General features: G+C 39.2%; 2 protein-coding genes, 1 long non-coding RNA gene and 1 pseudogene across 10 annotated transcripts; 3 read left to right on the top strand and 1 right to left on the bottom strand.

The window, feature by feature from the left end:
- Positions 1 to 50,780: 50,780 nt before the first annotated feature.
- On the bottom strand, positions 50,781 to 172,057 carry DROSHA (drosha ribonuclease III). Of its 8 annotated transcripts, none has more exons than XM_025436477.3 (35): positions 171,883 to 172,054; positions 170,466 to 170,592; positions 169,016 to 169,081; positions 167,007 to 167,840; positions 162,461 to 162,553; positions 156,752 to 156,862; positions 156,285 to 156,516; positions 152,413 to 152,554; positions 150,604 to 150,758; positions 147,603 to 147,683; positions 140,552 to 140,638; positions 137,808 to 137,894; positions 131,950 to 132,021; positions 130,097 to 130,178; positions 129,061 to 129,135; positions 118,876 to 119,045; positions 111,181 to 111,305; positions 109,450 to 109,549; positions 107,904 to 108,011; positions 97,954 to 98,061; positions 97,294 to 97,432; positions 96,894 to 96,954; positions 87,328 to 87,387; positions 85,879 to 85,978; positions 81,711 to 81,813; positions 79,728 to 79,798; positions 73,603 to 73,647; positions 71,963 to 72,120; positions 70,371 to 70,476; positions 59,395 to 59,536; positions 57,807 to 57,889; positions 57,612 to 57,715; positions 55,438 to 55,530; positions 54,571 to 54,617; positions 50,781 to 51,197 (listed from the first exon to the last, which is right to left on the bottom strand). In XM_025436477.3, the coding sequence occupies exons 3-35, from the start codon at positions 169,030 to 169,032 to the stop codon at positions 51,067 to 51,069; spliced, it is 4,122 nt and encodes a 1,373-aa protein (XP_025292262.1). In that variant the 5' UTR covers positions 169,033 to 169,081; positions 170,466 to 170,592; positions 171,883 to 172,054; the 3' UTR covers positions 50,781 to 51,066. The 8 variants fall into 8 exon arrangements, 7 of the variants coding, with proteins under 7 accessions (XP_025292262.1, XP_025292264.1, XP_048965365.1 ...); XM_025436479.3 differs by having other exon boundaries at positions 111,205 to 111,305; XM_049109408.1 differs by lacking the exon at positions 137,808 to 137,894.
- On the top strand, positions 62,463 to 147,233 carry LOC112652851 (uncharacterized). The gene is made up of 4 exons (XR_003131767.3): positions 62,463 to 62,636; positions 63,874 to 63,926; positions 141,660 to 141,822; positions 142,080 to 147,233. It is a non-coding gene; the product is annotated as an uncharacterized LOC112652851 (long non-coding RNA).
- Positions 172,058 to 172,217: 160 nt separating the features above from the next.
- Positions 172,218 to 191,371, top strand: C4H5orf22 (chromosome 4 C5orf22 homolog). Its single transcript, XM_025436283.3, has 9 exons — positions 172,218 to 172,377; positions 173,964 to 174,109; positions 175,895 to 176,044; positions 178,407 to 178,836; positions 181,326 to 181,388; positions 181,626 to 181,747; positions 184,813 to 184,879; positions 186,313 to 186,452; positions 189,519 to 191,371. The coding sequence occupies exons 1-9, from the start codon at positions 172,276 to 172,278 to the stop codon at positions 189,649 to 189,651; spliced, it is 1,353 nt and encodes a 450-aa protein (XP_025292068.1). The 5' UTR covers positions 172,218 to 172,275; the 3' UTR covers positions 189,652 to 191,371.
- Positions 191,372 to 213,741: 22,370 nt separating this feature from the next.
- LOC112652669 (Golgi phosphoprotein 3-like) lies at positions 213,742 to 214,281 on the top strand (annotated as a pseudogene).
- The last annotated feature ends 8,673 nt before the right edge of the window (positions 214,282 to 222,954 follow it).

Genomic DNA, 222,954 nt, shown 5'->3' with positions numbered 1-222,954 from the left:
AAATGTCTTCCTTGACATATTAGATCATCTTTATTGCTTCCTGAGCCATTTAGTCGCAAAAACTAAACTTTTAATGGCAAATATGTCTTGTTTGCACATTGGTAAGAAAATGTCTCCTTATAGTCAGTAAAGGATAGGTTTTATTAAGGCTTTTAACTTTGCTTAGCTGCCTGATAATAATGCCTTACTTTTATATAGCACTTTAGAAATAACTGTTATATATATGACTTAATATAACTTTCACAAAAGCCCTGCACAATAGGCTGTATCATTCCCATTACACAAACAAATAAAGTGGGGTCATTTGTCCTGAGGTCTCATCACAGGAATTAGAATTAAAATCACTTTTTTAACCCAAGCGCTGTAAGCCTGCCACTGGACCCTACATTTTCCTCTTTGTATACATAATCCAATCTCATCCGTTTGAGAGAAATATTTATTGGGAGTGGAAAAGGGTTCTTTTTTCCTTACACAAATTCAGATGAGGTTGGATTCTGCTGATGGCTGTAGCCTCAAAGGCCTTTCTACCTATAAGTTCAGTCCAAATGCTCTGTGAAGGAAAAAAAAAAAAGCCTGAGAAGAAAATTCTGCCTATTGATCCCAATTATCCAACTGATTTCCATCATAAAATTAGAAGTGTTCCCAAAGAAAAGTATTCCCAAGAAATATAAAATTCCACCCAAGACAGCAAGAGCTGTAGCTGTTTCTGTGATAATAATCTTGACAGTATTGGTATTTCAGACATCAAATTGTGGTAAGTCCTCTGTAGGGCAGCAATGCCCTCTAACAGGACAGGGAAAAGGCAAGGAATGAGGACTTCCTAGCACTCCTTAAGCACTTCAGATTCCATAACTGAAGCAGGAGCTGTGGAAGGAGAGGGACTTGCTCTGGCCTCGAGCACCCATTAAATCCTGGTACCCTCTCCAGTGTAATATGGTGTCTGTGATAGCCCCGGAAAATCTCCAGCCCAGTGAGGTGGTGTCCCTGTGGCAGAACAGTAGCTATAAATCTTTGTTTATAAACAAGTAATGTGTTTTCCATATTTTTCTATAACTGAGCTTAATTTCTGTTTTGAACCTTGATTCCTGCGAGCAGCAGAAAGTCAACTTTAGTCATTTGGGGTTTCTTTCTGCAAGCCTTCCTGATATTACCGCTAATTCTAAGAAGCTATGGTGACATAGAGAGTTGGGGTTAGCAGGAAGAGAAGGCAGTCAGGGCTTAAAGCCAACCTGCTCAGGGAGCTGGGAAGGGTGGGTGGATTCTACAAAAAACAAAACAAAACAAAACAAAAAACCAGAAGAATTCTCTTAGCCCTCCCTGTTGGTCCTTCCACCTATCACAAAATGGGGAGGCTGAAGTTCATTGATCAGAAATGTTTCTTTATGTTATTGTCATTACTTCTCATTCTCAGAAGGTCGGGATCAAAAGCTTAAGAAAGACACCTGATTGTCTCCTGACTTATGGCTGCGGCAAAGATTCAGAGCTGAAAGTTACCACGGAATGTCACTATTTCAAATTGAATGGGAATTTATAATGGTATTTTCTTTTGCTTTACTGTCTCAAGCATTACAAAAAGTATTCATTTGTAGTATTAAAATATATTAAATAATATGTTAAGACTGAGCCAGTTTTCAATGATTTCTGAACAACTACACGATGAGAACTTTCCTACCTACTTTATATGTAAAATATAGTTTTTCTTAACAATAAGTCAAGAAGATCACGACAAAGTGTTTTTTGATTTGTGAATACATTTACATGAAAAATCTCACAAAGTTACAAAAATTAAATCACAATTGAATATATATTTAACAAATGATTTATACTGAAAACAATAAGCATGTTAAATCCAGACTGTTTGGTTCCCTTTGGAGCCAAAGAAATATATCTACCTTAAAAGAATTTGACAAAATGACACCAAAATTCAAATGATAGCTCTCGGGTGAGAAAGGTTGAGAGGCTGATTGATTCCAGCATTAAGACTTGAGCTGGGCCTCCAAAAGAGCATTGGAACCTACAGCAAAGTCATGAGGATGCTTCTCGAAAATGTAAATTCCCCAGTCCCACTCCAGAATCAATGAGGGCTATTTTATGTTCTTCACTGACCGTAGGCCATTCCAAATTTTGGAGGCTCTCCATCTTTCATTATAGGAAACATATTAAAATGTACCCACACTTTGCCTCAAAGACATGAATCAGGTTGCAGTTTACTACTTTACATAATATATACACCATTAGACTTTTATTGTTTTTTTTTTTTTTTTTGTAATTTTCCTTGTGTATTTTGAAGTCTCCCTTTCTAAAATTTGGGTTTGGGGGGGGTTATAGTTCATTTGAGAACAAATAGGTACTGTGTGTGTGTTTTGCCTAATGTATGCAAAGACATCCTAAAGTGAAGAAGGGATTTGGGAATCTGCACTTAGTGCAAGTTCCCCAGTGATTTTTATACACACCAGAATTCAAGATCCACGTGAAGCTAGTGAAGTAACTAAGGCAAAATCGTACTCAAGCAACTGGAGGTAGGTCAGTCTGACTAGCACAGAAGACCCTGCAAGGGATGAGGACAGATGTAAGTGCTAATATTCTCACACATGCCTTCCGATTTTCCTTTACCTACTGGATGCAAAGCATGTACTTGTCTAGCAAATGATAAAGGGATTAACACAGGAGCCCTCCCTAGAAAAGTTTGCAAGTTTTCAGTTAAAATGCCAGTAGTCCATACATACCTATTTAAAGCCTCAAGGGAAGCTCTCCACTCCCCCACCGTTTTTTCCAGAACTTTTCTGGCTACTTTCCCTGTATGTGTCAGTCAGTAAGTAAATAATTGAAATCCCTCCAGAGTTGATTCACCAGTCTTCCCAAGCATTTGCTTCTATTTCTCTCTTCTTAAAGTCAGCTGTTATTCTATGAGCCTCAGCTGGGGAGTGCCTCCTCTCCCAGGGCCCAATCAGAGTTCCACTTCAATTAGCTTAATTGGAAGAAGACACAACCAAATTTCCAATTAAAGTTCTAAAGGAGCTATTAGAACAGCTATTTTTGTCTCTTCAGAGAAAGCTCTCCTAATAGTCATTTTTTAAAAGGTAAAAATCCTTAAAGGAGAAAAGGTGAGCATAATCAGACCAATTACCACTGCTAATCATTCCTGGAAGTAAAGTTGGGTCTTTTCAATTAGGTAATTTGGAAGTAAGCCACCTGTTCATTCTTTTATTAATTTTAATTATTATTAAATTAATATATGTATGGTGTCTAAAATGCCAAATAGTTCTAGAAAGCTTATAGCAAAAACTTACCACTCGATCGCATTCTCTTACCCAGAGGTAATCTCCTTCAACTCTCCCAGATAGTTCTTCTAGTATTTACTCCCACATTTCTAAATAACGCTGTTCATATTAGGTTGAATCATAAGAAATGGTCATTTTTGTGGGTAAAATGTGGTAAATATCAACAACCTCAGTTCAAACTAAAGCTACCACTTTTTGGGTTTACAGTTTTGAACATTGTCTACCTTACTCTTCCTGCTAGAATAAAAATTTAGATTTACTACAACATCCTAAATGTGTACACGCATACATATTGCTCACTTCTCTCCCATCCTTCCAATATAGTTATAACACAATTGGTAGTTAAGAGTTTACATTTGCCCTATGTAAATATTGCTCACAGTTGAGCCTATACTGCAATGTAAATTTCTTTCTCACTCAACTTAATTTTTTCCTGAAATTCATAATTGCCTCTTTTTTAAAAAAAAATTGCTTAATGTTTTACATACCTGTCATAATTCAGTCAAAAACTTCCTGATGTGATTCTAAAATTCCTCTAAACCATGTAATCTCCACTAGTTTTCTGTTGTTTGCAATATGACTCCAGAAATTCTCCATCTCTCCAATGTCATGAATAATTTTTTAAAACATTTTCTTCTGCTCTCTGCCGCTTATCTCTATTTTATCTGAATCTCATTTCAGTGTTTGCTTTGGTCTTTTTTTTTTTCATATTAAAAGTCTTCCTCAAATGTCTAGTGATTGTTAGCTGTCTATTCATACTTAATAATGAGTTCCTGAAAAGTTCATTAGAAGCTCTGGCTGTCAGCGGGTGGGCCTGACCACAGGCTCTTCGAAGGACACTGATGGTTTCATTGGAGCACCCAAATGTGTCAGCATTTGTAAATCTTTTGTACCTCTCATCTTCTCCCTGAAGGTCCAATCCTAGCTGTCAATATTCAGAGAGCTTTAAGTGGGGTAGGAAGTGGGAGGATCTCAATGTTCATAATCTAGATTTTTCACTTAATCTTAAGGTACAGCTACCCTCCGACTCTCAACCGTACCTGCTGTTCCTGAGTGCAGTCTCTTTGATTCAGCTTTTCTAGAGGGTAAATCTCTTGCCTTCTTCTAGGATGGAGAAACAATAGTGAAGAAAAGTCACCTTGGCTATGCAGGGTAGGAAAAGGATCTGAGGTTACCTGCTCCTGATACAGATTTACAGTTAATCTGTTCTCAGCCACACCCCACACCCTGGCAGTCAGAGGTCCCGGCACCTCCACTTTCTGACCTTGCCTTAGATCATTATGGATCAGCTTGCTTCTTATCTGATTCACACCCCATGCTAGGAATTAGGCTTCAATTTCTCCATTCTACTAAGTAAGTTGCCACTCATTTATCTTCCTTTCATCTTTTTAAAGTTTTTCTAAACGTGTTTTTCCTATATTCAATCAGTGAATATGAATACATATTTATCAAGATAAATATTTGGGACTACAACTTTGAACATAAAAAATTGGGGGTTTATAGTATAACAGAGAAAAGATAAATAAGCAGCTGTAATAAAGAGCTATGATAGAAGTATGGGGGGTATGGATACTATAAACCATGGCTTTTGAGAGGAATAAATGATTATGCTAAACAGTGAAAAAGAAGTATGAGATGAGACAAAGAACAGCCAAACAAAATGAACAGCCTATGAAAGGACTCAAAATTGACAGATCACATGGTACATTTAGAGAACTTTAAAAGTGTGGTATAATTGGAGCACAGTGTGAGGGAGAAGCCACACACTGAGACAGGAAAGGTTGAGGGGAGTGAAGCCAGGTCATAAAGAGCAGTAGAAGACATTTTAAAGGGTTTGGACTTTATTCTGTAATGGAAGCCATGATAAGACTTAGAAAAGGGGAGTGATAAGATTTTCTTTTGAAAGATAACTTTGGGGTACATGCCTTGCTTAGTGGTTGAACAGACGTCTGCCTTTGGCTCAGGTCATGATGTCAGGGTCCTGGGATGGAGTCCCACATTGGGTTTTCCAGCAGGGAGCCTGCTTCCCCCTCTGCCTGTGTCTTTGCCTCTCTCTCTATGTCTCTCATGAATAAATAAATAAAATCAGAAAGCAAGCAAGCAAGCAAGCAAGAAAGAAAGAAAGGAAGAAAGAAAGAAAAACCTCTGGCTCTAGCATGGAAAAAGGCTTGAAAGGCAGACGGAACTAAAAGCAAGTAGACACAGTCGAAGGCTAGTGTGGTCATTCAGACAGGAGGTGAAAACAGCTGGTACCAGCATGGGGGTAATAACGATTTTATGTTTATGTCCACAGACTCCTGAGAGATTTAGAAGGGTTTTGCTGAATGACTATATTGTGGGCCATTCCTACATGTTTCTGGACTGAGTAAATTACATGGCTTGTGATACCATCAGAGACAAGGTCCCATAAAATGAAGGGATTTGAAGGAAGGCAACCTGTTCAACTTAAGCACGCTAAGTTTAAGGCATTCATGTGACAAGAGGAGAAGTCAAGCAGTGGTTGAATATATAGATCTGAAGTTTAAGAAAAGTGATTTGGGATACGGATGTAGCTTTTAGAGCCAGCTGAATATAGGCAACAATTTCAAGGTAGGAATGGATGAGACTGCAGGGAAGTCTGTAGATTGTGAAGGGAAGGAGAGACAAGACAAAACCTATCAGAATACCAGCAATTAAGAGATAGACAGAAACAAAAGAACCTGCTATGTAGGTTGAGAAACATTTTCTCAAGAACTAGGAGGAGGAATGGCTGGGTGGCTCAGTGGTTAAGCATCTGCCTTTGGCTCGGTGTGATCCTGGGGTCCAGGGATTGAATCCTACATTTGGGTTCCCTGCGAGGAGCCTGCTTCTCCCGCTGCCTATGTCTCTGCCTCTCTCTGTGTGTCTCTAATAAATAAGTAAGTAAGTAAGTAAGTAAATAAATAAATGAATAAATAAAGTCTTTAATAAAAAAAGAACTAGGAGGAAATCAGGATGTCACTGTTTCCAATTTAGGGAAAGAGTTATAATAAAGATGGAAAAGTCAACAGTATAAAATATTACCCAGGGGTTAACTAAAATAAGAACTGACAAGTTTCCAGTGGACACAGAGAAAAAGAGGGAGTAGATGACCTTGGATACAGCAGTTGCAGTGGAGATGGGACATTAGCCAGGTTGTTGGGTAAGGATGTGAAGTCCTGAACTTTACCAACTCTCCAGAAATTAAGAAGTAGTGAGAGAGTATAATGGCAAGGACGTGAGGTACTGCTAAGATGACAGATTTAGGGTCAGGAGCTTTCTAGAGTTTCTACAGAGAATATGAGAAAGACATGACTGAAGAGAGAGAGCTTTCCAGGTAGCATTAAGGTCCAAGTTGTTCAAGAGCATGAATTTGTAGTAGCTCCAGTCTCTAGCCTGATGTGAAATTTGAACCATCTCCTTACTTCCAAAAGCCTAAAAGATGGAAGGTGATATAAAGCCATTCACCTTTCCATCAAACTTGTAAGCTACATAGAAAATTTAGGGAAATAGTAATACTGTATTTTACAGAACAATCCAGTGACATATTCAACAGTGTTAAAATTTCAGTCTTTTGACAACCTACTTCACAATTTGAAAGATCATATTTCTTCAGGGGAAAGGCTTTAAATGATTCTTTTAAACAACCTATTTGATTATTCTTGCTCCCTTAGTTTCAAAGGCTATTCATTAGGTCCTTAGAAATGAGCAGCTTCCTATAAATGCAAAATTCCCCCTCCTAATCTTGGAATCCCAATGTTGCACTGCACTGACACCTTATTGTTTTAAATCTGTATGATTCTCAGAAAACAGATGACCTCTATAATCAAGTCAGGCTTATCTCATTTCACTTGGAAATTTTTTAAAGCACTGGTGCTCAGATTACCTATCCTCAATCAAATTTGGTTTGGATCTACTTCCATCATCAAAGAGTCTTTATTTAAGATTCTCCTTTGTTATTGGTGAGTAGTATATAATGTATCTTTGGGGGGACAAGGTTATTAAAGGTATGCCTGGTCATGTTATTATGGTACATAAAGAATAATTTTCAACACCATTTATAATACGTAATCAGTCCTCTTTATTTCTGCTTCATTGGTAAAAGCCCTCTAGGAAATGATACGCATGGTCAATACGATACGTTATACATCTTTGTTACCCATCAATGTACCTGCTGTGTTATGTACGCAGTTGGCCCCCAATGAATATTTATTGAATACCTGAATGAGTGAATTTTTATATCTTTGAAGAAGAGTTACTCTTTAATACCTATTCTTCAGGAATATCAAGCTGTGTCTAAAAGTAATCAAGTATGACAACTGTAATATTTTCCTAAGCTTTTATACCTTAAATTTTACATGCTTTCACATTCACTTTCAGATAGCAAGTGCATAAAGCATCTTTTTTCCCGTTTGCAATGATCTCCCATAGTCAAGATTGGGCTTGTGTGTGTGTGTTGGGCTATCACACACATTGACCTTGAAATCCCTGGGCACAATGTTGGATGGTGACTCAGGAAAAGACGTTAGTTTTTTTTTTTTAATGTTGAATATTGCAGCTGGGCCTCTTAATAAAGAGAAAAGAGGCTGAATACCTGGGGGACAACTGTTATACATTCACTGAAAGGCAATGCTCATCTCTTCTGAATACATGATAATGGAGAGGAGAATGGTGCTGAGCAAGCAGAATGTTTAGGATATTCGTGTGGACCACGGAAAATGCTGCACAATCAAAGCTGATGGGAAAACGTCTCATCTAGAAGCTTTGAAAATACTTTTTTCGAAATTTCAAAAATAGGTTATTTCTTTTAAAGATTTGGGATGAATATTGTTTCTGAATTTGGGGCCCTTTGTGAAAAGAAAACACTGTTTTCTGAATTTCACTAACTATGTCTATTGGTCTATTGTTGGAGAGCGTGACAAAGAGAAAAAATTGAGGCACAATGCCAGAAAGTTCAGGCCAGGAAAAAAGATGTTTTAAATCACTGGTTTAGATAAAAAAAAATAATGGTTTTCCAAAGGAGCATTAATGAAATGGAAAACTTTTACATGCAAAAAGTATTTTGTTCTAAGTTTACTCTCAACATCCCAAACATCCAAGATATTTAATGTGGGTTTTGCTTTAAGCAAACTCTTGTACTAACTTCTCTTTGTTTCTGCATACATTTATTTATTTGTTTCTAAAAGCATTTGTCATGCACCTGCTCCATGCAAAGTTCTTTAGAAAGCCTTGTCAGAGATAAAAAGGGAGTAGGATTCTTGTTTATCCTGAAAGAGTTGTTAAATATTTTCATGCTGGGAATGGTTCAGCATTGTTCATTAAAAATGGTTGTATATACTCTCACCAGTTAGAAGAAAAAATTACTTGATACCTCTAGCTATTTTACCTATAATGGATGCTTTTCTAACTAGTCTGTTGTGTGGCTTGAGTTAATAAACTCCCAAGGAGAAATTAATAGGCTACATTTCCATTTGTAGAATTGGATACATTGAATCATGCTTCTAAGTATCTCAAAGCCTTTTACTTTGCATTATTTTGCTTAGTGTGAGGAAAGGAAAAAGGTTTTATGGAAAGTATTTTTCCCATCTGTAGTAAAATTTTTAAGAGATTAATAATCCAAATCACTAGTGTCCCTGCTTTATCATTTGAATTACTAATTCCTTTCACAGAATTCGAGGGAAAATTATGAAAAAAAATAAATATTTAACATTTCTTGTTGGTGTGAGATAGCATTTGATGTAACTAAATATCATTTAGGACTACCATCATTTGATATGTATTTTTTATTGCTAACTTGTTCTATATTTTCTATGGAGGAAAGCTTTGTATTTTTTTTAGATAATTTTCAAAGTTGGAGGAAAACAGTACACCTTAAATGTGTTAATAGAGCAGTGTTTTTATTATAACTTTCATGGTATTCATTTGATTAAACAAAATTATGTTACCAACAAATCTGCATCAAATATTTTTCTCAAGTATCAAAATAACTTGTAATTAAGGAGCACACTTAATTATCAGAGTTCATCTTCCTTTGAGAATGCATGTTATGTCTGTAAAACCAGGTATCATAATAAAACATAAGAACAAAAATACATGATATAAAATGCCGCATTTTTAAAATCGGTTTGACATTTTTTGAATTGCCTATTGTGAATTAGATACTCATTAGAAATAGGAAAAAAAAGAATGACTTTAAAATGCTAAAAAGTTGGCTGGGTAAACCAACAGGCAAACCAATGAATATAGGTCAGTGTTCTCGTAGACACCTGTTGAGACATGTGCCCAGCCATGACTGGCTGAACACTGACAATTCCACCTCAGCACAACTAAGGTCTCCTTCCCATAGTTGGTTAGACATTTGCTTTTGGCAGCTCAAGCTTTGTTTCTGTCACTTACAGAGGTACTTACATAGTTTTGTTGGTACTATTTTGCATGGAGTGAGGAAAGTAAAAGGGTGACTTTTGTTTCTGTTAATCAAACAAAACGTTACTAAGAAAACTTATAAAAAGTGGTAGTTCGGGGTGACAATAGGCAATGGTTAGGTCACAGAGCACTCTGCTCAAACACTAATATACTGACAGCAGAGGGAAGTCCACCGTGTCTTCCCACCTGCAACATGGCTCAGGAGTAGAAGCTGGCTAGGGCAGATCATGTCCAAAGCACCACAAGTAGAACAAAGACCCCATGCTACCAACTATCAAAGCAATAATAGCTCCTCAAGGGGGCCTGCCTATTCCCCAATGTTCCCTCAGTATGAAGGAAACCAGCCAAGACCTTCAGGTCGCATCCATTTTCTTTCCATTCTTCAGCCACTTACACGGGTGTAAGGCTGCCCCCTCAGGCTAAAGAGCCATCCTGGAGTGAAAATGCAAGGCATGGCTGCAGCAGCTGACCATCCTGTTTGGTGGTGCTTGTGAGGACATTCTTCAAGGGAGGGTGATCCATATTGTCTATCAAGATGGGCCATGCCTTGCTGGGCCTGCGTCACCATCCTCTCCGTTCCCACGTAATGCACATGAACCCATTCAAGGCACTTACTAGACCAGAAACACCATCCCTTTGTGTTAAACCTTTCACAACTCTCTCTGTTCTTCTCTATCATTAGATGTTCATCAGGTAAAGCCTATCAACCCTAATGTCTCTACAAAATCAAATTTCAGTGCGAAGAAGTGGAGGAATGATTAGACCATCTTTCCCAACACCTCTGAGTTGCCTACACAAATTTCCCCATCTCTGCTCCAAAGCTGGTCATACCCTAAGACAACAATAGAGATTGAGTTACACTTTTGGGCCTGGACTAGACCCTGTTGGATGCACATCTGTGTGACCCTGATCTAAATTCAGGGTCCCTCTGCCTGTTGTGAAAGTGGTTGTCAGAATCTGAATGAGGAAGGGAAGAAACCCAGTGAGAAGGCACTGAACTATCTAATGAAGAAGGCCCTGTGAAAGAAGTGTCCATATCTAGCTCATAAAACACTTTCTGGAAGGGAGGATGTTCAAATTGAGTTTTAAGGATGAATAGCAATTTTCCAGAAAGAATTGGCAGTAGTCTTCCAAGCATGGAGTGGTGCAAAAATATGCCTCACTGTAGCAAAAGCAAGTAATTTAGTATGACTACAGCCAATGATAAGTGTGGGAGAAATTCAAGCTGGCAATACTATGCCAAGGAGTTTGAATTTTCATCTGAAAGCTATAAGAGGTCCTTAAAGGAGTTGAAGTAGAAAAGTTATGGAATCAAATTAGGGATTCAGAAACCTCAAAACAAAAACAAGATAGAGAATTGAGTATAGCCCTGAGTTAGGAGGTCACTATACTAATTTAATCAAGAAGTAATGAAGGCAAAGAGAATAAATCACGAAAGTTCTCCCTCCAAGAAAAAAAGAGGTGTAACTATATGTGCTGATGGATGTTAATTAGACTTATTGTGGCGATCATTTCCCAATATACATAAATATCAAATCACTATCTTACACACCTGAAACTAATAGAACATAATATGTCAATTATGTCTCAATAAAAAAATAAAATTTAAAAAGTAATGAAGTTTTCTAAGTAAGACCACTGAGTGAGAATAAGAACTAGAGGAAATATTTTGGATGTACACATGACAGAACCAGTTGCCCAAGAGAGAGGAACAGAAAGAAGCAGGGGCTCTGAAGACTACCAGCTTTTTCCGGTCTGGTGACCATGAGGACAATGGACAGGCAAGAAGGAAAAGAGCTAGTTATATTTTGGTTTAGTCACTCTTTGCAAAAGCACTGCAGTGTTACCTTAACCTCTTCCCATCTAGAATTTACCATCATATTTTTCTCTGAGACCTATTAAGCTAGAAAATGTTTATGTATTAGCTTTCCACGGCTATCTAAAAATTATTACAGAGTTGGTGGCTTGAACCACCCGCCTATTAGCTCAGAGTTTTGTAAGGCCTGGAGTCTAGCATGGTGAGGGTGTCTGGGGGGCTCAGTCGGTTAAGCGCCAGCCTTTTTCAGCTCAGGTCCTGATCCTGGAATCCTGGGATCGAGCCTTGTGTCAGGCTCCCTGCTCAGCAAGGAGTCTGCTTCTCTCTCTCTCTCTCTCTCTCTCTCTCTCTCTCTCTCTCTTTTTCTCTCTCTCTCTATCTGGCATGGTATGTTCAGGTTCTCCGCTCAGGGTCTCACAAGGCTGGAATCAGGGGTCAGCTGGGCTGGGCTACCATATGGAAGCTCTGGGGAAGAATCTGCTTCCAAGTCCATGCCGGTTAGTGGAAGAATTCAGTTCCTGTGAGGACTGGACATTTATTTTCATTCTCCTCAACTGATGTTGAGCCACTGGTGGAAGCTGACTCTGTACACACCGCAGAAATGCCGCAGGGCATGAGGGTTCAAAGTGCAGGCTCTGTAACTGATGAGTCAAACTGGCATAGTAATAGTAGCCTCATCAGGTCACTGAGGATCACTTGGGTTGGTTTATGAAAGCCATTTAAAGCAGGGCCTAGCACACAGTAAGCGCTTGACAAATACTGGCCACTGTTATTGTTGATACTGTTATTTGCGGTATTACCATTCCCAGTATATATGCTGCCTCCAGGATGATTCCTGCAAAGTTAATGGTTTTTTTTTTTTCCTTTCCTGCCAATCCCATCTGGTGTGCACTGCCTTGGTGTGGGATGTGGAATTGATGGTTTCCAGTAAGGGATAACTGGTGAATGCTTCTGAGCTGTGGCACCTGCTATTGGAACGCTCTGCAGAGTGTGCAGAGACTGTAAAGTGTGCATTCACTTTTGGCATCCGCCTGGAATTGGGGCCAAATGGCCCTATATTTAGAAGCAATTCTTCATAGTTTGGGGCTGTATCTGTCTTCTGGTTTCATTAAAGATGGACTCTTTTGTTAGAATTTGTCATTTTTTTCAGTTGATATTAGAGAGTGGAGCTTAATACAATTATCTTTATGCTGCCATCTCCAAGCACCTCTTAATATTTTTAAATCCAGGAATATTTTTAAATAAGTGAGAGAATGGTGCACCCCTCTCTTTCTCCACTGAAGCTTAAATATGAAGACATTATAAGAAGGATTTAAGAGTTAATGCAGTGTTCATAAAAGGACAGTTTAAACCTTAAAATCAGTTCCTAGGGGAGATTATTAAATCTTATTCCAATTTTGTACTTGTGACTAAATATTTTTTTATTTAGAAAATGGTTTTGCATTAGAAACGGAAATGTATTTGTAATATAAAATCTCGGTAAATACGTTTGATGTTATTTAAAACTTCTGTGAAATTTCAACTGACTATAAATAGATATATTTTTCATATTGCTATTTAAGTATCTATGTATGTATCTGTGTATATATATGTGCACATGTATATGTATATATGAATGTAGATATTCAAGAGTTATATTCCAAATTATATAAATCTGGTTTCAATCCATTCTGCCCAGCACATAGTTTTAATTTTATGGTTACTTTCCTTTGGGGTCTGTATCCTACTCATTATGTTCAGGGAAATAAAATAATTAAACCAGTTAATAGTTGTTTGTTATATTCATGATGATGATGATGATGATGAGCTCACATTTATAGTGTGCTAGGCACTATGTTTGTAAATAATTTCATTTTCTTTTCAAACAACCACATGAAGAAGGAGCAATGTTATGCCTACTTAAAAGATATGGAAACTGAGGATTAGGGGGTGAAGTCACATGTCCAGCATCATCCAAATAGTAAGTAACAGATTTACCAAGCCACACTGGCTCAAAATCCATGTTCCTAAATAAATAATGTGCTAACCTACCCTCCTCTTTCTCCAATATTGCCTGCTTAGTAATACAAACATCATAATACTCATTTTATGAGGGGAAAAAAGTAAATTTCAATTCAATAATTTGCTCAAGGTCATCCAATTCAAAAGAGAGAAAAAAGATGATCTTTTCATGACAGCTCTTAAAAATTAGAAAATTAAGGTTATATGTCCCAGAATACAAAGCAAGTGATAACATTTAATCAATATTTTTAAAATTCATGTATAATTCTTTAGAACTATTTTCCCGGTACTAAGGCAGTGGGAGAGGAAAAAACACCCTCAAGAATGTTCTTTTCCATTGGTGGCCAAATCTTCCAAAGCATGAATGCAACTTCAAAACAAATGACCACTTGGCTATTAAATGTAGGAAAAAAGAAATTGCTCTGAACAATGGTGCATATAAACTGAATTTTTGAAGTATAATAAATATGATTCTCCTTGAAGGTGATTTTTTAAAAATTCAGGTTGCTGAACTCAAAAGAGACAAATATAGCTCTTTGCTTCTATATGCCGAGGTTAATCATAAAATGCATCTTTGTTTTAAAATCCCATGAATGTCAGAATAGGAAACCATGCAGTGTCAGTTCATAAATGGACCATTCTGTTTGAAACTTTGACAAATGACTCCCTGGCTTTGCTTCTCTTTGCTGAGGAGGGAAGTAGTGGCCTTCTGGGGCAGCTCCTTAAAGATATTTCTATGAGATTTATGTGGCACAAAGCGCTCTCAAAGACAAATCAATATATCCAAGTTGAGCATTCTAATATAATCACACTGATCAAAAAAAGTGCTTCCTCGCCACAGATCTGTCATTTCTTCCTTTCATTGTGCGAAGATGCCTAAAGGTTTTATGTCCCTGAAACAAAGCTCTGAATGACCATTTTCAGTCACATAGGATATTAACAGAATTCCATAAAACCAGCCATCACTCCAGAGGCATATTCCCCTTGGGAAAACCATTCAAGCTCAAACTTGGTGAGAGAAATATCAAAGAGCAAAACTAATGGGAGAAACAGTCTTGGATTATAGCCTTATAATTACTTATGAACCTAAATATGCAACAATACTGACCGTGAGTATATTGGCAAATTGTAAATTCCATACGGTTGTACAATCATCTCATTGCTCCATATTGTTTCTGAGGGAAGGTTTACAGATGCCTAATAATCAGGGGATCAGGTTCTTACCAGGTCTTATCCTGAACCAATTCTGTGTGATACACAACCTAGCAAACCCTCCCACCCCCACCCCAGAAACCAGCCTTTGAGCATTACAGCCTTGCTTTCTCTTTAATGAAACTAAACAGTGCCCTGATTAAAATTTTCTTAGTTCTTGGCACTGAAATAAATGGAGAAAAAAAAAATCTGTCTCAAAATTGTGTATGAGACTGTATTTAAGAAAGAAGACAAGATAGGGGTGGTTTATAGAGTTTTAGAGGGTCAATAAATACCAATCTTTGTTTTTGGCTGAATTGTGACCTCTCTCCCATGCCCCAAATTCATATGTTGAAGCCCCAAACCCCAGTACTTCAGAATGTGACTTTATTTGGAGATAGGATATTTATTTATTTATTTATTTATTTATTTATTTATTTATTTATTTGATTTATTTATTTGACAGAGGGAGAGAGCACAAGAAGGGGGTGCAGCAGAGGGAGAGGGAGAAGCAGACCCTTCATTGAGCAGGGAGCCTGATGCAGGGCTCAATCCCATTGTGCTGAGATTATGACCTGAGCCCAAGGCAGACACTCAACCAACTATGCCACCCAGGTGCCCCAGAGAGAGGGTCTTTAAAGGGGTAATTAAGGGATCCCTGGGTGGCTCAGTGGTTTAGTGTCTGCCTTTGGCCCAGGGCGCGATCCTGGGGTCCCGGGATTGAGTCCCGCATCGGGCTCCCAGCATGGAGTCTGCTTCTCCCTCCTCCTGTGTCTCTGCCTCTCTCTCTCTCTATGTCTATCATAAATAAATAAATAAATAAATAAATAAATAAATAAATAAATAAATAAATAAGTTAAAATTAGGTCATGAAAGTGAGCCCTAATCCAATATGACTATCTTGTTGTAAGAAAAGGAAATTTGGATATAGGCAACTACAGAACAAAGATCTTGTGAAGAAAGAAGACAGCCATCTACAAGCTAAAGAGAAAGGCCTCAGAAGAAACCAACCCTGCCAACAACTTGATCTTGAACTTCCAGCCTCTAGAAATGTGAGAAAATAAATTTCTGTTGTTGAAGCCACCCTTTCCATGATACTTTGTTTTAACAGCCCTAGCAAGCTAAGACATGCTCCTCCAGAGTTCTGAGCCAAATGAGAAACAAGTGACAGGAAAGAGAGATGGGATCAAAGCTATAATATGGATAAAACTGATTTAGGAATGTGGCTTTGGATCGGTAGTCAATAGAGCCTGCATTGAAACCAAAGCAGCAGGCCTTGCCTGGAAACATCGGCTGAAGGAGCTGAAGAAGCACTATCTGGATAGGCAGACAGATCTGAAAGAAAGAGGACACAAAACCAGTGAGGAAGAGGGAGGATGCCCTCAAAGGAGTGAGTAAAGTATTAGAGAGAGCTTGGGAGTGTTCTTTATTCCTCTGGGTGGGACAGTGTAACTCCCTCCTCTCTATGGAAATGTGAGAAGTGAAAAGAAAAATAAGTGTCTCCATACTCCCACTTCAAGCCATCTCAAGCTTTTTCATCTGTACTTCAAAAAGAAGCGAAGTCATCTCTGGTCATCTTCATTTGGAAACACCATATGCAGCTAAAAGGCCACGAAATGAAATCTCACTTTGCCCCCCTTCAATATGTTCATCTTCCTATAGTTTTCTTGAATAGTGACATCATTGTTCAACCATGGGCCCAAGGCAGTCACCTGGCGTTATCTCACTTTTTCTTTCTGTCTACCTGTATTCTTGTGGATTCCTCTTCTTAACTAGCTCTTGAATCTGCTCCCCAGCTCCAACTCCATGGTCAATGCTTTGGTACATCTCCTTGTCACTTTCCCTGGGGATTCCAGCCCAATCTCCTTTTAAAAAATTTTTTTTTAAAGATTTATTTATTAGAGAGAGAGAGTGAACACTAGTTGGGGGAGGGGCAGAGGGAGAAGAGGAGAAAGAGAGAAGCAGACTCCCCAGTGAGCAAGGAACCCTACACAGAGCTGGATCTTACCACCCTGAGATCATTGAGCCGAAATCAGGAATTGGATGCTTAACCAACTGAGCTCCCAGGCACCGCCCAGCCCAAACTCCTTAACTGGCTTTTCCACCATGTGCCATTCTCCTACATTGTCACCAGAGTGAATCTTCTAAAACCCCGACCCCACCACTACAGGTCATTAATCCAAATCTTTCAAGCTCCTTATAGTCACTAGGAAATCTGCCTAATCTGGCTTCCTCTACATCTTTTTGAGGCCAGGGGCATCAGAATCCAGAGCCCCTCATGAGTCAGGGACACCAGTCTTTGATGATGAAGAAAAGGAAGACAAGTTCTACACAGGGTCACAAGACAGTCCCATTGTCAGTGAGAACAAAACCCCAGGCCTGCCTCTGCCCCTCTCACCCATTCCTCCCAAGGGAAGAAGAAGGATCTACTGTCGAATAAAAGAAATGGGCTAGTATGTCTCCCTCTTCTCTCTGGGACCTGTCTGCTCATGGAGAAAGGGTCATTCTCTTAGGACGTGGAGTAAGTCTTCATTCAGAGGCTCTGTCCCTGCAGGAGAAAACCTGATCCCGAGCACTGACGGTATATCAGGCAGTTGCTTTAATTCTCAGGGGCAATTCTAAGGAAGTCCATCTGACCCTCACACTAAGCCTCATTCTCCTATAGTTTTATTCAGCACTAGAGATAATATTTTGATCTCCATCTCCTGAGTCTAGACTTTCAAATCTGAAGCTGCTTGGGGCAGGGGGGGGGGGCGGGGGGGGGGGAGAAAAAACAGATGTCATTCTAACCCACTCAAACCCTAACACTCCTGAAGGCTCGTGATTCTGCCCCTGGGTTATGGCTCTGTGATGTTAAGAGCTAATGAATCGACACAATAAAAAAAGGTCAGAGTTAACTACTTTTGCTCATAAAAGAAGTGAATTATAGCAGAGGGGCCCTTTGCTTTTCAAGCAATTAAGGATCCACTGGCACAGGGGTAGGCAGTCTTGTGGCTCCCTCCTTGGGGGGCTTGTTGGTCACACAACATCTCATGGTTCTGAGTTCTCCATTTTCATGAACGATACCACTGTCTTGCTAATCACAGTGACATCAGAGCTCTGTGTCACTTGCTAGTCCTCCTCCTTTAACTCTTTACTACTAATTTATTAGCAAGTATGAAGATCCCACCATCTTAAGTCTCTCATGCCCAGCCTCTCCTCCCACTTCTTAGCTGCCACCTTACTTCATTATTTTCATCAGAATACTACAATAGCCTCCTAACTGCTCTCCATGAATTGTGTGTGTCTCTCTCTGCTGCAATTCGTCCAATTCATTCCTGGCAGATTAATATTTCCAGCAGGCATATTTGGTTATATCTTTCCCCTATTCAAAACCTGTCAATGGCTCCCCTTTGGTTTCTAAATTAAATATGACTCCTCCTGCTGGAATTCAAGGGAAGTCCTACACAATAAGGCTCCAGCTTCCCTTTTCAGCTGTCTTCCAATGTTTTGTATTGTAGTCAAGCTGCATTAATTAGTGTCACCATAACACAACTCTACAGTTTTCTGCCTCCTTCCTTTTGCTGCTGTGTTCCTACTTCAAAAGATGTCTTTTTTCCCCTCTCTAAGATGGACCTTTGAATCAATAGGCAAATCACAGCTATTTAATGAAATCTTTTCTTATCTCCCCAGCACTGACAAAAGACTGAGCCTTTCTCTTTTTGATAACATAGCATCATAGCACTTTGTGCTTATCTCACTGCATTTTGTTTACTCTCCTCTGTAGACACATACTGATTCATCCCTTCCCTCGAGCAGCACCCACATTTTTCCTTGGACAATTGCTCCCGTCCTGTTCTCAGCCATGTGATTTGGGTGGAATTTACTCCTCTTTTGTGGTTCAAGTGGAACATAAACGATCCACTAGTCCCACCCTGCCCTCCATCCCTAAGTCTTGATATCTTGTTCAGAAAAGAAGATATGATCCAGTTAAAGCCCATGAGACCTAAGAAGTATCTGCTGGGGCTTTGAGAACAGAAGTCTCCCTTATCTTCTGAAGGAACTCCAAGAAGACATATTCTCTCTCTCAGATGGTGTGCTGAGAGTGTGAGGTCTAGAATTGTAGAAGTCATTTTGCTAACATGAGGGGAGCCAGCCTGAAGATAAATCTGGCACAAAAAGGAGGGACAACTAAAAGAATCATGAAGAAAATGTGATATTTTGAAACTCTGGGAAGACAGTGCTTGGAGCCAGGCCTAATTTTATACTTTTCAGTTAAGTCAATAAATTTCTAAATTTGTTTAAGCCTATCTGAGTTTGGTTTTCTGACTCCAACAATAATTTTTTCTTCTTCGTACCAGACATATGGTATCTTCTCCTTGGGCCAGGTTTAAAGTTACAGTAGTGGATCTCATAGTACCTCACATAGCAGCTTTTTAACAGACATCTTTTAATGAGATTGATTTTTGCAATGGGGAAAAGTGTTCCCATGAATTTCCTGAGACAGAATTTTGAAAGAGAAAAACAGAACAAATATCCACTAAAGGTTTGTTGAACCGAATTGGATACGCTGCTACTTATCAAGCCCACGTTGTATCAAGCCCAGGAAGAGCTATGGAAAATAACTTTCAAAACCATGTTTTAAATTTCTGGTTGTTTAGGTAAGTAATCAGCAGACCCTTTGTGTTCAACTAGAAGTCTTTAAAATGAAAGATGATTCTCTGACCTAGTGTACAACAGTAACTAATTCTTAAAATCTGACTATCTATACCTGAAAGTTTGCACCCCTTCACCAACTTCTCCCTATGTTCCCTGCCCTCTAGCCCCTGGCAACCATTTTTCTATTCTCTGTTTCTGAGTTTGACTTTTTTTATTATTGTTATTATTATTATTCCATATACAAGGGACATCATGCAGTATTTGTCTTTCTCTGGCTTATCTCAGTGCAATGCCTTCAAGTTCCATGTTATTGCAAATAGCAGAACTTTCTTCTTCTTCCCAGGAGAAGAATATCCCATTTTTTAGCTATACTTCACCTTTTTCATGTGTTTATCCATTGATGGACACTTAAGTTGCTAATTCTCTTACAACTTTTCAGGCAAGAGATCTAAAATGGAATGGCAGGCAGTACTATGCTTCTGCTGGAGGCTCCAGGGGAGAATCCATCCCCCCTGCCTTTACTTAGCATCTAGAGGCCACTGGTCTGCCCCTCGTCCGGTGGTTCCTTCCTTGCATCACTCTGACTTCTGCTTCCATTATCACACTTCTTTCTTTACCCTCACGCCTCCCCCCAGTAGGGACCCTCATGATCACACCTGGCCCAACCACATAATCCAGAGCAATCCTCCCATCTCAAGATCCTTAATGTAATCACATCTGCAAATCTCTTGCCTTGTAAGGTAATATATTCACAGATTTGGAGGTTTGGGACTTAAATATCTTGGAGAGGGGGCCATTATACTGCCCACCATACTCTTTTTTTCCAGCATAATGACTTCATATCCCAAAACAGGCTAAATAGCCATAAGAAGTGATATTTTGAAATTCTACTTTCAGGCAAAGACACATTCACTAATTTACTTAGGCCAATAGCTTCTGGTTAGAGAATATTATCTGGAACAAGTCTGAACTGCACACATATTTGTATGCTTCAATGCTTTGCTTTGTGTGACCACATGGAGCAAGAAAAATGGAAAGGTGGCATCTGCTGATCTTCAGTCTGTCTTACATACTTCCATGTCTTTCGAAGTTCTCTCTCATGTTTAGCCTTTATTTCTCCCTAAAGATATTTTTCTGTGCTTAAATTTATTTTTAAATGTGGTTTGAGATCCAGATAACCATGAGCTCTAAAACGGTTGAAGAATTGGTGGAGAAAATAGTGTAAGAAGAAAAAGTGCAGTAAACCTCCATTATGTTACAGTTTATGTGCAAATTCTGTGTATTTTACAATTGTTCATTAACTATTGAATCTTATTTTAATTATCCAATTGACATATGGCTCTCTCGGATGAAACTGAGAACCTTAGGTGAGGACAGAATTCATTACAAGTAATGGAAGTATTTTTCATGTAGCAGGTTTTCACGTAATGGCAGGGGTTTCAGGAAAGAATTCAAATTGATAGAAGAGGGTTAGGTGTATTTGTGCTTAGTCGACTAGGCAGTCCATTCAGGTGGTTCACCCAGAACAAAAGAACCATCTTGTGCAGAAAGGAGCTCCGACGCTTCCAATGAACTAGACAGCTGCTGGCAGTTTTTAAATGACAGGTTTTCCAACTCCTACCCATCAAGACTTCAAAAATCCTAGGGTTGAATTTCAACCAAAGCACCCTGTTGTAGGTATAAAATATGTGCATGGAGCCTGATTTTGATTAAATCTCTTTCTGTATTGTCAGCTGTGAATAAGCCCTCTCCTAGGTGGTCAAATGAATGGCCAGAAAGCAAAGGCCAGTTTTCAGGTATTGCATTCTAGCGAAAGCAATCTACCCCAGTGCTTCTAGGATGCTGTTATTGGGAAAGCAAAATTGCACTGTTAGAGGTCAGAAGTTCCCATTCACCTCTCTGTAGCCACATGAATAGAATTTTTCTTTGGTGGGACCATAATATAGTTGTGAACAGCATGATTATACCCTTGGTGTCACAAGTTGAAATCAATTTTAAAAAACAAATCTTGGCTTATTCTCTGATTTTCAAGAGTTTCTGCAAATGCTTTCAGGAAATTTGTCAGGCTGAAAATTTTAATTAGTCCCACTAATTGTTGTTACCAGACATAAATAACTTGAACTGATTTGGGCTCCAAATACATATAACCCTTACTTGCCTTTTCAGACGCTACGAGAATGAACTTGGTAGCATGTTGAAGATGCTACTTTGCATTGATTGCCCTGAAGAAAGCAATTAGCAGATGCCATCCACATCACTAATTCACCTGTCCCAGAATGTTTCTCTACTTTTACAGCTCCATCAGCCCGAAAATAATAATGAAGGCTATTCGCTGAAGTTATTGGTACAAAAGTTACCCAAACTGAAAAAGAGAGAGAGAGAGAGAGAGAGAGATTTGATTGCACGGGGTCATGTGCTTAACACTACAAAGATTGCTGGTCTGTTTCCTAGACCCCCTTGAAGTCTCAGTCCTTTGTTCCAGGAACTGCATGTTTCAGCATGGGTCAAGTGACCACTGATTGCAGTCATGACCTCCTAGCCCTTGTCTGTCAGCCCTCTGTCTGTGTGGGGCCATGGATGAAGTAGGGAGATCAGAGAGCATCACAGACTTATTTCTGAGGCCTCAAATGGGGCTCCCAGTATCCGATCTGAAGGCCAAGTGAGAAAAAGATGATTGGTGGGCTACAGCGCAAGCTAAACCCAATATGAGTGTGTGTGTGTATGCGTGTGTGTGGGTGGGTGGATGTGCACACATGTGTATATTTATGCCTTAAATGCTCCTAGTACATTTCACACAAGACCATTCGAATTCCACATTTGTTATCTCGCAGCTCCAGCTGCCAGGACACAACCTTTGATACAATCTCTCTCAGAATAACTGTTTTGAAAAGTCTCCCTATCTAAGCTTCATACATATTTATCCTTCTCTTTCTTGATCCATAGTATCCATTTCCTCATGGCCTACTGGTTGCCATATTTACCCACAGAGTCTAGGAATTCTTACAGGGCTCTGCAAAACCATTTTCTAGTGCATAATATTCCATATTCTTAGAAAATTTAAGGGTACTTTTATCATTAATTTTTGTTTTATTTGAGTATAGTTGACACAATGCTATATTAGTTTCAGGTGTGCAACATAGTGATTCAGCATCCCTATACCCTATGACAAACTCACCATAAGTGTAACTACCGTCTGTCACCATACAGCGCTATTACAATACCATTGATTATATTCCGTATGTTGCTGTTATCTTTTGTGTATATATTCTACTAGCATATGCCACTACAGCATATAGCAAAGCACACACAGTTTCATGATTGTTTTTTATCTAGTTTAATTTATATCAAAGTAACATGACTATGTTGTAAGAATAAAAATCAAATAGTAAAGCACAATTAATGATGAAAAGAAAATCTCCTGCCTACCCCCAGCCCCTCCCCCAGGAAGCAACCTCCAATCTGATTTTTTTGTTGTTGTTCTTACACTTGTTACCTTCAAAATACTAAACAACATGAATATATGATTTCTGAATGTATCAAATTTATAGTTAGTCTATTGTCTTTCAGAAATGAAAGATGAGGATTTAATTAACTTTTACAACCACTGTCTCTTCTCTCCCACCCATTCCTCCTTAAAATATTTTGTGCCTTATCATTTTTATTTATTTACTTCTTTATCTTAACTACTTTCAATAACATACTCATGCCTCAGTTTCTTACATAGAGAGTTTCAATTTTCTCAGGCTGTGTTCTTGGGCATAAATAGGATTAACTTCATTTCTATAACTAAAAGATCCTATTGCACCAGCTGGCAGAAACCTTAATCATTATCAATTCCAAGCAAACTCAATCATTTTACATGTAAACTCTTATGTAGTCAGGTTTCATTCCTCTCTTGCCTATGTTCACGGGAGTGAAGGTTGTTCCTAAGGTATTTATGTGGTACCAAAGCTCTCCAAGTAGGTAGCCTTCCATCTATGGTTGACCTTTGTCCTCCTTGGCATCTCCTGATCTTTGGTCATCAGCATGTCTTTTAACATCCACTGAGCTGATCCAGGCACCAGCAGAAACTCTGATCACTAGTTCACATGGACTGTGTATCTGTGTTCTCTGATAAAAGATCCTTTTAGATTCACTAGCCATCCTAACCCTTTTCTGATCCTTTTTTGGGGCCATAAGCAGTTTTCTGACTCTATGATGTATGAGGACAGAGCAGACCCAATGAGGCTGTCTAACTCTTTGCCTTGGCCTGACTTCCCACAATGCCCATGGTACAGCTGAAGCATCTTTCTTTTAGGCACTAAGGGGACTTGTGTGAGGTTTGCTGTTTGGCTTGCTGCCTGCCAGGACTGGAATGCATAAAAGAATGCTTTGCTTCTTTTTACTCTTACATTTTCAAACCCACCCTCTCCCCCTCCAGGACTAGGGTGAAGAGTGCTGGGCAGAGTGCAGGTGACTTCCCAAGTACTTGCTTTCCTCCTAACTCCCTAAACCTCTGGCCTTCCCTCTTACCTCAGGCACACCCTCCTTTATGTCCCCATTCCTTCAGAGATTTTTCTCTGGATAATTAAAACCCAGCCTCTGGAATTTAACTACATGTTCTTTCTCAAGAAGCCTGGCTCTTACAAATTGAAAATCTTTGGATTTCAAGAAAATGAATTTCAAAAGCATACTTAGAATTTCAAAAGCCAAGAACTTGATTGATGCACTTGACTATGTCAGCCTTCCTCCAGGTAATAAGCCCAGAATGCCTCAGCCAAATAGACTATATTTAATAGGGAAAAGATCTTGAGATTAAAAACAAAAACAAAAAAAAAGGTGAGGGTAGATGGGGAATTACCAAATATTATCATGGGCCAGATTCCAAAGACAGAAGTCAATATCTCAATTCCACCATATATAAGGTGAAGCTATTAGCATCCCTATCCTTCATTACACCCTTTCTCCTTCACTCGACCTTCTTTTATGTCATCGATCAGTTGTTGTTCAGTTTCAAAGGACAGAACACCTGACTTATAATGACTCAAATATCTGACTTATAAATCAATTATCAATAAGTCCAGCAAAGACAAGCCAGAACCGATAGAACAGTAATGAGATCATAGAAAATCCAGACTCGGGATCCCTGGGTGGCGCAGCGGTTTGGCACCTGCCTTTGGCCCAGGGCGCGATCCTGGAGACCCGGGATCGAATCCCACATCAGGCTCCCGGTGCATGGAGCCTGCTTCTCCCTCTGCCTGTGTCTCTGCCTCCTCTCTCTCTCTGTGACTATCATAAATAAATAAAAAAAAAAAAAAAAAAAAAAAAAAAAGAAAATCCAGACTCTGTTTTCCCATCATGCCATTCTGAGCATGTTGGCTTGTGGTCCCATGGCTGCAACATGATTGCAGAGCCAGGAATCACATTTGGGATCCAGGCAGGAGGAAGTGGAAAAAGGAAGAAAGGGCTGGGACCATCTGCATCTGCTTCCTTTATCAACAAAGCAAATGCTTCCCTAGAACAGTCCCCTCCATAAACTTCTGCTTATGTCTTACTGATCAGAACTGTGTCATGTGGCTACCATTAGTTGTGTGGGTGACTGGGTAAGTATGTACATTTACAACCTCTGTCTAAATCTATAAAGTGAAGGAGGTTGGAAATAGATGTTGAGTAATTCAATTTACAGCATCTGCCAAAGTCCTCCCTTTGGCTCATCAATATCCACATACACTAGCAGAACACACTCATCCCTTCACCACGGGAGACATACACAGAGTGTCGTTCAGATGCTGTGTCAAGCTTGAAGTTCTCAGTCCCTAAGTGATTATTCTCTGCCAGGTGTAGAGGGTTCTCCTTGGGGTCAAGCGGTCTATGCTAAGAAACAGTACACCTGATACACACTGGAGAAGAAGAAACATAATAACTGAAAAATAAAAATAAAACTAGCAAACCAAAAAACAAGACAAAACAGGACAAATACCGCCCATCTGGAAAATGGCAGAATGGGAAGTGTACAGAGGTGACTGTTTTGCTTTTTTTTATCAAATCCCACTATAGCAAAGTTGATCTTTGGCTCTGCTTTCTGTATGCAGCTTTGATGGTCCTTCTCCTACCCTTGGTTCTGCTCTCTAGGAAACTCATTGTTCATTGTGTTTCACGGCCTACTTAAGACTCATTGAGAACCGACTCCTCTAGAATGATATAGGACTTTGCAGTCTACTTCCTATCAGTGCAAAATCAAAGGTCTGGGAATTACTGTCATGTAGAGGTTCTCAAATGGGAGTGGCTTTGCCCCTGAGAGGACGTTTGGCAATGTCTAAAGGCATTTTTAGTTGTCACAACATGGTAGAGGTACTACTAGAATGTAGTGGGTAGAAGCAAGGAATGACGCTAAATATTTTATAATGTCCAGGACAACCCTCCACAGCAAAGAATTACCTGGTCCAAAATGTCAATAGTGCCAAGGCTGGGAGAATTTGGTCTAGGCTATACACAATACTCTCCTTCCCATTTCTAGTGATTTTATAGGGGTGAGACCCAATTCATGAGCTCCAATGTGACCCTAGGGAAAAATCTCCTTCAACATTTATGGGAAAGATAGTATCACTAATAATAAGTAACACTGGGTAAAAAAAAAATTAAAAGCAATTTTACTCATGTAATACCTCCTGCCAGCCATAACCATGAAGAAAGAGATCACTAACATGCTGAGGAGAGTGAAGTAGAAAGATGAAAATCCCAAATCCTTGATGACATTGTGGAGATACTCCATTTAAGAACTGTTCCATCTCCAGATTTTTCTTTATATGAGAAAATAAACATCTTCCTTACTCCAGTCCATTTTAGTTGACTTTTCTGTTACTCACACTTGAATGCATCCTAGCTGATAGAGGTTACTTGATCTTTCTTTTCCATGTGACTGGTTTTTGTCCAGGACTGATGATTTGTCCTATTTTGTTCAATGACTGATAATGTAAATTCACATTTGAGAGCAGAAACCAGAATGACTGGTGTGGCTTTCCTGCTATTGTATAAGTAGAGCTATATTCTCAGAGGCCCTCTCCTTTTCTGAGGGAATTCTGATTGGGAAGTCTGTTCACATGGATGAGATATGTCAGCTGCCAGTTTTGCTTTACAATGACTGAAAGGTCAGCTTCTGTTGGCCTGCAGGTTAGCCAGGGGCAGAAAGAAGGGGGGTCTACTCTAGTCATTAACAGTTGGGACCTTAACTTTTTCCAGAGTTTATATTTGTTTTAGAAAAAAGCTTTTTGTTTTTGCTGATTGGTTGTTGGATTGGTGGACTGGATGGCTGGTTGGGTGGTTGGGTGGTTGGTTGGCTGGGTGGTTGGTTTGGTTTACAGATAAGTCCTAGCCTACATACAGAAGTGTGGGACCCACCTGTTCAGTTGTTCCATATTATCCTTGACTAATGGCCTTTTCTCCTGTTTTAACCCACAATTTGATGCAGAACCTGGAGTCTCTTCAAGGTTCTTGGCTTTTACTTGCACTGCTATCTTCCACAGCATGTTCTGGGTTTCCTTCCTTCCACACAGTTCCATTCTCTATCTCCTAGAAATTCATTGAAATTTCTTATCCATTGGTGACATATCTCTCTTTCCCCTTAACCTGGTCTTCTCACTATGGATTAATTACTTCTATCCTTTTTCCCCCAATCGTATTTGGGAAATGTCAAAAGGCAAATATGTGTTCAATCTTCCATCTTCAAACTGAATGAAGCACATACGTTACAGAGTATATCCTGTAACACCCAGCATATCATTTCTGAAGGAATGCATTGCACACTACTAATAACATCAAACTGAGAATGGGGTTAAAGTCAAAATATGAGATTGGGACTTAATTTACCAAAACTCCAGAAGTTTGAATATATTGGTGTTTTTCTGGACTGGGGAGAACTAATAGCCTCTGTCTTTATATCATGGCTAAGGGTAGGATTTGGAAAAAATTTGCCCCTAAAGCTTCTATGAACTCAACAAAGAAAACACTGGCTGTGTACAATGATGGCCATGATCTTCCCAATATGTCTCAAGTAGATAGCCTACCAGTCATGTATTTTATTAATTTTTAATCCAACTACATAGTTTGCTCTCTGCCTATAAAATAATACATGAATCTGCAAAGGAGGAATAAAGTTGAAGTAGTCTATGAAACTTTTAAATCCAGCCCTTGTAATTGGAACAGAGTTTGACAAATGGGGCTCATGGAAACTCTCCTTCATTAGCAATGTTACTACAGCAACATGAACATTAGGCCTGATTTTAGGAGAAACTAATCTCTAAATTTGAATTCCCATGATACTCAGGTGGATAGAGGAGATGTAAGAGATTTTCTGAATAATTATTTTTAACTTTCTGGGACTGTAATCTATGAGTTATTCCAGCTTCAGAAGTCCATTTCACCAATATAACTAGGAAGGAATCTGAGGATTGGACACTGACCATGGAACACAGAGGTCAGAGAATGCTACGGACCATGTGGCAACTCTATAGGACACTTTAGCAGGCAGCAAATGATAGTGTCTGGAATTGTAGGTGCATCATTTTACCTCCTGTTCTAATAAGCACCTCCCAACATCGAATGCAGAAGGCCCAACTGGCAGCCTGCCTCATCCCTTATATTCAACAGTGAGCCACAGGTTATTACTTCCACCTTAGAGGATCAGGTCCTCAGGGGAAACTTACGCTTCCTCCTTCCTGCAATAAAAGCCCACGAAGTGCCTGCTGCCCTGGTGACAGCAGCAGACAGCTATTCTAGTCATAGCACTTCAGCCTTCAACCACCGTTACTCAGGGCTCTGAGCTGAGTAGCTGGCTTCCTCTTCAGAAATCTAGCATTTCTGGGGCGCCAGGATGGCAGAGTTGGTTAAGCATCCAATTTGTTGATTTTGGCTCAGGTCATGATCTTAGGGTCATGAGATCAAGCCCCACCCGAGGTTCCACACTCAGCCTGAGTCTGTTTGAGATTCTCTCTCCCTCTCTCTCTGCCCCTCCTGCTCTTGCTCTCTCTCTCTCTCTAAAATAAATAAATAAATCTTTTTAAAAAATCTAGCATTTCTGGTCACTTCTGTGTTTTACAACCTGCATGAAACATGCCCAACAGGAAAACCATTTCATATTCACTTTCTTTCTTCTATAAACTCCCACGTGTATTCATGATAAGTAGAGTTTTAACAAAGCTCCTGTGAGAACAGTATAGATGCAATACTAAGAAAAGATTTTTTTTTTAAATCAGCCCTTTAAAATGTCTCCAGTGTGGACATATTTTAAAGCTCTCCAGGTGAGAGAGCAACTATTTATTTGCAAGGTTGTGCTGGGCACTTATTCCCTACAGTAACTTGATGGCACCTATTTATCTCATTACTCTTTAATGGATAATAAGACATATCTAAAAGAGAAAGGACCACATAAGAGGAAATTCTGCATGAGACTGTCACAAAGCAACCTAGGCGGAAAATAACAGACTATTAGTGAAATGCTAAACTGGAAAATAAGTACCTGAACACTACATTCGCAATGTACATACATAGAGAACAACGCTGAACTGTTTAAGCTCTAATCAATCTAAAAAGGACACGGAAAATATCCAAAAAAAAAAAAAAAAAAAAAAAGGCTGGAGACTCATTAGAGTTTAAATGCGTTTGCTTTCAGTTAGTTGAAGTATTTTCCAGGCAGGCTTAAATTTCTTTTTTTTTTTTTCCTGCAGATTCTCATTGTAAGGCAGTTTTCACAGCAATGGATAATTATTCTTAAAGTGTGTGTGTGTGTGTGTGTGTGTGTGTGTGCGCGCGCGCGCTCACTGCAAAGTGTAGAGCTTGCTATAGTTCATGGCCCTGTTTACACATGATCAGGATGGCAAGAGCACATTCCTGGAAGGTCTCTGCTAACTATTGCCTTTTCACACCCATGATTCAAACTGTTCAGTCAGCTAAAATGGATAACAAGTGACCTGGTGCAAATTACAGGAATTTGCAGGACAAGCTCCAGAAAGCACTCGGCCAAATGCCTGTGCAGTTCTATTAGACAACCCACAAATTCTTCTGGGAACAGTCCAGAGGCCACTTTGACAATGAGCATTTCTGATTCAGGGCATCTTTAAGCCTATCTTGAAGTGAACACAGAGCATTACTTGAGAAGTGAGTCACTTCCAGGGCTGAGGAGTGGCTGTGTTTTTAATTTATCTATTGAACTTCAGTCATGATGAGTAATAATCCTATAAAAAATATCAGTTCTTCACAGGAATGTCAATACCTGAAGCCGAGTGAGTGGTTTGTGGGCTTCCTCGGAGGACTCAGACACACCAGATTTTAAATGCCAAACAAAAATTACCCATAGACATTTTGCAATCATGATAATACAAGAGAACAGTGAGATTTTTCTACCTGTTTTTTTCTGTTTGTTGTTTTCATTTTCTCTGGTAAAGCACACTAAAATATAACTCATAAATATGTTCTTGATTTATAAGAGCAAGGAAAGTTGAGTGTTCCTTGATTGCCTTTCTTCTCCCATAATTGAATTTCTGCTCGTGGTGATGCTCACAGGAAAGGGAGGGAGGGATCTCAAATCCTCCGAACACTCAGCTCTTTCTGAGCATACATCCAGGGCTTCCTATAATTCATCTCATTTAACTCATAAGCTACCCTAAGAGATATCTGGCATTATTGCTTCCATTTTACAGACAAAGAGGCTGAAATTCAGAGAAGCTATTTAGCTTTCCAAGGTCACAACATTAGCAGGTTTTATATAATCTGTCTGACTTCAGAGACAATGCTCCTCCCTTGACCTTATTTCTTTGAACCAATTCAAAGTATTAACTAAAAATGGTATGAATAGTGATTTTTCTTTTTGACTTTCCTTAAAGATGAAATCAACATTGGTTGTGCTCTTATACATGACATTGTATTACACTAAGATGTGGGGAAAAAATCAAAGAAACTCATTGTCTTCTTTTGTTGGGTTTTTTTTTTTTTGTAGATGCAGTTTGCTTCTTTGTTTTATAGATTGAATCCAAGATTAATTTTCAGTCTACTTCCAAGATAACCTGAAATAATTTACAAGCTCAAGCGTACTGTAAAATATGACATTTGTTTCAGAAAAAGAACCAAGTTGATCAGAAGGAACTAGTCCATTCATTCAGTAATTCACCAAGTATATACTACCAATCACTTACTAGGACTAAGATTAAGCCATTATTACAATTAAGTACTGAGTAATGCTCTAGTAATAAGAGAAAAGAGGAAATATATTGTGTTAGAAAGTTTGCATTTTCTAAACAGTTAAAAGCATAAATTTCACACTAGAAACAAAATATTCCCAGAACAAAAAAATGATGTAATGAAAATCCACTCCGCGGAGGAAATTAAAACAACTGCCATGCAAAAAGAAAGACATGCTATTCAGATGGACAACATTGAATCAATCCTCCACACACTTCTGCTTTATAGAAATTCAAGTCTTGTGGATAAATAACTGGCACCAAGAAACACCAAGAAGGATTTCTGAACTCTCAGACAATAGTAGAAGTTTCCTGTCCCACCACACCTTCACACTCTTACCCTGGCTTCTCTCAACCATGTATGAGGACTGTGAAGCTCAGTATCTCCATCTAAAACAAAAACATTTGACCTTCTGCTCTGCTCAATCTATACTCTTCTTGAGGGCATGTTGTCATCTGCTTGATGGGGGATGCAGGCTAACAGAATCCTTTCCTCAGTTAAATTCACATTTGTGGGGCATCTGGGTGGCTCAGTTCAGGTCGTGATCCCAGGGTCCTGGGATCGAGCCCCATATGAGGCTCCCTGTTTAGTGGGGAGCCTGCTTCTCTCTCTCTTTCTGCCTGCCTCTCCCCCTGCTTGTGCTCTCTCTCTTCCTCTTTCTCTCTCACTTGCTATCAAAATTAATAAATAAAATCATTTTAAAAAAGTCACACTTGCACTCCCACAAAATTTAACACACAGATTTTGAGGTTCATGCATCCCCTTAGGTCATCCACGGGATTTGTAGGAGCCTCTCAGCCACTACTAAAAACTCTGCCCTGAAACCTGCCCTTTTCTTTCCACTCCCACTGTCTCTTCTTTGTATCTGTAGTTCAGGCTTTTCTTTATCTTTCACCTGATACACAACACAGTCTTATAATATATATTTCTCCACCAAAATGTCCTCTTCAGATTCATTATTCATAACCTTTGAACTTATTTCTAAAAGAAATACAATCTATTTGCATCACTTGCCTGTTCACAAACCACCAGGACAGGATAGGCCATTGATCAAGGTCATCTCTGCTTCACCCGGCCTTTCTCTTTCCCATACTCATCACTCATCTTCAAGGGATTTTCGTCATCTCTTAGCTCACTTCCATATCTTTTTTTTTAAAGATTTTATTTATTTATTCATGAGAGACACACACACAGAGAGAGAGAGAGAGGTAGAGATATAGGCAGAGGGAGAAGCAGGCTCCATGCAGGAAGCTTGATGCGGGACTCAACCCCAGGACTTCAGGATCACTCCCTGGGCCGAAGGCAGGCACTCAACTGCTGAGCCACCCAGGCATCCCGTCACTCCCATATCTTAAGATGGCCTTTCCCCTAGTCCTGCCAGTTACAATTATCCTTCCTCTTTTAGGCCCAGGTTGAAAGCCATTTCTTTCCTGAAGTCTCCTTTCTACCTTTATCTCAGTATTCATCACCAATGGTTTTGTGAGGAGCTGCCTTCCCTACTACATCGTAGAGACTGTTTATTAATGCTTCCACAGATGCCTCTTCTGCAGCAAGTGCTCAGAGTATTCACTGACCTGAGCCACACCCAAATACCTGCAGAATAAACTCAATACTCACTGCACTGGCACTAACACCCTTCATAATCAGGCTGCACATAGCACTTACTCAACCCATGGCAAGGCTGTCCTCATGAAACCTCATGCAAAGATGTTTTTGTGAAATTGACCACCATCCAGTGTCTGATAGCCTCAGAAACCAAAAATGGATCTTTTCCATTAGTCAAACTCATGAGCATAATGTAGGAAACCAGAATGCCAGTTTATTATTTTACAGTAGGAAATTCTTGTGGTAGAGATTAAAATATTTAAGACATCTATGATGAGTCATTGTCTGTAGATAAATCTAAAAGGAATTCTAAGTTATAATCAAAAGGATGCTTGCTGAGTATAAAAAGAAAAGAAAAAGAGAGACGAAGAATCAGATTAACTGAAAATTCAATCATTTATTTGTTCATCTAACTGGGTAGCTACTCAAAGCTTCTGGAGTGGACATCTGCCCATGTGACATTCTTACCAATAAGACCAGAAGACAAAATCATTTGGATAAAACTCCCTTCTTGACAGACTTTGATGGGGATGGCCAAATTTTCCTTTGTTTGGCTTATAAGACTGACTAATCCCACTTTTTGTGATTGTTTCCTTTATATGTGTTAATTTTATATATTTTATCTTGTTACAATGCAATCTAGGCCAAAAACACAGCTTGGTGTTAAAGGCGACCCGCATCTAAGCTCTGGCATGTTGTGTACTGACAGCCTTCTTTCCTCCATGTTCCACAGAGCACTGTGGCCTACTTGCTATTCTCCAAGCATCTTCCATTTTCCCCTTCATACAGTTTCCACCCAGCCTGCTGTATTTTTCCTGAAAACATGGCTTCCTCAACTCTGTCACAGTACATTCTTCCTACACCTCTCCAGCGACTACCTCTCCAAAGCCTGCCCCGTACTTCATATCAAATTCCAGTTTCTTCATGCTGCCCCCTCCAATCACTCCATCTCATTTGTGAACCCCCTCTTATTAGAACACTCACTCATTCTGAATACCACTTATTGGCCACTTACCCTGTGCTGCTAGGTTTTCGTTTAACCTTCCATTGAACAAACATGATATATCATCAGCCAAATTGTAAATTCTTTGAAAACAAGGATTTTATAGAGTAACAGTTTAGATAGCTAGTGTGCACTTACAGAGAGAGGGTAGAGGATAAGGATAAGACCCTACATAAGACTGCCGTCCCACCTGGCCAGCTAGAATTTATAGAGATTACCAAAGCAGCTCTTCTTCTATGGGAGGAGATCCCCTCAAAAGGCATTGTTTTTCTTTCTGCTGTTGTCTTTCCCCAGCAGTTCCTCCCTGGGACTCTCTGCCATGTATGATATTGCAACATCTAGAAGACTCTTCCCGGCCACGTACCCCACACCAAGCCTTGATGTTCCTTCCAGTCACTATAGGCTTTTCTGCCATAGTACAGGATTAAACCCTACTGGCCCCATCCCCTACCCCACCTTCCACCTCTGCCTTGCCTCCATTCTTTAGCTTTTTTTTTGCTGCCTTGGTAGTCCCCATGGTCCTTCCCAACCACCTATCTCCTGCATCCTAACCCCAAGCTCCTCATCCCCCACCTCATCTGTGCCTCTACCCAAAAATAAGATTCTGTGCTTTTGTTGAATATGCTGCTCTAATAGCACCCATCCTCCACTCTCCCTCTCCAAGGCCACCTGAAGAGGGACTCACCACTGGAGGCCCCAGAAACAGTGATAACTGCCCTTCCCTAGTAGCAGGAGGTTACTGGGACTGCTCAGGACCAGTGTCCAGCTCCATTCCCTTGCAGGAGTTGCATTTGTGGGAAGACTCTGGACTTTTGCCTTCCACATGATCAGCACCTTGGTGGGCAACAAAAGAGCCACTCACTAAGTACTGTGACTGCATGGATTTTCCAAGGCCAAGCCCATGGCGTTCACTCAGACCAGAGATGACCAAGGCAGGAGATGTCAGTTCCAGGATGTGAATAGAGTCATGGCAAACCAACAGGTGTTCCCCAGGAACAGGTGTTTTGTCATGCAGGGCAAGGAGAGGCTCGAGGCAGCCCTGATTCCCACACATCCATCCATCAGTAGGAGCCAATGACTGCACGACTAGGTCTGAAAGGCCCAGCTGCTTCCTGCATCTCTTGACTCTTGCAGCATCGTTCAAGATTATGGGCGTGGAAAGGACAAATGAATTCAAAGAATATGGAGGCAGAAGGGTAAGTGGAGGCTCTCTAGACCACACCAAAAAGGAAGAGAAACAGAATAGGAGGTTGTTCATTTCAGCCTCACTTAGCTCAGGAAACACTCTCAGCCAAGCCTATTCTCCAAACAGATCTACTCTGAGAATCCAGATGTGGCTGAATCAGGAGGAAATCAAGGAAATGGCCTTTATTTCTCATGCAGCCCAAGATCAGGCTCTCTGAACATAACTATTGTGCCTTCTGGCCTTTTTCTCAGGGAAACTGAGACTGAGAGATGATGAGACTTCTGAGAAACAGTGGAAACAATGCCTTTTGAGAGGTTCTCTACCCCCAGGAGAAGAGCTGCTTTGGCAGCCTCTATAAATTCCAGCAGGCCAGGCGGGGACTTATCTGCCTCTCCAAAGCCTGTCTCCTACTTCAGGATTCAGATCAAATTCCAGTTTCTCCATGGTGCCTCCTCCAGTCACTCCATCTCATTTGTGAACTCTCCCCACAAGTCAGACAAGCAAGCACTGGAAGGGGCCTGGCACACACTAAGCAGCAGACTTCAGAATCAGGAAAACTAGCAAACAATGGGGTCACCAGTGATGCCCCTCAGGTGAGACACAGATACTCCCAACCACACCTCTGCCAATGGTATTGATCATTTTGAGATGGTCTGTTTCTTCATTTAAGATAAGGTAACTAGAGCAGCCCCGGGGTACAGCGGTTTGGCACCGCCTGCAGCCTGGGGCGTGATTCTGGAGACCCGGGATCAAGTCCCACGTTGGGCTCCCTGCATGGAGCCTGCTTCTCCCTCTGCCTGTGTTCTGTCTTTCTTTCTGTGTTGCTCATGAATAAATAAATAAAATCTTAAAAAAAAAAAAAAAGTAAGGTAACTAAAGTTGCCTGGAGTCATACAGCTAATAACAAGAGTCAAAGCCAGGCCTTGAACTTGTTTTGTCAGATACAGGACCACTATACAATATCACCTCTGTGAAGGTCACAGCGTTTTTTAAAAATTATTATTTTAAATATATTTTATGAAAACTTTTCAGAAATGGAGCATACATTTCCAAAGATTCAAAAATAGGGAAAACTAAACATGGCCCCTCATCTCTACTCCCTAGTCACCAAACCAAAATAGTGCCTGTCCTGCTGTGATCCCAGTTTAACTCACACATCTTCAAATGAACTCCCCTAGCCCTTGCTGATAGGTAAACATGAGGAAGAGGAAGAAGAGGAACTTTGGTCTGCCTGCAATGCCTTCTTTACACTGACTTGGTTTCCCCCAAATGTTCACAACCACACATATTTGGACCTGCACATTTATACAGCAGGCTTCCACCCAGCACAGCCTCCATCTAGCTTGTACCTCCCCAGGCAGTTCCTTCAGGCTGCTGGCTTCGTGTCCACGCTTCACTGGGCAGGCCCTTCTTCGTACAAATACATGTTTCTGAGAGTGGTGTTGTGTCCTGAGTTTCCTGGTTTGTGGCCTCCCAGTTCTTCCTTGATGGAAAGCCTAATGGCCAGTGATCTCTTCTAAGTCATGTGTGCCAACCACGTTGAGCTTCGTGGCCCAGATTTTGTGAGAAGCCTGATGTTTGCTTTCTGCAACATCCTGTGGAAAGCAATTGCTGTTAAATCAATGTTTCTCTTTTCTTCATTTATTTTTTTTAATTCTCTTATTGTTTGGTCTTTGGTACAAACTTGATTTCCTTCATATAGTGAAATCTGCTTCATGATAAAATATTTTTTTTATTTTGACCTTACAAATTTATTTTATGGTCAATTTTAACATTTATTATTTTGTGCCCTGGAAAAGAGCACTTTGGCCAGATCTTGATTCAGAATTGTTATCATATACAATATTTTATTCTTATATAAAATATGGTTCCATGTCTAGAATTGGCTTTTTTATTGTTATTACTCTGAACTTAACATTTCTCTGGCTTTCTCTTCCTGTCTTAGTGCACCGCTTCTCGTCTAAAGAGCAGGATAAGCCAGGCTCGTGTGTTTGCTAAGAAGCCTCCTCCAGAAGATCCAATAAATCTGAGAGAAGAACTAAGGAAGTAAATACATGGCTTCATTTGGGGCAGAGTTTCTGAAGTGAGGCTTTTTAATACTTCTGAGTCAGACCTGCATTTTGAAGTTGATATTTTGAAGTGGAAGATGTAAGGCGGATAAGTGGGATATTACATTCCTTCAGTAACCCCCCGGCATCCCAAAGGATGAAGACAATATTTGTTTATTGACAATGGACCCGGTTTCCTGAAGGCCATCATCTACCTGAGGCTCTTCCTTGATAAGCTCCCACTTCTAGTGTCTGCAAAATGTCTAGTCTGAAAAGACTCTCTTATTCCTAGTTATGCTGGCGGTATCTTTGCTGAGCAAAAATGTGTGAACAAAAAGAACATAAATATAATATGTAACCATTACAACCTTACTGTCAAAGCTAGATTCCCATCAGCAGAGTGGTTATTGACTTCCTTGTGAAGCCTGATACCATCTGGACTTACTAATGTGGCATTCCAATTCATTTGGGTAAGGTCTGGCCTCGGAAATGCTCCCTCGCATTTTTTGTCTTGGTCACCCCTGTGTCTTTCTTCACTGGTCCTGTCTGTGAATGTTTGTCATTCAAAGTAGAGGGAAGGGTTCCAGTTAGGTCCCTCTTCGAAATACAGCAGCTCCTGCTCTAAAACACTTATGACCAAAGTTAAACAATCCCCACTGCTGAGGATTTATGCCCAAAATTCCTGCAAATTACATTTGATAACAAACAAACCCTTCGGATTCAGAGGACCTCTAGTTAATTAATTATAGGGCCCAACTAAAATCATTTTTGGCAGATGTTGTCCAAAACGTAATTGGTTCATATTCAATTATCTCATAAAACAGGTACATTTATTTAGAAGCTAAAGCGAGTACATCTTTCAATTAAAGCATCCTGGCAGTTTCACCAGAACACTGCTTTGATCAAGACTGTGTTATCTGTGGGCACATTATCCAGGTTTTATGTGGTCATTGAGGGGAACTAGTAACAAGTGCTCTAACAGTTTACAGGCCTAAAGCTTCTTTGCATGCTCTATATAGTGTAAAATTTTCAGGACTTAATTATCATTTTTTTTTTCAAGTACCAAAAAAGCCCCAGAACCGATTCCTAAGAACTATACCAGTTTTCTGCGTTCGGCCTCCATGCAGTGGTCCAGCGGCTATCAATCCGAGTAGACAACATATTTTGTCTACTGACATTTCATAAAGTAGTATAAAATCGCCATCTGTTTATTTTTTATTTCCAAAGAACATAGTTCCATCCTCAGTTCCCCTACTGTCTCTCTTTAAAAGACAGTGTTCAAAAATACAAGACCCAACCATCGACTGTCCAATTCTTATCAAAACATCAGGTTCAGAACAGGGATGCCCATGGACAATTATTTAGAATATATGACCCAACGGCACAGAAAATCTATCCTTTGATCAAACTTGACAGCAGAAGGCGCAGAACAGAATCAAGTGGTCTTGGCTTCCGCAGAACTGCCTTCCCAAGCTGTATCCTAGGCGCCAAGCCCTCGGCTTTGATCGAGGGACTGTAGCGGGAAAGGCTTACCAGACCAGATGCCACACTTGCTGTAGGAATATCGCTTGAAGACACTGCACTCTCAGTCACTCTGTGCCCCTTTTATGAACCTACCACGAAATGCATTTTGGAACCCATGCTAACATAATCTATAGCCAACCGAAGAGATATAAACCTTGTTAAAATCACGGGTGTCGCGGACTCTGGGCTACAATAATGGGTAGGTTCCTCCAGTCTGGATATCAATATGATGGTGCCTGGAGGAGCTCCTTAACTCAGGACTTTATGGATCTATTAAAAAGACCAGTGGGAACTATATACTTTATACTATATAGTAAACTTGAACTTCACTTATTTACGATGACTGGGAATTCTGGACAACAGAGTTGTGGTATCAGTTACCAGGCCTTAATAAAAGGCTCGGCTGGTTGGGACTTTGAGAATCATTTTGTTTTCCTCCTCCTCTTGCCTTGTCCCTTTCCTGCTGATGAATGTGCTCTACAGTTGAAGTTTTCTTTCTTGTTTCTGAGCACTTTCTTGCGAGATTCTGTGCACTTGCTCACGTTTATGTCACATGAGCCTTCAGCAATTGCTGCCTTAGGAGGGTACCATTTCAAGTGCCCTCTGTTGAGTCCACTTACAAGCCCATGGGGAGCAAACTGCCTCTTTCTTTCCTCGGTGTCTCCAATCCACACCCTCCATGAAGGCTGGTTCTGCTGGCCCAGCACTGACACAATAAGAGGGTTTAATTTTGCGTATTTTGCCTTGCATGTTACTTGCAAAAGTAATCATCTACTGAATCACACGTCAAGCAGAAAGTTGGGGCACCAAGACAGACTCCAGCTAACTCCCTAGGGAACAGTGTCCTTGGCCACTACAGCTCAGGAGGGCTCCTGCCCAACTTTACTTACAGGATAGTGGAGGGAGCAAGACTTTGGTGCCTTTGGACTTGAATTTGAAGCCTGACCTTGCCTCCTACTAGCTGCATGATCTCAGGCAAGCTAGCTAACCTCTCTGAGCCTCGGTTTATTCATTTATAAATAGTACTTACTTGCCAAGGTTGTAGTAAAGGTTGCCAATTACTGCTTCTCTTGAAGAATTGAGGAGGGAGCGGGGAGGAGAGGGCACGAAAGAGATGTACTTTTTTTCACTAAGAATGAAAAACCACATCTCCTTTTTTTTCCCTTTGACTCTCAGAAAACTTAAGACATAAACTGGATATTCAATTTGAATAGCAGATAAAAATCTTCTGATCTACAATTCTGAATGTTTATTTCTCCTGGCTCTTTTGTTCTTACTCTTACCTATTCCTGGGTCCTCATTTTTAAGTCATGTTTATGGTTCATTATTTTGTGTGGATTCTTTTTATTGATGTGGGGTTTGAGCTTTGCTTAAAGTTTGCAGAACATCTCAAATCTTTTATGGAATAAAACATGATATATATACCTATATACTACTGTGTTTAGAGATACTGCTATGAATATTTTTGTGGAACTACATAATATTATATAAAGCAATCTCACACCCTATCTTACTCAATGCTCTTGATGACCTTGTAAAATAGACATTAGTAACTCCATTTCTGAGATGAGGCAACCTAGGCTCAGTGAGTGACTTCCCTAAGATTACTTAATCTTTCCCAAGGGTCAGAATTTGACGTGCAACTCAAGTCTTTGAGATCCCAGCCCAGTCTGCCTCTGAGCTTCCTCTCCAGAGGATTAGCCATCTCAGGTTTGCTGCTGGGCCTAATAAATAACACCCATAACAATGGTGCACGTTTATGATGTACCTGCTAAGTGCCAGGCATTTTACATACATTATTATCTCATTTAGTGCTCCCCACGAGCCAATGGTATATGGTAACACTCCCTTATAAGCTATTTACAACACAAAGGCCATCTCCCCAAAGGTCAAGGCCAGTAAGGGGAGGACTTGGGATTTGAACCCAGGCTAGTGCAACTCTGGAGCTCTTGCTCTTAACCACTACCCTCTAAGTGCATTAGTTCTGTCACTGAGTGACACTTCCTGAGGGCAGTGTTCAAAGGACTCTGGACTTGTGTGATGTCACCGTGTGGCTGTGATAGAAGCAGACAGCAGCAGCAGGCTGTCCCTGCTTCCTTGACCTCTCCTCAGAAGGGAGCCGGCTGTAAGTGGGCAGCCGGACAGCCTACATCACTAACCTGCCGTGGCTCATTAAAGTCTCAGGCTCTGTAATCTCATCCGGTTCTGTGACAAAGGGTCATGATCACCGCCTTTGTGTCCCCCAATTCATGCATTCCTTTAGGGTCAACCTGTACTCTGTGATTTTCTTACCATTCTCTTTGCTGCCTGCTTGAAGACTAACACATATGGTAATAACAAAACACGCGTTCTAGGGACCGACCCTTAGAAGCATCCTGGGACTGTTTTTTGGAAGTATAATTATTACCTTGAAGCCTGTTCTTTTTATCTTTTGAATTTATTCAGCTTTAGAGTTTTTTGCCTTAAGATATGCTTTCAGGTTACAATAAACAAGGTTAAATATTTCTGGAAAAATTCAAAGAGGGAGTGTTTTTTCATCTTAATATATGCTTTTAATGTTGGTAGGATTATTCTATTTTCCCTGTTGCTTGTTGCCCCTCTCAGCGGAAGCTCCAAGTCTGTGTCTGTTGCTCTGTCCTCTGCTCCTAGCAACAATGGAGGTCTGAACCCCACTCTCTACTGGATCCCTGATCGTAGGTGACTCCACGACTTCTTGAAGACTTGATTTTGTTTAGGTTCTTTTCAATCATAAAATGAGGATAATAATCACCCTGTCAACCTCCCAGATTGTTAAGAACTAATGAGATATTGTAAGTTAAAGTGCTTTGAAAACCATGTGTTATTGCCACAAAAATGTAAGATCGTCCCCATGTCAAGCAGCATGCCTGACAAAGGACACATGGGGATGCAGCTACGTTCATTACAAAGGCGCCTGGGCCTCTGGCAATTATCTGTAAGGAGACCAGGAAACTCTATAACTCGCTCCCTTTGCCTACCTGTCTTGAATCGCAGGCATTGATTTGGGAACTGAGGTTCTGATGACCAGCATTTTTACCCAGATCATCACAAACAAATCTGTAGAAATGGAACCGGGTATGTGAGTGCAGCTTCCTTTTTAGTGATATTTTTCATTCTTCTCAAAATAGGCATCAGCGAACTCTAGCCAGTGTGCCAAATCCACCCCATGATCCACAGGCTAAGAATAGGTTTTACAATTTTAAATAATTGGGGGGAAAAATCAAAAGAATAACATTTGTGCCATGTGAAAATTACATGGAATTCAAATTTCAGTGTCTATGGTTTTTAATTTTAACAAAAAAATTTTGTGAAAACTTATTTTTTCTTATTCGAGAAGTACCTACATAATTCTCTTGATTTTTGCCTGTTGGCCTGCAAAGCCTAAAATCCGTACTCTTTGGCCCTTTACACAGAAGGTCTGCTGACCACTGTCTTAAAGCATTCATTCTGCTCTTCAGTCCAAGGTCCTCATCAATTCAAACGCTGCCATACCACACAGGGACTTAAGCTGAGAATCTACGGGAGAGGTGTTCTCTATACAGAGAATACCGAGGCCTGGGGACAGAAGGAGCAGATTGGGTCCATTTAGGACTCAACCAGGATGGGTTGGCCAAAAAAAAAGGGAAATGTGACAGAGAGGAGAGCACAGATGTAAAAAAGCTAGCAGTGGAAGAAATCTGTTCATCAGTCCCCTTGGAGATGTGCCCAGATCCAAGGAGGTCCTGGTGGGGTCTCCCTGCCTCCGTGGGCAGTCTGGGCACTGGACCCAACATCGTTCACTCTATGTCTCTCTCCCATTACCGAGCAATAGGGATGAAAGGAGCAACAGAGGGCTCTGATGCTCTCTCTAGGGAGACAGGAGGGAGTCTGCAGTGAGGAACAGATCACTTGGGACCCCCCTCATGCTGCACTGGATTTTTCTCCGGCACCACTCCCACCCGTCCTTGCACCTCGTCCGCTCAGCCACCCATCCTCCTCTCTCAGGGCAGGATGCTCCCAGCCTCTGAGGACCCCGGTGGCCTGCAGTCTCTCCTTCCTTCCAGGCCTTTGGTTCCTCTCCTCTCCTGACTTAGCTTTGTCCAGGGCCCCTGGCATCCCAGCACTCACAGCCCCGCTCTTCCTCGAGGTCTAAGGAGCAAGTGACCTGCTTGGGGGAAGGGGTGAGGACGGAGAGGAGATGGGCGCAGAAACACCCCTGAGCTCTCTTGGCCCTCCTGGCCCCGGAACACTGGGACCGTGGTGGTGCTGTGAGCGTCCCCGCTGGTGGTCTGGAAGTATCGGCAAGTGCTGCTGTCTCTGTAGGGATTTTGCACACATGGGAAGACAGACGTGGCTGAGGAAAGTGGGGCCAGACCCCAGCCAGAGCTGAGAGGTCAAACCAAGAAGCATAATCTTCCTGGCACCTGCCAAGACGCAGCGCATTCGGCAAAAACTGAAAAGGTGACCCAGGAGTGACCGTCCCTGAGCCAGGCTGGAGCAAGACAGACTTGCTGAGGTTTCAGGGGAGGCGGGGAAGGTTCACACCGAGGCTGTCCAGTCGTTACCGGGGCAGTTTGCACTTGCCAGGTACCGTGTGCAACGCGGCCCCATCAGCGATGCTACTGAACGCGGCTCTGTGCAGAGGGTGGGCCCGGGAACCCAAGGGGGCGGCGCGGGCCCCAGAGCTCCGCAGTGAGCCCCCTGCGCGAGTGCATCCAACAACCCTCTGATTGAGGAGGAATGAACTCCCCGGAGGGGCCCCGGCAGGGTACCGAGCCACCTGTGGAACCAAGGACAGAGGGTCACTGAAGACTTTCCGACAAGTGCCCTTTCCTGGGAATACTCTATTGTAAGAAAACGAAAGCTTATTTTGCCACCAACTCCTTTAAGCAGAAATGAAGTCTTAGCGAGTAAAAATAACCCTGATTAGCACAGCACTGCAGAGAAGCCTCAAGGGTCTGATTTCACGGCCCCTCTGGACTTTCTCTTCAGGCGGTTAAGCGTTCACAAGAAAATCCCTTCTCTTTATGTGGCTTCTTCAGCTGCATCACTTTGTGAACAATTTTTAAAAGGCGAAACACAATAACCCCCCATACTTGTACTGCTCTTATCTGGGAGGCCTCTTGCAAGTTCCAACTAATCTTTAATGTGCTTAATTTCTCCCCACCCCCCCCAGCCTCAACCATTAAATTAAAAATAATAATAATAATAAAAGACGGAATAGGGGAAAAACAGACGTCCCTTGTGTTACTCAGCAAGTGTGTGTGATTTGTAAGATTCCAAAAATCCTTCCAGCCCTGCTTATTTTGACAAAACTACTTAACACTTCAAGCAATGAACTACAGGGCATAAAAGTATAATCTGCAGAGAAAACCTTAATCCTCTACAGTAACCTATTTGAATCTCCTCAAACACATTTCGGTGTGTAGGCCTGGAGAATTAAGTCAATTGTTTGATCTGAGAAGAAAGGCAATTAGGGCTCTCTCTTGATCTTTCCAGTTGAATTCTAGTCAGGGGCAGCCACTGTTCTCCGCAGCTCCATTTGAGACCCCTATTATTATAATAATAGAGGTGAGCATTAGCATCGCTACAGTTAAGGGTCTTGGTGCATTTTCATTATGAGTTGTTTTATCTGGGAGTTTTCTATTGTGATGGGCTAATATTCAGCATACAAATGATTAGCTAGCTGTATTTTTTTTGTTTGTTTTTTAAACTTCATTCAAAGCTTCTTCCTTAGCCAGACTAATATTTCAGGAGAAATGAGAGAAAACTTCGAGAAGCAGCTATTTGGGTGATGCGACAGCTGTGTTCATTCACCACTGGGTTACTGGTAGAGCTCTGACAGGGGTCTCTTCAAAGGGATGTCTCTGGGGCCTCTGATGGTGGGAGGTGGAGATGCAGAATCTAGTTGGCGTGATATGGAGGGCAAACTGGGGGTTTGGCCCTCATTTGGTTACAGCAGCTCCCAAATTCCCAAACAGGAGCCGCAATCCTGTTGGAGATGCCAACAGGAGCTGCGTTGACACGGGGCAATTATATGAGGTTGAATAAGATCATTAGTCCATAGCAAGAGATACTGGAGAGGGAGTTGCTGCTGGAGATTACAAGGTCAGGTGACTATAGCCTGTCCCAAGTCACCTGTCTGGAGGTGTCACTGATGACCACGCCTCTCCTCCTTGGGCTCTGTGGCTCTATCTCATCATCTAGAACAAAACTCCTGGAGCTATTCATTGTCTTGTGCATGTAGGTGAGCTCCCCGCCTTGGAGAGGGGTGAGAGCAACAGCTCCGGGTAGACAAGAGGGGGCAAGCCAGCTCCCCTGCTTCCTTCAGAGTCCCCCTGGGCTCGTGCCGTCCCACTCAAGCCGCAGGCTCCTTACCGCGTCCAAGTGTAGGAGGTTCAGAGAGCGTGCAGATGCCGTCTCCAATGGGTCATTCTCTCTGCCTCAGCCTCAGAGTTCCTGCAGGAGCAAGCTGGGGTTTTGCTTTAGGGTAGTTGAGGCAAGAATGAGTCTGGTTATCTTTATTCAGATGACAGTGACAGAGAGCCCACAGTTCAAGGGCAATTAGTGATTGGCCTGCCTGCCAGGAGCTGCTGGTCTAACGAGGAAAGATGGGGGGACAGTAGGGGTTATGACAAGATGGCATGACGAAAGTGATTGAGGAAGGAGCCCATGGATGTGCACTTGAATTTGAGGTGAGGAAAGGCTTGCAGGAGATAGTTCCTGAGCTGAGGCCCAAAAAGTAAGTAAGAGATAATTAGCAAGGAGGTGGCCCATTTCAGGCGGTGCAAAATTCTGGAGGGGAAACGTAAAAATCTGTTTAAACATCTGCAACCTGTTCAGTCAGGATGGAGCCAGGAGTAGGGGGAGGCAGCAGCAGCTCTGATTTTCTGGTCATGAGAGAATTTAACACCCTGGTACGGAATTTGGTCTTTATCTTATAGGCAATGGGGAACCCGTGAAGTATTTTAAACAGGATAGTAACATGAAGAGATTGACCCTTTAGAAACAGAATGAGAATGTATTTGTTTCCCATCACTATATAACAAATGACCATAAAGTTAGCTGCTTAAAAAACACCCCTTGCCTAGCCAAACTGACACGTAAAATTAACCATCGCAACCACTTATTACCCAAAAGAATTTGAAATCATTATTGCTGAGAGGAGGGCTAAAATGACCACAAATTTTGAACCTAAATCTAAAATCAAGCCTTTAGATCTAATACAGAGGATAAAGGGAAAAAAGAAAACGGTACAAGAGAGCAGTGCATCACATCCAGAATGTGGGACATCCTATGGAACAGCTGTCCAGGCTTCTTCAACTAATTACGAAAAGAGGAGTGGAGGAATGCTCTAGATTAAAAGTGACTTATGAGACCTAAAAACCAAAGGCAATGTATGGATCCTGCTTGAATAATTACTTGGACAAACTAGCTGTACTTCTGAATATGGACTGGTTATCAGGGGTTATTAAGGAGCTTTTGTTGATTTTGTTTGGTGTCACAGAAATTGAAAAACAAAACAATTGTTTGACCTGACCTGAAAAAAAGGCTTTTTGTCACGGGCAGGAGAGTCAACAGTCATGGGGGCTGATACCTCTCCCAAGATCAAACTGAGGTTTGACATCCTGTGGTGCCCACCCTTCCTCCAGAAGGAATGAGTCACGCCTGCTCTCATCCTCTATATGGTCCCTTACACACATGGGTGTATGTGTTTCCTTTTCTAAATAGTGAACTCCTTGAGGACAAGGACTCTGCTTCAATCTTCCACACCTAGGATAGAGTAGATGCTACCAACACTAATAAATCCTAGGATGAATGTTCTCCAAACCCCTAAGTCAAAAGTGAGAATTTACTTACTTCACGGTTGTTACATTTTAACATCACAAAATATAAGATGAGGGCATTTCTGAACCATAAAGAAAACATATCAAAATTGAATAAGAAATACGTCAGCACTGGTTCAGTGTGGCATCCAGTAACAGGTAGGTGAACATGTTCTTTTTTATGTGGTTAGACTGGCAGAAATTGAATTTGGGTTGTTCAGTGCCTGCCTCAGAAATAGTTGTTAGTTGAGGTGATGCTCGCTGCTATAACAGATAAGCCCCCAAATCTCAGTGGCTTAACACACAGCTGTTTGCTTCTCCCTTACGTAGACTCCAGGCAGGAGCCCCCTCTCAAGAGAGGGAGGGCAAGTGGTGTGATAGAGGTAAAGACTCTGTTCCATGCAGCCATGCACATTCTCACTGAAGGTGGCTTTCAAAGTCACCCTCCCTGGATACTGACCCCTAATTAGTAAACTGGAGTAAAAAGACAAGTGCCTCGTTCCCACCCCTCTTGACAGTTGAGGGGTGGGAACTAGCCACTCAGCCTCACTTCAGGGCAAAGAGGCTGGAATATGGTGCCCAGTTGGGCAGGGACTTCCTGACAACAATTCTACAAGAACAAAAATCCTTTGTGGCCAGTTAAGCACCTCTTCCACAGGTCATTCTCTTATGTGTTCTGACATTTATACAAATGAAATACTATGCCCAATTATGCTTCTTTCATCCCTCATAAAATAGAAGAAGTCATAAGGGTCTAGTGAAGAATTTGGGGCTATTGGCTATAGAGAACTTGTCTGCAGTGCTTTAGTAAATACATTGTTACTCTCAGTTCAGGACATCTCATGAAACCCGAGGAATTCACGAAGGGCCTTCTTCCCTTTGTAGAAGGTCGCTGTAGAGAAATGTCACAAGAACTTTCCAAAGCTTAAGGAAGATGATAGAAGTAATTCCGAAAACAGCCCACTGGTCTAAGAAAATCTCATCTAGAGATGAAATAGTTCGGGTGAGTGTTCAGTTCCTTCTCTGGTAGACATTTCTCTCATGTGTGAAGCCTATGGTTTCAAAGTGATTCGTCACTGGAATGGTGTCCTGTCTCCAACTTGGGAAAACCAGTGTTCTCCTTTGTAGGTGTACAAATGCCGCCGAAGGTGCTAAGTGCACTTCTAATCTGCACTCCAGCTCAAATACACTGGGCTACAAAACCTTGTGTCCAACTGCTTCTTCAACATCTCCAGAGACCGACCTCAGGCCCCCTCAACAGCCAACAAAGCTCACCATCTTTCTACTTCTGCTTCTCCACGATTGTACAGTTTAGCCTGGTGTCCATTCACTTCATTTCTCCCACCTCAGGGGTACTCAGCCTGGGGCGATTTTGCTTCCTGGAGATAGCTGGCAATGTCTGGAGACAGGTTCACCTGTCACAACCAGGGGGAAGGGATGCTAGTGGGATCTAATGGGTAGAGACCAAGAATGTAACTAAGTACCTTACAATGCACAGGACAGTCCCTCCTGCCCCCAATAAAGAATTATCTAGCTCAAAATGTGCCAACAGTGTTAGGATAAAGGTATTTTGCCCTACTTCATGTCCTGTAGGGTCTATCACCTCTGTATCTTTCAAATCTCTTCTGTCTCAGCACCCCAATTCCCAATGCCTTGTTACAGTCCTTTATCCTATCTCCCGTGAAATACAAGAGGATCCGCACCCATTTTCTTTTTTTTTTTTTTTTTTAAGATTTTATTTATTTATTTGAGAGAGTGACAGAGCAAGCATGAACAAGGATGGGCAGAGGGAGAGGGAGAAGCAGACTCCCCTCTGAGCAGGGAGCTGATGCGGGGCTTGATCCCAGGACCCTGGGATCATGACCTGAGCCAAAGCAGATGCTTAACCACCTGAGCCACCCAGGCGCCCCTACCCATTTTCTTTCCACCCAATCCTGTTGCTCCTTTGAAAGCACATGTCCTCCCCACATCTTGCAACCTTTCTCTCATATTTAAGGTTCAGTTAACTCCCCAAAATTAACTCTTATGTGAACCTTCCTGTGTGGTCTACTCCCCCTCCTCCCCCTCCAGTCTCAGTTGAAGACCCCTGGCTGTAGACACACCATCACGTGTTTCCCAAACTAGACCCAAGTGACTTACTTTTTTTTTTAAGATTTTATTTATTCATGAGAGACACAGAGAGAGGCAGAGACAGAGGCAGAGGGAAGAGGTGCAGGCTCCATGCAAGGAGCCCGATGTAGGACTCGATCTCAGGACTCTGGGATCATGCCTTGAGCCAAAGGCAGAAGCTCAACCACTGAACCACCCAGGCATCCCTGACCCAAGTGACTTATGAGAAGTAACCTTCATATTCAGCCTCTATGAGCAGTAACAGCACAGTTGAAGTAACTAAGAATGTGCACGGTCACTGGCCCTTCTTGTGATCAGAACTAGAAAGTAAGGCTGGGCTGGGTTGGGCAGGAGGCAGGGTGGACATGGTGGTCACAGTGGCCTGTTACATTGAGTTGGTCTATGTGCCTGGGTACAGTTTGGCTGCTGGCCTCCTTGTTTCCTATAGAGCCCCTGGAGCTACCCCGCCCTGATGGTGTGTTTGGTATGTTTCACTGTGAGGTACTCTAGTGTCTTACAGACTTCACTTCAGGTTTCAAGAGCTATTAATATGGAGAAAGAAAATGAAAAAGGCCACGGATACTACAGAGAGAAAAAGTCAAAGCCCAATAAAAAGTCCCAAGCAGCATGCTGGCTTTGGCATTATTTTGATGCATATGGAAGACTAGTGGAAGTGCTTGTTTAAAAAAAGTTCAGGGGCTCCTGAGTGGTCAACTGGGTGTCCGACTCTTGATTTCGGCTCAGACCATGGTCTCAGGGTTCTGAGATTAAGCCCCACATCAGGCTCTGGGCTCAGCACAGAATCTACTTTTCCCTCTCACTCTGCTCCTCCCCCCAACTTGTGGCTCTGCTCTCTGCAATAAATAAATAAAAGCTTTTTTAAAAAAGTTCAAATATTTTCCCTGGTAACATTTGCAAGGCCACTGATGAAAACAGTGGCCTTCCCCTCCAGTTTTGCTCTTTGTAGGGAGGAGCAGCAGCAGGACAACCTTTTCTTACAGGTACAATCTTACATTTTATGATTAACAAAATAAAAAGCCCTAGAGGTTTTCTCTCACTTCTCTAATATATATGTGTACATGTGTGCAGGATTATTTATGACGGAACAAACTGCTTACAACCTATACATCTTTCATTAGTCAACAAATTATAGTGCATCCATAACTGGTATTTAAGATATGCATTAATATGCAGCCATCAATGTAAATGTGGATTCAACAGAGAGAGATCCATGATGTAGTAGCTAATAAAAAAGAAAAGGATATGGAAACCACAGGTATGGTATCTAATTGTTAACGCACACTTGAGTGCATGTGTGTACGTGTGTCTATACACAGGTCTGACAATATACAAAAGTTCTAGAGGATGGAATTGTGGGTGATTTACTTTTCTGCCTATGCTTTCAACTTTCTCCACAAGATTTCCAAAGTAGCAGTTGTTTCTTTCTCCTCCTAATAAAAGTAATATATTCTCCAAATTTTCCTTTTTTTTTTTTAATTTATTTATTTATGATAGTCACAGAGAGAGAGAGAGAGAGAGAGAGAGAGAGAGAGAGGCAGAGGGAGAAGCAGGCTCCATGCACCGGGAGCCCGACGTGGGATTCGATCCCGGGTCTCCAGGATCGCGCCCTGGGCCAAAGGCAGGCGCCAAACCACTACGCCACCCAGGGATCCCAAATTTTCCATCTTGTATAGGTAACATTTAATAGTCCTATAAATAAGAAACCTTCCAAATACCTGAAAGGCTCATTCCCTCTCCTGCTTCAGATCTTAACTCAAATGATACCTTTTCAGGGGGATCTCTCGAACCACCTGACTAAAACTGCACCCATCCCACCCTCTTGCTCTGTTTTTGGCCGTCATCTACACCATCAAGTGCCACATGTTTTACTTCCTTGTCTATTGTATGCATTCCTCTACTAGCACATTACCTTCCTGAGGGCAGGGAATTTTATTTTGTTCACTGCTATAGCTCCAGAGCCTAGAATGATGCATGATACACAGATGGTACTCACCACATATTTATTAAAATAATGAATAAAAACACATTTGTTTTAAAAGAGAAGTTTTGCCCCACCCTTTTAAAAAAGATTTTTATTTTATTAATGAGAGACACACAGAGAGAGGCAGAGACATAGGCAGAGGGAGAAGCAGGCTCCCTGCAGGGAGCCTGATGCAGGACTTGATCCCAGGACCCTGGGATCATGACCTGAGCCGAAGGCAGATGCTCAACCATTGAGCACCCAGGTGCCCCAAACTTTGTCTTTATTAATAAGAAACAAATGATACTCAGTTTAAAATAACATTTTAAAAAAATGTCATGTCTTTCAATGTAATGTTAGCCCTTTATTGCAGGGACCACTTCAAGTTGATGAAAGCTATAAAGACTCCTCATCCTGCTCCGGTCCACTCCCAACCTCACCACTGCCCTCACCACCACCCCCCCCCGCCCCACACACACACACATAAAATCAAACACAATTTCAGGAGGTTCTGAGACTTCCTTCAAGTCTGTTTATGAACTTCTTAAAGCATCCACTGACCCCAGGATTAGAGTATCTGATTTAAAGTGTTGTGTGGCTTGGAATCATGATTTCTCCTCCTATTCTAATGATTCAAAGGATATATTTGATTCAAATATGTCCTTCCCCACTCACATTAGCCAGTTAAAACATTAAAGGGATCCCTTCTACAAAAGATTCAATGCTTAGTGAGAGTAAGTTCAGTGTTTGCAGTTGAGAAGACGTTAAACATCCAGATGAAAGCTGAAAAATCTAGTTAATAATCCAGAGACTTCCAAAAGTATAGATGTTAATAGAGTGTAGCCCAAATATCTGGTGAGGTGAATTTTTCATTTGTCAGCTGAAGTCTTATGTCACAATCTCAGATAGAGAGAGAAAAACAGGATCTATTCCACGTAGAAGATGCTTTTTGAATTTTATTGTTGAAAGAACAAAATAAAAGGGAATATGCACATCCACCAAAGTGAGGTTTTCCATTAAAGAGAAGAGAAACCATATACTTTGTAATAAAGACCATCCAGCTCAAAATAACATATTAGATCGGTAAAACAACAATAGCGAGTTGACCTTGTGTTTTATTTCAACGAGCACACTTCATTCATCGTCTGCAGGAAAACTAGGCTAGATCTCGATGGGCAACAGTCACAGTTATTAAGCAAGTAAATACGCCACCATTTCCGTGCCCTCCTTTATTTCTTTATGTCTTCAGTCTCATCTGGCTCTTTCTCTTGATGCTCTCTTTCCCACCTCATTTCTTTTAACTCTTGTCTGTACTTCCGTTCAATGAACCGCTTCTGATGGGCCATCTGGGGAAAGTTATCTGACACGAGGAAATACATTTTATACTCAATAAAGGGTAGCCTCTGGTGCAAAGAACGATGCAAACTAAACACACACACATTCACGAGAAACACAGAGCTGTATATTCTAAGGCAGGGGGCAGACAACTGCTCGGTGTCTTCCCTTGGTCTTTTGTCATTCAGAAACCCACTCGTCGTCTGCACCAGTACCCCGACGCTATAGTGCAACATCTGACGTGGATTTGAGTATAAAAGGCACCAAAACATATAGCAGTGTTAAAACACAGATGTGTTGTTTCCAAGTGGTTTCAGGCAGGTTTGAACAAGGTTCTCCTAGTAAGAAGTGATGGTCAGGGAGAGATTACAGAATGTAGCCAAATGGGCCTATGTATTTTTGCAAAGCTCAAACCAAAAGCTCCCAATAATGATATTATCACACCAGTTACCAAGAATTAAATTTTCTGAGAAAAGAGGAAAAAGATCTGAAGGACAGAGGCATTAAGTTATTATTTCTGATCATTCTATTTTTAAAGTTTACCATAAGATTCCCCAATGCTATGTTAGCAACAGCAATGCAGGTAGAGCATTTTTTATTTGGTTAAAGGAAACATGTCACTCAACAGTACAGTTTAAGCTCCATTTAGTCTGATATTTGACCCTGTGCAAGATACAGTGGAAATCTTGGTTAAGGTCTAAAAATGTTACAATTCAGTTGTCATTTGAGGTATATAGCAAGTACATTGGCGGAGTAAGAAATTGAGGATGGAACAAGAAAAAAAGTCATTTTATACACTTAGTCAACAAACACACACTTCAACAACAAACATCAAAAAGGGATGCATACAAAAAAAAAAAAAAAAGGATGCATATAAACATGAATGAGAGCCACACAAGTTACCTGTAACACAGAGGGAAAATGACACTCTTCTCTCTAACTGGGTAAGGGGTTGTTATATACAAGAGTTCCTACTTCATATTTTAAATATGAAGATTCAGAGATGTGAGAGAGATGGCATGTTTGGGGAAGAGCAAGTTTGGCTTTTGTCTGGGTTGAAGAATAACAAAAGGGATTTAAATATACAGCAAATTCCTAAATTATTCTCTCCCTTTTTATATAATGTCCTATCCTCGCCCCAGGGGAGAGGAAGGGACAGGAGCAGGGTGCTAGGAAAAGTATCTGAGAGACAGGCAGTCAATCAGTAAAGACTCTGAATATCTGAGTCACTGACTGATTTTAAACAAGAGATACATAATGACACCTGTATTTTAAAAATAAAACAGGAACCTAATCCTATTCCCTAAATGATATCAAGTTGACCCTATGTATTGTATAAAACACAGGTTTCAAGTACTATAAGTGCTTTTGGAAAAACCAAATCGAATACAAAAAAGTCAGCTGTAAAGCTAGTTACTACAAAATGAACCCTACTTCCTTGGTAAATTCTATTCTAGAACTTAGTTTGCATTAAAAAATCCCACCACTCAGTTCTAACCATTGATAAACTTTTAGAATGTATCCTTACAGTTTCCTAAGAGTTATGGTACACACATACATACATAGTGTAAATGTGCATGTATTATATAGACATATGAATATTTAATCACTCCCCCATGCACCCTTACTTTGAGAGAGAATGGCATACATACATTTTCATGGGTACATTTTTAAAAAAAAACTTATTCTAGTATAAGTATTTCTCTGTATCAGCACTCTAATGATTACAAAGTGTAAGAACACTTGGATAAAAGCAGGAATTGGTCAACTACTGCCCATAGGCCGAATACAGTCCACCACCTGTTTTTGTAAATGCAGTTTTATTGGAACACGGACACATCTGCTCATCTGCATACTATTCATTCCTGCCCGCTACAGTAGCAGAGTTGAGTAATTGTGACAGAGACTGTGTGGCCTGCAAAGCTTAAAATATTTTTTATCTGGTTCTTTACAAAAAATGTTTGCCAACCCCTGCAATATAGCATAGTTTATTTAAGCATTTCCCTATTGTTAAACATGCAGTTTGATTGACTTAATTATTTTTTGGCTGTTATAAATCAAGTTGTCACTATTATCATGGCATGTGAACTGGGGCTCGTAACTCCAGTCATTTCCTTAAGTTTGATTCCTAGAAATGAAGTCTCCAGATCAAAAGGTATGGACTTCTTTAATGACTAGAAACAGACGGTTAAAGTGCTTTCTGGGAGTTTAAATGACTCACTCCTACCAATATGCATGTGGAGGTCAGTCTCTGAACACACCATCTCTCCAGTACTGTTTTATCGTTAAAAGTGAATGAAAAAAACCTCCAAAGAGAACCTTTGGCAATTTTATAGGTCGAAAATGGAATCTCACTTTTATTTCAATAGGTGATTGTGCATTTGTATATAATGAATGAAAAAATTCCCCAACAGAGTTAACTTAAAACTTTCAGTGAAGATTCCATAGACACTGGAACCTGGAAATACAAGCTACTGCCAACTTGTCCTCCCTTCCCTGACCCTAGGAAGCTACTGTCTGCTGATTTCCACTTGACTCCTAGCCCTCTTTCCTTTCCTGGAATCTCCCACACTGAGAATCCTGGGCCTCTTGACTTTAGCTTCCCGCGCTTTGCTCTGTCCCACATTTAGCTGGTACTTGGAGCATAACGGAATTGCACTGTCCTGTTTTGCACAGACTGTGCAGTATAGCACAGTAGACCTCAGAAGAAAAATTCTTTGCATTTAAGCCTTCAATTTACAAAAGACTATACAGTTCCCTACATGGTCAATGACATCACTGAAGTATCCTCCACTCAGCCATCCCATTCCTGGGAATCTATCCCATAGAACCAAAAGGACTATTTAGACATTTACTGTCAACAGTGATTTAAAAAAAACCAGAAAGAGTATCCATCAAAACTAAAAGAGCTGACTAGAATATGGCAAATCCATTGCATGAAATACTATGCAGCCATTAAGAAAGAATGAATGAGGGGCACCTGTGATATATTATTGAGCAAGAACAAAAAGATGCAGAAAAGTGTGTAAATATCTCATTCTCATAAAACAATGGCCAAAAACTAAAAAGAAAAAAAAACCTTCACTTGTATAAAATTTTAGAAGTATAGGGAAATAAATCGAAAAAGATACACTGGGCTGTTCATATGGGCAATCTGGGCTGAGTGGGACTCCACACAAGAAAGGAAAATGAAAATCAAAAAGCATTCAGGAATACTTTTCAGAAAAATTATCAGTCCATTTTATACATATCTTACATTCTACTACATTCTATGTGGAGAGTAATTATGAAGAAAAAAATCACATTTTATCAGTACTTACCGTTTTTATATTTCCCCATTTTCTTTCTATAAAACATGTATTATGAACATATAATTATAGAAAAAGGGAGAGGCTTACATTTTTCAAGTGCATCCATTGCTGCTCCCATTTCTGCTTGCTGAATACTATCAAATAAAATAAAGGTAAAGTGCAGTTTAAAGATTTTTTTCAAAAACACAAGGTATGGCCACACATTATTCAGGTTTTCATGTCTGATGCATAAAATTTTATCTGATTACTTCTGTCACATACTGAATCACACAGGTTAGGACTATACACAAAGGCATGCAGAAACATCATTTATTTGCACAAAGCCTATTGAGGTTATTTGTTCCACATTTTTAATACTGTATTAAAATACCTTCCATTTATATTAGGTCTGAAGTATTTTAAGTTTGAACTTCCTTAAAATAAGTTTAAAAAAGAGGAGAGTTAAAAAAAAAATGTAGACAGACTTCCAATCACTTCTCAGTTTAAGATATAAATTAGAGGGTTCAGAGAAAGACGATAATATACATAATTCTTTTTACCTGAGAGAAGATGTTAGGTAGCATTTCCAACAAAGCTCAAGTGAGTAGCAGTGAGAAATCAAATGTTTAATGGCTGTGTCATGCACGACGTATCTATAAAATGCTTGCAGCAACACTGGGTACCCTGTTGGGTAACTGACACTGGACAGATCTTACCTTTACAACACCAGGTAATGAGGCCCTCTCAAGGTAGCCAAGCTCCTTATGCAATGGCACTCTCACTATCCAAGGCCAAGCTCATGTTTGGGGCTGGGCTTGGTGGGGACATTAATCCTTGGGATTCCCTTTATTACCCTTGAACATTCTATACTCTGAGTTTAAAATGACAGACTGCAAAGTTTGGAAGTACCCAGTAGGGACTTTTCAGACACACAGGATGTTCATTTGAAGAAGTTAAAAGGATCTTCTCTCATACCTTGGTCCTTTCCCACAGCCTATTCTTTCTCCCTTAAAGTACACTGCCACAGTGTAGGTTCTAGCATGGGAGGGTCCTACCGTCTGCAGCGTTCTGAAAGAAAAAAAAGGAACATTAATTATGGTAAGGTATTATTTCATTGTTATTGCTAATATATAACTAAGAAAACGTGTACTTATCACTTAGAGAAAGGTAAAAATAACATGAAAATTAAAGGAGTAAGTTTATTTGCTATGCTGACAAATCTATAGAGAGCTTTTAAAGTAGGAAATTTTTAAAATTCTACACTGGATTTTTATACTTTTTTTTTTCCCCAAAGCATTATAAATAGCACCTGAAGGCTACCAGTGAAGTATAAAATGTCTTAAACAATTTCAAAGCGTGTATACTCCAAGTATCCTAAAACTAACAAACTTTTCAGCAGTGAAAAGTTAACCATCTTAGTCTGTTAATTGTTCTTCAATGCTAATCACAACTAAAAATGATAAATATCTGGGCAATGCATCTCAAGCCACATCTGAATGGTTTCATCCCTTATGAGTTCTCTCCAATGCCTGGTATCTTATCTAAAAGATCGGAAAATGTATTTAATTTCTGAAACATCTGAGATCACTTCAAAGGTAGGCTATAATGCTGAGTACACAACACAACTGCCAAAAAAACAAAACTCCAGGTACTCTGGATTTTAATGACACGGCGCAGATTTCTAATGCAGTAAAACTGATAACTTTATGGAAAAGGGAAATTAAAAGTAGCCAACAAAGATAATGGAACGAACACGGTAATCTTGAAAAAAATATGTAAAACATCCCTGTCATCTTGATAGAAAAGAACAAGTTCATCGTGTACTTGCATTTGGGGGATTTATGAGAAGGGAGCAGAGTCATTTCCTTTGTGTTGATATACTCCGTGGGATGAAAGCACATGGATGCCTTCTTTAAGGCAGCACTTATGACAGTAATCACGCCTGTGCTATGAGAAGTTTATCATCCTCATTTTATTTATTGAACTTTAATTATCACTTTGATGAGGAAATATTTTGAGCCTTTCATGTAATACAGTTTGGATATTCATTATGCTTATTAGGTACATATTAAAGTGCTATTTCTAAACATTTGGGGATTTTTCCCAATAAGTAAAGGAAACATTGTTTAGCAGTGACAGTTTCTTGGGACAATTTATCGTAGCTTGCTGTGGGGTGACTCAAACTTCACTTGGCCTCAGTTCTTGTAGCGAAAAAGCCTATAACGTGTTGTGACTATTAAATAAACACATAAAAAAGGACTTAAAATTCGCAACTGCCACTCTGGTGTTTTTCCTTTTGAAGTTTGAGAAAGTCCACAGAGAGGGGCTTTTATTCCATATGGAACATTTGCACAAATGTGTGCACTTGCAACCATGTGTGTGCACAGACAAGGAGTAAACCTGCATTCAAACTAGATTTTTAAACATCCTTAAAAACACATACCCAGAAAATACCTCGGGAGGCAATCCACCTATTTTGATAATCCTTTCCTTTTGTAATTCCTCTTTGAAAACACCTTCTGAGTCAACAAAGGAGAGTCTCAGGATAATTACTCTACCTCCCAGTAAAATCTCCTGTTTGCATCAAAACTGGTATTATATGTGTAGTGACCTGCATTCTTTTTGAATAACTTCTGGCTACCACTCAGAGGATAATGATTTGTCACTAGAGATATTCAAAAGTACACAGCAGTTTCTGATACACATTCTATAGAAGAAAAACTCCAAATATTTGAGTAACAGAGTGGCAGTGAAGAACTGCCCTGCTTCCTACAGTGGCTGCCTGAGAGAGCACGCCATAGCTGTCAGACAACAGGGACAGAGGCCAACAGGCTTCAAAGTGGAATGGAGAGAGACACCCAAATACTGTTAAAACAAGCACAACCTTCTGATCTAGATGCAAAGCCCAGCAGAGGTTACGAGAAATAAAACAAACATAAAAAGCACAGATAATCAAAGGTGACCCACTTACTTAGAATGAAAAGACTGAGACGCCCAAAGAGATTTCAAGTTGGGCCCAAAGTCAGTGTCAAGAAGTCCCAATCCAGGCCCCTCATCATGATTACCCCAGTGGTTTGTTTTTCCTCCAGACCCCTGGAGCATCGGCTCTGAACTCACTGGATCCAATGCCCGTGAGAGCAAGTACTTACTTGTACAGAGGAATGTCTGGCTCCTTTCCTTCTGTCCTGAGTGTCAAGCAACACTGCTGAAGCTGGGATTTGGGGTCATTCCAATCCTGATTCAAAATAAACTCCTGGAGCAAGTTCCCAAGAAGTATTTAGTAATGGGTTCTGGAATCACTGAGCATAAAGTAGATAACCAATTTAAATTTTATATGAGCTTACTTTTAATCGTGGAAAGAAGCAAACATTCATGAAAGTATGAACATATTCTAAATCCTTATCAATGTACAGCGCTGCAATAAATGCTGAAAAAGAGAATATTTAAAAATAAAACCACAATGCACTGCCATCTCCCAGAAAGAGTAAGAGACCAGACTTTTAAGAAATGTAATGAGGTTTGTAATTCCCAGGCCCTCTTTATTTTTTAGAATTATCGTATCCTCTTTCTTCAAACAAGTATTTCCCTTTATCACTAATATCAGAAGCAACAGCACAGATGTGTGATTAAAAATGCAAAAACCAAAGAGTACAAAGACCAAATTACATTTGGCTAAAGGCTAAATAAATAGTTAAATGACACACAGAATGCTCTCATACAGCAGGGAGAAAATGATTTCTGGGAATACAACCATGTTAACAACAAATCAAAAGAAAACCTAAAGATCAGATGCGACACCAGAATGAGCACATTCTTGGGGCCTGCCATTCTCAACACCAATCTTGAGAAGGTTAGCCATTGACAAGGGGCTATGTTACATTTCATGAACAGATATGGGACAATTTATAGAGTCTCAGGACTATGAGAGACTATAGAGTCTCTGCCCACACAAAGAAAACCTTAATACTGGGCTTAGTGACAACATAATATATCAAATTTGCATTAATAAATAAATGGTGACCCCAGAGAGGACTTGATTAAAAGATACTTTAACCAAGGAAACAAATGGTGAGTTTTTAAAAGGTATAAAAACAGCTTTCACTGAGCTTAAAACAAAAAACAAAAACCCCAAAAACCCTGCCAGTGAAATAGATTATTCAACGTTTTTGTAATTTTAATTTAAGTTACCTTTCTTTAACTGAAAAAGAGGTTCTTTTAAGTTTCTTAGTCAGACTACCTTTGCACTTTGTAAATGAGCTGGTTTTGCACGGTAGACTTTAATACTTGTAATATAATTCCAATAGTCAAAAATATCATAATATATTATTTTAAAGTTCCAAGCCCCAGTGAATGGCCCACTCGTTTTAAACCAGTATCAGAAACAATAAAATTATGTGTATAATCCTTTAGTTAGCCATAATAGGATTATTTATAATGCTTCCAGACCATATCAGAAGTTGCCAAAGATGACAACTATGTCCATAGAGTTTTGAGCTTATTCAAAACAACAGATAATAGTTTTAGTATGTAAGGAATAAATTAGCCTTCTTTCTTCTATGCCCCTGTATAAAGGCTGCTGGGTGGCAAAAAAAAAAAAAAAAAAAAAAAAAAGCTATGAGTCACTTTTACCAATCTCCACACTCTGCTACCATTTCCTATAAAGGATGTGACTGCTGAGCATTAGGATGGAAGGGTACAGAGGCAGGGATGGAGGGCTGATACCACTGAATACAGACTGAACATAAAACTCATTATTTACATGTCTTATTTCCAAATTATTCTACTAATAAACTTTGGAAAAAGCATGAATAAAAATTAAACAGAAAAGGTTTCTTTACTTAGAACATAATAATAATAATGAGAAGTAAGATAAATGTGGGTACATTTGATTTAAATTCTGAGTCTACAGGTTAAGAGAAACTTAAGACTCACATTCCAAAAGGTCTGCCAAGGTCTTGGTCCTAAGGGCCACAGGTCTCTTGGTCTTGTCGTTGGTGATGGCATATTCTTGCATGCCCAGCTCCTCTGCTACCTTGGCCTGAGTTCTGTTATTCACCAAAGAGCTTCGCAGCAACTGACCAAGAGTAATTAAGGGATGTTTAGAAACCATTTCAATGTGGTCTCTCTCCTCCTTCAGTGTTGGGCCCAAACAGACCGAGATCATGTCACTGACAGGGATGCCAAGTTAAGCAATGGTTTAAGTCCTCAACCTCTACCCCCAGGCTGCCGTGACAACCTCCGTGTATTTCCAGCTTCCCCTTTAATAACTTCCTCTGCTCCTGGATTTTACCTAGGTAACATCTGAATAGTTTATTTAGTTGTTTCGTAGCAGTGAGCCGTGGTGAGGGGAGGGTACTAAACTATGATTAAAGATCATACCTTCTGCTAAATGTAATGCTACTAAGTAAAAGGAGCATTAAAATTTTTTTAATCAACATTATTGCAGTATAACTTACAAATGATAAAACGCACCCATTTCAAGTACAATTAGGTGAGTTTTGACAACTTTCTACATTTCTTTCACCCCCAAATAAGTTTCATGTTCCCCTTTGTAATCATAATCAATCAATCCGATGTACCACCCATCCGGCAAACCTGACCTACTTTCTGTCACTGTTAGATTTAAAGGAGCATTTTTTAAAAGTCTACAACTTCAAGTTTCACAGCACTGATGCTAATTTTGATATTATAGGATTTGGGGAAGTAATGTTTTAGTAAGCATTATTTAAAATATTTAAATTATTTATTTAGAGTTTTACTTTTATTATTTTAAAGATGTATACTATATATCCTGAGTCATAGTTTATCAAATTGGGACTCTTCATCTCTAATCAAATTAAAATGGAATTTTCATATTTCAACTTTAAAAATTCAAAACAAAAATTTCTAGTACCAATTTCGGGCAGCAAAGAGTCCTCCAAACACCATCCCAAGTAGTAACATTACACAGCACATGAAAATTACACAACAAACCCATCACAGAGGTTCCCAGACAGCAAGCACGGTTCAAGAATTGAGCACTCGGTAATGGCTCACTAGAGGAAGTGGGGAGGAGCCTGGGGGAAGCAGACAGAAACCACGATGGACCAAATAAAAGCTAAGATTTCGGGGAATAACATACCTAAAACTAGAACTTTTGTCACAACGGCTATAACAAATTTTTGTCCTACTACAACAATCCCTTCCTGCTAAGGACCATCCCTGACACCAGGGCCAAGGCGCGGGAAGCAGCTGTGGGCTGTGCTAGTGTTCTACCCCTGGCCGTTCCACACTGCGCTTTGTTTATTAGATGCAAGTTTTATGCTCTGTGACTCCAGTGTCAACCGAGCTTATGAAAATCAAGATTTATTCTCAATGCCTGAGATTGCATCCTTGACAATAGATAAATAAGAAACAATATGTTCTTAATTTGTCTGACAGTGATGCATGAAGCAGAAATACAACTTGATCTTCATAAGCCATGCCTGCTGTTGAGTTACAGACTATTATTCTTTGTCTCAGCTCCCTTCTTCCTCCTATTTCGCCCAACTCTTTTTCCTCAATATAGAAAATGTTTCATTAAAATTAATATCCACAGAGAAGCTCAATATTAAAAAGGCCTACCATATAATATTAGAAGACCCAACCAACAGGAGCCCATCAGCCTAATATCTTGTAATTATAAAATAACTGAGCTAAAAGGGAGAGATTTTTTTTCATTTGTGTTCCCAATGGGGAGATGGCAGGAGGCAGTTCTCAAAGTAGAGGCCGGGGGAGAACAGGAAGGCTATTTTGAGAATACGGTTGTGCTGAGCAACAGCACCACTGGGTTCTCTCTTAATATGTGCTTTGGTGAAAAAAAAAAAAAAAATATGTGCTTTGGTGAGAAGATAAAGCTCTAACTTAGGCTGCCTATATGGAGTTTTCATGCTTCAAAATCAACGAATCGGAGGTACAACACACAAATGCACACAAAACACCATATATCTCCAGTTACCAGGCCCCGGCAGCTGCCTTCCGGTGTCAGGGCTCCTTCTTTGGTTATTATCCAGTAAGGTTGTCCGATGGAGAAGGAAGAAAGCAGTGAGGATGGAAACAAATGCTTCCAGTTTTATTTAAGATACACCCTGACAGGCCATGAAGCCACAGGGTAACCAGTAGAACGTGATCTTCAAGTTCTTGCCAGAACTCTGAGCCTGAATCAAAACTCAGTGTGGGAGAAGGAAGCTATAAATCATCCATATTTTTGGAGTCAATTTAAATTTAGAAGATGAATTGAAAAGAAGTAAGACCTTGTACTTTACCTAAACAATTGCCAAATGGCAGTTCTTTAAATGTCTGCTTCCACCCTTGGCCTTTGCTGGACTCCAGAATGAATCACACTGTTTGCCAACAGGTGGGATCAAGATGGGGGGGGGGGGGGGTCACAAGGCAGAAAAGCACCTTCAGCTAGTTCAGTGTAAGGGCTGTGGAGCCCAACTCTGTGCTACGCACTGTGCTGACAGCTGAAGACCCCAACATGATCGACACCCACTGCTGCTCATCTCCCAAGGAAGCCACACAAATTGGCCCTTAGGATGCTCTGCGGTAGCTGCTGTGACAGCACGGAGGACACAGGGCACGCAGGAGCCCCCTTCTACCCCAGCCTTCCCCAGAAGCCTCCTGAAGGATCTGACCCCTGAGTAAAAACACTTCAGAGGCTCACTGACCTAGCTCTTATATCAGAATCATAAAGTGCTTCTGAGATACGGGTGCTTGGGCCTCTTCCACGAACCAAGGCGTTAGTATTTCTGGGGATACAACTTGGACATATGCATTTAAAAAAAATTCATGTAGGTAGCTTCTGATGAACAGAGTCAGAACTGGAAAAAAAATGAGGCTGCCAGAGGGGTAGGTGCTATAGTCTAAATGTCTGTGTTCCCTCCCCCCCAAATTCCTACACTGAAATCCTAATCCCTACAGATGATGGCATAAGAGGTGGGTGGGGCCTTTGGGGTGATTAGGTCTTGAGAGTGGAGCCTTCATAAATGGGATCATATATGATCTCTGAGGCCTTATAAAAGAGGCCTCAGAGAGATCTCTAGCACCTTACCCCATGGGAGAGTACAATGAGAAGTCTGTGACCTGGAAGAGGGCTCTCACCAGAACCCAACCAGACTATCACTCTGATCTTGGGACTTCCAGCCTCCAGAACCGTGAGCGGTATATTTCTACTGTTCATAAGCCACCTAGTCTGTGGTATTTTGTTCTAGCAGCTTAAATAGAGTAAGATGGTGGGAAAGGGTTTTCCAGGAAGAGAGAACAGCTTTGGCAAAACAAAGGGCCATGACACAGCAAGGTAATCACTGGATGGGACTGGAGGATAGGTCAGAGCAGAGTCAGGGAGAGCTAATATAGACGAGGCTGGCTGACCTCTGGGCAGTCTTGCAGGTCATGTAAAGAAGCCTGTACTTTCCTGTAAGGGAGAAGGAAGCCTAAAAAGTGTCAAACAGGAGCAGTTGCAATATAATATTCTGATTTTAGAAAGATCATTTTGATGAGTGGATTTGACTGGGACAAGACATATGGTTGGAAAGTCTGCAGACGCTGATGCTATTGATTATTATTTTACAAAGAGGAAATATCTGCTTTTTAAGTAGAATTCTAGAAAATGAATATTAAGTATCCAATTGAGCTTGAGTTAGTTATTAGACTGTTTTTGCAAACAATGCCTTCTGTTAGATGTGGTAATGAAAGGCTAGAGATTTTGGCACCAAACTTCCTGGGTTCAAACTGTGGCCCTACCACTTCCTGGCTAAGTGACCCTGGGTAAGTTACTAAATCTCTCTGAGGTATGGTTTCCTCATCTATAAAATGGAGCAAAGCAGTACCTACTTCACAGGGTTGTAATGTATTACACTGTGATGGCTGGCACATGATCAAAACACACGAAATGTTAGCTGCTGTTTTTACCCACAGTGGCATCCTCATTATTATGCCAGATGAGCTCACTCTTTTGGTTATAGAAAGTTTTAGGAATTCCTCTGAATTTTCCACAGATGTTCTAGATATCAGTCTACATATTGTCCTTGAAGCCCTCCATTTTACCAAGTGCTAGGCTGTCCCTCACAACTTTTTCTTCAACCCTTCCTCCCACCAAAGACAAAATTATACTTGAAATCACCAGAAAAAATGAAGAAAGCTGTAGTCAGGGATTTCTGTGAAGCTGAGAAAAAGATGGCCGAGTCCCTGATGCAATGGCAGGACCAACAGAAGTGTCACATGTCTCCAATTCTGACTTTCAGAATCCAGGGAGTTTTCTACTATCTCGGCACAGCAGTTTCTCATGACTAAACTTAAATTTTAATAGGAAAAAGGTTTATTGGCTTAAAACAAACAAAGAAACATATTGGCATTCTTCCTTCAACCTCTCTATTCGCTTTTGATTCTAAGAGGAAGCCACAGCAGTGGGACATGAGCAACCGAAGAGGGCCACCTAGTGTAAAGTAAGTAGACTGTGATTTATTATTTTAAGGGCTTTAACATAAGAACATGGGGGTGAAAGCAGAATATACTATTAAAAGTGACAGTGATGTACCACACAGGTCTATTACACCAAGAGTGGTAGCCAGATGGTCTCCATTTCCTATGATAATATAAAGAAAAGGTGCACAAATGCTAGCAGGCGGGATGCAGGTCAGATACAAAGAACCAAATTATGTCAGTGACAGAGAAATTCTCCAACAGGAGGCTTGTGGAATCTATCCTCTCAAAGAGATCCTGTAGATGAAATCTGCGTTTGTCTAAATGATTTATGCTTAGTGCTGGCAGGAGGCAACAGGGAGGGATTAGATCACTGGTTCTCAAACTTTTTATTTGTAATCCCTGCTTTCTCATTATCCCAAATCATTCCGCTATAAAAAACCAAAAATGTCTGCAAATTCATTCCACTGATGCACACACCAGTGGGCACTGTGCCTTACACACAGTAGGCATGGGATTAGCAACTATTTTTAGCTCAGTAGCACACAGTGAAGACTAAGAAGAAGGAATGATATAGAGAGAAGAATGATATGCAGGTGTTAAAACCTGCAAGTGTGACAAGACAGGCATCCTGGTCTGAGCTAATGATCTTTGGGACCCTCCCACTACTTACCTAATCCCTACTGGGCAGGTCCTACCCTAAAAAATCAAATACTTCAGTCTATGAAATCAACCTCAGTCCTCCTATAACAATTATCTATGCCTGAGATTCCTTCCCAAGCAGGCCTTTTTGATCCAACTCACACAACACTATGTTTTTCCCCATCAGCATTCAAAACTTCAAATCCATGATTTCATTTGTTCAACTGTCCTATTCCCTGTAAAACAAGCACACAAAGTAATGGCTCAAAGCTAACTAATGCCTCCCGGTGTGAATTAATGTAATTGTGTGTTCTTTAATCACAATAATGAATAATTTGCCACCCCTCTCATACAAATGCAACTGTAGTAAGTAATCCTCCACATATTTTAAATTAATTTTAATCTATAGACATTCATAAATAACAGCCTCCTTCTTTTTTTTTTTAATTATTTATTTATTTATGATAGTCACACAGAGAGAGAGAGAGAGAGAGAGAGAGAGAGAGAGGCAGAGACATAGGCAGAGGGAGAAGCAGAGCCATGCATGAAGCAGGCTCCATGCACCGGGAGCCCGACGTGGGATTCGATCCTGGATCTCCAGGATCGCGCCCTGGGCCAAAGGCAGGCGCTAAACCGCTGCGCCACCCAGGGATCCCCAGCCTCCTTCTTTATACATAAAACAACATGTCACTTCCCTCCAATGCCACTTCTATTTCCCTTTCTATACATCTTAGCTACCTACAAAACTCTTTCTTTTATTTATTTATCAAACATGTATTGCAAGCCTACCATATGGCTGGGCATAGAGTGATACATGAAAACACACTCTCACAGAACTTATAGGTTAGTGGGACAAGCAAATGGAAATCAGTAAGTGCCAGGAAAGAAAAGAACATGGAATTTGACTGAGGAGGCCATCTGGAAAGGTTCTCCTTGTAGCCAGAAGTCAAGCCAGAACTAACATCTAATCAAAGAGTAGGAGACACCAGGCAGATGAGGGTTGGAAACAGGAATAAGAACAGCACATGCAAAGCCTGATGGCAAGAAGGGGCTTGTAGGAACACAAAACAGAGCAGTGTAGAGGCCCATAATGAAAAGAAGAGCATATAGCAGGAGGAGGGCAGATGGGCAACTCAGACCAGCCAGGGCCGTGCTTGTTCTTTAGTTACTATCCAAAGAATAAACAAACAGCACTGGCCTGGGATAGGATGATCATTCATTCAGCCTATCGGCTCAGCACTAATATATGCCAGGAACTCCAAGGACCCAGGGAATCAAGAATGAAGAGAACAGACAAACACTCTTGCCCTCAAGGAATTTATACTCTGACAAGAGAAGACTGAAAGTAAACAAGTAAAATACATAGTATGTGCTAAGGAGAAAATGGAAATGAGGTTCCCAGCTGGAAGAAGGGGACTAGGGACAAGGGGAAGAGGTCACAATTTAAGCAGGGTAAGTTAAAGGCCTCACTGATAAGATAGCATTTGAACCATGCCCTGAAAGACATGAGGAATTTGGCCACAGCATATACAAAGGCACTGAGGCAAAGGCTTGCTTAGTGTTCTACAGGAATAGCACAGGATCCAATGTGAAGAGTCTAGGAGACAAAGACAGTCAGGGAGAAAGGTCATGGGGTCTTGTAGGTAACAACACTGTTACCCTTAAGGCAGGAAATCTTTGGAAGGTTTTTCACAAAAGGAGGGCTGTAATCTGACTTCCCTTTATAAACAGTCCCTCTGGATGATGTGTTAAACATAGACTGATGGCATGGGGGGGGGGGGGGGTTGTTGCGGGGAATGAATCAGCTGGGAGGCTATGGCTGTAATTTAAGGAAAAGATAATAATAGCCTGGGCCAGGGTGATAACAATGGAGGTGGTGAAAAGTAGTCATGTTCTGGGCAAATATTTAAGGTAAAATCAACAGGATATGCTAGCAGCTAACAGGTATAGCATGAAGAAAAGAGGACCATTAAGGATGACTTCGAGGTTTTTGGCCTGTACAACTTTAAGAATGAAATGATCCTTGGTGATATGGAGAATACCTAAAGAAAAGCAGGCTTTGGGGTGAATATCAGTTTTGTTCTGGTCATATTAGGCTTGAGATGCCTAATAGAAATCCAACTAGAGAGTCCAGTATATCTTTTTTTTAATATTTTATTTATTTACTCATGAGACACAGATAGAGGCAGAGACACAGGCAGAGGGAGAAGCAGGCTCCCTGTGGGGAACCTGATGTGGGACTCAATCCCAGGACCCTGAGCCGAAGGCAGACGCTCAACCACTGAGCCACCCAGGTGTCCCTCCAGTATATCTTTATATCTAGCTATTCAAGTGTATGTGAAGATATAAACAAAGAGCCTAGAGTTAAGGCGAGAAGTACAGGTGGAAGACATACCTTAGGAAGTGGTGTGGAGAAGTACTCAAAGCCATGAGATCACTCACAGAAAGGAGGTCAAGAGAAAAGAGAAGAGATCTGAGAAGGGGGGTGCTCCAGCATTTAGCGGTTGGAGAGATAAGAGGAATAACCAAAGCAGACTGAAGATGAATGGTGAATATGGTCATAGGAGCTCTGCTGTGAAAAGACACCACCAGCCACACTGTGAAAATGCATCAAAAGATGGAGTAAGAGTAGATAGACCAGTTAGGAAGCTACGACAGGGTCAACAGGCCTGAAACCTGGGCCAACTGCAGGGTTTCTGCCTGAGACCATGTCCACTGTGGGAAAGCACAGAACTACAAAGGACGGCTTTGCAAACAGTGGCATACGTATCAGGGAAATCTGAACATCCTGCATTGCCTCATGCTTGGTATAAAGGCAACCTTAAGATCGTATCCTGTGCAATTTAATAAATGCCACCCCTTCTAACGGGGTTTGTCAAGCACATTCCTGTAATGTTCTGCTACCGACGCAGAAGCTGCTACAGCAGTCTGGGTGACAGACGTTGGTTGAAAGGATTTAGGTAATGAAGACGAGGCGTTTACTCAAGAAGTAACAATGTCAGGACTTACAAGTGGTCGAGAATATAGGGATGTAGGCAGAGGGAGGAATCAAAGATGACTCCTGGGTTTCTGACAGGCAACACAGGATGGTTGACATTGTCGTTCAATTACTCAGGGAACACTGGAAGAAATTCTAAGTTCATTTGCTCTTGGACATGTGGAGACGCTGAGAGGGCAGCTACCTAGTGGGGCTCAGGAAGAAATGGGACTGAAGAGATCTGTTTGGATGTCATTGTCTCTAGAGTGAAACTGACAGTGCATACATGGAAAAGACTGCCTAGGAGGTGCTCTTGTGACAAGAGACAAGGGCCTAGGTGGGAACCTTTCAGATGCTGGAATCTCCATCAGCTGTACAGAATATGATGAGCCTGCAAAGGAAGCTATGAAAGAGTGGCTAAAGAGGTGAGAAGAAAACCAGAGTACAGAATGACAGAAGCTAACAGAAGCTCACAGAAGCCAACGAGGGACAGTGTTTCAAGAAGGAGGGAGGGACAATTGTGCCAGTACTGATGAGAGTTAATATTTTTTTTTTTTTTTTTTTTTTTATGATAGTCACAGAGAGAGAGAGAGAGAGAGAGGTAGAGACACAGGCAGAGGGAGAAGCAGGCTATGCACCGGGAGCCCGATGTGGGATTCGATCCCGGGTCTCCAGGATCGCGCCCTGGGCCAAAGGCAGGCGCCAAACCGTTGCGCCACCCAGGGATCCCGAGAGTTAATATCTGTTAAAGTATGTATTCAACTGATGACAGATCATCTTTATTTTACCAGCAGATCTGTCAGTCCTATTGATTTCTACCAAAGCTTCCTGTGAACATAGTTAATAAAACCGTATCATAATTTTGTCATTTACCATCTTTCTAATAAGCTCTTCAATAATCCTCTAATTTTAAGACAACAAGGCTGATAAATACATTTTGAATAAAACTAAAGGTTATAGAACTGAAGCAATTTTGGAAAGAACATAAAACTAGAGTCTTTAGTATAGTCCTGGTTTTACCTTTATCTAGACCATGATGGGAAGCAGTAAACTTGTTGATCTATAACATCCCACCTCCACAAAATCCCAGAGTTCACAATTAATTTTGCAAGAAACTAGGGGCAAATGTGTGCATTTAAGTCATGCATTTTCAATAGTGGCCTCTATATGGCCAAAAAATGAATTACGATTTCAAGACACCTGACTTGGTTTGGCCATTCCTCAGTCCAACCAGATACTCTGACAACAGTGAAGTCTATTCCCCAATGGAAGATACTGACAAAAAATTTATTGATTCCTTAAAGATACTAGATATCTAGCAAGATACTAGACACTAGTTCATTTTTGGTAAATACTCCTATGTCCTTAAAAAATTTAATATTAATCGAGAGGAACTACTTCCTTGTCCATCCAAAAGTAGTTAACTTTAAATGGTAATCCAACTATTGATTTTAAATTCAATTTAAACAAAGAGTATTGCTGATTTCCTATATAATAGTATGGGGCATAGTGAGAGAACTACAATACTCACTGAGTGAGTGACTAAAAGAACTGTATTTTGTTAGGCTTAGAAATTTCACTGAAAAATTACATCTAAACATAGTCAAATCATCATATTCTCCTTAATTCCAATATTTGTGTCTCACATAAACTATTTCCAGGGTACATAGTTGCAGAGATAAGATCCAATTCTATTCAGAGCAAAACATGCATATAAATCATAGAGATACAAAGTATGAAAGACTTATTATTTGCTTCAAGTATAATAAAAAAGGAAGGCTACACACTAACAAAATATCTTAGAGCACAATACTATTTTTCTTGGCCCAAGAAAGTATTTGCTTTCTCAATGCCCAACTCTAGAGGGTTTTCTCAAAGGTTATTTCTGCGCCTTGAGAGATCCTCAACGACTGGCTTCCAAACATGCTTTGTTCACCATTCTAGCTATATTATTGATCAGTTTCAGAGTACAAACCATATGCAACAAATAAAAAAGCTCAATGCCATTTTATAAAATGAAACAAAAGTGAGAGAAATGGGGACTGTTTTACTTTGTTCATAAATCAAACTTAGTTTTTCTAAGCCCCTTTCAACTCTGTCCTGGATCCAGCCAAACTGATTCCCTGCTGTCTCTCTATCTTCTGGTTTTTCATGTTGTCCCTTTGTTTCAGTAGGCCCAAAGTGTGGCATGTCTTTGCATAGAAATTTCTGCCATTAACTCCTGGTGGCCAAATCCCACTCATCTTTAAAGGCTCAGACATCATCATATCCAAGAAGCCTTCTTGGAAATCCAGAGCTAAAAGAAATCTTATCTTTTTCTAAACAACACAAGTGCAGCAGTTTATCTATGCCTCTTCCTAATATTCCACATGGTTCTCTCCTATATTTAGTTACCATTACTTACTTTTATTTTTCAGTGTACATGTATGCATGCACACATGACATACATACATTATATATATACTATATAATGTATGTATGTATATATATATATATAGAGAGAGAGAGACAACATTTGTAGCTATTTACTTATATTCTCCATTTCTGCTAATGGTTTTTAAACTCCTTATGGATAGGTGTCGACTAAGTTATCTGCTCTTCCCATGAAGTCTAGCTCAATTCAATGTCTTGCACAGGGTTGGTAATCATTAAATGAAGGAGTACAGGAAGAATTCTTCTCACATACTGCTTTGTATACAATTTGCATAATGAAATGAACAAAACCATGTGATATGCTAACATCACCAAGAACTAAGTAATCAATTACATAAATACATATTTGGCTCCTCTAATCTTCACTCTATTTCACAGCAATCTTACTGAAGGGAATGACTTAACACAAACTCACAGTTAAGTGTCCTTCATGATGATCTGGGAAATGAATAAATAAGTACTCAGTGGCAACCAGCTGCATTATGGAGTCACCTAGGAATTCCATCCTCTGATTGTGGCCTCTGGAAAAAACAACATCAATGCAAAGAGACCAATAAAGTGTTTGTATATTAAAAAAAAGAAGCATAATTTCTAAAAAGGTATGGTTTTAAAAAAAGCAACATGTTCACCTTGCTTTAAAACATAAGACTAAATACAACTCCTTAAGCCCCTCAATTGAGAAGAGATCTGAGTCAATGTAGATTGAGTTTTGAAGAAGAGTACAATGACTAACGTCTAAGAATTAAACAACCGATAAATAGTGCCTGGTCAGAAGTTAAGGAGTATTAGTTGAAAAATAAAGTATAGATAACAATCTTGCATAGTTAACTTTCATTCAAACAAAACAAAGCAAAACAGTCCAAGAATTTTCTTTGTTAAATCTTTACTTCTTTATTGAAATATACTCTCGGGAACCCTGGGTGGCGCAGCGGTTTAGTGCCTGCCTTTGGCCCAGGGCGCGATCCTAGAGACCTGGGATCGGATCCCACGTCGGGCTCCCGGTGCATGGAGCCTGCTTCTCCCTCTGCCCGTGTCTCTGCCTCTCTCTCTCTGTGTGTGACTATCATAAATAAATAAAAAAAATAAAAAATAAAAAATAAAAAAAAAGAAATATACTCTCTATCATTCAAATCTGGAATCCAGTTTAAGGACACTAAAAAAAAAAAAAAAATCTATGACAAGAATCTCAAATCTTTACACTTTAAAGAGAGCTGTGAATATCTGATTTAGGGGAGAGAAGCCAAGAACTGAATAAAAAACAACCGCAAAGAAATAACATTGTGGGATCCCTGGGTGGCTCAGCGGTTTGGCACCTGCCTTCAGCCCAGGGCGTGATCCTGGGGCCCCAGGATCGAGTCCCACATCGGGCTCCCTGCATGGAGCCTGCTTCTCCCTCTGCCTGTGTCTCTCTCTGCCTCTCTCTCTCTCTGTGTCTCTCATGAATAAATAAATAAAATCTTTAAAAAAAAAAAAAAAGAAAAAAAAGAAATAACATTGTGGTTATTTTCCTAATTATTATATTAGCTCATCTCCAAATCGCTCATCTAGAGCTAGGATGGAGGGCCAATTTCAGCCCACGGTCTGTTTTTGCAAGTTTAATTGGGACACAGCCATGTTCATTCATTTACATTTTCTCTGTGGCTGCTTTTATGCTACTAGAGCAGAGTCAAATCACTGCAACAGAGACCACATGGCCTGTAAAGCCTAAAATACTTAGTATATGTCCCTTTACAGATAAAATTTACACACTTCTCTTATACTTTATGAAGAAATAAGACACATGACAATGAAACCAAAAACACTGGATTGGAACCTATGAAACAAGAAATACTGTATTGGAAACCTATCCCCTGATCCACAACAGCAACTGGCTACTCACCCATCTCATGATGTGACTTTCCTGGAAATATGTTTGAAATCCCAATGTCTTTGAAAGGCACACAGCAAAGGTTTGGAACTGCCTGTCTAAATGGTCACATTGGGATTACACGGGTAATTCTAACTTACAGGGTCAGATGGTTAAATCCCACAGTTCTCAACGTGAATGCTCTTGCCAGAAGTCGAACATGAGTAAAAATTACTCCAATTGCTTCTTCAAACTCAGTAAGTTTCTGTAAAACTGGAGAAGTCTCAATAAGTTGTCGATCAGTATTCGGCTCTTGTAGCTGCAGGAAAAGAAAAATAAATAAAAATCATGTGCAGTTTTTGGTTACAAGAATAATTATCAATTCTAGGATAGTGTTTTGTAAAATTCCTTCTCCCATGGGCAGAAATTTCTAAAATGCCAACAGAACACGGAAGCTTCTTTCTCATCCCTTAGAATGGCAAACAAACCTAATATTTAAAGAAGGCTCAAATAATATTTTCCAATCTTCTTTCAAATTTCAAGGCCAAGTACTGTACACAGATAGTTCAAAATCCCAAGTATTATACTAACTCTCCAAGGAAGAGGCAATGTGAAGAACTGCTGGTGGAGAATATGTGTATCTGGCAATGCAGTGGTTCTCAAACTTTCCCGTTCATCAGAATGCTTGTAGGGACCTGTTACATCCATATGGCTGGGCCCTATTCCAGAGTTTCTGATTCAGTATGTCTGGAGTAAGGACTGAGAATCTTCCTGTCAGTTCCCAGGAGAGGCAAATGCTACTGGTATGGGGACTGCCCTTTGAGAACCACTGCATTACAGGAATATGACTGTATGTCTTCTAGGGACCAGCCTATTTTGGCAAATGAACAGGATTAAAGCTGGATTCAGCTTACATTGGAGATTATTATACCACTAGGCAGGTGCTCCACATAACAATGAGCTTTGAACAACTCAATGCAAAAGTGAGAGCAAAGAGCAAATACGAAAAGAGTAACTAAAGTGAACATTTTTGATAACTTTGGACAATTTCATACTAACGTTTCTAAAGTTCTTTGAATTAATGCCATTTATTACTGTAAAGCCTCTCATTAGAGTTCAGCCACTAGTGACTCTTATATATGTATAATGTACCCATGTGTACATGCATACATATACATGTCTCCACGTAAAACAGAAATAAAAGGAAAGAATACAAAGAATTTTTAAACCAACTGGGGAAAAAGGGTATTATCGCATATAGATCTTTTAAATACCAAAATCTTTAGTAAAAAGTCATCACATTGTACTAAAATTTTAATTTACAGTATGTTTTAAGCAATCTGAGTCAAAGCCTTCAATTTCCAAGATCTAAATTAGGTTACCATTTAGCAATGTTAATTTAGTATTTGTTCTATTTACTAAGCGCACACTTGCTTCCACATTATTTGCTCTATAAAGCAGCCAGGGAAATATACTGGATCAACACAGTAAGTTTTTAATATCACTTTCTTGGGGGAGAGAGGGCACCAAACCACAACCACAGAAGTAGTTCCTCCTGCCTTGTAAGGGAAGATGACTCCCATTGCTTCCCCCGCCCCACTCCAGAGAATAGATGCAATAAATGAGTCTGTTTTACTATCTGTTCCAAAGTTTTCCAGTTCTACCTGATGCTTAGCTCAAGCTCATAATGTCACTGAAAGGAATCAGAGGTTTATAAATGTAGGAGGGAAAACAGGCAAACTGAAGTGACATGAAAACATGCAGCTCTAAAGCTCACTGCGGACAGGAAGGTAACACTTACTTGGAGTGGGTGGAGAGGATAATTGAGCCAAACTTCTCGCAGGTCCTGGAAAACAGAGTGATGCCTTTAATGCTCCAGGGAGCCATTTAACATGCTCTGGAGTACTAAATAAAACGCCATTATTTGAAATAGTGAACTATTTCAGATGCTGACTCCACTTATTGCAAATTCAATAGTGCTAGCAAACTAATTTTTTTAAAGTGTATTCACCACTCAAACTGCCTGTAGTGACTCTAATTAGCCTATTAAGCTGGGGAGGAAAAGAGCCACCTCCACCCCCAGAAGTCAAAGATACCTTTTAAAACTCAGTTACACATTTGCTTAACCTAATACTTGGGATTAGGTTGCTGTTTTAATCATATTTTTTAGTTTACCATTCCCCAGAAATGTGCATCAGCTCTGCCTTTTGTAATTAAAACTCATCTCAGATGTCTTTTATTTTAGGCACTCATTCATTAGCATTTGAGCTGCTTTAAGATGGGGTGGAAAACATCCAAATCTAGTTCCTAAATTCTCAGATCTATAAGACCACACTTTTATTGCAGGTCACTACAAATGTTTCCTTGAAATATGGAAATGAGTGAATTTTATGGAGAAGCCCAGTACCTTATTTTATCCACTGAGCTAAATCTAGAGGCAGTTATAATTAGAACTTCCTCAGGATTAAAGTGTCTTTCCTGCAGTTTTAGACTCTAGGGAGCCTCTGAGTGAATCTACTTTCTGGCCTTGATGTTAGGTTTTTCAAACAAATAACCAAAAATTTTAAAAAGAGGGAAAAATATTTTTAAAAATTTAGGGGGAACAAAATATAGGAATATTTATTATCACTATGACACACAGGATGACAAAGTGAAATAAAATATCCTGTGTTTTGAAGCAACTTGCATCCCACTTAGAGGGATTTTATTTTTGCCAGTATTAAAAAAAATTAAAAAGCTTAAATATCAAACTGTTCTTTTAAGGCACTTTAGAGAGCTTCTCTTAACCAACTCAATAACCTTTCCCTTGAATTCTCTGTAGCATGAATTATGCTGAATGTCACTTCCTTCTTGCAACTTTTTCACGTTCTCTCATGCTTTTTTTTCCTTCTCAAAACAGTGAGCCCACTTCTGGCATGCAGAAAGAGCTACTACTAATGTTGATCGTATCCAACAGTAACAATGAACAGCCATCTCATCCAACCAACTCCCATCTCCCAAATTCAAAATTCTCAGCAACTTGATTCCTCTTTTTCCTGTCTCCTGTGTTTTTCACTCAGTGACACTAGGATTGTGCCTTAGATGTCTTCCACGTGTAACTGCTTAACTCCCCACAACTAGTTTGTTTCAACTGCCTCCATTTCCTTTCATCTGCCCTGCTCAGACATCAGGTTCTTCCGTATCTTGATGCCAGAGAAAATATCCCGCAAAAAATCCAGACTGGACTTCCAGCTTTAGCATTTACTAGCTCAAGGGAAAACTTCTACCTTCAGAGTGTCCTGGAAAATGCTCGACTGCTGGGATATTTATTAATGCAACTTTTTTTTTCTTATTTTATTTCGTTCATCACAATAAGTGCACTCCTTAATCCCCACCACCTATTTGACCCATCCCTCCACCCACCTCCCCTCTGCTAACCTGCAGTTTGTTCTCTATAGTTAGGAGTCTATTCCTTTGTCTTTCCTTTTATTTTCCTTTGCTCATTTGTTTCTTAAATTCCACATATGAGTGAGAGATCATATGGTGTTTGTCTTTTTTTTTTTTTTTTTTTTTTAAATTTTTTTATTATTATTTATGTATGATAGTCACAGAGAGAGAGAGAGAGAGGCAGAGACACAGGCAGAGGGAGAAGCAGGCTCCATGCACCGGGAGCCCGATGTGGGATTCGATCCCGGGTCTCCAGGATCGCGCCCTGGGCCAAAGGCAGGCGCTAAACCGCTGCACCACCCAGGGATCCCCGGTGTTTGTCTTTCTATAATTTATTTTTCTTAGCATTATATCCCTGGTTCCATCTACGTTGTTGTAAATGGCAAGACTTCATTCTTTTTAATGTCTGCATAATATTCCTGTGTGTGTGTGTATGTATTCTTTATCCATTCATTTATTGATGGGCACTTGGGCTGCTTCCATAGCTTGGCTATTATACATAGTGCTGCAATTAACCTCGGGATGCATGTGTTCTTTAGAATTAGTGCTTTTGTATTTTGAGGGTAAATATCCAATAGTGTGATTACTGGATCATAGGGTAGCTCTATTTTCAACTTTTTGAGGAAACTCCGTACTGTTTTTCACACTGGCTGAATCAGTTTGCATTCCCACAAACAGTCCATAAGCGTTCCTTTTCTCATCTTTGCCAACACTTGTTTAGCAACAGATTTTTATTGAATATCTACTACGTATTAGCTTACAAAGAATAATGAGATACCATTACTATCTTCACAGGAGCATAGTAGGGAAAAATGAAAGTAAGTAAGTGTAATTTAATGAACTGAGTGAGAGAGGTTCTAGAATAGTGATACATACTAAATGTAAAGAAAACTCTGCTTGGGGGCTGTTAGATAAAGCTTCAAAGAAGAGGTAACTCTTCAGATATATCCTGAAGAACATGAGGAATTTGGCACATCAACAGGGGGAGGGAATCAAAATGCTTTTGATACCATACATGCACAAATGGTATGTCTCAAGGAACAAAGGCACAAAAAGTTAACTAACTCCTAATAGGAAAAACACAGAGGATTTCAAGGCAGTGAAAATGCACTCTATATTATAATGGAAACATGGCCAACATACATTTATCCAAACCCACAGATTGTACAAGGTAAACCAGACTTTGGTCATGATCTTCCAATGTAGGTTCATCAATTGTAATAAATGTACCACCCTGATGGGTGATGTTGGTAAAATGGGAGGGGCTATGAATGTGTAGGAGCAAGGGGTATATGGGAAATTTTTACTCTCAGTCTGGCTGTTAAATCTAAAGCTGCTCTAACAAAAATCACGCCTTAAAAAATTTTTAATTAAAAAAAGGAATTCCTAGAATGGCACAAAGGGGGAGTAAGAAGCTGGGAGACAAAAAATAGATGAGAGTCAGATTATGAAAACTATTAAATGCTCCGTTGTATAATACAGATTTTGGCAGATAGTAAAAAAAATCAAAGACCTTAAGCAGGAAAGACCAGAATCAAACTCATGCATTAAAAAGAAGACAACACTAAATGTAGTACGAACGAGGAACTAGAGTAGTGGGGTATCACAACCAGTTCAACATTTCATGTGAGAGATGAGAAGGGCAAACACTCAAGCAATTGGACGGCCAACAGTGAACTGATTCAAGGGATACTAGGGACAGAACTGATAGGAGTTGCCAACTGAATGGAAAGGGGAAGAAAAAAGCCTCAGGACAAAAGAAAATCCTAAGGTTTTGGGTTTAGATGATAAAAGTAAGGGAGGTGAAGTATGTTTTGATGTTAAAGTGATGAGTTCAAATGCTAAAAATGTTGAAATGAGGTGTCTGTGGAATACCCGCGTGAAGCTGCCCAGGGGCAATTTGAAAAGACACTCCATTTTCTGGAGCTCCAGAGAAAGGCCAGGGTCGGAGCTACCGGGACAGATATGTAAAGGCCACAACAGGGTGGGGAGACAGTGGGAGAAAATGAAAGATCATATAGGAATCTCTCCCTATCATTCCAAGAGGCCCATTGGGATGATCAAATTGCAACAACTGATCTGAGGGTCTTGGGAAACCACGAAGGGTCACACAAAGATGAAAACACGGACCCAGGGAAAGCAGTCTGGGCTGAAAGAGTAAATGAACAGCAGACCAGGCTAAGAAGGGAAAAACAGCCCTGCTGTTAACAGGCTGGAGGGACGACAACAGATAAAGCCTGCTGCAAGTTAGCAGGAAACTATGTTTCCCTCACCATCTTACAGCATCTGTAAAATGTCGGAACAGACACCCTCTTTGAGGGACTACTGCTTTCCTGCCAGTGTTGCCCTCTGACCTGCTTTGCTATGTCTTATCCTCTAAATAAAATTACTGGGGACACTTTTGCTAACCTGCTTTTGGCTCCTGAATCACCCAATCCCAAATTAATCCCTGGCTTCTTGTAATCCAGCCTCAGAAAAGGCAGGCAACCAAGAACTGATCCTTGCTTCCCCGGCCCCTCCTTAGACTCTGCCAGCACCAGCCCAGGCCTAAGAAAGGACTCACACCTCCCCTGCTACATGGATTCAATCAATCTGACTTTCTGGGCCTACAGGTTTGTGTCTGGCTGCCTGTGGCTGATTAGACTTCCATGATAACATTACTCAAAAGAAAGTTCAATGGTTCACCAGTGTGTCCCACACGCCACACCTAACAGACATAAACTGGTAGGGAGATGTCAAATGCGTTAGAATGTCCTAGTGTGTGCACTTGAAAATGCTGAAATGGGGCAGCCCCGGTGGCTCAGCGGTTTAGCGCCGCCTTCAGCCCTGGGTGGGATCCTGGAGACCCAGGATTGAGTCCCATGTCAGGCTCCCTGCATGGAGTCTGCTTCTCCCTCTGCCTGTGTCTCTGCCTCTCTCTCTCTCTGTCTCTCGTGCATAAATAAATAAAATCCTTAAAAAAAAATTCTGAAATGGAACAACCATATATTATTACTAAGCACTGCTCAGTTTCATAAAAGACACACAAACAAATTCTGAATCTCAGCCATCCTGTTCGTAAGATCATGTTCAGACTCTGCTTTTTCATTTAGTCACTTATTCATTTCATTCCTTTAACAAATATTTATTAAATGCTGCACTTGCCAGCACTGCACTAGCTACTGGAAATATAAGATAAGCTTGCTTAAGGAGACAAGGGGGACAAAAGGAATTTAAAGAGAGAAAAGAATCTAAACAAAAATTGATGCAATTAAGAACACAGTGCATAACTGCATATAATTTAGGAAAGGAAGAATACAGAATGGATTGGGGGTGGGGATGCAGGTAATATGGGAGAAGGGGGCAGGAGGACCAGTTTAAGGCAAGATTGGAGGGAGGAAAAAAGTAAAGAGGTTGCTGAAATTGCCAACAAAAGATAAAGGCCAGAACAAAGATATTTTAAGATTCGAGAAAAAGACTTAAAATACATGCCATCTGCTACAGATATAAATCAAGATGCACACTCATTTATGTGTGTAGGACAAAATGGGGACATGGAACATCTGTAGATAACTTTCCCATCAGGAGAAAACTCACACACATAAAATCATCACATATCTCTATAAAAATAAATATAAAAAATCAAATCCTCAGATATGAACATCATCCAGGTCACATTTTTCAAAACTATTGATTCTTTTTTTTAAACTATCTTAAGTAATACAGTAATAACATTTGACAGCAACTTAAGCTGAAGGTTTCAGAAAGGTTTAAAACACTGGCTTCCTATGTTCTTTATTGCTCCACGAGGGCTATTTCACTCAATTATAATGACATTTCAATTTGGAATACAGAGTTGCCTCTCCCTTTAAATGTTAAATTGACTTGTTTTGGTACAAAAAGCATCTAGTATGCTCTAGTACACGCAGGACTAAAAAGGTAGCTCTAGCAATATTAATAGCTTAATACTTTAGTAACAACAGAAACTATTTTAGAATCTATCATTTGTTCTTAAACTATAATTTGCTTAAGAGAAAAAAAAAAGGACTTCCATACTCTTTATTCATGGCCCTATCAGAAACTCCCTATGAACTGACTTTCTAAAATAAATATACATTTATCTAGTCTACATAATTTATATAAAGATAAATCATAAACAGAAAAGCCAAAAGGCAATATTAGCCTGCTTGGGGTAGGTACCCAATGATTATAAAACAGAAAATCATAATTAACTTCAAGATACTTCAAATTAAAGCAAAGTATTCATACTGAATTTGTAAGTGGCCATGAAGAGAGACAGGGTTTCAGGTAGAAGACAAGCCTCTCATGTAAGTGTCCACAGTACTTTCCCATTTGCAACAGAGTTAAGTAAGCTATTCTGACGTACTTGAAGTCTACCATCTATGGCAGATTCGGGCACTTTGTTTCTCCTGCACACTCTTTAAACACTGTCACTAATTAATATAAAATCTTCTGTAATGAAATATAACTGAGAAAAAGCAAATGATTCAAGATAAATACCGGATCATTAAAGAGTAAGCGTCCAAATAACTGTTTGGCTTCCTCCAGGCTTCCCTCCAAGTAAACAGCTCCTAGATAAAAGGAAGAGAAAGCCAAAAGGAAGACTGTATTAATATTCAGAGAAAATTACATATCTCTATAAAAAGCAAAAAAGGCAAGCCAAAACCCACTCACAGAAAAAAAAAAATCGACAAGACCAGAAGCAATTGTTCTAAAGGTAGCATTTCCCCTCTTTTAGCTAGGATTTGTATTACAAATTAGACTGAAATATGAGATTCAGTTTACTAAAATCAAAACCCAATATTTAAAGTAAAAAGAGGCCTCCTAATATGAACTACCATATGGGGTATGAGTATGAACTTACTAAGGGAACTAGGCACAAACACTGGCTTTATGAGCATGTTAGGTTTTATTTTATTTTGCTTTCTATGTATAGTTTATGTTTCAGACCATAAAAAACCTGATAAAACATGAGTTCAAATCAATGAAGGCTTTTTGCAAATAACTATTTAACATTTAAATTGGGTATCCAATCAAATAACATTTTAATTGGGTATCAAATAACTCTAGAGTAAGGTAGTCATGTATTTTTGAAATCATATTTTTATATCTGTCTTCAGAAAGGCATTTTAGTGTAAAATATTAAGACACTTAGTCACCAGGGTCTTTGATGAATACGTTATTTATCAATAGTTGTAGTTATAATAACACTAATAATAATGATAACGATAGTAGTAGAAGCCATGGTTTGGGGGCCATGCCTGCCCTAGGCACAGCACAAAGCATTTTCACATTCTTATCTTTACCTTCACCAGCACCTCAGTAAGAGAATACTACAGAAGATTTATAGGATTTGGGCCTGTAGGTTATTTGGAGAAGGGTTTGAGGAAATGGAACTTGGGAGTTAGATGCTGCCAGGATTGGGTATTAAGATTTTTTACAACAATTCTGTGAGATAAGCGACACTATCTCCATGTCATCAATGGGGAAACTGAGGCTCAAAGAGACTCAATAATTTGGTGAAGACACAGTACTAATAAATAAAGCAAAAAGGTACTGAATCATGTCTGCCTGGCTCGGGAGCCAACTATAACACTGTCAAAATTATTATGTGTACAGAGCACAGTAATTCCATGTGACAAATTCTCTGAAAATAGACATATTTGTGCAAAATAGACATAGATGTGAAAAGACTGTGGATAATAATTATTAAACATTCTCTTGTTACCATCATCAGCACAAAACTATAATGGGATGCTTTTATATTCATTTTCAAAGGAAGAAGGAAAATTTGATAAGCAAGTACAAAGGCCTTTGAAAAATAAAATGTACTCAATCATTTACTTGAAAAAAAAAATCAAGGAATTGTCAATCTACTGTAACATTTCATTGTAAAGCATACTTGCAATCACCAGCTAATTAACTCTTCATAACTTTCTTGTACCAACAGCTAACTATATTCTGGTTACAGTAAAAAAGAAACTGAGGAAGTAAAGTGCCTGCATCAGTCTTGCTTCAAGTGAATAAGTTGTAGTCATAAAGACTCAAGACCTGGGATTTAAAAAACGCAGTGTTTTCAAGATGCTTAAATCAGAAAATCCTGTAAACAGATTAAATTGTGATCAAAAACAATACTGGGGCCTCATCACCAACCTATGTACTGTTTGTTTATGCATGTGATCCTGAATTGAATCTGGAAAGAAACCTACAGATTAACTCACTTCAGTTCAATTCAGTATATACTAACTATGCACGCACATGACATCAGACACCAATTCAGGCATTAGGAATGCAAGAAAAGAAAGCATTGACTGCAGGCTCTGCAAGAGCTACACTAACCACAATACAACAAAGTTAGTGTTATACTAGGGACTTCACATGCTTTGGAAACAAGTAATTTTGTCCCAAGTCTCCACACTGAATTTTATATGCTCTCCCAATATTTTAAACGTGCAAGAAACAGATTATAAAAAGAGGAATTACCTATTAATGCTTCAAAACAATTAGCCATTGCATGTCGAAGGTCTGATTCTCTACAAAGGTCAGGTCCATGAGCATAAAGCATAAATCGATCCAGTTCAAGTTTCTACAAAATTCAAAATGGACTAAGTAAGAATTTGGCAAAGTCATACCTGTAACAATTCAACATCTCCTGGGGATAAGGAGTAATGGTTGCAAATTAATTGGCCTTGTGTCAGTTTATTAAGAGTTTAGCTTACCATTCATCAGGAGCCCTTACATATGGTTCATATTTGACTAACTTCAACCTTTCCCCAAGTAGGCTTCGATGAACTTTGATGTTTCAACTCTTGATGGTTGAGAACTGATCAGATCTGAGTCTAAATCCAGGTTCAGACTAAGCACTAGTCCAAGCTGGAAAAAGACTATGCTATAAGAAAATGGGCCTTTGGGTTTACCCAACATGACTAGAGAGACACAAACCCAACCCAAAGTTGACCTCTTTAGACTCCTGAGTTACACAGCATTGATGTCTGTACTATATATATAAAACGGATTTTTATATGGTAGAATAAATGGGGACCCTCAGAAGACTTCAAAATGCCTTACATTTCTAAATCTTTTTTCTTTTAATTTGGTAAGGATTTTTGTGGCCCTTTATTTTTTTATCTGTGTCCTTTATAAGGTTTCTATGACTTATATTTTTTTTTAAAGATTTCATTTATTTATTCATGAGAGACACAGAGAGAGAGGGAGAGAGAGGCAGAGGGAGAAGGCAGAGAGAGAGAGGCAGAGGGAGAGAGACACAGGCAGAGGGAGAAGCAGACTCCATGCAAGGAGCCCGATGTGGGACTCGATCCCAGATCTCCAGGATCACACCCCGGGCTGCAGGCGGCGCCAAACCGCTGCGCCACTGGGGCCACCCCTATGACTTCTCTTTCTGAAGGCTCAGTGAGATCTTCTGAGCAATGGGGTTGGCTTTAACTTAGGGCTCTAGGAATATTGTTTGTAATGAATTATGCTTCCTTTTCTTCTTTGGCCTCGGAAAAGTTTAGAACCAAATTTGTGGCCAAGATCTTGAAATAGTAGAGGACTTATGAATATATCTGTGAATAGTAACTTTACTCCTGGCTTCACTCTCCTGTCTTAACCATATCTTTTCTTTAGTCTAGGTTCAGTACCTACTTATTTCTTATCCTACTGTATTATAATATACAAATCAATTCAAGTCCTTTTAGAACTAGACACGGTATGATTTTTTTTTTTAACTAAAACTGAGACGGAATAAGTGGAAATCATAATTCCTTCCATAAAAGGCAAAAAATACAAACATTGCATAAGCATGCAATAAATCTGTTTCCATTACCCTATAATTCAATTCAATAAATTCGTACTAAGCTGGAACATGCTACGTAATATGGAACAAATTACAAGTCAATGAACAACCTAGGACAATGAGTCTCATCAGTCCTCAGATAAGATACTGTGTGTCTCAGTATGTATCCATTTATACTGGAAAAAGAGACCATAAAAACAAGAGGTATATGCTATCAGTATTCTGTATTGCTAGGGATTCATGAGTATAAAATATATTCAAATGAGTTTTGACTACCACAAATGCAACAGCAGAAAACACCTCTTTTAAAAAATTGATCCCTAAGTGCAAGAGCTTACGCTAGAATATGTAAATTTCATCTGTTTCACAACTTCACTGGGAAAATCCAATTGTTTGCTAATCTCTGGAGCCCTGTTTGAGAATACACTGCAAGCCATATTTTAAATTACAAACAACTATTCTGGAAAGCTATGAATTTTCCAACTTTTCCTAATTCCTGTTCTACATCTTTACTTTTTCATGTAGGCATTAGTAGGACTTTTAAAAAGGAGAGTAGTGTTCAGCTGGTACATGTGTTGAAGTGTTCACTGTCTGGATAGGTGACCTGGAGCTTTCATTAGATTCTCAAAAATTCTCAGCAATCCTCTGTCAAGTCCTCTCCCCCACCCAAGTCACCAAGTGGTTGTTAAGAGTCACTAGTCTAGAACAAGGGCAAGGACACCAGTGCCTTCTACCAGAGTAGATGGGTGTTGAATGGTAGGGAATGTCAGTACTTGGGGTGGAAGAAGATCATATAGAAAGCTGAAGGCCGAAACTGGCCAAAATTACTGAGGGCTCTGTGTATCGCCTAATGTGGCACATAACAGTTTCTGTTTTCCTATTATGGCAATTTTTAACACTTTGTAAGTATCTTCCCTACAACTGTTTGAAAAATAATTATACAATTCCATTATATCTTAAGCTGAAAAAAAAATTGGGAGTGGGGGAGGCCTGGGTGGGCCAGTGGTTGAGCATCTGCCTTTAGCTTAGGGCCTGATCCCAGAGTCCTGGATCGAGTTCCACATTGGGTTCCCTGCAGGGACCCTGCTTCTCCCTCTGCCTATGTCCCTGCCTCTTGTGTCTCAGGAATGAATAAATAAAATCTTCAAAAAAAAATTGGGAGTGGGTTGAAAACTACTTATTCACAAGTATTTCTAATGGACATTTATGTGCCCTATCAAGAAACATTTTGACAATCAAATCAACTAAACACTGAAGCAGTTTTAGGTAAAGTTGTGGAATTTCATTCATGGTAAAGCTGCTAAAACCAACTGAGCCATCCTGTTGCCTATAGCTCTTTGCTAACACATCATTATTTATATTTTCAAATGCCATTTCTATGATGATGATGTTACATAAATAAAATAATGCACTCTTGCTAACATAAAAACCAGAGTCTAAAATTAACCATTTTGTTTTTGTTTTTTTTTTTTTTTTAAAGAAATTTTTTTTATTATTTATTTATGATAGGCACACAGTGAGAGAGAGAGGCAGAGACACAGGCAGAGAGAGAAGCAGGCTCCATGCACCGGGAGCCCGACATGGGATTCGATCCCGGGTCTCCAGAATCGCGCCCTGGGCCAAAGGCAGGCGCTAAACCGCTGCGCCACCCAGGGATCCCAAATTAACCATTTTGACTATACTTATTTAATGCCTTAGCAAGATCAAATTAACAACTAGGTTTTATCTAGTCTTTTCTATCAAATTCACACATTTATAACAAAATGAAGGGGAAAGAAACAAAAAATACCTACATGAAAAATCAAGGAAAACTCAAGAAAGCTTTTCCAGTAAATCACTGGTGTTGGGGAATTTAAGAGCCAGTTTCCCCTATTATTGAGTAAACCCACAGGTCTATAAAATGTAATAATTTATAATGAGAATAGTGGTAGTAGCAGCAATAAAAACAACCAACTCCTACTAATTTATTTACCTATTTGTGTGATTACTACAAGCAAGGACTGTGCCAAGCACTTTATAACCTGAATTATTAAAACTCAAATAATAATCTCATTTGATTCTCACAACCACCCTGTGTGGCAGGTGCTGATGCCATCTCCATTTTGCAGATAGGAAAGCAGAGACTTGGAGAAGAGACAATTTGTCTATGCCCCCGCCCCCCGTTTGCAAGAAGGGCGTGGACTGGAAATCTGATGGCCAATCCAAACTGTGTTCTGTGTGCTGTAACTTACTATACTAAGATACCACACAGAGATAGGAATACCAAATAAGATAATGTCAATAAGTAAAATGTCTACCAGCAATCTAAATTGAGAAAAGGTTCTCTTAGTCAAAAAATGAAGTTAGTGTGGTAAGCTAGACAGCCTCAACCCTAAATCTTAATTACTGGAATTTGTGATGTTTGGGGATTCTCAAAGATCTATAAAGTATCTCTTGTGGGTATGAATGGGCAGACATAGTCTATTCAAAGCTATAATGCTGCTTATTAATGTAAATTAAAGACAAGTGTAATACAGAAATATTACACAAAGGGAAAATACAAAATATTTCATTTCTTTGGCTCTGTTCTTGTTCTTTTCCCCAAATGTTTAACTCTGTTCACACACATCTGTCAAATTTTTCCTCTTCTGTTATCAAGTTACTTCACCATGGAGTTCATTAGCTGCTGGTGAACTCACAAAGGTAACAGAACTAATACGGTTGAATATTTAAAACCCAAACAAAAAAATCCTTCCCAGTCTATAAAATATTAAACTCCTAATACACCCTAAAGAGTTACTTATTCAAATGCAAAATTATGCGTGGACTGAAGAAAATGTCAGACTTTACTACAAATGCGTCAGACATTTGACATACCTTTGCTAACATGGCAAGGTGTTGATTCTGAACAATGGCAGTCCGGTAAGTTGCTAATCCTCCTTCTTCTAGACTAGGAAACAAATAGTACAAATGGACACTGCAAAAAAAAAAAAAAAAGGCATATAAATAAATATGCATCCTCACAACATTCTGCCTGTATCTCCTCATCATAAAAATAAACCTGGACACAGTATCTGCACAACAGATACCAGCTGAATTGAACTAAACTGAAGGATTTGATTAAAAGTCTTTAAAAGTTAAATAGTAAGCACAGTATATCTGAATATGCTAAAACCCGAACAGCACCATTCACTTCTATTTTCACATTTACTTCTGGTAGAAGACTTCTGTGACAAATCTATTGGCAACAAAGACCTGAGCAGTTGGTCACGTACTGCTAGGAGCAAAGCTACGTGGCACTCAGAAACCGGGCCTGGAAACAAATACCTTTGCCTGGGCTGTGTTACGAGTGGCCTCGGAAAAGAAGCCTGGGCCAGGCAGCAGTGGTGGCATGTCCTTTAGAGGAGAGACAGGGGCAGGCATAGAAACAGAACTGAGTAGCACGTGTGGCTGGTTGTGCCCTAAGGATAAGTGAACTGAACTGGCTGATGAGGAAAAGTGTGGGGATTTGGAAGAAGGCCACATGCAAAGCCAATTTGGACCACAGCAGCAACTGCCTTCTCTAAATCTCACACCAGTTTTTAGGATCCACTGTTGATCAGGGCAGCTAAGCTTATTTAGTCCTATTGTGTCCAGTGAGGGCAGGCTTGGAGAGCTACCTCTCTGCTTCATTTTGTCCCTCTGGGGAAAAGAAATGACCCAGAGACAATACAAATAGCTCAAGGCAGTTCCCAGAGAAGCATGTATTGTCTGCCTTTAAAAGAGAAACTGTGGGTATGGAAACAAACAGAAAATGCACTTTCCTACCCCTACCACCAAATTAAGAACACAAAAATACTTCTGGGGAGAAAACACGTGTAAATGTACACACACACACACAGGCACACATACATACACACCAAAATCTCGTAATTAAAATTACTTGTAAGTTTTACTTCCCTTGAGATAGGAAAGAGGGAGAAATAAATCAAAGACAAATCCTAGAAAATGAAATGACATTTTAAAATATCACCCCTTTCTCTACAAATTGAATATAAGCTCTGAAGCATCTAGACCAAGACAAGCTGATCTCTTGTGGCTGTGGCAACTTGAACATAAACTTGACAGGACAAAGACACTAGCCTTTCATCTTGTAATCTTGTGCATTACAGTGTCAGTGAGTACAAGTTATCAGGGCAAGAGCCAAGACGTGTGTCTTTCAAGCTCTACAGAAGGGATAAAATACATGGTGTTTCAATGCCTTATTTAGCTAATTATAAAGAAGGTAATATAAACATGTTACCTATAAAATGCAATTCTTGGGGGACAGTAGAAAAACCTCCTTACCTTGTCAGAAATTCAACAACAGCATCACCTAGGAACTCCAACCTTTCATTGTGATTAATCCTGTAGAAGAATTAAAAAGATCACTTAAAATAGGAAATATTTACATCCTACCTTCTCTTCTCAAAGAAAAGACACATGAGAGTTAGCTCCTTTTATAATTGAAACATCCTACCATATTTCTCATAATGAAAAGCACTGACCACCATTTTAGCCGGAATATGAGGCACCTCCTGGGTAAGGGAGGGGGCATTGTATCCTGCTATGTGGTTCAGGCCTTCCAAACTGGGGGCTTCTCTCCCCTCCAAATCAGATTTAAAGCAAGGAGATATCACCCTAACAACCGTGAATCTTTCCACATTGCTATCAGGTAGGTGAGAGAAAGGAGAATACATTCCTAAGGACTTAGAACTGAACAGTGAAAAATCCATTTGGTACAACGTTCTAAGAACAGCTTCCCAATGCCCAAACTCTAAACCTAACTTAGCTTCTGAAGTCCTTCAAAAGAAGTTAATCTACTTTTTCAAGTCCCAGTATCCACTGCTATCCTCTCCCACCTATGTTTTGGGCTCCTGCCCCAAGACTGAGTGGTACTCTGAAAAGGGCATCCGTGCTGAAGCTTTCCACCATCTTCCCTGGACACTGAGCCAAACGTATTCATGCCAAAAGGTCTAATGAAATGTTGCTTCTCTATGAATCCCTGCCCGACTCCTCTCATCAAAATTAATACTTCCTCCTAGGTACATATCACACTTTTCTTTCTTTCTTTCTTTCTTTCTTTTCTTTCTTTCTTCTTTCTTTCTTTCTTTCTTTCTTTCTTTCTTTCTTTCTTTCTTTTTAAAAGATTTTATTTATTCATTCATGAGAGACAGAGAGAGAGAGAGAGAGAGAGAGAGAGAGAGAGAGGGGCAGACACAGGCAGAGGGAGAAGCAGGCTCCATGCAGGGAGCCCGACGTGGGACACGATCCTGGGTCTCCAGGATCAGGCCCTGGGCTGAAGGTGGCACTAAACCGCTGAGCCACCCGGGCTGCCCTCACACTTTATTTATACTTTCATCATATGATGAAGGCATATCTCACAGGCTAAGGTCCTCAGGTCCAAGTAGAAGGCTGAAATGACTTGAGAGGGTGGTCCATAGAAAACCTCTCTCCACCTCTCAGTAAGTCCAGCACAGCCAGCCTCCCTCAGTGCTAAAATAGATCACTATCTCTGGTGGGGCAGAGATGTGATATGATCTGATTTAGGTTTTTAAAAGGCCACCCTGGTTGCTGTGCAAAGAATGCATGGAATGATGACAAGCACTGAGGAGGGTACTGTGGCTATTTGGTGAGATATGATGAAGGCTCAGGCTGGGGAGGTGATGGCGGAAGAGGGGAGAAAAGAAGTAATGAAGGTCAGTGCCTGGAGTTTGGCTTCCATAGCCGGATGAAAGGTGGTGCCATTTACTGGAAGGAGAAGACATCAAAGGGGAAAAGGTCTGGGCAGAAGCAGGACTTGCATTTTAGACCTGTTCGCTTTGAAATGTCCATACAACAACCAGATGGAAAAATCTAGTATATATATTTATATATCCAGCATACATTATTTATATAATATATTTACAGGTAAGAACAAAGCTGGTAAAAAATCTTCAGGAGTGGTCAATGTTTAGACAGGATTTCAGGTAATGGAACTGGATGATACTACCTAGGGAGAAAACGCAGCTGAGCCCTGAGAAAAGGACTGAGCCTTCCCAATTCCTTCCAGGACTGAACCCAGGGAAGGGTCACACTTGAGGTCAAGCAGAAAGGAAACCAGCAAAGGAAGAGGATTGGCTTGGAGTGAGGGGAAGAAAAGGAGATAAAAGACAAGAGCAAGTGTGAAGAAAGAGATAGATTTGAGTAAGATGCAAAGACAGCCCTGATGCAGCAATGCTGAGGACATTGTGGAGGCCACCGGGGGCCAGTGGTGTGAAGTGGGGAAGACCCACCTGATTCTGGTTAGAGCAGGTTGCGATGTGACATGTGTCTGAAGCTGCACATGGGAAGAACCTGAGTGTCTGTTTTAGGGCCAGCAGTGGACGAACTATGGGGGACTGCAACAGGTGGAAACCAGAAAGGATGTGACAAAAGTGACAGGGAAAGGAGAGCTCATCGAGTGAGCCCTTGGGACCTGAGCAAAGAAAGCAAGGGACAGGCCTAGGCCTGAGCAGGATCTCGTCTGACTCCAGGCGCTTCTTTAAATATCTCTGACACTGAGCCTCATCTTCTCTAAAAATTTAATAGCTATCAAGTCCAAACCTGCCTGGTTTTCAAGGCCATTCTTTATCTAGTTCCACTGCGGTCACCCAACTCATCCACTTTCAACAGCAATTCACAACTCTGAGTTGACCAATCTCTGCACTCTAGCAGACATGCCTGTTTCTCCCTTCTGTTACCTCTCCCAAATTCTGTTCATTCTTAAAGTCAGCTGGGGATCTGCCTTAACTCCCAGAGCTTCCAGGAACACTGGCCCACCCTCACTGCCTGCCCACACCCCTGTCCCCATATGACTGAAATGTTTATCACTCAATTTATTTCAAAATTATGTATTATCTTTTATTGTTCTCTGCTTCATGTGTGCCAGTTTAGTTTCCATATCTAAAGTCACCCGATAGTTTCAATATATGCGGAAAATAAAAAATATATTTATTTATAAATTAAATAACCCTTGGTTACCAAATCATCTACTTAGTAATTTGAGTTTAGTTTCATATTATTTCACATATCTCATAAGTTAATTTTTCCACCCTAACATTCCTCCACATTTTAGAATTTTAAAGGAGAAATAAACATAATAGGAGAAAACTAGACAGATCTGAGCAACAAAGATGTGATTCTGAATGCTCATTTCAATATATGGCCTTTATTTATAGAAAAAGGCATTCTGGAAAGCAATTAATAGCCAGCAATGGAAAATGAAAAGAAAGAGTGAACCATTTATGGCTGTGGTGAAGAATTCATAATCTACTAGCCACCCAGACGCCCTTGACTAACACTATATTTAAAAAATATGTCTTTTAGAAGCTATTCTATACTGCATGTTGCTTTTTGTCAAATACACCAGTACTCCAAAAGTGTCTGTCATCATTCTTGGCGAGTGCATCAAGGAACAGAGGCCCTAGTTAACATGGTAACATGTTAATCCCTCAGACTTCTTGCCAACTTAATTTCGAGAAACCTAATAAACTGGTGTCCTGAGAAATGGTGGGAAAAAAGAAAAGAAATGGTGAGTTTTTAAAAAGAAAGAAATTAGTATTACCCTGTTCTTTTCCAAAAGTCAGTAAAACGAAATTAGTATTTTCTATGGCAGAGACTTTATTTTATTCCCAATAGTTCAAAGTACTATACAAGAAAATCTACTTGACATGGAAAGCCAGAAACTGCACCTGGGATGGGGACAAACCATATTTGGACTATCTTATGATTTTATTAAGAAATAAGACATCTTGTCAAAGAATAATAGCTGCTTTGAGTCATATACTATTTGAATGAAGTCATACTGGCCTAAGTTTCACTTTAATTTGTTTTATAAACTTTTAGGGAGACAAGAATTATGGCTAGGATTTTAATAACCACAAAGTTAGACTATTATTCAGTGTGTTAAAATACAAGGTCACATTTCTAAACAGGTTTACTCAATAGTGAGTCTGCCATCCAATAAATAATTTGCCCATATCCAGCATATGTTTTTCTGTATCTACACTGTGACTAAACACTGGCAAGGAGCCACAAACAAAAATGGGGATTAAATACCACTTTAGTTTATTATTACACTGGACAATTCCTAATCCAATGGTTTATCTGGAAAAAAAGGACAGAGTGAGTTGCTAGTCACTGCTGAGTGTAGCAGCAAAGCTTTTGTTCCCTCTTCTATTGTTTCTACATTCTTTAATCACCCTCTTTATAAATACTAGCAAGCTCTAAGAGGAAATGTTTACTGAGCAATAAACACTCCATTTGTTTTTGAGAACTAAATCAACAAAAGCATTATGAAATCTAGATTAACTATAACATTTATATAGCACATTTGGTCTGAGTAATTCAAAGCACTTTATAAAACATAACAGTCTCCCTGTGATAGTAATTACTGTAAGGTGTCCTTGACTCCAGGGAAAACCATCTTGGGCCGAGTCTAAGGGTAACTGCTACAGAAAGGGTATGGACATTTTCTCACCTTTGCATTCCAGGCCTCAACCAGTGACAGGTGAAGTAAAGCTAGAAGGGGTGCTGGAGATCAGCTGAACCTTCCACCCAATTCAGGAACTCCTTCTATTCATTACATCTACCTGTATACTTAGTGGGAGGAGAGGTCACAGAGCTACTATATCTGAGACCCACTGGAGCTAGGGATCCCAGTTTAAGCATCTCTGGAATTTAACCTGAAATATTTAGGCCAGCAAATCTACTTAGTGGAATTCACATATACTCAAGCATGTTTTATTGTCTTGAATTGAAGACACTTATATACAACTGATAGAAACTTTGTGACTACCATTTCTTTAAACAGAGACACTTATAATAGTCCATATGTGTCTCTCTCTCTTTGTTCCAATAGATTCTTAAACATTATGTCTATCAATGACTCAACCAATCAAAAAACAAAACGAAACAAGGCAGCTCATTTTTCCATTACCAGTCTTCTAGTCCCTCTTTCCCAAAGGTCTTACTGATAATACATGGATTACTTGAATGCGACCAAAAGCCTAATCCTTCAGAGACCCTTCTGTGGTAACAATTCATTGCAAATGGTATAAATTAAATATGATTATAAAACTGAGATTTATGTGATTAAATAGTAACATTTAAAAAAATTATGGGTGGTATATTCTTGCAAGATGATATCACTAAAGTTAATTATTTTATAGTTTTGATAGATTTTTTTTAAAAGATTTTATTTATTTATTTGACAGAGAGGGAAAAACAGAGAGCACAAGCAGGTGGAGCTGCAAGCAGAAGGAGAGGGAGAAGCAGGCTCCCTGCTCAACAGGGAGCCTGACTTTGGGCTCCATCCCAGGATCCTGGGATCATGGCCTGAGCCAATGGCAGATGCTTATGACTGAGCCACCCAGGAGCCCCTGGCAGGTTTTTATTTATTTATCTGAAGACTTCATGCCTTTCTGCAAATCCTAGCTGGTGCCAAATCAGATTAAGTAAGATACTAACCTGCTATTTAAACCTCTGCTGTTGGCTCTGACCATGACCCTTCTTAACATCCAAGTTTCCCTATTTCTAGGGAAAGGTAAACAATAACCTGAGATGAAAGTAATATCATGAATGGCATTCTTTCCTTTAATACTTATTTACTGAGCTTCTGCTCTGTAAATGGCACTATCTGCATAAAATAAAAGGAAATTTAAAAAAAAAGAGAGAGCAAGAGTAGGATAATAAACCTTCAAAATGCTTATAGTAAAGAAAATAAGGCCATAAAACAGGGTTCCAAGGCATTCCAGGGAAGAGCTGTACAATGCCTGTTGGCGTTGGAGGAAGGAAAAGAGTATGCCTGATTGCACAATGAGTGCCTCAGTCTTACTGGCATGTAAGCATCACAGGGAAAAGAAAGATGTGCCCAGGAAAGCAGCCTGGGGCCAGGTCACGGTTGCTGGGTTCAGATGGGGACGTTCAGACTTATCCAGTAGATGAGACATCACTGAAAGCTTTCAAGCAGGTTACAGCTAACAACTAGAATCGAGTCTTCAGAAATAGCAAGATGACTTACTTGCAGAGGCATTGTGAGAGTAGAACTGGCAAAATGTGGTCACTAACCGCAGTGCAGGATGGGCAGGGCTGGGAAGAGTGGTTTCCAGAAGGACCAGGAAAAGAATTCGATCAAGAGCCCCTCCCCTCAACCCTCTCTCTTGCCTGCCTAGCTCCTCCACATCCCCACTACCATGAGAAGCTCACCCTCTTTCCTTCCTCAAGCCTGAAGTTCTGAGCAAGCTGCTTGAGAAAAGATACAACCACTGACACTTGCAACTGGATAGTGTTTGCTTCAAAGATCTACAAACACTTCCAAGGAGCAGGGACAACTGCATCCCATTTTGTAATAGCAAACAAAGAAGGGAGAGGGCAAATCATTTCAAGTGAACTCAATTATTGAAGTGCACAACATAAAACTGACCTATAATCCCTAAACAACCACCAGGGCTATCCTCAGCCCCACAGCAGACTATGCATGTGTTGTTTTTGACCTTCAAAAAGTTATTTATGTTTGTAGCACTCATCTCACCTGAGGTAGTCACACCTCTTGGTGAGTGGGAGTTTTGTCTTACTTGCTTTAAATTCCTCTAAAATACCTACAAACTGCCTCGAACTCAAAAGGTACTAGATAAACATTCTGTTGAATAACATTTGTATGAAGATTCCTAAGTACGGCTCCCACAGCTGCACACAGCTGGGACTGACTGCCGGACAGCAGCAAACCAAAGCCACCGGAAAAACGAGGAGGCTCTTCCTAAACAGAAACTTGGGCTCAACTCTGTCATCAGCAATTTTAAATCAGGTACATACGTGGCAAGAGGCTCTCACCACAAGCAGCAAAGGACAAGAGATATTTGTTTATTCTCTATCATTTTCAACATGCTGAATTCAAAAATACAGCTTCTCAGATACAATTCCTTCTGCCACAGTGAGAAAGCCATTTCTTTTTGACAGAGCAAAAGGAAACCTAAATCAGGACATGTGAACAACGCTATCAAAAGACAATTATATACCAACAACTAGGGCTGGGATAGATGAGACAAAAATAATTTAAGTTCATGCCTTCATCACTGAAAAGTACACGTGTAGGGCATGTGTAGCCTTGCTAACAGGGCTGAAGGAAACTCAGGGTTCCACTTATTAAAATACAGAACTGGTCATCTGGAGACTCTACAATATAGCAGGGTAAAATGAAATCATGGCCACACTATCCCTGAGGGTGTGATTAAGGGCTCTTTTAATTAGACAGTTCTTTTCTGATCTTAGACTCTCACAGAATACCATAGTAAGGCGTATGATCATCTTCAAACAGGAATTTTAAAGTTTCATCCTGCCTTTCTTTTTACCTCTTGATTGAAGAGGAAGATAGTATGGCCTATGATAATTTCAAAAGAGCAACTCAAGGCAAGCCAATTTAAAAAGAAAGTGACAGATGAAAAAAAAAAAGGTAGAAAAGGAAGCTATGCTGGCTATGGCTGGTCATTCTCTTGGTTGTGGAGGCCAGTTATGAGCTATAGCAACTGTCAACTCTGTCACTTCTAACCCTGCTCTACTCACCTTTAATCAATCTAACCCCTGGAACCCAAGAGGGACAACAAGCCTGGCTATTCAACTTCTCAATGGCTTGTTTGAAAAAGAAATCTGCCCTCAAGTGATCTCTACTGGCTTCCAGAATATAACCTGCTGTGTTTCACACACAGATAAGCCTCCTGAGAGCGACATCAGAGCTTCATCAGCCATTAGGCATTTTGCTTTCCTTCAGTTTTCCATGGGTGTTAATGAGTTCAGACCCAGTCCACTTCCTTCCCAGATTCTTAGTGGCTCAAGGCCACACAAAAATAAGAATGTTAGTATATGAGGGTATCTCCAACCATTATAGAAGGCCAGTGTTATCCTAATAGTAAAACCATACAAAACATCACAGAAAAGGAAAACTACAGACCAGTAAACTCTTACGAATATAGACACAAAAATCCCAACACAATACTAACAGTTCATAGCATATAAAAAGGATTATATGCCATACCAAGTGAGATGAATCCCAGAAAAGCAAAGTTGGTTCAACATCCAAAAATCAATGAACATAATATACCATATGAGTAGAATAAACTGTAAAAAGCAGATGATCATGTCCATAGATGCCCCCCAGAAAAGCATTTAACAAAATTCCACACATTTTCATAATAAAAATATTCAGCAAACCAGGAACAGAAGGGAACTGCCTCAACCTGATAAAGGACATCTATGAAAAATACACAGCTAATATCATTCTCAATGCAAAAGAATGCTTTCCCCTAAAAATTTTAGGAAGATGACAAAGATCTATTCTTCTATTCAGTATTATACTGGAAGCTCTAGCCGGGGCAACTATGTTAAGAGAATGAAATAAAAGGCATCCAGCCTGGAAAGGAAAAAGTAAAACTATCTCTATTTGTAGGTAATATGATCACATACACAAAAAATATCCTAAGAAATCCACTAAAAAATTATAAAACTATTAGAGCTAACAAATGAGAAGTTTCATCAGAAACTTAGTATTAAAATGGCAATCATTCACGAACTGATTTGCAGATTGAACATAATCCCTATCAAAATCCCAGCTGGCTTCTTTGCAAAAACTGACAAACTAATCCAAAATTTCACATGGAAATGTAATGGATTCAAAATAGCCAAAATAATCTTGAAAAAAAACATAAGCTGGAGATCTTGCATTTCTTATTTTCAAAACTTACTATAAAGCTGCAGTAATCAAGAGAGTGGTACTACATAAAGACATACATACAGATCAGTGGAAAAGAACTGACAGATATAATCTCCTCATATACACCATTAATTAATTTTCAATAAGGTGCCAAGATAATGTAGTGGAAAATGACTAGACTTTTCAACAAATGATGCAGTCACAACTGGATATCCACAGCCAGAGAATGCAATTGGACCCCTATACCACACCATAAACAAAAATTAACTCAAAAGAGACCAAATCTCTCAATGCAAGAGAAAAAAACACTATAGAACTCTTTAAAAAGATGTAAATCTCTTATGATTTTACATTAGGCAATGACTTCTTAGACATGACACCAATGGCACAAGCAACAACAAGATGTAATAGATAAACTGGACTTCATCAAAACTTTTCTGCTTTGAAGGATAGTTTCAAAAGAATGAAGAAATAATCCACAGAATGAAAAAAAATTTTTTGCAAATTTGTATCTGATAAGAAACTCGTATATAGAATATATAAAAATTGTTATAAATCAGTAATTTTAAAAAGTCACAAAGGACCACATATTCTATGATACCATATTGTATCTGGAATATATAAAAATGATTATAAGTCAATAATTTTAAAAAGCTGGTCACAAAGGACCACATATTGTATGATACCATTAATACAAAATGTTCAGAATAGGCAAATCCATAAAGACTGAAAGTAGAATAGTGGTTGCTGAGGCCTGGGCAGACTCAGGGGAAATGGAGAGTATGGGTTTCTTTTCAGGATGCTGAAAACATTCTAAAATTAAGTAGTGATCATGATCACACCATTTTGTGACCATTTTAAAAATCACTGAATTGCATACTTTATTTTTACTTTTTTAAAGACTTTATTTATTTATTCATGAGAGTCATAGAGAGAGAGGCAGAGACTTAGGCAGAGAGAGAAGCAGGCTCCCTGCAATGAGCCCAATACAGGATTCATTCCAGGACCCCAGGATCATGATCTAAGCCGAAGACAGAGGCTCAACCACTGAGCCACCCAGGTGTCCCTGAATTGTACACTTTAAACAGGTGACTTATATGGTATGTGAAAGATATCTCAATAAAGCTGTTATTAACAAAAGCTACTTTACCTTGAGGGAGTTGGGTCATCTTGGCCAAGGCGTGACATAATATTTATTAAGGTGTTAATTCCTATTTAAAAAATAAACAAGTGAATACTATTAGAAGCATTCTAGGACCATGATCTGAAGAAAGAAAATTATCTATCTTACCCCATTTGACTTCAAAAGGCTTGATATTTGCATGTCTACAAGTCAACTTAGTTAATTAAAACACTTGATAGGAGCAAAAACTTTTTCTAGAAAACTCATTCATCCTTCTAATAATGCTCAAAGTAAATGCTGTTATGTATGGGTCAGAAAGCACTACACAATGAGAGCATGCAACAGTCACCAGGAAACTATTCCTGATGGGGATTTAATTTATAATAGGGAACACAGGCCAAAACACAAGAGTAGAATCCAAACATACCTTTTTTCCTCATGTGCATGTGATGAACTTTTCTATCTCCATATTTGGGCTGCCGAATTCCACAGTTAGATAAAGAATTCCTGGCATGATCAGGATTCATTCCAAAATTTAAGTGATGACTCGGATGAGTCATGGCCAGCTAAAATTTCAACAAAACAAATTTAGTCTTAAAAACTCAGCATAGAAGTGCCATCTTTATATCACCTCAAATAAAAGAGAAAAGAGATCTATCTATCCAGTCGAAATTTTAAGCCCTGATCTTTCCATCTTATATTCTCCAGGGTCAAATTTCTAGAGCTCTGGTACAAGCCCTTTCTAAAAGGAAACCCCAAAATCACATTTTTGAAGGAGAATTAGAACAGTCATCATCTGGAAAGAAGAGCCTGACAGAAGGGAAGACTGAAAGAAGAGATTCAGGTTTGACAGGCAAATTTTAGCTTTCATCTATTTCTTTAGGGACAGTGTCCCCCCCCAAAAAAAAAAAAAGTGAGAAAAAGTGTTTGGAAGTGGCAACCAGAATGGAGTAATGAAGACAGCAATGTTTCTTCTAAACATCCTCATCATCTCCCTGAATGGAGAATCTCAATGCTCCATTTGTAACCTGCAAGGTGAATTACTTTATTTTGCTATTATGCGAGTGTACAGGAAAGTAATTCTTACCTGTAACAGACAACGATCTTGGAAAGTATATCCTATCAACTTGTCTAGATGCATTAGGCATTGGTGGTAGCGGATATGATGGGTCAAAACAGGTAACATCATTGCATGCTAAGAAAAAAATTTCAATATGTTTAACTTTATAAAAAACTTACTGCTTCATTTATTTTACAACAAACAAGAACCATTTTTCCTATTCCAGATTTCAACTGCCAAAGCCATGAAACAGTTTATTGGCCGCATGGCATCCTTGCAAATTCCCTCTTGAGGGGTGGTGCATTATATTTGCTAAGAGTATAGTCTCTGGAATCACAATGCCTGCATCTGATTTCCTGCTGTGTCTCATTCATTGTGGGACTTGGCAGGGGAGTTATTTGAACTCTGTTTCCTCACCTACAGAATGGAGATAATCAGGATAGCTAGCCACTTTGGGGATGGGAAGGCAGTGGTTAAAAGGATTAAATGAGCGGATACAAAATACTGTTTAGTACAAAGCCTTAGCACTCACTCAAGTAGGAAAAGCCCTTCGTCATCAGTACTCAGTAGGGTAAGCTCAAGTAAGCCAGCAGAATTTCTGTGTCTCCTTGTGTATCTTTAATGCTAAGAGAATGGACCAGAACTCACAAATTCCGAAACTCTGTCAGGGTCAAGACACTTATGGGAACTAAGGAAAATGACTCTTCCCCAGAAAAATGCCTATGTGCACAAACATACCAAAAATGTATGCAATTTTAATGGGTTCACAGACCCCTAAAAGCCCACCACTATCCTCTAAGTAAGAACTTCCTAGGGGATCCCTGGGTGGCACAGCGGTTTGGCGCCTGCCTTTGGCCCAGGGCACGATCCTGGAGACCCGGGATCGAATCCCATATCGGGCTCCCGGTGCATGGAGCCTGCTTCTCCCTCTGCCTGTGTCTCTGCCTCTCTCTCTCTCACTGTGTGCCTATCATAAATAAATTTTAAAAAAAATTAAAAAAAAAAAAAAAAAAAGAACTTCCTAGCCAGATGATCTCAAAAAGCCATTCTAGGTTTAATACTTAATGATCTAATATTTCAAGGACAATTTTTATAAAACCACCAATACAGTTAAATCACCTGAGAACATAGAACTTTTACTTTTGTTTCAATCACTTTTCATTCGACTAAAGATTCCTTCCTTATTGGGAGATAATTTCATAAGAAGCATAGCCTTTTCTTTCTTTCTTTCTTTCTTTTTTTTAAATAAAAAAGAGTTCCCTAGAACTCAAGAGAAAGGAGGAGTCATTCTTATTCATCAGAACCTAGAGGCCGGGCACAGCCCACAGAATGACTGACATGTGCTTTATATCATTTTAGTCTTTGAAGTGTTTTCAAATGGTATTGTTTAAAAATACATGAAAATGGATTTGCTTGAAACTGCAGAAATCAGTTTCCTGTATTAACTCAATAAGGAAAGATTAGTGCTCCCAAGTAGGAACTCCAATCAAAAGGAAGTCCTTCTTTCCAGTTCAAGTCAATAAATACAGATTGAGCACCTCCTCATCCAAGGTTTACTACAGTTATGGAAGAGAAAAAGGATAAAGGCACATTCTTTGCCCTCAAGGGCTTACCAGAGATGTCATTGTGATCTGAATTACTGGCATTTTGTCCACTTTGTTTTTATAAGTGATGCATTAAAATATACAATAATACGTAAATAAAATGTGTGGCCAAAGGATAGTATCACTTTCCAGGCATTTAAATTGCAGAAAGCTCAACAGAGTTGATGCTTCTATTTCTACCTTTCTCAAGGCAGAAAGGTCATGAAGACTACACAATGCACTTATCTTTCTAAAGTATGAACTCAAACTGGTGAATCCTATATTTTTTTAATATCTCCACTGAGGGATGGATCATCACCTGTCAAGAAAATGACGCTCTTCATGGTATTATGCTAAGTGAAATAAATCAATTACAGAAAGACAAATACCATATGATCTCACTTACATGTGGAATCTAAAAAACAAAACAAAAAACAGAAACAAATAAATGAAATTTAAGTATACCAAAACGATACAGAGAACAAACTGGTGGTTTCCAGTGGGAAGAGTCGTGGGCTGGAGAATGGACAAAATGGATGAAGGAGATTAAGAGGTTCAAACTTTCAGTTATAAAATACATAAGTCACAGCGATGAAAAGTACAGAACTGGAAATATAGTCAATAGTGTTGTAATAATGTATGATGACAGATAGTGACTACACTTATGGTGAGCACTTATAACATATAGAATTGTTGAATCACTATGTTGTGCAGCTTAAACTGATAGAACACTGTATGCCAACTATACTTAATGAATTTTTTTAAAAAGGAAAGAACACCTTTTTTAGAGTACTCTGATGATTAAAAACTTATTATTAACATTTAGCCCAAATTTGTTTCTTCTGAAGATTTTTCCCTTTAACCTAGCTGTACCCCCAGAAACAAACAAAATAACACGTAACAGCAACATTTCCACATCTTCTCTTGGTTACCCTAAGTCTTATTTCCTTTAACCTTCACTCATGTGAAACAGCTTTGAGTTCCTTCACTACTTCCTCTAAACTTGCTCCAAATGGAACCAGTTTCTCTTTCCAGGTAAGAATACCTGGAAAGTATTTCTTGTGAATACCACTAAAAGGTATATATATATGACCCAAGTCCATCCTATAACCGAGACAACAAAGTCTTAATGTTACCTGCAAGACTGTTAAAATTTCTAGCTCTGTTTTTTTAAATTATCAATCTTTGCAATGTTAAAATATAATCGCTGAGCATCTCCCCTGAAACCCACCAACCCAGATCTGGCAAATGTTTTCATTAAAAAAAGCTTATTTATAGATTGTTTGGCAATGACTGTTATGTAGTTTTTTGTTTTTTAAGATTTTACTTATTTTACTTATTTTACTTATTTATTCATGAGACACACACACACACACACAGAGGCAGAGACACAGGCAGAGGGAGAAGCAGGCTCCCTGTGGGGAGCCTGATGCGGGACTTGATCCTAAGACCCCGACTTGATCCTAAGACCCCAGGATCATGACCTGAGCAGAAGGCAGATGCTCAACCACTGAGCCACTCAGGTGCCCCCATTATGTAGTTTTTAAAGCTATTTAAATTCTCTCATTAAAACTGAGCAAGTAGAATAGCAAAACAGAACTATAAACAATATGAACAGTTAGAATTAGACATTGTACCTCCGTAAATGCCTAAACAAGACAGGCTGAGGACAAAGACCCAAGGAGGTCTCAGCATCAGTGATCAAAAAGACAGGGAGCATAGCAGGGCTTCTGACCCTCCTAATAATGCAAGAACCCCCAAAATAACATATATTCATAAGAAATATGACCAAAACTGGAGAGGGCTCTGCAGAATCCAACCAACTGGGTAAGTACAAGAGGACTGTATAATCATGCCCAAGAAGCAGAGGCCCTCTATATGCTCAAAATTAAAAACTGAAGCTCCCTTCCAGGGTAAAGCCCCATGGTGTGAAGAAAGCGCTGGGAGTAAGTCACATTTAAGCAGGAGAGGAATAAAGGGCAAAAAAAAAAAAAGAGAAAGTCCAGATAAAATAGGGGCAGGAAGCAGCAGGGGAAGGTCTCACGTATCATGAGGCCATTTTTTTTTTTTTTTAATCACTTTGCAAAAGCAGCAGGAGGGGCTCTAGAACCATGAAAAGCTAATTTGGCTTATACCTCTTTCCTCAAAGTACAGGGAAATATTTCACTTACTTATACAACATTATTTAACTTGAAGAGCAAAGAAAAGAACCATGATCAAATTCTACCCAAGGATTTTATCAGGAAACAGAGAAAAGGAATAGAATAAGTTTCCTCCAGTAATTTTTTAAAAAGCCAGAAAAACATGCCAACAAAACAGACGAAAGCTGTAACCTAACATTTCAAAACATGCTAAACAAAATCAAGAAAGCAACAGAAGCTATAAAAAAAAACTACAAATAAATATTAATTATATAAATATAATATATAATATATATATAATATAATAAGTTATAGTAATTCAGAAATGAAATGACTGGATGAAAGGAAGATTTGAAAAGAAGTTACAAAACTCAGGGAAAAGTGTGTGTGTGTGTGTGTGTGTGTGTGTGTGTGTGTGCTTATATTAAAAAAGAAAATTAAATCATTTCTAAAAGATGGCTACCCTTTGGAATATGGGATGGCAAGAATGGGGTAGAAGAAAAGAGATACAAATTAGATTTTTAAAACAGACTTGGCTTTGTAAACCTGAGTTTGAAATTATGGTAAATATTTTACAGAATTATAAAATAATATTTAATTTTTAAAAGAAATACTTAAAATCGAAAGTCAAATGAAATAAATGAATCTGTGTAACCAGTTCGTAGTATAAGCGTAAGTGACCTAAAACACAGTATTCTGAGAGTGCATGCTTTGTGTGATATAACTGTAGATAATCACAGACAAAAAGGAATACCCTCAAACAAACAAACAACTACTTCCCGTAATCATTTTGTTGGTGTAGCCATTAATATTGTTATTCTGGGACTACTGTTTATGTATTACAGAATAAATCAAATGAGTAATTTATCTTGGTGCTATATGGAATCCCTATATGGGATCAGTACCAAAGAGAAGATTCTTTTTTTCAAGTATTCTAATTAATAAATGCAAAAATAAAGAATTAAAAGATCACTTTGGCAGCTCTTAATGAATACTGGGTCTAGGTCATTATTCATCAGTGACTAATAATGTCACACACAAAAAAAGAGACCACGGATGCATCTAGAGGGTATTGTTAAGTGAATAAGCCAGACAGAGAAAAACAAAAAAACTCTGTGATTTACTTTATGCAGAATCTAAAAAACAAAATGAATGAACAAACAACAAAAGTCAAACAGACTCATAAATACAAAAAACATATTGGAAAAAAAAAAACAAATTGGAGGCTACCAAAGAGGACAGAGCTAGGAGAATGGATGAAATGGGTAAAGGGAATTAAGAAGTATAAACTCCCAGTTATAAAGTAAATAAGTCACAGAGATAAAAAGTACAGCACAAGGAATATTGTCAATAAAACCATAATACACTTACCATGGTATTTCATAATGTATATGATTGAGAAGAAATACATTCTAGTTTGAAGACTTATTTCTTCAACTGAAAATTGGTCAGATTTCTATGAACAGAATTCATTCTCTAAAAGAACTATTAAATATTTGGATAATCACTTATTATAAAAATGGAGAGAGAGAGAGAAACTACACTACCACCTATGAAAAAGTTGTGCAAAAAAATAAACTTACATCTGATCACTGACACCAACAGAACTTCTGATGCTGGAAACATTCTGCACCTCCGCTGCTGTAATAGGCACTGGCCAGATGTGTCTATAAAGTGCTTGAAATGTGGCTAGGACAGCTAAGAACCAAATATTTTATTTCATTTAATTCTATTTAAATTAAATTTAATAGCCACATATGGTCAGTGGTATTGTACCAGACAGCAGTTTACAACAATTTACAGGAAATATAGGGGAGAGAAGCACATGTTAAACAATACCATGACGTCGCAATCAGCATATTAGACCTTAGAACAGATTTGCAAGGAAAACAAAGGGAAAAATGCAATGAGAACCTAAAGAGTAAAGAGACTTAAAACACATCAGCTCATCACAATGTACAGACCTTGTCTGAATGCCTATTCAAGCAAACTGAAACAGATCTAGCAGACAATCTGGAAAACATGAACAGTGACTGTATGTGATGTCATAGAGATGCTGCTGGTAACAACTAACGTTGTGTGAGGATGGCAAAGTGCTCACTACACTTTTTTCTTTCATCATGTAGATGTTCGAAATTTGCATAATAAAAATGTAACTTTAACAGTTCTCTATCAGGCCAGTTAGCCTTCAAGCAAAATCTGCTTCTCTTCCTTTAGAAGAAGCACTATCTCTAGTTTAAAAAAAAAAAAAAATGAACTATCTCACATGGCCCCCAAATTTGTTAGCAGTAACTATGAAGCCATATGTCTCTCAGAGGTATAAATCTCCATTTCCTCCCCAAGTTCTAACTTAGAAAATGATTCCTTTGAATGTGTTGTCCAAAACCTCTTAATCTCTCGATATTTTTCTTCAGCGTTCAGTCACCCCTTGGTAGATCACGAAGTGAGAATGTCAGTTAGTGCGATATTGCATGGCAGCCTTCTATTGCATTCCAGAGTCACTGCGTGAAGACATCACAGCTATTAATGAGTCCAAAAACAGCCCTATGTCTACTCAGTACAAATACCAACTGTCACAGCTCAGCTTGTCTTCCTGGCGCCAAGGGCAATTCTCCACACACCTGGACCTCTGTAGTTTGCTCAGGGAGTTAGCACCCCCAGGTACGGCATAACCTTATAAGGGTTATATAACCATAATGGTAGTGCATTCCTTGCGCCTTTTTTGAGGTCTGTTTGTCACCTTTATCCATTCCCCATTCTATGGTTCAGCTTACGGATTCTCACGAACCACCTCCTTACTACAGCAGAGGATACCAGTACCTGCTTCTATAAGATACCAATTCAACCTCGGTGGGCAGGACCCCATTCTTAAAATACAGATCCTGTAGCAACATGCTGCCTTTCTTCCTTTTCTGAGGCATACTTGAATTTTTCAGCCTCAGTTTCAAGTTTTATTTTTTTATTTTTATATATATATTTTTAAAGATCTTATTTATTTATTCATGAGACACACACACACACACACACAGCGAGAGAGAGAGAGAGAGAGAGAGAGAGAGAGAGAGAGAGAGAGAGGCAGAGACACAGGCAGAGGGAGAAGCAGGCTCCATGCAGGGAGACTGACGCGGGACTTGATCCTGGGTCTCCAATCAGGCCCTGGGCCAAAGGCGCTAAACCGCTGAGCCACCGGGGCTGCCCCAGTTTCAGGTTTTAATTCTTGCTTTTGGCCCCCGTATTTCCTAGAAGTCACTCTAATAAACAGCAACACAGAAAAAAACCTTTCAATAGTTTTGTCTCTATACAGTTTCAAGTTCTGCATTTAGTTCACGTGTAATTACAGGTTCCAGGCCCAGCCCTGGATTTCCATCCTCCTAACATTGGTTGGGGCATCAGGTAGAATTTTCTAACCACATAAAAACCCTAATAACTTCTCTGGTTGGGAAATTATACTTCTAGAAGAAGAGGCTGGTACTTAGGTTTCTCTACCTTAGATTTATCAAAACAAGTTTTATCTCCAGCAGCAGCCAGGTAACATCACAAGGCTTTTGCCAGCAACCTACTGGCAATTATTACCAATGAACAGTAGGTTCTGTATCAATGAGTTAGCAAATAGAGAATCCCTCCCCTATCCCCACCCCTGAAGATTTTAGAGAAGTGCTTTTTTTTCCTTAAAATTAAGTACGAGTCTGTTACAGGCTTTAAGATTATTCAAGAGGGATCCCTGGGTGGCGCAGCGGTTTGGCGCCTGCCTTTGGCCCAGGGCGCGATCCTGGAGACCCGGGATCGAATCCCACATCGGGCTCCCGGTGCATGGAGCCTGCTTCTCCCTCTGCCTGTGTCTCTGCCTCTCTCTCTCTCTCTCTGTGACTATCATAAATTTAAAAAAAAAAAAAAAAAAAAGATTATTCAAGATTATTATTTAACTATTATTTCTCAGATTCTTCTCCTTCAATACCAAACATACTAAATGCCTTTATTTTGAAGGTTTTAAACTGCATTATTACATGCCAGGTGCCATCTTATTTGAGGAACACATACAAAAAAGAAACATTTATTCCAGGATAAGAAATTAAATAAAGCCAACATTACTGGTAAAAAATAGGAGGATTGGAAACTGGAAACATGGCTTCTAAACAGATGGCAGTTGTCTTTGGAAGAGGGGGAGTCCTACAGAGGAAGGGACTATTATTAGATCAAGGAGTATTCACCTTGGCAGGAGTTTTAATCAGGATCCAATTTCTCTGACCATTTAGTCAAAGGAACTGAGTGTTTTTGCCAGCCAGTCTCCAAACAGAATGTAAAATATAATACATGTAGATCTGATAACCTCGTCCTCTGGCTGCTTCTCATCTAAGAAGTCAGCGTAAGATATTTGTGTCACAGCTGAAGAACACAGAACTGCAATGGAACAGATGATTCTGCACCCGTATGCATGCATGTCGCCAAAAGAGAGGAAAGCGGGCTCGATGCTTTAAACAAAATTGTGTTCAGTGGAACAGAACTGCCTCAGGGCCTGCTACACAGGGTGGAAATCAAGTACAACGGGAGAACTCCCTCCATACCCACCACCCACCAATCAGTTATTTTTTTTTATCTTTTTACAAATTAGGGCTCTACAGAATTTTGTTTTTAAAAAAAAGTTCAAAGTTAACCAAAAACACAAGTTTAAAATTCACTGAGCTGAAAGATCTCTAAGGTCCCTTCCAGTTAATAATGCTCTACAATTTTATGATGTCTCTATCAACTCTGACTTATCATTGAGAGGACCAGATTTTGAGCAGATTGTTGAACATTCTGCTCATGGTTTTGTTTTAAGATTTTATTTATTTATTTGAGAAGGAAAGAGAAAGATGAGAGAGAGAGAGAGAGATCACAAGCAGAAGGGAGGGGCAGAAGGAGAGGGAGAAGCAGGCCCCTCACTGAGCAGGGATCCTGGGAATCATGACCTGAGCCAAAGGCAGAGGCTTAACTGAGCCACCCAGGCACCCTCTGCTCATCATTCTTATGCTGTCTATCTTAGGATGACATTATGTTTGTTTTGGAGGAAAATAAAAATTAGATAATATAGCGTCAAGGTCCTAAGAAAAAATCAGCAGAAGATACTCATTTCTGAATACTTAGAGTAAAAAATTAAAAAAAAAAAATTGGTCAGTTAGCAAAATAACTGACAACTTGGTAGATACAGCTGGCTGCCACTATAGAGAATTAATTCTCCATCTAGTAACATGGCATCAACAGTAGTCCATCTTAACACAAAAATATATAGCTCTGGAATCACAATGTAAATGAATCACCTAGCAGTACCTTTAATAATAAGATTAAATCCCACTGTTCAATATAATAATTAAATGCCAACACTGACTTAAAGAAAAAATACCTCATTATGATGAAATAAATACCCAAGACTGCTTGAACGTATTACCAAACACATGCTACACAAAACAAGAGTGAGTGGAAGCCTGTAAGCATTCTTCCCAAAGGCTGAACATGGCACACTACACTACCTGACCTGACCCCTGCCTGGGTGACCTCCTCGCCTTTACTATAATTCCCATGGAGCACAACCAGTATCAATCATAACAAGAGAATTGAGTGAAGAGTCAGAGAATATGTTGGGTTTTAGGGGTCTCTAATATATTATAAATTCCACTCATAGGGAAAACAAAAATAGTTATTAGTGAGAGTTATATATAGTTGAAATGTTCCTCTATTAGTTCATCTAAGGAAAAAATCTGTTATCATTTGACTCAAATATGAAATTCATACTGATTTTGTTCATTAATGCCTTCAGTTCTCTGCAATGTAAGTTTGACTCATCAGTCTGGAAAGTCTGTACACATCATCTTCAGGAGTCTGCCTGTACAGCTGCTGGAATCGCTCTTTTGACAAGCGCCCACACGCATTGCACACAGGCAGATGCATTTGAAAAACACACTTGCCTTCACTCAACAGGCAGAGACAGAATTTAGCATTACTAAGTAACTGCCCCCCAACTCATCCTACCACCGTGCACATGTATGCATGCATTCATGCAGGGGCACACACACGCACACACACACACAGCTAAACAAGATGAAAACTGACACAAAAACAAAACCCAAACAATAGAAAACAATTTATGGTTGGTGTTCCATTTAGCTACAAGATTGTATGTTCTGTAGCAACTCATCTCATCCGCATTAGGAAAACTTCAGTGGCAGATGCCTTTTAAAGAGATATATAGGTATAAATGTGTTCTTAGAGGCGTCATCACCTGACAGACATCAGAACGGATGCCAGTTTTCCAAAATCCTTGACTACTTAGCTCCACTGTTACTTCTCGCCTCATTGTATTCTTCTGTCGTATTTTTTGGAGTGCTTCCTAGAAAAGAACTCATTATGATGAGTAAACTGACAGCTGTAAAGCAATATTAAGCCAAACATCAAGCATTGGAAAATAAGCTGGATTCATTCAATATCACCCTTACATTCAGGTATTCAAACCTCTTCATGTTAAATTATAATATTTTATTTGAAATGAAGGCCAGGATGCTCAAAGCCTTGGGTATATGCCAGCCTTTCCTGGTACCTAGATATGAAAAAATCTAAACCAAATCGACCATTCTGGTGAGTTCAAACAAAAAATGCCCCTTTGCTGATAAAAGAAACAACATGTGATGTTTGAGACTTAAAATCAGCATGTAAAAATTATATTTATATCAAGCCTTATGTTAAGCATTTACATCTAAGAAAGACAATCAGTAAACTAATCTGCAACCCACATAATTCTAAAAGCTGTCTTCTCATTTGCAAAACCCTTACAAAACCTCTTGCAGCAAGGGTACCTTTTTATTTAAAAAAGACAATGATTTAAAACTTCTGCAAGATATAAAGGAGCTGACTCTTCCCTTTTACCTCCCTTCAAATAATTAATTATAAAAATAATTTTATATTTGTACACTTATTCAATAAAAATCTCATAAGAGTTCATAACAACAGGAACTATCACACCACCTGCCTCATTAAATGCCTACTACAGATCAAACACCATCGGAGGAAAGTTAAACGGAGTATTTCAGAAGTCCACACAACCACCTTTTTTTCCCAGATGCACCAACAGAAACAAATTTCAGTCATCCTCCCTTAATCTAGTTCTCTCTTTATAATGAAGCTATCTGGCTCAAGTCACAGGAAGTGACTGGACCAGAATTCAAACACTTTTCCCAGCTTCAAAGCCTTGCTCTCTAACACTGCCCAAAGCAAAATAAAACCTCAATGAAACAAAATTTATGTTGATACTGAATTGATTTATTCTTAAAAATGATCCTGGAGTACAGGGATAATACTACCCATTAGTAAAAAATATGGACTTTGGGACATAAAACCTTATGAAAGAAGTTTACCCTACTAAACTAACAGACATATGGAAGACATATGAAAGGCAATCTTTTACGACCTTAAGTACAAGAAATTTGAGCAAGACCCAAGTTGTGTTATGTACAGTCTAATTAACAATAAAAGGTTGACCCAGCAATTTTAAAATTTGAAAAATCTCTATAAGATATATTTATTCCCAATGGTAGGAATCCATTAAGAAAGAGGCCTTTTTTGGTGTGGTGGTGGTGGTGGTGGTGATAATGCTCCTCTAGATACTAAAAGATGAAAAAAATATCAATCTGTATACTAATGTGAGGAAAGAAAAGTGTATTTTTAAAAGTGTTTTTCCATTTTATTCTAGAAGTATGGTATAATGCAATAATCTTGAAATAAACATGAAACACATCAACATTAATCCCAGAAGAACAGGATTTGATACCAACCTCTCTTTGTGCCAGCTTCTGTTTGTCAGTTTGTTTAACTTTGGGACTATTTGCTAGGAGGTGGCGAAGTTTCACATAACTCTTCCACAGTTTCTGGTACCTAAGGAAAAGGACAGACAGACATCTCAGAAAAAAAGTAGGAGAATCTGAAATGCAATAAAACCAGCTGTTTTAATAGGCCTGCTGAATCATAAATTACATTCTTTAGATATCCTTAATGGCAACAAACCTTCATTCTAAGGAAGCATATGATCTGGGGACAGTGGGGCAGGATGACCGAGAGTCATCTGGAACCTAGTGGTTAAGTTGATAATTTTAAGTCTGTGTTGAAAATGAGGTACCCTATAAGTGCCCGAATCTCTGTGGAAAGAATTCATAGACACATAAAAACCAACAGAAACACGTATTATTTCTCATCATTACCTATTTTATTTAAATATGTACTTTCTGATGTTATTGAAAGAAAGACTTCTTACTTAACAAGGACTGTTGGTCTCTGAACTGCCTACATTGAAAACAGAAGTTGAAGAGTATTAGAAAAGAGAATCCCACTTGTGTCAATACCCGAGCTCTACAGCTGTATCCGTTTCTCCACTGGAGAAGGAAAAAGACAAATGGTGTGCATCCATTTGTATTTACCATGACAAAAATAAGCATATTTGCTGCAGCATATCACAAATATGTGATAAGCTGGATCAGACTAAAGGATCTTGTTAAAACATCCTGGGAATGAAGAGAAATGCAGTCCTGCAGCAGCACATAGTCCTGCCACCTGAGAATCCACGAGAGCCTATCACATTCTACTAACATTTGTGACAAGAAGGGACTTTCAATGAATTTTCTGTCCCTATTAAAACTGCTCCTTTCTTGGCCTTAGCTGGGTCTCTCCTTTTTGGTAACAATTTTTTAGAGAATGGAGGAAAGAAAGAAGTACTTACACAGTGCCTGGTTCACTGCTTCATACTTTTATCCAAAGGGGGGAAAAAAAGAACAAAACCCTTTAGCCTCTTCTAATGTATCAGCCAGAAATGTATTTATGAATTGAAAATCTCCCATGCCCTTTTCTCCCATTTTGAATCCTTAAAAAAAAAAATTAAGTCAAGAAGCTGTTTGTTTGTTTAACGAGGTAGGAAATCCAAACACTTCTGAAGAATATAATGGTACTATTTCCATTCCCACACATCCTCATCTTCTCCCAGAAAAACACTAACAAGAAGTTGGAAAAACTCAAATGTGCAAAGTAACATCAACTCTAAGTGTCAGAAGTCATGCCTTCTCCTTACAACACAACCCTTGACTTTGCATGGGATCTTGAGCTCTTATTAAGATGCCTCCCAAAATAGAATTCTGCATAAATCCAGCAGTGCTAGGAATCAACATGGTGCTACTTTCCTCTAGAGAGCACTGAAAAAATAAATAATAATAACAATAAATATTATAATGATGAACGAAGGAAAAGTTCCTTAAAGGTTAAAAATATATGGGACTCATGTTGACCAAAATTGCCAAGGATAATCTAATGAGTAATAATTTCCTGCAGTCAAATCGAAAGAGAAAATAATTTTTCAGGAGCTACTAAAACTTGTTTCATTTGGTAACCTAAATTTGGAATCATGGCTCATTTCCGGTCTTAATTTTTTAATAAAATATCCACTCAAGGGTATTCCCCTGCTAATTCAGCTGTTAGTAGAAGGTGAAATTGGCTAAGACAAACACCGAGAAATATCTTACTGTGGGTCTCCTGCATAACTCAACTGTGCAGGGCGTATCCCAAAGTGGACGATAATCGGAAAGGTAATCACATCAGGGTTGAACTGTTCACGATCCAGTTGATCAATGCGGACAGAGCTAGGTTTCTAGAGAGAAAAATCAAAGCCATTTATTCCCATAAGAAGTCTTTCAGTATTGACTTTAACCTTCCTAATGAAGAACTTAAGCGGATTTTTTCTGGGAAAGCCTCATCCCCCAAGGGAAAATGTCACTTAAAACCCGTTAATCATAGCGGCTATACTAGATAAAAACTATAATGTCATCCCTGTAAATGAGTCTATGCCATTTGGAATAATGAACAATGATTTTGTCCTTTTTTGCAGTCCACATAGAAACCTTTAAAAATTAAACTTTTAAAAGGACACCTAGCCAGATATAAGTTTTCTTTAACCTCTCCAAAGGCACAAGGAAAATATTTCACATCATGGGGAAGAAGTGTGCTAGCTTACTCTGTTTCATTTCACATTTCAAATGAATGGCTTACTTCCATCCAGGATGCACAGAAACCGCTCTATATACTTTTTCTCCATTAGGTCTCTCTGTACCCTGTTTTTCTTTTCTTTTTTTTTTTTTTTAACTGCAGTGTAATTCACAAATAACATTATATTGGTTTCAGGTGCTGGACATAATGATTCATTATTTGCATACACTGTATAACGATCATCATAAGAAGTCTAGTTAGCATCTGTCACCATCAAAGTTACAAAATTTTTTTACGATGAAAACCTTCAAGATCTATTCTCTTAGCAACTTTCAAATATGAAACACAGTATTATTGACTTATAGTCACTATGCTGTACAGTACATCCCCATGATTTAGTTACTTAACAACTGGAAGTTTATACCTCTTGATCCCCTTCACTCCTTTTCCTACTCCCCTTCCCCTCTGGAAACCAGCAATCTGTTCTCTGTATTTGAGTTTGGTTTTGCTTTGTTTGTTCATTTGTTTTGTTTTTTTAGATTTCACATGTATGTGAAACCACAAGTGTTTGTCTTTTTATTTCACTTAGGGTAATATCTTCAAGATCTATCCATATTATTGCAAGTGGCAAGATCTCATTCTTTTTTATGGCTGAGTAGTATTCCAGAGTGCGTTTTGTGTGTGTGTGTGTGTGTGTGTATCCATTCATCTATTGATGAACACTTAGATTTTTTTCCATATCTGGCTATTTCAAATAATACTGCAGTGAACACAGGGGTGCATATCTTGTTTTCTTCAAATAAATACTCAGAAGTGGAACTGATGAATCATATTGTAGTTCTATTTTTAATTTTTTGAGGAACTCCCATACTGTTCTCCATAGGAGCTGCACCAATTTATATTCCCACCAACAGCACACAAGAGTCCCTTTTCTCCAAACATCCTTACCAAAACGATCTTATTGTTTTGAAAATAGTCATTTTGAAAGGCATGAGGTGATAATTCATGGTCTTGATTTACACTTTACACTTGATGAATAGTGATGTTGAGTATCTTTGCATTTGCCTACAGGCCACATTATCTTCTTTGGAAAAATGTCTATTCATATCTTCTGTCCTTTTTAAATCAGATTATTTTTTGTTATTGTGCTATGTAAGTTCTTTATGTTTTGGATATCAACCACTTATTAAATATCTGATTTGCAAATATCGTATGCCATTCAGGAGGTAGCCTTTTCATCTTGCAGATGATTTTCTTCACTGTATGCAAACTTTTTAGTTTGATGTGGTTCCATTTGTTGTTGCCTTTGCCTTTGGAGTCAGGTCCAAAAAATCATTGCCTAGACCAATGCCAATGAGCTTCTACCTATATTTTCTCCTATAAGTTTTATGGTTTCAGATCTTGCATTCAAGTCTTCAATCCATTTTGAGTTAACTTTTGTGTACGGCATAAGGTAGAGGTCCAATTTCATTCTTTCACATGTGGCTGTCCAGTTTTCCCAAACACCATTTTTTGAAGAGACTGTCCTTTCCCATTGTATATTCTTGCCTCTTCTGTCATAAATTAATTTACCATATATGCATGAGTTTATTTCCGGGCTCCCTATTCTGTTCCACTGACCAGTGTGTCTGTTGCCATACTGTTTGATTACCATAGCTCTGTTGTACAGTTTGACATAAGGGAGCATGATGCCTCCAGCTCTGTTCTTCTTTCTTTTTTTTTTTTTTAATTTATTTTTTATTGGTGTTCAATTTACTAACATACAGAATAACCCCCAGTGCCCATCACCCATTCACTCCCACCCCCCGCCCTCCTCCCCTTCTACCACCCCTAGTTCATTTCCCAGAGTTAGCAGTCTTTACGTTCTGTCTCCCTTTCTGATATTTCCCACACATTTCTTCTCCCTTCCCTTATTTTCCCTTTCACTATTATTTATATTCCCCAAATGAATGAGAACACATAATGTTTGTCCTTCTCCGATTGACTTACTTCACTCAGCATAATACCCTCCAGTTCCATCCACGTTGAAGCAAATGGTGGGTATTTGTCATTTCTAATAGCTGAGTAATATTCCATTGTATACATAAACCACATCTTCTTTATCCATTCATCTTTCGTTGGACACTGAGGCTCCTTCCACAGTTTGGCTATCGTGGCCATTGCTGCTATGAACATCGGGGTGCAGGTGTCCCGGCGTTTCATTGCATTTGTATCTTTGGGGTAAATCCCCAACAGTGCAATTGCTGGGTCGTAGGGCAGGTATATTTTTAACTGTTTGAGGAACCTCCACACAGTTTTCCAGAGTGGCTGCACCAGTTCACATTCCCACCAACAGTGTATGAGGGTTCCCTTTTCTCCGCATCGTCTCCAACATTTGTTGTTTCTTGCCTTGTTAATTTTCCCCATTCTCACTGGTGTGAGGTGGTATCTCATTGTGGTTTTGATTTGTATTTCCCTGATGGCAAGTGATGCATAGCATTTTCTCATATGCATGTTGGCCATGTCTATGTCTTCCTCTGTGAGATTTCTGTTCATGTCTTTTGCCCATTTCATGATTGGATTGTTTGTTTCTTTGGTGTTGGGTTTAATAAGTTCTTTATAGATCTTGGTCTGTTCTTCTTTCTCAAGACTGCTTTGGCTAATCAGGATCTTTTGTGATTACATACAGATTTTAGGACTGTTTATCCTATTTCTGTGAAAAATGCCATTAGAATTTTAACAGGTTTTGCACTGAATTCATAGAGTGCTTTGGGTAATGTGGACATTTTAATAGTAATTCTTCCAACCCATGAGCACAAAATACCTTTCCATTTATTTGTGTCTCCTTCAATTTCTTTCATCAATGTCTTATGGATTTCAGAGTACAGGCCTTTCACCTTCTTGGTTAAATTTATTCCTAGGTATCTTATTCTTTTGATGTAATTATAAATGGAACTGCTTCTTAATTTCTCTGATAGTTCAGTTAGTATATTACAAAATGCAAAAAAATTTGTGTACTGAATTTTTTTACTCTGCAAATATACTGAATTCATTTATTAGCTCTAACAGCTTTTTTGTAGAATCTTTAAAGGTTTTCTACATGTAAAGTCATATCATCTACCAATAGTAACAGTTTTACTTCTTCCTTTACAATTTGGAAGCCTTTTATTTCTTTTTCCTGCCTAATAGCTCTGGACTTCCACTATTATGTTGAATAAAAGTGGGCATCTTTATCTTGCTCCTGGTCTAATATATTCCTTTAATTCAAATCTTCAAAATAGAAGGTATGGTGGTACAAAAACCAAATGGTTAAGCTTCTCTTATGACCATGTAGGCCATTTTTAAATTTTAATAGAAAACCTCATTTAAAAAAAAAAACATTTAATACAGGAAGAAGCGAACAGGTGGTTCCTTCTTCAGTTAACAAAACACCATCCTTTCATCCTAAAAGTTTAAGTTTGTAAAAAGATGGTGAAATCACAGTTTTAGGAACCTCCTTCCTTTTAACTCTCACAGCAGTCTCTAATTAGAAACTAAACTCTTACTAAGAGATTATGGCATCTTTGGCTCAGCTGCTTTCAAGCCAAATGCTATAGAACTGATCCACATGGAGGCCAACAAATTTCATTCTTTTGGAAAACAATGCCCACAACCAGAGTCTGGTTAGTGTCTGGTTTTATCCAGGACAGAGTGGTTTCAATGGTAAAACCAGGAAAGCCTCCAGCAACTGAAACAAGCTGGTTGGTTACCCACTCTCCCCCAGCTGTAGCCGCAGTCAGCCATCTGACAAATACAAGCAGGTGACAAAGTGAATAGATTTGTGTAAATTCATACACATTAGTTTTAAAAAAAACTTACATTTAAGTTTTTAAAAGAATGTATGAATGTCACTTAATGGTCACTAGTATCTGGAAAAGTTGACCTCTGCTCTCAAAATTAATACACTACAGAAGATTTTGGTCACAGGTAACCTAATATAAAATTATTTTAAATGCGCATCATCAGTAGCAATATGTTATTTAGGTCTAGGAATTCTTGTCAAAATTTTGTATATCAAAGCAGCAGGATAGAGTTTTAAAGGAGGAATTGCACAACTCAAAGTGCTAGTGAATTATTCATGTTTTTGTGATTTTTAAACACTATGCTATGGCATCAACCAAGGAAACAGTGATTTAAAATATCTGTAGCATCTTTAAATTTATAGGGGGGAGAGATGAAATAAGTTCTAGACTTTGGCCACACCCTACAATATCCATCATACCAGCTTTGAGGAAGAATAAAAAATATTTTCCCTAATGACCAAAGTATTCCCTGGCAGAGGCAAAGTGCCTCGGGAGGGAGATTAATTCCGTTAAGTTCTGCAGCAATAAAGTACTTAATGTGACCATAATGGCTTGAAAATTTTAATAAATTCCCCAATATTCTTACCACTGGGTAATCTTTCAAAGCAAGTACTGCAGAGGATGAAATGTGGTGCCATGTCTACTCCGCTGTATTTGCAAAAGATATAATGAAAAGATGTTTTCATGATACCAAGTTTTCAGGATATTTTCCTCCTTCAAACATATTTTTATTAACTTTAACATGTTTCCAAGTCTGGCACCCAAACTTACCTTTCTTAATTTATTTCTGATTACTTTGCAACATCAAATTTTCATCCTGACTAATTTGGTTTTATTATCTTCAAAGTTGGCCATATATCCTCCCAAGTATATACATTTAAGCATGCCAGTAAGTCATACAATTTCTCGATTCCTTAACCTCATTTTAGCATTTATGAAGTAGCCCTCCCAGCCTGGTCCAGTGATCTTGCCTGAAACTACAGGCTTTCCTGATTGGCTTTTGTACTGACTGGTCTAAGAATTCAATAATTCATCACAGTCTCCTTTCATATGGATATGCCATGAGCCTGTGCCTGGACAAACAGTATGTATAATCTATATACTTCACTAGCACAAGGCTCAAATAGTAATCCCCTCCAACAAATAAGCTAAATAATAATCATAGTAATGGAGTAAAATGTCCTCTATGTCACTGGCTCAAAAACAAGTAATGGATAAATCAGAAAAGCACCTGGGTATTTTTTTTTTTTTTTTCAACTATAGATCCTTGGGCCCCATTACTTGGGAGTATATATGGGGTGAGAAGGATCAGGGCATTCTTACATTTTCAAAGGCCCTCCAACTGATTCTAGGATTTTTGGAAATGTTAACCATGCTATGGAAGGAAGCCCCAGGGTGAAAGTCCCAAAGTGTCCACTGTAGACCATGGGACTCTTCAAGCAGACCTACCAAGATGAAAAGGTGTGGCTCACACCACCCTCACTTCCACCCACCCTCTGATCCCACTGTGAAGCTAGCAGAAGAAATGTAAATTTATGCAACAGTTTAAAGAAGAAAATTCAAATTCAGAGTTATTGTCATAATGCTATGACCTGTATGTTTCTTTTAGAGTTACTTGAACAATTATTTATGTGGTTTAACAATATAATAGTAAAAACTACTAGAGTATGATTTTCCTAAGTTTGAAACAAGTTTTATGTTTAAACATTTTTATAAAACACTTTCACTTTCTAGATTTTTTGAAATAGTATTAGCTGGAATGTTTGATTTGCAAATAGTAACATTTTGTTTGTGCAGATGTTACTGTCATGCTACAAAAAGTTGATCTAGAGTTTTTATTTTTATGAATCAAGGCTATTAAACAATTTGGCAGCCTTTTAAAAACAACAGCTTTGTGTGAATAGATTATTGTTTCTTTACATAAAAATATTTTAATTCTCCATTTCTGTAAAACTTTATCCTGATAAGATGCCAATATATAACTATCTTATGAAACAATAATATACTTCTGAGAAAAAAATTATAATTCACATAAATATATAAAATGGCATTTTCTTCATAAATCTACTTAACCTTTAAATCTGCCTTTTATATTTTTACTTCAAAAATTAACATCAGAAGCTAATTTTAATACAAAAACCTTAAGAAACAAAGAAATGGGAAATATTTGTAGTAAGTATGGCAAAGGGTCGATAAAAAAGGACAAATATCACAAAAGAAAATTCAACAAGTGATATTAATAGGCCATTACCAAAGAAAACATTTAAAATATCAGTTTTTGCTAGAAACCAAAATATATACAAAACTGAACTACGTAATTTTTTTTCCTATCAAAAAGTTATTTTTGTTAAACTAGTACAGTATAACCAATTTGAAGAAAAGGACATGCTCATATACTCTTGGTCGAAGTGCAAATTTTACAACACTTCTAGAAGGGAATTTACAACAAAGCCTTAAAAATGTGCATATCTTCAGTCTATTAACTTCACTCATAGGACATCTTCCTAAAAAAATTAAATGGCCACATCTTCAAAGATATATACATGTTTATGTATATACGTGGTTATACACACATATACAAATTCAATACAGCACTGTTTATGACAGCAAAAACCTGGAAGCAACCTAGATGTCCAATAATAGCGAGTTAATTAAATGACTTGGGAGCCTTTTTTAAAATTACACTTGTAAAGAAATTTAAGACTATGGAAAAATAATCTTGTGATCGTTGTTTCTGAAAGAGGATAAGAACAAAAAGGTCTAAGTAAGAATAATTTATGATGCCAATTTTGTTTTAAAACAACATGAAAGTCTCTAAGAAGACTAGAAAAGTGAACAACAGTTAACATCTCTGAAAATGGAATCACAGATAACTTTTTATTGTCTTCTTTGGGCTATTTTTCTATTTTCTTAACTTTTTAAATGAAAACATATTACTTTTATAGTAAAAAAAAAATTATCAGATCTGAGGACACCTAGGTGGCTCAGTGGTTGAGCATCCGCCTTTGGCTCAGGTCGTGATCCAAGGTCCTGGGATCAAGTCTGGAATCAGGCACCCACAGGGAGCCTGCTTCTCCCTCTGCCTATGTCTCTGCCTCTCTCTGTGTCTCTCATGAATAAATAAAAATCTTAAAAAAAAAAAATCAGATCTGAACATATCTAAAAACTTCGAAATTCTCCATAATGGGCAGAATTTACTAATCAGGTGAATTTACTACTAAATATGACTACACTGTAATATTTTTTTTTAATTTACTAATAAGTATTTAAAAGAAAAACTTACTCAAAGAACAAGAAAGAATACTTAAAACTTTTTAAATGTTCTGTTACTATTTTTGTGAACATACAAACTGGAAGGAAGGGCGGGGGGGGGGGGGGGTGTCAGTCTCAGAATGTGTAAGCACCAGAACATACCGTTCCAGGATTGGTGACAATCATGCCTTTGCATTCCTCTGCATATTTCTGCCACTCAAGTTCTTCCCACTGAAGCATATTGGCGATCTCCTCTTCGGGAACCAGGGCTTTGCTACATCGTAATAAGTAAAGGAGAATCTGGTGCATGGACAGCACTTCCTTTCCTCCATCTTGGGTGGGAGTGGAAAGAGAGGCAAAAATAAAGCTACTCAACAGTCAATCATCAGCCAAAAAAGGAAAAACAAAGACAATGAAGAAAAAAAGAGCATTTATAAAAATTTAGAATTTACATTGTTTAACCAGGTGCCAAATAATACAAAAGCCATTTGTTTCATTGATGAACAGTGCTCATAATCCATCTCATTTACTAAAATGGCAACAACATTATAAATGATAAAAGGCTCCATTTGTGAGGTATGAATATAAAAAGAGTGCCTACCTAAATAAATTTAAAACCACCTAGCATAAGAGCCACAGTTTATAATATACAGAACTATGTTATGTCTTAAATATTTTATTATTCCTTCTAAGGTAACAGATGAAAGCTCTTTAGAAGTGATGTTACTGTCTTAAGGAAATTCTAAGCTTTTATGAGATATTTATGGATGTTTCCAATAAGCTATTGTTGCATTATGGTCTAATTTTTTGGTGCTAATGTGCTGCACCTGCCGTGATGAATGGCGCTAAAAAGCCTGTACTATTATCATGAAGTTCATTATGGAGTTAGTACATGGAAAAAATACCAGCTATTCTGAGGCTTACAGAAGCATATATTACCAAATACAGAGGATAAAAACAAGGGACATAATTAAAGTGCCTTAGAAAGAGTCAATCTGATACTTGATGAACCAAAGACATTCATATAATGTGGGCATTAATTTTGGGTCCATAAGCTTCTGCCCCTTTTTTTTGGGCTTAACTTCTTGATCAATACATGCAATCACCTTATCCCTCTTTTCTTTGCCTAATCCCAACCCAAGAAAGGACAAGAGCTCTGAAGGTTTGGAGGACAACGACTACCCTCCCCAGGTCATGAGATATGCCAGGAACACCAGTATAGGGCCAATCACTCCACGGAGAAATGAGGGGCCAAGATGGTGGAGATGGGTGGGCACAAATGAGAGTGTCATATTCGTGCTAGAGGAGTTAATGGCACCCAAGGAATTTGGGGTACTAGAAAGAGGATGAAAGATCTTAAATACCAGTTGCTGTAGGCTAAGAACCTGGACAGAACTACACATCTGAGAAAGAGAGCAAAGATCAAAATCTTTTTTTGATCCGTTTTTCTTTTTTTTTTTTTAAATTTCAGATGTTACGGAACTAGAGCATATTGCTGCTATAGAGCGACCATATATGCAGGCAAGCATTCATTAAATACTTGTTTGTATTTAACAAATATTCTCTGAGTACCTATTATGCAGCAGGCACTCTTCTAGACTCTGGGAATACAGTGGTGATCTAAACAACCAAAACCCCTTATATTCCAGAGAAAGGAAAGACACAGTAAAAAACAACCACATAATAGATCATTAGGTTAAGATAAAGATTCTCCTATAAAGAAGAATCAAAACGGGCAAAGGACTGCAGCAGCCATATTTAAAATAGTGGTCAGGAAAGGAATCTATGAAGAGATGCATGTGAGCAAAGACTAGAAAGAAGAGAGGAGTCCACTATGCAGCAATTTGGAAGAAGACTGTCTTAGAAAAAACTAGCAGAAGTCCTATGGTAAAGTCGGATTGATGTGTTCCAGCAACTGCAAAGAGGATGGAGTGTGAAGGAGGTGGCAGGGAAGTTGGATCTTGCAAAGCTTCTTCTACAGAACACAGGAAGAGCTCTGGATTTTATTCTCAGATGAGTAGGTTTTTTATCATTATGTGCCAGGCACTATGAGTGGTCCTGTGTCACAGTCATGGAAAAAAAAACAAACAAAAACAAAAGCTTTAAGGCTCTCAAGAAGCATATAGGCTAATAATGATTAGTCACAATAGTTCCTAGAGGAATCTTTGTAGATAACATTCTAAAAGCAGACTTCTCTTAATCAAAGACACTGAGTCTCTAATCTCTAAAAACAAAAACAAAACAAAAATTTGTCCACGAAGTGACTAAAATACAATCAACCCACATGAGGACATGTTCTACCTACTGATTCAGATTATTGTTCACAGCAGTGAAATTTTTTATGCCTCATTACAAAACATCTGCTTTAAACCCAAGAGTCACCTTTGATTAACAAACTTTTATTGTAAAGGGCATATTTCTCAAGAGTCTGTCTCAAAAGACATTTCAATCTCCCTGCATTTAACATGCCTCCCTCAATCAATGATGTTCCCCTCTTTGCTAAGGAGCCTGGCAAAGCCATAATGCCTATCACAATGTCTGTCCGTGTCTGAGCCCACAGTAGTCTCTACTTCTAGGGGGTCTGAGGCAAACAGATGGAAAAAGAGAACACTAAGGCCAGAATATGTTCATTTACACTGCATGTGTACACATTGAGAACAGCAGAGACAAAAAGGAACCCTAGAGAGCCTTGAAAAGAACTACCACACTGACTAGATTCACTAGGAATCAAGAAAAGAGTAAAATAGTATTTGGCTCATAATCTCTATATTTGGTAGTATCACTAAAGAGCACTGTGAGCCTACAAGGATCCATCAGAAGCCCAGCATGCTGTAGGAAGGAGAGAGTTGTTTTGTTACAAGGATTAGAAAAAAAGACCCAGATTTTATTTGGGGAAGTTGGTGTATGGTAGAAGGAGCAAATATATGCAATGCCAGGTATACAGAACAGCACTAAAATCTCCTCACCAGCAGTTACAGAGGGCTGACTTCATGGCACTGCAAATAGAAGTGAAATAGACTAAGTGCTATGAATTTAAAGTGAAAAGACTAAAAAACTAAAAAAGCTATTGGAAGAGGGGAATACTTGAGCCTACAAACCAAGGACAGGGCCCAATTTAGGTGAAGAATAACTGCAATATAAAGAAAAAAGGCCATGGGAAGCCTGGGTGGCTTGTCAGGTAAGCATCTGAATTCAGCTCAGGTCATGATCTCGGAGTCCTGGGATAGAAACCCCTCTGTAAAAAAAAAAAAAAAAAAAAAAAAAAAAAAGGAAACCCCTCTGTACTTGCTCACTTGGGCTCTGCGCTCAGTGGGGAGTCTGCTTATCCCTCTCCCTCTGCCCCTCTCCCACTTGTGCGCTCCCCCCCCTCTCAAAAAAATAAATAAAATCTTAAAAAAGAAAAAAGGCCACCAAATGCTTGTAAGAATGCTTTAGTGCAAAGCTGCTAATGAGAAAGGAGATCTTTATAGCAGCATAGAAACTAGAGACATTTAAAAACATATATCAGGTGCAAATTCAGTAATGCTGAAGGAGAAATTATAAATTCACGTTGAAACTTGCTAAATATTCTAAATGGCGACTAAAAGCTAAGAAAGACCGGTATTTATCACTGTGACAAAGCAGAAACCCAGAACAGAGAACCTGAAATGACAGGTTTACCGAGGAGGGAGATCAAGGCACTGCTCCAGGTTCCATAGTGAGGCACGGTCCTCACGGAAGACCAGGCAAGGGTCCTGTCAGAGCCCATGGGGCAAGGGCTGCCTCGCTCACACCCAGGCCAGTAACAAAAGACACTCCATAAATATTTGTGGAATGACTTTCTGAAGCAGATAAATAACACAGCCACTTGCTTGCAGACTGCCATGAACTTACTAATGTTAATGAATTGGCTCTTTTGGTTTGTCTGCTTTGCTACATGTTTATGTTGGGGATTTATGGAACTATGTCACCGAAGGCTAGGAAGTAATTTTTATCTCATTGGCTGAGATAAATAGGACATGATATAAATGAGAAATCAGAGCGGGTAAGCTAAGGTTAGCAGGAACTCCGCCAGCACTGGCACTGGAACTGTGACAACGGCTCATTATTCGGGAAGAACTGGAGTTTGTGTTTCAGGGAATGAATCTGGACAGTCATTAATGAACTGACAGACTTTATAAACTGTTTCTTAGAGGCCCAATTCTCTCAGCTTATATTGCTTGATTATTTATATGGTAAGGGGGGCAATTTGTTAGGGGATTTGTGGTGAGAATATGGCTGGTTAAACAAGTATTTCTCAACAGTGTAGTAAGTTATTTTAAGAACTATAAAAATATCTTTCTGTTTGCCTACACTGAGAATAACTGTATAACCGAATTATTAGGTCTCCTGTATATTCTTGCCAACATGTCTTTACATAATCTTAAATTTTGAAAATCTGTATTAACGGATATTTTCTAAATTTCCCCACAAAAAAATTACTTTCCAAATAGCAAGTTATATTAAGATATTGTATCGAATGATGTTTTTTAAACTACACTTAGCTCCCTGGGAATTTTGAGATAGTTTCCCACCCCTGGCTCTCTCAGCCATACTTACAAACTACTTCTTCAGAATGGGGCAACTTCCAGAAATCAATTTGCACAATAATCAATTTGCAAAACTGATTCCGGAATTCTGAAGCTTTGCAAACACTGATGATACAAGTAATGAACAAGCTTTTCCATGAGAGCAGCCTTCCTATCTTGAATTCTCCCCTAGCCCTAGCTCCAGCAAGAATAAAACCTTAAACTACATTTATGAGAGCTCTTATCAATGGACTGGCTACCAAAGGTAGAAGCAGGGATCAGAAAGAAACACAAATTTGAGAACATTCTTAAAATTTCAATAAACTGGTTGCTTTGTGATTTGACTCCTGGCCTGAATTAAATAATCCTTGGTGTGGGACGTCTGGGTGGCTCAGTGGTTGAGTGTCTGGCCTTTGGCTCAGAGCTGATCCCCGAGTCCCAGGATCAGGACCCACATCGGGCTGTCAGCATGGAGCCTGCTTCTCCTTCAGACTATGTCTCTGCCTCTCTCTCTGTGTCTCTCATGAATAAATAAAATCTTTTAAATAAATAAATAAATAAATAAATAAATAAAGAATAAATAAATAATCAATCAATCAATCAAACCCTGGTTTAAGCTATAAGCTTAATTTTAGATAAATTTGTATGGAGCAAATGAGACCGTTTCTTCAAAACTGGGAAACTAGAGAAAAATGATGACTGATAAAACTTCAATTAGATATAATAAACTGATGTAGATGAGAGCAAATGAGCATGAGAGGAGAGTGAAATACCTGAAATGTGAGAGCTGCTCATTCTCATTACAGTTCAAGTAAGAGGCAAATAATAACCATGAGGTTACACTGTGTCTCTCAGATGGACACAACTGTAGAGGACATGACATCCAGACTGTATATCCACAGAAACAGAAAAAGGGTACTGCTAAAAATGTTGGTTAGAGCTACATATCATGTCCTTTCTAGAGAACAACGGGCACCAACTTTCCAAATACTGTCTTAACAAATAATTTTACTTCTGGAATTCTACCTTATGGATGATTCATAAGACTACTGTCAAGTATTTATATGTAATGGGGGGAAAATAGAGACCTCAAAAATATTCATCACTAGAGGAATGGTCAAAAAAATTTATGTCCACTCATACTATGGAATGCTATGGAGGTATGAAAGAATGAGGCAATGTTTTTTATAGAGGACATCTGAAATAGTTGAGTAAAAAAGGCAAATTGTATAATATATTTAGTGTTATCCACTTATAGAAAAAAGTATAATTTTCCCTATATAGATTAAAACAAATACAAACCAAATCATATATAGTACCTACTCATTTTCACACATCTAGAAAGGGGTGTTTACTGTTTTACTTTATACACTTTCATATTGTTTGTGTACACAAACACACAGAGATGAGTCAATAAAGAGTAAAAGTAACACTTTAATTCTATGAAAAACAAATGATTTTTCCAAAAAATGCTGCAGAGTCAACTGGATATCCATAAGTCAATTAGAAGTCTTAAAAAAATAAAAATAAAAATAAGGAATCTTGACTCAGATCTCATACCAACTGAAAAACAAATTTTGAGACAGATTAGAGATCTAAATTTCTAGAAAATATAGGGAGGGTTTTTTGATGACCTCACGGTAAGCAAACATTTCATAAACAAGATAAGCATAAAAGAATATGTAAATTGGACTATATTAAAATTAAGAATTTCTGTCCATCAAAAATCGCCATTAACATGGTGAAGAAGCAATCCACAGAGAAGGTACTGGCAATCTCTACATCTGACAAAAGTCTCATGTACAATATATATTTATATATGAAAATATCTACAAATAAATGAGATAAACACAGGTATCATCCAATAGAAAAATAAGCTAAAGACTCAAATAGCACTTCAGAAGATAATATCCAAATTGTCAATTAATATATGAAATGATGGCTCCATTTCATAAGTCATTAGGGAAGTGAAAATTAAAACAATCATCAAAATGGCTACCTTGAAAATGAAAGAAAAATGTCAAGTGTCAGTGAAAATGTGGACTATCCTGAAGCATCCTATACACTGTTGGTGGGGAGGGAAAATGAAGCAATCATTGTAGAAAACTGTTGGAAACTATCTACAAAGCTTAATGTAAACAAAACTAGAATTTCCACTCTTAGGTAAATATCTGCAATGGGAAAGCATAAATATATGCTCTCCAAAAGGCAGGTATGAGTGTAATGGTGAACATATGTATACTATTTGAAAGAGCCAGAAACTGAATATCCAAATGTCCATTTATCACAGATAGGTTAAATACACCTTAGTCATACCATATAATACTATGTAGTAATGAGAATTAACCAACTACAATTAACTCTAACAGGTGTCTCAAAAACACGTAATACAAAAGAAGACAAAAACAAAGAGGAACACATAATTCTAGTTCTTATAATTAAACAATAGGTAAAATTAACATGGTGTTTTTAAGTCAGAATAGAGGCTACCCTTGAGAAGCTGGGAAGTGCCTGAAAGGGGAGTCCTGAATGCTGGTCATCTTGATCTGGGTGCTGAGTACACAGTCACATTCACTTTGTGAAAATTCAGTCTTAAATTTATGACGTGCACAATTCAGTGCTTACGTCATACTTCAAATGTTTACTTTTAAAAAATAAGAGAGAGTACCAAAGAATGTTTAAAAATAATTTACTCTCATTAGTAAAAAAAAACACATCAATAATTAGCTAAGGCGCTACTGTGCTCAATTAAATGAAGTCAGTAAACAAGTATTTACTGAGTCCCTGCTATGTGCCAAGTAGTATGTTAGCACTGACACAAGACAGACACTGTGTTGAAGCCTCACGGAGTTGAAGGAAGGAAGAAGGAAGAAGTGAAGAAAGGGGGGGGGTCCAAAATATGAAGAAGACTAAGAATGCATTTTTCACGGTAGCATAAATTGATGCTATTCTTTTGATAAGAAATTTGGCACTACCTACCATGTTCCTTGAAAATATTCATCTGCTTAATGAATTAGAAAAAACTAGGATGCAAAATCATATATTAGTATGATGACAATTAGGTAGAAATAGCCTACACACAGAAAAAAAAAGAAAATATATATTAAAATGTTTTTCTTTTTAATTCACCATTTTCTTTATTTATTCAAGAGAGAGAGAACACAAACAGGGGGGAAGGGCAAAGGGAAAGGGAGAAGCAGGCTACCAGCTCAGCAGGGAGCCCCATGTGGGGCTCTCTCTCAGAACTCTGGGATCATGAACTGAGCCAAAGGTAGACGCTTAACAAACTAAGCCACCCAGGTGCCTCGTAATTTACCATTAGTAAAAGATTTTAATGAAGTCATATTGTAAAAAGCAAATCAATCCTAATTTGCCACCCAATACCAAAATACATTTCACACATTAGATATTTTTCTGTATCTTTCAGGGCTTTTTAATATATGTATTTACAAAGGGAAGTCTAATGAAAAGGTAAATCCTGTTTAAAAATAAATCCAAAAATAAATAAATAAATAAATAGGCCTTTTCTTTATGACAACCTAAATGTTATCCCTACATAGTTATAAGAAACATTTTACAAGAGTTCAAATCTCACAAAGTAAATCTCGACATAAGATTTTTCTTTAAGATGATTTTATAACTGTCTTTCTCTCAGAGATTTGTCTGGTCATAAAATGCCTAGAGGCAGACAGGGGAAGTAAAGGCTTTCAACAAGCTCAGTCTAGCACCATCTTCTAATAAGTTTGCTGCTAAAGCTCCATTATAAAATCAAAGATGCATTCACGTGAAAAGAAAAGATTTCTCAATAAGATAATACCAGCTGTACAAAGGAGAAAAGCTTTTGAATGCATTTTCCAAATGAAATAACCATTAACAATAATACTGAAAATATGAGTAATGCTATTCTAAAATAAAAATAAGAGGTGCCTGGGTAGCTCAATCAAGTGGGCATCTGACTTTGGCTCAGGTCAAGATCCCATAGTCCTGGGTTCAAGCCTTCTGCGGGACTCTGCTCAGCGGGGGCCTGCTTCTCTCTCTCCCTCTGCCTGCCTCTTTGCCTGCCGCTCTGCCTACTTGTGCACTCTCTCTCTGTCAAATAAATAAATCTTTAAAAAATAAAATAAAATAAAAATAAGCCATTGTGACTGTCTGAACTGAGGGAACAGTATCAAGGACAAAATCCTGAAATCTAAACTAGAATGAGCAGACCAGAAACTAAAGATAAATCAGAAAGCCAGGAGGAAAGCAAGGAGAGCTCAGCACACAGAAGACAGGGTTAAGGGCCCAGGTACCACATCAGGGAAGAGACTGGAACTACAGTGTGTCTACTAGATGTGATCTTTGGGAGGCTAGCTTCGGTATCAGCAGCTGTGGCAGGGCAGGGACAGTGTTAGAGGGAGTGGGGCGCCCAAGCAAAGCTGAGCTGTGGGTGGACCACAAGGTGTGACAGGCTCAAACCAGGGTAGTAAGGCATGGGGAAGGCCAGGTCTCCAGCCCCCAGGAGGACAAGGGCTACGGGAAGGAGAGTATGAGCACAGGGCTGATTTCCTGAAACTGCTGACATGCAGATGTGGGCAGAAAGCTTACATTCCAGGCAGCCCAGGGGGCTCAGCAGTTTAGTGCCACCTTCAGCCCAGGGCATGATCCTGAAGACCCGGGATCGAGTCCCACATCGGACTCCCTGCATGGAGCCTGCTTCTCCCTCTGCCTGTGTTTCTGCCTTTCTCTCTCTCTCTGTGTCTGTCATGAATAAATAAATAAAATCTTAAAAAAAAAAAAAAAGTTTACATTCCAAAAAGCTCCCCATCTGAAATTGTGGATCACAGATTTAACATAGCAGCTAATTGTTTTTTTTCTCCAGTATCACTGAGTGGCCCAGAAACAGGACAAGAAAAGGCAAATGGCAGAATTGACATTTTAGTGGAAAGTGGTGGCTGGCACAAGGCGCTGAGGTCACTAGAGTTGAGACACAGAACTGAGAGCACAAGACTTAAGTGAGAAAGCAAAGAAAGGTATCTGTACACAGGAAGAAAAGGGAAGATTCAGGTAGAAGCAAAGGGACTAGGGCATAAGAGGTTGGAGGAATATAAAAATGTCACCAGAAAGTAAGATGCCAGAGTGAGATTCAAGGGATAAATTCATTTAAGTGAAGATTTTGCACACCAAAAGGCATCCAAAGATTTCATAAAACCTAGCCATTTTTAAAAACATGAAATATAACTAATGCCACACTCATAGCTAGACTCTTGAAAAAAAATTTTAAAGCTCATAATACCGCCTTAAAAAAGTAAAATATATTTACTTACCTATTTTAATTAGTGAGAAAATAACTAATTTTTCACCATAACGTGAATGTGTCAAAAAAATAGGAAAAAAATCACCAATAATATCACTACATTAATAGACTTATTGCAGTAATTTTTAACATAATCATAGTACATACAAAATTTTATACTAATTGTTTTCCAATTAACCATAAGCATTTCTAGAGCAACATTTATCCATGTTACTTTTAATAGTTGCACAATATTAAAAAAAATAGGTGCACGATATTTTATCAGGTAGATTTTCAAAGTTTTTTTTTTATCACTTGTCCCACTGCTCATCTAATTTGGGGCTACCATAAATTACACAGGGATACAAATCAGGGTGTATAATTTTACATTTCATCCCTGACCTGAGAAGTAGATAATTAACAGTGTCTGAGGTGGGAAGTTGTCCCTAAAGATTAAAAAGAGAATGGCAGGCTTATTTTCAGATGCACTATCTCACCAGGTCACTGACAAGCCAAAAGATTTACCTGGAAGAAATCTCACAAAACGTGGCATGAAATGAAATCTTGGGCAGCAGGGAGGATTGTCTTCAAACAAAGGGCCTAAAGCAAACAAGTGAAAAGGAGAAAAAATAAATAAAACAGCCTTAGAAAACAAACACTGTGCCTTAATTCCTAAGATTTATGATAACCACAAAGAAACACCACCAGAGAAGTCGGGACATAAAAAAACACCACCCCTTCTTCTCCTCAGTAGCTCAATCAATCATGAGATAACTGCCACAAACATCCAATGAAGACTGCAGTGAGAGGACTACTCAAAGTCAGAGGGGAATAAAAGCTCCAAGGATATACCCCATATAGGACATATGCAGTAAAACTATTTTTAGAAATCCAAAAATATAAAGATTTTTGTTATAGTTGAACTACTACATGATATAATATGCTTGTGTTTTCATTCTTTTCTATTTTAATCAATACCACTGGGGGGGAAAAGTAACAAATACTATTAAAAACTTGGTTTCAAAAGCCATTCATCAATACACTGTTTTAAAAATAAATAAGTCAATGTCTGCTGGAATATAAACACTCCAAAGAAATGAACAATTATCTAAGAACCAAGTTTTGAACTTATGTAACTCAAAGTGTATATGTGTGCTCTGAAGGCTGACTGAAGCTCTGTTTTAACAAACTGTCATCTTGTAAGAAGTTTATTATAGTAAGGTTCAATAGATTTAAAATATTAACTAATGAGGTTTCCCTGGTGTACATAAATCAAGATAGTAGTTACTCATAGTAACTGGTATCATCTTCTTAGGTATCAGATAACAGATAATGGTAATCTTAGGTAATAAACACTGTCAAATTGTATTAAAACTTAAAATAAGACCCATAAGGACTTATTCATGTCAAAGTATAGCAAGTGTTCCTATGAATAACATACTTTTTCCTGCGTACTTAAAATAAGGAGAATTTCAATTGTCTTCTCGCTGCTTCAAGTTTTTATATATACCACAATTATCTCCTACAAGCATTATACTTTTCTTTAAATCTTGTTATTTACCTTTAAGATTCCAGTCATACAATTCCAAAATATCTCTGAACAGGAATAACGAAAAGAGTTCAAGTCCTTTCACACAAAAATTCTGAAAAATAAACCCAAATCAAATTACTATAGTATCGTCAATGTATATAGACTGAACGTTCAACTTGTTCTAGTCAAGTGTCTTAAAAAAGTATGTATTAAAACTATACTTAAAAAAACACATAATTTCCTAAAAAGTTTAGCCACTGTCCTACAATAGCTCATTGGCTTGAGACATAAGTGAAATAGGCAATAATACCATTAGGATTCCTACAAGAATGTAAACTCAGCCCTTACAAACATACAAGTAAAATGATGTGAAATTAAAAAATTAAAATCTCAGGGTGCTTGAGTGGCTCAACCAGTTAAATATCTGCCGTCAGCTAGGTCACGATCTCAGGGTCCTGGGATCAAGCCTTATGTTGGGCTCCCTGCTCAGCAGAGTCTGTTTCTCCCTCACTCTGGCCCTCCCCCCTACTCTGTTCCGCTCTGTCTCTCCCCGCTCTCAAATGAATAAATTAAAAAAACCTTTAAAAAATAATAAAAAATTAAAATCTCATTATATTTTTCTAGGCAATTAAATCTCAGAATCTCCTGGGGATTTTTTTATTAATTCAAAGCACACATGCACGTACACACGTGTACACACACTGGCAGGTTTATCTCCCCCTCCCCACCCCTGCTCACCCCCATCCTTCAAACATACCCAGAATCACTAATAAAAAGAGGTCTTTTGCCAAAAAAGTTCAAATTCTTAATGAAGGTGAATATAGGGCTAAGAAAAACCACAAAACTTTGTACCAAAATTCCTCCTGTAAACAAGCTTAACAGATGATATGTTTACAAGTGAGACCTGTCTCATAATTCTTCCTCCTACTTGTCTTGCCTAGGATCCATAAATCACCCTGTGTGAGATCACGCCAAAAGTCATCAACTTCTACAATAGCAAATGAAGGCTTATGACCTTAAAAATCAAAAGGAAGCCCTTCTAAGTTGGAGAATGAAGGGGTGGCCCTTTCTCTTTAATTCTTTTTGAAGGACAGCTAGAATTACCAGGACTAGCTCAGAGTGAAACAGGTGCACACTAAGCACGTGTGTCATGCTCATCAATCCCCCTCAGTGCTCCACTGCCCATGACAGAGCTTCACTGTTAAACAAGGTTTGCAAGAAGAGCCAGGGGCTCAGGAAATCGACCCCGATTCCACAAATGTTAAGTGCACAAGCTTCTTTGCTGTCTAGTTGTTATTTCTTCATGTGATTTGTTGACACCACTAAATTCAAGATTGGGCAATGAATCATTCTGAGATTCACATTAATCTTGCTTTGGAATTTTAAACTTCTTGCATATATTTAGATAAATCTGCTGCTGAGCATCCGCAATGAAAAACAATTAGGAAAAATATGTAAATATATGGGGAAGAAAAATGAACCAAGCATTGATCTTGTCACTGGAGATAATGAATAAGATTATTCCAACAGCTATCAGATTTGGTTTCACTGTTCTAATTTCCCCTCGGATAACGACCAGTAACCAAAATCTGTCCCCCCATCCAAAACAAAATGGAAACAGATGTAAAAGTTACTATCAGCAGATGCAACGTGAGGAGAAATAAGGTCAAAAATAGGTCAACAGAAGTTGAAAAATGACCCAAATTTTAATCTTGCTCCTAGAGCTATATCTCACTGACCCGTTCAACAGCGAACACCATTCTTTAGGGGCATTCCTATGGCAAATAGCCAAAGCTGGCCAGGTTCAATGCTTTAAAGATATAAGTGAGGAATAAACAAAAAGAACAAACCACATCAGGCCACTGAATAATCTTTTCTCTTACCTCAGGCATCATCTCCTCGATGAAATGGATTGTGTAGTCTATGTTGAACCTAATTACTTTACACAGTGGAATCTGCAACAATAAAAATGAGAAGTTCAGTTCTGCACTACCTTCCTGCAGGCTCACAGTGCATAGGTATTTGCTATCTGACCCACAAGGTCATGAACCCAGTGAGATAGTTTCACCTGAATCCAAGCTGCCAGCAGTACTGTACATGAAGCTTTGACCACAACTGCTGGATTTTAGTGGCATGAACCCAGCTAGCCCAGCTTCTATAGGAAACTTGCATAACGTTGGTGCTTAATTAACTGTATCAGCAGTAGCAACACAAACATAAGAATTCACTAAAACCAAATATAGCACCTCTAAAATACTGATAAAATCACAATTAACGATTTCTTTTTCTCAGGTTTTTTAAATCTTTCAAAATCTTTAGCTCTTCAAGTAGATCAGGGATAACAAGATGACAACCCATCACTTATAGACTCATACGTCACTGAAATGCACGCAACTCGGGCTGCCTTTCGGCTCTGGAGCAAAAGAGACCATGGTAGTAACAATCGTAACAGTTAACACTTATCAAGCCAGGCACTGTTGTGCTGCTTCACATACTGTTGCTCATGAAACCACACCCATGAGATAGGCACAATTATTATACAGAGGAGTAAACTAAGGCAGTGTCATCAGGTATCTTGTCTAAGGTAGCCGATCTAAGAAACTCTTGGTACGGCTCTGGGCCACTAGAATATACACCTCTCATTACATATGGATACTCAAGGTTTATTTGAAAATGAAGGCAGGCACAGATGAAATAAATCTACATCTATCTTGTTTGGTCATCAGACACTAGCCTAGTGCCTACACACAGTAAGTTTTCTATAAGTGTATTTTTCAATGAAGGAAGGAATGAGAGGGAAAGTGTGAGGTTACTCAAGTGGTTTAGCTGACGAGCTGGAGAAAAAAAATAAACTTGGAAGCCTAGAGATGTATTAAGCAGGCTTTTCTGGCCAATCTGTCCATAAGATGATTTTATATAGATGTAATTGGTTTTACAAACCACAATAATCAGAAAGAAAGAAACTTTAATTCTACCAGTAAAAGAAATGGTAAAAGAAAAACAAAAATAGTCTTATAATGCCATCTACTGGAAATCCTTTTCTCAGAAATGAAGGTTAGTTCTTTGGTGATTTTTCTTTTTTTTCTTTGTCTTTTTTTTTTTTTTTTTTTTAAGGATAATGGCTAATTTGAGTGAAATTTATAATTCACTTTACTAAAAAAATCCATTTTCAACCTTGTAATGGTTTCTTTTTTTAAGATTTTATTTATTTATTCATGATAGACAGAGAGAGAGAGAGAGAGAGAGAGAGAGGCAGACACACAGGCAGAGGGAGAAGCAGGCTCCATGCTGGGAGCCCAATGCAGGACTCGATCCCGGGACTCCAGGATCATGCCCTGGGCCAAAGGCAGGTGCTGAATTGCTGAGCCACCCAGGGATCCCCGTGGTAATGGGTTTTAAACGAACTAAAGTGATACACAAAGGCCACTATTATTTTTAAGTTCTTTATTCCTATAATCATTTAAACATATTTGAGAGTCACCAATTTGTGTATTATTCATATTTTTAATACCTATCTTTTGCTAACAACCTGCATTAGGTGTGTAGTTACTCTAAAACAAGCCACAGCCCCTACCTTTTTTAAAAGGTAAGGATCTAAAGATGAAGACAGGCATGTAGATAAGTATAAATAAAATATAATGTATATAATGTATTAAGTGCAATTAAAAACAAATACGCAAACAAAAAAGTAAAAAGTACAAAAGAACCAAGTAGGAGTTAACATTTGTGTCTTTAAAGATAAGTTTCCAGGTCATCCAGAAGAATAAAGTTGGGAAAGAACGATGTTTAGGCGCTGTGGGGAGTCCAAGTCTTTTAGCTGTTCAGGAGTGAAATACATAGAAGCAAGGAGACTCTAGACAAAAAAACATATTAACCACCTTAAGGATTATGGGCTTGTCCTTAGGGTAATGAGAAGTCACCCAAATACTTTAAGTGAGAGACTATCATAGTTTACATTTTGGATGGGCTGGTATGTAAACACTATGGAAATGGATTATAGTAGAGCAAGGCAAAAGACCAGAAGACCAGAATGGAGTCTGATGAAACAGTCCAGAAGCCGAAAGACAAAGACTGGAAGCAAGAGGGCAAATTTTAAACATAGAAGATGTTACTGAAATATACAATGACCATTCTGATGTGGAAGTTGATAGAGAAGAAGAGAGAAAAGTTTCTAGCCTAATGACATTAATACAAATCACAATGTCATTAATACAAAGAAATTCATAGGATGTCCCTCAAGTACCTCAAATTCAATATACGAGGAAGAGGACAAGTTCAGTTTTGCATAGGCTGACAGTAAGGAACTTGAGGGGATATCAAGGTGGGTATGTCCAAAAGGCAATATGAAATGTGAGTGGAGCACAGAGCCATGTCATAGCTACAAACATCAACTTGGGGGGGGGGGGGGGGATCCAAAGATGCACAGAAGGAAAAACTGTAGTTGAGACTGTAATACTCAGAGCATCCAAAAGAGAAAAGGACCAGAGCCCTTGGGAAGTCAAGAGGCAGGCATGCACAAAAGCAACTCTGCTGGATGATTTAAGCAAGGACAGTCCTACCCCTGCATCATTTCAACTAAAATCCCTTCTTGGGATTCCTTCTTTGAGCTCTTCTTTTGTATATATTTTATTTTCTTTGGGGCTCTTATCCATACCACCAGAGCCCTTCTGAGATACACAAATCTGGAAAAGCAAGATCTCCATTTCTATTCAAACTTCCATCTCTAAGTGTCAAAGAGAATTTGTCATTTTTTCTACATATGGTGAGCTCAATTTATTGCAAGATCAATGGTCAATCAAATAATATAAATGCCTACCATTTCTTAAAACATGTTTGAATACCGACTGACATTAACTCTTAATTCATCCTATCATAAAGAAACAAAAAAACCCTCCCTAAACTTCTACGTTCTACCTCTACTACTTCCAGGTGTTGAATGGCTAAATCCAGGGCAGTGAGGCCACTAGAAATGGAAAGCCAACTAAGAGCAGGGGTTTTCTTGTGCTTTTGAGGAGGATAAGATATTATACAGTTATAATACATGTATCTTTATAACTTTAGTTATGTTGTCAAAGTCCTTAATAACATCAGGTATTCTAAGTCATAGTAAATGCGCTACATAAAAGGATAAAACGTTCCCAAATGCTCTATACTTAGCCAACAAAGCTTTCAATCCACTCCGATTCAAGAAGATCTTAAGAAAACTTGTTAGAACTAGATTGGCTGAGATTCTAACATTACCATCATTTGCATGCCCTTCTTGCTGCTATGCTCTCTCTAGCAAGAAAATGAATCAGATCAGTAAAGCGATTTAATAATTCTTTTTCTGGGAGGCTATTTCAAATTCAAGAGGCCTTTGATGGATCTAATCCCTATGAACTGTACAACATTCAGCTTAAAACTCGATTTATTTTATCAACATCTCTAACATAAATGATGAGGCTTATCTTCTCATTACAGAGTGAAGTTCTCAAATTTGAAGAACTTGAGTATTTATATAAAATATATGTGGAGTCAGGAATTTTCAGTCCTATCTTTCATTTTATAACAGTAACAACTGCAATTAATTGAGCATTAGCAGCCTCTCAGTGCCAAACCTTGTGCTGACAGGCTTTAATAAAGCTCAAAGCATCACTCCTCCAAAATCACATAAATATTAAGAATTGGTTAAAAAAAAAAAAAAGAATTAGAAGACACAAACCCAGGTCTGACATCTTATCCAAAAGAAGAAATGACAACATGTACGCCAAAAACCATGACACTTTTCATGTGTCTACTCATTTATTTTTTACAAAAACCAGTAAGATTGCTACAACTAATACCTCTATCTTACAGATAAGAAAATCAAGAATTATAAAGATTGAAATGTCAAATCATACAGCATGTAAGTGGAATTCACTATTGTTTATTTTTTGTTTTGTTTTAAAGATTTTATTTATTTATTCATGAGAGACACAGAGAGAGAGGCAGAGACACAGGCAGAGGAGAAGCAGGCTCCATGCAGGGAGCCCGATGCGGGACTCGATCCTGGGTCTCCAGGATCACGCCCTGGGCTGAAGGCAGGCACTCAACCGCTGAACCACTCAAGGATCCCCTCACTATTGTTTAAACCCTGGTCTCTCTAAAGCCACACTGCTTTCCTCCTTTGAGTAAGGTGATCCTAAAAGTTAAAATGAGATCTATATCACTACTAAGGAAATAAGAAGTAAGATAATTATAAAGATTTTCATGGTAACCAAATTATTTACATTTGCAAGCCCACTGGGGAAGAAAAAAATAGAGAGAGAGAAATGCATTATGTGGGAAGAGCTGGACCAGAGGACCTCCAATGGCCTTTCCCAGTCCAAGACTACAAGGTTTGGTATAACAAAGGGTTTGAATGGCTGAGACATTTAAAAAAAAAAAAAAAGCAAAGAACCATCAAAACTCAAACCTCTTAGTAGTGCCTTTTCATAAAGACTGGTAGCTACGTGTGGTGATGGATGTTACTAGACATGGTGATCATTTCATCATTTCATACTACGTACAAATGTTGAAAGATTATTACATTGTATGTACACCTGGAATTAATATGATAGTATGTGTCAATTATATCTTAAAAAAAGAATGGCCCAATATTATGCCCCTATCTACATTATGGTCCACATTGGAGGTAAATGTAATATGTATTATCAAACAATTTTATTTTTATATTTAGAATGTCATCACCTTCTAAATAAAATTCTCCAAGATAAAACATACTGTGGAATAAGGAAAATCACACTAAGCCAACAATTTGTTTTAAATTAGTATCACTAATATAGTATCACTACTATAGAATCATGTCTACTTATAAAGAAAAAAAGAATGATAGAAAGGAACAAGGTCAGGCAATAATTTTATTCCTTACTCTCCAATGACACAGAATTTCACATTTTGAGCAAACAGCACTTAAATAACTTTTTAAACTGTGGATGTAATTTCTTATAACCAATTCAGAAAGGATTAAAGAACACTGTATTTTGATGTAGATACATCACAGCTATAATTTCACAAGTTCTCAAACAGACTGAATATACTGCTTTGCTCCCTTCCTGAGCTGCCAGCAAATTCTACTCTATGTCCAACTAGAATACAGAAGTAAGACAATTCCCAAGACTGTTAGCTTTGAGACAGCACATTTTGACTCACAGATACAGAACTTCCATTGAACCAATTACCAACAAAGCAAGCTTAATATAAAATATTATATAAAAATATCACAGATCTGTATGTCAGACAAAATCTCTTAAAGAAAACATAGTCCTGGGATTCGAAAGCAGAGAAATGTAGGAAATTGATGCAGACTCCAAATGTCTTGAACACAGCTCTCTCTTTTCCTACTGCTCAGACACTAGATAATAGCTGCTCCTTAAAACTTTCCAACTTTCTTTTGAAGGACACCCAACCCAAAATAGCTTTGACACATTATTCCACAGTTTATCTTTCTTTTTCAATCTTTCACACTCTCAAAATGCTATTCTGACACATGTTTACTTACACCATTTAATGTGGACCAAACCTGTGACTCATTAGCACAGATGTCACACCCCCACCTGACACACGCTGCCTCAGACTTCCTGCAGCTCATGCAGAGGGACACAAAGTAAATGTTACTTAGAAGTCAGAAGAAAAGAAATTTATTTTGACTTCAGAAACAAAGAATGAAGGGAAAGAAGAGGGTACAGGAAAGGAGAAAGCCAGCCAATTAGCACATACTTACATTGGTCAGGGGGGCATGTGCAAACATAGAAAATCCTTCAAAGATATACTCATGATCATCATATTCTATAACAGTTGGCCTGTCAGTCTAAAAGCAAGAGAAACACAAAGAATGAATTTAATAACATGATTTGCATGTGCCAAAATCCATGAGAACACAAAGTTGCCAACGGGAGAAGTGCATGGACTCCATAGGCTCCGTGAACGTTTTTCTAAACCACCAGGGAGAATTTTATATAAAAGTTTAATTTTAGGTGGAATTCTCTGGCTTCAGTAATATTTACATATTGATACCTTCAAGAATGTTTATTATGGGTATGATAAAGGGGAAAAAGGCTATATGGCTTCATTTTCTAGGAACTTGTTTTATTTAATCCCACAACACTACCAGATCTATTCTTACTGAACTGTATTCTGAACTAATGAAAGTCCTAACAAGAACAAGATAATAGCACAGTCAACTAATAGCTTAAAGTGGAAAAAGACTCAGCATAATGACAGTCAAGACTAACAACAGCCTGAAAGGCCCTGAAAGGACTCAGGGTGCCAGAGGCTCAACCCCTCACAGCTCTTTTCCCAGGACCTCCAAGGGGAAGCCACCCACCACATATGGTAAATCAATTCCCACATAATGTCAAAAATCTTAATTATTTGAAAATTGAATTTATAATTAAAACATACAAATGTTAATCTAAGCATCCAAGATTCTCTTCCTTATGCTATTCTTATATACCATCATTTTTAATCCTAGATGCTAAATATGGAACTAATTATCAAGATAGGCAACCTAAAAAAGAGGTTTTTTTAAGATTTCATTTATTTATTTGTGAAAGAGAGTGAGCAAGAGAGAGAGTGTGTGCATGAGTGGGAGAAGGGGCAGAGGTAGAGAGAGAGAGAGAAGCTGACTCTGCTGAGCAGGGAGGCTGACTTGGGGCTCCATCCTGGGACTCCAGGATCATGACCTGAGCTGAAAGCAGATGCTTAAATCAACTGAGCCACCCAGGCACCCTGAAAAACAGTTTTGTTTGTTTGCTTTAAAGATTTTATTTATTTATTCATAAGAGACACAAAGAGAAGAGAGAGAGAGAGAAAGAGAGAGAAAGGCAGGGACACAGGCAGAAGGAGAAGCAGGCTCCATGCAGGGAGCCTGACATGGGACTTTATCCTGGGTCTCCAGGATCACGCCCTGGGATGAAGGTGGCGCTAAACTACTGAGCCACCCGGCTGCCCTGAAAAACACAGTTTTAAGCACAGGTGTTGAACATTATTCTTTTAAACATTATATATTTATGAGAACTGGAGGAGGATGCTAAAGAACACCCACATGTACATTAGTTGTTTTGCCAGTATTACTGTTACTTTGTATTTAAATAATTCTAAATAAAGCTAGTGTAAATTAAATATAATGAAAAGAACTTCTGACAAAAGGTATACCCACTTTGGAAAACATTTGGTAGTTCCTCAAAATATTAAATACAGAGTTACCATATGATCCAGCAACTCCAGGCCTAGGTTTATACCCAAGAGAAATGATAACATACATTCATATGGAAACTTCTACACAAACATTCACAGCAGCATTATTCATTATTCATAAAAGCCCCAAAGTGGAGACCACCCAAATGTTTATCAACTTAATAGATGGATAAATACAGTATTTTTATGCAAGGGAATATTAATTGGCCATGAAAAGGAATAAAGTTATATGTTCTAAGATGGATGAATCTTAAAAAACATTATGCTGAGTGAAAGAAGCTAAAAAGATCACATTTTCTATGATCCCATTCATATGAAATATCTAGAACAGGCTAATGATAGAGAAAGAAAGTATCTCAGTTGTTGAAGGCTGAGGGATACAAAAGAACTGACTGCTACTAATGAGTACAGGGTTTCTTTTGAGAATGGAAGATGACAATGTTCGAAAATTAGATTGCAGTGATGATTTCACAATTCTGTGAAAAGAATTAAATCATGAAATATATACTTTAAATGGGTGATTTTTATGGTATATGAATGCTATCTTGATAAAGTTGTTAAAATATTTAATTACTAATCATCTAAATTTGAAACAGAAATTTCTTGAGGATAGAAATAACTAGAACAATTTTGCGCTGTGAAAGATTAACAGCATGGTAGACTAGCAGACAGTTGTGCGGACTACAGTCAAACTGCCGAGGTTTAAATCCCCACTCTGCCACTTACTAGCTGAATAATCTTAAGCAAGTTACTTAACCTCATCCGTAAAACATAGATTGCTGCCTCATCTGCGTAGTGAGAAATACAGTTTGTTGTGAGAAATAAGTGAATACGTGTTCAACATTCAGAGCAGTGCCTGGTACCATAGTCAACAAATATTAGGTATTATTATTACTATCATAAATATAATAGACCTTCTTGATTGGTTGACTAGGTAATATATTAGCTAGTCAAGGATTTTTAAGAGATGTGAATGTAACTCTTCCAACTCCATAGTTCCAATGAATAGCTCTAGAAGTCATGGATGTGGCTACTATGTGATACTGAAAACAGACCTGCAAAAAGGTACAGAAAGCAGTATAGTGAGAGAAGGCAAAATAAAAGTCATTAAGATAAAAGCCAGTTTTATCAACATAAAAATAAAAATATTTTTAAAGAAAATTTAAAAACTGAATTAGTATTGAACCTATTCACATTTTTAACCTGTTTGTATATATCCAACCTATTTATATTTTAAAATAAATGAAATCTGATTTGTTAGGAACTTACCAAAAAGTTGGTAGGAGGGGAGACTGTAATTCGATAGTGGAAAAGTCTGCCAGCATTGTTGGTCATAGGACGACAGGGCTTGATGGCCTGAGGGAGAAAAATAAAAGTGAGTTTAAGAGTCAAGTAGCAAAATATTTTTATTTAAAAACAAACTGCATTTCTAAATTCGCATCTGACAAGAGAGGTTTTATGTGTGTTCCTTCACGGGTCAGTAAGAAAAGCAGTACCAGGAACTAGATGAATAAAAAAAGAACCAGCTGGTCACCAGGACTCTACCATTTCTCTCATGTGCATGTGATACAAGGGGGTCAGACAACATAAAGATCTTTCTGGATCTTAATTTCCATGACTATCTTCCTTTTATTCGTAACAAAACACAATACTTGACCTGTGGCTAAACTCCCAAATGCTTAAAAAAAAAGGGGGGGGGGGCAGCCCCGATGGCTTAGCAGTTTAGCATCGCCTTCAGCCCAGGGCATGATCCTGGAGACCTGGGATTGAGTCCCACATCGGGCTCCCTGCATGGAACCTGCTTCTCTCTCTGCCTCTCTCTCTCTCTGTCTCAAATAAATAAAATCTTTAAAAAGAGAAAGAGAGAGAAAAAAAAAAATAACCTCACAAGTGGGGCGCCTGGGTGGCTTGGTTGGTTAATAGTCTGCCTTTGGCTCAGGTCATGATCCTGGGGTCCTGAGATTGAGTCCCGCATCGGGCTCCCTGCTCAGCGGGGAGTCTGCTTCTCCGCTCACTCTGCCCCTTCCCTCCACTTGTGCTCTCTCTCTAACTTGTTCTCTCAAGTAAATAAATAATAAAACTCTTTAAAAAAATCTGAAAAGTAAAAGCAGGTTTTGATAGGGGGAACAAAAACAGTGGAAGGATCAAATAAACTGAGTAAAAATAGAAGGGACCAGAAATGAAGGACACATAAGAGGGCGCAGAATAAAATATGCGTGAAGTTTCATGATGGGAAAAAGAGGACAGAAACTGATGCTTTTTTTGCTCTTCTTCCTTGGATCACCACCAGGTTGACCGGGGCTCTGCTGGGGCTGACTCACAGCTCAACTACCTAATCCCTATGTCCAGTCTTGCTTACACACTCCTCTTCTCACAGGTGAAGATCCCTAAGAAACATCAGGCACCCAAACTTCATCTTAGCATCTGCTTCTGGAGAATCCAGTGTGTAGCTCCAGGAATGATTCAAGAAAGCAGAATGACACAGGATGTTGGAGCCAAATCACTTACCACCTGCTGGCAATGAGGACCCCCTCATGGTGGTAGGTGGAGTCCCTGGCACCAGATGGCAGACCAAGTGAAAACTTTCAAAGATGGTGAATTGGGAGGGTGTACCAGTGGAAGCAAGTGCAGTGTACCAGGTATTTAAGACTACGAGAAAATGGGCCCTATGAGGGTAACAGGATAGATGGCGACTGCTAAGCACCACTGATGATCTAGCATGCCCCTCAAACTTTAGTGTGCCTTGAAACCACTGGAGGGCTTGCTAAATCTCAGATGTTTTGCTCACCACCCCCAGGGTTTCTCATTCAGCAGATGAGGCAGGCTGAGAACCTATTCTAATGAGTTCCCAGGTGAAGCAGACACTTGGAAGAACCACTGCTCCACAGAACTGTAACAGAAGGAGAAGAAAGGCAACTGGAAGCCAGACAGACCACTGGAGGCACACAAAGAAGCTGTCCCCTGCAGCATCAATCCGAGAGTGCCAAGACCAAGCCCAGGGTCAGAGATGGGTAGATCTTAGAGACAATTAATGGCCAACCAGGGTAGATCTGTATGCCAAGGGATGGGACCTAGAAACCTGAGAGGACATACAGGTTTTTAAGCCCCTAGACTCCTTAAAACCCTCCACTTCCTCAGAGGAGGCCCAATCCTATCTATCAGGGGTGATCACTTACCTGTGTCTCAAGGCCACAGAACACTGGCAAGGCAACACTGCCTCCCCACAACCAGACTCCCCTCCTGGCCAACAGATTTATAATTAGGGTCACTTCACAGCATAACCCAGCAGGGGAGGTGCTGCCAAGAGAGATTATATCCCAAAGGAGCTGCAAGAACTGGCCAGCATGTGCCAGCAGCAGGAGTCTGCACAAGACTGGATGCTGAGAGTGCTTGACCAAAAAGGGCCAGAACATAAAAGTGGTTAGGGAAGAGTTTATTGACTAGCGAGCATTCAGGATTCAAGAACACCAGATACCACGAACTCCCTATTAAGATGTCTCCTGAAAGCATGAAAAAGCAATGGCCCACATGAGTGTAGTTAAAATACCCAAACTGCCATGACAGAGGAGGAAATAATTCAAAGAGTCAGGAAGTGAGCACATTAGAATGGATACAATATCTATGACTGAAAAATATACCAGATTATCATATCATATTCAACTGAAGGCCCAGAGGAGATGCCAAAGGCCATTTCCTAGGGGCCAAAAGAAATGTGCTGGTGAAGGGACACCAGCCTCACTAGGAAGGTCAGTGGTGGTCTCCTCTGCAGGCCAGGGCCAACCGTAAAAAAGGGGGTCAGAGAGCAGAGCTTGCTGATAGCAATGAGGATGACAGGACTCTGAAAATAAGGGAGGTAAGATGATGGGACTAACTGCTAGAAGCCAGATCTCACACTATCATTATAACCAGCAAGATCAAAGAGGCAACTATAGAGGTCTGGCCCACAAAAGTCATGGAAGTAGTTAATAGAACACAGTATCCTTAGGTAAGATAACCGAAAAGCTGACGAGTAATACTTAGTTTGTACCAACAGAAGACATTAAGAATGGTTAACCAAGGGGCTGAAGGCAGGTTAAAGTCATGATCCCTTTCCCAGTTCCAGCCCTATAGTAAAAAAGGCCCTGCAATACCATTACAAGCAAAAATAGTCTCGACAACCCTGTCCTTCCCCAAAGGGCCCTATGGCCATTTACCAAAAAAACTGTACACCGGGGAAAGGGGAACCAAAGAGTGTTTAAGGAGAATCAGATACAGGGGATCCCTGGGTGGCTCAGCAGTTTGGCGTCTGCCTTTGGCCCAAGACGCGATCCTGGAGTCCCGGGATCGAGTCCCGCATCGGGCTCCCGGCATGGAGCCTGCTTCTCCCTCTGCCTGTGTCTCTGCCTCTCTCTGTCTCTCTATCATGAATAAATAGATAAAATCTTTTAAAAAAAAAAAAAGGAGTATCAGATACAGCATCTGAATCAACACTAATACTCGGAAGAGACTGATACATCACCTCGGTACACATTAGAGTGATACAAAGCCAAGGTTTAAAAAAAAAAGGAATCTCAGTCAAGGTCTGGTTTACAGTAGGTCCACTGAGTCTACAGATCTGCTCAGCAGGCATTTCCCCTTGTCTCCAAAATGTTTCACTGAAATTGACAAAATTGGTAGGTGGCAACACCCCACACTGGGTCCTTGTTCTATGGAGTAAGAGTCATCATATGGGAAAGCTCAAGTAGAAGCCACCAAAATTACCACCATCCCTGACAGAGGCATCAAAACCAGGATCTGGGGAAATGGTATAGATTAGTGCCGTCCTTAAGGATCCAAAAGACACAGGGGTGACAGTCTTTACCTATCTTTAACTCAACAATCTGGCTTCTGGGAGGAAAAAAGAAAATCTAAAGGGATCCTATAGGATAACTACAAACTACCACAAGCTCAACCAAATAGTAGTTCTGATTGCACCAGCTGTGCCAGGTGCTACAGTTTAGAGTAATATGATTTCAGGTACAAAGTATACAGCAACTGATTTGCTAAATGTATTCTTTTCCATCCCAATCAGAATGAGGATAAGAAATGGTTCACATTCTATGCTCATTCACAGAGAAAAGACAACATCTACAGTTTTGCTGCCAGGTTGTCTTAACTCCCCCACTCACTGTCCCAACAGCCCAAGGAGCTCTTGACCTTCTGGACATACTGCAGAACATTCTAACGCTCCACTGCATCTGTGGTATTATGTTTATCAAACTAAAAGTCTTGAAAAAGCACACATGCTCCCAAGGGTGAAAAAGAAACCCTACAAAGATTCAGGGGCTTACCCCAGCCACACCATTTTTATGAGCCAGTGATCTGAGTGCCAAGACATTAGTCCACAGTAAAAGACAAATCACTGCATCTTCCACCTCCTACAATGAAGAAGAAAGCACAACACTAGGCAGGCCTCTTTGGGGGGCAGTATAGCCCCCACCTAGGAATATTGTTCCAGCTCATTAATAGAGTGTTGCACAAGGCTTCTAGCTGTCAGTATGGCTCAAGTGAGAAATCCGCTTCTGTGGTTCCAAGCTATAGTGCAAGCAGCCCTGCTGCAGAGGCCATATAATTCAGCAAATCCTACATTGCTGGTGGGAAAAGATGCAGAGGGGAGTCTGTGGCCATACTGGGAGAATTACAATGCTGGTATCTAGTGTTCTGGAGCAAAGCCATGCCATCTATAGTAAAGAATTATATGCCTCTGAAAAACAACCAGTGTGCTACTGGGCCCTGGTAGATATGGAAGGCATGGCCAAGGGACAGAAACAGGCCTAAGGCTGAACTGTCCATCATAAGCTGGGTTCTGTGGGTTTCACCCAGCTGGAAGTTTGGAAGGGACCAGCAACAATCCATCATAAGATGGAGGTTGTACATCCAGAATCAGGCACACATTGGAGCAGCAGGCACAGACAAGCTGCATGAGCAGGTGGCCCACCACTGTGGCACCAGCACCCTCCCTCAGCTGATGACCAAGGATAGAAGGATGAAAGCAGAGGGAAAAGCCCAAGCTTGGTTTGCAAATGAGTCAGTCAGGGATGGGGGAGCAAGCTGAAGATGGACTGTGCTGCAGCCTCATTCCAGGAGGAATTTGAAAGACAGCAATGAGGGAAGTCTGTCCAATGAGCAGAGTTTCAGGCAATGTACCTGGTCATCCACTTTGTGTGGAAAGAGAAGTAGCCTGAGGTTAGAATATAGATGGACTCATGGCAGAAGCAAGTGGCCATGCCAGCTGGTCAGAGGCCTAGAAGGAAAAAGATTGGAAGATCAGGGATAAGAAGGTCTTGGGGTAGGGGTGCCTGGTTGGCTCAGTCAGTGGAGCATGTGACTCTTGATCTTGAGGTTGTGGGTTTGAGCCCCATTATTGGGTGTCAGAGATTACTAAAAATGTTTTTAATTAAAAAATAAAATTTAACAAAAGGTCTTGGAGTAGACATGTGGGTGAACAAGCGGGAGTGAACGCAACAATCTCTATCACATGTGGGTGTACACTGGCGGGCACACACCACAGAAGAGGTACTAAATCTCACTGACAAAATGACTCAGCCAGTTGGGGTCAGCCAGCCTCAATCATCAGCTACTCAGAGTTGACAATCTGGGCACATGAATGAAGTGGCCACAGTAGCACAGATGGAGGCTTCACATGAGCCCAACAGCATGGATCTGACTTATCAAGGCTAAGCTGGCTAAGCCACCCGCCAATACTGAACATCTAACAGGCCATCAACAATGACCAATGATGGGCCCCCCAAAATGGCACCATTTCTTGAGGAGACCAACCTGCTACTTAGTAGTAGTTGACTACATATGCCCCATCTATCTTGAAAGGGCCACAAGTTTGCTCTCACAGGAATAAACATGTACTCTGAGTATGGGTTTGCCTCTCACCAGTCCTCAGTCAGCAAGCCATCCAGATCTTCCTTCAAGGAAGGGCCTGCTGTGTAACTATAGGGAAAGTAGACAGCCTACAGCCACCGGCTCCTTCAAGGTCAGCCTCTGCTACAGAGCCCCTTCCCCAAGACCATGTCCTTCCCAGGGCAGCCTGCTTTGGAGACAGAGGGCAAAGGAGGTGTGAAGGCTATGCCAGCCTGATACAAGATAGTTCCAATAATTCCAGCTTTATGAGACCTGTCTCGGGGACTTTTCCCTCTGCTCAATCCTGCCTCCACTCTCTTCTTGCCTAATCCCTACAAAACATGTCATACTGCAAACTCTACAGCACCTGCTTTCAGAGAGCCCCACTTGTGGCACAGGTGTGGACGCTCACAAGGTGCAGATCCTGTCACACAGTTCATTGCTACACTTGCTGACACTCAAAGCCAAAGTAAAAGTAAGGAAGTAGTTAAAAATATCCATCACTGCCTCATAGTCTTTATTCTCCTTATTGTTATGGTCTCAAACAATTTTACATAGAAATTAAGGGCTTACAAATACTATGTTTAAACAGAGGGGCAGCCCCGGTGGCTTAGCAGTTTAGCACCGCCTTCAGTCCAGGGCATGATCCTGGAGACCCGGGATTGAGTCCCACATCCGGCTCCCTGCATGGAGCCTGCTTCTCCCTCTGCCTGTGTCTCTGCCTCTCTCTCTCTCTCCCTCTCTCTGTCTCTAATAAATAAGTAAAATCTTTAATTAATAAATAAATAAGCAAACAAACAGAATGTGCTAAATCATTAAGTGATAATCTGGGACAAATAAGAATAACACACAGAGAAAAGATAGCAGGGGGGAAATGAAGGAAAATAACTGAAAGGGAGCAGTTACATATAACTCAATGATAAAAAGTATTCAACTTATCTAGTCAAATATATTTGGAGTGTCTTCGATAAACCAGGGGATGGGGTACACAGGTGAAACAATTCATGTGCCACTCACAGTTTAGTAGGGACCAGACTAACAAAGACAATAGCTTACATGCCCCAACAGAAAAAGAATATGTGTCTTACAGTATTTTAATAAAATCATTTTTCCAGGTTAATTCATAACCATTTATAATAAAGGCATGAAAAAATTACTCTATGTACAGTTTTAAGGTATTTAAAGTAACAATAAAACCCCTCAAACACACTCTGCCTACTTTAAACAGTATATCTTCCAAAACTTGTTAAAGTTTCCTTTATAACATTCCCCACCTCACCCTCAAAAACCGAAGCACTCTTCTCCAATTATCAGTAACGGAGACTATTAGGGAAGATAAAAAGACTATTTCAATGGTATTATTTCATTTATGGGGAAAGAACAGTAACAGCATCTGTCTACTTCTGGCTTCTCAGCACTTACAAATATAATAACCCAAATGAGTTACCTCTTCTCCAGGATAAATGCTGTGCCTGATTCCTGTGCGTCTTGCTTTGGCGCTGCATTTGCAGAGTGGCCCATCATTCATCTGTCAGAAACAGAATGTAATTCTTTTTTATTGGGGGGAAAATCCACACCACGCACGACGAGGCCTCAGAAACTGTGTGGGTTTTAATGTCATGAGTATGAGAGCTCTGAAGAGGCTGTCACGGTTAGAAGATTAAACGGATGTTCCAAAACCAATAAAGCTGCAGACTGTCTATATTGTCTGATAAAGGGAAACCGTATGACAACGCTGGATTCCCAAGTTATTTGTGCAGCCAAGCAGAAAATATCAATGTCGGTATACCGTTTGCCCCCGTCTTCCCTTACCACTTTCCAGTGAGTTTCTCCCATTTCTTATTTCAGAAAAAATGACTCTTTCACAAAAGAAAAGCATATTTTATACCCTGAAGGAACACAGAGAATGCTTTGAAGGTGACCCGCAGATTAAATGTTTCCAAAAGAGAAACCTAAAGGTATCTAAAGCAGAGAGGAATAAAAAAAAAAAAAAAAAAAATGTTACTAAAGCAGAGAAACTCAATGCTAATCAGGTGAGTCAATGTCTGTTTTTTCACCTGAATTTGTTTTACTGCCATGAACTCCATCCACATGATAAAATGACTGAATAATTCCTGGATGCCTCTTGGGTAGAAAGATGACTGCTAACTCAGGGTCCATATACTCAAGGAATATTTACTCTAGACAGGACAAATAACATGCAAATAACATACTTAGTAATTTAAGGAAAAAGAGTCCACGTGGCAATATAAAACCACTGGCTTTAAAGAAACAAATGTGAAGGGCAGAAGAGGACAGGAAAAGAAGGTAATAGCTACTCCACGCGAGGCACAGGCATGAGAAAAAAAGGAAAGGAAGAAAGCCTATGTTTTGCTCTAGGGACATGATACCCATCTAAACAGAACAGATCATTTATGTGAGCAAGAAGACCAAAGAAGCAGAACTGAGGTCAAAATCATAAAGGGCCTTAAAAGCCAGTTGCATGAGTTTATTCCAAACAAATGGTAGTACTGAATCAAAACACAGACTAGAGCATCAGTGTGGAGAATGGAAAAGTATAGTTCCATTTCTCACTTTCTTTGTACTAATTAAAAAATATATATATGGGGGATCCCTGGGTGGTGCAGCGGTTTAGCACCTGCCTTTGGCCCAGGGCACGATCCTGGAGACCCGGGATTGAATCCCACGTCGGGCTCCCGGTGCATGGAGCCTGCTTCTCCCTCTGCCTATGTCTCTGCCTCTCTCTCTCTCTCTGTGTGACTATCAAAAATAAATAAAATTAAAAAAATATATATATATATATATGTATGTGTTACGTAACACATAACACAACATGCTCCCTTAAAGTTCTAGGGATTTATAACTCATATCTAATAAAATGTCTCAATAAAACTTCGAAAAGAAATATTAAAAGTGAAAAACAATAACTTTCGTTATCCTTTTGGGAAATGTAAAGCTTCAGGTAGCACAAGCAAAGGGATAACACTGCTCCCTAAAAAAAAAAATAAATCACATTAAGATATTATCCAAAGTAACAGTTGGCAAACCGAGTTGTGATGGGCTTCACTTAAAAGTCACAACACACTCTCCTCAATGTTGGTCAGTGGAAAAAATCACTTCTTGCTCACTAATTTCCAGAGAAGCACACCAACATCCTACATTCCTGCCTTTTACCAGGGTCTCAGCCCCAGTGCAGGTTCACCCTTTACAAGGCACAACTGTACAGAGGATACAAACCAAATATAGTGAACAGAATGGTGAGACTACATAGAAGGCCTTTGTAAATCTCTAATAAAAATAAGAACATACAGAAACCAAGGGACAGGCTTCTTGATAGAACAATGTGTTAAAAAGACCACATACGGGGCAAAGGGAGTGACAACTAATGGACAGAGGATTGGATTTCTTTTAGGGGAAACAAAAGTGCTCTAAAATTAAATTGTGATCATGGTTGTGAAATCTTGTGACTACACTTTAAAAAAAAAAAAACTGAAATGGTGCACTTTACGTGTGTAAATTGCATATTAGGTGAATTGTAATTCACTAAAGCTGTTTAAAGAGATCATATGCATGGTTAATAACACAAAGTAAGCTTCAAAATGCAGTCACAATTATTAAACATTTCTGCTCAATTCCAAGAGCAAAAAGCACCACAAAATACATTTCTATCAGGCATTCCAACTATATTAGTTCTAAAGAAAAAAGCCACTCAGATAGCTGTCATCTAACAAGAACCAGAAAAGCATTCAAATTAATATAAAACAGTATGCATTTATTTACAAAGTATGTTTTATATTACCTTTTTATAGGTGTTTGTTTTATCATGGTTAATAACTTCATATGCATTAAAAGTACTATTTTTTATATGTATTGTATATTTGTAGAAAACAAATCTTTTATAAAGATACTATTTGATATTGTTACTTCATAATAAAGCAGTAAGTAAAAATAAAAATGATTATGTCCAGCTATGACATCATTAGCTCAAAACTGCTTAACAAGGAACAGAACTTACAACAAGTTGTGACTATTATCAACTAAGCAACCTAAAGCCTTATTGGACTTAAGACATTGTTTACTATAATGCTGCAAGATGCCTTCCAGATGAACTGCTTTTAAAAGGACCTACAAGTGCTCTCTCCCTCAGCCTACCATTTGTCTCCTTCCGTTTAGTGCAAGTTTAATGAGGCAGCACCATTATTCTGCTCCCTAACACAGAATTTACAAACGTCGTCAAACATGATTCAAGAGACAGTTGCTCTGGTGCTTATGCTTTGGTGCCAAACTCTGAAGCTGAAGAGAAATAAGCTCCGAGAAATGACACACAACCTTAGAGTAAAATTCAGTTTTCATACCAGCCAACATGCATCTTCTGAGCCTACAGTAATAAATGTGATGTGTGGGTCTGTAACCTTCAGAGCAAGAACACGACATAAAAACATGCGCACCTGGCCTGGGTCATTGTACCAAAGTTCATCATGAAGTCGGTCAGGATGGGCCTTCTTGCGTTTGATTTCTGCAATGACGTCGAAAACTTCAGAGTCTGAGCTGCTCGAACAGGTGCTGTCCTCATCAGACTCGCATTCAGATTCACTGGAACTCTCTAATAGAGGTCAGGGGAAAGAGTGTAGATGAAGGAATTCACAATTGTTTATTCTTTTAACAAACATTTGGGTGCCTGTTCCGCACCAAGCACTCTGCTGAGCAGTATCATGAAAATAATACAGCCCAGAGAGCTAAGTCACAATCTAGTTAAGGAAGCAATGAAAACAAAGAGTTTTGGAAAAAGACCAAAAAGCACTCAGGCAAAAGCATGGAGAGAGGAGCACAGGGATAATGGCTAGAGCAAAGGCCCCACAGAAAAATACCAGGAGGTATGGAGTTCGAGTGTCATGAAAGCCAGATTGAAGGCTCTGAATACCAGACTGAAGAATTTAAGTTTTTTTCTCTCCGTGGTAGCAAAAGATTTTAGTCCTCGGAAGTGACTGGATAAAAACAGACTGAGAATTTTGCTAACTGATGTAACCCAGTCACAAAAAAGACAAATACCGTGTGATTTCACTTCTATGAGGTACTTAGAGAGCTCATATTCATAGAAACAGAAAGTAGAATGATGTAGGATGCTGGTGTGCTTCTCTGGAAATTGGTGAGCAAAAAGTGATTTTTCCACCGACCAGCATAGTAGAAAAAGGCTAGAAGAAAGAGGGACTGGGGAGTTGTTTAACAGGTACAGAGTTTCAGTTGAGCAAAATGAAAAGAGTTCTGAAGACTACACAACAATGTAAATGGTCTCAATACCACTGAACTGTATACTTAAACAATGGTTAAATGGTACATTTTGTGTTATGTGTACTTTACCACAATTTAAAACAGACCTAGAACTTAGGTTAAACCTAAGTAATATAGTATAGTACAGTAATAAAACCCAAGCCTTACCTAGTTGGATTTTATAGTGTACTGCATGAGATAGATGCTACAGTCTTTGTTCTTTTACAGATGAGAAAAGACATGGAGAGATTAAATCATTTGTCCAAGGTCACATACCAAGTGGCAGAACAGGGACTTGAACCCAGGCCAGCTGGTCCTATCAGTGCTTTTGCCCACCATGGACACTGCCTCTCAGTCAGGAGACATAATGAAGGAGGGCAGATGAGGGACAGAAAACACAGAAAAGGCACAGGGAATGCCTCATCTGTGGATGGCTTTCTGCTAGGGGCTGCAAAGTTAGGACAGCAGTTTCTACCCTAAAAGACCTTAGCATCTACTTGGAACCTCAGAATACTTGTGAAAAAATAGACCACCATATGAAAAAGTTACAGAAACTATCCATGTGAGTTGAAAGAAACCTTCAATCAGACTGGCCTAGCGCTGGTGTTTCCTCATCAAAGCAAGGGCTCCCCAGCAGTGGAGAGGGCTACAGGGAATGTCTGTCCATGAGAGGCCTGAGGCACAGGGAACAGGCTCCTGCTTTTGATGGGGAGGCCACACTTACGGTCTCTCCTCATTTGAAGACTGGACAATTCTACAAGGGACACAACTGTTAACATGCCCTGCAAATGAGATCTATTTTGCTGAATGTAATCAAGGAAAAATAAGAACAAAAAGACAAAGTTCCATTGTTATATATTTTGCTGACCATAATTAAGAAAAAGAAAAAGAGGAAATTTCAATGTGAGACTCTCAAGAACATATCCCCAAAGTCAAGGTTTAAGCAATAACAAGAGCACAGGGTCTTGGTCTAAGAACTTCTGACTCACCCAAATCTTCATCTAGCTTTGTCTTGGGAGGCTCCCACGGAGGTCTAGCAGCTTTGGCCTTTTCTTGCCTACTCCCCAGTTCTTCCTCAAATTTGTCATATAAGTCACGAAGCCTACTTGTTCCAACCACAGTAGAATCTCCCTTTGAAAAATAAAGGATCAATATTAGGAACTTCATTAATAACAGTCATACCAAAGAGACATACGACCTCATAAATAATCAAAGATTTGTAACATCCAAGATACCATTTTCTTCGATTTAACCAAACATTTAAAAACAAAATTCCCAATACTGTCAATGGTGTCCTGAATCACATACAACATTTAAGGCTAACACAATCCTCAAGAACATGTACTTTGCTAATACTGAGAAATATTAAGAACTGTTCATGTATGTCCTTTTGATATGACAAAATAAATCATGACCCCTCCCCAAGAATTCATGATACCCCACACTCTCCTAGGGAACATGCACTTCTCTGCTACTAAAAATCACTGAGAGTCTATCTTCCACATTAACCACAATGATCAAAAATAAATATCCTTAGGCATGAAGAAGTCACAGGAATAAAAGGCACAGCATATGGAATATAGTCCATGACACTGTCATAGCATTGCATGGTGATAGACGGTAGTAGCTACACTTGTGAGCATAGCGTAAAGGAGACATGTTGAATCACTATGTTGTACACCTACAACTAATGTAACACTGTCAATTATACTTAAATTAAAAAAAAATGTGTAAAAAGAAACACCCTGGTAGCATTTAAAATGTCAAGACAGGGTCACCTGGGTGGCTCAATCAGTTAAGTGCCTGACTCTTGGTTTCAGCTCAGGTCATGATCTCAGGGTCATGAGAGCAAGTTGAGCACGGAGTCTGCTGGAGATTCTCTTTCCCTCTTTCTCTGCCCTTTCCCCCACTTGTGTACTCTCTCTTTCAAAATAAATATATAAAATATTTAATTAAGGAAAAAAAAAAAACGAAAAAAAATCTTCTACATCTCCCCATATACATATATACTACCCCAGACACCCAGGGATGGACACACTCACACACTCTACAGAGTTCTACAATGCATTCTGAGAGGAAATTCTCCACTCTCCCCCCACTCTCTCTTCCCAGGTTGAAATCACTTTAAATGCCCATACTCTTCAACTTAGTAATTTTCAAAATGTAAGAACCAGACCTATCAAACATAAAAAGCAAATTAAAGCAAATCATAAAATCTGCAGTTAATCCAAAAGAGAGTAATTGCTTTTTTGAAGCTCCCCTCATTACTGACACTGGCAAAGCTAGGATAGCTGACATCCTTGCCAGCTCTGCACCAGATGACAAAACACAAAGGCAAATGTTGGGTTTCAGGTTTATTAGCCTTCCTTCTATACCAGTTTTAATACATCCATAAAAATAGAAGAAAAGAAAAAAAAAAAAAAAAAAAAAGAAAAACACCTGTGCCTGTTTAAACTCTTTGAACCTCTGTATCTTCAATTTTATTTTAAAAATAATATCCATAGCAGCCATTCTCCTCTTCTTCCTTGCTAAAAGAACCATGATTGGGAGTAGAAAATTCCTGGTCTCAGGAAAAGTAGGCTCAGCCAGAGTCCCTCTCACCCTCAAAGATATCCCTGTTCTAGTCCCCGGGAACTATGTTATGTGGCAAAAAAAAAAAAACTTTGCGGATATGATTAAGATTACAGAATTTGAGAAGAAAAGATTATCCTGGATAATCTGGGTAGGCTCAATCTAATACAAGCCCTTAAGAGCAGAAAACCTTTCCCAACAGGAGTGAGGGTGCAACAGAAGAGGCAGGAGATACTCAAAGTACAAGAGACACTTGACCTAAGGATGAAGGGATTTCTGAGCCAAGGGATGCACATGGCCTCAAGGTGCAGGCAACAACCTTCACCAGCCAGCCAGCAAGTAAACAAAGACCTCCATCCTATAAGCCACAAGGACCTAAATTCTGCCAACTACCTGAATAAGGAAGAAAATAGATTCTCTCCAGAAAGGAACACAGCCTTGCTGACATGCTGATTTAGGCAGGAAGACCCAAGTTTGACTTCTGACCTACGAAGCTGTGAGATAATAAATGCATGTGCTGGTAAGCCATGAAGTTTGTGGAAACCTGTTATGGCAGCACTGGAAGATGAAGCCCTGGGAAAGACATATGATGTAGTTCTGGGGAAGGGATGGAAGAAAAAATCCATGGGAGCTCTGGGCAAGTTCCTGGCAGAAGGCCCCATCCAACACTCCCCTGCATCCTGTGTCTGGACAGAGTATGTAAAGACACGATGCCTGCAAGTCATCCTGCAACCATGGTTGACACTCCAGAAAGCAGCAGATACCAACTCAGAGACCTGCCATCTCTGGGCCACTAAATGAACACTAGGTACCATCTCCCTCCAGAAAACCTGTTGAGAAAAATAAACCTGGCTTCTTTAAGTCACAATTAGTCACATATTATTATTCACAGCCACATTCTTAACTGACATATCTTTTTTTCCAGGAATGTTTTGAGGATTATGTAAGGCAATAGGAGAAGCGCGAGTAAAAAGCTGTGACACCATAGGGGTGCTCAGTATGCGAGCTTCCCTTTCTTTTTTTTTTTTAAGATTTTATTTATTTCATTTATTAAGATTTTATCTATTTATCCATGAGAGACACAGAGGAAACGAGGCAGAGACATAGGCAGAGGGAGAAGCAGGCTCCCTGCAGGGAGCCTGATGCGGGACCCGATCCCAGGACCCCAGGATCATGACCTGAGCCAAAGGCAGACACTCAACCGCTGAGCCACCCAGGTGCCCTCCCTTTCCTATATCACATGAACCACAACTTAAAACTCTACTCTTATTCATCAAGTAAAATATCACACCACCATGAGATTTCTCAAATTCTTTTTCCCAAAGACAAGACAGTCTACTTTTAAGTCCCCTATAGAGAAGAGCCCAGGCCAAGGAGAAGCTGTTCTCATAAAATTCTAAATTTAAAGCTCTTCTATCTAACCCCATCCACTAAAGCTGCCATCTCCAATCTCTTACATCCCACCAAACTGGTAGATGATCATTCCTTCACTCATCCATTTAATCAATGAACATTATATGTGTCTACCCTGTGGCCAATAGGCCTAAATTAACGGGATGGAGCCCTAACACCTATCAGGAGGAAAAAAAAGTAACTAAACAAAGAGACAGTGACCAAAAATACAATGGAGATAAAAGAAAACAAAGGAAAAGGAAGAGAGCACATGAAAGAGGAGGTCATGGAGTCCAACACTGCAACGAAAGTCAGCTGCCAAGCCTGGGAGCCGGACCTTTAGCAGCATGTGCACTGGATCCCTCAAGAGACTATGAAGGGTGACGATGCCGCCATTCCACAATACCAAACAATATGCACGGGAGACTTCCTATGGTCATCTTTGGTCAAGGACAGACTTGTAAAGACAAACTCAAGGTTTCTGTAATTCCCATTTTGGGAGGAAAATATACACACACACATACACGTACAACCACAAGCTGCATAGAGTAGTTATGTGTGAAAGCTTATAAAACCGCCAGTATCAAGACTAGCAGTGTTATAAAATGCAGATTGAAGAGATACTTTAATCTACTACACTTTTGCCTTTTTTCAGATCAAACAGCTTTGGTCTACAGCAGTGGTTCTCAACTGGGGAGGAGGGCAGGGGCACTCGGCAACATCTGAAGACAGCTTTGGTATCACAGGTGGGGAGGGGCTGTGCAGACAGCCCAGAGATGCTGCTCTACATCTCAGAGTGCACAGGGCAGGCCCCACCACAGGGAATTATCCGACTCTGCCAAAGACTGCCAAAGGTGCCAAAGTGGAGAAAGCCTGGTCAACGGCTTCTCAGACCTACCACCTGATCCATGGGGTCACTGGAGTAGTAGTTTTCTGAGTGGGTGCAGCGGATCCACACAGGCTTAAGAAGTTCTTCTTCCTCCTCCTCATTTTTGTCAGGCAGTGTCTCCTCCGGCTCTTTTTCCTTGATTGAGGTATAATTCTTCTCTTTGCCAGTGCTCTGGCTGTCACTCCATCTGTCTTTCTCTTCCTCCCAACGAGCTCTTTTTTTCTCCCTACTTGGGGAGTGACTTTAAAAGGAGGCAAAGGAGGCTCATTATTTAAAATGCACTTATATTGTAAAACTATTCTATTTCACCTGTTTAAGTTCACTTTTCACCTATAATAAAAATTCCATACCAAACCAAGACATATTTACTTTTGTTAAACCAGTGATTCCCAAACACTAGTCTGATGGCATCAGAATCACCTGAAGTTAGTTGTTTAAAAATACAAATTCCCAGGCCCTACCCCAGATCTACTTACTGATTCACAGTCTCCGGGGGTGGGGCCCAAGAATCTGTATTTTTAATAATCTCCCCAGGTAATTCTGGTGTGCATCCAGCAGGTTCAGGGACAACCGGCAAACCGTAACTCCTAGAAGAGAAAGATATTTCGGAAATATTTGAAAATCTCCACAAATGAGACAATCTCAGCGATGAGAATACTAGTTTTGAATCCTCCACAGCTTCCTTTGCCAAGAAAAAAAGAAAAACTTCATGAAACATGGTTTCAACTTGGCCATAAATTTAGCCTGAGGACCATAATCGATGAGTGAACCAGTTATATCATCCCTAACCATCTCTCTGGAAGCCCACACTTGGGTTACTACTTAGTGAACCACCACTCTAATTCTGATCCCTGCATATACTAGTATTAACTCAATTACAAAGGATAAAAACAACTCAATCTCCTTGAATTTCTCAGGCTTGAAATATGCAAAGGCCCATCCTATGGACGCACTGAGGGAAAAACCTACAGGATAGATTTTAACTTAAGATCCAAATATTTAAATGCAACCATACAGACCCTAAGAATCCAACCACAGAGAGTAACTGCTTTATTTGTGTTACATCGGCATCCTTTGCAGGCACACTAACAAAGTTACTATAATCCAAGAAAGTTTACAACTGGATTAAAGTCATAAACTATTCGCACCAACGCTACCACTAACTTCTAATTTTATGACAGGGAGTGTGTATGTAGGGGGAATGGGTACCTGATTAGAAAGACTATATATATTGATTACTTATTGATATAACTTCTAAATGCTACACCGTATATCATTAATTTTATTACCAGAGTTACTGTAAAGTAAAATGTACATACATCCACTGTAGCAAGCTAATAAAGCATTAACAAAAAAACAAAACTCATCCATAAAACCACTCCAAGATAACCACTACATTTCACAAATGTGTTAAAATATATAGATATAAGACTATGCATATACATAATAATATACATGTTTTAACAAAAAAAAAGGAACTTGATAGCCTGCCTTTCTCACTCAAGAGAACATCAGGACATCCTCTATTTCAATACATCTATAACTGAACCACTTTTAATAGGCACCTACTATTCTTTTACATACGTATGCCATAATTTAACGGATCTGATCATAGCCATTTAGGTTATTACCTCTTGAGTTTTTTGCCAACATAAACAATGCTACTGTAAAAACACTTGTTCTCTGCACACTTGTCAAATTATTTCACACAAAGAATGTATACCTTTCTTTTTAAGGCTTCTCTATAGGTAGGTAGTACCAGTTTAGACTACACTCAAAACCATATGCAAGTTCCAATTTCCACACATCCTGTCAACATGATTATTTTTAATCTCAGCCATTCTGATGAAAGAAGGATTTTATTTGACTTATAATTTTTTTATCACTACTGAAATAATGTTTTATGCTCATTCCCTTTATGAACATCCCAGTCATGTGCAATTTCCAGTACTATTAAAATTAGTAGTTTTATTTACTGAAAAAGTTTTCTTTATAACTGCTCCTGTCAAATGTAACGCAACCTTTTTCACTTTTTTGTTTCCCTTTTAATTCTAGAGACTTTTTTGTTTATGCTGCCTAACTTTTAGTGCAATGCTTAGAATCTTTTCCCATCCCAAAGTTAAATACATATTTTCTACTTTCCTCAGTTACTTAACATTATATTTTTAAATTCTAACTAAGATATAAGAAATACAATTTCATTTTTTTACTCCATATGGCTTGTCAATTATCCCATCAGTTTCTCCTCAAATGTGAAACAATTTAATGATAGATGTAAATTTGTATATTACTTGAATGTTGCTCAATATTTGGGATATTTTATACCCATATCAAATTGTTTTAATCATTCTATGTATTTAACGTTTTAATTCTACTAAAGTAAGTATCCCTGCATAATTATTTTCATTATTCTCACTTCTATTCCAAAGAATAATCTGGGTCATTATAAAGTTTGAAAACCAGTAGTTCAACTGAAGTAACACTGAAATTATAAGTTATTTGAAGAAAACTGTTATTTTCACAACACTGTCTTCCACTTCCACTATGGGACTACGGCACGCCCTCCACTCATTGTCACCCTCTCTTCAGCTACATTTCTAGTTTGCTTCAAACTGATCTATATATTTTTAAAGCTCACTAAGATATTTAATTTTAGTTAAATTTTCTATAGTGAAGCTTTCTATAGTGAACGTACATTTTTTTCCCCGTTACATTTTCTTAGGTGTTTCCAGTATTTAGGAAAGATATTAATTTTGATATATTTGTTTTATAATTGTCAACTTCAGTGAATTGGTTTCTTAGCTGAACCTCTTGAATTTTCCTGCTAATACCATTAGCTAATAATGGCAACCTTTAGCTCCCACTAGTATGGGTTGGTTTATGTTTATTTTAGTGCTTACTGCAAGCCTGATACTCTGCTTAGCACTTTACACTCAGATTTAATCCCTAGAAGAATCCTATGAGGCAGATGTGAACATCTCCTACAGAGAAAACAGAATGAGAAACTGCATCACTTGCCCAATATCACAAAGCTAGTAAGTTGGTAGTTAAATGCTAATACGGTTGTTTGACACAGGCATTTTGACCTGTACTAAAATCCCAAGGAGCACCTGGGTGGCTCAGTGGTTGAGCATCTGTCTTTGGTTCAGGTCATGATCCTGGGGTCCTGGGATCGAGTCTCTTATCAGGCCTGTTTCTCCCTCTACCTAGGTCTCTGCCTCTCTGTCTCTCTTGAATAAATAAATAAAATCTTAAAAAAAAAAAAATCTCACCAAATGTTTATTGTTATTACCTAGAAACAAGGGCAAAAACACCTTCATGCCACCTCCCTCAAGGCAGGTCTCTTTAATGATGGATAGTTAAGGTTGTCTGTTGTGACCATCAATTAATCTTGGTTTGTTTTTTTTAACACTTTGAGAAGGTCATTTCAAAACAGGAACAAAACATCTTTTTTAGGTAAGTGTCTCAGGCACTTCAAATTTCAAAATCCAAACTTGAACTTGTTTTTTAACAATAAGCTATATACAAATGCTAAGTTTTCTTTCCTCTTTTATAGTATTTACATCTCTGGTTTTAATTTTCTCATTAGTTGGAACTCATAGAATCCAAGTCTCTGCCTTCTCCACAAGCTACTGGGCACTGGAGAAGAAACCACTAGACAAAGAGATTTCCAGCACTCTACAATGAAACTCACCAACCTCAAATGTGGCCCTCAATGGTTTCTAGCAACACAGTACCTGGCTTTTTTTCCTGTCCTTCGCTCTTCCTCCTCAGGTCATTTCTCTCTGAACAAACTCTTCCTAGTTAATCTCTAATCCATGGCATTTAATATTTCCAGCTAGGATCTCTTTTCTGAACTTTATATCTGTGTATTCAATTAACTACTACAAATTCCACTTGGTGGTCTCACAGATTCTCAAACTCCACATGCCCAAACTGTACACATCCCTGCATCGTTTTTAGTGCTCCCCATCCCCAATGGGGACCACCAGATCTCAGGTGATGGCTACTGACTTTTCTTTCCTCACCATCAGTTATCCCACTGACTCTACCTCATACATACCTCTCAATTACCTCTACTGTTCCCCATTACCACTGCCACTGCGCTGGTTAGGTACAATCACTTGTACAGATTAAAAAAGACATCTAAACTTATTTCGTCCAGGCTTGATCCTCTCAGAGCACTTGTCTCCACTGCAACTTTCGCACATGCTCTTTTCTCTCCCTCTACCATCCCCTTCCCTAATGCATTCCTACACACACTTCAAGTATCACTTATAAAAAGGTAAAATGTCAATTTTTCTATGACTACCCAAGACTGAGCTCTCACTGTTGTGTTCCCAGAGCAACATGTAATTGCTCTGTCAAAAGCACTTCTCAAGGCACTTAACTTTCTCATTCCTGTAAAGTGGAGACTCTTGTGAATGACTGTATCACTTATGCCAATATAATACCTGGGACACACAGGGTGCGATGTTCTTTGTTCACTTTTTGATTAAGTCATACAACATTAAGTGACAGCGATAGGCAACAGAGCCACATCTTTTTCCTCACTTGAATCGGAAAGCCTAAAGGTTTCAAAACTAAATTTGGCTCTTCTGATATGGTGTCAATCATGTTCATCATGAGATAATATTCTCCATCATGTGAAAGAAGTCTGCTTATATACCTAGTTTACCAAAGCTTCTATTTCTAAAAGGATCCTGTTTCTATTTTAAATATCTAATAAACAGGAACTGAAATAGCTCTACAGATTTTGATAGAATTATAGATTTCCTAATACTAACCTATTTATTCATGCAATCTTGGAGTAAACTGTTATTTTTTTCTTTTTTAGTAAATTTATTTTAACACTACTGAAAACAACTGGCTAATATACTCAGCATTTTCATATCCATATTTATAAAAAAGATTGCTTTGTAGTTTATTTTCCATCAGGTTAGGTTTAGCCATCTTGGTTTTCTGGACACCACAGCATGGAGCTAAGTAAGCTCTCCTTCCATCTTCATCAATGTTCTAGAACAGTCTAAAATGTTTTTTTTGGAGGTGATACACATCCAATTTTTTCCACTTTTCTGTAGTTACCAGCCTAATAAAATTTTCTGCTTCTTATGTGGTTTGGAATTTTTGCTTTTACAGAAATCAACTCATCACATCCAAGTTTTTAAATTTTGTAAATATGGTATCTGTACTTATACCAACATATTATAATTTTTAAATCCCTTTCATTCCTATGATACATTCTTCTACATAATGGAATGTGTTTTTCTTTTCCTGATTTGCCACATTTTAAATCATATGACCTTTCAAAGAAGTCTTGCATTTACTTCTAAATATTGTTACAGTGCTATAGTTCTGTTTGCTATGTCATTTTTTATCTTTAAAAAAAAAAACTTTTTATCTTTAAATCTTTCTTAACCTTTCTTATACTTTACCAACTAAGTGATCAGAGAATAATGATATAAACATATTTTATATGTTATATGTAATCTCATATATAAAATATATACATATATAGTTACCATTTATTTGCCACTAACTTTGGACCCAGTTCTAAGAGTTTTTTATACATTTTTATCTCAATGACTCCTCACCACTCAATAAGGCAAGTATAACTGTTCTTATTTTAGACAAAGACATTGAGGCTTAAAAAGGTTAGATAACTCTGCCCAATATCAAAGCTGGGAGAATAACTGCCCCCAAATCTGTCAGATTCCAGATTGCTATTCTTGATTACCATTACATAAGGCCATAAATTTTACCTCTCAATATATGAAGTGGTTACACCCTATAGGTTTTGAGTTACAACAATATCAATGTCATAAAGTGTGATCGCAGTTTTACTCTTCTCAGAAACAAGTAAATTTAAGAGCATAATTATGAATTTCCAAAATCTTAAGCTTTGAATTATTGCGTATATAATTTGATAGCAATTGAGATCAGAAAAAGTAGCCTATATAATTTCTAATTTTTTTTTTTTTTTGGAAATTTATCAAGATTTTCCTTGTGTGTCATCAATACATCTTGAAAGTAAAGGTTTTTTAGTTATCGGCTGTTTTAGCTTTTCACAGGGCATTTTGGATAGATTCTTGGGCTATTTTGAAGAGTTGGTGATATTATGGATAAGCACAAAACCTGAATTCAAGGAGATCTATGACTTCTTTCAGTGTCAACTCCTTGCTTACCTTCCAGATCTCTTATACTCTTTTTTGTAGGACCTTTCCAGAGATGGTGATCTTCGGCTGTCCCGGTGCCTGTGTCTCTCCCGTTCCCGCTCTCTTAAAGGAATTAATACACAGAGCTGTTTTCAACAGAAAGACTCAAAAACACCATCTCTTTTTACTGAATTCATCTTCTACATAAATGGCCCTCACCTATGAATTTTTCAGGCACTATTCTCTATGGGATATTTTTATTCATCACTTATTAAAGGGTAAAGTTGCTCTTCACTTTACAAAAGTTAACTAACTTGGATGTCTTTTGTTGTTTTCTTTAAAGAAAGAAGTCCTACTTGATGCTAAGCAACAAAGGTATTTATCACAATCTTCTCTCCAGATGTTCCAACCAGCCTACCCCTGGTTGTTGGACCTACAGGGAAAACTTTAAAGGATTCTACTACCTAGTGAATTCTAGAAAACTCCCAATTTCATCTATCAAATAAGTGTAAATTAAAGCTTTTATTGCGAAAACTGAGATAAGGTTCTATAATTAAAGAGTTCTAAACTCTTATATGTTAGAGGCCTGAGTTGTAGTTCTAGGTATAGGTGACTGGCAGGAGATTCTAAATCACTTTACCTTTAAATGCTGTTTTCATCGGAAACAACTCTAAATGGAGACATTGGGTATCCACAACGTACGACAGAATGAGGGATTTTAAAATTTTTCAATGTAAAACGGGAATTTGATGATGATAACAATAATAACTTCTGAGTCTATTTAATAAGTGCAATGAAGATCTGGAACAAAAACTTGGAACTCTAGGGTGTTTAAATCAGAGCTAAACCTAAGGGAAATAACCACTCAATCTTACAATGGGGAAAAAAAATGTTATATTAGTCTGAGTCCAATAAGAAGACTATAAAAATGTCTGAACTCAAAAACTTCCCCCAACCTATGGCCAAAGAGAGGAAATATAAACACACTGAAAATCAAGACTTACAAAAATGATTGAGAAATGTGACTGTTTATAGATATTAAAACAAATTGTTTTTTCACTTAAAGATCACCTCCACCTCAAGAAAGATTCCTTTGAATAATATACTTTTAACATACGTATAAGCCTCAGGTATACATTAGCTGTCCAAATAAAGTAGCTGGAGCTTGGGAGTCTACATTCTTTTAATTTGATACAGTTTACTGAGGTACCTGGCTGGCTCAGTCAGTAGAACATACAACACTCGATCTCGGGATTGTAGTTCAAGCCCCACAGTGGGTGTAGGAAATACTTTAAAAAATTAATAAATAAAATTACAGCTTACGTTAAAGCAGTAAAATCCCAACTAACGAGTGGTGTCACGTGACAGATAAAATATAACATGTAATAACATGGTGGCTGAAAAGAATAATCATCTATATTTCCAAGTAAAAATCTGTTGAAAAGACCTTCCTAATTTTTTGTATTTTAACATTCAGGCAATAGAATTTTGCATTTGAGAACGACATTTCTGATGATGATTGCTACCTCTGAGTGGGTATGAGTTGAAAAGGCCAATTTGGATAATATAAAGCACATTAGTAATACTATATAGTGAATCCATTTAAACCAAGAAAAACGATGTTTGGGTTACTTTTCCAAAGACTCTTTCTTGTCTGCAAGCATTAAAATATTCCTTAGGTACATAATATTAGCTCTCTGATGGCTACACATTGTACTCACCAGGACAGCTATGGGGACTGTCGTGCTGTAGCACCATTCAGTTACGGGAAGCCACTGCACTGTCCCCACCACCCTGCAGAACAGCATGTCGAGTGCACTGTATCTGTGGCCATTTCTTTTCCCATTCCCCAGAGTAACCTTAATTTTTCTTAACAAATGCACATATCCACTTCTTCACAAACTTCCTCTAGAAATAGTTTGTTCTAAAACAATCTGGTAATTTGTATTCAATCACATTTTAGAGGAGAAAAAGAAGGAAGACGGAATCTGGGAAAGGATAGATTGACTTACCCTAAGAAGCAAAGGGAGCAGTAGCCGGAGGACAGACCATAGAACTAACATAAACTTAATACAGTTTAGGGAACCCTGGGTGGCGCAGCGGTTTAGCGCCTGCCTTTGGCCCAGGGCACGATCCTGGAGACCCAGGATCAAATCCCGCATCGGGCTCCCAGTGCATGGAGCCTGCTTCTCCCTCTGCCTGTGTCTCTGCCTCTCTCTCTCTCTCTGTGACTATCATAAATAAATAAATAAATGGAAAAAAAAAAAACTTAATACAGTTTAATGCACAAATTTGTGAAGTTTTGGTTTTCTCCAATATACTTCCAGAAGTTATGCTACGACATCACATGCCCCATTTTTATTTTATAGGAATATTCCATATAAAACAGATGACTGACACTCTACCTAAGACCTCAAAGGGAGCTGGTTATTATGTGGCCATGACACTAAGGCAGCTCTAGGGCAAACACCCCAAGTGCATCCCAAAACAACTCCAAGATAAATAAAGGCTGTTTAGAAAGATGAGCTAACTGCCTAAGCAGGTCTTTCATAGTCAAGGAGTGTCATTTAGGATAACGCATATTAATCGTAATTTTTTTTGGCACTTGATTTCACTTACAGGTCCCTCAGTTGACAGGACATGAAGTTCTTTAAGCAAACATATAGCTCTAAGTTTAAGCCTGATTCAAGAATTTAGGATTTTTACAGCAGCGTCCTAAAAACTCTTAACTGCGGCACCCCAAAATGGGGAAAAAAGTGCCCACTAGAATGTTGAAGTTTGCATTGAAGTGTTTCCCTAGAAATAGGATTATTAACAATCACTTCAAAGTCTAAAGAAAACTATTAACAAACACTTTCCAGTTTAGAGTTTCATCATAAAATTCTAAAATAAACTATCATAGGCCTCTGCCAATTAGTCCATCAGAGAATAGTTAAGGACAAAATTGACCAGAATTGGTAATTCGTGCTGAGAAAATTTTTTAGTCTATCAACTCTGAGTTAGCTCTGGCTCACCAGAAATCAGTCATCTCTGCAGGAAACAAGTTTCCTTCTACCTTCCACTGGGCATCAGGAAGAGGAAACAACACATTTTCCTTCCAAACCTTCCAACCACTAATCACTCTCTTCAGGACTAGGAATGACCAACACCACTTACTGGCAAAATGTTCAGTCATGAACATGAAAACTCAACAGCTATGATAAAAATGTGGAAACCGAGAAGCAAACTGATTCCAAAGGAACCAAGACCAGCTCTCTACAAACCCACATAGTGAAGTGACTCGGTTTGGTAAGCTCAAACCCTTTAAGCACAGAAGTTCCTAAGGATAATGAAGGTAAGTAAACACACCACAAGGGACAGAAAGAGAAGCATCGCTACTAGCTCAACAAATGGGAAGCTTCGGGATCCCTGGGTGGCGCAGCGGTTTGGCGCCTGCCTTTGGCCCAGGGCACGATCCTGGAGACCCGGAATCGAATCCCACATCGGGCTCCCGGTGCATGGAGCCTGCTTCTCCCTCTGCCTGTGTCTCTGCCTCTCTCTCTCTCTCTCTGTGACTATAATAAATAAATAAAAATTAAAAAAAAAAAAAAAAAACAAATGGGAAGCTTCAACCATACAAGAAGTTCACTGAAGGTACAAAGTATTTGGTATGATCGTTATCAATGTTTTTATTTTCCCACCTAAACCAACAGTTCTTAGACTTTTGGAGAAAAGTCTTGAGATTCTGCTGTAAGCTACCAATTTACTTATAGAAAAACATGCATACACATATAACATTCTGCATATAACTTCAGAGCATTTCTATAAACCCATCTAAGAATCCTGGTTTAGAAATGCCTGCTGGAAATCTCACTTTCTTACATGTATCTGGTACATATATTTGGTCTCTTGAAAAAAACGCATGTAATCTGGAATGAAACAGTATTTTTTTCAAATACAACTTTCTTCAGTATAAAAACATTTCAATGCAACAAAATCAAGTTAAAAACTATTTTGAAAAAATAAACAAATAAATAAATGCTATTTTGAAAACTTTGATGATGTGTAACCAACATTATTGCACTTTACAAGGAAAACAGAGCAAGAAGGCAACTATGTACAATAAAGTTCCACTTATCTTAAAGCCAGAAAGCAAGTTCCACTTAACTAGAACTAGTTTGATTCCTCATTGATAACATAGAGATCGATTCCAAATGAACTCAGGTGTTTTAACCTGATATGGTGATCATACTGAACAAAAGTAAATATGATAATGCAAAGAACACGAAAAAGTAGTACGTGAACTTTCATTAGATCACCATTAAAACATCAGCTGTATTTTGCAAGAGTAATCAGCTTACGCTCATTGCAATGAATCTACATTGATGATTTTGAAATGATTTTCAAAAGTGGCTTTTCTGACATTAACTACTTTACTTGTCAGTTGTCTCTTCCTCTTTAAAACAGCTCCAAAAATGCTTTCTTCCCTTTATAAACCAAAATGCACTGCTGGACCTTTTTGGTTCGGTCCTCTGAGAAACCCAAATGGCCCATGTCTGGACCTCTGCAGTTCACTAAAACCACACATGTGCTTTACCTGCTCCGCTCATAGCTCCGGTGACGGGAGGGCGTTCTCCCTCGGTCGTAATCTGATCTGTAGCGGCTATCTTGTCTTCTCCTGTCAGGACTTCGGCCTCGTTCCCGTCGATCCAGGGACCGATGCCTCTCGCCTCGGCCGTGACTGTGATCCCGGTGCCTGTGATCCTCGTAGTGCTTGAGCCTTTCAGGGGACCTTCTCTCACTGGGAGCCTTTGGGAGGGGGTATGGAGGGAGGTGCCTAAAATGGGGACTAGTGCTGTTATTAGCACTGGGTGGAAAAGAACTGGGGTTGTTCTGGAAGCTATTAAAATTGGGAGGTGGGAAATTATGGTGTGAGTACCCTGGAGGGTACTGATAATTGACCTGCTGTGGCATGACCGGAGGGGGTGGGGGGTGGGGCATGGAAGGAGGGGGCATCATGAAAGGGAAAGTGCCCTGTCCAGGAGGTGCTCCAGGGACTGGGGGGTTATTAGGACAGGGCATTGGAGGTGGCATAGGAGGAAAACAAGGAGGCACTGGGAAGGGGGGCCTCATCTGGTGATTTGGGAAGGGGGGGCGTATAGGGCAGGGGGGAAGAGGGCCCTGGGCTGACGGAGGCATGGGAGGAGGGAAGGGGACAAAGTCTGGTCGTGGAGGCAGAAAATTGGGGGCTGGAGAGTTCGAGAACGTGGTGGAAGGGGCACTTGGAGGTTCATATTGATATTGCACAGGAGGCTGCTGAGGATGAAGTAGTCTCAGATTTTGAGGCCTGAAGGCTGGGGCTGAGGGTCTGGCTCCATGTCCTCCTCGCCCTCGGGGACACCCTCGTCCTGGATGGAACGACATTCTATGACTTTGTGGGAGGAAAGAAAAAGAAAAGAAAACCAAAAACTCACCATAAACAGGGTGTCACAAATGCCTGACCATCTTCAAGAGCAACTGACCCCTTCAGCCCCTGGATTATTCTACCTACCTGACACTGAGCTCTCTGTAATACCTCAAACTCCTCATGGCCAATAAAGTCCTCTTCCCCTGTCTCAGTCCCTGGCTTCTGTCATTCCCTAAAGCTGCTCCTCCTCCAGAATGATGAACTCAACATCCGACTATTTAATCATATGCTGTTATGTCCTTGCTCAGGCTCCCCAAAAATCTGAACCTCGCCATGTCATCCCACCTGTACACCACTCTCTACATCTGCACCAGCACCTTCCTGTCTTCACCTTCCTCCACACTCAGCAGAGACTCCACAAATTCAACATACCTGGTCCTAAAAGGAATTAACGACCCTCCCCTCCAAAACAATACCAATGGCTGCTCTTTTACGGTTTCTATATTTTTTTTTAAGATTTTATTTATTTATTCATGAGACAGAGAGGGAGGCAGAGAGAGAGGGAGGCAGAGATACAGGCAGAGGGAGAAGCAGGCTCCATGCTGGGAGCCCGATGTGGGACCCAATCCCAGGACCCCAGGATCATGCCCTGAGTCAAAGGCAGACGCTCAACTGCTGAACCACCCAGGCATCCCCAGTGTTTCCTATTTCAATAGATAATAGCATTTATTGGTCCTCAAGTCATACATCAGCCAATTATCTGACAACTTTTCCTCCCTTACCCCTTTTACCCAAAAATGTATTTTAAATTCCCATCACTTCTGCTTCATAAATACTTCCTAAGTTCACCCACTTCACACCATCATTTCTTCCCTTGCTATAGTAACAACCCCACTGGTCTTTCTATAATCACTAGCACTACCCATCAGGCCTTTGTTAGGTTCCCTGCTCTCACGTTCTGTGATGCTTCCTGGCAGGTCCTACAGTAATTACAATTTACCAACTAATTACCTCATTCCACCATTCATGTTTGCCTGCACCTCAGAACTATAAGCTCCATGAGGGCAGGAGCTGGTCTGTGCTCCTAGCCATGTCCATGGCCCACATGAACACACCTCCTCCTCTCCCGTTACCAAAATCGGGGTTTGCTCTTCTCTCTGCTCTCCCAAAACCTCCACCATTACCGTCACACCACTCACCACGTATTGCCTTGCATCGTGACACGGTGTCTGGATATGTCACATCTTCCACAGGGAATATAAGCGCTAGGGGACAGAAAGAATAAAACAGGCATAAAAAGGTTTCCCAAACTGCTAATGTCTGCAATTCTCTTAACAATGATTTTGCATTCTCCAATACATTGAGCATACTGACAAAATTAAGAGTATATTCCCCCGAAGTAAAGTTTACAACTAACTTTTAAGATGTCCTTATCACACAGTGAGACTAACAAGCAAATTCAAATATAACTATAATTTGTAAACACAACAGTTATCCTTGATTTCATCCTCAGCTTTCCACTGAAGAATGCTGTGAACATGAATGGCTTTCCAAATGCTTAAGTTTCAACAAGATAGTTTTAAAACTTAAATAAATACTAAGTGCAAAAAACTTGACTATAGTGGTATCTTCCTAAGGTCTATCTAACTAAAAGTTTCACCGATAAGCTTAAGGTAGATTTTCAAAAGGCTCAAGAAAGTAATGTCAGATTTTTTAGCTCTATCAATCACTGTGCTTAATAACTAGCAGGCATCTAAAAACATCTAATTGGTGACTATTATTCAGCCTAAGGCCTTCATGATAAACCTAGGACCTACACAGTTGATCTCACCACCATGGGCTACTCATGGCTCCTGGCCAACAGAATCTAATTCAAACTCCCATGTCTGGCATTTAAAACCCATTACCACGGGGATCTCTGGGTGGCTCAGCAGTTTAGCGCCTGCCTTCGGCCCAGGGTGTGATTCTGGAGTCCCAGGATCAAGTCCCACGTCAGGCTCCCTGCATGGAGCCTGCTTCTCCCTCTGCCTGTGTCTCTGCCTCTGTCTCTCTCTCACTTTCTGTGTCTCTCATGAATAAATAAATAAAATCTGAAAGAAAAAAAGAAAGAAAAGAAAAGAAAAGAAAAGAAAAGAAAAGAAAAGAAAAGAAAAGAAAAGAAAAAAGAAAAAAGAAAGCCCTCCACAGGGCAGCACTGGTGGCTCAGGAGTTTAATGCTGCCTTCAACCTGGGGTGTGATCCTGGGGTCCTGGAATCGGGTCCTGCATCGGGCTACCTGTAGGGAGCCTGCTACTTACTCCCTCTGCCTGTGTCTCTGCTTCTGTGTGTCTCTCATGAATAAATAAACAAAATCTTGAAATAAAATAAAACCCTCTACAACCCAGACCCAATTTCTTCCAGAATTATCCTCCATCACCTTCCCCGTGAAGTGCCTATCACCCAGATTTTCCCAGGTGCCTAACATACCAAGTACTATTACCCAGCTTGTTCTTTGCTCCTGCTCTTCTAAAATCCCCTGCTCTGTGAATGTGCCCACTGAATTTCATCCACCTATGTCAAATGGCACCTCTTCTGTGAAGCCTTTCCTAGGTCCCTTTAGAATGTAATCCCATTCCCTCTAGACTTACTTACTTCTTTTACAGCACTTACCAGAGACTGTCTCATATTATAGTCATGTGTGCACATTTCTAACTCCTCCACTAGACTTTTAGCTCCTCGAGGACATGGGTTGATTCATGGTCATTTCTGTATCCTTCACAGCCCCTGGCACAATGTCCTGCACATAGTAGGTGGTCAATAAATGTTTACTACATCACCAATGGCAAATGTTTCTATGTTGCTACCATCAGTTTCCCTTTCACATATACCCACAACATAGTTGCATTATCAAATCCAGACAAAGAGGAGGCCTTTTCACAGATTTGCGTGATACCCAATGAGCCCAGATTTGTCACGCTGACCGTGTGGACTCCAAGTTGAGTAAGATGCACAGCCTGCAAGACTCAAGTTCTGAAACCACTTACAGGCATGTTTTTAGGAAAATAAATAAGTCAATAAACAAGAGAAAAGGGACGCCTTGGTGGCTCAGTGATTGAGCACCTGCCTTTGGCCCAGGGCGTGATCCTGGAGACCCGGGATCGAGTCCCACGTCGGGCTCCCTGCATGGAGCCTGCTTCTCCCTCTGCCTGTGTCTCTGCCTCTCTCTCTCTGTCTCTCTCTTTGTCTCTCATAAGTAAATAAATAAAATCTTTAAAAAATAAAATAAAATAAACAAGAGAAAAGAGGTACGCCCAGGGTCTAAGGGAACACAAAGGAGTGTGCCAAACCTAGAGATGCAAACAGGGTCACTAACACTTGCACAGTGCACGACAGCTGACCTTCCGCGATTAGGTCATGCATGTTCCTAAAGAGAGAATACCTGAAAACACGGATTATGAAGCTGACATTCTGAAGGCACAGTCCGGCTCTGCTGCAGCACAAACTGATCCAAAATCGAGAGTCAAGAAATTCGCTGCAAGCGGCCGAGGGTAGTTGTTTTCCGCGTGTCTACCCCCAGGTTGCTGGGTTCCTACCCCAGGAAGCAGGGACGCTGCGGGGGCTGTTTGGCCAAGGTAACACGTCCGGGAGCATCGGTCTACGTCGCAAGGGCCGCGAAGTGTGCCTCCCTTCCCCGCACTTGCACTCGGCCCGGCTGCGGGGCGGCTGCGTGGTTCCCGTTTGCATCTCCCGCCAGGCCGCGCGCCCCACGAGGCCAGCGCTGGGCTCCGGGTTTCCCTCCGCGGCGACCCCGGGCGGCCCCAGGCCGGGACCCGCGCATGCGCTCCACAAATGAATGAAAAGGTCTCCTTCTTCACTTCCACTTGCTCGCGGGGCTCGGGCCTACGGTCGCTCTTCTGCCCGTCGGCTGCAGACCCGAGGAGGGGGCCGCTCGACCCGAACCCGCCCCAGCCCCAGCCCCAGCCCCAGCCCCAGCCCCAGTCCCGGACGCCTACGCCCGACACTCGGCGGCGCTCCGTCTCCCACACCCGCAAGGCGCCCCCCCCCCACACACACACCTCCCTTTTACCTTATAAAACGCTCTCGGGCCGCGAGGGAGCCGTCAAAGCAAAGCCAGGCTAATTCTGCAGCCGCCGAGACCCTAGCGCCGCCCGCGCCTCCGGAACAGGAAACCGAGGAAATTAAAAAGCGAACCTGAAGAAGATGGACCGCGACCGCGGGGTGGTGCGGGGGGCGGTGGGGGGAAGCTTTTGGGCTGCCCACAGCGCCTGGTGCGCGGTGATTGGCGCGTCTTCGAGAGCGATGGACACGTAAGCCAATGGTCTTCGTGGAGCGCGCCGGCGCCCGCCCCCTGCCCTCTACAGCTTCCAATCAGGAACCGCAACCGGGTGAGCGCGCGTTTCCACCCGGGAGGGGCAGCGCGGGCGGCCCGGGTCCTGGTCTCGCGACTGCGGCGCCGGGGATGCTGCCGAGCGGGAAGGCGGCGGGCGACGCGGCGGCGGGGCGCGCGGGCCTGCGGCGCTACCCCGCGCTCCCGGTGTGGGTCGTGGAGGATCACCAGGAGGTGAGCGGGCGGCCGCGGGGGGCCGGAGGGAACCGGACTGCGTGACCCGCGGCGGCTGCATGGCTGCGGGGGAGGCGCCGGAACGACCAGCCGGAGGAGGAGGAGACGCGGGCGGCTGGGGTCCGCTGGCTGGGCGGCGGGCGGCTCGCTCACCCCTCGCCGCTCGCCCGGAGCCGAAGCCGAGCCTTCCCGCGGCCCCGGCGTCTGGGTGGGAGGCCTCGTGTCCGCCGCGGCGCGGGCCGGGGTCACGGGGTCACGGCACTGACCGTGGGCTCCGCGGGTCCTGCCACACGCTGGCAAATCGAACTCCAGTAAAAGAAATCAAAAAAATAAAAAAAAAGAAAGATGTGGGCTGCCGTCCGTGATAGAGACTTGGCGTCGTGGCACCCTTAGGGCCGTTGGTAGTGTTGTCTGCTCGGTGTGTACACGAGTCTGCGTACCCGAGCCTTGCTCTTATTTTTTTTTAAATTTTATTTATTTATTTATTTATTCATTCATTCATGAGAGAGAGAGGCAGAGACACAGGCAGAGGGAGAAGCAGGCTCCACGCAGGGAGCCCGACGTGGGACTCGATCCAGGGGCTCCAGGATCCCGCCCTGGGATTAAAGTGGGACTAAACCGCTGAGCCACCCGGGGATCCCCCGAGCCCTGCTCTTATAAACACCAAAACTATCTTCCATTGGAGTAGCTAAAATGATGACTTCATCCCATCTTCTGGAAGCCTTATAAGGGAGGCCCATAGAGTCAAAACTTTGTTTTTGTTTTTTGCTTATTGTTTGTTTTTTGTTTATTGTTTTAACCAGCAGCCCCCTTGGGGGTTCTCTGGATATGAAAGAGGGACACGATGATTGAGGATTTATGGCTGGAGGAAGTTGGGTTTCCCAGGACGTAGAAAGAGTAGTGAGGATGGGCCTGAGAAAAAGCACAGGCACGGGTTAAGCGGTGCTTTCAAATTCAGTATTAAACGCAGCACAACCCGGGCAGCCCTCGTGGCTCAGCGGTTTAGCACCGCCTTCAGCCCAGGCGTGATCCTGGAGACCTGGGATCGAGTCCCACATCGGGCTCCCTGCATGGAGCCTGCTTCTCTCTCTGCCTCTGTGTGTGTGTGTGTGTTTCTCATGGATAAATAAGATCTTAAAAAAGAAAAACGCAGCACTAGGTGACTTGGAGACCACCTAGGCTCATCCATCATCCAGAGGTGTGGCAAAGGCCGGGAGACCCATGGTACCTTGAACACCTCTTTGTGCCAGAATGTTCATTAACTGCCAGTTTGTACGTTTTCCTGAGGGCCAGTCCTTGTGTGTTTACCAACATTGAGTTTGTGGCGGGGCCAGATGGAAGCAGGAGATGCCGGGTAAAGCCTGTGGAGGTGCAAGCGGGAACTTAGGAGGAAAACATAAAGCTAACTGGAGACCGCTCTCTATAAGCCCATCTACAGTGAACAAGTTTTATATTTCCCTACTTTTTAGCAACTTGATGTGCTTTACATTATATGCAGTTACGTTAAGCCTTGTTTTTCAGGCTGCAGCAGAGTGTGTGCTCATGATTTCAGTGACATTTCTGAACATATGCATGTGTTTTCACAGGTCCTGCCTTATATATACCGGGCCATTGGCTCGAAGCATCTTCCTGCCGGTAACATAAGTTTTGTGCATTTTGATTCACATCCAGACCTCCTTATTCCTGTGAATATGCCAGCTGACACTGTGTTTGACAAGGAAACACTTTTCGGGTAATATGTGGTTTTTGTTCGTTATTTTATTTTATTTTATTTTATTTTATTTATTTATTTATTATTTTTTTTTTTTTGGTAAACTCTGCCTCCAGTGTGGGGCTCAAATTCAGGACCAGGAGATCAAGTCACATGCTCCACCAGCTGAGCCAGCCAGGCACTTAGTGATCTTTTATATGCTTGAAATACAATTTGCAGTACATGATTAATTAAGGGAAATAGACTTTCTGAGGTCATGAGTTTTGTTTTCGTTTTCCCTTTTTATTTTATTTGGAGCAAATGTTGACTTTCTAAAGAGCCAGATAGTAAATATTTTAGGTTTGCTTGCAATATGGTCTCTGTTGCAACTATCTTCTCTCTCCTCTTATACCTCTCTCTCCTCTTTTCTGTATAGGAAACAACCATGGACATTAATGTAACAAATGTCTGCAGCTATATTACAATAAAACTTTATTTACAAAAACAGATGGCCTAGCCAATGTTTGCCAACCTCTGCTTTAGAATTTTAGAAGTAGAAGAGACTTTAGAAGTTACCTGAGCCAGTTCTCCCTTCCTCTCTCCTTTAAAAAATCTGGATACAAAGGCACAAGAAAATGTGTTAAACATGTTGTTCAAGGCAGCCCGGACAAAATAAAATAGTTATTTTTCTTTATAATATGAAACTACAAGATAGATGCTTGGGTGAATTAACTCTAGCCTACTACATTTCTTTCAGTTGACTTTCTGGAACCCCTTTTTGGACCACTGATTTCTAAAGTGTGGTAGCTCTACCATTGTTGTTAACTGTCTTTTATATTTAAAGGTTTTTATATTTTAGAAATTGAAGAGAATTATGAAACAAGTATGTACAGTTAGTCATAGAATAATAATTCTTAAACTTTCTAGTCTCGGGATGCCTGTATACTCTTAAAAATTACTAAGCTTTTTTTCTAAGTTTGGGTAGTATCTATTCACATTTACCATATTTGAAATTAAAACTGAGAAATGTTTAAAATATTAATTCATTTCAAAATAGACTTCAACATGTTACCATAAATACGATTATTTTTATTAAAAAATGTATTTTCTAAAGCAAAAAACTTAGAAGAGTAAGAATGTGTAAGTTTTTGCATATCTCTTTAATATTTGTCTTCATAGGAAACAGCTAGATTCTCCTATCTGCTTCCACATTCAGTCAGTTGCCATATGTTGTTTTGGTGGAAGTAAAATGAAGAAAATTTAGGAAGAGTATTTTTATAGCCTTTTCAGATAATTATGAATATTCAATACTATACCAAAACTTGACAAGTGGTGTTTTTTTTAAAGCTTAGTTCAAATGTAGAATCCAACAATTCAAATTCAAGTCTGAATAACCATTGTATGTTGATCAGTCTTTCTTTCAAGAAAAATGATGGTGTTCAACTCTCAATTGAATTACAAGTGCTTTTCATTAAGACAACCGTTCGAAGACTGTAGCAGAAGTACTTTCTGCGCATTTCTCATTTTACCACCCAGAATATTTAAAATGTATATTCAAGTTCAAAATTTAATAAAATTATGAAGGAACTTTTTACATAAAACTGGCTTTAGAGGGGGACTACTAGTAGACTTGGTACTGTTGCCTTCATCAGTCTTAGGATGCCAACCCATAATTGTCTTGTACCATCAGTGCAAATGTCAATACAGTGAAAAAGGGAAATGATGCCTTAATGCTATTAGGAAAATTGTTAAACTCTTGTTCTGGGTGAAATTATATTTGGAAAAACCACTCACCAGTAATTTCCATGCTTTCTATTTCTTTTTCAGAGAATTAAGTATTGAGAATTGGATTATGCCTGCAGTTTATGCTGGCCATTTTTCTCATGTTCTGTGGCTTCATCCCCCATGGGCTCAGCAAATCAGAGAGGGCAAACATCACTTTTTAGTAGGCAGAGACACTTCTACTACAACAATCAGGTAATCTCATATTTATGAGTATGAAAGGGGATGTAAAGGAGTGAATGCTGCTTTTGTCTTATTTTGAATCCCCATAACTCATGAGTTGCCTACATACAGATGGGCTCAGATTAAACAAACACCAGGAACAGGTTTTCATGTCTCTTGACCTTCACAAACCATCTATATTTTGTTACTGGTAAGGTTGGTTGAGAATAATATCTTCATCCTCTGGAATTCTGGCTGTGTTGATGACTTAATTCCATTAAATTATTGAAGTATCTTATAGATTTACATTTCTAATGATACATTTCACTGCTTCCTTACAATATAATTATTGTCTGCTGAATTTAACAATTGCAGTTAAAAAAGCAAAATTATCTCATTTTGCATTTTTTTTTTAAAATTGAATGACTAAAAAGTAGATTTGGGGTTTTAATTTTAGTAATATAATTAGCTTTCGATAATGAATCTAAATTAAGTTAAAGCTGACTTAAGTCGCATGTGCAACTTTTTGTTAAATAAGCTGTTTAACCAATGTTTTAGGAATATTGCAGTACTGCAAACGTCTTTAAAAATATTATCATATCCTTGACTTTCTACAGTCTCTTATGATGGAATGAATGTTTTAAGCAGTGATGGCATAACTTTCTCAAAGGGAAAGGAGAGTGGAATAAAAGGGTAGTAATATATTGAAAATGAAATACACAGTCTCTCTCATTGTAAGTGATACTTTTTAGTTTTGATTTATCCTTAATGATATAGTTAACCTTTGTTGTATGTTCTTATTAATTACACAAATAACTTTCTATATACATGAAAATTGTACTTGGGATAAAATAATAAATAGAACTCCACATAGAATAAATATATATAATACTGATATATGTGAAAGAATGGTAGTGCATATATTGAGTACTTCAGTGAGTAGACCTCATTTGACCTGTAACAGGTTTTTGCAAAATCAAATAATTTTAAGTTTCAAACAGACATTTGAAACGTAATGTAAACAACAATATTAGGAGGATTTTGATTATCTGATGATTTTACTGAATTCGGTACGTAAGAGTTTATAGAAGAGACACATACAGGTATGCAGTCTGAGATGCATGTGTTCATACAGATATGAACAAAGTGAAGCATCCTTTATTAAGGAAGAATACGAATTTAGGTTTGGGGGATATAGCCTTTGTTTTTCTAGGACAGCACAATTTATAACAAGCCTGGATATCAGCTGTATTATGTCGTTAATCTTATTTTGGAAAATTAATACCTTTTAAAATTTGAGACTATATAGCTGGAGGAAGGTGAGTATGAAATAAATATTTTTTTATTTTTTTTATTTTTCAGTATAAAATAAATATTAACCATTATTTTAGTTGAATAGAGCCTGGCTCTGAAAGAAGCATTTATTTTTGCTTTTCCAAGTACTTCCTAAGGTATAATATAGTTGAAAAGCTAAGAATATACTGATATGTCTAAAATCAGAAATCTGTAACTTGTAAAATGCATTCTGCATTGTATAAGATTTTTTAAAGTCGTTTTCCACATTAAAATATTATGGTTAGGGCAGCCCCGTTGGCACAGCGGTTTAGCGCCGCCTGCAGCCTGGGGTGTGATCCTGGAGACTCGGGATCGAGTCCCACATCGGGCTTCCTGCGTGGAGCCTGTTTCTCCCTCTGCCTGTGTCTCTGCCTCTCTCTTCGCTCTCTCTGAATGAATAAATAAATAAATCTTTAAAAAAAAATTATGGTTATATAAAGTTTGCCAAAACTTTGAAACACATCTGAAGGAGCGTTTGTTAAGAGAAATTCTTTCCAGTTGTAATTTTTCCGTTAGTGATTATTTCGACGAAGTTGCAGCAGGTATGAGAAAGATCCAAGACATCAGCTTAAAGATTTGTATTTTTTCTCATATTAGAGTTTACTGCACATAGTCCAGGGCCTATCTGGCAGTTTACAGGTTTGGAAACCCCAGTTCCTTTTACCTTTTTGCTTCATCTTTAGAGTATTGCCCTTGTCCTCATAGTCCAAGGCGGGCTTGCCATTTCCACGTTCACGTGCCAGTCAGCAGGTAGAGGAGAGTGCCGTTATGAACCCTTCTCTTCAGTTCACAGCCGTAGTCCAGAACTTAGTCAAATGGCCACCCCTAGCTGCAGTATAGGCTACGAAGTATAGCCTTTACGTATTTCAGGTAGTTATGTGCCCACCTAAAAACTGGGGGAATACTATTTCTGCAGAGGAACAAGACTTAACAAAAGTAGAGAGAGCTCTCCGTTTTTGTTAAATATATTGTTACATTTCTGCACTGCTTTGGAAATGCTATTTGAAATGTCAACTAATTTGTCCATTTGTCTTTAAAATAGTTTTTTCCTCTAATCCAGGGTTACAAGTACAGATCATTACTTTCTAAGTGATGGTCTTTATGTAACTGAAGACCAGCTAGAGAACCAAAAACCTTTACAATTGGATGTAATTATGGTAAAACCGTATAAACTCTGTAAGAGTCAAGAAGAAAATGATGCAGTGTCTTCTGCTAAGAAGCCAAAGCTAGCACTGGAAGATGCAGAAAACACTGCCTCTAGTAACTGTGACTCCTATTCAGAAGGACTGGAAAAGGACACAGTGACACAGAGGAGGGGCCAGACTTGCCTAGAACAATCATGTTCATGTTTTTCTGAAAGCCAAGAATGCCAGACTACAATCAGCACTGGGGAAATTCTGGAAATTCTGAAGAAAGGGGATGCATTTGTTTTAGATATTGACTTGGATTTTTTTTCAGTCAAGAATCCCTTCAAAGAAATGTTCACTCAGGTAAATGTGGCATTTTTAAAATGTAGATCTTAAGACTTGTATGACACTTGTCTAGATCAAGGATCAGCAAACTTTCTGCAAACAGCTAGATTTTAATTACTTTATTGGAGGTCCCATATGATCTCTTTGACACATTCTTTGTTGTTGTTAAACCTTTTTAAATATGCAGCTATTTTTTTAATTGAATTGTGTATATATCTTTCTTAACTTGAGGGCCATACAAAAAAACAGGTTATATGTTGTGGGTTGCAGATCCCTGCTCTAGATAGTATTTATTATTTTCTATTTGTTAATTGGGGTGATAACTACATGGGTAGTTTAAAAAAAAACTAAAATCATGTAGTACAAGTAAGTTTATACATTGAAGATATCACTCTCTCACCCCATCCCCATTCCCTCAGTTTCTTACTTCAGAAACAAACATCATGGCCAGTTTCTTGGTGTATCTTTCCAGAGATATTATATGTATATAAAGAGCTGTGTGACAAATTTTCCACTGGACAATGAGGTGAAATGCCTGTTACATATGTACTCTTGGAGCTAATAATTCAGGCCTGTTCATCAGATCTTAAATGCAGAAAGCCAAACAATATTAGCATGCACAGATCTGAGAAGCAACATTTGAGAAACTCCCAAGTGAGCATGCCTGGGTACATTTTATGGCACAGTAACTGCTTGCTTTAACATTTGGGAGGTTGTTCAAATCTAATCTTTTTGAGATTAAAATTAACTATTTTTTCTACCTAAATTCAGTCTTTGATTTTAATGATCTTGTACTTTACAATCCTAATTTGCATATGTATTGGAAGCTTTTGTGATTTATCAAAGACCTCTAAATAAGTATTGATTAAAAAATAGGTAAGATTTGAGAATTTAGTGTAATCTGAAACAAGAGTGGGGGAACTAGAGTATTCTCCCAACTTGCAAATAAGGGAGAAAAATTGCTGTTTCTTCCTGCTCTTGTACACGAGCCAGTGGTTATAAACCATAAGTTTTTAGAATCATGAAATGACCTTGGAACTATTATAAAACTTGAAGAACAGGCATATCTGGAAGGTATTAGGAATGTATCTTACAAATATACTCTCATCACATATTTTTAATGAAAATTTCTACAAAGTTATATAAGGAACTTAATGACAGTCACTCCTTTTCCAAAGCTGTCAGGAGACCTGAGAAGTGGAGATTTTTGTATCCTTTATGCCCTTTGGTACTATGGAACTTTTGAAAAAGAGCATGTATTATATTTTATAATTTAATAGCCTTTTTTTAATACAGTAAAGAAAGTCCGTTATAGGGACACCTGGGTGGCTCAGTAGTTGAGCGTCTACCTTCGGCTCAGGGCATGATCCTGGAGTTCTGGGATCGAGTCCCACATCGGGCTCCCCATGGGGAACCTCCTTCTCCCTCTGCCTATGTCCCTGCCCCTCTCTCTCTCTCTCTCTCTCTCTCTCTCTCTCTCTGTGTGTGTTTCTCATGAATAAATAAATAAAATCTTAAAAAAAAAAAAGTTGCTTACCTTTTTTAAAGAGCATGGCCTGAAGTCCAGAATGAGTTTAGTTCTGTTATTTCTACTGTTTATTTGCTGTATGATCTTGGGAAAGTTACTTTACCTTTCTGACCCACGGTTTCCTCAAGTATAAAATCAAAATAATGACAAAATTCACAGGATTAGTATGATGAGGATAGTGGCACATTGTGCTTAGTGAACTTCAGCTCTTGCATGTATACTCTTCCCAACAACACTCCTAAATGGGATTACTGGGGCCAGATACACCCACCTATAACGGAGCTATTTAGTGTGCTAAATGGGGAGAGACATCCTCTTGCAAAGTCTTCGCTTAGCAGCCATCCTTCTGTTATATCTGCCTCCAGTATTGCCTTTGAACTTCCAAGTTCTCTTCTGCAGGCTTGGAAAGGACTGCAAAGTGAATATGGAGTTTTGATTGTTATTAAAGACATGTTTATTTCCTATACATAGCTAAAATCTGTTGAGATCCTAGGATATATCCATTTATACAGTAGAATATTATTAGAAATCTTCTTTCAAGTCAAGTCTTTTTCCATAGCTAATTTTCATGCATTCTTGTCAGGATAGAGTTACCCTAAAGAAATGACATTGTTTACAATGACGTCTGAGTTATACATTTTTCCTGACTTTCACAGGCTAATCTTTAAATGATTGTCTAAGATATTCTCCTTATATCATAGCCATTTGTTACTTTTAAAGCATATCATTAAAAAACAATTAGGGGGGTCCCTGGGTGGCTCAGGGGTTTGGCCCCTGCCTTCAGCCTAGGATGTAATCCTGGAGTCCCGGGATTGAGTCCCACATCGGGCTCCTTACCTGGAGCCTGCTTCTCCCTCTGCCTGTGTCTCTGCTTCTCTCTCTCTCTCTCTCTCTCATAAATAAATAAAATCTTAAAAAAAAAAAAATAACAACAATTGGGGTTTTTTTCTAGTATATGGATTTTTGTTTTGTTTTCCAGGAAGAGTACAAAATCTTACAAGAGTTGTACCAGTTTAAAAAGCCTGGTACCAACCTGACAGAGGTATCCTTCATTTGTTTCTTTTGGGTTTTGTCTATTTATCACATATCTAATAATATAGCTCGTTAGAGTGCTCTCACATCTAACCAAAATCTTTGTGTGTTTATTGGGGAAGCCCATGCTTAGTACTTACAAGTCCTGGTTTTAACTAATTGAACTGGTATTTTAATTCCAATGGGATTTCACTTATTTTTTTCAAAGACTAATTACTATATTCTTGGCTTTTCAATATGTTTAAAGGAAGATTTGGTAGATTGTGTTGATACTCGAATTCATCAGTTAGAAGATTTAGAAGCTGCTTTTGCTGATTTGTGTGATGGTGACAATGAAGAAACTGTACAGAAATGGGCTTCAAACCCTGGGTAAGACCTTGAAACATATTTTTCCCCAACTCTATTCTACTCATAGATATATTGTTTAATTTACTAGATAAATTACATTTTAAAAATTAATATTAAGTGCCAATACAAATTTACTAACAATGGTTAGCCTTTCCTGAGTGTTTTCTTTGTGCCCAATTCTAAGATTTTTTCCTTGCATTTCTCTCACTTATCCCCCACAGCAATTTGATGGCTTCATTGTTATTATGTTCATTTTATACATGAGGAAACTAAGGCCCAGAGGTTTAAGTTGCTCAAAATCACATAAAATCACATAATGACTGCCTGTTTTATATATAAGATGTGGTGCTAGGTCTTAAGGAAGATTAGAGATTGGTAAGACAGCCCCTATTGTAAGAATAAGAAAAAAAAAATAACCTATCAATAAAAAAGCAAATGACTAGACAAGGAAATTCTAATGTGAAAACTTGCCTCCTTTTAAGGATAGCCTGACTATGAGTAGAAGCTCAAGCTGGCCATGGCATGAGAGAATTGGATTTGATAGCTGGATCCTTCATCAGGTCCTCTGTTTGGCCGATTGTCCAGCATTAAGATTACTTTGAAAACATGGAGAAAAAAGTTCTTTTGGCATAGCATCTGTCAAGTTATAGGGTGGGGTAAAGAGTGCCTTTGGTATTAAAGCAAGTTTGGAAGAGTATTGAGATAAATAGTAGTTACTTTTCCCTGAACTAAATCTATTTTTTTTCTAGAGCAGTGTAGTTGACATACTATATTACATTACTATATTACATTAATCTCAGGTATATAAAATAATGAATTGATAATTCTTTGTATTATACAGATATAATATAAGCATAGTTACCATCTGTCACTATATAATGTTATTACGATACCATTGGCTACATTCCCTATGCTTTAGTTTTTATCTGTGTGACTTATTTATTGTAGGACTGGCAGTTGGGACCTCTTAATCCCCTTCATCTCCCCACCCCCTCTGGTAGTCACCAGTTCTTTGTATTTATGAATCTGTTTCTGTTTTTGTTTGTTCATCTGTTCTGCTTCCATATACATCCATATACAGATCATGTGGTATTTATCTGACTTAACTTCGTTTAGCGTGATAATCTGTAGGTCCATCCATGTTGTCAATGAATGCCAAGATTTCATTCTTTTTTATAGCTGGGTAATATTCCATTGTCTATATATGCTACATCTTCTTTATCCATTCATCAGTCAATAGACACTTGGGTTGCTTCCATATCTTGATTATTGTAAATAATGTAGTAAAGATAGGAATGCATAGATCTTTTTGAATTAGTGGTTTTTTTTTTTTTTTCCATTGGGTAAATACCTAGCAGTGAAATTACTGGATTGTATATTTCTATTTTTTAATTTTTTGAGGAACTTGCATACTATTTTCCCAGTGGCTGCACCAATTTACATACTTATCAATAGAACACAAAGTCTCCCTTTTTCTACACCCTATCAACATTTGTTACTTCCTATTCTTTGATTCCAGCTATTCTGACTGGTTTGAGATCATTTCTCACTGTGATTATGGTTTGCATTTCCCTGGAGATTAGTGATGTTAGGTCTCTGAAATAATTCTTTAAATCAGAGTTAGAATCGTAGTATTTTGAGCCATTAAGACTTGTTATGTCATAGTTATTTAAAATAATTCATCAGATAACTAGAAGAATGCAGAAGAAACAAATAGAGGTTGTCTTTGGTGAGAGGAATTCTATGACTAAAAGATGAAGTTAGGAGAAAGAAAAATCGTTTACTATGTGTATATTACCTCTTCAAAATATTCAGTGTAAAAAAAAAAAAAAAAAAAAAAAAAAACAAAACAAAATATTCAGTGTAATTTTTGTTTAAAGACAAAATAATGAGAAACATCTCTGAAATATAAATATAAAACTTTGTTATCACTAAGGAAAACTGTGGTATTATATTGATCACATCAGTCAATATTGACCGAGCATTTGAACATCAGTTCACACTTTTCCTCTTCAGTATAGGGAACTAGTTCAAGAAATGATTCCTTCCTTTTTGAAATTATGGTGGAAGAGGGAGATGTAGGAATAATTCACAAGATGTGATTCTTTCTGGAAATATTGAAAAGTACCTATTATTTTGTGATTTTTGATGTCTCAAGCCAAGTTTAAAACTTAAAACAAAATTGCATGAAAACTTTGGAGTCCTGAATCTAGCCCATAGATGGAGCCACCTTTCACTGATATCTACTGTGACCGATGAGCATGCCCAGTTAACTCTTCATCACCTGCAGAGAGTTCTATCTCAGACTTGAAGAAACACTGAGGCTACAACAGAAGCAAGTTCACACTATGACTGGAATTGGGGGAATAAAAGAATAGCACAGAGGAAAAGTGGGTGAGACAAGCAAGAAAGGTCTCCCCAAAACTTACCATGCCCCTGAAGGGCCAGATCCTCAGCATGAAGGAGTCTTCACTATTAAAAAGCAGAGGAGGTAGGTGATGAGGGTCCAGAAGCCCAGAGAGTGTTCCTAATAAAAAGAAGTAACAGGTTGAGTGGACAAATAGGCCTCCATGCCTCACTTTTTCTTTCTTTTTCCCCCTCCCACCAGATGAGTAGATATTGGTAGGGGAGGCAAAATACTAGACACATTAATTAATCATGGCTCCCAAAGTGTTCCACCTAAATTATATCACTTAATTATATCACTATTGTTAGAACTTTGCCATTTGTAATTGTGTATGTCATTGCTCTTAAATTTTTTGAAAACTTTTTCATCACCGTGTGCTAAAAACTTAGTTTTCTTGCTGTTCAAAATAATTTTTAAAGTCACATTTTTAAATAAAAGGAAAATCTCAATTTCTTGATACTAATTTTCAACCTTTAACACAATCTGTAGTCTTGGAGGTAAGAAAAAACAGGGAACATTTATTTTTTAATATTTTAAGATATTTGAATATCTTTATCTTTCATTTCTCAAGCATCATATGAAACATTGTTAAAGGTAATTTTAAGTGTAATATATCATTTGCTTCTGTAATTTTAGTTGAGGCAGTGTGATATTTAATTAAAGGGTGACTTTTTTCCAGAATGGAATCACTAATTCCACTTGTACAGAGTTTGAAAAAACGGATGGAAGTACCAGACTATGAAATGGTAAATACTTTATATTGAAGTATAAAATTTATCCTTTAGGAAAGCATTTTTCTGGGTAGAAAAAGTACTTTTTGTTAAAGTGTTTTTCTTTTATTTGTGTTCCAGGAAAGTGTAAATGAATTATTTTTTATAAATGAGAAGAAATGAAAAAATATATAACTTTTTAGAAGTCAGAATACTGGAAAGATTTTCCAGAAAAAAAATTAACTTTTTAGGGCAGCCAGGGTGGCTCAGCGGTTTAGCACCTGCCTTCAGCCCAGGGCGTCATCCTGGGGACCCAGGATTGAGTCCCACATCAGGCTCCCTGCATGGAGCCTGCTTCTCCCTCTGCCTGTGTCTCTGCCTCTCCGTCTGTCTCTCATGAATAAATAAATAAAATCTTTAAAAAAAAATAAACTTTTCCCAATTTTATGTATAAAGCAAAAGTGCTGTATTTTTTTATTTTGTTTATGGTCAGATCTCTACTTGCCAGAGAGAAGGAAGTATACAATTTTTAAAGTTTGTTAATTTATTTTCATACTCCCTTCTTTTTTCTTTCCTCTCTCTGAAAACTTTTCTGATTGTAAAAACCAGGAGAAAGACAAAAGAAGGTGCTCTGGCAAGTGCAACTCAGCTACATCAGCTGTATCACTGACTTTGTTTGCCAATAGTGATCCAAAAGCTGTGGTAAAAGTGGATACCTTCAATGATAATTTCTTTTATTTATATCATTTTGCAGTCTTTGAAGTATAAATTTTCTCATTTGAAGTTCAAATGCCTTTTCTCAGATTTTGTGCCAAAACTGAGACCTGCAAGTCATCTTCTTTTACTCCTGGTGCCTTTTTGACTTCAATAAACTGTGTTTTTGCTCTAGTGTTTTCTTTAGTTGCAGAATACAATCAAACCACCTTCTTTGAACTGAAATTTATATACTGATTTAGTGCCAACTTTTTAAGAATAAAAAATACTAGCAAAAGAATATTTTGGTTAAATTGAACCTAACCCAAAACCCACTTTTTTTTTTAATGGCAATTTTTAAGAATGATAAGGTTAGAAGATACTTAGGGTTTAAAAATGCTTTGAGCTTGGGATGCCTGGGTGGCTCAGCGGTTTAGCCTGGGCCAACTTTGGTCCAGCCTTCGGCCCAGGACATGATCCTGGAGTCCCAGGATCGAGTCCCACATCGGGCTCCCTGCGTGGAGCCTGCTTCTCCCTCTGCCTGTGTCTCTGCCTCTCTCTCTCTCTCTCTCTCTCTCTCTCTCTTTCATGATTGAATAAATAAAAATAAAATTAAAAAAAAAAAAAAAGACATCAGGCCCAAACAGATGTACAGGCTTGTTCTTCCAAAACTTTAGAGAACAGGTAAGATTTATCAGCAAGGACATTAATGGTTAAAGAATCTTCTAAAAACAACAAAGCCTTACAGTGTAATTTTTAATTTTTTTTATTTTCAGGTTCACCAGGCTGGTCTAACCTGCGATTACTCAGAACTTCCTCACCATATCAGCACAGAACAAGAAATTGAGTATCTTATTCAGTCTGTATATTATTTACTGAAAAATTTACCAAAACCTACTCTTGTGACAATTGCAAGGTAAGTATGGTAGCCTGAATAATGGCTCACTAAAGATATTCACATCCTAATCTCCAGAACCTGTATATATGTTATCTTGTACAGGAAAAGAGACTTTGCAGATATAATTAACTTAAGGATCTTGAAATGAGGAGATCACCCTAGATTATCCAGTGGGCCAGTGTGATCACAGTGGTCCTTAAGCAAGGAGGACAAGAGGGTCAGAATCAGAGAAATGAAAAGATGCTGTCTGCTAGCTTTGAAGATGGAGGATTAGGGCCACAAACTAAGGAATGCAGGCAGCCTCTAGAAGCTGGAAAGACGGGGAAACAGATGCTGCCCTAGAACCTAGAGAAGAATGTGGCCCTGATAGCATCTTCATTTTAGGACTTCTGATCTCCAACAAAACTATAATGTTTTGTTCCTTTAAGCCACTAAATTTGTGGTAATTTGTTACAGCAGCCATAGGAAATTATTAATACAGTCTCCATAGATGAATCTAATAATTACAACTAATACAGTAATTCTAACCAATTTTTTACCTATTCAACTCAAAATTCAGATTTGTATTTTCTCTTTCCTCTTAGTAATGGTTGGCAAACAACATATAGTTCTTGTTATCTTGTCTTTAAAGTTGGTGATACTATTCAGATTAACACAAGAATTCCCATTTGTGTGTCTACAGATGAATATTTACCTGATGCCATATTTCAGATTTGAAAATAATATGCTGCATAGTTACAACAATTTAATGAAACTTTTCTGTATTAATCTTTGGGCTGGTTTTATATGGAACTGTGAGGTTAACACTTTAATGTATTTTATGACAAATATTTTATAGTGCCCTTTTACCATCTGAAATGAAATTCATAGGTAACGTAATCCACATACATACATACACACTTTAAGTATATGGAAATGTTATATATAATATATATAGATAATATAATTGTCTTAGTCCAGTTAGGCTGCAATAACAGAATGCCATAGACCATGTGGCTTATAAACCGCAGAAATTCCTTTCTCACAGTCCTGGAGGCTGGGTAGTCCAAGATAAAGTCACTCAGATTCAATGTGGTGAAGACCTCCTTCCTGGTTCACAGACAGCCATCTTCTCCCTATAACCTCACATAATGGATGGGGTAAAGTAACTCTCTGGGGACTCGTTTATAATAGCACTAATCTCACTCATGAGAACCCTCATGACTTAATCACCTCTGAAAGGCTTCACCTCCAAATATCACATTGGGGATTAGGTTCAATGAATGAATTCTGGAGGGACATATTTAGTCTATAGCAATAACCTACCTGTACACATAATTTAAATATATGTTTATATATGTGTATATACACACACAAATCATCGTAACGTAAAAGAAATGAAAGTAACTGATAAACTGGTATGCACTAAAATGCCACACAAAAGGTGCCTGGGTGGCTCAGTCAGTCAAGCATCTGCCTTTGGCCCAGGTTAATCTTGGGGTCCTTGTATCGAGTCCCATTCAGGCCCCCTACCCAGCAGGGAATCTGCCTCTCCCTCTCCCTTTGCCCCTTCCCCTCACTCATGTACTCACATGCGTGCACGCCCTCTCTCTCTCAAATAATAAAATCTTTTAAAAAAAAAATTGTTTTAAGCCACAGAAAACTAGCATCTTTACAAAGAGTCACTAAATAGAACAATTATATGTGCAGACAATTGCTCATGTGATGTATTGAACAGATACTATGAACACAGCACTGCCATAGTGACACGGTTTTTCTAGTCATAACCTCTTGGTAAAGTTCTGAACTTAAAGTTCAGTCTTCCCTAAATATACAGAGTAGTTGCATTTCTGGGAAATTTGTTCATATTTAATCCATTTTCAAAAATACTTTGTTCATATGTAGAAGAGTATTAAATTCTAGCCTTAAAAAATTAAAAACAGGTTTTTTCACTTATGTGAGTGTTCTGTGGACTTTGGAAAGTATATATGACAGAAGACAAGTACTTTTATTTACATTCAGATTGCAGGACTGTCCTATACATTGCAAGAATTCTAGCAGCCTTGCCCTCTTGCCTTGGCCCTTTAATTGTTACTGTGACAATCAAAATGTACCTACAGATTTCCAATACTCCTTCTTGGGGGTAGCTCCCAAGAACTACTCTAACAGTGTTTTAAAGAAGCCAGATATCTTTTTGAAAGCATTGAAGTACTCCTTATTTGTTAAGGCTTATAAATTAAACTTTTATATATGATAACTTTCTCAAAGTAGGTCTTTATCTGCATGTATATATGGGTATATATATCCCTTCTTTTCTCCTTAATACCACTTGGGAAACTAATCCCAATACCAGCACATCTCCACATTTCATTTTGGATAATTCTATATACCTGTATAGTTGACAAGTAGTTTTTAGAAGCAGAAACCTTTTATCAGGAATGCCTGGGTAGCTCAGTGGTCGAGTGTCTATGTTTGGTTCAGGGCATGATCCTGGGGTTCTGGGATCGAGTCCCCCATTGGGCTTTCTGCATGAAGCCTGCTTCTCCCTCTGCCTATGTCTCTGCCTCTCTCTCTGTGTCTTTCATGAATAAATAAAATCTTAAAAAATAATTAAAAAAAGAAACCATTTATCAGTTGGAAAGCCTCTACCCTTAATAATTTCTAGCCCTTCTGTTCCCATAATAAAAGAATGAGAAAGACGCCCAATCACTAAGATAATAACCTCCCAGTATTTGCAGTATCTCCCTTTGAGGGAAACAGCCGCAATTAAGCACTGAGGCTTTGAAGACATGATGTGTCATTTTGAATCCCATCACCAGCACTTAGAACTAGGTGACCTATGCAGGTTAATTTTCTGTTTCAGATTCTTTTAAAGGGATAGTAAACTATATATTTCATAGAGTTGCTGAGAAGATTTAAAGAACATAATGTAATGCTCCTGACCTAGATTAAACTTTTAGTAGCTTTTAACTGTTACTATTACAAAATTCAACATACCTTCATTTCTATTTTATACTGAAATCAACACATGCAGACTTTTCCTCAGGACATGGTATGATCTCATCTTATTTACATTTTTTTTTTTCTTTCTCCTCTTGGTTCCAGGTCAAGTCTGGACGATTACTGTCCTTCTGAGCAAGTTGACACCATTCAAGAGAAAGTCCTCAATGTGCTACGCTCCCTCTATGGAGCTGTAGACATTCACTTGGTGTATTTAGCAGAATGTTCTCCACCTTGAAACAACAAAACACAAGGCTCCTATTACATCTAGTTGTAATAACAGGGTTTTCATTAACTTATTTGTAAATGAGTCTTCCAGAGAAGACTTGGTTTTTATATTAACTTTAAGTTAAAATCGTTTCGGTATTTTGTATCTCAAGACAGATATCATCAGTTGTTGAATGATGACAATTTTTTTAACATCAGGTCTACCCCCACCATTTGTTGCTTATTTTTCTTCCTTTCCACCATTGTCTTCTTCATTTTGTAAGGGTTGGTATTTTTCCACTTTCCCTCTAGGCTAATTGGACTGTACAACATTCATTCATTCATTTATTCACTCAACCACCTGACATTTATTGAGCACTTATAAGTGCCAAACATGATTAAGTGCTGGGTGTATGGTAATGAACAGAATAGACAAGGTCTCCTGCCCTCTTAGAGGACAGCTGAGAAACAAATTCTGGATTATGAGAAGTATTATGAAGGAAAGGACAACCACAAACTATTTTAAGCTTTTAGTACTCAGGGTATCTAGGCTGTATAAGAAAGTAACATTCTTAAAAGCTACTACCAAAAATAAATAAATAAGTAAACAAACTTGCAATCCACAAAAATATTGCAGAAAATCTACCTTTCCAAGACTGCCAGGGTTGTGGCCCAGCTCTCACAGTTGGGATGGAAGAGTGAAGTCAACTAACAAAATTTTCTTTGCTAATCAGAAAAGTTCTTCAGGGTTTTCAGGGTTTTCATGCCTCCGGATGATCATCAGTATGGGCATCGATTATAGTTCCTGAGTGCTACTTAATTGGCAGCCCAGGTTGATAATTTCGTCAAATAAGTTAGCTTTTAATACAAATAGAAAAAAGGATAATAATTAATTAATTCTTAATTCTGACCTACCGTAAATACCAAAAGACTTAACTGCCTTCCATCGGCCTCTCCATGCATAAGAGAGCCTGAGTCCCTCTTAATCAGGGAACTTTTCATTTGCTTAATTTATCAAAGTCTTCCCTCTTGAGTACTCCTCATGTTCAGCAATAATTTTTACCTACCTGATTTTTTTTTTAAATAGGATGGTATTTAGAGGGGGAAAAACACCCATCCATTCCTCGGTCCTAGCACAGCAGTTGTTTTTCATTTTTGCATGTAATTTTTGGGCTTTGACCACATGTGTACATGTTGAGTTGCATGTAGCTACAATTGTAGTGGTTACATAACTTGATGGCTAACACCGAGTCACATTACCATTGCCACTCAGTAGATGGCACCAGATCCCATTTTTCCAAAAATGCTGTTTTCCAGCACATTTTTCAATTGTCACCAAATTGATTTCCCAAGGCTGGTAGTGTGAATGCCTATTTCTGCTGTGAAAAACAAAGCAAAGTGATTCAGCTTTCCACTTTGATAGAACATTACGTGCCAAAAAGTTTTCTCTGTAAATTCAGAATTGCTAACAGTGCTGTTTATTTTTAAATTTCGAAAAAATGTTATTAGAGTTGTAAGTAGATGTTACTTTTATGAGTAAATTATTTTGTGTGCTAAAAGAAACAAAAAAGGTATGTTTTGAGGTATTAAGGATTTAAAACCAAACTAGCACTAGTTAATTGTATATGATCTCAGTGTGTTCATAGCACTGATCTTATGAATCTGCTTGAGTAGTCATTTATTACGATTCTCATAACTCGATGTGACTCATCATTGTTTTAACTCAGGTAAAATAAAAGGGCATCAATTTATTTTTTTGTGATACTCATATTGTTTAGCTTTCCTGCTCTGTGATTCTCTTTGAATGAAATTCAGTCCCTATTTGTTGACTACCACCAACTTGATAAATTATGTCACTGTGCATTTCAAATAGGAAGATATTTTATCAAGACATTCTTCATTCGTGTTCTAAGTACCAATGAGGACTACCACCATACAGGGATTTGGATTATGTGCAAATATCACTGAAGTATGGGATTTTGAGCAATTTTGTGTGTGTGTGTGTGACTTAAATGTAAGCATTGACCAAGAGCTTTGGTATTAACAAGTGTATATTTCCCAGTATCAAAGAAGAGAAGTCTTTTTTTTTTCCCCCTTCAGAAATAGTTTCTGTAGACCTCTATCTTTGTGTTCTGGCTCCTCAAGGAGCTCTTAGTCAAAGTTCTTCACTCTTTATATGATATTCTCTCCAAATCCTTTATCTGTTTTAGCAGTAGTGGCTTGGATTGCTGGCAATGGATACATCCTACTGCTAGTAGTTTATAGTCAATGGTGTTTTTTTAATACAGGAATGATTATCTCATTCACCATCCATCTTAAGAGAAAGCACTTGCATAAAACTGAAGGAGTTTTTGTTGGGGATCTTTCAGAACTGCTCGAGATACACGAGGGTCAGTTGTGTAACTGTGTCCTTATTGGACTGTGCCTGGTCGTCCTGAGTCCCAGCACTCTCTTGTAGCGCTTGTTTCTAAGTTAACTGGTCCTGCACTGTCTGGTTTGTAGTTCTAACTGTACTCCTGGGATTCCAAACATCAGTGCCATTCTCCCCTTTATTCTCATTTGGTTTCAACAAATGAAGTTACAGTCACTGAGAAGGTTTCTGTGGACCTGGATCCTTAGGGAGTTCCCTGAACAGTAAACATTCCGGTCACTCACTGGAAGGGTATGTCTTATCATTGGAAGTAGTAAGTCGGCATTTGATACATTACTGTCTTATGAGTTTGGTTCCTATAATTCAGAAGCAGGAGCTCATCACGGAGGCTGAAGCAAGGCTGAGATCGTAGGATTTTACCTCCTTTGAGGGCCTTGTCGAATAGTCAGCTGACCTCCAGCTACAGCTTCCCTACCATGTCTGTAACTTCAAAGTGCTCGTCAATGGCAGGTAGACCTCGAAGCATATCCATCAGCACTGTTCAGGGGCCTTAGCACCGCAGTTGATGTGAAACGTGCCAAAATGAAGATAAGAAGTGTTACAACTGAATATAGTCGAGCATAGTGGTAGTAGTGTGAACTTACAAGAGCTACTCCCTGGCTCCAGTGTCCCTTCTCCACATTCTCGCCCTATGCCCTCACAGCCTCAGCTTCCTTATCACAGTAAGAACTGAACTTGTTGGGATATTCTGAGAAATAACACATATGAAACCCTTAATACAAGAACCATTCGGTAAACATTGGCCATTATTTCCAAACTCAGCTCTACTTTGAAAATCCAATGATGGCTATTCCAACTTTCAACTGCTCTTCTAATGCCTCTCCTAAATCCTGACTTCTATTTTTATTTTTATTTTTTTTTTAGTTATTTATTCATGAGAGACCCAGAGAGAGGGAGAGACACAGGCAGAGGGAGAAGCAGGCTCCCTGAGGGGAGCCCGATGGGGGTCTCGATCCAGACCCGGGATCCCGCCCTGAGCTGAAGGCAGACACTCAACCACTGAGCCACCCAGGCGCCCCATGATTTTTTTTTTAACTCTGTCAGCTTCCACTGTATTTCCATGAATGATGGGATTTCAATGTCTTTAGTCAAAGAAGGCCGATCCTTGCCCATAAAGAAAGAGTTAACGGTTTTGAGCAGAGTTACTCATAGTATAAAAGTTTTGTCTTGAAATTGGTTCAAGCATTCATTTATTCACAATTTAAGAACTTGTACTCATTCAGTCAGGGCCTGTGGTGGCAGGGGTGTTGGGGGAGGGAGGTGTCAGGAAAGTCAAAGCCGGCCTAGGGTTTTTTTCCTCTTTACACTTTACCTGCTGCCTGCTTGCAGATAAAGCTAGGATTTGTGATGCTAAACCTTTGATACGATCAGTGTTTGGAAGTTGCTACCCCCAACTTATAATTTACTTTCATAGACTCTAGAATTATCTTCAGCATTTTTGATGTTGCTGATTATAGATGACCTCAAGCAAAAAAAAAAAAAGTCCCTCCTGTATCAGCCAGAGCCTGACAGGGAGGTGGGGGTAGAGTCAGTACCTCCAAATATTTCACTGTTATTTCCAGACCCCTCACAAGCATCCTTCATCCAGGTCTCGGCCTTACTACACAGCTGCATGTGCCTGGTGAACCTTAAGGAAAATGGGGTCATCAGAGACAGGCGGGGCGGGGGGGCGTGCCTCTGTCAGCTTGGCCTGGTAAGGTTACGTAGCAGCCCATCAGACGTGGCCGTGATGGCTCAAGGAGGGAGAGCCATCCTTGTCTCCCTTAAGTCAGGGTTGGAGCTAGCCTGGAAAGCCAGCTGTGGAGGCAGAAACCACCCTGGGAACTGGAGGGCAGCCCCATCCGCCGTCTGCAGCATTGCCCCATCGGGCGGCAGCATCCTTACACAGAAGGTACTGGTGGCTTTGAAATCTAAGTTCAAATACTACCTTGCTGGCTCCTAATGATGTGAGCCCGGCAGTTTAACCTGTCACAGTCCCTGGTGTTCAACATGGTTGGAGATCCGCCCTGTGTTCCTCAGGGACTCCACTGTGCCCCGGGACTGCACAGTAGTTAGCTGTTTACATTCACTCTCCCCAGTGTACCATGAGTTCCTTGAGGTCGTGTCATACATCTTGTAGCCCCAGGCTCTGTCATAGTCCCTGTCATCATGTTTAATGAATTAATGAGTACAGAAAATACCAGTTGTCCTTAGAGGCCTGGCAGTAACAAGCCTTACTATGTGCCCTATACTGTACATCCTCTTGTGAGCATGCTATCTTTGAGAGCAAATCGAACAAACGGAAGCATTAATACAAGAACATTTACCAAGGATTAGGTGTGTTAAAAACAAGAGTCCAAAAGAGCTACAAGATAATACATATAATCTAGTGATTATATCCCTAGAATAACTGCATTATAAATGAAAAGAAAGGCAATAGTTTACCAGCCATTTTGCAATCTTCTCTTAGAGATAAAAACCTGGTAAGAACCTCGTTCCACAATGCTTATGTTAAAGTTTGAATTTTGGCCTAAAATTAAAATCACATTTGACACTACCATACAAAAACTGGGTATGAACTTTTGGTCCCTAAAAAGAACATTGTTCTTGGAGTATAGCTTTGCTGAGTGTTGGCAGAGTAACACTTCCTCACTTCCGATTTTCCTTCCATATGGAGGCACCTTCCATTAGAGTCCTGACCTTGCTGTGCCTTTACTCCTCTCCAGAGCAAGGAAGAGTGAAAGAAGGGAATTCTAAAATGCCCTCCTCTAGAAGTATATGAACATTCTGCTTTGTCCTTCCATGCCATGGTTTGTAAGAACAGGCCCTGTGGGAGAGCTTAACAGTGGTGCAGTGATGGCAAAGGCTGTCTGGGGTGCAGCATCAGGAAGCCCGTTGTTGCCATAGGTTTAAGCCGTGTTCTTTAACATCAGTTTTATCAGAAATGATGGTGACACTTTTATCTTCATCTGCCTGAATGCCTACTTCTAAGTTGTTTTAGAAACATAGTGGAGAACAGTTAGGTCTACTGGGCTTCCACAAACCCCAACATGAAAATGTTTGTTAAATAGTATGGAAGGTTTATAAATGTGGTTGCTCTTTGGAATCCCAACCAAAAAGGAGGACATTCTCTGACCATTCTGAATAAACCCACCATAACATACCTTCTGTTTATACAGTCTGTTTTTCTACCATGGTGTATAGACATCTAAAACCTTTTTTTTTTTTTTAAGATTTATTTTACTTTTAAGTGCTTTTCTTGGATGTCAGACTGGTGTTTTATTTTTATTTGACATCATGCTAAATGGGCAACACAGAATCTACTATGCTTTCTATATAAGCAACAACCAATTATAACAGAAGACAAGATCTTACAATAGCACAATTTCACTCAAAAAATACATATGAATAAACTAAAGGAAACATTAACACTTATACAAAAAAAGCTTTATGAAGGTGTTGAAGAATATAAATGAAGACATGAATATCTATGGAAAGATGTGTTTATTTGAGAAGATTCAGAGTTATAAAGATGTCAGTGTTTCCCATATCAAACCACATATAATGCAATTTCAATAAACATATGAAGGAAATATTATTTCAGGTAATGAGGCTAATTCTAAAGTTCATATGGAAAAGTGATCATGCAAGGAAAACTGGAAAAAAAACCATAAAAGTTAATAAAGGGATGAGTCCTACTATGTACCAAAATACATTATAAATTATATTAATTAAAACTAATAATAGCACATGAGCAGTTAGATAGTTGAGTAGAACAGAATAGAGTCCACAAATAGTCTATATTAGTTAAAAGAAGGATATCTAGTTTAAGGAAAAGGAAAAACAAAATGGCTCATACAAAACAAAAGATTTTTTCTCATTTGGATAAAATCCAAAACAGGTGTTTCTGCTTGGCAGGCTCTCCTGCAAACAAGGATTCTGGGATCGTGCTCCTTGCATCTGTAGCTCTGCCATTCTGGACACGTGGCTCCCTGAGTTTTCCTGGAGGATATCTCTATGCCACCTAGCAGAAGGCTAGGAGGATGGACGGTCACATGCAGAAGACTTTAGGTACGAAGTCCATCATTTCCTAACTTCATGGAAAGTTAGGAATCACCCTGTTGTGTGCCCCAAAAGAGGAGGGAGAAGGTTTGGTGAATACCCAGCATTCTCTCCCATAAGACCCAAGAACATACTGGAGCATAATTCGTCAGGCTGGCCTTTTATATCAGTGGGGAAAGATAAAATATGCAAAAACTGATGCCAAAGAACTGGACAGCTGGCTCAAAAAAAAAAAAAAAGATGAAGTCAGATTCCCAATTAACTCTTTACAACAAAATAAAGTTGGATTAAATTTGAACAAAAAGGAGCAAAGGAGGGAGGGAAGAAAAGTATTAGAAGACACAGGAGAAAAAGGCCTTTTTCTAAATCAGCATGCCCGCCCGGAAGATACAGAGAAATACTCGGTGAGGTTTGTGCAGTGCTCACCTAAATACAACCGTGCCGAGGCTCACAATCCTATTTCTTCCTTTCCGACTCTCACATTAGGGGAGGACACCTGCTCTGGCTGTGCATTAGGTCTCCGTGTGGCTCGGACATTTTTATGATTGTCTTTTGAGGCTCATACTCAGCAGAGTCTGCCCTCCTGCTCAAGAGATGAGAGCCTAATTAATTATTTTTTTAAGATTTATTTATTTATTTATGATAGACATAGAGAGAGAGTCAGAGACATAGGCAGAGGGAGAAGCAGGCTCCATATAGGGAGCCCGATGTGGGACTCGATCCCAGGACTCCAGCATCGTGCCCTGGGCCAAAGGCAGGCGCTAAACTGCTGAGCCACCCAGAGATCCCCGAGCCTAATTAATTAAATTTGGTTTTGAAAAAAAAAAAAAAAACAATTTGGTTTTGAAAGCCTTCTAGCTTTCTTGGCATGCCCCGAGTTGATCCTTGACTGACCTGCATCATTCTCCAAGTCTTCCAGGAATGTTAACAGAAATCAGCCTCCTCCTCAGTCCTTACTAATTACCATTGCCCCATGTGGTTCAAGAGCAATAACTACTCCATAGCCTAGTCCATCCACCTCATCCCAAACAACCACAATAGCACGATGTACTTAGTAAATGCGCTGCTACAGCATGTCACACATGATCACAACCCCCAGTTAAACCCACAGTGAGATTCTTGTTGCTCAACAAATTCTCCAGTCTGATTCTTGAGTGTCAACTTTCTAGGACCAAACATGGAACCACCTATTTTAGTTTGGGTCCTCCCAAAGCAGGTATCGAGACAAGGATTTGAGTGCATGTGGTTTATTTGAAAGGCAATATCAAGACATGAGGGAGTAGGGAAAGTAAGTCAGGAAGGTGGAAAAGTTAGTAAAAGATATACCAGTGAGGGTAGTCAACAAGAGTTCAACTCCGCTCAGGAATCGGCGAGAGTATGGCTTAGAATTGCCGGCTGAGGGAAAGGGAAGCTTGCCCATTGATCCACTGGTTCCTAGTGCTCATATGTTGAAGGCTGCCTCTGAGAACCTGACTTGCTGGTACTTTCCAGACACCACGGGAGGCCCACCCTTGCATAAGCTAAGCAAACTCCTGTGGCGCCACACAAGAGTTCAGGAAGAGAAGCAGAAAGATCCAGACACAAGTTAGGTGGTCAGAATGTGCCAGAACTGCCCTCTACGGCCGCAGGTAAAGTTGGTGGGACTTCAGCAGCATCTGCTACAAAAAAAGAATTCAGATGCCCGTTCTCTCTATTTCTTTCAGGCAATTTTAAACAGCATTTAAAATAGGTTGCGTTGCTGAAGGCGTGGAAAAAGAGTGTGCTTGTGTACTGTTGTCGAGAACGTGTATGGGACAGCCTCCGTGAAGGCAGTTTGAGAGCAGCTATCAATAGTGAAGATGCGTATCCTTTTTGATCCAGGTTTTAGGAATTTCATTCCTAGGAACTGATCCTGCAGATATCTGTGCACAGACTTGCATACGGGGATTTTCAACTGTCATAGTCAAAGATTGGGCAAAGGGCTCCTAGGCAGGACACAGGAAATTACTGTACATCCATACAGTATCACCCATGAGTAGAAGGGTCCCCTCTGTGTACTGATATTGAACAACTATTGGGAGGGAGCAGAAAATATAAAATGATTAACAGTGTATACAGTATACTATCACACACTGTGGTGCACATGGGGAAAGGGAAGTGTGGGTATTTCTCCACGCTGTGGATTTTATTCTTTTTTTTAATTTTTTTTAATATTTTATTTATTTATTCATGAGAGACACAGAGAGAGAGAGAGGGAGACACAGGCAGAGGGAGAAACAGTCTCCATGCAGGGAGCTTGACGTGGTACTCCATCCTGGGTCCCTAGGATCACACCCTGGGCTGAAGGCAGGCCCTAAACCACTGAGCCACCCAGGCTGCCCTGGATTTTATTCTTTACATGACTTTTCTGTCATTCCTAGAGATTCGGGATACAGATGGAGGCTCCAGGGTAGGATTAGTCTACCAAATGATAGACTGTGAAAACGAATATGATGAAAACTGGCAAATAATAACAGAGTTCAACAAGTGACTAGATTGTAGCTAAACATCCAGCCCCAACTCGAGTGCTCAGTAGCCACGTGTGGCCTGTGGCCACTGTACTGGACATCACAGATACGAATGCTTCCATTATTCCAAAAGGTTCTATTGATGTCTACCCTGTTAATATCTCCAACCTTCCTCATCAAGGAGGGTCTATAAATCAGCATCAGCATGGATCCCTGGGTGGGTCAGCAGTTTAGAGCCTACCTTTGGCCCAGGACGTGAAACTGGAGTCCTGGGATCGAGTCCCACATCGGGCTCCCTGCATGGAGCCTGCTTCTCCCTCTGCCTGTGTCTCTGACTCTCTCTCATGTCTCTCATGAATAAATAAAATCTTTAAAAAATAATAATAAATCAGCATCAGCATCACCTGGGAGCTTGTTAGAAATACAGAGTCCTGGGTCCCTCCCTAGACTTGCTAAACCAAAATCTGCATTTCAACAAGATTCCTTTTTAATTTTTATGCCTAGTAGAGCTTAAAAGCTCTACCCTAGTCAAATAATATTAGCATCATTATCACCAGTGTTGAGAAGCTCTTTTAGCTATTCTTCCCTTTGCACCTGGTGAGGACTTTTCATGCTTCATTTTATTGTAACAAAGCAACTTTTTAAAAACACTTCTAACATTTAAAACTGAGTATCATCATCTTTCCTTTATAGTGAAACAAAAAGATTTAAAAATAAACAGAAATGAAATTACAATAGAAAATGTCAATTCCAAATAAGACCCTACAGGTTTTGCTGATTCTCTGCTGGAGTGGCAGGGTGCAAGTCATCAGGAGAGAATTTTATTTTTAAAGTGCCATCTTAAACTGCAAGAATGCCCACTATACATCACAATTAAACATGCCAAAGGAGAAGTCTTGTTGTCAGAATGCCCATTCAAACATCTCAAACCCACCCTTTGCTGACCTTAATGAAGACTTTCATTAACAAAAGTTGAGCCATCACCCACTAATTATCAAGCAGTAGCATCTTGGCTTGAATTTCCTTAATTAGATGAGTTTGAATTATTTTATTGTATTTTATTTATTTATTCATGAGAGACACAAAGAAGCAGAGAGATAGGCAGAGGGAGAAGCAGGCTCCATGCAGGGAGTCCGATGCAGGACTCAATACCAGGACGCTGAGATCATGACCTGAGCCAAAGGCAGACACTCAACTGCTGAGCTACCCAGGCGTCCCAAGTTTGAATAATTTTAGATGCTTATGGGATGAATTGGTTTTCATAAAAAATGAGGTAAAGAAATGTACACAGATTCACTGTTTATTCCAACAGGATGGCTTCCCAATTGCAAGATGTTATAAACAGCTTTTGGAAAAAATACAGTAAATGGTTATGTTGTGTATATAACAAATAGTACATGGGTACTTGGCTCAGAATGAAGTTTCCAATAACAGTCTCACATACAAAATCAAAAGTGTGCTTTTTTTTGAAAATTTAGATGGAATTGAAGTTGATACACTCTTAAAATGTGTTAGAGAAAAAAAAATAAAATGTGTTAGAAGACTCAAAAAGTAATAATAAAACCACTGATAGAAGTGTTTTTGCAAAAGCCTTATCTTCTGCAAACTTGCACACTAGAAAAACAGGGTGTATGGGTGGGGAGGGGAAGTGTTGAAGCAGGACCTCAAAGCCTCTACAACTCTCTAACAAAATAATTTTTTAAAGGGTTATAATCCAGTATGAATTATTGGTATAGTAAGAAATGACAAATACTTAATAAAGAAAGACCACACTAAGATTAGAATCTTACCCTTAAAAAGGGGGGGAGGGTGAGAGTGGTTTTATAGAAGGAAATAGAATGAGTGGGGCTTCCAGGATGTGGTGACAAAAGCAAAATGCACAAAGATGGTGAAAACTGAGTATTAAATCAAAAATAGAGCCTATCACCAAATTGAGCCAAAAAGAAGAGGCAGTGAAGGGGCGGGGGGGAGCAAAGTATAGAAAAGTGTAGTATGTTTGTTACCCTCCACATAAGAAAGGAGATATGAGAAAATACACCTGCATCTTATATACATGATATATATGAAAGATACATCAGAAACTGAAGGGAAGTGACTGGTAACCTACATGGTGTGGGTAGCAAAGGGGTGAAGAGTGGAATTAGAAGATAGTGAGACTCCTCTGAGTGAATATACCTAGTGTGTAGCTTTGACTCAGAGCTGGAGTAATGTTTCACATATCCAAAACACAAATTATTAAAAAATCAACCAGGACAGGAAAATAACCCAAAAAGGAATACAAAGAGTAACAAATCAACAAATTAAACACATTAAAAATGACTAACATATTCATACTGAAAGAGATGGGGAAGAAAAGAATTAACCTAAGTAACTTAGGAAAACATATTAACTGGATACTGAAATGCTAAAGACTGAAAGAACACATACTGGGACCCTGGGTGGCTCAGCGGTTGAGCATCTGCCTTTGGCTCAGGGTGATGCACTGAGATGGACATATTGCCTTTGTGGTAATCCTGCTAGAAATGCAAAATCCCAGTCTAATCATGAGAAAACAGATGAACCCAAGTTGTAAGACATTCCACAAGGCAACTATCAAGATCAAGAAAACAAGGTCTGCACTTGGTTAATAGTACATGCCGATGCTATTCTTCTGGTTTTGGTGATTGTATAATAGTCACGGAATTGTGAAAATCAGAGGAAGTCAGAAAAAAAGCGTATGTGAACTCTTTGGACTATTTCTGTAACTTTCCTCCAAGTGAAAAATTACTTCAAAAGAAAAAAAAAAGAACATGTGAGAAGGGGCATTGTTTTTAATACTCTACGTCTTTGTATTTACTGTATTCAATCATGCTAGTATGCTTGCATCTCGCTGCTCTACTTGGTGGCACAAAATATTACATGCTGGGAAATTTTGCAGATGAACCAATATAGTTTCCATGGCATACTGACCTCATTTCCCTACTTTCCAATCTCATATGAGTTAATCCACCTTAAAGGATTGTAGCAGAATAGGCTATGTTGAAGTTGCATCTGAAATGTTTGATTAAAATGGAATCATGGGGACACCTGGCTGGCTCAGCAGTTGAGCATCTGCCTTTGGCTCACGTTGTGATCCCAGAGTTCGGGGATCTAGTGCTGCATCGGGTTCCTGCAGGGAGCCTGCTTCTCCCTCTGCCTGTGTCTCTGCCTCTCTCTGTGTGTCTCTCATGAATCAATCAATCAGTCTTTTTAAAATAAAATAAAATAAATTAAAATAGGGATCCCTGGGTGGCACAGCGGTTTGGCGCCTGCCTTTGGCCCAGGGCACGATCCTGGAGACCCGGGATCAAATCCCACGTCGGGCTCCCGGTGCATGGAGCCTGCTTCTCCCTCTGCCTGTGTCTCTGCCTCTCTCTCTCTCTCTGTGACTATCATAAATAAATAAAAATTAAAAAATAAAAAATAAAAAAAATAAAAAATAAAAAAAAAGAATGAAGCTGGGGATCCCTGGGTGGCGCAGCGGTTTAGCGCCTGCCTTTGGCCCAGGGCGCGATCCTGGAGACCCGGGATCAAATCCCACATCAGGCTCCCGGTGCATGGAGCCTGCTTCTCCCTCTGCCTATGTCTCTGCCTCTCTCTCTCTCTCTCTCTCTCTCTCTCTATCATAAATAAATAAATAAAATCTTAAAAAAAAAAAAAAGAATGAAGCTGGACCCTTACCTTATACCACACACAAAAATTAACTCAAAATAGATCAAAGACTTAAAAACTTAAAAACTAGAACTATAAAACTCTTAGATGAAAACATAGGAGAAAATCTTCAGGATGTTGGATTTGGCAATAACATCTTAATATGACATCAAAAGCATAGGCAACAAAGGAAAAACAGATATATTGTACTTTGTCAAAATTAAAAACTTTTGCACATCAAAGAACATGATCAAGGAAGTGAAAAGACAGTCCAATGAATAGAAGAAAATATTTGCAAATCATGTATCTGATAAAGGATTAATATCTAGAATATAAAAATAATTCTCTAAAGAAGATATACAACTAGCCAATAAACACATGAAAAGATGCTCAATATCATTCATCATTAGGGAAATGCAAATCAAAACCATACTAAAATAGCACTTCACACCCCTTAATGGCTACTATTTTTTTAGAAAAGGAAAATAGATGTTGGCAAGGCTTTGGAAATTGGAACCTTCATTATATTGCTAGTGGGAATGTAAAAATGTGCAACCACTGTGGAAAACAGTTTGGCAGTTCCTCAAAAAGTTAAACATGGAATTATCATATGGTCCAGCAATTCTATTCCTATGTATATACCCAAAAGAACTGAAAGCAGGGACTCAGATACTTGCACACCAATGTTCATTACAAGCATATTCACAGTAGTTAAAAGATGGAAACAACCAAAATGTCCATCAAAAATGAATGGATAAACAAACTGTGGTCCATTCATATAACAAGATATTATTTGACCCTGAAAAGGAATGATACATGCTACAACATGGATGAACCTTGAATATATTATGCTAAGTAAAATAACACACAGAAGGACACATATTGCATGATCCTACTTGTCTGAGGTACCTGGAATAGGCAAATTCCTAGAGAAGAATAGAATAGAGGTTACCAGGGGCTGGAAGGAGAGGGCAAATAGAGAGCTGTTTAATGGGCACAGGAGTTTTTGTTTGAGATGATAAAGAACTTCTGGAAATGGATGGCAGTGATGGTTGCATGACAAGGTGAGTGCACTTAATGCCACTGAACTGTATACTTAAAAATGGCCAGAATGGTAAGTTTTATGTTCCAGATATTTTTAACACAATAAAGCATTTGATTTGAAATATATCTGAATGGGGCACCTGGGTGGCTCAGTCAGTTAAACAGCTGACTCTTGGTTTTAGCTCAGGTCATGATCTCAGGGTTGTGGGTTCGAGCCCTGCATCGGCCCTGCACTCAGTGATGCTTAAAACTCTCCCTCTCTCTCTGCCCCTCCTCCTGCTTGCACTTTCTATCTCTCTCTCTAAGATAAATACATAAATATTAAAAAAAATAAATATATGTATAATCACAGTGATTAACAATTTTAAGTAGATACTTTTCTATTTTGTCTATATCCCCCAAAGTTTATATATTTTAATTGTCTAAAAAACATTTCAAGGGGCGCCTGGGTGGCTCAGTGGTTGAGCATCTGCTGTCAGCTCAGGTCCCACCTTGGGCTTTCTGCATGGAGCCTGCTTCTCCCTCTGCCTGTGTCTCTGCCTCTCTTTGTGTCTCTCATGAATAAATAAGTAAAGTCTTTTAAAAAATAAGAAAAAAAAAAAACATTTCAAGGAACTTGTCATTGGGAAATGAGGGATCTCCTGGGTATAGTCTGTCTTCCCTGAAAGTATGTGTATGTCCAATGGGAAACAGAAGAAGAGAGGGGGCTACCTCTTCATATTGAAAGATCATCCTTTTGGCTCATCCTAGAAAAACAACAGCACTGCCATGAGATACTTTTGCTGCAGACTGAACATGAGAATAAGGAGAGAAAGCATACATTGCCAACATAAAAAATGAAGGTGGGGTCGGGGGGCCCCTGGGTGGCTCAGCAGTTGAGTGTCGTCTTTGCCTCAGGTCGTGATCCCGGGGTCCTGGGATCAAGTTCAATTCTCGCATCAGGCTCCCTGTGAGGAGCCTGCTTCTCCCTCTGCCTGTGTCTCTGCCTTTCTCTCTGTGTCTCTCATGAACGAATAAATAAAATCTTAAAAGAAAAAAATGAAGGCAGGGATATCACTACAGATTCTGCAGACACAAAAGGCAAGTAATGGAATATAATGAACAACTTAATGCCAGTAAACTTGACAAGTTAGATTAATAGAAGGTTCTTAAACACACACACACACACACACAAACACACACAACTTACAACATGATACAAAAAGAAAGAGAAATCTGAGTAACTCTATTTTTAAACTTGAAATGTTAATCAAACGTTTTGCTACAAAGAAAACTGCAAGTCCAGATGGTTTCCCTGGGGAATTCTATCAAACATTTAAGAAAGAAATAATACTAATCTTACACAAACTTTTTTTTATAAAATAGAAACTGTTTCCAACTCATTTTATGAAACCAATGTAACCCTGTGGAAGACTTGACAAAAGACAAGAAAATTTGAGACTGACCTCTTTCACGGTGCAACAATCTTTCAAAAAATATTAGTAACTTGAAATTTAGCAACTTGAAAGTTAGCAGCACTAACTACATCACGATTAAGTGGGCTTATTCCAGGAATGCAAGATTGCCTTAACATTTGAAAATAAATTTATGTTTATTTGTCACATTAACAGAACAAAGGAGAAAACCTGTATGATCACTGATAAATTTTTTTTTAATGCCTCTGATAAAATCCAATATCCATCATGATTTTAAAACAAAAACCACTGGGCAGCCAGGGTGGCTTAGCGGTTTAGCACCGCCTTCGGCCTGGGGCCTGACCCTGGAGACCCGAGATTGAGTCCCACGTAGGGCTCCCTGCATGGAGCCTGCTTCTCCCTCTGCCTGTGTCTCTGCCTCTCTCTCTCCCTGTGTCTCTCATGAATAAATAAATAAAATCTTTAAAAAATAAAATAAAACAAAAAACACTTCGCAAAGTAGGACTAGAAGGGTACTTCTTGTTAATGGCATCTAGGAAGGACCTGAGGATAACATCACACTTGCTGGTGAGATATTAAATACTTTTCCCCCAAGACAGTGAACAAGGACAAGATGTTCACTTGCACCACTTGCATCAGTATGATGCTGGAGGTCCCATCCAGTGTGAAAAGGCAAGAAAAAGATATAAAGGTCACACATATTACAAAGGAAGAAATAAAACCCTTAGTATTTTTAAAAGCCTTAAACCTCACATAATTCGAGAAAATTTAACAAAAGCTATGTAAAACCTCTACAATGAAAACTGTAGCACATTACTGCCAAGACTTACACTGTAATTAAATGACTGCTAATTTATTGAAATACTCTGTAAGGAGATCCTGCTGGAGGTGTTTTAATGTTTTGATGAAGCTTTCCTCAAGCTGGGCCTTACATGGGCCCTGAAAAGATTTGCATTACCAGGTCAGTCCTGCCAATAGTTGGTAAAAAAATTTTACAACAGAAAAATAAATCTGCAATTATGTTCTTTCTCAAGCTACCTGGATAATATTGATGTACCCTCCCCATAGCACACTGTATGTGACATTCCAGAAAAGGTAGGGGAGGTGCTATTGAAAACCCAAGCACTTTAAAATCAACAGCACAAGCAACAACAGGTATTGGCGAGGATGTGGAGAAAGGGGAAAACTCTGGCGCTGTTGGTGGGAATGCAAACTGGTGCAGCCACTCTGGAAAACAGTAGGGAGGTTCCTCAAAAAGTTAAAAACAGAAATACCCTAAAACCCAGCAGTCGTACAACTAGATATTTACCCAAAGAATACAAAAATGCTAATTCAAAAGGATGTATGTACTCTGATGTTTATAGCAGCATTACCCGCAATAGCCAAGTTATGGAAACAGCCCAAGTGTCCATCGACTGATGAATAAAGGAGATGTGGCGTATACACATATATGTATAGATATATAATGGAATATTAATATCACTCAGCCACAAAAATAAGGAAATCTTGCCATTTGCAAGGACATGGATGGAGCTAGAAAGTATTACGCTAAGCAAAATAGAAAAAGACAAATACCCTATGATTTCACTCATATGTGGAATTTAAGAAACAAACGAGGGGATCCCTGGGTGGCTCAGCAGTTTAGCACCTGCCTTCAGCCCAAGGCCTGATCCTGGAGACCCGGGATCGAGTCCCACATCGGGCTCCCTGCATGGAGCCTGCTTCTCCCTCTGCCTGTGTCTCTACCTCCCTCCCTCCCTCTGTGTGTGTGTGTGTGTCTTTCATGAATAAATAAATAAAATCTTTTCTAAAAAAAAGATGGATTTAACAATATGTTTAGTTTGGGTTTTATTCCAGCTAAGATTAGTAGAACATAAGTAAAAATTCACTGGGAGGATTTCTAAGTGCATGGCTTATTTTGCAGACACTGTCAAAAGAGATTTTTTTTCTGTTTATCAGTTCCAAGTTATGAATAAGGGCAGAACAGTTTACGGTCTTGACTGATTTGATTGAAACATAAAAAGTCGCATATTTTCACCCGAAAAAACCCACAATAGATTCTGTGGTATGCAGAATAATGCCTCGCTTCCCAAATATGTTTTCATCCTAATCCCCAAACCCTGTGAATACGTTATGTCATGTGGCAAGGGAGAAGTAAAATTGCAGATAGAATTAAGTTTGCCAATCAACTGATTTTGGGACGGGGAGATTATCCTGGATTCCCCAGGTGGGCCCTATGTAATTATAAGTGTCCTTATAAATGCAAGAGGAGAGGTAGCGTCAGAAAGATTTATCTCCTGGCCATTTCTGGCTCTGGAGTTGGAGGCAGCCACCAGCTTAGGAATTCAGGCAGCCTCCAGAAGGTGGAAAAGGTAAGAAAACAGTCTTCTCTAGGGCTTTCTTGCTTGCTTGCTTTCCTTCCTTCCTGCTTTCCTGCCTGCTTTCTTTCCTTTGATTTTATTTATTTGGGACACCTGGGTGGCTCAGTGGTCAAGTGTCTGCCTTTGGCTCAGGGCGTGACCCCGGAATCCCGGGATCGAGTCCCACCTAGGGCTCCCTGCATGCAGCCTGCTTCTCCCACTGAGGAGAGGCAGAGACAAAGCAGCGGGAGAAGCAGGCTCCCCTCGGTGAGCCTGATGCAGAACTCCATCCCAGGACCCGGAGCCGAAGGCAGATGCTGGACCACTGAGCCCCCCGGGCGCCCCTTCTCTAGGGCTTTCAAGGAACACAGCCCTGTTGACACCTAGGTTTTAGCCCACTGAGATACATTACAAACTCATGACCTCCAGGATTATAAAATAATAAATGTGTGTTGTTTTGAAGCCACTGAATTTGTGGGAATTTGCTACAGCTGCAAATAGGAAAGGCCTACAGACTCTTTATTGTTAAGTCATATAATTGAGAAATTGGGGCACAAGGTGGCACTAGATCACCAGATTTCTCAAAGAAGCCCTCGGTTTTGTAATTCTGTATCAGTAAGGGCAATGGTAAAATTTTCTTGTAATTTTTAAAAACCATTTCCTCACATTTGCATCTAAATATCTTCGATATTGTTAGTAAATCCTGTAAATTGGCCTTGGTGAATTGTTAAGTTGATTTCTGGCAATGGTGTTTTTTTTAATCTAGAAAGATGAACTATAAATAAAAAGAAGCTCTTAGAATATGTCACAAACACAAGAACTTTTTTTTTAAATTCCTAGTGCCTTGAACACTGACAACAGCCCATAGCAGGCAACCCAATAAGTAATTATTAAAAGAAAGAACATCTCATGGCCGATTTGCATATAGAAATTGTCGAGTCTTCTCTTGCATTAACCTGAATCGTCTGGAACTTGAAGAAAATCCTTTTGTTCGAGAATTTCAAATTTAGTACTATTCATAGAGCACTCCTTTATTCATATGTGCTTACAATGCATTTTTCTTTGTGCTAGAAATGAAACAGCCATTCCCTGTTCCATGGAGCCCTCCCTGCCCTCCACCCCAGCTGGCTGGCGTGTCCAGTTCTAACTCAACAGCCTCAAGGCTTCTGATTGTCCTCCCAGGGGATGTAGGTGACTTTAGGGGAATGATGGGGTCAGGGCAACAAGGGACCCGAAGTTAATCACCTCTGGAGGCAGAGGTACTGGGATAGCCCTTGGATGCTTTGCGTCTGCTGCTCCCCCACTGAGGGCATTAGGCTCTCTCCCCTGACTTGTCTGACTTTCCAAGTCAAAGCAAGAAAGTGTCCTCTTTGGAGAGTTCTTCCCAGTGTATCCTATCCAGACACTCTGCAAAGTCTGAGTCCTCTCTATTCTCACAACCCTTTATTCTTTCTTTCCCTTTTCACATTATTTTATAGCTAGTTGTGTAAAGTGGCCCCAGATCGTAATTTCCCTGTGGAAGAGATTTTATTTCATTATATTTTGTGTTCTCAACACCCAGCCCGTACTGGGAACAAAGTAAATACTTTTGGAAAGGGGAAAGAAGAGAAGGAGGTGGTTAGGAGGGAAGATAGAAGTGAGGAAGGCTGTTCCATCATTGGGCTCAGACTGCAGATGGGTACAATAACTGTTGCTGATTTCTTAATATTTCAATATGGTATGTGCACATATGTTTAATCTAGAAGAAAAAACTGATCGGGATTACATTAATCATTTGGGTATAATTTCCATTTGCAAATTCTTGGGGTGATAAATATAATGAGGCCTGAAACCAATGATGTTTTTACTCTTTTTAGAAGATAAGGAAGGAATCTGAATGCAAATTATAATGTTTTTCTTCAAAGGGGAATGATTTGCCACTCTTTAATTTGATAAAGTTCTTTATGCTTCAAATACAGACTTTTAAATATTAATAAACCTCAGAAAGCAAGAATCAAATCCTCAACCCTTCATGAATTAATTATCACAATTTTAAAACTCCAATTCTACAAAGCAAATCATAAAGTGCAAAATGGCTTTTCCAAATCACGTCTTCTTTTTGGTAATAATTCTTATGATTAAATAAAATGTAATGCATATTAAATTGAGTATTAATACTATAATTTGAAATTTCCTATTTTTTGGGTATTATATCATTTCAAATATACTTTTTTTTTGCTTTCTATAAAATGACTATAATTATCATTAAATCCACTTTAAATTTAATAAGCATGTTATGTTTGAATAGTATAAAGGATCAAATATTACTAAAAGTGATTTTTACAAAATAGCGGCCCCGATCCTCTCCCTTCATCTTGTGATCCTCTCATCTACCAAGTATACAATTTCAATTTTTTAAGTTATTCTCTCTGATTTTTTTCTTTATTTCTAAATAATATGTATATACTGCAATCCCTTGATTCATCTGAATAGACTTCCTTCTGATTTACAATCACAGATAATAAGGATTTTAGGTCACTCATATCCCCACTTCTTCTTCCTCATCTTCTCAAAAAAATTATAGTCAAAAAAATCTGTTAAATCTATATTCAGTGTTTTCTTAATTTTGACTGTGTGTATGTAGTCCAGTTTAAGCAGTGATTACATATCCTTTCTTACATAACGTATTTTTTTCTGGAGTTAATAATTTGCCCCGTTTTAAAACATGTTTTTAATTTTCTTAGAAGAACTGACTGAATATTCCCACATCCTCAACAACTGTATAAAATGCCTCTCAATTCAGAGTTATACAAAACGTGTTAGGTGATTGAAGAATTGTTATCTTCATCCTCCACCTCCCGCACCTGCCCACTCCAGTCCCAGAGAGTCCTTCCACTATGAGTGCTTGGCTCCTACTTCATTGGATCTTCCATTTGCCATCACCCTAGGAATTCTCTTCGCCTTCATTGGATCCTATCTCCTCAATCCCATGAATTCCTATATCACAGTATCCTTTTTCTAACTTGAGCCCTTTTGTGTGAATATGTGCGGGTGTGCTTGTGCCCTCACATTCATCCACACTTGAGCACATCTTCAAATAGCATCCTAAGAAAGATGATTGGGAAGTACATTTTTTGAGAGTTTGCATGTCCAAATTGTTTCTTTTCTACCCTTTCACTTGATGGAGAGTTTGGCTAAATGCACAATTATTGGTTAAAAAATATCTTAAAGATAAATTTGAAGGTCTAGCTCCATTATCTTCTACCTCCCATTTGAGAAGTTTGATGCCATTCTTATTTACAATCTTCTATTCATGATCTGTCTCACCATCCCCCCTGCCCCCCCTCCCTCGCCCCCTCCATTCCTACCAGAGGCTTTTAGAGTCCTCTGTTTATTCCCAGTGTTTGAAATTTCACAATAATGAGTCTTTTGTTTTTTATTGTTGGTTGGGGTTTTTGTTTGCTTTTGTTTTTTGTCTTGTGTTCTATGGGCTGGATACCCTAAGGGTCTTTCTGAGAAGAAGCTCATGTTCTGGAAAGTTCTTTTATGTTATTTTATTAATACTTTTCTCCACCATTCATTTCTGCTCTCTTTCTGGAGCTCCTATCATTTAGCTGGTAGGCCTCCTGAATCAACCATCTAATGTCTTATATTTTCTTACTGTCCAGTTATTCACCATTTTGCTCTATATTTTGGATTCCCTAACCATGTCCTCCACCTTTCTACTCAGGTTTTTATTTCTACCATCCAATTTTTATTTTTCTAGTGTTGTTGTTCTCCTCCATATATTCTTTTTAAAACTACCATCTGGGACACCTGGGTGGCTCAGCGATTGACCATCTGCCTTCAGCTCAGGGCATGATCCTGGAGTCCCAAGATCGAGTCGCGCATTGGGCTCCCTACATGAAGCCTGCTTCTCCCTCCACCTGCCTCTCTCTCTCTCTCTGCCTCTCTCTCTCTCTCTCTCTCTCTCATGAATAAATAAAATCTTTTAAAATAATAATAATAAAAATAAAACTATCATCTTGTTCCTCTTGTATGGATCTATGCCATCTCTTATTTCCCTGAGGGCAGTAATGACTTTTTCCTTCTCCTTCCATAGTTTGTTTCTCTGAGTTTCTTTTTAAAAAACTGCTTTATTGGGATATAATTCTTGTGTCATTAAATTCACTCGTTTTAAGTCTCTAATTCACTGATGTTTGGTGTATTCATTGAATCATTCCACCATCACTACAATCTAGTTTTAGAACATTTCCACCACCCCCAATGGACCTGTTTGCAATTCATCTCCATTCCTAACTAGTCCCAATCAGTCAATAAGCTGCTGTCTCTATACACTTGCTTTTTCTAGACATTTCATATAAATATAATAGTACAAATATGATCTTCTGTGTCTTTCTTTCACTGCACATGTTGTATTTGAAGCTCATCCTTGCAGCAGAATGCAACAAGAGTCTGTTCCTTTTTTTACTGCCAAAGAGTATTCCACTGTATGAATGTACCCATTTTGTCATTCACCCATTGACTATACATTTGGGTTGTTTCCACATTAGGGCAATTATAAACATCTTTTTGTTATTTTAATATTTTATGTTGAGTTCCCTGTTTCACCATTAGAGGTGTTTTACCAAACGAATGTATTCCCTTGCAGTTTGTTCCTATTTAGAGTGGCCATAAAAGTTACTTGGAAACTATATGTGTCCATGATGGGAGATGACACAATGGGGGCTTCATTGTAATTCTTTGAGGAAATTGTCTTGTCAGTGTTTTTCATTCTTTTCTATTGGGCTGGTAGAATTTTTCAGAGACATCTCTCCTAATGTCTTGGCTGCAGGGGATAATCCTGCTTCCAGGGTTCAAGGAATTGTGAAGAAACAGAAGACTAAGATGTCACAAATTGTAGGACATAAATTTTTTTGATACCCCTGTTTTCAGTAAGAGATGCCTGCCTCCTTTGACTAGGCCTGTGTACCTGAGTCCAGGGACCTTCTGTTTTATTCTCTTTTATGGGGCTGACTGTACAGAGCCAATGAGAAGATCTGGAGATGCTAGCTACTAAAAAGACTTTCAAACAATCTCTCTATTTTTAGCCCTACATTATCTGCTCCTTCCCGCCGATTTCCACAGCTATCCAGTGCCCATTCCTGCGCCTGGGGGCTTTACAGTGTAAAGTAGGTTACCTCTCTGCTTTACCTACTGCCAGTTTAGGATTAGCTTCCTTGGCTCCACTAATCCGTCTACCACTTTTCCATTTATTTTGCAGTGTCCAAAGTTTTACTGCTATTGTTTTCTTTCCTATTCTACTAGGTGTGTGCCTCTACAAAAATCTTTCTGCTCTCATTTTCAAAGCATTTTCTTCAGGAACACTTATTCAACCAGCCATATTTAATGAGGATTTCCATTTAATTCTGTAATGGAAATAAAACTTTCAATTTCAAATAATGTTTGTAAATACCTCACCTTCAAAGAAGTGCAGCATGTCTCACCACTCCTTAACTGCGTGCTCTACATAGTGACTTCCTTTCAAGTGTCCAAAATGCAAAGGGATATGGGAAGATTAGCTTTGTGCTGGAGAAACCTGCCAAACGCTACTTCAGCCACTTGAGCAAAGTCACCATTAACTGTGATAAGTCATGTTCATAGTGTCCACTCTTGACATGAAGTGAGGAGAATGGCACCTTACCTTTGTGGTCTCTCTTCCAAAAACCCATAATCTCAGTCTAATCATGAGAAAAACGTCAGAAAAATCCCATTAGAGGAACAATCTACAAAGTGCCTCAAAACCAGTATCTCAAAACTGTCAAAGTCCTCAAAACAAGGAAAGTCTGAAGAACTGTCACAGCCAGGAGAAGCCTAAGGAAACATGACAAGTAAGGAGAATGAGGTAACCTGGGCAGGATCTGGAAATAGAAAAAGAATATTAAGTGAAAACTAAGGAAATCTGGATATCGTATGAACTGTAGTTAATAGAAATGTATCAATATTAGGTCATTAATTGTGACAAAAGTACCACACTAATGGGGAAACCAGCTGGGGCGTGGGACAAACTGGGTGTGGTACACATGGCAACCCTATTATCTTCATAACTTCTCTGAAAATCTAAAATTATTCTTTCAAAAAGTTAAAAATTTAAACCTTGGGATACCTGGGTGGCTCAGGGGTTGAGAGTCTGCCTTCCGTTCAGGGCGTGATCCTAGGGTCCTGGGATCGAGTCCTGCACTGGGCTCCCTGCAGGGAGCCTGCTTCTCCCTCTGCCTGTGTCTCTGCCTCTCTCTGTGTGTCTCTCATGAATAAATAAAATCTTTAAAAAATTAAACCTCTCATTTTTTCCTTTGGTTATTTATTGACACCTTCATACCAATTGAAATGCAGAATTTGGCTCAGTCCTACCTCATACTAAAACTATCAGCCGGCTATTCTAATTTGTGTATTGGAATAGTTCATTCATTCTCTTTAATGAAGGTTTATTGACAAAATACTACATTGCAGAAAATATACCTGGTGCTGGAGCTACAGAGATTAATAAAATATGACTCCTGTCCCACAGGGAGTTCACGTTTATGGGAATACAGGCCGACATAAAATACTTTTCGTATTCTACTTCCCTAGAAATACACCAGCTACCGTGAACACATTTTACCATTCACATTAAGAGTATAAAAAAATAAACCTGAAATTCTCTAATTCTTAAAAACTTCTGTTTTAGGTGAGATGTGGAATCTCTTGGAACTGTACCACCAGTTAAGAAACATGCAAAAATGATTGAATGTCTGGTAGAGAAGGGCGTATTGACCACAGAGAAACAGAACTTCCTACTTTTTGACATGACGACACATCCCCTCACCAACAACAATATTAAGCAGCGCCTCATCAAGAAGGTACAGGAAGCTGTTCTTGACAAATGGGTGAATGACCCTCACCGCATGGACAAGCGCTTGCTGGCCCTCATTTACCTGGCACACGCCTCCGACGTCCTGGAGAATGCTTTCGCCCCCCTTCTGGACGAGCAGTACGATTTAGCCACCAAGAGAGTGCGGCAGCTCCTTGACTTAGACCCTGAGGTGGAATGTCTGAAGGCCAACACCAACGAGGTCCTGTGGGCAGTGGTGGCAGCGTTCACCAAGTAGCGGCTCAGAGCGAAGTCCCTTCCTCTCATGTAAACCAGTAGTTTTTCTTCTATTGACTTGTGGTTTTCTGCAATTTGTATTTTCCACAGTATAATTGGCTTTTGTTTTATAGGTAGCTTTTCTGTGTATGTGTGAATGCAAGAAACTTCTGGTATGAGAGACCTTTCTGTTTAGGTGTAGAGAGAAAAGTTTCACTGTCACTGGCATTTCATTCATTCTTAAAAAAAAAAAAAAGATTTTATTTATTTATTCATGAGAGACAGAGAGGCAGAAACACAGGCAGAGGGAGAAGGGGGCTCCAAGCAGGGAGTCCGATGAGGGACTCGATCCCGGAATCACGGAATCAGGCCCTAGAGCCAAAGGCAGATGCTCAACCGCTGAGCCACCAGGCGTCCCATTTCATTCTTTCTTGAGTTCAAGAGAGTTGCCATTCTCACCATAACAGGTTTGGATTTCTGTTATGTTTATGTTCAAACTACCTCCAGTTCCACATGAGATTTTTTTTTTTGAATTTTGTTTGGTAAAAGATTTATTGAAAAAATACATTCTGAATGGAGACAAAAAGATATTGAGATTGTTTCCATGAACTGTGCTTATTAATCCCAATAGCTTGTACATTCATTTGGTTTTTTTACATACATAATCATGTTACCTGCAAATAATGACAAATATACTTGTTCTTTTCCTTTTTGTTTAAGATTTTATTTATTTATTCATGAGAGAGAGAGAGATAGAGAGAGAGAGAGAGAGAGAGAGAGAGAGGCAGAGACACAGGCAGAGGGAGAGGGAGAAGCAGGCTCTGTGGGGGGAGACTGATGTGGGACTCCATCCTGGGTCTCCAGGCTCACACCCAGGGCCGAAGGCAGCGCTAAACCGCTGAGCCACCCGGGCTGCCCTACTTGTCTTTTCCAAAGAAGTGTTTTACTTTTTCTTCTACCTTTTGTTTCTTTTATTTTTATTGCCTTACAGCACTGACTAGTACCTCCTCCAGTACAGTGTAGAACAGAAGTGGTGATAGTGATCATGCCTGTTTTAATTCCAACTCAAGAAACAAATGTTCAAAATTCACTATTAAGTAAAATGTAGTTGCTGATTTTTTAAAAAAGATCTTCTTGATGAAATTAAGGTAATTCTTGGGGATCCCTGGGTGGCTCAGCGGTTTAGCGCCTGCCTTTGGCCCAAGGTGTGATCCTAGAGTCTTGGGATCGAGTTCCACATCAGGCTCCCTGCATGGGGCCTGCTTCTCCCTCTGCCTGTGTCTGCCTCTCTCTCTCTGCGTGTGTGTCTTTCATGAATAAATAAATAAAATCTTTTTAAAAAAAGAAAAGAAATTAAGGTAATTCTCTTCCTACAGTTGACCCTTTGATAACATGGATTTGAACTGAATGAATCTACTTATACACAGATTTTTTTATAACTACAGTACTATAAGTGTATTTTCTCTTTCTTGTTATTTTCTTTGCTTTTTAAAAGATTGTATTCATTTGACAGAGAGAGAGAGAGCGCGCACAAATAGGTGGAGCAGCAGGCAGAGGCAGAGGGAGAGGGAGAAGGAGAGGGAGAGGGCAACAGGCAGCTTGATGTGGGGCTTGATTAGTGATCATGACCTAAGCCAAAGGCAAACTTTTAAGTGACTGAGCCACCCAGGTGCCTGCCTTTCTTGTTATTTTCTCAATAACATTTTCTTTTCTCTAGCTTACTTTATTGTAAGAATACAGTATGTAATACATATAATGTACAAAATATGTGTTAATCAACTTTACATTATGGGTAAAGCTTCTGGTTAACAGTGGGCTATTACTAGTTAAGCTTATGGGGAGTCAAAAGTTTTATGAGGATTTTTGAATGCACAGGAATTTGGGTCCCCTAACCTCTGCATTGTTCAAAGGTCAACTGTAATTTGTTGAGAGATTTTTTCTTGACCATACTTTTTCTGTATCTACTGAGATACTATATGTTCTTTTCCAATGAGTTAAATTGATTCATTTTTTAAAAAAGAATTATACTCCTTTGTTAACATTTTTTTTGGTTTTATGAATAACATCTTATATCATTATCCAATCAAAAGAGCTAGAATGATTGGGTTTTGATAGTTGGTTTTTTTTTTTTTTAAGATTTTATTCATTTATTTATGAGACAGAGAAAGAGAGAGGCAGAGACACAGGCAGAGGGAGAAGCAGGCTCCATGCAGGGAGCCCGATGTAGGACTTGATCCCGGGTCTCCAGGATCATGCCCTGGGCCGAAGGCAGGTGCTAAACTGCTGAGCCACTCAGCGATCCCAGTTGGTTTCTTTTCTGATAGACATGGCACCTGAAAAACAATGTTTTATTTTTCTGCTAACTAGACAGACTGGTAAGCTATTGGTTCCATGGCTACCAATCTTGGTTTAAAAGGAGATGTCAAAAGGTACAGAAGGCTAAGAAGTATTTTTGGAAATGGAGTCTATGCTCTCCTCTCCCTCTGGGGTGGGACTGCAGTTTCAGGACACTATTCTTTTCTATTTTTTTTAATTCAATTAATTAACATATAATGTATTATTTCAGACGTAGAGTTCAGTGATTTATCAGTCTTATGTAACACCCAGTGCTTATTACATCATGTGCCTTCCTTAATGTCCATCATCCAGTTACCCTATTCCTCCCTCTGCCCCTCCACATGAAATTCTTTAGTATCTCCACGGCTTAAAACTTTCTACAAGTACAGGGGCACCTGGCTGGCTTGTTTGGAAGAGTATGTGACTCTTGATTTCAGAATTGTGGGCTTAAGCCCCATGTTGGGTGTAGAGATTACTAAAAAAATAAATAACATTAGGCTCCCTGCGTGGAGCCTACTTCTCCCTCTGCCTGTGTCTCTGCCTCTCTCTCTCTCTCTCATGAATAAATAAATAAATTCTTAAAAAAACAAAAACAAATAAATAAACTTAAAATTAAAATATAATTATAAAAGATAAACATTCCACAAGTGCAAATTCTTCTGTACTTTTCAAAAATTGAGAGAGAAATCACAAAGTCTTTAACTTACCAAAAGTGAAATCTGTAATTAGGGTATTTTCTTACAGAGATATGTACCTTAAAAATATATTTTGCTGGCATTTTGTTAAGTGAAAGAGGTAAGACAGAGAAAGACAAATACTGTATATCACTCATGCAGAATCTAGAAAAGCCAAACTCACATGAATACAAGTAGATATCTGAAGAATACTCAAGGATAAGGGAGTTTTTATTCTAAGTCTCAGGAATGATGGTTACCAGGGACCAGGGTGTGGGGGTAGTAAAGAGATGTTGATCAAAATACAAACTTCCAGTCATAAGATGAAAAAGTTCTGGTGATCTAATGGACAGCATAGTGCTACAGAATGATCACCACACTAAGTCTAGTTAACCCCAATCCCGTGTATTTTCAGTATTAAACTGTAAAGGTGGGGCAGCCCCGGTGGCTCAGTGGTTTAGCGCTGCCTTCAGCCCAGGGCCTGATCCTGGAGACCCAGGATCAAGTCCCACGTCGGGCTCCCTGCATGGAGCCTGCCTCTCCCTCTGCCTGTGTCTCTGCCTCTCTCTCTCTAATAAATAAAATCTAAAAAAACAAAACAAAACAAAAACAAAACAAAAAAACCTGTAAAGGTGAATTGCTCCATCAAACCATTTAGGATGTGATATATCCTATTTATGTTGCGTATTGTGTGGGCTCCACATGAATTGCTTGTGGCTCTGCACACCACTCAGGAGGTAGGGAGGTACCACGGGAGGTTAAATGAATAGCTCAAAGAAAATCAAGAATCCTATCTCTTTCCTCATTTTCTCTCTGTAAATTCTTAGAATTTTTCCTTTTGATTCAGATGTTCTCTCAAGTTTGTACAAAGGACAGTAGCTCCAAGGATCCAACTCTTGCATAACAGTTTCCAAACGCTGGAAGAAGTGAAGGGGCCCTGTCTTTTCCTCCTGTGCCTTTCTTCCTGTGCACCCAGCAGGTGCACTCTCATGTCTCATTGGCTGGATTCGTATCACATGCTCATTTCTAAACCAATCATGAACTAATCAAGGTTCACACTTTGTCTCTTCAGAAGGACTCTATCTTCTGAAGTCCATGGTTATTGGATGTGGGAGAGGAAAAAAGACAGGATAATCTGTTAGCAAGAAAGAAGGAAAATTTGTGAGCAGTCAGTATCTGTCTTCCATCTGGCCAATGACAATGAACATCCTTTCACATGGTTAGCCATTTCCTCTGGGCAATTTTTGTATTGCTATACTTATAGTCTGCTGTTCTAATAGTCTCATAAATCTCAATATCTGTGAAGACCAGTTCTTCCTCAACAATTGTGGTGGTGATGCTGAGCCCTTTGCTCTTCCTTATGAATTTTAGGAACAACTTAACCAAGTTTCCTGAAATACCCTGTTGGGATTTTTGGTTGATATGACAACACACAGTTTCATTTGATGGAACTGACATCTTTGTGATATTGAGTCTTTCCATCTAGGAACATGGCATAACTTTCTGTAGTAAATATGGCCACAGATTCCTTGGACCTTCTAGGTGGAGCCTATTTCCCCACCTCTTGTATCTGGGCTGGATTTGCAGTTTGCTTTAATCCAATAGAATGTGGGAAAAATGACATTTTGCAAGCTCCAGAGCTTGGGGTACATGAAGTGATATGGGTTCTGCTTTCACTGTCTTGGAATCCTGCCTTGAGACCACCATACCATAAGAAAGCCCAGGATAAAAGAGCGTATGGAAACAGAAACCCAGCTGTTTCAGCACCCAGCCAGCTGACCTGCCAGCTGAATGCAGCTGTGTGAATGCGCCTAAGTGAAAGCAGCAGAGAACTGCTTAGCCAACCCACAGAATTACATGAAATGATGAATTGTTGTTGATTTAAGCCATTAAGTTTTGGGGTATTTTATTCCACAACAAACACTAGCTGAAAGAGAAATCGGTACCTAAAAGGGAGATACTGCTATAGTAACGACTTAACGCATGAGGCATGGCCTTGGGACGACAGTGGCTAGAGACTACCAGGGGAACAAAAAGAGTGTTAGTGGAAGCTTGAAAAAGCAGTGGGGAAACTACTACTGAAGTCTAGAAGGATGGTATACCATGTTTTGTGCTAGTGAAAAAGTTGACAAAAGCATTATCTATGCAACATGAAGCAAAAGAACCACCTGGCTAAATGTAGAGTCATGAGAAGTGTTGAATTACTATTATTGCATTGAGACAATAAAACAAGAAGTTTGGGGATGGTTTTACACAATACATAATCAAAACACTAATGAACTAGTGAGTCTAATTGTTATGGACTTAATTTTGTCCCCTCAAAAATGTGCATGTTGAAGCCCTAACCCCCGATATAACTATATGTGGAAGTAAGGCCTTTAGGGAGGTAATTAAGGTTAAATGACCTCATAAGAATGGGGCCCTAATACAATAAAAGTGGTTTCCTTATAAGGGGAAGAGACACCAGAAATCTAGTAACCCATCCATAGATATTTTTGGATTTTTTTTTATACAGACAATAATATTGTCAGAAAAGGATGCTATTCATTTCAAATTATTATTGCTCATTTTTTTTTCCTTAGCTAAGCAGCAACATTTATCTTTGATATTTTCATTTAATTTTTATAACAGGTATCATTCCCATGCTTTAAGAAATATTAAAAGGTGGTAGTAAAAAGTCACGCTATGTCTGTCATGCTTTTATCTTATTACAAGGGCAAATAAAATACTGAGCAATATGGCTATCAGCAGATATTTCTGCCTTCTAGCTGCCTTTGATAAAAACGTTTCTAAATTTTGCACTAAAATGTTGATGTTTTCAATAGGTTTTTTTGTCAATGGGTTTTTGAGAGAGATACTCAGTTTATCATGTTAAAGAAGCTATCTTCCAACTTTATGTTGTTAAAATCTTATTGTTATTATGAATGAAATTTCATCTAATTTTTTTATCTTTTAATTTTGAGGTATAACTTCATGCAGTAAAATCCACAGATCACAAGTGTATATTTTAATGAGTTTTGATATGCTTATGCCCATCTAACCCATATCCTTCTGGACACAGAACATTCTCTGGGGAGCCTGGGTGGCTCAGTCAGTTAAGCCTCTGACTCTCAATTTTGGCTCAGGTCATGATCTTAGTGTCATGAGATTGAGCCCCACATTAGGCTCCATACTCAGCAGGAAGTCTGCTTGAGATTCTTCCCATCTGACCCTCCTCCAAACTTGTTTAAACATGCACATGTGTGCACTCACTCTGTCTCTCAAATAAATAAATCTTAAAAAAAAAAAAAAAAGACACGGGGCACCTGGGTGGCTCAGTGGTTGAGTGCCTGCCTTCTGCTCAGATTGTGGTCCTGGGGTCCTGGGATTGGGTCCCACATCAACATCTGCCTCTGCCTATGTCTCTGCCTTTCTCTGTGTGTCTCTCATTAATAAATAAATAAAATCTTAAAAAAAAAAAAAAGACACAAACCTTCTCATCTCCCTAGAAAATTCTCCTGTGCCCTTCCTGAGTCAATCCCACCACGCCACTCTCCTGGGACAACCAAATTTCTGATTTTTCACATTAGATTAGGTATATCAGTCCTAGAGCATGATATCAATTGAATCATTCAGTATCAGTAGTTGTACTCCTTTGTTGTATCTAGTTTGTTTCTCTTCTCTCCTTTTTTTATTCTGAGTAATATTCCATTATATGAACATACTACAATTTATCCATTTTCTTTTTGTGGGAGTCTTTGGGTTGTTTTCAGTTTTGAGTTATATGAATCAAGATGCTATGAACATGTTTGAAGTCTTTTGGTGAACTTAGGTTAAAAATAAAAGGATAGGGGGGATCCCTGGGGGGCTCAGCGGTTTAGCGCCTGCCTTTGGCCCAGGGCCTGATCCTGGAGATGCGGGATCAAGTCCCATGTCGGGCTCCCTGTATGGAGCCTACTTCTCTCTCTGCCTGTGTCTCTGCCTCTCTCTCTCTCTCTCTCTCTGTCTGTCTTTCATGAATGAATGAATAAATAAATAAAATCTTAAAAAAATAAATAAAAATAAAAAGTATAGGGAAAAAACACATCTATACTTTTATAATTAAAGTGTATTTCCTATAGACAGCATATAGTCAGGTCTTGTATTTTAATCCATTTTAGCAATCTGTTTAGTACATTTACATTTAGTGCAATTATTATGATTGCCTTTAAGTATATTATTTTTGTATTTATTTCCCTTTTCCCCTATTTTTATGTATCTTTTCTCTTTTTTCTTGCCTTCTTTTGGATTTACTGAATACTTTGTAGTAATTCATTTAATTTTCTCTATTGCTAATTAGCTATACCTCTTGGTTTTGTTTTTATTGATTGCTCTAGGATCTACAATATAGATCTCTAACTTAGTACATTCTATGTTCAAGTAGTTCCGTATTACTCCACATAAAATGAATGCAAGTATACTTTAATTTTCTCTCATTTCCTCTTCATATTTTTACTCCTACCCACATTATAAGTCCCACAAGGTATTATTTTTGCTTTAAACAGTCAAAAATCCTTTAAGGAAGTTAAAAGAAAAAACAAGAGAAAAAAGTCCTTTATATTTACCCACAAATTTTTTTCACTATTAACTGCCATTCTATGTTCCTTTGTATAGATATAAGTTTCCATGTAGTTTCATTTTCCTTCAGCCTAAAGAATACTTTCTTCAACCTGTCTTGTCATTTGGAAATGCTGATGATGAATTCACTCAGCTTTTGCTTAACAGAAAAATGTCTTCAGTTTGCACTCATTTTTAAAGAATTTCTTTTTCTGAATATAGAATTCCAAAATTACAGGCTTTTTTTTCCTTTCAGTACTTTACAGATGTTGATCCTCTGATTAGAGCTTTCATCATTTCTGACCGAGAATTCAATGCCATGTCATCACTGTGCCCTATATGTAATGTGTCTTATTTTTCTGATTGCTTTTAAGATTTTCTTTTTATCTTTGGTTTTTAGTCATTTGACTGATTTGATAACAATATGCCTTAGTATGGGTCTCTTTGTGTTTATTCTGCTCAGGCTTCACTGAAATTCTTGAATTGGTAAGCTGATATTTTTCATCACATCTTATCCTCAAATATATCTTTCTGCAACATATTCTCTCTTTTTCTTCTAGATTTCCAGTTGCTATACAGGACTCTGAGACTACTCATTTTTTATATTCTACTGATTTTTCTGTTTTTCTAGTTTGCCTAGTTCCCATTTTCCTCTCTTTGAATTCACTAATCTTCTCTTCTACAGTACCCAGTTGGTTACAAATCTCATCCAAATGAATTTATTATTTCAGAAATTTTCTTGCATGTTGAAGGTGCTCAATGCCTGGTGATCCCTGTCTATTGATTTATATTCAAGAATGGGACACAGAAAAGCTGACTGGGAGCTGTGTTTATACACAAGTTTTTTATCTTTGCTGTAGAGTGACCATGTAGGAGCAATAGGCATTGTCTCAGAGAATCCCAAACGGCAAAAATATGGAGCTCTTTTCTTTAGGACCATTCGATTTCTCCAGGAAGAAACTTCTAAATTTTTGCCTACTTAGTAGATACCTTGCTGCAGGCATTTTTCCAGGGGACACAGTGACAGAGATAGAGACTTAGGTTGGGGTGGAAAGAATAATAGCCATTTTTCTTCTTGATCATCTGACACAAAGAAGACAAAACAACCAATGCTGATAACAGACCCAGATTCCCTTATCTTTTCAGTACCTCATTTAAAAATATGAACAGATAACCAAGGATCACCAGGCATTTGTTTTTCCATCAGTTCTGTGTTCA

The sequence above is a fragment of the Canis lupus genome, chromosome 4 (genome assembly GCF_003254725.2).
Source record: "Canis lupus dingo isolate Sandy chromosome 4, ASM325472v2, whole genome shotgun sequence".
NCBI classification, from domain to species: Eukaryota; Metazoa; Chordata; class Mammalia; order Carnivora; family Canidae; genus Canis; species Canis lupus.
The sequence above is the reverse complement of the archived record's forward strand: the minus strand, read 5'-3'. Positions and strand labels throughout refer to the sequence as shown.

What these genes read in the sequence shown, in the direction of transcription:
- DROSHA (XM_025436477.3), bottom strand. An exon ending in GGTACAATGACCCAGGCCAG is followed by an intron (nt 147,684 to 150,603) that starts GTGCGCATGTTT and finishes TGTTTCTGACAG; the next exon opens with ATGAATGATGGGCCACTCTG. An exon ending in ACCTTGCCATGTTAGCAAAG is followed by an intron (nt 81,814 to 85,878) that starts GTATGTCAAATG and finishes TGAATTTTGTAG; the next exon opens with AAACTTGAACTGGATCGATT.
- C4H5orf22 (XM_025436283.3), top strand. Translation starts at nt 172,276, where the DNA reads ATGCTGCCGAGCGGGAAGGCGGCGGGCGACGCGGCGGCGGGGCGCGCG. An exon ending in ACTTCTACTACAACAATCAG is followed by an intron (nt 176,045 to 178,406) that starts GTAATCTCATAT and finishes CCTCTAATCCAG; the next exon opens with GGTTACAAGTACAGATCATT. An exon ending in TCAAAGAAATGTTCACTCAG is followed by an intron (nt 178,837 to 181,325) that starts GTAAATGTGGCA and finishes TTTGTTTTCCAG; the next exon opens with GAAGAGTACAAAATCTTACA.